The sequence below is a fragment of the Oncorhynchus mykiss genome, chromosome 1 (genome assembly GCF_013265735.2).
Source record: "Oncorhynchus mykiss isolate Arlee chromosome 1, USDA_OmykA_1.1, whole genome shotgun sequence".
In the NCBI taxonomy this organism is placed as follows: domain Eukaryota; kingdom Metazoa; phylum Chordata; class Actinopteri; order Salmoniformes; family Salmonidae; genus Oncorhynchus; species Oncorhynchus mykiss.
The window spans coordinates 31,120,883-31,409,240 of record NC_048565.1 but is presented as its reverse complement, the minus strand read 5'-3'; the positions used below and the strand labels follow the sequence as shown (position 1 = coordinate 31,409,240).

The 288,358-nt window shown below is 41.8% G+C and overlaps 4 protein-coding genes across 25 annotated transcripts in view; 1 reads left to right on the top strand and 3 right to left on the bottom strand.

Moving 5' to 3' along the window:
- The window catches only part of LOC110521024 (transmembrane protein 266), a 73,598-nt gene extending 17,225 nt beyond the window's left edge, over window positions 1–56,373 (bottom strand). Inside the window, exons 1-3 of one of the 2 annotated variants that reach the window (XM_021598466.2) lie at window positions 55,789–56,373; window positions 53,825–53,924; window positions 34,050–34,244 (exon numbers count right to left, since the gene is read on the bottom strand). In XM_021598466.2, the coding sequence (XP_021454141.1) occupies window positions 34,050–34,244; window positions 53,825–53,838 (209 nt within the window). In that variant the 5' untranslated portion in view covers window positions 53,839–53,924; window positions 55,789–56,373. The remainder of the gene's footprint in view (window positions 1–34,049; window positions 34,245–53,824; window positions 53,925–55,788) is intronic. The other variant, XM_036975547.1, reaches the window with a different exon arrangement.
- A 9,856-nt stretch (window positions 56,374–66,229) lies between these two features.
- Window positions 66,230–86,219, bottom strand: LOC110520934 (tropomyosin alpha-1 chain). Of its 17 annotated transcripts, none has more exons than XM_036975537.1 (10): window positions 85,989–86,219; window positions 85,350–85,475; window positions 85,073–85,198; window positions 81,043–81,176; window positions 80,342–80,459; window positions 79,994–80,064; window positions 79,118–79,193; window positions 78,651–78,713; window positions 78,416–78,485; window positions 66,230–67,905 (listed from the first exon to the last, which is right to left on the bottom strand). In XM_036975537.1, the coding sequence occupies exons 1-10, from the start codon at window positions 86,100–86,102 to the stop codon at window positions 67,823–67,825; spliced, it is 981 nt and encodes a 326-aa protein (XP_036831432.1). In that variant the 5' UTR covers window positions 86,103–86,219; the 3' UTR covers window positions 66,230–67,822. The 17 variants fall into 17 exon arrangements, with proteins under 17 accessions (XP_036831432.1, XP_036831402.1, XP_036831410.1 ...); XM_036975507.1 differs by lacking the exons at window positions 79,118–79,193; window positions 85,073–85,198 and adding exons at window positions 69,528–69,625; window positions 79,712–79,787; XM_036975515.1 differs by lacking the exon at window positions 85,350–85,475 and adding an exon at window positions 69,528–69,625 and having other exon boundaries at window positions 85,989–86,216.
- Window positions 86,220–116,762: 30,543 nt separating this feature from the next.
- LOC110520933 (talin-2) lies at window positions 116,763–271,670 on the bottom strand. Of its 5 annotated transcripts, XM_036975465.1 has the most exons (59): window positions 271,514–271,638; window positions 227,569–227,617; window positions 198,156–198,333; window positions 196,265–196,362; window positions 195,932–196,061; window positions 195,168–195,326; window positions 186,482–186,624; window positions 176,753–176,880; window positions 176,424–176,487; window positions 176,180–176,284; window positions 174,742–174,897; window positions 173,817–173,918; window positions 173,642–173,718; window positions 172,251–172,437; window positions 170,365–170,478; window positions 169,773–169,881; window positions 168,904–169,112; window positions 168,523–168,621; window positions 168,036–168,203; window positions 164,920–165,214; window positions 163,444–163,610; window positions 162,655–162,783; window positions 161,300–161,413; window positions 160,617–160,865; window positions 160,381–160,509; window positions 160,150–160,252; window positions 159,567–159,650; window positions 158,908–159,116; window positions 158,307–158,426; window positions 155,261–155,458; window positions 154,533–154,672; window positions 153,876–153,969; window positions 153,184–153,273; window positions 152,977–153,099; window positions 152,249–152,392; window positions 151,892–152,053; window positions 151,193–151,333; window positions 149,320–149,501; window positions 145,558–145,693; window positions 145,375–145,476; window positions 143,835–144,005; window positions 143,509–143,655; window positions 142,624–142,725; window positions 142,393–142,512; window positions 130,066–130,212; window positions 128,754–128,920; window positions 128,284–128,467; window positions 127,742–127,867; window positions 126,316–126,432; window positions 125,523–125,708; window positions 124,579–124,686; window positions 124,356–124,461; window positions 123,563–123,568; window positions 122,914–123,038; window positions 120,968–121,093; window positions 120,810–120,872; window positions 120,499–120,681; window positions 120,266–120,391; window positions 116,763–119,360 (listed from the first exon to the last, which is right to left on the bottom strand). In XM_036975465.1, the coding sequence occupies exons 3-59, from the start codon at window positions 198,289–198,291 to the stop codon at window positions 119,232–119,234; spliced, it is 7,734 nt and encodes a 2,577-aa protein (XP_036831360.1). In that variant the 5' UTR covers window positions 198,292–198,333; window positions 227,569–227,617; window positions 271,514–271,638; the 3' UTR covers window positions 116,763–119,231. The 5 variants fall into 5 exon arrangements, with proteins under 5 accessions (XP_036831360.1, XP_036831356.1, XP_036831367.1 ...); XM_036975461.1 differs by lacking the exon at window positions 227,569–227,617 and having other exon boundaries at window positions 271,514–271,670; XM_036975472.1 differs by lacking the exons at window positions 123,563–123,568; window positions 227,569–227,617 and having other exon boundaries at window positions 271,514–271,670.
- A 4,670-nt stretch (window positions 271,671–276,340) lies between these two features.
- On the top strand, window positions 276,341–278,090 carry LOC110520932 (C2 calcium-dependent domain-containing protein 4C-like). Its single transcript, XM_021598371.2, has 2 exons — window positions 276,341–276,496; window positions 276,662–278,090. Exon 2 carries the CDS (start codon window positions 276,686–276,688, stop codon window positions 278,006–278,008), a length of 1,323 nt encoding a protein of 440 aa, XP_021454046.2. The 5' UTR covers window positions 276,341–276,496; window positions 276,662–276,685; the 3' UTR covers window positions 278,009–278,090.
- The last annotated feature ends 10,268 nt before the right edge of the window (window positions 278,091–288,358 follow it).

Sequence of the window (288,358 nt, the reverse complement as noted above, 5' to 3'; positions counted from 1 at the left end):
CCGGCTTGCAAGTGATTTTCTTTGCTCCCTCAAAGTTTTTCGTAAAAAAAATGACTTATTAGGTTAAAAAAAAATGTTAAAATTGTCAGGAATTCAAGCAAAAAATGTGTTTAATTTAGGAAGTCTGTTCCCAAGTGTTCCCACTCATTAAAAAAAGACATCTGTGATCATGCCTCAATGTAATCAAGATATTAAATTATTGCTAGTTCCAAATGCAATCTCTTAATGGGCTTTGTTGTAGTCAATTTGCAGTGTTCAAATTATAATTATGTTCTGCCCTTCTGACCATCTGCTTCGACATGATTTAAATATTGAAAAATATCTGTCTACAGACAGAAACAACGTAACACAATATGAAGTCATATGGGGCAGAGACTTACAAGCATTACAAACAACACTGGGTGTGGATACGGTGGGAACATGTGGGTCTGAGCACCTGTGATTTCATTAATATACGTGGAAATGTATGTAAATGTTAAGTGGACTATTATTTTTGTCTATGTATGTTTTTTTTTTTAAACAAACATTAACAAAAAAAGAATCGGCCAGAGGCTGAATCTAGTTGCCTACCTCTGCTCTATGACAGACAGTACAGTACAGTGGAGTCGTTGAGAAGTGCTTTATACTTGGTGTTATACTCTGAGACACCATAGGACACAGTTCCAATCAGGCACAAATACCACAATATTACACATCCACACACACCTACTACTGATTTGTGACAATGTTTGCCTGAGCATTTGTTGAATTGACCAACTAAAGTTTAATCTAAACTCAAATAACAATGTGAAGAATTAGTGCTCTAGAATCACACAGCGCTTGTGTTTGCCTTTTGGCACCACTCACCACATGGCCATATTTACTCAGCTTCACAAACAAGATGTATTTGGCAGTTTAGAGAGCTGAGCAGTATGTTGAAGCCATAGAACTCAAACTTTTTATGATCTCTTTAATTAGAGATATAAGGATATTTCCAAACCAGATCTCTGTGCTCAGTGTGCCTCGTGTTGTGTTCCAGCCACCTTCATGCTGGCTGTGTGACCTCATCTTGTGGCTCTCAGAGGGCTTCAGTGGGGCTGTATCCACACCATCTGGAGGCCACAGACCTCCTCCTCATCTCTCCCCATTCACAGCCAAAAATATGATTGCCTCCAGGATGATGATGGCTTCATCTGATTTCAATGACAATATTCATACACTACTGGGTTTTTCTTTTTCCCTCTCTTCTGACAGGGATGCAGTAGGTGGTAACAGGGTGTGGGTCGGATCCGTAATATCACCTTTACATCTCATGACCCTTATGTCAGTGATTCATGCACACTGCCATCCATTCCCCAGTGATCTGACAGTAGGTTCCAGTGATCCCCCTCCCTCTAAAATCTAAACGGCCATGCATTTCCATCAGTGTGCAGATAAGAGTGGCATTTCCCTGGTGAGTTAGGCCTTTGTCTGGATACATTGTGTCTACCTTAAATCCATCCTCTCCTCTGGGTCCCTCCTACCAGACGCTAGGCCGGAGACAGGCTCCCAGAGATTTATGGTCAATAAATAATGGCAGATCTGTGCGAGGCAGACAGGGATTTCCCTCCCTGTCACTACTCTGTGTTTTACACATACAAAACTACTCTGATATTTCTAGTGAGAGAGCTTCTTAGGGGCAGACAGTGAAAGATGCATGTCCTCTGAAAAACAGCACTTTGTCATTGTCACCTGTCCCCGAGTGAAGAAATCCCATTGCCAATGTCCGTCTTTTAGCACAAGAGAAGAAGAAAGATTCTACTTCCAGGCTTCAGGACAGAACAGACAAACAGACAGAGAGGCAGTTATTTTTGAAGGCACTGGGGCTGTGCAGAGAGGGGTAGAGAGAGAAAAGAGAGAGGGGGGAAGGGGAGCCAGAGCAAGAGAGTGAGAGAGGCCCAGTGAGATGAGCCAGTTTGCGGCTACAGCTGGACCTCCGGTGGAGGACTGGATATCCTGTCCACCTGGTGCCAAGATCAGCAGAGGGGCTGGGGGCTGGAGCAGGGCCATGCTGTGTCAATGAGCACTCCCAGGGGCTAACTGGCACACGCTGCTACCCACTGCACCACTGCCTGTCACTCTGATCCAAGCCATGCCAACAGATTAGGAGCTCAACACTGGAGGTAACAGGGAATTAGAGGAGGCTTCTATGTGATAGCAGAAAATACATTCATTGGCCAGTAGGGACAGTATCCCACGTTACATGTGTGACTCAATGCTGCAAGACTGTTTTGAGAATACTGATTGAAATATGTTTCAATCAGGACCCATCCATCAAATATTGAGGAATATACATTGTCAGTCACAGGTATCAGTAGGAAATGTGTTGATGATGTTGTACCCACAATAACAATACGGACATTCTGTAACCCAACCAAAAACCCTAGATGAACGGAGAACACCTATGTGAGAATGTTGTTCATTGACTACAGTTCAGCATTTAACACTATTGTTCCCATCAAGCCTGACAACAAGCTCAGAGCCCTGGGTCTGGACACCAATTTCTGCAACTGGATTCTGGACTTCCTGATGGGCAGACCACAGGCTTTGAGGATTGGCAACAACAACTCCTCCACACTGACTCTTAACACAGGGGACCCTCAGGGGTGTATCCTCAGCCCTCTGCTGAACTCCCTGTTCACCTACGACTGTGTTCCTTTGCACGACCCTCCATCAACTCCATCATCAAGTTTGCTGACAACATAATGGTTGTAGGACTGATAACCAACAAGGACAAGTCAGCCTATAGGGAGGAGGTAAGTGAACTGGCAATGTAGTGCCAGGACAACAACCTCTTCCTCAACATCAGCAAAATAAAGGAGTTGATTGTTGACTTCTGGAAGTAGAGGAGGGAACACACCCCGATCCACATCAACTGGACTGCAGTAGAGAGAGTCACATCACCGAGGACTTCTCATGGACCAACAACACCACCACTCTCGTCAAGAGGGTGCAACATCGTCTCTACTTCCTAAGGCAGCTAAAGAAATTTGGCATGCTACCCCGGGTCCTCTCCAAATACTACCGCTGCACCATCGAAAGCGTCCTGACCGGGTTGCATCACGGTCTGGTATGGGAATTTCCTGGCCCAGGTGAAGATGGCCCAGTACATCACTGGGACTGTGCTCCCACTCATCCAGGACATCTATTCAAAACATTGCCTGAGGAAGGCCCGAAGCATCATCAAGGACCCCACCCATGAGCTGTTCATTCCCTTTACCGTCGAGCAGACGGTATCGCAGCATGAGGTCTGATACCAACAGGCTCAAAAACAGTTTTTATTTACCAGCCATCAGACTGCTGAACGCTTGAACTGGACTGACCACCTGCACTGCCTGTCCGCACCTTAACACACATGCACTCACTCAAGCGCACACACACACGGTAAACATGCTACACACACATTACAACTGCTGCAACCAGACTTGTATTATTATTGCTAAATACTGCACAATTTAAACACATGCCCCCAATCCGCCCTCCCCGAAAACATGTGTAACTATTGGACTATAAATTGTGCCTCCCTGTTTTATACTTATGCTATAAAACATATTATATTCTACTGAACCATTTACTTTATGTTCGTATTCGTATCTTGTATTATTTCTTATTGTGGTTGCATTGTAGAGAAGAAACCTGCAAGTAAGAATTTAGTTGGACGGGCTATACCATCCTGTACATACGACTAATAACATTTGAAACTTGTTCAGTGGTAAATAGCCAAACAAACAATATGTTTACATGTGTAACACATATCTACTCCATTTATCAACCTGGACTCAAGGGTAGACGTAACATAGTAAATGTATATCGGGGACATTCCAATTAGTATGAGATGTTACGTTTCGTATGGTATGTATTAATTTGTGGATGTCTATCATTCATTACGTATGATATATTATGAATTGAAATCCGTACAATATGTTACGTACACCAATTCATTGTGGCTAACGTTAGCTACATGGCTAGGTGGCTATTGCTAGGTGGCTAATATTAGCTACACTAGTGGTTAGGGGTTAGGGTTAAGGTTAGGGTTAGGAGTTAGGGTTAGGGGAAGGGTTAGCTAACATGTTAAGTAGCTAAAAAGTAGCAAGCAATTGCTAAAATACTAAAGTTGTCCGTGATGAGATTAGAGCACGCAGCCTTTGGGTTGCTAGATGTTCACGTTAATACATCCATCCATCCACCCCGACCAAACACCCAACTTTCGTTTTTGCCTTAAGTAACCTTCAGTCTTATATAACCATACCAAACGTAACATATCATACTAATTTGAGTGTCCCGGATTGATGTTGACTATGTTACGTCTACTGAGACCAGGCGTCATTTATTGTCTGCCACAGCTATTTGAAAGGGTAGCACACTAACACAGCACTTTTTTTCTAGGAAACACTGGTGTTAGGTTCTGGATTAAAAAGGCTAATTTAATGTGTATGGTTTCATAATTAATTTAAAGTGATCCTTCCAGCAAGGAGGAAAGGTATTAATGTAATAAAATGGTAAAGAGAAACCCTGTCTGGAAGCATTGCAATTGGCCATGATGGATTACTCGAAGCTCAGAAACTTAATTTTGGGGAAATCGTTTTAAACCTGGAGTACTGAAGACTTTTAAGTATTTATGAGCAAGTGAAGTAGTATCAGTGGTAAAACACTGTGAGTGAGAGAGGGAAATTCCCTCAGTCTTAGCCAGTCATAGCCCATACATAGAACAGGCAACACTTCAAGATCTACACGCACACACACACTAGCAACAGTCATTGAAATTGTTAAAAGGTTTTCCCAAAAATCAAATAAATGCAACGGACAATGGATAAAGATACTACAAACTTTTAGATTTGTTTTAATCCGTCTGATATTAATTCAGTAAATGCACTCATATATACATTTTATCATTGTAGCATGTATTTGTAAAGTATTTTGTGTTCAAATAAAGACAATTATATGTGCCTAATTTACATAACTACACCAGGGTGTATTTGCATATATGAATGAATTAACATAAAGGTGTGGAACAGGGATGCAACCACCAAACACTTGCTCTGTCTACCCTATCTGCACTCACCTGCACTGTCCAGACTGCCTCATAAATTACTGTTGTTGTCACGTTATCTTGCATAATTCAACAAGTGTGTAAATAGCATGATACCCTCGGATTAAAATTCAACGCGCTTGGCTCTAGATTACAACTAGCTAAACATACTTTAAATTGTTTGAAAATCAGACATAATATCACTAATCTGAGTGTTCATTTTAACTTTCATGTCAGCAGAGTTGGGTACAGGAGATTACTTTCTAAATGTAATCTGTTACAGTTACTAGTTATCTGTCCAAAATTGTAATCAGTAATGTAACTTTAGGATTACCCAAACTCAGTAACGTAATCTGATTACATTCAGTTACTTTTTAGATTACTTTTGCCTTAAGAGGCATTTGAAGAAGACAAACATGTATATTACCAATTGAATGACATCTATTGCAGGATAAATCAATGTTAAAGTTTACATAGCTGGCCATATATGGATGTAAAAAATATATTATTGGGTTGGTTATGTTGGCTTCTTCTAACCCATCGCTTTCTACTAAATATAATAATACGATTAAATTATATCTTTACGTTAAAAAACTAAAAAGTCTATCAGGATTCCAGTCATTCCAATAAATGTTATACCCCTTGATCTTCAAGAATAGAACTTGGAAATATGGAAGTATTGATTAGCCACATTGCTTTACCTGAGCATAACTCTGTGGTTTATGATGTTGTTGTCATGGAGGACTGATTAGGCTCATTGATTCGAGTTCAAAAATAAATGTTGCGCTCATGGAATGACATGCTTTGAGTACTACTGAAAAGTGCTATTTACATGTGAAAAATGAATGTCATATGCTGCACTTGCTATAGGCCAATTGTTTACCTCTTTGTTGGTGACACTTTGATATCTTGATAATATGCAGCTGTTTAAGGGGCAAATCCACAGATGAAAAAATAACAAAATGGGCGCTCCGCGTCTGTTTTGTTAAAAAGCTGAGTGATGGGCCTGGAAAAATGATTAATAGACAAAGCTATGGATGCAAGGACTGACCATCCATGATATCAAAAATATTGTTTTAACCATGTTATGAGGCTATACAGTGTTTGTTAAGATTTACAATGTTTACAAACTTTGTAGAAAAACAAGTTAATATTTTGGGTTCTCATGGAGTGTGACAGTTGAACTAAACTCATGAGGCATTTATAAGTTTTATTCTTCAAGAATCAATGGATATGAGAGCAGCAGTGTGATTCACATCAATGCGCAATGTAGATATCAATAATGAGTGATATCCGTATGGCCGTTGCCCAAACCCCTGCTGCCATCCTTATCTCCAAGCGTTTATTCAAATTGGATAATCTTTGATGCCGACAGCAGCCGCACCATTGGAAGACAGCTTGGACTGTAGCCTACAAAAGCCTATTCCTGCTCTTTTCCCGCAATATATCAAGCACATTTGGTGTGTCATCATAGTGGTCTCTGACTTGTGGTCAGACTCGCTCAGGTGGAACGTACATTTACGCCTTTTTTCAATGCTGATTTGAAAGTCATTGAGAAAACAGAGAAGTGGCAAAGATTTTTTTTCACAAACATCCTTTCTGAATTTAAAAGTAATCCTCGAAGTAATCATCTAGATTTTCAAAAGTATCTGTAATCTGATTTCAATATTTTAGCTGGTAACGTAATGGATAAACAGTTACAGTTTTTTTGTAATCCCTTACAAATCCTTTACTCCCCAACCCTGCATTTCAGCGCATCTAATTTGTAAACATTTTTTTATTAATGATTTACTATTCAGAAATCGCTAAGCCATTTCCTGGTTGCAAAAATTCTAACAGTTCTCATAATTTCAGTTAATGTGGCAAAACAAACAAGTATAGTGTAGTGAATCATTGCACCATCTAAACCGCTGTGAAATATATTTTCCATAAAATATAGTATTTTCAGTTGTTTGAAGCTGGTGTACATAACCCAAAGTAAAAGATGCAAAAACTAAACTTAAGAACGGGGAGCATAGAAATAGCAGCCATAGAACATATCTACTGCTTCTTAAATTTGCTTTCAATGAGAATGACAGATCTTTAAAATTTGGTCAGGTCTCCCAAAAAGTTACATATTGCAGCTTTAAATAACTTTTTGTTCAATTTCACAAAAAAATGAATACATCAAAATAAAGTTATATTTCTTCTCTTTCTTGTCTTTTAATAGTGCACAAAATCCCAGACGATGCTTTAGCGTTCTTATAGATTCAAATGATAGACTATGTAATCCATTGAGCCCATTTCAGCCATTACAGGGGAGTGTTTGACAGGTCATTAGAAACAACAAGGCACAACAAGGCACAAGCAAGACTATGAAAGAATCGCAGGAGTAAAATGAAAGCAATCAATCCAGCAAGATTTAAGTGACAAGTTTTTGCAAGTTTTTGCTAAATGGTTAAAAAATACATCCTTGGGTGGGCGGGGCATGCACATTGTCACACACACACACGCACAAACACACACTGTTCCGGACCACTGTGAGATCACGCTCTCCGTAGCCGTTGTGAGTAAAACCTTTAAATAGGTTAACATTCAAAAGGCTGCAGAGCCAGACGGATTACCAGGACGCATACTCAGAGAATGTGCTGACCAGCTGGCAAGTGTCTTCACTGACATTCTCAACCTCTCCCTGACCCAGTCAGTAATACCTACATGTTTCAAGCAGACCACCAGAGCACCCAAGAACGCCAGGTAACCTGTCTAAAGGACTATCGCCCCGTAGCCATGAAATGCTTTGAAAGGCTGGTCATGGCTCACATCAACACCATCATCCCAGACACCCTGGACCCACTCCAATTTGCATTCCGCTTCAACAGATGCACAGATGATGCAATCTCTACTGCACTCCACACTTCCTTTTCTCACCTGAACAAAAGGAACACCTATGTGAGAATGTTACAATGGACTAGAATAAGATGCAGATAGCCTTCACTTCACCAAAATTGAAGATGGGTCTGAGTAAATAACTGCTATAACCTACCGCCATCACCCGTTCTCTCTTCTTTCAAACTCCTATTGGCTGCTGTATTTAACATTCAGCAAACAAGAGCTTGCACCCCTCATTGCATAGTCTATTAGTATAAGAAATGGCCCAAAAAATCCATCAAGTTAGACTAGCTTTTCTTGGGACTCCAAGAGCTATGAAGTGTTTTTTAATGAGAGAGCGGAGTGCAGGTGTAACGTTCGTCATTGGGAGAAAGAGAGGAGGACCAATGCGTAGCGTGGTAAGTGTTCATAGCTTTTAATCACGTACTAGAACACTGAACAAAACAATAAATAACAAACGAACAATCCGGTAAGGTGAAAGACAAAAACACTAAACAGGAAATAAGCACCCACAACTCAAAAGTGAAACCAGGCTACCTAAGTATGGCTCTCAATCAGGGACAACGATTGACAGCTGCCTCTAATTGAGAACCATACCAGGCCAAACACAGAAATCCCAAATCATAGAAAAAAGAACATTGACAACCCACCCAACTCACGCCCTGACCATACTAAAACAAAGACATAACAAAAGAACTAAGGTCAGAACGTGATAGTACCCCCCCCCCCCCTCCCCCCAACGGTGCGGACTCCGGCCGCAAAACCTGAACCTATAGGGGAGGGTCTGGGTGGGTGTCTGTACGCGGTGGCGGCTCTGGCGCGGGACATGGACCCCACTCCACCATAGTCTTTCTCCGCCTCTTTAACCGCCACCATGGCCTCTTTAGAGCGGCGACCCTCGCCGCCGACCTCAGACTGGGGACCCTAGCCACGGGTCCCGAATAGACTAGGGAGATTCCGGCAGCACCGGACGGACGGGAGATTCCGTCAGCACTGGACAGGCGGGAGACTCTGGCAGCTCCGGAGTGAAGGGCGATTCCGGCAGTGCCGGAGTAACGGACTGACCGGCGGCTCTGTCAGCTCCTGGCTGACCGGCGGCTCTGGCAGCTCCTGACTGACCGGCGGCTCTGGCAGCTCAGGACAGACGGACGACTCTGGCAGCTCAGGACAGACGGACGACTCTGGCAGCTCAGGACAGACGGACGACTCTGGCAGCTCAGGACAGACAGGCGACTCTGGCAGCCCAGGACAGACGGGCGACTCTGGCAGCTCAGGACATACGGGCGACTCTGGCAGCTCAGGACAGACGGGCGACTCTGGCAGCTCAGGACAGACGGGCGACTCTGGCAGCTCAGGACAGACGGGCAACTCTGGCAGCTCAGGACAGACGGGCGACTCTGGCAGCTCAGGACAGACGGTCGACTCTGGCAGCTCAGGACAGTGCTGGCAAACTGGGGACACCATGCGTAGGGCTGGTGCCATGTACCCCGGCCCGAGGAGACGCACTGGAGACCAGATGCGCTGAGCCGGCACCTGGCTCGATGCCCACTCTAGCCTGGCCGATACGAGGCGCTGCTATGTACCGCACCGGGCTATGCCTGCGCACTGGGGACACCGTGCGCCTCACGGCATAACACGGTGCCTGCCCGGTCCGTCTCTCTCCACGGTAAGTACGGGGAGTTGGCTCAGGTCTCCTACCTGACTTATCCACACTCTCCGTGTGGCCCCCCCAAGAAATGTTTGGGGCTGCCTCTCGGGCTTCCAACCGTGCTGCCATGCTGCCTCCTCATACCACCGCCTCTCGGCTTTCGCTGCCTCCAGCTCAGCCTTGGGGCGGTGATACTCTCCAGCCTGTGCCCATGGTCCCTTGCCGTCCAGAATCTCCTCCCATGTCCAGGAGTCCTGAGATCGCTGCTGCTGCCCGTTACCACGCTGCTTGGTCCTTTGGTGGTGGGTGCTTCTGTAACGTTCGTCGTTGGGAGAAAGAGAGGAGGACCAATGCGCAGCGTGGTAAGTCCCGTAAGGTGAAAGACAAAAACACTAAACAGGAAATAAGCACCCACAACTCAAAAGTGAAACCAGGCTACCTAAGTATGGTTCTCAATCAGGGACAACGATTGACAGCTGCCTCTAATTGAGAACCATACCAGGCCAAACACAGAAAAGAACATAGACAACCCACCCAACTCATGCCCTGACCATACTAAAACAAAGACATAACAAAAGAACTAAGGTCAGAACGTGACAGCAGGTGCATATTTTATTTTATTTAACCTTTATTTAACTAGGCAAGTTAGTTACAATTCTTATTTACAATGATGGCCTACCAAAGGCAAAAGGCCTCCTGCGGGGATGGGGTCTAGGATGATTCCATGTGTTATTTCATAGTTTAGATGTCTTCACTATTATTCTACAATGTAGAAAATATTACATTTAAAGAAAAACCCTTCAATTAGTAGGTGTGTCTAAACTTTTGACTGATACTGTACGTTTTTTCAACAGCAGGTTATGGTCAATGATATCAAAGGCTCCACTGAAATCTAACAGAACAGCTCCCACAATCCTATTATTATTAGCCTTTCAACCAATCATCAGTCATTTCAATCTTCTTATTATTAGCATTTCAACCAATCATCAGTAATTTGTGTCAGTGCAGTATATGTTGAGTGCACTTCTCTATAAGCATGCTGAAAGTCTGTTGTTAATTTGTTTACAGAGAAATAGCACTGTATTTGGTCAAACACAATTTTTCCCAACAGTTTGCTAAGAGCTGGCAGCAAGCTGATAGGTATGCTGTTAGAACCAGTAAAGGCCACTTACCACTCTTGGATAACGGAATCACTATGGCTTCCCTCCAGGCCCGGAGACAAATACTTTCCTCTAGGCTCAGATTTAAGATATGACAGATAGGAGTGGCTATAGAGTCAGCTATCATCCTCAGTAGCTTTCCATCTAAGATGTCAATGCCAGGAGGTCTGTCATTATTGATCGATAACAATAATTTGTCCACCTCTCCCACACTAAATTTACAAAATTCCAACTTGCAATGCTTTTCTTTCATTATTAGTTTTTTTATGCATGAATATGATGGCTCACTGTTCGTTGTTGGCATTTCCTGCCTAAGTTTGTGCACTTTGCCAATGTAGTAATGACTAAAATAATTGGCAACATCAAATGGCTTTGTGATGAATAAGTCATCTGATTGGATGAAAGATGGAGTTGAATGAGTCATTCTGCACATCATTTCAGTTAAAGTACTCCACCGTTGATTTCCATCATTTTTTATATCGATGATCTTGGCTTCATAAAAAAGTTTATTTTACTTTTTGTTGAGTTTAGTCACATAATTTCTCTATGTGTAGTAAGTCAGCCAGTCTGATGTGCAGCCAGACTTATTAGCCACTCCTTTTGCCCCACCTCTTTCAACCACACAGTTTTTCAATTCCTCATCAATCCATGGAGCCTTAACAGTTCTAACAGTCAGTTTCCTAACAGGTGCATGTTTATCAGTAATTGGACGAATCAATTTCATCAAGTGCAGCGTCAGGATGCCCCTTATTAATCACATCAGAACAATACATATTTTTTAACAGCATCCACATAAGAGTCACAGCAAAATCTTTTGTATGATCTCTTATATACTATTTTAGGCCCAGCTTTCGGAACTTTGGCTTTCCTGGATATAGCCATACAGCTTTGGCTTAGGGGTAGAAGTTGTTCAGGGTCCTTTTGGTTCCCGACTTGATGCATCGGAACCTCTTGCCATACAGAGAACAGTCTATGACTTGGGTGGCTGGAGTCTATGACAATTTTTAGGGCCTTCCTCTGACACCGCCTGGTATAGAGATCCTGGATGGCAGGGAGCTCAACCCCAGTGATGTACTGGGTGGGCCGTATGCACTACCCTCTGTAGAGCCTTGTGGTCGAATTCCAAACAGTGGCCATACCAAGCGATGATACAGTCAAGATGTCAAGATGCTCTCAATGTTGCATCTGGATAACTTTTTTGAGGATCTGAGGGCCCATACCAAATCTTCGTTGGAATAGGCATTGTTGTGCCTTCTTCACGATAGTGTTGGTGTGTGTGGACCATGTTAATTCCATAGTGATGTGGACACCGAGGAACTTGAAGATCCCGACCCACTCCACTATAGCCCGTTGATGTGGATTGGGGGCGTGCTCGCATCTCCGTTTCCTGTAGTCCACAATCAGCTCTTTTGTCTTGCTAACGTTAAGGGAGAGGTTATTGTCCTGGCACCAGACTGCCAGGTCATTGACTTCCTCCCTATAGGCTGTCTCATCATCATCAGTGATCAGGCCGACCACTGTTGTGTCGTCAGCAAACTTTATAATGGTGTTGGAGTAGTGTGTGGCCAAGTAGTCGTTAGGGATAACGGAGTACAGGAGGGGAACACTAAGAACACACCCCTGATTGGCCCCTGTGTTGAGGGTCAACGTGGCGGATGTGGTGTTTCCTACCCTCACCACCTGTGGGTAGGGCTGGGCGGTATAACATATTTTACGATATAGCTGTATTGATGCACGACCGGTTTGTGTTTTTACTTTACCTTCTATAACAGTATTTGAATGTTTGGTTTGTTAAATGTGATACACCATGTGTAACGTCCATTTTTATAGTTTACTTCGCTTCCTGAACCATCTCTCTCCGATATCGCTCTCAATGCCGCTTTCTACACAGAACTAGCCCCGGTTCCTGTCACTCAAGGAGTGCATTTGTTGTTCCTCGAGCACGAGACACTTGCGTTCAGTCTCTGCATGGTCAATGCTGCACTTGCAATAATGTTGATGACAACCGATGCTGTTTTATCAAGATTATAGGAAACACTTGTCAACACTTCAGTTCCTACCCTGTAACAATAACTCCTCCCTGGCATTTTAAGTTGTTGTCATGTCAAACACTCTATTCAAAGTGCCCACTATTATATTCTAACTATAGAATTTGAATAATCATTATATTTCCATGATTCCAATATAAAGGATTCCAATATAAATATGAGGCCTAGATTGTTTGGCCCTATCATGCAGCCCTACGTGTGGAAATGATCTCAAATGAGTGCAGGAAATGCAGAGATGAATGTAAATGCTGAAAATAATTTTTTGTTGAAGTTGAACTGAACAGTATAAAACCATCAGAATGGAGAAAGACCCATTGAAATCACTTAGAATGTATGTGTTGCTACCCTTGGGTCACGCACTACTCATAAAGCATAATTTTAACTTTTATTATTAAAAAACACAAAATACTGTCAAACCGTAAAAAAAATGTAGAGACCGTGATATGATATTTTGGCCATATCGCCCAGCCCTACCTGGGGGCGGCCCGTCAGGAAGTCCTGGATACAGTTGCAGAGGGAGGTATTCAGTCCCAAGGTCTTGAGCTTAGTGATGACCTTGGAGGGCATTATGGTGTTAAATGCTGAGCTGTAGTTAACTATCAGCATTCTCACGTAAGTGCTCTTCTTGTACAGGTGCGAGAGGGCAGTGTGGAGTGCAATAGTGATTGCGTCATCTGTGGATCTGTTGGGGCAATATGCGAAATGGAGTGGATCCTTGGAGACGACACTGGCATGACCACCTGCAGGAAGTGATGCAGGAATACAACAACACGGTGCAGGATATGCACCTCACTACCTGCTGTTTGGAAGGCATGGTGCCAAAAGGAATTCAGGCGATTCTTTGGTGGAGAAATTGGCAAATGGAGATGGATCGGCCTACATCTGCAGAGCAGCAGACAAGCTGGTTCTGATAAATGGTTTTTCACCAATTCACTTGATCTCTCTCACTCTCAGCCCAAAAAGCAATCTCACACTTTGCATGTCTGTGAATATTAACAAACCGTCAAACCATGCCCACAAATTGTGCTACCCAGCTGTGCAGCATGTGGTACCTGCTGCACAGCCAATTTGATGGTGAGGACTGTTCCTCTGTGTGTTTGAAATAGTCCCCTCTACTCTTTTCAGAAATCCATCTACAGAGATGTCCAGATTCAGTTAAATTCATTCTCTACTGTATTCTTACATTCTGTGATGTTCATATAACTTCAATTTTAATTCTACTGACTGTTGAAATGTACAATTGAGTGTATAATTAATGGAATCATTCTTGTGCCAAGCAACAGTCATGTTTCAATGGTTGCAGGATAAGTAGCAGAAGGACTTGATCCCAGTAGGGAACTCAGCACTGTTGTAATCAATCTATAGATAACTGCCAAAGTAAATGAGGGACCAGTGTTGAGGAGTAGTGAACTGCATGTAGTTCAACTAATAATTCAACTACATTTTGCAGTAGCTTGGTGGTAGTTGAACTAAATTAAAATGTCGGTAGTGTTGTCAGTAATTTCTTTTTTTTTGCCATTTAATGGTATAGCTAACTACTGGACATACACACTATTGGCTGAAATAGGCAAAAATGTCCTTTATTTTTTGGCATCAGACTTGCCTAATTGTCACTTGAAACAGTTTTTGTGTTTAATGGGCTAAATGACTAATTCTACTAACATCTGACTCCATAGTGATCTGTTCTTGACATTTCAGATTTCGATATGATAATTGTTCATAAAGCAGTTTGAATGTAGTTACTTTTTCAAAGTAACATCAGTTAAGGAAACTATATTGTCACGGATCCCCCTGGTGCTGCTGCTCATTCTGTTCACCAGCTCCGGAGGTCGAGGCGTCACTGAACTGTTTCATTACCACCAACCTCGGACTGTCTTGTCTCATTACACATACCTGGTTCCCATTCCGTCTGATTAGTATGTGTATATATGTGCCCTCTTTTCTCCATTGTCCTTGTCGATCATTGTCCTAGGTCCATTGGTCTTGTGATTACCTATGCTCTGTTTTATTTCAGGTTTTTGGTGCTACATACAATGCATTACGCATTCCTTTGGTTCCCCTACAGTCACCCATTCCGGTTCGAGCTTTGGATAATTGTCCAATAGGGACAGGGCTCATACATCACATCACTTTTCCCGTTACTCTGCTGACCTATGACACTCATTCAGAACAGATCACCTTTTTGATCATAGACACCCCCACGCACCCCGTTGTTTTAAGTCTCCCCTGGTTGAGTTGGGGTAACCCTGTTATTTCCTGGTCCGAGAGGAGACTGCTGGGTTGGTCGCAGGAGTGTCAGAGGTCTATTGTGATGTCAGTCAACACTACTATGGTGGAAAGTCCAGACAACGCCATTTAAGTGGAATTACCGGAGAAATTCCAGGATCTGCACTGGGTTTTCTCTAAGACCCAGGCTACACACCTGCCTCCTCATCGCCCCTGGGACTGTGCCATTGACCTGCTGTCTGACACAGCCCTTCCGAGAGGACATGTCTATCTCCTATGCGGAGACCGAGGCCATGGAGATCTACGTACAGGAGAGCCTCCAGCAGGGTTTTATCCGCCCCTCTACGTCACCAGCCTCCTCAAGCGTATTCTTTTGTTAAGAAGAAAGATGGGGGACTGCTCCCCTGCATTGACTATCGAACACTAAATAAAGCCACTGTGAAGTTCAACTATTCTTTACCCCTCATCCCAACCATAATCGAACAAATGCATGGGACGCAGCACTTCACAAAACTGGACTTGAGGAGCACCTACAACCTGGTGCGCATTCGTGCAGGCGACGAATGGAAAACGGCCTTTTCCACGACCACGGGACATTACGAGTATTTGTTTAATGCTCCTTCAGTCTTCGAGACCTTTCTTAACGAAGTGTTTCGGGACATGCTGGTAAGGAGCGTAGTGGTTTATAAAATGAAGATGGTTGGAGCATAATCTATATGTTAACTTGTTCGGGCTAGGGGGCAGTATTCGGAAGTTTGGATGAATTAGGTGCCCAAAGTAAACTGCCTGAGTAAGAAGCTAGGATATGCATATACTTGGTAGTATTGGATAGAAAACATTCTAAAGTTTCTAAAACTGTTAAAATAATGTCTGTGAGTATAACAAAACTGATATGGCAGGCGAAAACCCGAGGACAATCCATCCAGAATTTTATTTTTCAGCTCACCTCTGATTACAATGTCTGGGATGGGAATATAAAAGTCCTCCCAGATTGCAGTTCCTAGGGCTTCCACTAGATGTCAACAGTCTTTAGAAAGAGTTTCAGGCTTGTTTTTTTGAAAAATGAGCTAGAATTTGTAGTTTTTCTAAGTGGCTCCCATTTTGTCTGTAGTGTTTGTAGCGCGTTCCGGTGAGTGCGCGTACTTCATTATTTATCTACGGTAATGATCTCCGGTATTCTACGTCTTAAATTGTATCATTTATTTACATAATAGGGTACCTGAGGATTGATTAGGAACGTTGTATGACTTGTTTAGAAGAAGTTTATTGGTAACTTACGGGATTCATTTTGTATGCATTTTGAACGAGGGACACCGGTGGATTACTGAGTCAAGCGCGCCATTGAAACGGACTTTTTTGGGATATAAAGAAGGACTTTATTGAACAAAATGACAATGTTTTATGTAGCTGGGACCCTTGTGATTGCAAACAGATGAAGATCTTCAAAGGTAAGTGATTTATTTTATTGCTATTTCTGACTTTCGTGACGCATCTGCTTGGTTGGAAAGTGTATGTAATGCTTTTGTGTGCGGGGCGCTGTCCTCAGATAATCGCATGGTGTACTTTCTGTAAAGCCTTTTTGAAATCTGACAACGCGGCTGAATTAACAAGAAGTTAAGCTTTTAAATGATGTATGACACTTCTATTTTCATGAATGTTTAATATTACGATTTCTGTCATTTGAATTTGGCACTCTGCAATTTCACCGGATGTTGGCCAGGTGGGACGGAAGCGTCCCAATGATCCGTAAGAAGTTAAACAAGACATTTTTTGTTTTTCCAGCAGTCTGTGTCCTTTTATGGCTACCTCATATCCACGAAGGGAGTGGAGATGGAGGAGCAACGTGTCAGCGCAGTCAGGTCATGGCCCATCCCCAACGCCATGAAAGCAGTCCCGCGATTCCTGGGTTTCGCCAACTATTTCCCGAGGTTCTTTCAGGGCTTCAGCACGGTGGTCGCACCTCTTACCTCCCTGCTGAGAGGTCTCCAGCAGCTTCATTGGATGGTGGAGGCGGAGATGGCGTACGGGACGCTGAAGGCACACTTCATCACTGCTCCCGTGCTGGCACATCCCGACCACTCACTCCCCTTCATTGTCGGTGTGGATGCCTCTGAAGTAGGAGTTGGGGCAGTGCTGTCCCATTGCACCGGAACCACTCCAAAGCTGCGGCACTGCGCCTTTTACTCCAAGCAGCTGAGCCCCACCCAGAGGAACTACGACGTACGGGTCTGGGAACTATTGACGGTCGATGAAGGCTCTGAAGGCACTGGCTGGAGGGGTTCAAACACCCTTTCCTGATGTGGACGCACCACCGCAACCTGGAGTACATTATTATTGTTTAAATGTAACCTTTATTTAACTAGGCAAGTCAGTTAAGGACAAATTCTTATTTTCTATGATGGCCTGGGAACAGTGGGTTAACTGCCTTGTTCAGGGGCAGAACGACAGATTTTTACCTTGTCAGCTCGGGGATTTGATCTTACACCCTTTCGGTTACTAGTCCAATGCTCTAACCACTAGGCTACCTGCAGCCCCACCAGGACAGCAAAGAGGCTAAACCCGAGACAGGCCAGATGGGCTGTATTCTTCGCCAGGTTCCAATTTATACTTTCTTATAGGCCAGGCTCGAAGAACGTGAAGGAAGACTCCCTGTCTCGCCTCTATGATGTAGGGAGAGGAGACCCACATCATCCCTCCGTTCCGTATGATCTTGCCAGTGGTGTGGGACGTGGCCGCCGACATATGGCAGGCCCTGCGTACGGAAACCACAACTCTACAGTGCCCGGAGAACCACGCCTACATGCACACGGGGGTGCGGGACCGCCTCCTTACCTGGGCGCACACGGCACCTGTGTCGGGCCATCCTGGGATAGGCCGTATCATTGCCTGCTTGACTGAAAACTACTGGTGGCCCACCTTGTCTAGGGACTTCCTGGTTGTGCCCAGTCTAAGACACCCAGACACCTCCCCTATGGAAAGCTTCTTCCCCTGCCGGTTCCACAACAACCCTGGTCTCACCTCTCGGTGGACTTTGTCACTGTCCTTCCACCCTCCCAGGGGAACACCACTGTTCTCGTCGTTGTGGATTGGTTTTCCAAAGCTTGTCGCCTCCTTCCTCTGCCTGGACTCCCGTCGGCCATGCAAACTGCCTAGGCTCTTTTTACACACGTCTTCTGGCACTACGGGATCCCGGAGGACATTGTGTCAGACCGTGGCATTTGAAGTAAGAATATACTCAAAAAGGGAGAACAATTATAAAAACCTAGAGACAGGGGCAATAACCAATAGACCGAGTACAATAATCAGAGAAAGAAAAATAATGTGGATATAAATAGGAGGGAATAGAGTGTGGTCAAGCCATCCAGGGCTTAAACAGACTGTTAGAAAGATTTAGCCCTGGAATAGTAGGGAGAAATCTAAGAACAAGAGAAAGAAAGTGGTTTTAATAAAGTGAATAGCATAATAAAACAAAACTAGGGAGAAAATAATAAATACAAATACCACAGGAAAATAAGGAGAGGCTTGGAAAATAGTTAATAGAAGGTGTGAAATATAGACGGGAGTGAAGAAAGCTATAACACCCTAGACACAGTAGGGAGAGGTTTGGGAATAATAACTATTCATATGTCGACAAACGGCCCCGTTTTTCTCTGTAATATGAAGCTAGAGGATTATTTTAAAACCATGGAGTCGCTGAAAGAAGCGCACGAGAATTTTACCAATTTGGCTTGAATATGGAAAGAATTGAGCAAAAAGGATCATATTAGGGAACATTTCCCTGCTAATGGAGAATTCAAATCAAAAAAATAATTCAGGGAGGAAATTATGACTCGGCACAATCACATAAAACCAGATATAATCAAAATATCAACGTATTGCAGTTAGCGTTCTATCAGTGTAATTGCACTAACCGCATTATTTGAGTATGGATATTGCAAAATGGGGTACTTGGTAAAGTTGCTCAGGCTATTTTGTTTGAATTTCAAAGCACTGGTTTGGATGTACCAGAGTGCAGAAAACTTACGAATTTACGAATGCTCAATGCCGGGTTGAATATGGCCGGTGTCAGTAAACGTCAGGGAAATAACGTAATTTGAATTATTGCCAGCAGCACATTTAGTCACCAACGTTTTTAACAAACATGTAAAGAGCCTAACCAGCCCTGCGAGTTGAGTAGAATGGAGAGTGAAGATGTATTCTCTTGGTTGTGTCTAGAAGTAGCGTTAGCTAAATTAGCTAGCCAACTTCAGCCAGTTAGCTTGAGTGCTTGACTGCCTTTTGGCAAGAAAATAATTATGCATTATGAATCAGAGAGTTTTGATCAACCCTGCTTCGTAGCAGAGCAGGGTTGAGTAATCCGTGTGAGAATCAAGGACAGTGGATATTAGGCAACATATTAGAATGGGCAGTATATATGGGCGAGAGCATGAATGATGTTTAAAAATAGTCAAACTTTGTATCACGCCACAATCAAACAATCACTAAAGGGTGTAGATTTTGGGGTTCTGTGTTGATACAATATGTAAGGTAGTGTATTTGTTGTTGGCGTAAAAAGATGAAGAAACTCATATGCCAAACCTCGCCACATTAGTAAACTATGTGGTAGAGCAGGGTCACAAGGAATTATAGCTATGGTAAAGTACAACTGGCGAAAACAAACAAGAGAACATATTTGGGAGCTTCGAGAACCATGCAACTCAAGAAGAAAACCCTAGTAGTTTAAACTTATGAGACTTAGTTTCATTTTATTCTAAAAATAGATTTATTGAATTGACGAAAGGGAGGAAGAGATACGAGTAATTAAAGTGGCCTCTGTGAAAAGTAGAAGTTATGCTTGTTTTGACTATAATTTAAATTAAAAAAATTCACCTGGTAACATAAACGTTAGCAGAAAGACAGAGGTAGAGCATGGTTGAGACTGTACAGAGCTTTCTGAGTTTAAGGGAAGAGATGTAGACTGGTGAAGGTAACAAATGAGAGTTAGTCAATTGGAAAGTAAGAATTTAGAATTTGAATTGTTTGGATTGATTAACAATTGGCTGATGTATTTTCTACATTTGGCGCAATACAGGTTAATCGTAAAAAAAATATATGTTTAATGAGTGTTGTGGTAGCAGAATCAGAATCCTTTAGGTAACATTGATAAATAAGATGTTTTATAAATTTTCACAAGCTGCTTATGTGGGAAAGATTACTTGGGCCCAGAGAGGGGAGAGGTCGGGTTAGTCTTATCTGTGAATGTGTCTGTAACTATTCCTAAACCATGTGAAGGGATGGTGTGATTAATGGTGAACCAGTTAGGTGGCTCCACAATGTCTGTGTGCCAGTCACTTCTCTCTGTAAGCTTGTCCAGGAGGGGTTGTATTTTTTATGGGAGTATCTAGAAATTGACAATTGATATATGCCATTGGATGAGGTAATGTTTTGGTCCTAAATGGTACCAAGAACGAGATAAAAACTTTGTCTAAGAGGGCAAACTGAAGAATAATTTATAGCTAATGCTGTCTGGCTATAGGATTTATTTTTCTGGTAAAAGGTTCTTTGTATAATGTTTCTAAGATCTGTTATTTGTCATGTGAGTTTAGATGGGTGTGTCTGCTATAAAGGATCTCAGTTGCCATTATGTTGACACTCTCAGAGAATTAATTTATGATACTGAATTGATCTGAGAGTCACAGGGCTATGGTGAAGCTCATATAATTAAAGATGGACTTTATGATAACTCTGACTTGTGTGTGGTTTGCTCTCTCATGATTTGGTAATACAGGAAATGTCCACGACAGTGTGAAGCAGTGGTTAGTGATACAAATATAGTCCTATTGATAAGGAGGCTTGATGTAAATGTAGAGTGTTGACAGTATGTGAATAGTAATATGTCATTAGTGTTTTTTTAGCACTTTAATGATGCAATATTTTAGTAATTTGAAAAGCTGAGGTTTCAATACAAGGTTAAATGATGAGTAGAGGGATTGAGCCTTGAGATTGTAAAAAAGAGTCGCTGCGGTTGAAAGGGAGCAGGCAGTGGGTAAGTTAGGTAACACCAGTGAATTTGAGCAGGAAGTTAATGTATTCTAAAATGATAATCTGTTTCCATTAAGTGGAACAGTGTCCAGTAATAAAAGTAGAATGAAATAAGTATTGACTGTTAATAAGCTGATGAGACAGCTCCAACTTTTTGAAGGTTCTACATGTGTTAGACAACAGTTTTGTATTTTACTAAATTAATGCAACAGGTTAAACTGATAGGATTACCAGAAAGGGGTTCTGGGATGTCTTATTTTAGATGGGGTCGAATCCACTTAATGGAACACTGTATTATCTGATGTGTCTTGAGTAGGATTCTTGCTTCCAGGAGTGATGGAAGTCCAATACAGTATGTATGCTAATTAAGGGAGACAACTTTTTATTAGATGCCTGGGATCAAATATCACTGATTCCTTAAGATGAGAAATTGACTACATTTGCGACAGGAAAAAGTATTACGTTTAGAAAGGTTAACAGGAACAATCTAAGGTGAAACAGCTATTACATATGGTGATTGGACATTGGTCTAGTAATGTTACCAGGATAATTGTACATGGTTAAGGATGATAGTGACCAATCATATAATACCATATGGGAGTGAATTGTGTCTAATGATAGTACATGCTAAATAAAGAATTGGGTGGATTAAAACAAACATTTAATGATTGGAGTAAGGAGTGTGGATTTACCATTATCATGTTTGGTTCATAAATAATACTTTGGGATGGCTGATTAAGATGTAGCACAGTGAATGCTAACTAAATGTACACTTTCTTTTCCAGAAGAGGAGGGGTTTTCATTATCTCTCTTTGAAATGTTTCTTGAGGCTATGGTCTTGGGAGAGTGGTTAGTGAAATATAGCAGTTTGATAGGTACAGTTGAAGTCAGAAGTTTACATACACCTTAGCCAAATACATTTAAACTCAGTGTTTCACAATTCCTGACATTTAATCAGAGTAAAAATTCCCTGTCTTAGGTCAGTTAGGATCACCACTTTGTCAGAATAATAGTAGAGAGAATGATTTATTTCCTTCCTGAGCGGTACGACGGCTGTGTTGTCCCATGGTGTTTATACTTGCAAACTATTGTTTGTACTGATGAACGTGGTACCATCAGGCGTTTGGAAATTGCTCCCAAGGACTAACCAGACTTGTGGCAGTCTAGAATTTATTTTCTGAGGTCTTGGCTGATTTCTTTTGATTTTCCCATGATGTCAAGCAAAGAGGCAATGAGTTTGAAGGTAGACCTTGAAATACATCCACAGGTACACCTCCAATTGACTCAAATGATGTCAATTAGCCAATCAGAAGCTTCTAAAGCCATGAATTATAAGTGAAATAATCTGTCTGTAAACAAATGTTCTGTCATGCACAAAGTAGTTGTCCTAACGGACTTGATAAAACTATAGTTTGTTAACAAGAAATTTGTGGAGTGGTTGAAAAATTAGTTTTAATGACTCCAACCGAAGTGTATGTAAACTTCCAACTTCAACTGTATATAGTTATCCGGATTCGGTGTTAAAGTGGGGTTACTAAATGAAATAAGGCCTGGCCATATATGTTTGTTTTTGTCATATGGTTTACCACACACACACACACACAATTTACCGGTTATGAATATGCGTTAGTGGTGTTGATACTGTGGGATCTATTTTGGATGTTTTTTTTTTCAATTCAGTTTTAAATTAGGTATGCAGAAGGATGAAAATGCTTTGAAAGCTGTTTAAATGGTTTCGGAAGATCAGGGAAAGAAAAGGGAGAGGAAATATTTTAATGGTGAGGCCTGATTCATCTCACTAGAAATGACAGGAACAGGTAGGATTTAATTATAAAATGAATGTGAAACACCAGTCTCTAATAAGAGTGGTACCATTACTGTTGTAGTTCTAAGTTGATTAGTTATTCAAATGGGTTAATATTGTATTCAACATGTTGTTTTGAATCATGTGTTCAAATGGGAAAATTACCAGTTTCCTTGGATCCTGTTCTTTGGGTAAATCTACAAATGTACTTTGTCCGTCTGCATATAGAAGGAAAGATATATGTTAAGAAGGGATGACAGTTACTCCAAATGGAGTGTGATATGTAAGTTGCTGATTTTATATATCGTTTTTTTGTTTCGATACAAATTTAACCAGATTGGGATTTATGGAATGTGGGATTTCGGTGAGGCGTTAGGGTGATAACTTTCTGATCTGGTAACTCTTCCGAGAGATTGCCAGTAAAATAAGATAGTATAAACTAATTTTGAAAATGGTTTTAGTAGTAACAGTATGCTGTTATGCTCTTCGACATTTGTCATAGAGATAACGTTATTAAGAAAAGGTTACTGAATAATTTGTAATATAGTCAATGCTTGTCTGGATTTCCTGAAACAGAAATGAATTGAACTAAACTGTTGTTCTGATCTATGTTTTTTTTAGGTTATCATGGAGGTGACGTCAGATCGTGTCTTAATGCATGGTAGGAATAATTTGACCACAAACAGTGTATGTGAACCTCAACACCCTCCCTAACCGGCTGAAGAAAGAGCGACAAAGGCATGCAATACGACAGTGACTTTTAACACTTCTACTTGAATCCGAGCTATAAACCGGGGCAGGAGTGTTGAGAGAGCGTGTTGAGTGAGCGTGAAGAGAGAATGGCTCAGGTGAGAGACTCATGTATGTGGGAGAAACGGATGTGTCTATTTTGAAATTTAAATTGGGACATTATCAAGGGCCATCAAATGGGACAGGCAAGAGTTACATGTGCCGTTGGGAAGATGAACTGTAAACGATATCTGAAAAAGACACGCTGGAATGCTAAGTGCCAGGAGAAAGACAGGGGGGGTCTACACACTGCGAACAATATAGACTACGGATGCATTGTGATACTGATCTTTCATTACCAGGCCACTTGCAACAGGAAAACAGGGCCAAAGGGGGGCTGTAATGAGAAGAGGTATTAACAGCAACAGAAAGGGGTGACGGCACTGCTCAAATTTATTAGGCCAAGGGAGGCTCCAGAAACCTTATTTCTAAGTGTCCTCCGACAGGGAAGTTGTTAGAGAACTCACTGAATGATAACTTGGGTTAACCATAAAGTTTTTTGTTCTCTTTTGTTTAACCATGTAATCAGAATTGTAGTTTAAGTCCCATCAATGAGTGATGTGAAGTTATTAAACATTAATTTTTTTTCTCTTTCCTTTCAAGTCAATATGTTTATTAGGTTTTGTGGAGCATCAGAGTGATCAATGTTCCAGAGGAGGGATTGATGTATATTGACTAATTGATTTGAGAATGTTGTAGTATGTTTATAATTAAAGAAGTGCATTAGGAAGAGTATTGACTAGTGTGTTATGGGTTAGATGGAATTATATATGTGCAAATGTATCTGTAGCAGGAGGAGGTGTTTGAGACAGAATGTTTACATAGGGCTGTTAAGTGGGATGGAACGTGACTGCAGTAAAGATCTGTGGGGGCTCATAAATTAAGGTCGTGCTGATAGAGGAGTATAAATGCCCAGAGACTGTATATTGTTACAGGCGATAGCTCATAGGAGAGGGAGGACAGCTAACTGTGCACAATATAGGGAGTTAATTAAGTTAAATTGAACATTACACATACCCAGATCATGGTGAGAGTAGAATAGATAGTGATGGCAATTCAGACACTATGGTAAACTTTCAAGAAACCTGTGATTCAGAGTTTTGTTAGGTTGGATATTCTTCCAACCCATTAATCTCTTTCCCAATTTCTAACAACCGGTGAACATTTGACAGATTACATGCAGGAGATATTCTCATTGCAGTCACTGTAGGGACCGTAATTGAAGGAGACTATAGGCATGGGCCATGTTAGTAGTAGCAGGGGTTATTTTAGTAGCATTGTTGGGACATCAGTTTATGAGGACTCCTGCCACATGGCTTGGTAGCTGGTAACTAGGAGACCAATTGGAGTAAGGGGGGTCTGTTATTCAAATGTAACATATTAGTGATCTTGCCATAAGAGGAGGGTCTATGTTGTGAGGAAATGACCCATGCGTTGCATTGTGTATCTCCTCATGTGAAAGCGGAGATAACCAAGGAAGCGGGCTGAATTCTGGAGATTGAGTGTACATCAAGATACACCAGGCAGTGGGTGTTGGGACAGAACATGTGTGACATCTTAGAGTAAAATAAGTGCACTCTATATATGTGTGTCTCGGTCATTAGACACCATTAGACATGCACCTGTCTGGGGAGTGGACATGTCTGTTTATTTTTGTACTATTGCTATGGCCTATTATTTACTGTTGCTATGGTTACGCCTATTGAGAATTTTCTAGTACATGTGTGCCCATTATACATTTTGAAGTAGTCAGCAGGATAAGTGCACTCTATATGTGTGTCTAGGTCATTAGACACCATTAGACATGTGTAACAGTATAACTTTAGACCGTCCCCTCCCCCATACCCGGGCGCGAACCAGGGACCCTCTGCACACATCAACAGTCACCCTCGAAGCATCGTTACCCATCGCTCCACAAAAGCCGCGGCCCTTGCAGAGCAATGGGAACTACTACTTCAAGGTCTCAGAGCAAGTGACGTCACCAATTTAAATGCTATTTAGCGCGAACCACCGCTAACTAAGCTAGTGTTTCACATCCATTACACTCACCCCCCTTTTGACCTCCTCCTTTTCCGCAGCAACCAGTGATCCGGGTCAACAGCATCAATGTAACAGTACAACTTTATAAACCGCCCCCTCGCCCATACCCGTGCTCGAACCAGGGACCCTCTGCACACATCAACAACAGTCACACACAAAGCATTGTTACCCATCGCTCCACAAAAGCCCTTGCTGAGCAAGGGGAACAACTACTTCTAAGGTCTCAGAGCAAGTGACGTCACCGATTGAAACGCTATTTAGCGCGAACCACCGCTAACTAAGCTAGCGTTTCACATCCGTTACACATGCACCTGTCTTGAGAGTGGGAATGTCTGTTTATTTTTGTGCCATTGCTATGGCCTAATGTTTCTATGCCCTAATGTGAAACCGAGCAAAAATTAGGCAAGGCAAAAAGGCAAAAAGATAATGATGGTAAAATGCCAGAGGGGATGAATCATTAACATAAAGAGGAGTTACTATGAGTGTGACGTAAGGATGAAACCTGTATGAAAAGTGTGCGCCAAGGCTGGAAAGGGAGTTACTTCATGAACCAGCTCGGCTCATATTACTTTGTAATAAAGTCTATTTGAACTCACAGGACCTGGTATTTGAGAAATATTATTGATCGAATATTTCCACGACATGGTATGTACGTACGGTCACTGTGGGGACAACGTCATCGATACGCTTATTGATGAAGCCAGTGACTGATGTGGTGTACTCCTCAATGCCATTGGAGGAATCCCAGAACATATTTCAGTCTGTGCTAGCAAAACAGTCCTGTAGCTTAGCATATGTTTCATGACCATGTTTTTATTGATCTAGTCAATGGTGCTTCCTGCTTTAATTTTTGCTTGTAAGCAGGAATCAGGAGGATGGAATTATGGCCAGATAGGCCAAATGGAAGGCGAGGGAGAGCTTTGCATGCGTCTCTGTGTGTGGAGTATAGGTAATCCAGAGTAAATTTCCCTCTGGAAATTTGTTAAAAATTATTTAAGTTTCCCTGCATTAAAGTCCACGGCTACTTGGAGCGCCTCCTCTGGGTGAGTGTTTTCTTGTTTGCTTATGGCGGAATACAGCTCATTCAATGCTATCTTAGTGCCAACCTCTGACTGAGGTGGTTTGTAAACAGCTACGAAGAATACAGATGAGAACTCTCAGTAGGTAGTGTGGTCTACAGCTTCTCATGATATACTCAACCTCAGGTAGCAATAGCTCGAGACTTCCTTAGATATAGTGCACCAGCTGTTATTTACAAAAATACATAGTCCACCGCCCCTTGTCTTACCAGCCGCTGTTCTATCCTTCCAGTACATCGTATAAGCAGCCAGATGTACGTTGATATTGTCGTCGTTCAGCCATGACTCCATGAAGCATAAGACGTTACAGTTTATAATGTCCTGTTGGTAGTTCAATCTTCCCAGTAACTCGTCAATGTTATTGTCCAAAGATTGCACGTTTTCTAGCAGAATTGAGGGAAGTGGGGGTTGATTCGATCGCCTTCAAATTCTCAGAAGGCAGCCCTCTGTCCGGCCTCTCTTTCAACGCCTCCTCTTCACGCAGATCACGGGGGTCGGGGCCTGTTCCAGAGGGAGCCGTATATACTCTGCCTCGGTGAGTGGTCAGTAATCGCAGTCCTGATGTCTAGAAGTTATTTCCGATCATAAAAGACGGTAGCGGCAACATTATGTACAAAATGAGTAAAAACAAAATTGTTACAAACAACGCAGATAAACAAACAAAAAAACACAATCGTTTGGGGGCATGTAAAATGTTTGCCTTCTGCTCCAGCGCCATCTTACAAGCGTTTGGGGTCACGTAGAAATGTCCTTGTTTTTGAAAGAAAAGCACATTTTTTGTCCATTAAAATAACATACAATTGATCAGAAATACAGTGTAGACATTGTTGTAAATGTTGTAAATTACTATTGTAGCTGGACACAGCTAATTTTTTAATGGAATATCTACATAGGTGTACAGAGGCCCATTATCAGCAACCATCACTCCTGTGTTCCAATGGCAAGTTTTGTTTGCTAATCCAAGTTCTGCATTTTAAAATGCTAATTGATCATTAGAAAACCCTTTTGCAATTATGTTAGCACAGCTGAAAACTGTTATAAATAAAACTGGCCTTCTTTAGACTAGTTGAGTATCTGGAACATCAGCAAAATGGCCAGAAATATATAACTTTTTAATTTTTTTTTGTTCTGAGAAATGTCTAGGCTATTCCATGCGAGAAATTGCCAAGAAACTGAAGATCTCGTACAATGCTGTGTACTACTCCCTTCACAGAACAGCGCAAACCGTCTCTAAACAGACAAGAAAGAGGAGTGGGAGGCCCCGGTGCACAACTGAGCAAGAGGACAAGTACATTAGATTGTTTAGTTTGAGAAACAGACGCCTCACAAGTACGCAACTGACAGCTTCAATAAATTGTACCCACAAAACACCAGTCTCAACATCAGTGATGAGGCAACTCCGGGATGCTGGCCTTCTTTTGAACGGCAGTGTATATTTTTTCTCTCGCCAATTTCATGGTATCCTCAGCCCAAATTATGGAAGTTCTTGTGGAAGAAGGGGTGTTGCATCACTCCAATAGAGTTTCAGAGGTGCACTGAAGCTGTTCTGGCGGCTCGTGGTGGCCCATCGCCCTATTAAGACACTTTATGTTGGTGTTTCCTTTATTTAGAAACTACCATGCAGTATTGAGAGAGTCTACCAAAACAAATAACTTATTTTCTTCAAAACTCCTAATCCCCAAAATGTGAGAACTAAACAATATTTATATTTTGGAGGATGTGGAAATGGTCCATGGACACTTAAGGGACAGTTATGACAAGTGTGTTCCATTTGGTGATCTCATGAAGGGCAGGAAACACACATAACTGTATCTCTTAAAGTGTACATTTCCCAGCTGTCAGGTTTACATCTAAGTATTGTGAAATGTATGTGATTAAACATGAAACTATTTGTGAAAAGATGTATTGTGATGCTAACCTTCTAAATGAGAGTACAGGTTTTCATATAAAGTTAACCAAATCAATGGCCACGCCCACGTGAGCATAGGCAGTACGTAGGCGTCATGGACCGCCCTTTTTTCTGAAGTGTATAAAACCCAAATTCACACCAGACTAGAAAACATGCAGCTGACACTTCATGTGAAATGGTTTAAACTACAACTCTGCCAAAGAGAACCACGGTAAGCCGGACGTCTCGAATGGTTAAGAAGTCAGAGAACGCCGGGACAGAGTCCCCACATTGGAATGGCTACAATTCTATAGGCCACGGAGACCTAACAGCTGTAGTTTGGCTACACAGCTGGAAATGGTTAAACTCTGAGACTATTGATCACTACAGAATAAGAGCAAATCTTAGACGCATAATTACTAGTCTGCAGCTAGAAATTACATAAGTCTATTACGAGAATACTGTCAACCGCCGAAGCAGCTATTACATAAGAACATTTCCGAATGGTACTCTGAAGTATCCATTCTTGCCACCTACAACCATGAAAGGCATTGTAACTTCTGGGAAAGTTAACCAGAGACTCTGATGAACTCTACAGGACGATCGAGGATTCCAACAGAGAAGACAACAAAGACATACGGGTGTAAATATATAAATTGCAATTATTCTCGAATGAGTGGCCGTTCACGTGCAAAGGATTAGCACTTCAATGACTATAATTATAGACTGTGTGTAGTGAATCCATGTTGTCTTTCCCGCTCTTTCTCAGTCCCCACCCCTTTCCTTTGTCTACCAAGCCGTCATATCGGCTTAGCCCACTAGGGACTTTTCTATCATTGTTAGTAACCAATATCTACTGTTTGTTTTGGCTTGGGTTCGTGCAGATATCCAAGGGTTTGCGACGTTCAGTAATGAGAATTGAGGTAATAATAATTCATCATTCATTGATCAGATATTAAAATATCTGAATAGTTATATTCTGAAAATTATAACTTTGTAATCTCTTAGCTTCATTGGGATAGGGAGCAGTATTTTCAAGTCTGGATGGAAAGCGTGCCCCAAGTAAACTGCCTGTTTCTCAGGCCCAGAAGCTGGGATATGCATGTAATTGGTAGATTTAGATAGAAAACACTATAACGTTTCTAAAACTGTTAAAATAATGTCTGTGAGTATAACAGAACTTATTTGGCAGGTGAAACCCCGAGGACAAACCATCCAGGTAAACAAAACATTGAGGTCACTTTGTTTTCAGTTGGTTTTCTATGGGAAACTATATTTATGAGGACCTGGTTGCAGTTCCTATGGCTTCCACTAGATGCCAACAGTCTTTAGAAATTAGTTGATGTTTTTCTTTTGAGAAATGAAGAAGTAGGGCTGTTCATTGTGAGTGTCAAGCCAAGTGGGCTCTTCTGTGTGGCGCGCGTGAACTGGAGCTCTCTCCACGTTATTTTTATCCGCTATCCGCTACTTTGTGGTCATGTTGGGCGAGTTGGAACCGCTGTATTTCTGAATCAAACGAGCCAAATAAATTGACATTTTGCCGATATAAAGAAGGAATTTATCGAACAAAAGGACCATTTGTGATGTTTCTGGGACATTTTGGAGTGCCAACAGAAGAAGATCTTCAAAGGTAAGGCATGAATTATATTGTTATTTCTGACTTTTGTGTCGCACCTGCCTGGTTGAAATATGTTTTCCATGTGTTGGTATGCGGGGCACTGTCCTCAGATAATCGCAGGGTTTGCTTTCGCCGTAAAGCCTTTTTGAAATCTGACAAGGCGGCTGAATTAACAACAAGTTAAGCTTTATTTTGATGTATTGCACTTGTGATTTTATGAAAGCTCTGCAATTTCACCGGATGTTGTCGAGGGACGCTAGCGTTCCACTGATCCGAAAGAAGTTAATTCACGTTTAAATAATTCGTTTTAAATCTAGAGAATTGATTTGCTAAAATAACAGTCTTCTCATTTAATGATAGTCACAGACAAGTCAGAGGCAAACCCACATTCAGCAAATGGAGCCATTTCCCACTAATCTTTGGCGGGCAGCTTTGTTAATTCATGGGAGTATGGGAGCAGGCAGGGTGAAGGTCCCTCCTCTCTCTCTCTCTCTCCTCCAGTCACAGCGACAAATTGACCCAGATTAACCATCTGTCACTGCTGCGACGCATCACACTTCACACATTGGCCCCGTTGAGATTAGTGGCATATGCTGCTGTTGCTGCTGTTGGTGGATTGGGGCTGGAGGTTGGTCTGACAGATGATATACCGAGTGAGGGCTGTGGGCCCCGGGTTGGCAGCTCAGAGAGGAGCCCTGGCCCCTGGCTCAGCTCTGGAGAGGCCTGGAGATTCTCTGGAGGGACCTGGACTCAACTAAGTCTGGATTTGAAGGGTCAACCCACAAGGAAGGTCGTCACTCTAATTCACCTTAATGCTGCAGCTTCACATCTTGACCAACAGATCACACTATACATAGTCCGGTTACACTCATAAACCGTTAAAGTGTGTAAGAATGTGTTTAAAACAACCCTTTTTACAATATGTCTAATAACCAATGAAAGGCTTGGATATGTCTTTCTATGCCACATCCCTGTGACGATGCTGGCGGATTTTCAGAAGCTGAACGTCATAACATGACAAAAGCATATGACAGGTTAATCAGAAGGGGTGAATAAGGTGATAAGAGTGGAAAGCAACACGCCACAACACCGTAGTCTCTAGCATGTTCTTGGCAAGAAGGTAGCTCCATGAAGAAGTCTATTAATAAATCCAGAACTCATCACTGCTCTGAATCTGCTAGTACTGCATGTGCCCCCTGTTGTCCGCAAGAACATCCACCTCCTACATAATCGCCCACGTCTGCTGATAGAGATCCATGTGCAGCAGCTCGCTACAATGCAAAACCCACCACATGCACTATAAGACTCTCTTCTGTTTCACAGCTATACAGAGCACAACAAAGGGAAGTCCTCTTTAAAGCCTTCTCACTGGGCAAAAACTAAATCAACATTGCTTCCATGTCATTTCAAACCCCCCAAAATGATGTGATGACGTTAAATCTACTTGGAAAATGGATGGTAAACCCAGGGCTGATGGTAAACCCATTCAGCTAAGCAACCAACGTTATAGTATGCTATTGATTACTTGATGAAAGACCCATATATGAAGACCCATATTTAGTCATGTGGACAAATTACAGTGTTTGTGTCAGCTTTAAAACAACGTTCATTTATTCTCTGGAATGTCTGTCAGGTCTGGTTTAGTAGAACTAAGTAGCTAATCTGATATGGACATCTAAGAACAAAAATGAGTCAGCATCAGGAAAACAATAATCCAATGTGATTTTGAACGTTACATAATCAGTTACGGTGTTCATGCCAAATATTGACCGTGACATAAGGGTCTACATTTAGAGAAAGCACTTCATTATGCATAGATTTTTCTTATAAATGTATTAAGACAAGGTTGAGAGGATGTTAAGGAACATAATGTGCATGAGGGTAGGGATAACAATGCTTTATAAATAATCAGAATGTACACTCAGTCATTAGGGCGTCTGACTATTTCAATGAGTCTGAATGACAATGTGCAATACCAACTTAGCTCTGTCATTCCTCTAATGCTACAGACATAACTCACAGAGTAAACAAGAAATTGTGACGTGGCTGCATGTTTCTCTGTTTTCACGAAGGCTTCCAACAGATGGAAACATGAGCCCACAGTGAAACTCTGATGACGCGTAGGCCTTGGAATGCCTGTGGTTTGGAAATCTGAAATTCCAATCTAAAAAGGTTGAACATGCCATATCTCCAGCTTCACTGGCACCACTGCCTATTCTGATTACTATGAAGGCACTACAGGGCTAAATAATATTTCCCAGGCTTGGAGGGAAATATCATTCCAATTAAGAAAATCATTCCAATCCCTTTCATCAAAACAAATAGCTATTTTAACCAGAGACTTTACCAGAAAAGTTAGACTTCTAAAATCCCTTAGAGATGCACCTTAGCATCCCATGACTTTTTCACATCGCTGTGTGCTTTCTCATGGTGTGACAGAGTTTCATATGGGCACGTTCTCCTGAGAGTGCCCAAAGTGATGCCAGCGCTGCCAGCTCCTGCACTCTGTGGACTGGGTGTGTGGCGTGGGACTGGGGTCATCTGTCCCCCCCTTGGTTCCCACAGAGCCCTGGGCCGGACCAGGTCCCTGCCGGGCGTGGTGATGTCAGCTGACAGAGCAGGCATTGAATGACGTGGCGGGCGGATGCTCTAATTAAGCTCATGGTGTTTGTCTACTTTCTCTGCACAGACGAGAATGCCCAACGAGCCTGCGAGTCACGCATCCTGAGAGTACTGGCAGAATAAGAGGGGGTGTGTCCTGTACACACTCAGCTTGCAGCGCAGTGATAGGGCCATGTGAGAAACACCCAACCAGGACGAGCAGGGCCTATGGGCAGAGAGAACACACCCAACAACACAGCCACCAGCGCCTGACATTTCAGGAACAATGTGACGCTAACAACACTGTTTGTTTTGAGCCTAAAGTGCACGTTGAAGGGAGGAATCTTTTTATAACAGAGAAATTATGTCACTGAATAGTGTAGGCTCACTGGCATGTCAGTTAATACCTTGACAATGCAAGGATGACACTACAGACACATACTGTATCCTCAAACTATCCTACACCACAATGAGAGGTGAATGTGAGTGATTCAATGGCATGTCAGGTATCATTATGATGAGCTGAACTAGCATGATAGAGAATGAAAGCAGACATTATCTCTGTCATATTGGTTATGGATTGTGCTTAGTTCTATGTCAGTTATTGTAATTGTACAATTATCAAAAACACAGGGGAAATGTTTTAGGTACAATCTCTGTAGTCGCATCCTTTTGGTTGAACATTTCATGGCACCAATTCAGATGACTGGAATGACACATTTTCAGTCAAGAAACATTGCTTGTTTTAGATGGTGACATTGTCTTTATTCTATTTTTGCTTCACCACTAGGCTACAGCAGCATGTATAACATATTCCTAGCATGCCTAAGCAAATGTTCTGCACCCTCTATCTCTGTACAATATCCTCACACTCAAGTCTCTCCTGTAATCTATCTAATGTATGCAATGCATCGTAGTGCATACTGTGGCTACAGAGTTTGACCACAGGGTAGTATAGCAGGAAATGAACAGCACATTTTTCTCTTTGACCCATGGCAAAATGTGAAGGTTAGCTGTCTTTCCAGTTACGTATCTATGGCTGTGTAAGAATGATCTCACCTGAGAAAGAAGGCATATAACAAAGATTAATATACAGTATGACTGCATTATACAAAAAAAATGGACTGAGCATAGCTTGGACTAATCCAGGTCCAGGCTGATGGTTAGGCCTACACAGATACACAGAGGGGACGGGTCTCTGTGTCCACCTACCCCTCTCTGTTGTCCTCTTCGTCCAGGTTGGAGATGAGCTGGGAACCGGCCAGGGAGATGTCCAGTGCGGCCAGAGGCAGGTCTCTGTAAGCAAAGCTGCCTAGCTGGACTGGATTTTGACACTGGTTGTCCTCCTCCACCTGCTGGGAGATCACCTCCAGCTCTGAGGCTCTGGCCTGGGCCTGGGGAGGGGCCCTGGAGGACACAACGTACGTAACACCATGGATACTCTGTTAGTAGTAGTGGAGGGCCCAGGACTCACACATTCAACTAAACAAATGAATCTTCTCTCACAATCTAATGGTAAAGTACTTCAGAGTTTGGTCTTTCACTGATCAACAAAATAGTTACAAAAGGCAAGGGACAATATCTATTAGAACCCATTTTTCAGAGATACTGACTGGTATGTAGGGACAATAATACATTACAGCCTACATAATGGAAACAGATGATGGGTTACACAAACTGTACTTCCTCAAATGGTGAATCAGATACAACATCCACAACAATGCTATTTTCTCTTATTAAGAAGAGCTTGACCTGAATAAGCAGCTGAGATAGTGAAACCTGATTATATAAATGTAAATGTCAGCATATTGCAATACACTACAGCAGTTTTTCCCAAACTTTTTATAGCCCCGTACCCCTTCAAACATTCAACCTCCAGCTGCGTAATCCCTCTTGCGCCAGGGTCATTGAACTCTCAATTGTTGTTTTTTGCCATCATTGTAAGCCTGCCACACTATTCAAAACATTTATTAAACATAAGAATGAGTCTGAGTTTTTGTCACAACCCGGCTCGTAGGAAGTGACAAAGAGCTCTTATAGGACCAGGGCAAAAATAATAATATAATAATCAATCATTTTGCTCTTTATTTATTTAGCCATCTTACATTTAAAACCTTATATGTTCATCAAAAAATGTGAATAACTCACCACAGGTTAATGAGAAGGGTGTGCTTGAAAGGATGCACATAACTCTGCAATGTTGGGTTGTATTGGAGAGAGTCTCAGTCTTAAATCATTTTCCGCACACAGTCTGTGGCTCTGTATTTAGTTTTCATGCTAGTGAGGGCTGAGAATCCACTCTCACATAGCAACGTGAATGCAGCCCTGTCCATAAATCAGGCAGTGGCATCTGATTAAATTCAATTTTCACAGAGCCGCTTGTTGCAATTTCACTCAGGCTCTCTTGTTCAGATATCAGTAAGTGGACTGAAGGCAGGGCGTGAAAGGGATAACAAATCCAGTTGTTTGTGTCGTCCGTTTCGGGAAAGTACATGTGCAATTGTGCACCCAGCTCACTCAGGTGCTTCGCTATATCACATTTGACATTGTCCGTAAGCTTGAGTTCATTATGGCTATGGCTTTTGTGCCATCAGTACAGATACCAACACATCTTGACCACCAAAGTCCATTTGATGTCACAAAGCTATCCAGTACCTTAAAAATATCCTCTCATGTTGTCCTGGTTTCCAGTAGTTTACAGAAGAGGATGTCTTCCTTAATTGACCCCCCATAAACGTAACGGATATATACCAGGAACTGTGCCAGGCCCGCCACGTCTGTTGACTCATCCAGCTGTAACGCATATAATTCACTGTCTTGAATGTTAAGCAGTAATTGTTTCAAAACATCTCCTGCCATGTCACTGATGGGTCGGGAAACAGTGTTGTTTGATGAAGCCATTGTCTGTATAGTTTTTTTTGGCCTATTGTCCCAGCCATATCAGTGGCAGCAGGAAGAATTAAGTCCTCCACAATAGTATGGGGACACTTGGTAGCTCACCATATAAGATGCTTCTAGCCCCTTCTTATTAATGGTATCTGTTGCTTTTACACGTCTTACTACTCGGAAGTCATCTTTATTCTCGCTCCAAAAACTCCTGTGGCTCATTTTTCAAATTGTCATGTTTCGTTTCTAAATGTCTGCGCAAGAGTGAAGGTTTCCCGCGAGAGAGTAACGGTTAATGTGATCTGATGTTAATTATTTGATTAGACTATCTGTATTTGACAATGTGTTGTTATTTTGCTGAACACTAGATGGTTTAATTTTATTTTTGGCAGTGAAACGAGGCTACTCAGGTGAGAAAAAAACATCACCCAAATGTAAAGCCCCATTGGAAAATATAAATGTACTGTTTGAAAATGTGAAGATATATAAAATATATAAAAAATGTTTTTTATTTTTTAATGTGAATCACATTTTTATTTGGCGTACCCCCCAGTTTGGGAATTCCTGCACTACAGTATAACAAAGTACCTATTCACATTGTATAACTTGTGTGATAGACTGACATAACCTGACCAGGTGAATCCAGGTGATGTCACCTGTTAAATCCACTTCAATCCGTGTAGATGAAGGTTAAAGAAAGATTGTTTAAGCCTTGAGACAATTGATACATGAATTGCGTATGTGTGTCATTCAGAGGGTGAAAGGGCAAGACAAAATATTTAAGTGCCATTGAATTGGGTATGGTAGTAGGTGCCAGGTGCACCGGTTTGAGTGTGTCAAGAACTGCAACGCTGCTTGGTTTTTCACGCTCAACAGTTTCCTGTGTGACTCAAGAATGGTCCACCACCCTCAGGACATCCAGCCAACTTGACACAACTGTGAGACGCATTGGAGTTAACATGTGCCAGCATCCCTGTGGAACGCTTTCAACACCTTGCAGTCCATGCCCCGACTAATTGAGGCTGTTCTGAGGGCAAAAGGGGGGGGCAAGTCAATATTAGGAAGGTGTTCCTAATGTTTTGTACACTCAGTGAATATGAAAAAGACAACAGAAAAATAACATTTATAACTGCCTTGGTTTGCCTTGATTAGTGAGATCTGAGAGATTTGAAGCACATTTACTTTCTGGAATCATAATATTACTTTTACAAACTAACTGGAATGGGTTTTGTGAAATGGCATGAAATAGCAGTACTTTTCTGTTTGACAGAAATATGCATTTGCTTGCAGGGACAGCAATCTAATTTCCCTTATTTCATTTTCCACACTAAAACCCGAGTGTGAGTAGGACCCTGATCCCCTCTCCAGCTCAGCCAGTAAAAGACGAGGAGAGGTCAAACCAAGAACAGAAGACTCTGCCCAGCGCAGCCCATTTGAAGACATCAATAACCCCAGAGCTTAACAAGGAAGGAGGGCATTGATTACAAGCCAGAGAGAACAAAACACATTGTGCCTGTAGATAGTTGGGGACTAACAGCCTGGTGATATGTGGAGGTTAAATTGTGGACCACACTTTGTCAGCATCAGATCAGTGTGTGCAGACAGACAAAGAGACAGACAGAAAAACAGACAGAGACACACCTCCCTGTGAAAGGTTAATGTAGTCAGCCCTGGAAAGGAAAACATCCACTGCTCTCCACTGACCTATGACTATCTCTACCTAACATACTGTACATGCTTACTTCAAAGGTTGCTTTCTTATCTGCATAGGTACCCACAAAAAGGTGGTATAATAGTACTGCTAGAAATACATTATTGTACATCTTTGTATTTCAGTGCAGTTCACTCTACAGAGCAGAACCCCCCCCCCCCCCCCCCCCCCCCCCCCCTCCCCCCGTCTGTGATATAATGCTGTAACTTACACGTGGCCACTGGATGTGGTTGGCTCAGGGAAAAATGCCCACACACGCCTCACATGCTCAACAATAGCCAGTGCATTCCGAAATTGTACACTTGGCACCTCTTCTTGCTAGCCGCAACAAGGATGCTAATCAGTCATGACAGACAAACTGTTCACTGAATCAAAATCACATTTCCAAACAATCATAGACGAGGCCAAGGTCCATTATGTGTAGAGACAGTGGCCGCTTCAGTGGCTTGTTGCCATCCTGGGGAGTGGGTGGCTGGCTGCACATTGGAATACTGCTCCATTCCATCAGGCAGGCAGGCAGGCAAAGCAAAGGAAGCCAGCGTGCCAAAGGCTGGAAATCTTTTCAAAGGCATGCAATATTAGCAAACGCCACAAGGAAGTTTAAAGGTTAACATAGGGCACTCAATGCTCAGGGAGATCTGCTGCTCACAGTCACACCATGTTAATAACACGGTACAAAGGGACCAGATAACCTTAGTTTAAAGAACAAAGTGCAATGCATATGCTCTAATGTAAGTATCCTGTGACAGATATAATGTAGGTAATACAGGAACAAATATTATACATGTACTTTTTTGCAACTTTTGTCAAATTGTACTTCCAATTAGAATGAAATTTGGACATTCTGTATTTTCTGTAATGGTATTAATAGTAGCTTTGTCTTTTTGAGTCGGACCCTCTCCTTCTGGAATTTAATCACTGCCAAGGATTGACTCCCCCAGAATAAAAGGCATCCATGGCTTTGCCCCGAGTATTTCTACACCGCTGGGCCATAAATCCCCACATGATGACCAATAGAAATATAAAAAATAAATACCCTGCTGAGACTTCAAGCTGCCAGGTTCAACTCATTCCCTCTGAAGGAGGACATTTTAATATAGCTTGTCAAGACAAAAAAAGTCAACAACAAAGATTTTGAAAATATGAAAGGTTCAGAGTATGGATTCAGAGTAGGGATGATAAATTGCACAAATGCATTGGCTAATTTAATGATTAATATAGTTGATTATAATTGCGTCTCATGTCAGAATCTGGAGCAATTACAACTATTTACTCTAGAAACAAAAGGACTTATACTATACTGACTTACAGTGTAGTATAACCATGAAGGGACTTGCCTTATAATGTTGATTAAATATGTAAAATTAGATTAAATTGAAACTTTTAGAACACCTACTCATTCAAGGGGCTTTTATTATTTTTTACTATTTTCTACATTGTAGAATAATAGTGAAGACATCAAAACTATGAAATAACACATATGGAATCATGTAGTAACCAAAAAAGGGTTAAACAAATCAAAATATATTATATAATTGAGATTTTTCAAATAGCCACCCTTTGGCTTGATGACAGCTTTGCACACTCTTTGGCATTCTCTCAACCAGCTTCACCTGGAATGCTTTTCCAACAGTCTTGAAGGAGTTCCCACATATGCTGAGCACTTGTTGGCTGCTTTTCCTTCACTCTGTGGTCCAACTCAACCCAAACCATCTCAATTGGGTTGAGGTTGGGGGACTGTGGAAGCCAGGTCATCTGATGCAGCACTACAGCACTCTCCTTCTAGGTAAAATAGCCATTACACAACCTAGTGTGGTTGGTCATTGTCCTGGTGAAAAACAAATTATAGTCCCACTAAATAGAAAACCAGATGGGATGGCGTATCGCTGCAGAATGCTGTGGTAGCCATGCTGGTTAAGTGTGCCTTGGATTCTAAATAAATCACAGACCGTGTCACCAGCACAGCACCCCCAGCACCCCCGCACCCCCCCTTTGCAGCAATTCGACCCTGAAGGCCTGATTCACACAGTCTCCTCTGAACAGTTGATGTTGAGATGTGTCTGTTACTTGAACACTGTGAAGCATTTATTTGGTAACTCTAATGAACTTGTCCTCTGCAGCAGAGGTAACTCTGGGTCTTCCATTCCTGTGGTGGTCCTCATGAGAGCCAGTTTCATCACAGCGCTTGATGGTTTTTGTGACTGCACTTGAAGAAACTTTCAAAGTTCTTGAAATGTTCCGTATTGACTGACTGGTTACTACATGATTAAATGTGTTTTTTAATAGTTTTGATGTCTTCACTATTATTCTACAATGTAGAAAATAGTTAAAAAAATTAAAAACATTGAATGAGTAGGTGTTCTAAAACTTTTGACTGGTAGTTTATATTACAAGAAAGCAAACCAAAGACAAGATTAAATAAACTACGAGGGGAATAAATAGGTACCCCCTACATAAAAAAAACATTCCTTGTCCTCTATATAGGACCTTCCTATTGGGAACAGATAGTCAGTTTAGTAGACTGCAGTCTGATGTAGGAGAGGTGCTCAACGTGCATCCATCCTCATGCTCTCAAATACTGAAACCTCAACAGAATATAAAACTTAATTAAATCTATCACTGAATACTGAATTACACTACCGTTCAAAAGTTTAGGGTCACTTAGAAATGTCCTTGTTTTTGAAAGAAAAGCATTTTTTTTTGTACATTACAATAACATCAAATTGATCAGAAATACAGTGTGGACATTGTTAATGTTGTAAATTACTATTGTGTGTACAAGGTGTACAGAGGCCCATTGTCAGCAACCATCACTCCTGTGCTCCAATGGCACGTTGTGTTAGCTAATCCAAGTCTATAATTTTAAAAGGCAAATTGATCATTAGAAAAGCCTTTTGCAATTGTGTTAGCACAGCTGAAAACTGTTGTGCTGATTAAAGAAGCAATAAAACTATCCTTTTTTAGACTAATTGAGTCTCTGAGCATCAGCATTTGTGGGTTCGATTACAGGCTCGTAATGGCCAAAAACAAAGCACTTTCTTCTGAAACTCGTTAGTCTATTCTTGTTCTGAGAAATGAAGGCAATTCCATCAGAAAAATTGTCAAGAAACTGAAGATCTGAAGTACAATGCTGTGTACCCCTCCCTTCACATAACAGCCCAAACTGGCTCTAACCAGAATAGAAAGAGGAGTGTGAGGCCCCGGTGCACAAGTATATTAGAGTGTCTAGTTTTAGAAACAGACACCTCACAAGTCCTCAACTGGCAGCTTCATTAAATAGTACCCGCAAAACACCAGTCTCAACGCCAACAGTGAAGAGGCGACTCCAGAATGCTGGCCTTTTAGGCAGAGTTCAATTTCATGTCGAAATACACCCTCTGCACACCAAAAAGATACAGCTATTCATTTGGAAGCACTATTGAAATGCAGACTAATGCAATCTTGTGTAAGAAAGAGGTGACTCAAAACTGCAATCCTAACTGAAAGTGTTTAAAAATAGGAATAGTGTAATTATACAGTGTTATTTTGTTCAGAATATTCACCAAAATCTAATTCTACCTATTGTCTGCACTCAATTTAACTGCCCAATGGCCTCCTCTGACATTCCTCTTCTGAATAAATACTTTCTCATGAACCACATTTTGTGAATAAACCAATAACTCCCATTTGCTCATACAGTATTATGATTATTTCTGTGCTCTCACTGTAAAATGAAGCCACCCATTTCAGTCACTTCACATGATTACAAAGTTCTGCTTCAGCATAGCGTCATGTTATGTAGAGGGCATCCGTATCATTGTCATTCTGATCACTCACCACCACACTGTTTCTGCTGTCTAAAACCCTGTCACACTCTCACCCAATAAGCATTTAAGCCTGGTTGCTTGTTCTTCAATGGAAAGCAATTCAGTGCTCTGATACCACCAGGAAAGCCGGACCAACGTGCCAAATCATTGACTTGAATACAAGCCAGACCAACGTGCCAAATCATTGACTTGAATACAAGCCAAAGTTTCAACCACCACCCCTGACATTGATGCGGCCCGTTGATATGCCAGCGTATTTGTCATATCTGACATTTTAGGTCATCACTAATGTATGTGTGTGTGTGTGTGTGGGGGGGGGGGGGGGGGGAGCATTTCCCCCATCTTCATCCTGAATATTATGAGCGTTAACAGACAGAGGACGTTTGTGACATTGAATGAGTATGCTTTCTCAAAGAGATTGATTCCATTATAGGGATAAATATGATACAGCTAATTCCTCCTGTACCATCCCATGGACAGCTCTGCCAGCAGATAGCTGTGTGTATAGAGAGATGAGAAGATGTGTGTGTGCAGGGATAGGGATATAATGTCGGGCTCAGCAAAAGCATCCGTCAGACCTCCACTGCCAGCTTCTTCACAGAGCAGTCAAGCAACAAGCTTTCACATTGACAGTATTCTACAGTACAGTCAATAGTGAGCAATTGTATTAATAATAATAATCATTATAGTCGTGCATTGGTTGAAACTCAAGGTTAAATTCAAATCTCCCTACCATCATATCTAAGTCAATATGACACCAATGTCGATGAAAATTGGCAACTCAACTTTATTGGAGGTACACAACACACTCCACGCCTCTCATCATTATCTGTCCGGCCTTTTACCACTGTAATGGATTTTTGACAGGGTTGTTAGCATTAGGGTCATCAGATAATTGTTTGATCAAACCTAGCTCAAATTCTAGATGTTGTATTAAGGGGATACCTAGTCAGTTGTACAACTAAATGCATTCCCCGAGCTGACATGGTACACATCTGTCGTTCTGCCCCTGAACAAGGCAATTAACCCACTGTTCCTAGGCCGTCATTGAAAATAAGAATTTGTTCTTAACTGACTTGCCTAGGTAAATAAAGGTAAAATAAAATAAAATAAAAATTAAACTGAAATGTGTCTTCCGCATTTAACCCTCTGAATCAGAGAGGTGTGGGGGGCTGACATAATTGACATCCACGGAACAATGGGTTAACTGCCTTGCTCAGGGGCAGAGCGACAGATTTTTACCTCGGGGATTCGATCCCAATGCTCTAACCACTAGGCTACCTGCCGTCCCAAAACGAGGCTACAACATCCATAAGGTGACCATTAGACTTAGATCCATTTTGACTGAACAAGTTTGTGGCTGCAATAGTTTTTATTAAATTCACAATTTATCACTTTCACATACACATTTCAATGATGTGCTACCTTTTTTGCAGCATTTCTGATCTTTTCAGATGAATCTCAGAGTTCTAAATCGGTCGAGCACCTCGGTTGCTGCGCAACAGTAGCAGCTAGCTAGTAGAACGCTAGTAGCTAGCTAGTTAAAACCAGTTGGATGAGAAGCAAAAGGAAAGTAGCTAGCTAGTTAGGTATATTTTGCTATGGAAGATTTTTCATATGGCTGAAGACAGTCATCTGTGTAAACTGCTGACCTGGACCCTTGCATGTAATCAGAGCATAAACAAATAAGCTAGCGAATGTTTTGGCTGCTATTATAGCCCGTTAGATACATCAAACTTTGAGAAAACTGCCACTGCTAATTTATAATACATGCACACACCAGACAGATGCATCGCTGTTAGAAGATGCAGAGCAAATTCTATCCCTCACCTTCTGCATTAATTCAGTGTGCTCACTCCTCTGTCAATGCAATGTTGTTGTCATTATAATAAACATTTGTGCTGACTGATCAACACAGTGTGAAGTTACTTTTCAATGTGTTCCCGAAAACCTGAAGTCGCCATCCATAAGTAAAAAGTAGCAGGGGTGTGGGTTGCACATGAAGCATCCAGGTAAAACATCAGAATGATAATTCCTTGCTTGTGTGACCTGTGTGCAGTCAAAAGAAAAAGCTATGCTTGCTAACTTGGTTATCTATGTGATAAAATGAAACTGTTTTCAACACATAAACTGTTTTATACAAAACATTTTTTTACCAAGCAAGAGAAATAAACGTTCAATCAGTACTGAGTGAATGAACAGCAACAACATTTTGGAATGAAAGCGAGCTGTCATCAAATGACTGTCAATTCAAATAGAGGGTCAAGTTGAAGCATCTATAACAGGGTTCGTAGCTTAACAGTTAGCGTCACCGACCTGGGATATGAAGTTCCTGAGTTTGCCTACCGGAGGGGATATTTTGACCATTCTCTTTCGTGTATAGTTTGACACCCCCCTCCCTTTTGCGACACACACACATGCACACACGGTGTGTGCTTCTTTTCATTTATTAGGTGTCTCTTAAAAGAGCCCTTTGAGTTTGTTCGGCAGGGAGTGGCAAGGGACAGGGAGTGGAAACACCAGTGATGAAACTTAGGCTTACAAGTGTTTTAAAGATGTATCTTTCTTACAACGGCTGAAAATGTAACATGCGTTTCCTAGAGAGAACGGTCGCTAAGTGTGTTGTTATAGCATGTGTTGATAATGATAGAATAGAAAGGAGTTGCTCTCGGATCAACTTTCTCCATTCAAATCAAATCTTTCCTTAACATTAGAATTATTTCACAATACTGATGACGGATCAGCTCCTAGAGTGATATTTCCACCCAAGGCTACAGATATTGAGGTGGTTATTCAAATTCGTACCCAACAAAAATGCACTAAATCCCTGATTTGGCACATCATTGTGCACATGTTAGGCTACACATCATGAGAGAAAAGAAGAAACCCGTACACTGCTCCTGATAGTATCACTGCTCTTTAATACGCTTATGTATCGGCCTCATGACCTTCAGAGCTTTGCGAATACCTAAGCTTATTAAAGATCAGTGATACTATCAAGAGCAGTGTGCAGGTTTCTTTTTATTCAACTGGTACCACACACCTGCAAAAAAAGATAGATCTGATTTGCGAGTGCATTTTGCATTTTGAGGCTACACATCATGAAATATGTTGAGACAAATTACAGACAGTGCTTACAAGTAGCAAAATATAACTCAATTGATTGACCATGAAAGGTATTTCAATATGATTGAAATCGGCGTATAGCATACTGTTTATATTTTTAATGCAATCATATTGGTTTTCATTTCAAGCATCTTTTTATACTGTCACGCCCTGATCTGTTTCACCTTTTCCTGTGATTGTCTCCACCCCCTCCAGGTGTCGCTTAATTTCCCCAGTGTATTTATCCCTGTTTCCTGTCTCTCTGTGCCAGTTCGTTCGTCTTGTATGTTTAGTCAAGTCAACCAGCGTGGTTTTTTCCCCAGACTCCTTTTTGCTATTCTCTTTTTCTAGTCCTCCCGGTTTTGACCCTTGCCTGTTTCCGGACTCTGTACCCGCCTGCCTGACCATTCTGCCTGCCTTGACCACGAGCCTGTCTGCCACTCTGTACCTCCTGGACTCCCATCTGGTTTTGACATTTTGCCTGTCCACGACCATTCTCTTGCCTACCCATTTGGATTATTAAACATTGTAAGACTCCAACCATCTGCCTCCCGTGTCTGCACCTGGGTCTTGCCTTGTGCCTTGATATATACGTTGCGTGTTTGTATCAATTGCAAAGGCAACTTTGTATTTGTAGCCAACTTTGTTCTGAAGTTATTGCAGTCACAGACGGATAAACCATGTGATTATATGTTTAGCGGAGATCTGTGTATAAAGTGACATGGGAGGGCAAAAAAGCATCTAACGACGCACTTATTTGTTTTACGAGTGATCTGAGGCGGCTGTTAGATTACGAGCGCTTTCAATTGCAATTTTAATAACAATGGTTTTGTGAAACAGCTCTGAGATTTAACGATGCTACTATGAAGGTTCTGAAGATGAAATTGGCCTTAAGATGTTCTTTGAAAATAGGGACCAGCTCTCAAACTCTGCTCCCATCTGTTTTCATATTTATACTGCCATTTATAAATGTGGGGAATGAATGTGTGCTCTTTTGCAGGAGTTGGACAGCTGTGTACAGCATTATTAAGAACATATGTAGCAAAAGGATTTACAGCACCTATCCAATGTCAAGTGTTTTGTGTCTAATGACTTTGAACTTTACAGCTGTTTCTCAGCAGTTTTTCATTTGTCACAGTGTTTGTTTAAGGAGTTCACAAAATGGCTATTTACGTGCCACAAAGTTATGCAGGCTTTAAAGTTCAAGCCCACTAATACCACACCTGCAATCTCTCGTGGACAGGAAATGACAAACTTATGCAAGAGAATTTTCCTTCGGGGAAACTAATAATTCTACTACTCGGCTGTTCATCAAGACCTTGAATAGTAGAATCAGCTGTGTCAGAACTCGGCTTGAACAAGAAAGCGTGCATAACCATGTAGCTCTCCAAGAGCAAATGTGACCATCCTTGAATGTATAAATGTTATATCTGATGAGGATAAATGTATTTGATCAATTTTAGAATAAGGCTGTAATGTAACAAAATGAGGAAAAAGTCAAGGCGTCTGAATATTTTTCAAATAAATGGTGTATATATATATATATATATATATATATAGAATCACCCAATCTTGATTCGTCCAAATAATCAATGACGAAAACCCCAAACCATGAACTACTGCTATATATGTTATTATATATATATATATATATATATAGACAGATCATTTTAATAGCAGGACAATGTAAAGTCCTTTATCCTTCTGAAGAGTATGACTTAGGCTGTTTGCGAAGATTTGAATCTTAAGCAACCTGATTACATATTGTTGGAAGTACAATAGACCAACATAGCTACTGTAGTTGGTCAAAGCTTTGTGCTGGAAATCATTGTTAGAGCATAGTTGAAGTACGTATTGTGGTGCTCATTTGAATTTCTTTTCTTTTTCGACTTCCAATGCCTACTTCTCAATTAAAACATTGATGAATGTACGTTTGATTGTATATTTTTATATTTTGTAATAACATATTTTTTTACAGTTAATGTATAACTAGGCCTTTCTTCAGTAAACTTTAAAGTACATTTTCAGGTAACTAGTTAATGGGTACATGTTGATTATTTGTGTACATTCCAGGGGCTTTCTTGATTGTCTTATTAAAAGAGATAAGAGGAAAACATGTCCAGTTTACTCAATATTTGTCATTACTGTGTACTTTAACTTTTTACTTTTATTGCTGTGTTTTGCCGTATTCTAAGACCTTCCGATGTAAAAACAATGGAAAATAAAAACAAAAACAATGTTTTATGTGAGAAGTAGGCATTGGTCTGCAAAGTATTCACACCCCTTGACATTCTTACTATTTTGTTGCATTACAACCTGTAATTGAAATTGATTTTTATAAAATGTAATGGACATACATGGACGTAAAAAAAGTCCAAATTGTTGAAGTGAAATGAAAAAAATAACTTGTTTCAAATCATTCTAAAAATATAAAAAACAGAAAAGTGGTGTATGCATATATTTTCACCCCTTTGCTATGGAACCCCTAAATAAAATCTGGTGCAACCAATTACCTCCAGAAGTCACATAATTAGTCAAATAAAGTCCACCTGTGTGAAATCTAAGTGTCACATGATCTGTCACATGATCTCAGTAGATATACACTTGTTCTGAAAGGCCACAGAGTCTGCAACACCACTAATGAAGGGGCACCACCAAGCAAGCGGCACCATGAAGACCAAGGAGCTCTCCAAACAGGCCAGGGACAAAGTTGTGGAGAAATACAGATCAGGGATGGGTTATAAAAAAATATCAAAAACTTTGAACATCCCACGGAACACCATTAAATCCATTATTAAAAAATGTAAAGATAATGGCACCACAGCAAACCTGCCAAGAGAGGGCCGCCCACCAAAACTCACGGACGAGGCAAGGAGGGCATTAATCAGAGAGGCAACAAAGAGACCAAAGATAACCCTGAAGGAGCTGCATAGATCTGCAGCGGAAATTGAAGTATCTGTCCATAGGACCACTTTAAGCTGTACACTCCACAGAGTTGGGCTTTACGGAAAAGCGGTCAGAAACAAGCCATTGCTTTAAAAAAAAAAAAGCAAACAGGTTTGGTGTTCGCCAAAAGGCATGTGGGAGACTCCCGAAACACATGGAAGATGGTACTCTGGTTAGATGAGACTAAAATGTAGCTTTTTGGCCATCAAGGAAAACGCTATGTCTGGCGCAAACCCAACACCTCTCATCACCCCGAGAACGCCATCTCCACAGTGTCTTATTTCCTGTTTGTGTCAACCCCCAAAACATTTTGCATCTTCAAAGTGGTAGACATGTTATGCAAATCAAATGATGCAAACCCCCAAGAAATCAATTTTAATTCCAGGTTGTAAGGCAACAAAATAGGAAAAGGATTGTGTCGAGGCACAGATCTGGGGAAGGGTACCAAAAAAATGTCTGCAGCATGGAAGGTCCCCAAGAACACAGTGGCCTCCATCATTCTTAAACGGAAGACATTTGGAATGACAAAGATTCTTCCTAGAGCCAAGATTGAAGACTTTGGCCTGCATGACAAGTGTCATGTCTGGAGGAAACCTGGCACAATCCCTATGGTGAAGCATGGTAGTGGCAGCATCATGCTGTGAGCATATTTTACAGGGGCAATGACTGGGAGACTAGTCAGGGACAATGGAAAGATGAACGAAGCAAAGTAAAGAGAGATCCTTGATGAAAACCTGCTCCAGAGCTCTCAGGACCTCAGACTGGGGCGAAGATTCACCTTCCAACAGGACAACGACCCTAAGCACACAGCCAAGACAACGCAGGAGTGGCTTTGGGCCAAGCTCCCCATCCAGCCTGACAAGAGCTTGAGAGGATCTGCAGAGAAGAATTGGAGAAACTCCCCAAATACAGGTGTGCCAAGCTGCATACCCAAGAAGACTCGAGGCTGTAATCGCTGCCAAAGGTGCTTCAACAAAGTACTGAGTAATTTGGGGTCTTGTGTGCAGATTGATGAGAAAAAAAATATATTGAATTAATTTTAGAATAAGGTTGTAACGTAACAAAATCAATGGATTCTGAATACTTTCTGAATATACTGTATGTGGTTTATGGGAAAGTATTTGTTCAGAAGAGGAATGTCAGAGGAGGTCATTGGGCAGTTAAGTTGAGTGCAGACAATAGGTATAATTGTATTTTGGTGCATTTTCTGAACAAAATAACATTGTATAATTACACTATTCCTATTTTAAAACACTTTCAAGTAGGATTGCAGTTTTGAGTCACCCATTTCTTACACAAGAATGCATTAGTCTGCATTTCATTAGTTCTTCCAAATGAACAGCTGTATCTTTTTGGCGTGCAGAGGGTGTATTTCTACATGAAATTGAACAACCTCTGTAAACACAATTTTACTGAATTACACTACCATTCAAACGTTTGGGGTCACTTAGAAATGTCCTTGTTTTCATTGAAAACATAGATGAAATGAGTTGCAAAATGAAAAATATAGTCAAGATGTTGACAAGGTTATAAATAATGATTTTTAATTGAAAAAATAATTGTGTCCTTCAAACTTTGCTTTCGTCAAAAATCCTCCATTTGCAGCAATTACAGCCTTGCAGACATTTGGCATTCTAGTTGTTAATTTGTTGAGGTAATCTGAAGAGATTTCCCCCCATGCTTCCTGAAGCACCTCCCACAAGTTGGATTGGTTTGATGGGCACTTCTTACGTACAATACGGTCAAGCTGCTCCCACAACAGCTCAATAGGGTTGAGATCCGGTGACTGTGCTGGCCACTCCATTATAGACAGAATACCAGCTGACTGCTTCTTCTCTAAATAGTTCTTGCATAATTTGAAGCTGTGCTTTGGGTCATTGTCCTGTTGTAGCAGGAAATTGGCTCCAATTAAGCGCTGTCCACAGGGCATGTTGTTGTAAAATGGAGTGATAGTCTTCCTTCTTCAAGATCCCTTTTACCCTGTACAAATCTCCCACTTTACACTTTACCACCACCAAAGCAACCCCAGACCATCACATTGGCTCCACCATGCTTGACAGATGGCGTCAACACTCCTCCAGCATATTTTCATTTTTTCTGCGCCTCACAAATGTTCTTCTTTGTGATCCGAACACCTCAAACTTAGATGCATCTGTCCATAACACTTTTTTCCAATCTTCCTCTGTCCAGTGTCTGTGTTCTTTTGCCCATTTTAATCTTTTCTTTTTATTTGCCAGTCTGAGATATGGCTTTTTCTTTGCAACTCTGACTAGAAGGCCAGTATTCCGGAGTCGCCTCTTCACTGTTGACGTTGAGACTGGTGTTTTGCTGGTACTATGTAATGTAGCTGCCAGTTGAGGACTTGTGAGGCATCTGTTTCTCAAACTAGACACTCTAATGTACTTGTCCTCTTGCTCAGTTGTGCACTGGGGCCTCCCACACCTCTTTCTATTCTGGTTAGGGCCAGTTTGCGCTGTATTGTGAAAGGAGTAGTACACATCGTTGAACGAGATCTTCAGTTTCTTGGCAATTTCTTACATGGAATAGCCTTCATTTCTCAGAACAAGAATAGACAGATGAGTTTCAAAAGAAAGTGCTTTTTTTCTGGCCTGTTTGAGCCTGTAATCGAACACACAAATGCTGATTCTCCAGATACTCAACTAGTCTAAAGAATGCCAGTTTTATTGCTTCTTTAATCAGAACAACAGTTTTCAGCTGTGCTAACATAATTGAAAAAAGGTTTTCTTATGATCAATTAGCCTTTTGAAAGTATAAACTTGGATTAGCTAACACAACGTGCCATTGGAACACAGCAGTCATGGTTACTGATAATGGGCCTCTGTACACCTACGTAGATATTCCATTAAAAATCTGCCGTTTCCAGCTACAATAGTCATTTACAACATTAACAATGTCTACACTGTATTTCTGATCAATTTGATGTTATTTTAATGGACAAAAATGTGCTTTTCTTTCAAAAACAAGGACATTTCTAAGTGACCCCAAACTTTTGAATGGTAGTGTATATACAGTACCAGTCAAAAGTTTGGACACACATACTCATTCCAGGGTTTTTCTTTATTTGCACTATTTTCTACATTGTAGAATAATAGTGAAAACATATAAACTATGAAATAACACACATGTAATAGTGTAGTAACCAAAACAAAAACCATCAAGCGCTATGATGAAACTGGCTTTCATAAGGACCGCCACAGGAATGGAAGACCCAGAATTTCCTCTGCTACAGAGGAAGTTCATTAGTTAACTGCACCTCAGATTTCAGCCCAAATAAATGCTTCGCTGAGTTTAAGTAACAGACACAGCTCAACATCAACTGTTTAGAGGAATCAGTGTTTAGAGGAATCAGGCTTTCATGGTCGAATTGCTGCAAAGAAACCATTACTAAAGGATACCAATAAGAAGAAGAGACTTGCTTGGGCCAAGAAACATGAGGAATGGACATTAGACCGGTGGAAATCTGTCCTTTGTCTTATGAGTCCAAATTTGAGAGTTTTGGTTCCAACCGCCGTGTCTTTGTGAGACGCACAGCATGTGAACAGATGATCTCTGCACGTGTCGTTCCCACTGTGAAGCATGGAGATGTGATGGTGTGGGGGTGCTTTGCTGGTGACACTGTCTGTGATTTATTTAGAATTCAAGGCACACTTAACAGGCAAGGCTACCACAGCATTCAGCAGCGATATGCCATCCCATCTGGTTGCTCTTAGTGGGACTATCATTTGTTTTTCCAACAGGACAATGATCCAAAACACACCTCCAGGCGGTGTAAGGGCAATTTGACCAAATAGGAGAGTGATGGAGTGCTGCATCAGATGACTTGGCCTTCACAATCACCTGACCTCAACCCAATTGAGATGGTTTGGGATGAGTTGGAATGCAGATTGAGGGAAAAGCAACCAACTAGTGCTCAGCATATGTGGGAACTCCTTCAAGACTGTTGAAAACTCATTCCTCATGAAGCTGGTTGAGAAAATACCACGAGTCTGCAAAGCTGTCATCAAGGCAAAGGGTGTTTACTTTGAAGAATATAAATATAACATTTGTTAAACACTTTTTTGGTTACTACATGATTCCATATGTGTTATTACATAGTTTTGATGTGTTCACTGTTATCTACAATGTAGAAAATAGTAAAAATAAAGAAAAATCCTTGAATGACTAGGTGTCCAAACTTTTGACTGGTACTGTACATACACTACTTATGCAAAAGTATTTGGACACCCCTTCAAATTAGTGGATTTGGCTAGTTCAGCCACACCTGTTGGTGACAAGTGTATACAATTGGGTCGCAGCCATGCAATCCTCATAGACAAACAATGGCAGTAGAATGGCCTTAATGAAGAGCTCAGAGACTTTCAACATGGCACCGTCATAGGATGCCATCTTTCCAACAAGTCAGTAAATGTTTCTAATTCATGGTTTTAACATGGCATTACATATGTAACATACTATTCAATGGACAATATGCAGTAACAAATACTATAATGTGAAGATAGACTGTTAGTTTAAAACTCAACCTTCTTGGGAACCTATGTTTTGAGAAGCTGTGTGGATTCTTAAGAAGATGAACTCACTAAGCTATTAAAACACAATTAAATGGCTTTAAATCATAGTATTAACACTGGTGCTGTATTTATGACTAATGTTTTTTGGTCGTAGTTGCCTTGTTACTTCAGTAAATGCCCCATGGAACTTATGGTTAGAATCCCTGGATACATCTGCCAGGAAAACATGCATACATTTTTGTACTTCAGCAGACGCTCTCATCCAGAGCAATTTACAGGAGGGAATAGGGTTAGGTGCCTTGCTCAAGGGCACATCTACAGACTTTTCACCTAGTCAGCTCAGGGATTCGAACCAGCGAACGTTACATTACTGGCCCAATGCTCTTAACTGCTAGGCTACCTGCCACCCATAATGTTATGTAATATCATGTAACATCATCTGTAGGAGATTTAAACTTCCCATTTGTGAGCTGACTGTATATATTGTGCTAAAACGGCAAACTGCTCATCAGCACATTTTCTTGTAATGAGACAGGATCGAGACATAGAATCGAAATAGAGTGATTAACTGCTCTGTGACAGAGACACACGTGACCACAGAAGTTAGTTAGGGTAAATGTTAGCTGACCTGTTAGCTGACTCGTCATGGTGTGTAGCATACTCTCTGAATGGTGATGATTAGTTGGTGATGATTATTTGAATCAGCTGTGTAGCGCTAGGGCAAAAACCAAAATGTGCTCCCCTTGGTGTTCCGAAGTCTTAGTTTGGGAAACCCTGCACCAACCACTATTGCTACAGTATACTTATCAGTATACTAGCATAGACCATCTGCAATGAGAAGAGCCTACAGCTAGTTTATTCAATGTGGAAAATTATGTTATTGAATGAAGCTCGAAAAGGCAATGCAGTTCTTTCTTCTTTTTGTCAGTACATTTTCTTCACTGCTTTGCATCAATCAATCAAAGCTTTTACAACTTTAACATGTTCAAATTTAAACTGAATGTTAAATATAATATAATAAATCTGTCCACTTACAGGGAGGTTAAATCTTGAGTAGCAACTATTCTTAGTGTGAGCAGAAATACACCACAGAGAGGGAGAGATTATTTAAAGTAGTGTAGAATGAAAAGAACAGTGGTGAAAACAGCTCCGCAGACGTGATCACACCACACAAGGATATCATATCTGTCATTTCACCAGGGTGTCGCTGAGGACCGACTGCATTAATTCACGCCTCAGTGTTAACCAGAAAACATATCACAATTCTGTTTGTCGCCCACTGGCCAGTATATTGTCCCACAGTGTTTTCATCTTCCCTTGCACTTCACCCCCCATCTCCCTCCCACTTCACCATCATTTCCCTCCACCTCACCCCCCATCTCCCTCCCACTTCACCATCATTTCCCTCCACCTCACCCACCATTTCCCTCCACCTCACCATCATTTCCCTCCACCTCACCCACCATTTCCCTCCACCTCACCCACCATTTCCCTCCACCTCACCCACCATCTCCCTCCCCTTCACCCACCATCTCCCTCCCACTTCACCATCATTTCCCTCCACCTCACCCACCATTTCCCTCCCCTTACTTGGCCATAACCAGGCCTGTCATCAGGATGCAGGGGCTATCTTGGGTACCACACAGAGAGGAATTATTATTAAGAGAAGATGAAAAGTGAACACCCCTCCTGCATGCTAAGAGATTGCAGCAGAGGCAGTCTGGCGACTGGTGGTCGTTCTCTTGGAGTGCCTAGCTAAGGCAAACTCAGCTCCCCTGCTGCTCAGGCTCAAAGTCCTTGACTGGAAGTGCATGAGGAAATACAAAGAGGCTGTTCTCATAATCAGCTGAGTCTTGCTGGGTGTTCCATCGCAAAATCTGTGTGTCTTCATAGCGGGCAGTCATGGTAAAATGCGCAAAACACATGACAATATAGTGAGAGGTTACGATGTGTTAAACAGATAGGGACATCAGAGTTAATTTGGTAAGTTGATGTTTTACTTACTGGGGCTTGCTCATGTTGCTGTATTGTTTCTGTGAATGGATGTCGACACGATTGTTACTCCTGATTTCAACAGAGATTAGAGACTTGGCTCATATCACACCTGTGGAGAAAGGTTAGAAAACAAGGAAGTTATTCATAGTCTCTCCATAACTATTCACATTCTGACAACAGCGCATCTCATATATGAAAACTTGTTCATTGTACTTTAAACCATTTAACATTTATTTTGAATGTCATGTTCATTAACTGTTTTATGAATTCACCTAAAACAACGAAGATTGTCCATATAAACTACAGATGAAAGACTCTATATTCATCTGAATAGCGTGAAAACAATAAATTAATCTGAACATAAACATTCTCCTACAGTATATACTCTGCTCTGTGAGTCCTCTGGTAGTGACAGATTTAACTCTGCACCAGGGGCTCAAAAACATCACATCACTTGAATAACAAGTAAGGCAGGATGAGAGCTTCTTTTTTGCCATAGGAAATAGAACCATTGAAAAGTTCATTTAAATTACAGTCCATTCCAGCAGCTTTCCACAGACTACACACAAGAGAAGAGCAACCAGGTACATAGGCTTCACTCACACATAATCACAATCCCCTAGTCTTTGAAAAGGGATATCACTGCACAGACAGCTGCATTCCCCACATTGCAGGTACAAACTGATGCTCAATGTGCTAGTGCGTCACTTTTAAAAAGTCTGATGAAGTTGTCAGCAGCAATATAAACACATATCAGTAAGCAGCATGCACTGTGGAGGTTGTTTATTCAAAGCATCAATCATTTAAATGCCGGGCGGTGAGGAGAGGTTCATTTGCAGAGTGTTGTACAAAGTCAGGGCAAAGGAAAAACCTTCAGACACATGAGCTGATGTGATGAGGAGTCAGTATTTGGAGCTATAGCAGAACAGAATGTAGTGCAGCACAGCAGAGAAGAGAATAATGTATTCAATATAAATAAATGCAGGTCAATCAAGGGCTAGAATGTAATATTGCATCAATGCTATACCCAAGACAAAATAATGCACACAACTGGCACCTATAGGAAATGTGGTCACAGCACAGGCAATAGCATAGGCTAAGCATTGGAGTTACTGTATGCAGGATTTCTTCTTTTTAAAGAAACCAGTCAATCCCAGCTCCTAATAATGGATGTGGTCATAGGTCAAGGACTTGACAACCCATCAGACAAGGTAGTTTTAAGGTAAGCTCCGTGAAACAGGTAGAATATGTATGGAATAAAACATCCATCAATTCCAGGACTTGAGTAAATACTTACACACCTCTATACTCATCATCAAAATAAAATATCTATCAGGCTGTAAATGAACTGTTGCCATATATCCATGTTGTTCTCCAACATACAGTAACTTGCATTCCCCCTTAAAGGCAATAATAACTTGATTTTTTTTAACGGTGCGCACAGGTTATGACATACATAAAGGCAACCATTTCATATCCAATCCCTTCACTTCCCAATATTCTCAGTTACAGCCTTCTGTCTACATTTCAGTATCCACCTCCTCAGTCAGAATCCAAGATGTATCCTACATTCGAAGTTCCCCCAATAAACACAGGGTTCTACCTCAAAGACTTGTCAACATTGATCCCTGCTAAACAGATAAAGGCTAGTATGTCTCCATTATTCTTCACACACAAGGCCTTGGATAGCTTTCTACAACGACTGTTTTCTGGTTCAAAGCACGTGGAACAAAAAGATATATAGGTTGGTACTACACGGTAGCTACTATAAGTAGTAGGCTATATTAGATGTTTTCCTGAAAATGTAGCAAAGCCATCAATAGTGCAATAAAAAAAACACAGCACGAATATGACATTGTGGTCATTAAGACGTCAATAAAAGAAAAGGTGAAGGAATAGATGAAACAGTGAAAGTCACAGGCAGGAAGTATCGAAATAATTAATAAATATGATATTCTGACAAATAAACATACCTTTAATGCTCTACATTGTTGAAAGTATGGTCGTGACTCCCATGCCCTCCTAATGATGATGGTAATGTCTCCCTTGTCGATGATCAGTGTGAGCGAGGCTCGGTTCTTGCTGGGAGTAGGCTGCTGCAATCCTCTCCAGATTTGCATTGGCGAAGTACCCGTGCTGCTGCTTAGAATACAGGGCACAACGAAAAAGCCCGATCCTTACTGCAAGCCTCATCCTTCACGAAGGTGCTATTAAATGTCCACCACGATCCACATATTCAGATAATGGCATCTTTGTAACGGAAGGAGGCCAATCGAGTGCACAAATCGCGCCTGCTCACAGGGTTTCCCCATAAACACGTTATGGACTCCATGTGTCCAGTATGGGTTAATGACCAGGAACTGTCCAGGTGCTGAAATTGTGATCCAGCGTCATCCACAGATGCGAAGCAACGAACTATATCTCACAATGAAATGTGAGATCAAAATCCGAAATATTTGACGTTTTTATGGCTTTCATAAAGAGCTTTTTCATGCCACCCACCCCCAAAAGCATCATCAGTGTTCCTCGCGATAACATCGCAGTGACAGCAGGACAGCATACGGTTCCAGTTCCTGGACGGTCAAAGGCTACTTTGACGCATGTCACTAGGTCTTTCCATGAAATTAGTGACTTTTGCGTCCCTTTGATATTTTAAGTGAAACTTGTGCACCAATATTGAATTGAAAAAAAGAGTTATATGAAATGTAGACCACATGGAGAATTCAATAAATCCGAGTTTCTATATAAATAAAGGCTTGCAAAAGTGCCAAAATTCAGCATTTTGGCATGCCCCTCCATCAACTCTGTGTCACTTCAAAAAAATATACCCAGCAAACCAAAATTGGTTCTGTGAAGTTTAACAGAACATTTGTTGGGTCGAGGCAACTGTTCTCATAACACAAAAAAACAGTTTAGTCGAGCTGATGATTATAGAATGTTTGTATAAACATTTGTCTGATTTTGCAAGAACATTCTTAGAACACAATTTCATCTATTCTTTAAAAGTTTCATCTATTCTTTAAAAGTTTCATCTATTCTTTAAAAGTTTCATCTATTCTTTAAGTTTAATCTATTCTTTAAAATAATGTTTCATTAGGTTGTGAGAGCAGTCTGGTGGGAACATTGTGAGGACATCACAAAAGATGTTCCCAAAATACAAAAACTGTCCACAATGTTTATTTCAGGATGCAAAATAACATTCACCTGGTAGTACAAGAAAATTCCCAGAACACATTTTGTCTGTTCTTTAAAGGTTCCCAGAATGTTTCATTAAGTTGTGGGCAGTGGTGGAAAAAGTACCCAATTGTCATAAAGTAAAGATACCTTAATAGAAAATGACTCAAGTAAAAGTAAAAGTCACCCAGTAAAATACTACTTGAGTAAAAGTCTAAAAGTATTTGGTTTTAATTATACTTAAGTATCAAAAGCAAATGTAATTGCTACAATATACTTAAATATCAAAAGTAAAAGTAAAAGTAGAAATCATTTCAAATTCCTTATATTAAGACAACTAGACGGCACCATTTTCTTGCCAGGGGCACACTCCAACCCTCGGAAATAATTTATAAACAAAGCATGTGTGTTTAGTGAGTCCGCCAGATCAGAGGAAGTAGGGACGACCAGGGATGTTCTCTTGATAAGAATTGGACCATTTTCCTGTCCTGATAAGCATTTAAAATGTAACGAGTACTTTTGGGTGTCAGGGAAAATGTATGGAGTAAAAAGTACATACTTTTTGGGGGGAATGTAGTGAGGTAAAAATAAAAGTTGTCAAAAATACAAATTGTAAAGATAAGTAGAGACACCACAAAAAACGACTTAAGTAGTACTTTAAAGTATTTTACACCACTGGTTGTGGGAACAGTCTGGTGGGAACATTGTGGGGACATCACAAAAGATATGTTCCCAAAACACAAATACTGTCCAGTTGTGTGGACGATTATACAATGTTTCTTTAAGGGTGCAAAAAACATTCACCTAGTATTACAGGAACGTTCTCAGAACACATTTCTTTTAGGTTTAACATAATACTCCATTGATGTTCACACAATATACACTTTGTCTTTGAGTTCTTCATAACATTTAGACAATGTTATATTGAAGTTTTAAATAATATTACCACAACATTCTCAGCATGCAAGTGTAGCTCCTTAAAGCAGCTTGGAATACAGTACATTCACATGATGTTTCTTTCCTGACGTGATGACGATTCACATTTGAGGATATAAGGGTATAAGGCGAGACCCAGATGCAGACACAGGAGGCAGATGGTTAGAGTCCAGATGTTTATTAACAATCCAAAATGGGTAGGCAAGAGAATGGTCGTGGACAGGCAAAAGGTCAAAACCAGTTCAGACTTCCAGAGGTACAGAATGGCAGGCAGGCTCGAGGTCAGGGCAGGCGGGAATGGAGTCCAGAAAAACAAGCATATTTTTGACACTTTATATGTTGATAATCTGCATCACCAGGGGATATATGTGGCCTTGTGTTTTTTTTTCAGTCAAATATGTCAACCAGGACACAGACGACAGAAAAGTTATACCTTGGTGGCTCAGAGTGCAAATTATGTGGCTGGTTCAACCCCACATATTCTGTAACCATGCTTCTTTAGAAAAAATGGGATATTGTGGTACAGCTATACTCTACTAAAAGAGAGGATGACTATTTAGGCAAACTGTAAATATTGTGTAAAAATGTACTGTTCAACTTCAAAAAACACACCCGATATAATTCCTACTTTGAGATGCTTTGATATGGTCCCCTCTGCCTTATTTTTCATGATCTGAAAAGCCAAAGTGATCATCGATCAGCACCAATGATTTACATATACACTGGACAACGGTAATGGCACAGTGTTGAAGCCACCGTGCATCCATCTTGGCACTCACGCACCATCGCAAAAATATTTTGTCAATTTTAGAAATTAATTTATTAATGAGATTACTAATGTCACTGTATCCAGTACAACAACAAAAAATACTTAAATACATGTAATTTTGTCCTTGAAACATTTAATTGAAATACTCTAGATGTCATGATTGTCATAAAGGACGGACCAAGACGCAGCGTGAGATGAGTTCCACATCTTTATTTAAAGTGCAACTTAAACAAAAAACAATAAACAACAAAACATGAACTACGTGGTGCTGAATGCACTCACACAAAACAATATCCGACAAACGCAGGTGGGAAAAAGGGCTACCTAACTATGAACCCCAATTAGAGGTAACGATTACCAGCTGCCTCTAATTGGGAACCATACAAACCACCAACATAGAAATACAAATGCTAGAAACCCCCTTAGTCACACTCTGACCTATACACCATAGAGAACCCAGAGGGCTCTCTATGGTTAGGGCGTGACACTAGAATTCCATTAATTCCTATGGAGAACTTATCCTACTGGGGAGAGGCAATATAGCCGACCAGGGGCTTCAAAGCCCCTCAATAGCCAATACAGTGCCTTTCAAAAGTATTCATCCCCCTTGGAGTTTTTCCCATTTTGTAGCATTACAGCCTGTAATTTAAATGTATTTTTATTTGGAGTTCATGTAATGGACATACACAAAATAGTCCAAATTGGTGAAGTGAAATGAAAAAAATAACTTTACGGAAAAGATTTTACGGAAAAGTGGTGCGTGCATATGTATTCACCCTCTTTGCTATGAAGCCCCTAAATAAGATCTGGTGCAACCAATTATTAGTTAAATAAAGTCCACCTGTGTGCAATCTAAATGTCACATGATCTCAGTATATTTACACCTGTTCTGAAAGGCCCCAGAGTCGGCAATACCACTAAGCAAGGGGCACCACCAAGCAAGTGGCACCATGAAGACCAAGGAGCTCTCCAAACAGGTCGGGACAAAGTTGTGGAGAAGTACAGATCAGGGTTGGGTTATAAAAAAAATCAGATACTTTGAACACCCCACGGAGCACCATTAAATCCATTAGTAATAATGGAAAGAATATAGCACCACAACAAACCTGCCAAGAGAGGGCCGCCCACCAAAACTCACGGACCAGGCAAGGAGGGCAGTAACCAGAGAGGCAACAAAAAGACCAAAGATAACCCTGAAGGAGCTGCAAAGCTCCGCAGCGGAGATTGGAGAATCTGTCCATAGGACCACTTTAAGCCGTACACTCCAAAGAGCTGGGCTTTACAGAAGAGTGACCAGAAAAAAGCCAATTTTGAAAGAAAAAAATAAGCAAAGACGTTTGGTGTTCGCCAAAAGGCATGTGGGAGACACCCCAAACATATGGAAGAATGTACTCTGATCGGATGAGACTAAATTGAGCTTTTTGGCCATCAAGGAAAACACTATGTCTGGCGCAAACCCAACTACTCTCATCACCCCGAGAATACCATCCCCACAGTGAAGCATGGTGATGGCAGCATCATGCTGTGGGAATGTTTTTAATCGGCAGGGACTGGGAAACTGGTCAGAATTTAAGGAATGATGGATTGCCTGTTTCAGTCTTCCAGAGATTTGAGACTGGGACAGAGGTTCACCTTCCAGCAGGACAATGACCCTAAGCATACTGCTAAAGCAACACTCGTGTGGTTTTAGGGGATACATTTATGGCCTAGTCAAAGCCCAGACCTCACTCCAATTGAGAATCTGTGGTATGACTTAAAGATTGCTGTACACCATCCAACTTAAAGGAGCTGGAGCAGTTTTGCCTTGAAGAATAGGTAAAAATTCCAGTGACTAGATGTACCAAGCTTGCAGAGACATACCTGAAGACACTTGCAGCTGTAATTGCTGCAAAAGGTGGCTCTACAAAGTGTTGACTTTGGGGGAGGTGAATAGTTACGCATGCTCAGGTTTTCTGTTTTTTTGTCTTATTTCTTGTTTGTTTCACAATAAAAAATATTTTTTGCATCTTCAAAGTGTTGTGTAAATCAAATGATACAAACCCCCCCAAAATCAATTTTAATTCCAGGTTGTAAGGCAACAAAGTAGGAAAAATGCCAAGGGGGTGAATAATTTCGCAAGCCACTGTACATGGTATCAGCAATCCAGGGTTTATCTACAGTGCATTCAGAATGTATTCAGACCCCATGACCTTTTCCACATTTTCTTCATTACAGCCTTATTCTAAAATGTATCAAATTGTTTTTTCCCTCATCAATCTACACACAACGCCCCATAATGACAAACCAAAAACAGGTTTTGAGACAATTCACATTTCACATTTAAAATATAAATGTATTAAAAAATGTTAACTAAAATATCACATTGACTCAGTACTTTATTGAAGCACCTTTGGCAGTGATTACAGCCTTGGCTCTTCTTGGGTATGATGCTACAAGCTTGGCACACCTGTATTTGGGGAGTTTCTCCCATTCTTTTATAAAGATCCTCTCAAGCTCTGTCAGGTTGGATGAGGAGCGTCACTGCACAGCAATTTTCAAGTCTCTCCAAAGATGTTCAATCTTGAATGGGCCATTCAAGTACATTCAGAGACTTGTCCCAAAGCCACTCCTGCGTTGTCTTGGCTGTGCGCTTAGGGTCGTTGTCCTGTTGGAAGGTGAACCTTCACCCCAGTCTGTGGTCCTAAGCACTTTGGAGCAGGTTTTCATAAAGGATCTCTCTGTACTTTGCTCTGTTCATCTTTCAGTCGATCCTGACTAGTCTCCCAGTCACTGCAGCTGAAAAACATCCCCACAGCATGATGCTGCCACCACCATGCTTCACCGTGGGAATGGTGCCTGGTTTCTTTCAGACGTGATGTATGGCTTTCAGGCCAAAGAGTTCAACCTTGGTTTTATCAGACCAGATAATCTTGTTTCTCATTGTCTGAGAGTCATTTAGGTTCCTTTTTGGAAACTCCAAGTGGGCTGTCATGTTTCTTTTACTGAGGAGTGTATTCCGTCTAGCAACTCTACCATAAATGCCTGATTGGTGGAGTGCTGCAGAGATGGTTGTCATTCTGGAAGGTTCTCCCATTTCATCAGAGGGACCATCCGGTTCTTGGTCACCTCCCTGACCAAGGCCCTCCTCCTCTGATTGCTCAGTTTGGCTGGGCGGCCAGCTCTAGGAAGGGTCTTGGTGGTTCCAAACCTCTTCCATTTAAGAATGATGGAGGCCACTGTGTTCTTGGGGACCTTCAATGCTGCAGACATTTTTTTGTTCCCTTCCCCAGATCTGTGCCTCAACACAATATTCTCTATGAGCTTTATGGACAATTCTTTCGACCTCATTGCTTGGTTTTTGCTCTAACATGCACTGTCAGCTATGGAACCTTATATAGACAGGTGTGTGTGTGCCTTTCCAAGTCATATCCAATCAATTGAATTTACCACAGATGGACTCCAATCAAGTTGTGGAAACATCTGAAGGATGATCAATGGAAACAGGATGCTCAATTTCGAGTTTCATAGCAGAGTCTGAATACATATGTAAATAAGGTATTTCTGTTTTATATTTGTAATAAATGTGCAAAAATGTCAAACATTTCTGAAGATAATAATATTTAATATCCATTTTAGAATAAGGCTGTAACGTAACAAAAAGTTGGAAATAGGTTAGGGGTCTGAACACTTTCCGAATGCCATGTAAATATTTATTGAAATGTTCTGAGCACTTCCAAGACAAGGTAAAATGTATATTGCGTGAACATCAATGGAATATTGTGTTAAACCTAAAACAAATATGCTATGAACGTCATAAAAACGGACTAAGTAGCATAATACAAAAATCCCCATCAACATCCGCCAATGACGGCATTACGCTTCTGCAAAAATGTCTATAAACCTGTTCTGCTTTGTCATAATGGGTATTGTGTGTAGATTGATGAGGAAAATAAGCAATTTAAAATTTTTTGAATAAGGCTGTAACGTAACAAATTATCAATGTCCAAATTCTTTCCAAATGCACTATATATTTACAACCCACCAAAACAAATTACATTGATAAAAGCCACAATCTATGGAATATGAAAGCTGATCTACCCCCTAAAAATAAAAAATAATAAAAAATAATTAGAGCACATGATCACCGCACAGCAATCTTTACACTCGGAACAAAATCGATTAAATGGCAAGTCGGCCTATGGTAACCGCGACATGGTAACAATGTAACACTTTTCTCTTGGCTATTAGCTGACTGAAGTTTGTTTCCTCGTAGAAAACCAATACAATCGAATTGAGTTTGCAACATTTCCTGAGACACCTGCTTTCATCAGACCACATTAATCAATCCCCGATTCAGACAGCACTAGCCAAAGGACGAATTGGGAGCAGAGATATACTATGCGGTTCTTCTTCTTCTTTGGGGTTTAATGGCGCTTGGCATCCAATATGTTGCATTACCTCCCCCTAACTGATCTATAATATCAATCCCTTACACTTTGTGATACAAAATTGGAAAAAGGGGGGAAAAAAAAAAAAGTTAAGGTACCCCATTCCACTACTTTGACCCTATCTGCTCCTGCACCTTGCCAATGGCCTGGGAGGACAGGACACCACCACTGAACACACACTGTAACTCTTCAGAAATCAAATCTCATATACCCAAATACTTCTCTGCAGCAGTCACCACAACATATATTTTCTTTGATGAAGTTTCTGCTGAACATTGATATGAACGCTAAGAAGCCAACCTTACTGAAGCATATTTTAGTTGTTGGCCTATCCCTCTGTGCTGGCACAGATCTACTACTCAAAGGGATCCTCTCAGGACCCCTCAACCTTGATCCTTCCTCTTCTTCTTTCTTCACTGCCTCAGATTACGAAACATTCTGCACAATTCTGTCTCTGGTCACCTCAATCTGCCTCTCTCGCACCGGACACTTCCGATCCCCAGCAACATAGGCACCCCTACAGTTGACACACACTACTTTATCCACCAAAACCACACAATCCTCTTTTTTTATATATATTTTTTAAACCTTTATTTAACTATGCAATTCAGTTAAGAACAAATTCTTATTTACAATGACGGCCTATCAAAAGGCCTCCTGTGGGGATAGGGGATTAAACATAAACTAAAAACATAGGACAAAACACACATCATGGCAAGAGAGACCACAACAATACATGCCCTTCTGCAGACTTACCACATCTAAGATTCTCCGCCCTATACACACTGCTGCAACATGACCGTAAACGTTGCACCTGAAACACCGGAGTGGATTCGGCACCCAAGCTCTAACAGGATAATTTATATATCCTAACATGACTTTGTGAGGTAAATACAGACTCAAAACTCAAAAGGACTGACAGTGACTCCTCTGTTTCACCAAGCTCACCACCGGGTATGCGTCGCACCAAATGACAGGCTTCACAAACACCAGGAATCTTCATCTTCAATTACTCCACCTCTACACTTAACGCTACCCCAGAAATCACTCCTTTCAATGGTGCCCTATTCCTAAACACAAAGCAAGAAACAGATCTTGACCCAGATTAAATGAGACAGAGCACCCGCTTCCTCTGGGCAGAAGAAACACAAACAAATATAAGTCCAGTACAGGTTACCTTCATTCATCCTTTCCCACCCACCCTAAAACCACAAATGTATCTGCCAAAAGGCAGGGATCCACTTTCTCCAAAAATGTCACTCCTACTGGACCAGATTCTTCTTTATCATCGATTCCAAGCTCGGGCTCTGAGCTCTTTACCACAAATTCCACCTCACTTAACTCCCTCATTCACTTCCTTTTCACCTCCAGAACTCGGTATGGCTTACGTCTCACATCAATCTTCACTCCTTGTGAAAATCTCCCAATTTTCCACATAAAAATGACTTTCTTCCCTTGAGGGATGCCATCTCTTCAGTTTCTTCCTTCGTCTGTTGCATGCCCCCCAGACTTTAATGCAATCCTGTGGCTAACCACACATTTGCAATGGATAAACCACTTTATAAAGGCACATGAAATATTGCTGTATAATTATACAGTTTTTACCCGTTTTATACTGATTGTCTGTATACATGGCCTATAAGAATATTTGTAAACAAACCATTAATGTCTATTTTTATTTATTGGAAAGCTGTGAGTGCTGTTGTATGATACAATATCAGTACTTGTTGCATTTTTTACTTGTCTAAGTCCTATCATCAACTGATTTCAGCCAGTGTATGGCTGTAGATTGACTGCAATGTTTGAATGGAATGTTGGCATATTGGCAGTTCATTTGAAAACTTTCTTGCTGGCTAACATACAGTGCAGATACATTTGAAAAATGTATTACTTTATACAATATCTTATCACAGCACTGGCAAACAACGGTTGACCAACTTCCTGACCAAAATGACTGATCTTTATCCCATCACAAGAAGGTTCAGGTCTAATTGGAATATTTTAATGACTAATTCTGACAAAAACATGACAGCCTGCCACAACCATACTGCAATGGCACACCTCACAACTGTTCACATCGAATTACCATAAACTACAAGAAATTTCCAGCATGACAACTACTGTTAGTCCTATCTGAAAAGGAATGCAAAATGTAGTGTCCATAAAAAAGGGACTAGAACGACTGATGACCCACTAATCTCAGTCGGAGCTTGTTTTTATCCCCGAGTTCCCAGTTGTCTTGAGCGCACTGAAGTCGGATGTCGGAGATTCCGAGTTCCCAGTCTTGAACTCCGCATTACAACACCTGGATAGGTATTTTACATATCAGCTAACTACCACATTTGCAATCTGTCAGTCGCTGACACAGTTGACGAGGTACGCAACCATTGGTTGATGCATGCTACGTCTGAGCAGGGGAATACGACCCTTACATTTAGTTGATTACCCAGTCCCCTAGGGTGACAAAGTACTTTCTCAGAGGTCAAAAGCCAGCACATGGCTCCTGTCAGCACCTAGAGAACATTAGCATTCTGTTCTGAATTAGCTTGTTTACACTTTCAGTCCATGGCGTCAGGACTGTAGTCAAAACACAGATAAGCTTTTAAATTTGACTTCCAAATTAATCTTCACCTTGCAGTCTCACCTGGGATACAACTAGTTCAGTTATAATCCACTGACCAGTGCCACACATGTTAACACATTATAAATGCATGACATTTCAATTAAAATGAGCTATAAAAACACCAAGCTTTATTACCACAAATATGATCAATTACATGTGTAAATAGACTATTATTGTATGACTAACATTACTATTTTTGCTGCATTGCCCCACAGTCCAATGTTCAGAGCTACAGTGATCCATAAGCATGCACTCGTGACAAGTTATTTCTCTCTTAGTTTGACTTCCTAAGGCCTAGACCAGAATGAGCACAGAGTAAATGTAATAAGGCCGGCAGATGAACAGATTACCATTTGTTCTGGAAACACTCATTGAGCTGAGGGTTAAACCAGGTTGATAATGCAGCAGTGTTTAAGGGGACCACTTTATTCCCCTCATCTTCTCAATTCAACATGAAAGCTGAAAATATTAACTTCTGGAATTAGTTAAAAACCCATATTTCTTTTTAATACATTCTACAATATGATCAATGGAAACTTACTAGAATGTTAAGATATTGTACAATACAGTATATAATAAAATACACAAATCTTAAACTGTGGTTTTATTTATATTCATTTCAGATATGATATACATTTAAAACATCTACATTTAATGAAACAATAGTTTTATGCGAGGCACAATCACATATGGAGTCATATTTCTAGACAAAAAAAAAACTACAAAAAAACAAGAACAGGGAACAGGAATGCATTTTGCAAGGTAATGTTGCCATGCATTTTGTGATGAGTTTCAGGCTCAAAAGAAAAATAAATATACTTTGGGAGTGTAAGTAGATCCCTTTCTAGCCAGGGCTTAATATTGGCACCAAACAATCAAAATAATGTTAGTATATAAACTCAATTTATCAAATGCCGATAAAAAGGGTTGTTCCACGAAATGAGTGCCTTTTGCGTACCTTCAATATCTGAAGTAGAAATAGTGCACCAATATTGCGTTTTAAAAGCCTGTTGTATTCAATAATGTCCCCTACAATATAGACTACATGGAGAATTCAGATGAACACAAAAAGACTTGCCCTAAGTGCCAAAATCCAGCATTTTGACAAGTCCCACTGTGAACCCTCTGACTGAGGAAGATTTTAAACCACCTAACCCCAAAATGTCAAGTTTTCACCATCATTAGTTTTAAAGGAAAAATAAAAAATAAAACTGTCCCTCATTTTAAGATCAACCCCCGTTACCTGAACTGAACTCTTTAATATGGTGAAACTAGTCCTTAAAAAAATATATTTAAAAAATCCAAAGAAACATTGGAAAATTAATAGTCAAATCAGTGTATAAGCATGTGAGCTGGTTCTACTCTTTTGGCCATTTCCTGGTGTTTTGTTGTGGAAAACAGAGTGGGTTAAGCAGAACACATCAACCCTGTTAACTATACAGGCTACAAATGTTAACTAATTTGTGAAGTTTGCATTCAATTGTCGCTCCCTGTTGCACACAACCTTCCATTCCCTGACACATGGGAATTTATGGAATATTTATGATGAAAATTGTCAACCCTGTTACGGTCAACCTTGTTACTTTATATGGCACTTAGTCATTTAAAATGTTTGTTTTTTTATACCTTAAGATAACTTGTTTTTCATTAAGTTGAACATATGTTCTTTATGACAAAATGTAAAAATTGGGTGAAACTAAGTTTTTGTCCCAACAAGTTACACATCTCAAAAGGCACCGAATTAGTGGAATGACCCAAAAACAACCTTTGTAGCAAATGATGCGTCATGTCACCTGATAACTCGTCAAAAGCGAACTAACGTCAACGATTAAAATGCTGACATTATAAATCAGCTGGCAAAAACAAAAAAAGTGTTTCTCATTTTAGGCTTCATTAAGGAAATGTTGTACCTTTCCCTTAGTTCTGCTCCCTCGTTGAGCTCCACTGAAAGCAGGACGGTGCAAAAGGAAAAGCATCTGGTTATGTGTTCCTCACCATGGGCATGGAATGGAATGAGGGCTCATGGCAAGCAAGGTGCAAATACAAGAAGCCCAAACCATAGTGGGTAAACCAGGCTTTCACATGTTATTTAGTTCCATTAGAGTCTGGTCCAGCATCTGGTGCATATCAAGGTTTTCCTCTTTAGCATGTGCCAGTTTCTCTGTTAGACACCAAATAAAACAAAATATTAAAATCCAAGCTACCATCACACAACATGCAAAATAAGTATATTGTACGGTTAGGTCTACATAATTAGCTAACAAAAGCAACACACCTTCAGTTTTAGAGAAAAACTAAAATGATGTGACTGTGCTGTGGCAGTAAACATGCAGGATTTTTGTAAAAAAAAAAAATTTTAATAGCATAGCCTTCCCCATGCTCTAAACATGGACAATTAACAATACTGTATATGTTGGTTGTATGTCAGAGTATACAGTAAATATACAGATTAGAGATAATCCCAGATTTATACATTTATACAGTACCAGTCAAAAGTTAACACCTACTCAATGGAGGGTTTTTCTTTTTACCATTTTCTACATTGTAGAATAATGAAGACATTAAAACTATTAAATAACACATGGAATCATGTAGTAACCAAAAAAAAAAGTAAAAAAATATCTAAATATATGTTATATTTGAGATTCTTCAAAGTAGCCATCCTTTGCCTTGACAGCTTTGCACACTCGGCATTCTGTCAACCAGTTTCATGAGATTGTCACGTGGAATCCATTTCAATTATCATGCGTGCCTTGTTAAAAAGTTCATTTGTGGAACTTCTTTCCTTAATGCATTTGAGCCAATCAGTTGTGTTGTGACAAGGTAGGGGTGGTATACAGAAGATGGTCTTAACAAATAGGGCTAAATCCATATTATGGCAAGAACCGCTCAAATAATCAAAAATAAACAGTCCATCATTACTTTAAGACCTGAAGGTCAGTCAATTGTGAAAATTAAGAACTTTTAAAAGTTATTGGACAGACTGGTGGAAATCGGTCCTCCAAATTGGAGATTTTTGGTTCCAACCACCGTGTCTTTGTAAGACGCAGAGTAGGTGAACGTAGGATCTCCGCATCTGTGGTTCCCACCGTGAAGCATGGAGGAGGAAGTGTTATGGTGTGGGGGTGCTTTGCTGGTGACACTGATTTATTTAGAATTCAATGCACACAACCATCATGGCTACCACAGCATTCTGCAGCGATATGCCATCCCATCTGGTTTGCACTTAGTGGAACTATGATTTGATTTTCAACAGGACAATTACCCAACAGAACTCCAGGCTGTGTAAGTGCTATTAGACCAAGAAGGAGATTGATGGAGTGCTGCATCAGATGACCTGGCGTCCACAGTCCCCCGACCTCAACCTAATTGAGATGGTTTGGGATGAGTTGGACCGCAGAGTGAAGGAAACGCAGCCAACAAGTGCTCAGCATATGTGGGAACTCCTTCAAGACTGTTGGAAAAGCATTCCTCATGAAGCTGGTTTAGAGAATGCAAAGAGTGTGCAAAGCTGTCAAGGTAAAGGGTGGCTACTTTGAAGAAAATAAAATATATTTTTGGTTACTACATGATTACATACATGTTATTTCATAGTTGAGTCTTCACTATTATTCTACAATGTAGAAAATACAAAAAATTAAAAACCCTTGAATGAGTAGGTGTCCAAACTTTTGACTGGTACTGTATGCTGCTAGCTTGTTACTCCAGCAGTAACACTTAACTCCAGAATTATTAGCATCACACACACACACTTGCAATACTGTACATAAATAAGCTCATTACTTAGATGAAACATTCACACTGTGTTTAGTCCTCATTCAAGGCCACTCTTAGTTCGTTAGAGAGAAGGCGGTTTTTCTCAAGTTGCTGGTAGAGGTGATCTTGGCAGTCGGAAAGCAGGTAGGAAAGAGAAAGAAGAGAGGAAATCAGTGCAGTACCAGACTAAGCTCAAGAGAAAGCTTCATGTGGGATCACGTCGCACCTGATTATACATTACCTCGGTTGAAAATTCTATAGTATAGAAGGTCTACTCTCCACAGAACAGTGGAGCAGTAACAGCAGAAGTGATGGGTAGAATGCCTCTGAACTTTGTGAATGGAAATTTGAACATTTATCTGGGGTGGATAATTGAGCAAACAAGTAATAAATTGCCAGACACTGTTTAGTGGGCTCTACGCACTGCCTAAATATACCTTCCAGAACCAGAAGGCATGTACGGATCCTGCTTAAAGTCTTACATGTGCATCTAAGGCAGTATAAAAGTTTAAATTCCAGCCTTGTATGGAGGACCACTACCTGGTGTCAGATTCAACTATAAAAGGATATTGCAAATTACAGACGTCATGTCATCAACATTGCCAATTCGAGCTTCTACTTTTAAAAATCTACCTTTCCAGAAACAAGTCTCATCGTTGCCGCTTGTTATAGATCCCCCTCAGCCCCCAACAGTGCACTGGACAAGATATATGAATTGATCGCCCCCCATCCATCTTCAGAGTTTGTACTGTTAGGTGACCTAAACCGGAATATGCTTAACACCGCGGCCATCCTACAATCTAAGCTAGATGCCCTCAATCTCACACGAATTATCAAGGAACCTACCAGGTACAACCCTAAATCCATAACCATGGGCACCCTCTTAGATATCATCCTGACCAACTTGTCCCCCCACCCCTGCTTCACCCAAATCCAGACAGCTGATGTTATGAAAGAACTGCAAAATCTGGATCCCTACAAATCAGCTGGGCTAGACAATCTGGACCCTCTCTAAAATTAAACTCCGAAATTGTTGCAACCCTATTACTAGCCTGTTCAACCTCTCGTATCGTCTGAAATCCCCAAAGATTGGAAAACTGCCACGGTCATCCCCCTTTTCAAAGGGGGTGACACTAGACCCAAACTGTTATAGACCTATAATCCATCCTGCCCTGCCTTTCTAAAGTCTTCAAAAACCAAGTTATCATTGGGTATTATTATTATTATTATTATCATTGGGTTTACTTGATAGCTACCTACACAAATAGCTAGCTAGAACAAAGTGTTAATAAGATATTCATTTAAAAAGGATTAAAAGCAATACAAATAAGTTATCCAGTTGTTGTTGACCAGACTTGTTTATACTGTATTATTGACTGTATGTTTGTTTTACTCCATGTGTAACTCTGTGTCGTTGTGTGTCGAACTGCTTTGCTTCATCTTGGCCAGGTCGCAGTTGTAAATGAGAACTTGTTCTCAACTTGCCTACCTGGTTAAGGTGAAATAAAATAAATAAATAAAAAGTTAAACAGATCACCGATATCCCACCATACCTTCTCCACTATGCAATCTGGTTTCCGAGCTGGTCATGGGTACACCTCAGCCACGCTCAAGGTCCTAAGCGATATCATAACCACCATTGATAAAAGACAATACTATGCAGCGGTCTTCATCGACCTGGCTTTCGACTGTCAATCACCGCATTCTTATCGGCAGACTCAATAGCCTTGGCTTCTCAAATGACTGCCTCGCCTGGTTCACCAACTACTTCTCAGATAAGAGCTCAATGTGTCAAATCGGAGGGCCTGTTGTCCGGACTTATGGCAGTCTATGGGGGTGCCACAGGGTGCAATTCTCGGGCTGAGTCTTTTCTCTGTGTGTATGTATGTATGTATGTATGTATGTATGTATGTATGTATGTATGTACAGTAGGGAGAACAAGTATTTGATAACCTGCAAAATCGGTAGTGTTTCCTACTTACAAAGCATGTAGAGGTCTGTAATTTTTATCATAGGTACACTTCAACTGTGAGAGACGGAATCTAAAACAAAAATCCAGAAAATTACATTGTATGCTTTTTAAGTAATTAATTAGCATTTTATTGCATGACATAAGTATTTGATGACCTACCAACCAGTAAGAATTGCAGCTCTCACAGACCTGTTAGTTTTTCTTTAAGAAGCCCTCCTGTTCTCCACTCATTACCTGTATTAACTGCACCTGTTTGAACTCGTTACCTGTATAAAAGACACCTGTCAACACACTCAAACCTTTCCACAATGGCCAAGACCAGAGAGCTGTGTAAGGACATCAGGGATAAAATTGTAAACCTGCACAAGGCTGGGATGGGCTACAGGACAATAGGCAAACAGCTTGGTGAGAAGGCAACAACTGTTGCGGTTTGTATTGAAACAAACCGTCAGGGGTTGCAAAGGCTGTCTTTTCTTTGGCCCTGGGGGTCAGAGGAATTTGCCAGTACCCTTTTGTCAGATCAAGGGTCGTAATGTACCGAGCATTACCAATTTTCTCCAGTAGTTCATCTACTCGGGGCATGGGGTAGGCATCAAACTTGGAGATTTCATTTACCTTCCGAAAGTCGTTACAGAACCGCAAAGACCCATCGGGCTTGGAGATCATCACAATTGGGCTAGACCACTCACTATGTGACTCTTCGATCAGTCCAGCTGTCAACATTTTCTCCGTCTCGGCTCTAATCGCGGCCTGTCGAGCCTCGGGTACCCGATATGGCCTCATACTCACTTTTCTCCCTGGTAGGGAAACGATATCATGAGCCATAACCTCAGTTCGGCCAGGTACCTCTGAAAACACATCTGTTTTTCTGGATCAGGGTCTTTACTTCCTGTACTTGTGCTGGGGACAGAGTGGGTGAAATATTTACTTCGGCTGTCTCCTGAGTGTGTGTGGGGTATGTGACCATTAGTGTTTCTCTCTCTCTCCATGCTTTTAACAGGTTTATGTGATAAATCTGTTCCTGGGGCCGTCGACCTGGCTGTCGGATCCGATAATTGACTTCTCCGATTCTCTCCAGTACTTCATATGGTCCTTTCCATGTGGCTAGTAGTTTACACTCTACCGTGGGGATCAGCACTAACACCTTATCTCCCGGTTGAAATTCCCTCAGGGTAGCCTGTCGGTTATAAGTGTGCCGCTGGTGCTCCTGTGCTTGTCTCATGTGCTCTCTGACGATGGGCATGACTGTGGCTATCCTGTCTTGCATTGCCGTGACGTGCTCTATGACACTAGTATACGGGGTGGATTGGTGCTCCCAGGTTTTCCGGGCGATGTCTAAGATTCCCCGGGGATGCCTCCCATATACCAGCTCAAAGGGAGAAAACCCCAGCGAGGCTTGAGGAACCTCTAATGGCAAACAGATACGGCAACATGCAATCCCAGTTTTTCCCATCCTTATCGATTACCTTCCTGAGCATTGACTTCAGGGTTCGGTTGAATCTCTCAACCCATCCGTCTGAGGATGGTAAACCGATGTCCTCAACTGTTTCACCTGCCACAGTTTACAAAGGTCCGCCATAAGGCGGGACATAAAGGGGGTCCCCTGGTCGGTAAGGATCTCCTTTGGAACCCCTACCCTGGTGAACAAGAGCACTAATTCCTTTGCAATATTTTTGGAAGCCATCGTCCGAAGGGGAATGGCTTCTGGGTAGCGAGTGGCATAATCTAGAATGACCAGAATGTATTGGTGCCCTCTGGCGGATTTGGGTAGTGGGCCCACTAAATCCATCGCTATCCTCTCAAATGGCGTTTCGATTATGGGGAGTGGCACTAACGGGCTTCTAACAGCTGGTCGGGGAGCTGTTAACTGGCACTCCGGGCACTCTCCACAATGCCGAGCCACTTCAGCTTGAATTCCTGGCCAGTAAAACCTCCTTACAATCCGGTCTCGGGTTTTATCGATACCAAGGTGTCCACCCAGAATGTGCCCATGAGCTAGATCCAGTACTGTTCTCCGGTACCGAGTGGGAACCAACAACTGTTCCACCACATCAACCCCTATTTTCGAGACTCTGTACACCAAACCCTTTTTCATGATGAAGTGGGGAAAACTATTAGGCATCATCCCAACATTTATGGGAGTACCATCTACGACCTGCACATCTGCTCTGGCTTGCTGCATCTTGCTTGATCTTTCAAGTACAGTGGTTACAACAGGACATGCATACCGTATATCATCTTCATTTTCACCGAGGTTACATTGCATTGGCTCTTCTTTAATAGGGCAGTAGGCTGCAATATGTCCCGGTTGATTACAATTGTAACAGATAATAGGGGTTCGGGGGGGAGACCCCCTCGACACCCAGTCCCGGTTTCCGTTTTTTTCCTTAGTGTCTCGGCCTGATTCTGATTCTTTCCTCATGGCCCCACGCTGCTCTCTTCCCCCTCTATATGTTGGGACAGCCTTACCCTTTCCGCTGGTTCGCCCAGGCCTGGGGAACAGGAATCTTTCCTCCTGTGCCTGCTCAGCTGCTCCTGCCGTACAATACCGTTCAACCAGGCCCACGAGATGGTCGGCGGAAAGTACCTCGTTCTGGCCAACCCATCGTCTCACTTCTTGGGGTAGACCTCGCTGAAACTGGTTGAGTACGATGTTCTCGACGATCTCGGCGGATGACTGGGTCTCTGGTCGCAACCATTTCCGTGCCAGGTGAATCAAGTCGAACATCTGTTCGTGGGGGTTGTCCCGGTCGGTAGGACCACTGGTGGAAGCGGTGTGCCCTCACGGTATCGGTCACTCCCAGTCTAGTCAAGATCTCTCCCTTTAGTTTATCGTAATCCTGTGCATCTTTCAACTCCAGGTCGAAATATGCTTTTTGAGCATCCCCTGCCAGGTATGGTGCCAGAAGCCCTGCCCATTCTTCTTTCGGCCACTTCTCCTTCTCTGCCGTCCTTTCGAAGGTGGTAAGATATGCTTCCACATCATCCTGTGCTGTCATTTTTTGAAGAAAATGATTGGCCCGCCTCTGGGTATTTGCAGCTGGTAATTGAGCCCCAATTTGGTCCGCTAGCCCCTTTAGGCCTTCTCTTAACTCCCGGGTGTTTCTCTCTTGCTCTTCTCTGAGCAGCTGGTTGGTGCAGTGCTGGACCTGTAACGTGTCCTGATACATTCGCATTGCATCCTGATGAGCTATTTGTTGAGCTCTAGTTGCCTCTTGTTGGGCGGCCACCGCTTGTAACAGGGCCTGTATGGCTCACTCCATACTAATTTTCCTGAGAAACTGTCCTAACCAAACAAAGCCACAAAAAAAACCTGACTCCCCTTTGGAGTGCTAACTGAACACTTTTTAAAATTTCTCTTCTACCTAACCAATGGTATGGTTAGTCCATGTCCGCATCCTCCACCACGTGTGGCAAACCTCTTCAAGGTTAGGAGCGTTTGTCACAAATTAAGTGGTAAACTGTCACCAAATCACCCAAGAATGAGAGTTCTTTCGAACAGGACAGTTTCAGAACACCTGTGTGTTTGTTTCTCCGTCCTGGTCCACCCAGGCCGTAGGCGAGGTCAAGGATAGCAGGGTTCGGTACACGAATCGGGTTCTCGGTAGGTCCAGGTCCAAACGCCAACAGGTAAGTCCAAAACAATCCAGCTCATACACGGTAAATCCAGCCAATCTCTATTGTCTCTTTCTCTATTGTTCATAGATCCTTCCAGCACTCTCTCTCTCTCTCTCTTCCTGGTTTTTATTGACCCTTTATCTGTGTGTCGGCTCCACCTTCTGAGGGTTCCCCTTGCTTCTGGGACTTGTAGTTTTGGGGGTCGGCCATTTTGTGATCTGTAGTTCTCACAGGGGTGGCCATTTTAGTGATCGGGCAGAGCCCGTTTATTAGTTCTGCTCTCACATATCTGCCATTTATCACTCGACCCCCTTCTTTGCCACAATACCTAGGTGTCTGGTTAGACTGTAAACTCTCCTTAAGCATCTCCAATCCAAAATTAAAATCTGCTTCCTATTTTGCAACAATGCATCCTTCACTCATGCCGCCAAACATACCCTCGCTAAACTGACTATCCTACCGATACTTGACTATGGTGATCTCATTTACAAAATAGCCCCCCAACACTCTACTCAGCAAACTAGATGTAGTCTATCACAGTGCCATCCGTTTTAGCACCAAAGCCCCATATACTACCCACCACTGCGACCTGTATGCTCTCGGTGGCTGGCACTCACTACATATCCGTTGCCAAACCCACTGGCTCCAGGTCATCTATAAGTCGTTGATAGGTAAAGCCCCGCCATCTCAGCTCACTGGTCACCATAGCAACACCCACCCGTAGCACACGGTCCAGCAGGTATATTGCACTGGTCATCCCCAAAGGCAACACTTCCTTTAGTCACCTTTCCTTCCAGTTCTCTGCTGCAAATGAATGGAATAAATTGCAAAAATCTCTGAAGCTGGAGTCTTATATCTCCTTCTCTAACTTTAAGCATCAGCTGTCAGAGCAGCTTACCAATCACTGTACACAGCCAATCTCTAAATAGCACACCTCAGCCCCATATTATTACTTACCCTCTTGCACCCCAGTATCTCTACTTGAATATCATCATCTGCACAATCATCACTCCAGTATTAATGCTAAATTGTAATGATTTTTCCTCTATGGCCTATTTATTGCCTACCTCCTTACATTTGCACACACTGTACATAGATTTTTCTATTGTGTTGACTTTAACGTTTGTTTATGTGCAACTCTGTTTGTCACACTGCTTTGCTTTATCTTGCCCAGGTCACAGTTGTAAATGAGAACTTGTTCTCAACTGGCCTACCTGGTTAAATAAAATAAATTATGATTTTCTGAGATATAAAAACAAGGAAAACTTGACTAACATCAAGGCATCCTAGTTTTATTAGAGAGCTTGAGATAGGAAGTTTCTATGTAAGCTGTTTTTATTTTACCACAACGATTGTTGGAAGAGTGACACGTTTAGCAACACACCAGCGCTCCTGGAGCCACAGCAGTCTAGAGCCACAATGCCCCACTGAGGAATATAGAAAACGTATAGCAACTACTCAACCACCTCAAAACACAAAAGGTTGGACCAAACTTCTCTGATCACATGAAGACCTTTCCGTAGAGTCATGAGAAGAGTCACTTGAATAAACCACTCAGTCATACAGATTTGGATTGACAAAGTCTGCATTTGCTCAGATGCCAAAGGGACACCGGACAAAAACCCACCTTCCAAAAGCAACCAGATGGTGCAGTTCACCCTCAACTGTGGTTATCACAGAACAAAAAGGAACTTCAAGGGGGCCTTTCTTCCATACAGAAGTAGACCTTGTTAGTAGTAGATGCAAGTGAGCTACACTTGAAAAGGTGCAGAAAAGAAACAAAGCACATTGACTGCATTGACAAACACAATGTAAGACCCAGTAGAAGGCTCACATTGAAATACAAAGAATTGTATTGCATTTCAATAGACACCTCGCATGCATTAAGGGTTGACAAAATATACTGAATATTTTGAAATTAAGACTTTAATTTTGTTGGTTGAACAATGTACATTTCAAATACTCACAAAAAAAATTAAGAGGATGTAAAAAGTAATACAATATGGTCAAAATGAAAGTCCAAATCAGTAAACAAAGAACCTCCATGCTGTATTCTGTTCATACAAAACAAGTCTCTAGGCTCATGCACTGTACGGCTAAAATGGTTACTGACTATCATGGCGAGAATGTCCTCACAACCACACGCAAGTTAGTGTGAGAGGAAACCACTGACTGAGCTTAAACACTTACCACATAATTGGCCCGTACTTACAGACAATATACAACCACCCTTAAGCCCATCCCTTGACTAATGACCTTAAGACTACCTTGTGTATAAAAAGGAAATAGCTGCTTTCTAACAGTAACCACTTTATTTTGTATGAACACAAAACAGCAGACAGATGGAGAACATCAGAGACAGAACAGAAGGGTGTGATGGCTGGACAATGGGTAGGTGAGGTGCAAGGAGGCGACAGAGGCACAAGCAGGCAGCACAGTTGAAGAATTACATGGAAGTCATGTCATTGAGGGCGTGGTCCAGCTCCTCGCTGATGGCCTTGTGCTTCAGTTTCTGGGCATACAACTCATCTATTGGGACGTGGACCAAGTGCACCAAAAAGGGAGGAGGAGGGGGCAGAAATGGAGGGGTGCGTGGGAAGGGGGGGGTGAAGGGTGTCCAAGTCATCAGCAAGACCCCAGAGGGAGGGGGAGAGAGATGGACAGAGTGGAAAAGGAAAACATGTTATACCAGAAGAGGATAGAACAGAAATCTGAATGAGGCCATGACAAATTCTTCAGCATCATCAAGAAATAGTGAATATATTACTGGAGCTGGCCCTTGAACATCTCATGTCAGAGATTCCATTACCATATGGCTGCTTCCTCAGCCCTACTAATTACTATTACAGCCTCATGAGACATTCTTTAATCAACAGATGGATGATTAACAGGAATCAGCAGCAGTAGGGCAGCATTTCCCTTACTGTGACTAATAGCCCGTTCTCATTGAGCAGATGCAATGCAACTTCATTGTTGCAGATACAGGCAAAAGCAACCCAATCTATGAACAATCTTAAATATAGAGTGACAAGGAAGACCTGTCAAATGTCCAACTACCAATGTAATTGCCACTCAGCTGTAACCCAAAAGTAGATGGACTCAATAAGGGGTACGTGATGCTCAAAAGACACAGATAATAACAGAAATGAGAGGTAGCAAAGATTAGATTGCAAAAAAAGGGAAGAGGATTTCCTCCTCTAGAAGAGATTTGAAAAGTAGACACTCACCGAATGGCCATGAATGAGACCAACTGACACTATATAATGTAGACCTACTCCAAACAGATCAAAGTACAGTTTTGAAATTAACTGCAAAAACGTAATACCTTCCAAGTCGTCAATGGTCTTCTCAAGCTTGGTTACTGATCTCTCAGCGAACTCAGCACGTGTCTCAGCCTGTGGTAGACAGACAGGTTCTTAAGAATCAGAATCTTTAAAGTTCACACGGTGAGTGATACCTTGATAGTTTAGGCCTACAGCACCTACAGCACTGAAATAGCCTGGCCTCTGGCCAAAGTCTGTAGATAAGGGGGGGGGGGGGGGGGGGGTTGTGAAACTTGCCTCCTTCAGCTTGTCGGTGAGGACCTTCATCTCCTCCTCATACTTGTCCTCCTTATGTGAGTACTGTGGACCAAAAGAGTCATGCATTTACCCACAGATAACTGCTACGCCCCCACCAGTCTACAGAGACAGATACAAAGTCTAAAAACACTCACTTTACATGTTAAATAAAACAAAGACTTTACATCTAATGACAATTTATCATAATACAGTTCTACCATGATACAATAGGTTTATATTCAAATGACAGAAAGAAATACTGGAAGGTCCATTTGCCTTACATCTGCAGAAAGTATAAAGTTCGACTAATCTTAGACCAAGGCAATTTGTATGCCAGATACTGTATCCATTGAACAAAGTGTTGCTGTAAATGGTTCTTTAGGTTCCTTCCATCCATTAATTCTCCAGCATGGCTCTGGAGAAGCTGGTATGGACAGCATGCCTGAACACAGCAGCAGACTACCTACCTTCTCAGACTGGGCCTCCAGTGACTTCAGGTTGTTGGTCACAGTTTTCAACTCTTCTTCAAGCTCAGAGCATTTGCTGGTGTTAGAAGGGAGAAGGTGCAGGGGGTCCAGAGAAAAGTGTGCCGAAATGTAGGGGGATATTGAGACACCAATGAGAAATGGAAGCAGGAAGGAAAGAGGGAGAGCAGGAAAGAGGAGACAAAACAAAATGAATACGAACTAGCGGAACTACAGGAAGGAGACCAAAGTACCTCAACACAGCAGGAACGTGACAATATTAACAGAGGTGGAGAGTAGACTACAAAGAAACTTTCAGAAATGCCTTTTAGCATGCAGATTTGGTCAGATTAAGACTACTGGCTAGTACTGCATGTGAAAGGTGTTATTCTTGCACAATCCCTGCCAGGTTAGAGGTGTAAAAGGTTCTAGTTTTAGGATATCCCGAGCGTAAGCCCAAACAAAGGAAAATAAAGCAGAGCCAGGTGCAAAGAGGAAAGAGGCGTCATTCAGCAGAGTGAATGAACGTGACAAGAGGAAGTAGTACAAAAGTCTATAAAGATAGGTCTAACAGAATACATTGTTAGTCTGCAGTACCTTTGCTTCGGAAGCTGTAAGTGATTTTAAGCTTTGTTCCAAAACTCTTAGCTCGTCCTCCGATCTTCGAATCCGTCTGTTAGTGGATGTGGCGAACGAAACGGCCATTCAAAACATGGAACACATGCAAATGAATAGTACATGCAACAACGAGCGTGAGCAACATGTTGAAAATAAACACTACATTTTGAGCCAGGCGTGGTGTTAAAGTAGAATGTTAAATAACTCCAGCCATGCATGTTAATTAAGTGCAGCGTTACTGTTAGGGGCATTAGATCTTACCCTTCTGAAAGTTCAGCGCGCTCCTCTGTACGCTCCAGATCACTCTCAATGATGACCAGCTTACGGGCAACCTTTAGGCACAGAACACCAAGGAGTTACACTCTATACACAAAAAGTCTGTGTATATACACACACACACACAATACATGTGTACTGTACATATACCCTATATGAATTGAAGTATGTCAGGGTAGAGATGACTAAATCACCATGTTTGCTTTACAAAGTGGACTCAATCATACGTGTGTGTGCCATTATGTTATTGTAGGTTAAAGGAAGGGTGTGGGGAGGCTGGGCTGCAGAGACAGCTGGACAGCAGCCAACAACTGCAGCAGCTGAGAGACTCGCCTCCTCGTATTTGCGGTCAGCCTCCTCGGCGATGTGCTTGGCCTCCTTCAGCTGGATCTCCTGCAGCTCCATCTTCTCCTCATCCTTGGAGGCTCTGTTCTCAATGACCTTCATGCCTCTGAGCAGGGAAGGGAGAGACAGGCAGTAGACATTAGAAAGAGTCCCATCCCTAGGCTCATAGCAGCACTGCGCAGTAACTCAATGACTCAGATCAATAGTTTGAGTCCAAGACTAAACTTGGGTGGGCAGTGTACGCCCAGTGCACATCCAGACTGGCTGGCTGCTTGTGAATCTTTAATATGCCCTTTCAATGTCAAGGCCTGGCCTGACAGCTTTCTTATGGGACTGATGGGGAAAATACTGCACTGCTGTAGCACTGGGGATGACAGGGCAGGCCTAGCCCACACAGGGTCTGACCTACAGTCTCAATAGAGTTCAGGCACTGGGCTGTGCAGCACAGAGGGGCTGTTTATACACCAAACAAAGGAATGGAAACAGAGCCTCGCGTCACGGCCCATTTATTCAGGACCTCAGTCTCGACAAACAGCATGTGTTTGTTGAAATTGGTCAGTGGCACCGCCAGTCATGACTTAGGCTAAAGCTGCCCTTAGTCTAAAGGCCCTAACAACTCCAAATACAGTAAGGAGCAAGGGAAACAGTCTACTCTACAGTCTAACTCCCTGCCCTCAATAAGTGCACACCTCTCAGACTCATCAGCCGCCTTCTCAGCCTCCTCCAGCTTGGTCAGGGCAGTTGTCAGACGCTCCTGAGCACGATCCAACTCCTCCTCAACCAGCTGGATACGTCTGTTAAGGGAAGCGACATCAGCCTCAGCCTAGGAGAGAAGAACTTGTCAAAACCTGCATCTTGGGGCAAAATGTATTAAGACACAAACATACATACACAGTACTCTCAAGGACACACAAACAAATATCAACATCAATAACACTGGTGACTTTTCCACTAGTGTCTTGTGCGTTTTATAAGTGAGAGGTCTGGGTAATTACTATTTAAGTGGTGCTTTCTGCATCCGTCAACCTAACGGCAGTGGCATCTGTTGGGGAGAGAAGAGGGCCTTCCCAGGAGGATTCCCCAGTGCTGTGCTACACTTCATACACTGTTTGTAATGAGAACAATGCTCCTGGCTGGCACAGGCTGAATACCTAGCCTCATTATGAGACCCCAGAGGGGACATTAACAAGGAGCCTGCTGCAGTCATTGTGTGCCACAGAGGTTTACACTGCCAAAGGCCACACACACACCACTGAAGGAGTCCCCAGTGGACCAAAATTGAAGATTCGATTAAGTTCAGCTTTCATGTCACAAAATGGCTACTCTATCTTTGTTATTTGACTGGTGACCTGTTGTGGTGTGACTTACTACCAAGTTTTCCCCCTTAATGTTCTAATTATCTTACCTTCAGTACTATTAAGTTATGTAACCATCACACTATTTTATTTTTTTTACAAGACATTTGATACAGAGGAAGTGAAATTCAGCTACAATGCTACAGGTATGCTTTTATATGTGGTAATAAAACGGAACATTTGATAGCAGAAACAATGGCTAGGGACAGCCGCTCCTCTATTCTTTTTTTGTTTCTATACGCACTAAAAAGGCTACTTATTTTAAATCTTAAAAACACTTTTTGTATGGAAACCAAAAGACAACTATATCTGACCTTGGTTTATGAGTATGTGCAGTGGCATTACCCAGTCTTTACACCTGATTAACCACTCAGAGGCCTGATCACATACCAAGACTTGTAAGAGTGGTGTGCAGGATCAAAGTCCATTTCATGTTGCAAATGGAGATGTAGAAACTAGCCAGTGAAATTAAGATAAATATCAGTTCATCTAGTGGCTTTTCAAACCCCACCCCAAAGCCACAAGTGTTTCCTTTAAATAAACTACCAATAACCTAGTCATATAAGTGACCATGTTGATGCGGGCAATTAACCTTCCAAATGACAAATGCATTATAGGCTGCATTTCCTGTTTCTATAGGCCAGAGTCTGGCCCCCTGTTCTTTAGAACATGTCACAACTCTTTGTCCTTATAACAGAAACCTTGTTTCAAACATAACTGACAGTATTAACAACAGTCTGTTATTGGTGTTCCTCAGCTCTGTTGCAGCATTTATTTTGAAGTTCCTTCCTGCTTAATTAAGTGAAAGAGTTTCAAAAAGAGTTGAGTAAACTTTGTGCTGCAATTGTGTCAAAGAGAATAATTTACTAAAATGTAATCTTTAGGTAACAATATATACTAAAGTGTGTGCAATAAGTAGCCTAGCATAGGAAATGAAAATATTGGGGGTGATGCAGTGCCATGAAACAATGTAGGCCTAACAATGCTGCAAGAACTGCTTGTGGCAACAGTTACATCCTGTCCATCAATTAAGATACAAATATTCACGGGGTACAAAATAAGCATGATTACAAAGTATAATTTAAATCCATCAAAAGGTATGAAGTCCTCTACCGCCACAGTTGAACACTATTTATACTTGAGGAAATCATCCAATTGGTCTCAAACGCGTAATCTGTCAAGAGTTGGCATATTGCCAGCAATGAGCATGACACATTTAGTTTGTTAGCTACCAAACACCACAACGGGATGTCGGAGAAATTCCGCTATGTCAGTGTGCTGCGTGCATCACCATGCATTTGTACAGCCTGTGCAACTCCATCGGACATTAAACATTGCAAAATTTATATATCATTGTTGCACTTGATACATATTTTGAAGCAATTTTACAGCTTTGCAGTTATTTTATGACATGCTTACTGATTCTCTGGCTTTCCTCTCCAAACCCAATTCTCTCTGTAGTCTTTCAGTTCTTTCTTCGGCACCGTCAGCCTGCTGTTGCAAGGTTTTTATTTTCCGTTTAACCGCTTCCAATGATGTTATACCTGCCATTATGTCAACTTGCTAAGAAAACTACGTTTTTAAGACTTTCCTCGGAATGGACATTGAGCACAACGACGCCCTGAAATGTACGAGGATGGCTGCCCGCGATACTCGAATCGTCTGTGAGGACGCACACAGCAATAACTGAACATTACACCGGAAGTAACCATATTTTCATAGCCAAGTCCAAGGCTACAACAAACGAAAATATATTGACACGTATACAAACAAATATTGATGTCGTTGTTTTCGTAATATAATATTGGTTAAACAACATTTGGTCACAATAAAAAGTGTATATGTGGTAGACATACAGTAATGATAAGGGCACGCCTTATTATTATAAGCGTTCCTCAGGTAGGCTACCGTGCACTGGCATATAGCACCATCTGCTGCTATTATCTACAAAGTACACATGGGACTGAAAAGATTTTCAGACTGTAGTTCCTAAATAGCCCCAAGAGGAGGCCCTCTATATGCATTTGTAGAATCTTACTCAAGGAGTTCAACAAGTGGTTTCTTTCCTGATCTATTTTCCTTAATTTGCAGTGATATGAAAACATAAGAAAGATGAAGCACAATGGCGAATGTCTTCCATTAATTGGCTTTCACCAATTTTTCAACTATATTATATTGGGGCGAAAGGTAGCCTAGTGGTCAGAGCGTTGGACTAGATCGACATCTGTCGTTCTGCCCCTGAACAAGGCAGTTCCTAGGGCGTAATTGAAAATAAGATTTCCATCAACGTAGATAATGGAAAGGAGATGCGCATAGGAAGTTCCTTCAGTCGACTGAGATGTAGGCTACCCTATGGACACTTTCAATAAATGAAAATCAGTTGTCAACGTTTCATTTGATAACCTCTTCATTTGTTGATTATTGCTGTTTTTTGTTGTTGTTAATCTTTACTTATGATTATCATGCCATACAACTCCAGCCTATGCATTTTATCATTTTCTTCTGCTCCTGGATGCAGCTCCTTGTGTCACGCATGAATCTACATGCACACATATTCGGCATAGTTTCCCATTTTATGTAGTATTTACCTAATTAAAAATGTCGATGCATGAAGCCAAATTACACTCTCGGTAGCCTATGGGTTTAACTAAACTGACCTGAAAACATTAATTATAGGAACAAAAAATGACATGTTCAGAGGAAAATCGAATTTACTGTAGTCTGTTGCAAGAACAGCCCAAAGAAGTCATTTCAGTCTAACTTGACCATTGACCATATAAAGCAGTGAGCTATATTTATCCCTGCGCTGCTCTGTGTTCGCTCTCTGCTTGGAAACGGCACATTTAACTAATTCAGTTTCCACTCATAAATGTCCCCTCTTAAGGAGCTGTAGAGGAGAACTTGATTTACTGTCTTACATTGATGTAGCATATAGCATGGGGGTATCATATGTAGGCCATCTCAAATGTGGAGACATTCAAACACAAGAAAACTGAAACACTTTTGTTTTTAAAGTTGATATGACTTAGGTGACTTGTGATCGTTGACAGACAAACAAACAGACATCAACAAAATATATAAAATGACAGTTCAACAATATCTGGCACTATATCATGATCGTTTATGTGATTAAAATATTATGCATATAGCATAATAGGTTACTTTCCAGTTGGCCCATAGACATATAGGGCTGGACATTACCTACATTTGGTAATCTAAGAATGGACTTTAAACAAAATAATGAGACAGAATAAAGGCCTCTCACGTTACACTGTCATTTTACAAGTTTTACAATTTGATCTGTGAGACAGAAAAGACGTGGGAAGCAGTGTGCAGGAATTGTGATTTTGTGCCCTTTACTTACATCAGTGGCTTTCTTCTCAGCCAGCTCAAGTTTCTCCTGTGCATCCTTAAGGGACTCAGAGTACTTGTCCAACTCATCCTCTGTTCCCTTCAGCTTCTTCTGCAGAGCTACCACGTCATCCTCGAGCTGAGGTGTGTTTTAGTGCGGATAGTTTCACAGGGGTAATCAGCGTGAAACAGAGGGCGTGAGCGCACACAAGGCACAAGAGCGCAGACGGACAGCGAAAGGGAGAGAGAATAGAGAAGTTAGGGAAAATCATGCGAGCCACACAAAATACCTTGGTGGCCACCTCCTCGGCGCTCAGCAATTTTTCCTCGGCGGCTTGGAATTCATCAAGCACTTTATCTCTCTCATCTTCGGTGATCCGCAATTTCTTTTCCAACTCACTTATTTCATCCTCTAACTACACATGTACAAAGGACAACATTTTATTTAGTTGAATAGAGCATCTGAAACAAGTAATAATCATATTGCAATTATTCTGAATGTATAGGCTACATGTTTCTCAATAGCCTATCCATATTCCCCACAACAACAATATTCACCATTACAGTAATGTTTCTATTATTCCCATTTATAATTTCCCTACAGTTATTTTTTTATTCACGATTTTGTTGTAGAATGTATAAGGCTACAGTAATACAACTCCATCCACCCATCAATAAGTGAAATAGACAATTGATTCCAATAATTCATACCCACGTCACGAATTAGCCTACCAGTTGTGAAAAATTATTGGTATATATACTCCTCAGATCTTCGGATCATTCAAAATACTCCTTATTTTGAATGATCCGTAAAAGTGATACATCCACATTGTAGAGGTGGTCCATAATAAGAGACAGCGGCGCACAGAGCCACCGGTATTCGGGTGCTTTTTCTAGGATCATTTCGATTTTCTAAATAAAATGCCGACCTGTTTGCTCTTGTCCTCTGCTGCCTTCTTGTCTCCCTCGGCTCCCTCAGCTCTGTCCAAAGCATTCTCCTTGTCGAGTTTAAGCATCTGCATCTTCTTCTTGATGGCATCCATGGCTGCTTATTTTGTTGCTTGGCTCCACCAAATGTTCCAAAAGAGAGCCGAGGAAGGAGACTGAGCGTCTGTGCCTTACTGAACCTTGGTGGGAGTGCAAGCTCTTTCGGACTGTGCCCTGTCAAATAAGTACTTTCAAGGGGGGTGGGGGTGGGGGTGGGGGGTGGGGGGGGGGACTGAATTCCTTTGGACATCCAATACTTTTTTGGAGACGGCATCTCGGGGGTGCCTTCCCCTTGCCGTATCTTTTTTTTATGGATCTGCTCCGGTGATTCGCTGCTCTCAGACATTTGACCATTGATATGACTATATAAGGATTTGATGGGGAGGAAAGCACAGCCCCCTCAAAACGTAGGTTCAGTTTTCTAAAGTGCTGCTGTTTGGGCAGGACACAATCCCGAGAAGATGGAGAGAAACTGTGAGAAAAATGTGCATTTACCCTTATGGAGTTGACACATTATTATACAGTTGCATCAGTGTCTTTTAGAAACTGCTTAGAAACAGCATGTTAGCTGTGGACCATACAGTACAGTATGTAAAATGTATTGAGATTTGTCCATTCTGAGCTGATTTCAAATCTTGTTTAATGTTTGTTTTTTTGTCCTTTTGTCCCAGGATACTGGACCATATACAACCGTGGCAGTGCCCAGTGCTACTCATGGAGCTGTCTGCAGGGCTTACATCAGCTTCTTTCCATCAGCATTTGTGTTGATATTGTCCTACTGTGAGGTGTTGTATTAGCTCAGGTCAAGTGTACAGTCAGTGAAGAGGTACTGCTGGTGAAAAACTCAGGTCAACCAGCCCCTCGAGGCATTGTTCACAATCTGAGAAGAGCCAGATAATATTTCAAGTAGCCTCCCTGCTAACTCTTTAAGCCAGACAGACTCCATGGGATACCCAAGTGAGATGGTATTTCAACAGCCCACCTGCTCCCTTTGACAGTCTACAGTAGCTGTGTAGTTCTCATGTTAGAGAACTGTCACTGCTGTTTAGACTGTTCAAGATGGACATATGAATAGTAATCATAAAAAACTATCTACAGGGAAAGGCTTACTGTGGGCTCCCGAGTAGCACGGGAGTCTAATGCACTGCATCTCAGTGCTAGTGGTGTTATTACAGACCCTGGTTTGATTCCAGGTTGTATCACAGCCGGCTGTGATTGGGAGTCCCATAGAGCGGCACATAATCACCCCAGCGTCGTTAGGGTTTGGCTGGGGTAGGCCGTCATTGTAAATAAGAGTTTGTTCTTAACTGACTTGCCTAGTTAAATTAAAACTTTAAATGCCCCTATAGTACATGACAGGTTTCTTTTAGCAAATGTTTAAGTTGGGAAATTAGAAAAATATGAATAATTAAATTAATTGATCTGTTTGACAATCCCTCATATTATCCACAGCATTGAAGGCTAACCATAACTGAACAGATACAAATTTGCCATAGCCCAGTGGCTACTTTTGATCAAAAGTAGAGCCATTTGTGAAGCACCCGAACAGTCAAAGTTGATATTGGGAAAACAAAATCGAAGTCCATTAAGTAGGTCTAATCACTAATTGTGATTAGTGTGCAAATGTACTGTATTTCTTATCATAATGTACAAAGCCAGACAGAAAGCTTAAAGAAGCATAGGCCTTTCTTGAGTCTCTCTTTTTCCTCACCAATATTCTTCTGAGGATATATTTAAGATTGTCTTCTCCTTCCATCACCTGCCTAGGTTTGTAAAGTTCAACTACGTCACTACGCCAATTGTTCAGGCCAAACCCTATGAGATAAACCTCTAGATTAATCCAAGCTTTTTATCGTATTCTGTTCACTTTGGATTTTGGCTGGAAATTGTTATCACAGCAAATGAAATAGGTTGATTGCCATTCATATATGGTTTTATTGGAGAAGTTAGAGATAGTAATACTGGGCTTAAGTCCCACAATAACAGAGTGTAGTATAGTGGATGGTGCCTACCATTTGTGGAGCAAATCTTGACAATCTTGTATTTCCAGACTCATTGTTCTAAGAGTAATCATGAGTAAGCACAGTCTCCAGACAGACTGACAGTGTAGTTAGTCAGTGTGGTCAATGTGCCATGGACTTTGAGTGACAGGTAGTATTAAGATGTTCTGATGATCCTGCAGGGCTAAGTCAGACCATGCTGTACCAGAGAGCTCCTTGTATAATAATAATTGGCAGAGAACATAATAGCTCCACATTTGTCTCTAACTGCTTTTTTTTCACACTGACTCAGAATAGTGATCTTTAAGACATATGGTTCAGAGGTCACGGTTCAGTTGAACGTTCGTCCTTTAAACTTTTCATCACGCTGTGAATATGCCATGAAGGTTTGTTTTCATTAATATAACTCCCGCTCAGAGATACAGTATACACTACAGCTGCAATATATGCAACATTGATCTCAATTCTTACCCGACGTTGCAAGACTGTCAGAACAAAGTTATGTCTACTTGTACTGTGCACATTTATTTTAATATTGCATTCCAAATAGTGACAGACTGCAGATCTTATCATCACAGCAGGACTATGAGATAATAGCAACACAATTATTGACAGTCAAGTTGTATTGTGTCTGCACGGCCTCCATGTCCTTTAGTAATGTATTCTGAGCTCGATCTTCGGTGCCCATTATTGTCCTTATAGTATGAAGGAGTGTTTGTGGTGGCATGCTAGATTTGCAATGGCATTGCTTTGATGAAAATCGTCACAAACTATTTTTTTTGAGTTTAGACACTATTGTTTTTAGAGGTAATCCTTCTTTGATTAAAGGTGAGAAGTATATCACTCCTAGAATGACCAGTGTATGAAAATGTTACGTTGTAAATTCAGAAAACAACAAATGTTTCCCCTATTATCAAATCCACACGTGAATATGATTTAAAGTGCGAGTTGCAGAACATAGAGAGTAGTCAGATTTTAGTTGGACTTAGTGTATCAACTATGTCTCAGTCCTGGTAGCTTTTTACAGCTGCAGAACCCTACTTTTCTGTTTCCCTACCATTGAAGTCAAGCTAAAAAAAATCTAAAGTGGTATAATTATGCGTTTGCTTGGAATCCAAGAATTAAAATAACTCTTGATAATTACATACCTCTGTAACTCAAAGCTTTTGCTAACTTTTTTAGAGGGATCTGAACATCTTTAGAAGATTAAGGTGTTTATGTAGGCTAAATGCAAGGTGTCTTGAATCCTTACTGCATGGGCAGCAGGTAGCCTGGCAGGTGGGAGCGTTGGGCCAGTAACCAAAAGGTTGTTGGATCAAATCCCTGAGCTGATAAGGTACAAATCTGCCATTCTGCCCCTGAGCAAGGCAATTAACCAACTGTTCCCTGGGTGCTGATGTTGATTAAGGCTGCTCCTGGCACCTCTCTGATTCAGAGGGGTTGGGTTAAATGCAGAAGATGCATTCAGTTGTACATCTGACTAGGTTTCTCCCTTTCACTATAAATAATGAACATTCTTAGAGTGCATCGGGTTAACTAACTGTTTCATGGTCATTTACCACCACTGGCTCCCATCATTTCATCCTCTGGCAAACTAAGGTTGTGTTACTTCTATTATGTGAGAGAGTTGACTCTTGGCTTTTTCTGAGCCCAAAACAACAGCGTGCCTGGAATACATGGAGATCAGCTGGGGATCCTCACGCTTTACCAGTGCTTTAGGGTGTCCGACAGCTGCAATACTCCAGCCAAGTTATACCTGATGAAGAACTAATTTCTTTTGGCTTACAGTATGTTGTGTATGGCAACAGCTAAGAGAAATCAGACAAGACATGAGTAGCCTATGACTGACAGGTTGAATTATGAGAATAACATTGTTTGACTTGTACCACAGCCAAGCCGGTTCAAGCTTTGCTAATGAAGATGATAGCGAGGGTCTATCAGGTCTGCTGATCTCGTACAGTAACGGCCCCCTGTGTGTATGGAATGTCCGGTTACCCTCCTTGGCTGCATAGGGAGGAGCTGACCTGCACTGGACTGTTGTGTATGATTGTTTATTTAAGTCAGAGATCCCATGGGAGAGAATGGGAATGAAAATGCTCTTGAGTTGCACGTGCCATTCACTCAGCCTCAGAGCCTCACACTAAATGGACTCGAAACTTCTCAGTGTGTTGGATTGACACCTCTGCTTGGAAAGTAAATAATATACTGTAGATACAGTACATTAAGTAACATATCTCACCAAACTTTATACAGCATAGGAACACATTTGAATGAAATCATGAGCCTGCCAAATTCCTGTCAAACCTGCAAACATTTTCTCTTGTCGTGTTTCCGGCAGTCTACATCTGGGGAGAAGTCCTCTGAGCCAGGTTTGAAAATACTGTACCAGTCAGAGCCAGTAGCTGAAAAGGCCTTAGGCAAGACTTCATAAGTACAGCGCTACCTAGGAATCTTACATATGCTATCAGTGGTAGTGTGCTCTCTCTTGTCTGGACAAAATCACATCTACCATTTAACGCACAAAACAGCGGTGCGAACCCAAGCCATGTTGACTTCAGTCAGTCAGTCAATAGGGTTAATGAGAGTATACTGCATTTGGTTTAGAACCTAATACTCAGACAGTCTCTCTGAGGAGTGCAGTGTTGGAAGGCTCTTTGTAAAATAGTATGTGAGGATTCTGCAGACATGGGTCAGACATATATTGAGCCCCTTGGATCCCTCTCAGAGAGTGCCATGCACAGGCATATTCATTTAGCACAGCAAATAGGGAGAGAGTATGTTGGGGGGCTGTAAACCTAGCCTCCTTTAACCTGAGTGCCACGGCCCATTCATTTCCATTTGTCAAAAGTCCCGGGTTTCTCTGCAGATATGTTCCACTGAGTTACAGTTTTCACACATTACATTAGCATAGAGAGACTGACATCTAGCCACAGCCAATGCCTTCACAACTAGGTACGTTTTCACATTTAATTAATGACTTATAAGTTAGAGACACAGACAGGGGTGGGGAGGTTATATGTTTCAGCTAGAGGTGACTCATTAAAGCTGCATAGAATTCCACCTGTGCCAGGTATTTCCCTGTACGAGATTTCAGTTTTACCACTTAAACTGAGTGTCTTACCTAGGTGAGTCTTGTATGGGCCAGGAATGGGGCCCTAACTTTGTCCTCACAAACCATTATGAAAATCTTCAAGGCTAACCTCAAAGTCAACAGCATTATTCTTGTGTTAGGTGGATCTGTGTACCCTCAGTTGACATATTTCAACTTGCAAGGTTGAAGTTCATATCCTGTTTCAGGGATGACTCTGTCCTGAGGTACAAAGCAATCTGTCACAGTTGAATAGCTTTTTATTTCCCGTTTTAATTAAAAGTCATATGTTGTCTGAAGTAGTAGGCCTACATCTAGCCTCCAGTACATTGCAAACAGACAACAACAGTCTACTAAAAGAAAACAAGCAGAACTTTGGAGGCAAGGAAACCCGTGTGAAGAACGTTCTTTATTCCTGCTCCAAAAATACCACTGGTAACGTGGTAGCCATAATGCTGGAATATTTGTGGGCTAGTGAGGACTCCTCCCAAAGCGTTTGTTTGTGTTCCCCTTCCACAGCTGGGGAAACACAGAGTGAAGAATGTCAGGCATATCTGATGCAGCTCTGTCATAAAGAGGGGGAGATGCAATAGGGGGGAACCACCATGATTCATTTCTAAGTCATGGCGGGTGCCAGTACCACAATTTAAATACAAAATCAAATGTATATGAGCCTGAAAGCTTAATACCATTATCAGCCCTATCATTCACTTTTAAAACACTTACGTTGGACTTGCTTATGCCAGATTCTCATGTAGCCCCGTTCAAATGAGAAAAAATGGTTTGTACTTGGGGTCATTGTATTCTGCACTTTGACTGTGCTTGTTTGCACATACCAAAGGGAACGCCAACAAGGGGGAGGAGAGTAAATGACTGTTTACTGGCAGCTTGAATTTCTCCAAGTTTCAGATGAGAGATTTCTTACCAGCATCACCAGGGCCATGTCCTGGCCAGGAATTATCCCTCCATGGATCAGAGGATGTTAAAAGATACTGATCTGGAGGAGATCTTTACAAGTGGTTGAACTGAAAACCCACTGTTCTTTGTGTTGTGTTGACAACTTCCCGTTCTGAATGGGTTGACCCTCCCAAATAACAACAAATGTTCCCACAACTTTAGAGAAGGATCCCTTAAGAGTTTGATTAGGTTATTAACTAACAATTTCATAGGAATGTTCCTGTGATGTGCAAGGAACATTTCCAAGAGACTGTTCCCTTAATATCAAATACAACTTACCCAGAATGTGATTACGATGTCCTCAAAACTTAAGATATGAATGTTCTAGACATGTTAAGTTAGAATGTTGTAAGAACACTCATGTGTACAGTTTTCTGTGGGTTAGGATAATATTTCATTAATGTCCCAGCAAACATACACAGAACATGGTTGCCATGTTCTCAGAACATAATATATTAATGTTCTACACACGTTTCATGGGAACATGGCAAAACATTTTTGTGTCCAGTTTTCTGTGGGTTAGGAGAATATTCCATCAACATCCCACCAAACATACGCAGAACATTATTGGCATGTTCTCGGAACACAAGATATTAATGTTGTAGACATTTCATGGGAATGTTGTAAGAACATTTGTGTCCATATAAAAATGTAATATACATCATTGCCAAGCAAGGCCCTGATTGGTGAACAACTGATGGCAAGGTTAGGGATACTCACACACAATGCTTTCAGTATAGAGTTTTCAACTTGCATATTGGAATGTTCATTTAAACAGTAATTATATTCAACATGTACTCACCTGGGATTTGAACTCTCAACCTCTTGGTTCACGATATGTCGATCTTCCTGCTATGCCACCATGTCTGTGTCAGGTATCAGTTAATCTGACTATTCTCATCATTGATTTGATTTACTTATTTCAGCGATTGAAGGGCTTTCTTTATAGTTGTCTAATGTTGGTGAGGCATAATAATCTGTTTTAATGATACTCCTGAATCACTATGATCGATACATGTTTTTCTTGAGTGTACTTTCAACAGAGCTGAGATTTACGTCAAAGTGCATTCACCCTGTTGCTTACACCTATCAAGTTCTTTCAGGTCTACACTAGTGCCTTGGGAGGAGGGTGTGGAATTGTGCAGCCAGCCCAAAAAATTAAGGTATTTTCTTATTCGAAAAATAATAACGCCAACATTTGTTTTTACAAGAAACTCACCTATCAGCAATAGAAAGTGAAAGGTTTGGGCTAGCTTGGGATAGGTTGGCATTCTGCTCCACCTACTCCTCAAGATCCAGAGGAGTATCAATTCTTATTGATTAAAAAAAGTCTAATTTAAAGCTGCAATATGTAACTCTTTGGGTGACCTGACAAAATTCACATAGAAATGTGCGTTACAGATCTGTCATTCTCATTGAAACCGAGTCTAATAAGCGGTAGATCTTTTCTATGTGCGTTATTTCTATGCTTCCCATTCTTAAGTTTATTTGCGTCTTTTACTTTCTAGGGTACTGACATGCTACTGTTTACAAGTTACATATTGCAGCTTTAAATGTGACTTTTTTAATCAATGAGAATTGATACTCCTCTGGATCTTGAGGAGAATGCCAACCTATCCCAAGCTAGCCCAAACCTTTCCCTTTCCAATGCTGATAGGTGAGTTTCTTGTAAAAACAGATGTTGGCGTTATTATTTTTCGAAATAAGAAAATACCTTAATTTTTTGTTCCTTTTTTTAACCTGTGAAACCAGTAATTCTTTACATTTAGCTCATTAAATTACCAATCCGTGTGGAGCAGGAAAGCTAGTTGTTGACATGCGTGATGGAAAGACAAGTCGAGCATATGGCACAATATGCAACTGACATTTTGCAGGCACGGAAAGAAGGCTGAGGAAGAGGCTTGAAGCGCTGGGCATCTTATTATGACATGCATTATATGAATTAGGTCCACAGAATTATACCTAGGAGGAGCGGCTTCTATGGAGGAACTTTGAATGTCCTTTGAGCTAGCTAGCTAACAAGTTTGCGTGTGCGGCGCGGCACCAGAATTAAAAACAGGTCTTACCTTTTTGTGTTATTAAATCCAAGGTGAAACGTGATAACTAGGCCTACAGTATCCTTAACTAGCATTCAAAAAGTTAATCGATTCTTCTTTAGCTAATAAGAAACCTCTGCCACTATTGCCTGAATCACACTTGTGACGTCAGTATAGTAGCCTATGCTACTAGGGGGAAGGGGCAGGTAGCCTAAACCCGCACACAGACTGGAATACGTTTCTGAGTGACAGAGGGCGGCTTTGTGTTCTTTTTGTGGGACTCGAAAAAATGCCTGGAACGTAAAAGAACAGGGATTTTAATTGTGTTTGGGATGCAACTCTAGAGAACTGAGCTATATCTTCTCCCTAAAATGTCTAAGGTGTTAAACCACAACATAACAAAAGATGGGTCTATGTGAACTGTGGAGATATAAACATCCAACTGAAAGAGAATACTCTTATTAGTCAAACATCCACACCTCAAATTCAAGATTATTGTAAACTTTTCTTTAATTGACTGTGTTTCTTAATGCATATACTGTACCTTCTTAGAATAATTACGGACAATTGCCCACTATTAAGCTCAAACCTACTATGCCTGTAGCAAAGACATGGCAATTCAACACAATGATACTTTTACCTTTTATCTCAACACAAAGATAGACAGGTTTTTGGAAATAAATGTAGATAATGAAGCATGCCCAACTGTTGTTAGGGAAGCTCTTAAAGCATATACAGTACTTTTTCCACATTTTGTTGTGTTACTGCCTACATTTAAGATGGATTAAATTGCAATTTGTCATCACTGGCCCAGACACAATACCCATAAAGTCAAAATGAATTACAAATAATAAGCTGAAAAGTCCTGAGTCAATAAGTACTCAATCCCTTTGTTATGGCAAGCCTAAATACGTTCAGGAGTAATTGGATGGACTTTGTGTGCAATAATAGTGTTTAACATGATTTTTGAATGACTACTTCATCTCCATACCCCAGACATACAATTATCTGTAAGATCCCTCAGTCGAGCAGTGAATTTCAAAAACAAATTCAATCACAAAGACCAGGAAGGTTTTCCAATGCCTTGCCAAGAAGGGCACCTGTCGGTTGAAATAAAAAGCAGACATTGAATGTCCCTTTAAGCATGGTTAAGTTATTAATTAAACTTTGGATGGTGTATCAGTACACCCAGTCATTACAAAGATACAGGCGTCCTTCCTAACTCAGTTGCCGGAGAGGAAGGATTTCACCAAGAGGCCAATGGTGACTATAAAACAGTTACAGAGTTTAATGGCTGTGATAGGAGAAAACTGAGGATCGGTCAACAACATAGTAGTTACTCCACAATACTAACCTAAATGACAGAGTGAAAAGAAGGACGCCTGTACAGAATACAAATATTCCAAAACATGCATCCTGTTTGCAACAAGACACTAAAGTAATCCTGCAAAAATATGTAGCAAAGCAATACACTTTTTGTTCAATACAAAACATTACTAAGTACCACTCTCCATATTTTCAAGGATAGTGGTGGCTGCATCATGTTATGGTTATGCTTGTAATAATTAAGGACTGGGGAGTATTTCAGGATAGAAACAGATTGGAGCAAAGCACAGGCAAAATCCTAGAGGGAAATGTGGTTCAGTCAGCTTTCTACCAGACACTGGGAAATAAATTCACCTTTCAGCATGACAATAACCTAAAACATAAAGCCAAATCTACACTAGAGTTGCTTACCAAGAAGACAGTGAATGTTCATGAGTGGCCAAATTACAGTTTTGACTTACATCTGCTTGAAAATCTACGGCAAGACCTGAAAATGGTTGTCCAGCAATGTTCAACAACCAATGTGACAGAGCTTGAATAATTTTGAAAAGAATAATGGGCAAATGTTTCACAATCCAGATATGGAAAGATCTTAGAGAATTACCCAGAAAGATTCACAGTTGTAATTGCTGCCAAAGGTAATTCTAATTCAGGAGGTTGAACTTTGACATAAGAGTATTTTTTTGTGTAGAAAAAAAAATACAATTAAATCCATTTTAATCCCACTTTGTGAGACAACGAAATGTGGAAAAGGGGTGTGAATACTTTCTAAAGGCACTGAATTGAGAGGCTTTAGGCTGGGTTTCTGTGTAAGCACTGTGTCCTGACTCTAAAGTGTCATCGTGAATTTTGAACATGTGTACTATGATGGATCTCTACTATCAAATCAAATCAAACTTTATTGGTCACATACACATGGGTAGCAGAAGTTAATGCGAGTGTTGTGAAATGCTTGTGCTTCTAGTTCCGACTGTGCAGTAATATCTAACAAGTAATCTAACAATTTCACAACAACAAAGGAATGAATAAGAATATGTACATATAAATATATGGATGAGCGATGGCCAAAAGGCATAGGCAAGATGCAGTAGATGGTATAGAGTACAGTATATACATATGAGATGAGTAATGTAGGGTATGTAAACATTATATGAAGTGGCATTTTTTAAAGTGACTAGTGATACATTTATTACATCCGGTTTTTAATTATTAGTATTAGTATGTTGGCAGCAGCCACTCAATGTTAGTGTTGGCTGTTTAACAGTCTGATGGCCTTGAGATAGAAGCTGTTTTTCAGTCTCTTGGTCCCAGCTTTGATGCACCTGTACTGATCTCAACTTCTGGATGATAGCGGGGTGAACAGGCAGTGGCTCGGGTGGTTGTCCTTGATGATCTTTATGGCCTTCCTGTGACATCGGGTAGTGTAGGTGTCCTGGAGGGCAGGTAGTTTGCCCCCGGTGATGCGTTGTGCAGACCTCACTACCCTCTGGAGAGCCTTACGGTTGTGGGCGGAGCAGTTGCCATACCAGGCGGTGATACAGCTCGACAGGATGCTCTCGATTGTGCGTCTGTAAAAGTTTGAGTGTTTTTGGTGACAAGCCAAATTTCTTCAGCCTCCTGAAGTTGAAGAGGCGCTTTTGCGCCTTCTTCACCACACTGTCTGTGTGGGTGGACCAATTCAGTGTGTCCGTGATGTGTACGCCGAGGAACTTAAAACGTTCCACCTTCTCTCCACTGTCCCGTCGATGTGGATAGGGGGGTGCTCCCTATCCACAAAACATGAGAAACAGATCTAAAGGAAGAAATTGAGGAAAACCATTGGTCACAGATATGTGAAAATGCTCATACCATAACTACTGCAATTTAAAATAATTCATAGAACTCACTCCAGTCCTGCCAGAACGCATGTAATGTACCCAGAAATGTCTCATCTCTGTTGGAGATGCAAAAAGCACAAAGGGACCCTATTACATAAGCTGTGGTCCTGTGATAAACTGACACCATTTTGGGATAATGTACGTGCTATTATTTCGTTTTGAGTAGAAATGTATATCCATCTCCACGATTATGTCTATTGGGAAATGTAAATATTGGTGATCAATATCAGAGAAAGTTTTGTAATCTAGGTCTAATTGCTGCAAAAAAAATGTATAGCCACCAATTAGAAAGTCTCATATTCACCCTCAATAACAAAATGGAGGACTGAACTACTGTATATAGTTACATCCCTTCAGATTTGGTATATCATATAGTTAAACAAAAAACTGAAATATTTGACAGAATTTGGAAAACATAAGTTGATCACGTTAAATAAGTTTTGTATGTGTTTTTGTGTTGTGTTGTTTGTAAAGTCCTGAAGAAAAACAGTGTATGTTAAAAGCACTCCATGTGTGTGAGTATACCTAACCCTACCAACAGACAAAAAGAGCTATGAATGGATCAGTGGTTCACCAATCAGGGACTTGATGGGTTTGGCAACATTAACAAAGTGTGATGTGTAATACTTTTATGAACCAAATTTGTTTGGGGAAAACTGATACATATAAATGTTCTTGCAATTTGCCCATGGAACATGTCTACAACATTAATATTGTATATTCTGAGAACATGGCAACCATGTTCTGTGTATGTTTGATGTGGGGTCGATGGAATATTCTCCTAGCCTTCAAAAAACTGGACTTGAATGTTCTTGCAACGTCCCATAAAACACGTCTAGAATATTAATGTTGTACATTCTGAGAACATTGTAACCACATTCTAGATAAGTTGTGCTTAACATTAAGGGAATGTTTCCTAACTTTAACACCAAAACATGCTAAAAATGTTCTTCCGAAGGTATTTGCTAACATAGATAGAATGTACCCCTAATAAACGGAAAACTGGACACTCAAACATATGGGGAACATTGTGGGTAAAAGTGTTAGCTGGGGCTCTGATGAATATTGTCAAACTACAAGTTTTGCATTAACGCAGTTTGTTACCTAGCATCTTGTTGTTTAAATATTTGCCTCAATTATTTTGCCCCTAAAGTCACAGGATCAGAACTTTCTGTGTCTACACACACAGAGACACGCTTCCATACATGTGTCCATATACGGAGTCTCTTGTGTAGTAGGTTCTGCGTGTGTGAGGTCTAAGTCCTACTTTACTTTTTTATTTTTTATTTTACAGTGCTATAAAACTCTTTGGTATGCACTTACAACTGGGCCACTGCTCTTCTCCTGCTTATGTCAGAACCTACTGGCACAGAGAGAGAGAGAGACGAAACAGCAAAATCCCTTTACATTTCCATTCAGTCATTTAGCAGACACTCTTATCCAGAGGAGGGCGTGCAAGGGGGGTGCTGTGGGATTATTTAAGATATTCTTTGAAGAGGTAGGGTTTCAGATGTTTTCGGAAGATGGGCAGGCTCTGCTGTTTTAGCGTCAGCGGGAAGCTGGTTCCACCATTGGGGTGCCAGGACAGAGAAGCACATGGACTGAGCTGAATGGGAGCTGCCCTCCTGTAGGTGTTGGAGAGCCAAGAGACCAGAGGTGGCAGAATGGAGTGCTCAGGTTGGGGTGTAAGGTTTGAGCATAGCCTGGAGTTAGGGAGGAGCATTTCCTCTTGCACAGTAGGCAAGTACCATGGTCTTGTAGTGGATGCGAGCTTCGGCTGGAAGCAAGTGGAGTGTGCGGAGGAGCGGGGTGACAGGAGAATTTGGGAAGGTTGAACCCCAGGTGGGCTGCAGCTTTCTGGATAAGATACAGGGGTTTGATGCACAAGCGGGGAGCCCAGCCAACAGTGAGTTGCAGTAGTCCATAGAGGATAAGTGTCTGGATTTGGACCTGCACCACTTCCTGTGTGAGGTATTGTATGGTTGTAGAGCATGAACCTGCGGGAGTGAGCCACTCTTTTGATGTTTACAGAGAACGACTGGGTGCTGTCCAGGGTCACAGCAAGGTTCTTTGCACTCTGGGAGGAGAACATTGTGGAGTTGTCAACTGTGATGTAGAGGTTTTGGAGTGGGCAGGCCTTCCGGGAGGAAGAGCAGCTCTGTCTTGTTGAGGTTGAGCTTAAGGTGGTGGGCCGACATCCAAACTGAGATATCTGCCAGGAACGCAAGAAATGTCAGAAGGGGGGAAGGAGAAAAGTAGTTAAGTGTCATCGACATAGCAATGATAAGAGAGACAATGTGAGAATATGGCGAGTGACTGTGTCTATAGACAAAGTCTATAGCAAAGAGGAGATGGCCTAGAACCGAGCCCTGGGGGACAGATCCTCTCCACGTCACCTGGTGGGAGAGGCCTGCCAGGTAGAGTCCAACAGTTTGCAAAGCCTGAGATGCCCAGCCCTGAGAGTGAAGGGTTAAGGGTTAAAGGGTTAAAGGGTTAAAATGGGAATGCAGGTTTGTTGTAGAATACTTACTTATGGAATGCTGTACTTTGTCACTGAAATTACATACATATGTGGGACAAATGTGTTATTGCATAGTTAACTTGGTGCACAGATCCATTTAGCGGGATCATTTGCGTCAACATCCGGTGAATTGCAGAGCGCCAAATTCAAATTAAATTACTAAAAAGTGCAATATATCAACACACAGCTTAACTTGTTGTTAATCCACCTGGTGTGTCAGATTTCAAAAAGGCTTTACGGTGAAAGCAAATCATGCGATTATGTGAGGACAGCTCTCAGCAGACAAAACATTACAAACAGCTAGCAGCAAAGTAGATTGGTCACGAAAGTCAGAAAAGCAATAAAATGTATCGCTTACCTTTGATGATCTTCCTATGTTTGCACTCACGAGACTCCCAGTTACACAATAAATGTTTGTTTTGTTGGATAAAGATTCTCGTTATATCCAAAAACCTCTATTTGGTTGGCGCGTTTTGTTCAGAAATCCACAGGCTTGTGCAGTCACGACGGGCAGACGAAAATTCCAAATAGTATCCATAAAGTTTGTAGAAACATGTCAAACATTTTTTATAATCAATCCTCAGGTTTTTTTTACAATAAATAATAGATAATATTTCAACCGGACGGTAGCCTTTTCAATAGAAGAGAGAAAGAAAAGGTCTCACTCCAGGCACGCGAGCATGCACAAACCTGAGGACATCTGGCTATCCACTGACGCGATGTGATCTTTCTCGCTAATTTTTCAGAATAAAAGCCTGAAACTATGTCTAAAGACTGTTCACACATTTTGGAAGCCATAGGGAAAGGAATCTGGTTGATATCCCTTTAAATGAAGGATAGGATTGCAATGGAAAAGAGTAGTTTCAGAAAAACAGCACTTCCTGGACGGATTTTCCTCAGGTTTTCGCCTGCAATATCAGTTCTGTTATACTCACAGACAATGTTTTCTATCCTAATCTGGCAATTATATGCTTAGTCTAGCTTCTGGATTACAGGCAACATTTGCACTGAGCTAAAAGGTAGAGCTGCCACGTTTAAGGTGCGGGACACTAACCTGGAAGCTTACAAGAAATCCTGCTATGCCCTGCCACGAACCATCAAACAGGCAAAGCATCAATACAGGGCTAAGCGTGAATCATACTACACCGGTTCCGACGCTCGTCTTCTGTGACAGGGCTTGCAAACTATTACAGACTACAAAGGGAAGCACAGCCGAGAGCTGCCTAGTGACATGAGCTTACCAGACGAGCCAAATCACTTCTATGCTCGCTTCGAGGCAAGCAACACTGAGGCATGCATGAGAGCATCAGCTGTCCAGACGACTATGTGATCACACTTTCCGTAGCCGACATGAGTAAGACCTTTAAACAGGTCAACATACACAAGACGGGGCCAGACGGATTACTAGGACGTGTGCTCTGGGCATGTGCTGACCAACTGGCAGGTGTCTTCACTGACATTTTCAACATGTCCCTGATTGAGTTTGTAATACCAACATGTTTCAAGCAGACCACCATAGTCCCTGTGTCCAAGAACACAAAGGCAACCTGCCTAAACGACTACAGACCCGTAGCACTCACGTCCGTAGCCATGAAATGCTTTGAAAGGTTGGTAATGGCTCACATCAACACCATTATCCCAGAAACCTTAGACCCACTCCAATTTCCATACCACCCAAACAGATCCACAGATGATGCAATCTCTATTGCACTCCTCACTGCCCTTTCCCACCTGGACAAAAGGAACACTTATGTGAGAATGCTATTCATTGACTACAGCTCAGGGTTCAACACCATAGTACCCTCAAAGCTCATCACTAAGCTAAGGATCCTGGGACTGAACACCTCCCTCTGCAACTGGATCCTGGACTTCCTGACGGGCCGCCCCCAGGTGGTGAGGATAGGTAGCAATACATCTGCCACGCTGATCCTCAACACTATGCGTGCTCAGTCCCCTCCTGTACTCCCTGTTCACCCACGACTGCATGACCAGGTACGACTCCAACACCATCATTAAGTTTGCAGACAACACAGCAGTGGTAGGCCTGATCACCGACAATGACGAGACAGCCTATAGGGAGGAGGTCAGAGACCAGAGGCCAGGTGGTGCCAAAATAACAACCTATCCCTCAACTTAACCAAGACTAAGGAGATGATTGTGGACAACAGGAAAAGGAGGACTGAGCATGCCCCCATTCTCATCATTGGAACTTTTTTGAAGCTATATGTTAAAAACATCCTAATGATTGATTCTGTATTTAGTTTGAAATGTTTCTTCGACCGGTAATATCACTTTTTGAAGTTTTTGTCCGATATAACGCTGACCAGAATTAGCATTTGGATATGTATACCAAACGCTCTAACAAAAGAAGGTATTTGGACATAAATAACGGACATTTTCGAACAAAACAAACATTTATTGTGGACCTGGGATTCCTGGAGTGCTTTCTGATTGTAGATCATCAAAGCTAAGGGAATATTTATCATGTAATTTCTTGTTTATGTTGACGCCATCTTTGCGGCTGTGGTGTTTTTAAATTGAGCGCCGTCTCAGATTATTGCATGTATTTCTTTTTCCGTAAAGTTTTTTTGAAATCTGACACAGCGGTTGCATTAAGGAGAGGTATATCTATAATTCCATGTGTGATAATGATAATGATAATTATGTATATATTATCATCTACATTTATGATGAGTATTTCTGTTGAATGATGTGGCTATGCAAAATCACTTGATGTTTTTGGAACTAGTGAATCTAACGCGCCATATTTTTTAAAATATAAATATGAACTTTATCAAACAAAACATGCATGTATTGTGTAACATGAAGTCCTATGAGTGTCATCTGATGAAGATAATTCAAGGTTGGTGATTCATTTTAGCTTTATTTCTGGTTTTTGTGAAGGCTATATTTTGCTGGAAAATGGCTGTGCTTATTGTGGTTTGGTGGAGATCTAACATAATCCTTTGTACTTTGTAGTGCTTTCGCTGAAAAGCCTATTTGAAATCGGACACTTTGGTGGGATTAACAACGAAAATAGATTTAAAATGATATAAGACACATACATGTATGTTATAGGAATTGTAATTATGAGATTTCTGTGGTTTGAATTTTGGTGCCCTCTATTTTCACTGGTAGTTGTCATATCGATCCCGGTATCGGGATTGCAGCCATAACATGTTAACTTTTCATTCATGTACATACTACCTCAATTGAGCCGACCAACCAGTGCTCCTGCACATTGGCTAACCGGGCTATTTGCATTGTGTCCCACCACCCACCAACCCCTCTTTACACTACTGCTACTCTCTGTTCATCATATATGTCACTTTAACCATATCTACATGTACATAGTACCTCAATCAGTCTGACTAACCGATGTCTGTATGTAGCTTCGCTACTGTATATAGCCTGTCTTTTTTACTGTTTTTTTTATTTCTTTACTTACCTATTGTTCACTTAATACCTTTTTTGCACTATTGGTTAGAGCCTGTAAGTAAGCATTTCACTGTCTACACCGGTTGTATTCGGCGCACGTGACAAATGAAATTTGATTTAAGGTTACAGTTAGGTTTAGAATAAAGGTTAAGGTAAGGGTTAAGGTTAGGGTTGAGGGTTAGGGTAAGGGTTAAGTTTAGGGGTAAGACAAGATTTAAGGTTTGGGTTAGAGCTACAGTAGGGTTAGTAGATAGTTAGTTAAAATGTTACTGAATGTCTAGATAGTCTATAGAACAGGGCTCTCCAACCAAGTTCCTGGAGAGCTACCCTCCTGTAGGTTTTTGCTCCAACCTGATTCAGCTTATCAATCAGCTAATTATTAGAATCAAGTGTGCTAGGTAGGGTTGGAGTGAAAACCTACAGGACGGTAGCTCTACAGGAACAGGGATGGAGAGTCCTGTTGTAGAGCATCTACAGATGGACAATTCAAATAAAGTGCTACCTAATGCCAATATATTGTCACACTGAGCAGTATGGCCAGCACATACTGTACATAGATTGCCAATGGCATGGACAATCTGATTAGCTCTTTAAACTAAAATCCATGCCAGTTTGTACTTCTGTGTGCATCATCCCAAAGTGGGAAATGTCCTGTTCCCTTAGTAAAAAAAAAACATTTAAAAATTGTATTTCCAAAATGCTACATCCACATTTGTGTTTTTACATCAGCAATGTTAACTTATGGGTACTTTCATGTGTGTGTGAAACATTTTTGTTCACAGATTTTTTTGTCATAGATTTTACAAAACGCTATATCCTTTAAACTGGAATAAAATGTTCCTATACTGTACATTTTGACTGTGATATGTGGTTGTCTCACCTAGCTATCTTAATAAGATCAATGCACTAACTGTAAGACACCCTGGATAAGAACATCTGCTAAATTACAAAAATGTCAAATGTAAATGTGTTACGTACGGATCTCATATTACTGTGTTGATATATATTTTTATATTTACGTCACAAATGTATCATTTGTACAGTTATTTATAAAAAATGTAGTTAGTTACATTTGACTGTGTAAAACCTAGCAGTACTACTTATTTCTCTGAGAGTGAGGCAGATATATAGCATTTAGCAAATATACAGTGCCTTGCGAAAGTATTCGGCCCCCTTGAACTTTGCAATTTTTTGCCACATTTCAGGCTTCAAACATAAAGATATAAAACGGTATTATTTTGTGAAGAATCAACAACAAGTGGGACACAATCATGAAGTGGAACGACATTTATTGGATATTTCAAACTTTTTTAACAAATTCAAAAACTGAAAAATTGGGCGTGCAAAATTATTCAGCCCCCTTAAGTTAATACTTTGTAGCGCCACCTTTTGCTGCGATTACAGCTGTAAGTCGCTTGGGGTATGTCTCTATCAGTTTTGCACATCGAGAGACTGACGTTTTTTCCCATTCCTCCTTGCAAAACAGCTCGAGCTCAGTGAGGTTGGATGGAGAGCATTTGTGAACAGCAGTTTTCAGTTCTTTCCACAGATTCTCGATTGGATTCAGGTCTGGACTTTGACTTGGCCATTCTAACACCTGGATATGTTTATTTTTGAACCATTCCATTGTAGATTTTGCTTTATGTTTTGGATCATTGTCTTGTTGGAAGACAAATCTCCGTCCCAGTCTCAGGTCTTTTGCAGACTCCATCATTCTTCCAGAATGGTCCTGTATTTGGCTCCATCCATCTTCCCATCAATTTTAACCATCTTCCCTGTCCCTGCTGAAGAAAAGCAGGCCCAAACCATGATGCTGCCACCACCATGTTTGACAGTGGGGATGGTGTGTTCAGCTGTGTTGCTTTTACGCCAAACATAACGTTTTGCATTGTTGCCAAAAAGTTCAATTTTGGTTTCATCTGACCAGAGCACCTTCTTCCACATGTTTGGTGTGTCTCCCAGGTGGCTTGTGGCAAACTTTAAACAACACTTTTTATGGATATCTTTAAGAAATGGCTTTCTTCTTGCCACTCTTCCATAAAGGCCAGATTTGTGCAATATACGACTGATTGTTGTCCTATGGACAGAGTCTCCCACTTCAGCTGTAGATCTCTGCAGTTCATCCAGAGTGATCATGGGCCTCTTGGCTGCATCTCTGATCAGTCTTCTCCTTGTATGAGCTGAAAGTTTAGAGGGACGGCCAGGTCTTGGTAGATTTGCAGTGGTCTGATACTCCTTCCATTTCAATATTATCGCTTGCACAGTGCTCCTTGGGATGTTTAAAGCTTGGGAAATATTTTTGTATCCAAATCCGGCTTTAAACTTCTTCACAACAGTATCTCGGACCTGCCTGGTGTGTTCCTTGTTCTTCATGATGCTCTCTGCGCTTTTGACGGACCTCTGAGACTATCACAGTGCAGGTGCATTTATACGGAGACTTGATTACACACAGTTGGATTGTATTTATCATCATTAGTCATTTAGGTCAACATTGGATAATTCAGAGATCCTCACTGAACTTCTGGAGAGTTTGCTGCACTGAAAGTAGAGGGGCTGAATAATTTTGCACGCCCAATTATTCTGTTTTTGATTTGTTAAAAAAGTTTGAAATATCCAATAAATGTCGTTCCACTTCATGATTGTGTCCCACTTGTTGTTGATTCTTCACAAAAAAATACAGTTTTATATCTTTATGTTTGAAGCCTGAAATGTGGCAAAAGGTCGCAAAGTTCAAGGGGGCCGAATATTTTCGCAAGGCACTGTATGTAAGTCATTGAACAAACCCATGCCATGATTAGATTGTGAAAAAACACAATCTCTTTTATAAGTTCTTTAAACGATAAAAGATAATTTACCAACATTTCTGAAAATGGATATATAGCGTTTTGAAAAGAAACTCTTACTTTCCAAAATTACATCAGAAAGATGGCGTTTTAAACTAAGTTTAAACTCCAAACCCTCAAATGACTTTAGCTTGGTTAAAGTAAAGCAGTAATTTGGAAATGTCTGGCAATGATACATTCCAGTGTGGTTTTGAGTGACTGGTGAAAAGCTGACAAACTGTGCATACTTTGACTGGGCCCTGCGGTCTCCCTACAGTGAGGAATGCTGCAGGAACCCACAACTCTATAGTTCCTGTCTGCTGCTCATTCCAAAGCCTGGCTGTGACCCTGTCTGTATTTGTTCAGATGCTGTGACTGTTTCCCCGTCACAATCTACCTCAGACTTCCCCGTCCGCTATAGCAGCCTGCCCTGAGGCCACACTGCCAGAGATAACAGCATATGATCAGTGTCATTATCTCCTGAGGCTGCTGAGGGGAACACTCTTATATCATGAGTCACATCTAAAGCAACTGGGAAAGGGCTTGATGAAAGATGAAGTCTGATAGAACTCTTGGCTCTAGCTATCCCAGGATCACACTTCCTCAACCAGCCCAGTCTCTGGGTCAGTCTCTGCAGTCAGAGCTACTGCGTAAACAGTACACTGGAATTGTGGACAGACAATTTCAAGTAATATAGAATGTAGAGTTTAGTCACATCAATGAATTACTCTCGTTCAACATAGTCTAAATCCTCTCAGGAAAAATGGAATCAGTCTAGAGAGAAAAATCCGCTATCCAGAGTAACTGTTTATTCAGCTTTTATACAGGGAGGAGAAGCCACGTAATTGGGAGAAAAAAGTAGCCAGGCCAGGACGTTTGTGTACAGAAATGTGGGCTATCATCGACAGATGTAGGATCTTGATTTGATCCCCTTGTTGCAGGAGAACTTTGTAGTGTATTTGAGGGTTAAAAAGGCTTCTGCAGTTTGTAATTAATCTTCCCTTACAAAAAATGTAGCAGCCCCTACAAAAATGTCCCATCAATTATAATCCACATAATAATTCACATTTCCTGTTGCTGCCGGATTATTTTCCTGCTGTAGCAAACTAGCAGAAATTAAGATCCTACATCTGTAGTGTTCACTGCAAAGTTTCCTTATTAAGACAGGGGGAGATAGGACAGAGGGAGGAGTGTTACATTTCACTCGAGACAGCTTAAATCCCAGGAGACACTTCAGCTCGGTTCCAGTCTGCAGCAGCACAGTTTGAGACAGAGCTCTCCCACTGCTCCCCATCATGAATCTGTCTCAGATGTGAGTTGAACTATCCCATCTCCAAAACTCATAGCAAATCCATTACTGGTTGGGTTGGCTTTGGTATGAGTTGGCAGTTGTAGGTACACATTTTTAAAATGTGTCCAAAATTAGTCCCTGTAGGTTTGAGCCTTATAGCTCTAGGCCAATATAGCACAGCTCTCACTGCTGACTCAGAAATGTTCTCTCTTTCTTACACCCCTCCTGTAAAGGTGCCATGCCTGAGACCGAGAGAGGCATGCATTACCATCACAGAGCAGGGACACGGTGCTCCTAAGGTGATGGGGTGTTCCTATAGGGACCCGGTCAGTAACCCAGAAACATTACATCAGGGACCTCAGCCAATGTCAAATAATAACAGGACTATAGGTGTAATAGATGCTATCTAATAGAAAAGGGTGAAATCTGACTTAACTTTTTAGGGATAGGGGGCAGTATTCGGAAGTTTGGATGACTGAGGTGCCCAAAGGTTACTGAGGCCCAGAAGCTAGGATATGTATATGCATGGTAGTATTGGATAGAAAACACTCTAAAGTTTCTAAAACTATTACAATAATGTCTGTGAGCATAACAGAACTGATTTGGCAGGTGAAACCCTGAGGTCAATCCATCCAGGAATTTTTGTTTTGAAGTCATTCGACTTTCCAATGCTTTTCTATGGGAAGCCAAATTATTAGGACCCAGATTGCAGTTCCTATGGCTTCCACTAGATGTCAACAGTCTTTAGAAATTGTTCTATGTTTTTTCTTTGAAAAATTAAGAAGTATTCATATTCTTGATAAGTGAATGACTGCGCGCTCCTCGTTGTTTTTCTCCGGTATTGGAAACAGCTTATTCCGTCTTAAATTTGATTGATTATTTACATATTAGGGTACCTGAGGTTGGATTACAAAGTTGTTTGAAATGTTTGGACCAAGTTTACGGGTTACTTTTTACATGTTAGGCGAGTTGGAACAGGTGTATTTCTGAATCAAACACGACATAAAGAAGGACTTTATCGAAAACGACCATTCTTTGCGTAACTGGGACATTTGGGATTGCAAAAAGATGAAGGTCTTCAAAGGTAAGCAATTTATTTGATCACTATTTCTGACTTTCGCGATGCATCTGCTTGGTTGGAAAATGATTGTGACGCGCTCCGGTGAGGGCGCGCACTTGGTTATTTATCTCCGGTAATGAATATACTATTCTCTGCCTTAAATTTTATAGTTTATTTACATATTAGGGTACCTGAGGATTGATTAGGAATGTTGTTTGACATGTTTGGACCAAGTTTATTGGTAACATTTGGGATTCATTTTGTATGCATTTTGAACGAGGGGAAACCGGTTAATTATTTAATGGGATATAAAGAAGGGATATAAAGAAATACTTTATTAAACAAAAGCACCATTTGTTATGTAACAGGGACCCCTGTGATTGCAACCAGATGAAGATCTTCAAAAGGTAAGGGATTTATTTTATCGCTATTTCTGACTTTCGCGATGCATCTGCTTGGTTGGAAAATGTTTAATGCTTTTGTATGCAGGGCGCTGTCCTCAGATTATCGCATGGTGTTCTTTCGCCGTAAAGCCTTTTTGAAATCTGACAACGCGTCTGGATTAACAAGAAGTTATTCTTTTAAATGATGTATGACACTTGTATTTTCATGAAAGTTTAATATTACGATTTCTGTCATTTGAATTTGCCGCTCTGCAATTACAACGGATATTGTCGAGGTGGGTCGCTTGAGGCACGCCTTGCCCAAAGAGTAAACATTACATAAGAAGTAGGATGTAACGCAACACTTCCTGCAACCCAACGATTAAAATATCTCATAATGATAATAATACAGACAATGTGATTTGTCATTAAATAAACAATAACGTGTCAGTCATGAACAGACTTTTTAAAATTTTAAATAGCCATTGTCTTTCCAATATGTCTGAGGTCACATCTGAAAAATAACAATGTATTATGTTATTTTCTTTCCCAGTCCAGTGTCTGCTGCTCAAAGGGAGATTCCCTTCTTGGAGGACATGACTCTCTTCATCCAGCCATTACAGAACTTTCTACATTATGTGCTCTGTGGAGTGGTATTCAGCCAGACATACAGTTCACTGCAGGTCTCTCAATCTAAGGTAGGGATCGATTTTGTTAGTCACTCTCACAAAGCTATCATATTAACATGGCATCGGTCAGGGTAAAATGTGTAGAATTGCAGGAAATTTGCTTAAAAACGGCAAACATTTCTCTCCATCCTATGCTAAATGTGTAGAATTGCAGTTAAACTGCCACTCTACGATTAAGGCCTGATTGGTGGAGTGCTGCTGAGATGGTTGTCCTACTGGAAGGTTCTCCCATCTCCACAGAGGAACTCTGGAGCTCTGTCAGAGTAACCATTGGGTTCTTGGTCACCTCCCTGGCCAAGGCCCTTCTCCCCGATTGCTCAGTTTGGCCAGGCGGCCATCTCTAGGAAGAGTCTTGGTGGTTCCATACTTCTTCCATTTAAGAAGGATCAGAGACCACTGTGTTCTTGGGGGACCTTCAATGCTGCAGACATTTTTTGGTACCCTTCCACAGGTCTGTTCCTCGTCACAATCCTGTCTCTGAGCTCTATGGACAATTCCTTTGACCTCATGGCTTGGTTTTTACCCTGACAAGCACTGTCAACTGTGGGACCTTACATAGACCGGTGTGCACCTTTCCAAATCATGTCCAATCAATTGAATTTACCACAGGTGGACTCCAACCAAGTTGTAGAAACATTTCAGTGATGATCAATGGAAACAGAATGTACCCGAGCTTAATTCCAAGTCTCATAGCAAAGGGTCTGAATACTGAAATATGTTATTTCTAGTATTTTATTTGTGATAACTGTTCAAAAATTTCAAAAAAATCTGTTTTCACTTTGTAAATTTAGGGTATTGTGTGTAGATTGATGAGGGAAAACATGTATTTAATAATTTTTAGAATAATGCTGTAACGTAACAAAATGTGGAAAAAGTCAAGGGCTCTGAATACTTTCCGAATGCATTGTACATCATATACCATTATTACACCACTACATATCTAGAATACAAAATGATTCTACCGTTTGCATGAATTACCTGATGTGGAATAGAGTTCCATGTAGTGATGGCTCTATGTCGTACTGTGCTCCTTCCATAGTCTGTTCTGTACTTGGGGATTTTAAAGAGACCTCTGGTGTCATGTCTTGTGGGGCATGCATGGGTGTCCGAGCTGTGTGCCAGTAGTTTAAACAGACAGCTCGGTGCATTCAGCATGTCAACACAAGTAGTGAAGTCAATCTCTCCTCCCCTTGGAGTCATGAGAGATTGTCATGCATTTTATTAATGTTAGCGGTCTGTATACATTTAAGGGCCAACCGTGCTGCCCTGTTCTGAGGCAATTGTAAAGTCCTTCTTTGTGGCATTTGACCACACGACTGAACAGTAGTCCAGGTGCGACAAAACTAGGGCCTGTAGGACCTGCCTTGTTGATAGTGTTGTTAAGAATGCAGAACAGCGCTTTATTATGGACAGACTTCTACCCATCTTAGCTAATGTTGTATCAACATGTTTTTACCATGACAGTTTTACAATCCAGGGTTACTCCAAGCAGTTTGGTCACCTCCATTTCCACATTATTCATTACAATATGTAGTTGAAGTTTAAGGTTCAGTGAATAATTTGTCCCAAATACAATGCTTTTAGTTTTTGAAATATTTTGGACTAACTTATTCCTTGCCACCAATTCTGAAACTAACTGTAGATCTTTGTTAAGTGTTGCAGTGATTTCACTCGCTGTAGTTGTTGAATCGTATAGTGTTGAGTCATCTACATACATAGACACACTGGCTTTACTCAAAGATTGTGGGAGTAAAGATTGAAAAAAGGAAGGGGCCTAGACAGCTGCCATGGGGAATTTGTGATTCTACCCGGATTACAGTATGTTGGAGAAGCTTCCATTACAGAGCACCCTCTATGGTCTTTTAGACAGGTAAGTCTTTATCCACAATATAGCAGTGGGTGTAAAGACATAAATGTAATTTGTTTATTGTAAATAGTAGTGGCAATATCGTCCTCTATCCTCAGCATTTCTCCATCCAAGTTGTCGATAGACAACAATAAGTATTTCACCTCTTCCACACTCACTTTACGGAAATCAAAATGACAACACGTCTTTCATAACTTGGTGAGTTATACTTGGATGTGTAGTGTCGACGTTTGTTGCTGGCATATCATGCCTACGTGTGCTAATCTTGTCAATTAAAAAAGCATTTAAGTAGTTGGCAATATCAGTGGGTTTTGTGATGAATGAGTCATCTGATTCAATGAATTATGGAGTTTGCCTTTTTGCCCAAAATCTAATTTAAGGTGCTCCAAAGATTTGTACTATTATTCTTTATATAACTTCTCTGTTTCATAGGTTAGGACCCCCAAAAGGCTAGGACCGGCTTTCACTGCATGTGTGGGCATTGATATGGGTACGCAGACCCACTAGCCACTGGGACCCCTTGTGAATTCAGATTTTTTGTGGCCCCCATCCCCATCAAAGTTGCTCATACCTGGTCTAAGGTCAAATAAATTGTACAAATAGTGCTGTATAACAGACAGATGTAATGGCTTGTCAATTCAACCACACACATTTGTAATTTTACCATTTTGGAGAAGAGTGAGAGAGAGTGTGAGAGCTGGTCAAAATGTAGAAGAGAATAGACTGTTGCCCATGTTATAAAATCATTGGAACTATGTCCTGTACTCTTGAGAAGACTCTCGTATTCTGGCTGAGTGAAAGCCAGTGCCGTTATGCGAGCCCCCATTGATGGCCTAACATAGTCATGTGTAGTGCAGCAGGAGAATCCTCTCAGTCATCCATAAGCTGCTGTCATCTGGGTTTATGTTGAAGAGCAATACCTTTCCAAGCAGATTCCATTTAGTCCACACAAGAAGACGGAACGTGTTTAAAAGTCATCCATTCACTGCAGGCTCACTTTAACACAATGATCTCACTCAAGGACTTCGTCAAGACATCACTTCGCTATTTCAGAGTTATAGGTAGAGAAGACCAAATTGTAAATGCTTAATGGTACAGTATATAAGAGCATTGTCAAAGATAAGAGTATTGTGACATTAAAAAGAGGTAGACAATTTACAGTGAGAAAGAAGAAATACAAAACAAACCAGCTGTAAAAATATAATTAAAACAGACAAGGACCAAAGAGAAAAAACTTCAGGAAGTTTGGAGAATTTTTTTCAGCACTTGTCAGGGTTTTCATCATAACAAATCGCCCTGAAATTTGGCTTTGAGGAGCCAATTCAAATAAAACCACACCACCACCATTCGTGTGCTTCAGGCTCTGGGCTGCGGTTAATGGAACATCCTGACGAAAAGGACCAAAATGTGCTACATAGCATTTTACCCAATACTGATTTCTGCTCTTTTGCCTGTTTCATAAGCTTTGATTTTCTCTTTAGTTTCACATTTAACATTTTACTTCAATCCACATACTCAGAGCTTACACTTGAACAGTCTAAATAACATCACGTCTGAAGGGCCCCAAGATGTTGAAAAAGGCCCAGCCCAAACTTAAAAAGATTCCTTTCCTGACATGGTATTTTTTACAAACTCTCTCTGCTTCCTCTCTCTCCAATTTATGAAGCAGCAGTAGAACCAGATACATTTGTCTCTGAGCAGTTACTGCTTCAGTATGGATATACTGTAAATGAGAAGTATGCCATCTGAACTCAGTCCAACTTCAGCCTTACTTATCTTGGACTGGTTTCCATGAGAATAAGTCTCTGCAAACCAGACAGAGTCCATTCACAGACAATGGGTTTCTTCTATCCCAAGAATTTTGTGTGTTTGTGCTGTCTCATTGTATAGATCTCTTAATGATGTTCAGTCTTCCAATAGAACTGAACAAGCAATACCACCAATAGACTAATAGACCAATATACAGTAAATGTTTAATATAAAGCTATTTCAAATTACATAATTAATTAATAGATGGATCTAAATCAAAAATGTTATGGGATCGCACTGCTCAACACTTGGTACCATCTCCAGTCAATCATCAGGAATGACAGTAAGACATGTTACCAAGACCTTCCTTAGCACGTTAATTTAGATCCATCTACTCCCAGATATTTACACTGTCAGACATTTCTGAGTCAGTTCAGTTTAATTTACATAATACAACATGGCTGAACTACCCTTTTTAAACATAGTCAGCAACACAATTCTGATATTTGCTTTTACAAGGTGTTTGAAGTGCTACATACTTTAAATCGGTTAAGTGCGTATGAACCCCTCTCTAGTTACTTGCACATTGATAAATATCACCTTTCTGCAAAAAATGAAATCCAAACATTGACCGATTGTCATCCAGTTTAGCCATGGCTTGACATGGCCTCTTCTCTGTGAACTTGAGCATGGAACGAAGCAGGGAGTAAATGGCTACCATGTTGTGGGGATTAGGCACGGCACAAGCCATAGTCCCTCTAATAAAAACACCCCGCACTGTTAATGTAACACATTTGGAAGGTCACAGTTCCCTGGTGTGGGTGCCTGGGATTACTGGATGTCCCGTGAGCCTCTAGGAGCCCAAAGAGGGCCTTCGGAGGTCCTCTGGTTATTAATGACATACTCCCTCATGTAACCGATCTGACATCATAACCACTGCCAGGAACAGCTGGCCTTCATACGAGTGAGCAGGACTGACAGGGGTCAGTGGACAAGAACTCCACATCTACATTATAACAGCAACAGATGTCTTTCTCTCTAGGCTTCCACTCTTACTTTTGAAATCGACCTGATCAAGTCTCAAGAAGAGTAAGAGAGTATGAAAGAGTGAAGATTGACATGCGTGTGTGTGCCTGAGGGAAAGGGGTTCAAAAATATAGAAACAAACAGTCACTATCAGTGCAATCCAGTAGCGGCACGTGTGTAAAATCACTGGGGATGCCAAGCCCCCCCCCCCCCCCAAGCCATATTACAACCTATGTGTTGTGATAATTGTGTTGTTTGTTCCATAACCTGTTTATTCATATGCCTTGTGACCATGATATACAGTGTATAGGCCTAAAAGGGAGAGACAATGAGAAGACACAGTGGCAGAATAAATTCAAGAACACCTTTGTTCTATCACAAAACTGGATAGCAACCTCTGCCCAGTGAAGTCCACAAAGCATATTGCATGTACAGTAACAGTCAGTTACATGGCCTACAGCATGGCAAGAAAGGTAATGTTTCTGACCACTAAACAGCTATTGATTTAGAACCACAGAGATTTAGTGCAAGTCGCAAAGAAAACAGGAGCTTTCTCCACTATTCCAGCACCATTTCAACTTACCACTGCTTACTCTAATACAGTAGCAACTAAAAGATACCAAAAACAAGTCCAATCAACGTAAGCTAAATATGATTTGCCTGTCCATGGTTCTGATTTCGGTGCGTGTTTGCGTTCGTGCAAGTATAAAAACATGTAGAGAAACGCCAATGCCATCCTCTTTTCTTTTATGTTGATGAAGCGGTCTATCACTCTGTCATACAGTACACACTTATTTGTTGTCCTAGGCTACCTGGCTAAAATGCCTTCTAGCTAGCCTAACTTCCATTAGTGGGCAACGTTAGCCAGTTAACATTAGACTAGCAAAATATTGAACTTTCATCCTCTCAGGCCAGGGGCACAACAATGTATGAATTAATGGTTGAATTGCCGTTATAATTATTGACCAGTATGGGGAGAGAAATCCAAATCCCTGTCTCCATCCATGGCTAATTTAGGAAAGGGACAATTTGTTAACTAGTGGCTACTGGAGGACAAAAAACAACACAACGAGATGCAACAATTCAAGTTTTTCTGTCAATGATGTGTGCTCTCAATGGGATTTGATAGGAGTGACGTCACAATCCAAACTGGCTTCCCAAGACACAATTTTTTGGTTCGCCAGTACCATTCACAGTTGAGCTCACTCAATATAGCTCAACTCTGATTGGCTATTTTTTTAAAGATTTTTTTATCATGGGAGGACAAATGCTTGCTGGCTTCCCTTGCCTTCAATGCTATGGGCGGCAACAATGTCACACTCATTTGGACATCATCAGATAGATGGTCTACACGTAGAGTGACAGCGGGGCGCTGTTCTGCTCGCTCGGATGCTTTCTCCTGTGAAATACATTCAATCTCGTATGAATTGAAGGAAAATCATGAAACACAGACGAAAGATACATTATTTTATGTTTTTTTTGTAAACTTTTTTGGAAAGCCCGGCTTCCCTTGGCATCCATGAATACACACCACCGGTGCAATCATGTTGGAGCCATGATGATATTCATGCTGGTGGCAGAAAACGTTTCCATAATAATAGCCAGTAACTTGATTTCAGTTCTAATACAGCGGTTTCCTAATCAGCCTGCAATCATGAAGTTCATGACAATAAGAGGACATACACACTGAAGATTGTGGGTTCTACACAGCATTAGTCATATCCCATTGAAGGTTTTGATAGCCCAATTCCAGAGCCAAAGCTCCCCAAACAAACATCCTCCTCTTCCTCTGGTCTGTGTTGTGGTAGAATGGCACTCCCTTCCCTGCTGAACACATGGCTTGAGTTTTCCCTCTCCACTGTGTGGTCAGGCCTCACATGAGACCCAAACATTCAAACAGCCAAATATGGCGTTCATTAGGTTGGCTCTGTGTATTGTACTGCTGGGCAACACGGCTCTGACCATATTTCATACAGCCTGTCCTGTGAAGAATCAGGGCTGTGCACTGTGAGGACTGGCACGTGAGCTCCAGACTGACTTGAAGAATGGCCACCTGAAGAGAACGTGCCCACTGCCATTGTCAGGTCTACTAGAAACAGAATCAGTCAGTACATGGCATCACTTAAACATCAGAGGACTTTTTAATATCAGCAATAATATAGAAATGGGCAATTCCTTTCCATATACTTGCATTCTATTAAAGTGAATTGAAATACCAACTATCATCACCAGCACATCCAAACATCTAAAATAGCAGCCAGTCCCTGCATGGTATCCACAACAGTCTGTTCAGTGAACCAGGGGGAATAAAGCATATACTGTATGACCATATTTGGTCTGGCTGACTGCATTTGCAATGTAATGGCCATCCAGTACTACATCATAGTTCTCAGAACAACCAGTGACCCCAACCGCAGCATTGAAAAGACTAACAGGGACCTCTACTGGAAAGAATGTTGGTGAGCTGATAAAGTCTTTGCTTTGCTATTCAATTCGACTTCCCTTTCAGGCAATTCAGGATTCCTGTTCAAGAATGAATGATACATACAGTACATTAATCAGAATGACCAGCAACAAACTGGGCCATGCTTGTTTCAAACTCTTTATTTTCAGTGAATATAAAAAATACATTTGTGACCAGATAAATATTATACATAGAGTATCAGTTCATTTGAACTTTTCAAACAAATTCAGTTAAAGAAAGCACAACACCTACATTTGAATAACAGCTAGTCTTTTTTCCTATTTCAATTAATGCTTATAGACAAATTGCTTAGACAATATACATTATCTCAGGATAGTCATTACATTTATCAATAAAAACTAATTTATAGTGGTTTAACAATTAAACAAGGAAGTTCATTAGTCCTATTTATAAGGATTACTTGTATGTTGAATGAATATCAAGGCAGAGCAAATTCCCATCTTTAAGAGTTCAATAACTTGCCACATGCTCATGGAATGCAGTGGTGTGTTAATTTTCGTATATAGTCTAAAACCTAAACGACCCATGGATGCACTTTATATACCAGCAGGGTTTACGGCAGGCAGATGGGCTACCAGCCAAGGCAATACATTGTGTTATGGCATAGGACTAAGTGGTAGTTGAAGACCTAGAGAGTTATGGTTAGACTAGACTAGCAGGGTTTCCCAAACACGGTCCTCAGGACCTCAAGGGGTGTACATTTGGGTTTTTACCCTAGGATTACACAGCTGATTCAAAAAAAATCTACTAATCATCAAGCTTTGAATCAGCTGTGTAGCAGCACCACTTGGGGTCCGAGGACCGAGTTTGCGAAAGGCTGGTAGAGACATGTTCTCATCCAGAAGGATGAGGCTTAGATACAGCCTTGAGCTGTTGGTACAGCAGAATCAATTAAGGCACTAGTACACAATGCAGACCAGAGACTGACAACAAGGGGTTGAGGTGGTGGAGTGGAAGCAATACTAATGACCTTATACTACACCAATACTGTAATAACATAAATTAACTAGTTTCCTAGTCAGGACTGGACTGTATATAGTTTCATCACGTGTTACATTTGACAAGAGCATTAGTAGTAATCCTGAAGGGTTGAACATGGAAGGCATTGCTTGCGCTGCTCAGTGCATAAGGTTATACCAGCCATCTCAGTGCTGTTTAAGAGTAAAAACACCATACACAGCTGCATAAACAATTCCAATCAGTGCTGCACTCTCATCAATCTGATATAGTATATTGAGTGTTAATGTATTGCTATGATCATAGCCGAGAGTAACAATAAGAACATGAACACAAGAAGAAGCTCATCTTCCAAATTCAATGGAATCTGTAATAAGTATAAACACCATCAGCTGGAAAGGGCATGGCCAAACGGAGCATAGCTTTGCTGTTGCGTGTGTATGGTGGAACTACCAACTCTGGCTACTGTCAATTAGACTGGAATTAAAACAGAGACAAGAGAGAACAAACATGACAAAGAATGTAAACTGAGCCTCCTCGTGCCTGCAGCAGGCAGCCCAGAAAAAGTGTGAGGGGTGGGGGGAGAGAATACTAGTCTGACAAGCATTACAGATAGGATCGCACATAGACCCCAAGATTTAGCCCCTTAATGACCCTCTGCACGTGACTGCATTATGCTCCTTAAATATGAGTGACAGCTGAATGTCCAAAGGAAGGAGGCAGTGATCACCTTACTCACACACCATTGATAATTATTACTTGGAGAATTATTACTGTAAAAGGTATTATGATGCTGTAAGATGTACTAGCGTCTGCTGTTGGCTTTACTATCCACTCAGACCAGACCCACTGACACTATGATTTTAGTGTGAAGATGAAGTTCTATCACATTAAATACAGTATATAAAATTCAAACATTTACCTATTCAACAGCAAATCCAAAGCTCACATTCATATACTAACATATTACAAATGCCCAATTATAAGCTACACTATTGGTTAGTAGCTTTATTGATGTGTTTTAGTTATAATGGTGCATGCAGGCCAATGATGAAATGAAGCATTGGAGTACAGCAATACTTCGACCAACACTTAGAATGCTGTCTGAGGAACTTAAGCTATAGATCCCTATGTCAGCTGTGCCAGTTGGAGTGAGCTACCCATTTTTATTTTACATGTTTTAAACTACCTTCAACAGATTTAGAGATGTATCCATGAAAGCTGAAAGTATTAATATTATTTGCCATTATTGGGTCCAATAATGTTCATTTAACTTTGATGTCCTTATTCATGTATCCTACCATAAAATCAGTAAGATAATCCATCTCAATCTTCAGATTGCAGGTCCTAACCCCGCTAATACAGTACAGCTGTATCCAGCTGGTCCTTATATGTCATACTGTGAATATCATCCTCTGTGAAACACACACATCCACACACACACGCACGCATCTGAACACAGGCACTAGTTCCTCTCATAAAACAGGCCTGGCCCAAGTACGTTATACACTCCACCCGTAAGTGAGAGAGAAACAGCCAATCACAGGTGTCAGCTACATCTCTGTGTAACAATAGGTTACAATCTGATGTCCATCAACTTTCCTCTGGACCAATCATCTCTCATCCTCCCTCAGTTCAGAGGGCAGGAACTTGTACTGCTGCTGTCTGATCTGAGCCAGCTTCTTCCTGGCCTCCTCCAGCTCTCTCTCCTTCCTCAGCATCTCCTCCTGAGCTGCAATGATCTGAGGAGAGGAGGAAAGGGTTAAATATTAAATACACGCTTTAGTCTGCTCATCTTCAATGTGTCCTGTAACACTCAAGCCCAACAGGTAATAAAATTGTCAAACCATTTCCTTGAGTCCCTTTAGTGTACATATGGACTTGATTGAGTTCTACAAAGAAAATATTTTCTTCAGAACATTTGGAATACTGCTCATACTCCATTTCACAGTAGGTTTCTTCAAAGCGGGTTATAGAAAACCTAGAATTAACATAACTGTTCTGTGGTAACTGGTGGAATGTCTTAAATTTAAGTATGCAGTAAGTATCTATTTATTTTCTTAAGCAAGGAGCTCTTGTGGATTTGGGAGATGGCAGCGGGTGGGTTATGACTAGCCCACTTGAGAGAGACCCGCTTTGGGAAAGTGTCTCTGGAGGGGTGCTGGCTAGAAGCCCTTCAGTGTTATACACACCCATGTACGCACGGACACTCAGGCGCACAAATGCACGCACAACATGATTTCTGGAAGACACTCAATCACCTTCCTCAGTTGAAAACAAAGCTTCCTAGGTAGAAGGGAGCCCTAGGCTAAGAAGTAGACATCCACTCTTCAATTACATATGGCCATGGATGAAAAGTGAGTGGATAACCACAAGAATGTGAAAACTTTTCAAGGGACTTGATGTTCAGGCAGCTGTGGATGCATGCGAAACCACAGATTTGAATCGCAGCTGTTGTTCTATTCAGTCATACTGTAGTGGCCTACCTCAATTTCAAAACCATTTAGTTAGAGGAAACATTTGCATGTGAAGGCAGCAAAGCTGGGAACAGTTGAAAAGGTAGAGGTGGAAAATCCAAAGTAAAATTGAAGTGACACTTCAATGTGTCACTTACAGGGTATTCAGAATATAAACTCTAAAATCTCACCTGAGCAATGCCACCCACGAACCTGGTCTTGACCACCACACTGTGGTCATCAGCTTTGTCAAAGGCTGCTTTCTGAGCCGCCTTCACCAGGTTGTCTGATGCCCGCTTGACCGCATTCCCAGCAGCCTTAGGGATACAGAACCCATGGTTAATGCCATCATATTGTGTAGAGGCGAAGTCAGGGAAATAGCAGTGGAACCCAGTGGGTTGTGTTGTGTTTAGTAGGGTTATACCTGTAGTCTCCTCATGGCCTCGGAGTCCGGTTGAGCTTTGACCTTGCAGGCCACTAGGAGCTGGGCTGTGGAGGCTGCCACTTGCTTGGCTGAGGAGATGAGCTTCTCCTCACTGGCGTGGCCCTGGACTGAGGCATTGGCTGCCTCACACAGGTTACTGGTCGCTGCCGCCACCATCCTCGCCTACAGGGAATAGCAACCACACATCAGGGTACAGCCTCAGACAGAAACATTGATTCACCATGCACAGTTTCACAATCAAGTTCGGTTTTAATAGTACATGTAAAAAATAAACAATGATGGAAACTCACAGCAGATATGAGACCATGTGACCACTGGCCATCATCCACAGCATTGGCAAGAATGGATCCCACCTGGAGGGCAGAGAGAGAGACATTTCACAGACTTGTGTTTTTTGTTGCTGAGGTGACATTCAGACATTTATGATTCTGAAACAGTTGTAACTGACCTTGCCCTGCGCCACCAGCTCTCTCTGAGCTGCAGAAGCAGACTTCACCAGAGCACTAGTGGCTGCAGCTATGGACTTCGCTGCCTCCAGGATCTGCTCCTCAAAGTCCAGCGTCTCATCAGCTTGCTAAAAGCAAAAGCACACATTTAACCATGGAAATTTACTTAGGGCCATATCTTGTGGAAATAAGAAAAAACAAACTCAATTGGTTGTTTTATGGTGGCATGTTGAGTTACTGGCCAATCACATCCACCAACACATTTCATAATGGGGAATGCTTCCACGGATCTTCAAATACTGTTTGCGGTTGGAAAATCCAAACAAAACACTTTGCAAGATACAGAAGCACCTCTAAAAAGGGAAATAAATAATGTAGTCTACTGAGACAGGAGTGACATCAGTCAGTGACCACAGATCATGCCAGCAGCACCAACACACAAGGCACACGTGGCTGGAGACAGGGCGGGACACTGTAGGAATATGTTTGATATATAGTTGGACTTAATAACAACCTAATATATCAAACATATCAGACAGAGGCCTGCAGAGAAGGCTTCCAGGTCTACAAAATCTCAAGAGAATGGAGGAAGAGTGAAGCATGCTGGGGCGGGAGAGGTCCTTCTACAGGGTGGGAAGGAGGGGAGAAGGGGCACAGAGAGGAAAGTATGGAAGGAGGGAGTAGAAGGTGAATAGGAGGGGTTGTAAATAGTCACAGACCCTACCTCGTCATTAGAGGAAACATGGTTCACTCTGATTTAGATGTTTTATTCAATGTTCCTTTCTGAAGTTGTACTATGGGCTTGATATTTTGAGGTCTACGATATTCTGCAGTAAACCTCGTAAACCGTAGCTGGTAAGAATGATTGTTTCATGATAGAAACAAAGACCTCAAAACCTCTGCCCTGCCTCTCTGCCTTGTGGAAGAAGATGGCATGCACCATTGTTAACAGCTCACTAGAGGGCAGACAGATACTGACATTCAAAAGAAGCAAACCTCCCTACACCCCCCTCTCATAAACAATGTGCCCTGCTGAAGTCTGGACCTGAGACTGCAGGGCTATCAGAAAGTCCCTTATGAAAACAGGAGATTCTCCAGCCATGTTTATTACTGCACCAGAGAGCTGGAGAGAGGGACCAGATCTGATCAACCAATGACACAAAACAAGAACACCACAGAGCACTACAGGAGAAGGAGGAAGAGTATTGGGAGGTTCAATGTACACACCATCACACACAAACAAACACACAAATGTATACAGCTCACACCTTACATACTTACTGTTCAACTTTTGTAATCAAATTTCAGACAATGCAAGTACTCACAGAGATAGTTTTGTTACAGTTTAAGATCAGTAAAGTTGGGTTGTGCAAAATCACTCCATGAAAGTGGGTGAACACCTTGGGCTGAGAAAGGCCCTTCTTATTTTACTCAAAAAAAAAAACGAATGCTGTAATTAAACAAAGGAAATGGGTTCAACAAGGAGGATGATGACCTTTCCTTCAATAGGTTTCAGACAGACGATCACAAATGTGTACTCATTCCAACATAAGCTTCAGGTCCCAGTAATGTAATTGTCTCCTGGCAACACGGCTCTACAGAATCTCTAGAAAAACACCAGATTGCTCCCCAGACAACACCTTCTAACGGCCATAAATACATCGACATTCTGCAAGCTCACAGAACACACAAGTAGGCTGTCTTGAGTCAGCATCGTTTTACAGGTGGGTTACAGTTCACATAATACTCCCATTTCACCCCCAACAAATCACAATCTCAGCTCTGAGATTGTAACAAATTACTGTACTTTAAAGTCAATGTGAACCTTTGTTATCTTTGGCAAAGGTAGCCTTCCTGAGTAGATAGGTGTGTTCTGTGTTGGAGGTCTGGTCTGAGAGGTGTGGAGAGAGGTGTTGGAGGTGGTTGAGAAGGGGACTGGTAGGCCTACCTTGGGCTTGGCTCTGGGTTTCAGCTGCTCCAGTTTCTTGGCTGCGGCTTCGATGGAGGCTGCCGCACCCAGCAGCTCAGTCTCTGCGATGACAGTGGGGTCCTCGGGGTCCACCCATTCTGACCCTAAACCACACCACCGAGAGGTCATAACCACATTATACAAATCCTACAACACAGAAATACATTCCCAGTTCAGACAGAGCCAGTTCACTTATGCCCTGTCTATACAAATGCCACCGCACATAACAAAATCCACATCACACCAGTCAATTTACAACACACAAACAACTCCACACATGCAATGATAACGAGCATTACACCTCTGAACATACAAAGCCAACCAGATCAGATTTCCACTCCATGTTCTATCTATAGCGATTCTAATGCCTCAAAGTTAAATACGGTTAAATAAGAGTTTAAAGAAATAGACTTTCAATGGATTATTGACACTCTTTATAGGTTTTAAAGTGGCCATAAAACGGGACTATTTGGGAACAGCTTGGAAAAGCAGATGGAATGATGTTGTTGCAGATTATGTTGAACCCTGGGGAAATCTGTTCAGTCACCCTTCCCCCCTTCTCTACCTCCCCTCTGTGCCTGTGTGAAAAGTGATCTGCAGGAACCAAACAGCCCCATCTCTCACTTACCCCCATCTGAGGCAGGATAGAGAGAGGGAAAGAAGAGGCATTAGAGGTGAAATGGATAACCCCAGTGGGTCTTTGGCTGTACACTGGGATCCAATTCTCACCCAAACAAAATATTCTTATTTTTTTATTGAACCTTTATTTTAACAGGGAAGATATATTGAAACCTAGATCTATTTTACAAACGTGCCCTGTATATAAAACCTAAATATACACATTATACCCGAACTACACTACCGTTCTAAAGTTTGGGGTCACTTAGAAATGTCCTTGTTCTTGAAAGAAAAGCACATTTCTTGTCCATCAAAATAAAATCAAAATGATCAGAAATACAGTGTAGACATTGTTATTGTTGTAAATGACTATTACAGCTGGAAACTGCTGATTTTTTAAATGGAATATCTACATAGGTGTACAGAGGCCCATTATCAGCAACAATCACTCCTGTGTCCAATGACATGTTGTGCTAGCTAATACAGGTTTATCATTATAAAAGGCTAATTGATCATTAGAAAACCCAGGAGAGATGGTTGCTGATAATGGGCCTCTGTACTGGGCCTCTATGTAGATGTTCCATAAAATAAATCTGTAATTTCCAGCTACAATAAGTTTCCAGCCCACGCGCACACGCACGCACACAAATGTACATTGCTTGAATAAATAGCCAGAATGGTATATCGTGTTTCTGCAGAATGCAGTAGTCTGGTCGAACTATGCTCCTCTAGGTGAATGTGTGTGTGTGTGTGTGTGTGTGCATGTATGCAATTGTGTGTGGCAGCGCTGTGTACGGTCTCACCCTTCATGGCCTCAGCTGTCTGAATTAGCTCTGTCACACATCCCGCAACACACTTGGAGTGAACCGCCAGCTGCTGCCTCTGGTCAGCCGTGGGCTTCTGAATCACCTGGACACAAACAGAGACACAATCTTCCTCATGGCAACTTATGCCATCAGGCCAAGCTAAGAGAGGTTATGAGTCATAAGGTGTTGTCCGTGTGATGCATTGTATTCTCCATCTCACCAGCAGTACTTGCTCCAGCAGGTCGATGTATCCAGTGGTGCACTCTGACCCGTAGTGCAGGGCCTTGCTCCTTACCTCCTCACTCACCTCTGGATGACAGGCCGCTTGCTGGAAGAAGAAACAACAACTTAGAAAAGGTGACATTTTCTATGCCAAGTGATATTTTCAGCCTGGTAATATGCTCTGCTTAGTGATATGCTTTGCCTAGATGATATGCTCTGCCTAGTCAGTGAGTCAATGTCTAAAATATAGTGTGACCACTAGTCCAGTGATGCCCAACTCCAGTTCTCCAGTACCCCCCAACAGTAAAATGTTTTGTTGTAGCTCCGGACAAGCACACCTGATTCAACATTTCAACTAATCATTCAAGCCCTCAATGAGTTGAATCATGTGTGGTTGTCCGTTGCTGCCACAGAGGGTACTGGAGTTGGGAAACACTACATTAGGATATACTATCCAGACCACAGAAGGCTGCTGAAGGCAGGACGGCTCATAATAATGGTCGGAACGGAGCAAATGGAATGGCATCAAACAACTGGAAACCATGTGTTTGATGTATTAAATACCATTCCACTGATTCCGCTCCAGTCATTACTACAAGCCCGTTCTCCCCAATTAAGGTGCCACCAACCTCCTGTGATCCAGACTGTATGTTATTTAGAGCAGTATGAGCCAGTTTGTTAAGGTCTCCAAATACTTTTTGATCCTTCTTTCCTGGTCTTTTCACTGATAGAAGTAAAGTAAGGTGATGTGCCTGAAGGACATCATGCTTAATGTTCAAGGCTTAGTGACATCGAACCATGAGTGAGTCACACCAGCCATCTGAACTAGCCCCTGCTGTCCTGCTCTCACATTTTCCCTGGCAGAGCAGCATTATGGGACTGAATGTTGTGCTGTAGTGTCAGTGTGAAGCCTGATTTGACAGGGTTGGGGTGGATTATCACCTTGCAGGTGGTCAGCATATCAGAGATGGCTTTGCGGCTCAGGTTGGCTGTGGCGATGACGTGCTCCTGCTGGGCAGAGTTGCCCGCTGCCACAGCCTTGGCTGTTGCTGTGGTGATGCCCTTTGTCATGCGGATAAACTCTTCCGGCGTGGTCGACTTCTCGGGGACGTCCTTGGACTGGAACACCTTCGCACACACACAGCATGACTAACTGTGACTGCATTGACAGCCACTGAGGATGATCTACTTTGATGCACATGTTTGTGCATTATTACTAAGGGACAGGAGTTTTTCCTGACATTATGACCTGACTAGAAAATACTCCTGGCGCTTATTGTTAGTCTTAAACAGTCAACAGTCAGCCCGAGGTGTAAACGACCACTGTCAGAGTAAATACGTAGGGTGGACAAATGTCCTAGTGTTATTGATGCTACTATAATTGTGAGCTAAGTGGGCTGTGTTTGAATTGGATTTGCAACCTAGGTAAAGCTTGTTGTGGTCCTGAGGGTACACTGATAAGGATTAGCAGTAAATCACAAGAAAAACAAGGGGACAAAAATTACAGGGTCTCTTTCCCCCTGTGTCTGCTACAAAATCCCTGATAAGACCAATGAGAATCCTGCAGGGCTTTGGGGAGGATAGGAGAAGAGGAGCAGCAAAGGTTGAAAAGATATCAGAGTTTAAGTCGAGTAAAAAATGGTTGTTTTTAACAGTTAGGTACGGCATTCAATATAGAGGCACACCTCCCTGGTTTTAACCAGCCTGGCAAGGGGAGCCTGTCAAGGAGTCTTACTGTCAACTCCTGTTTGATGCACTCAATGGTTGCCTCCAGTGCCCTTGTCCCGCGAGTAGCCTCATCCTCCACAGCCTTGACCGTCTTCAGCAGTGACGTCACATTGGTCACCATCACCTTTCAGGGAGAGAGAGGGACTGTAGAAGTGGGGATGACACTCACAAAACACAGAGCCAGGCCAGCAGGTGGCGCTGTCTCCACCTAGTACCAGAGACCAGACTGGGGTCTCGCAGTAGATAGAACACCAACAGTATGGAAGGACAATACTATATATACTATACAAAAACCTTGAAGCAGAAACACAGACAAACTTGTTTTATAAGCAAGAACCCTACAACAAAACCTCAAACAGCCTGTTTGTGAGGAGCAGATTTTGCCATGGAACGCTGAACATATTTCAACAAACCTAACAGAGCACTGAGGGGTCTGAGAGAGGGTCCCATTCGGAGGTCACCATATGTTGGAGGAATGAAAACAAGCTGTGAGCTTGAGCAGGTTACATGGGTGGCCCTAATTAGATTAAAACTAAAGAGGAAAATAAGCCTAATGTAACAGTTAGAGTTGCATATGTATGGCTGAATTGTTGGAGGATAAGAGTGATTGAAGGGTGAGAGGATTAGGGGCGTGTCTTAGAGAGGTAATGCTTTGGTTATGGTTATATGATGCTGGCTATACAGTCAACCTATAAATCCTTTGATCTGGTCCAAGTTATAACCAAGGACAGATATACTTAAAGCCCATACCTGGACTCGGGCTGTAAGGCCTGCGAACTATGAGGTCTCTGCACACTGCGAAATATGCTCCCAAGTCTGTTTAGTGTAATGTTTCCTTGGATATCCTCTATTAAAATTGAGAAAGATTACTGTGGAGTTTATTTTGTGTCTCTGAACTGCTGGCCTATGTGTTGGTGGGTATGGGGGGAGAGTGTGAATAGAAAGGACAGGGCAGGTAGGTTTGGCTAGGCTTCAGTAAAGCCCCAGTCAGTGGCCGTCTCTCCATAGTGTTGGAGATAAGGAGCCTCTACAGTCCTACAGTCACAGTGGTGTGATCACAGATGGCTCAGATCTCACACCCACTGTGACAAGCATGAGTCACACACACCTGATACCCATCTCAGTGACAGTGGCAAACACACACGCATCTCACACACACATCACACACACACGCATCACACACACACGCATCACACACACACGGTCAAACACGAACAGCGATAAGAAAGTGTCATATCCTGCTGGAAACCGGATCCTACATAATGATTTGAGAACCTGCTGCTGTGACACACACAAGACATCATATTGTATTAGATAATGTATCTATAGATAAGCATATCCCTGTACAGGAGCTACATTTGTGCAAAACAAGGGCGGCTGAACACACAAATTCAGTGGGATATATTGTTAAAGATGTGTGTGTCTTACAGTACCTTGGCAGCACTCTTCAGCTGATACATGGATGGGTCATCTGCTGGCTTGCCTGCAGCACACTTGGTGGCACCGATGAGCTCAGCTAGAGCCTTGGCCACATCTCTCACCGCATTTATGAGGACCACCTGACAAGAGGGGGCAGGAGAGAGAGAGAGACATTAATACAGCACAAGTACAGGTTTATCAGGCCTACCTCAGGGCAGGATTTAACAAAGCCTGGCCTTATCACTTCTTCTTGGAACTATGATACTTTTAACAAAGTGAAGGGGAGAGATACAGCAGGAGGAAATGTATGTAAGAGGGCTCGGTTACAGAATGGCTAGACAGAATGACAAAAGAATATCAGAACAGTGCGGGTCTGTCAGGATTACCTTTATATAATACATGGGCATACAGGTTAAATTATGATTGGACTATTTGGTATGTGATATAAATATGTGTAAATATTTATTCAAAAAAATAGTTTAGTGTCTGAAGATTGTTGTAGTGTTACATTTATGTGTTGTCCTTTCAATCCAACAGGGTGTGGTCAGAGTATTACCTGAGTCTCTGGGTCGTCAGAGCCCATGCTGGTGGCCCCCAGTTTGACCACATCAGTGAGCATGGTGATGGTGTTGGCTGAGGACTGGGCGGCCTGGGCCAATCTGTCCTGACTGGATGCTGCCCCAGACACCAGCCGCTTAGTGTCCTCCACCAGAGCCTTGGCTGTCTTCAGGATGCTCTCCCTGAAGAACACCACACAAAACCTTGTCAAATACCCATTGGGAACAATACAGATTTATTGAAATGAATACTCTATAGTCATACAGAAGCTGCAATTTATGGGAAGAAATATTCCTTTTTCTCAAAAGAAAGCCATCTTGTATGAGGTCAAAGTCCATGCATTCTATTATATTCCTTCACTGACCCATATTTGACCTGTGGTTTCTGTGGACTTAATATGTTTGTCCCAAGGTCATCTCCTCAACAGAACAGTGTTCACCTCACTACTCTGTCCTGGTCTGGTCTCACCTGTGGTCTGCGAAGGACTCTTCGTTCTCAGGGTTGAGTGTTCCGGCCGAGGCGAACATGATGGTGGTGTCCAGGTCAGCGATGATGCCAGAGACAGTGCTGGCTGCTGTGATGCAGGCCTGAGTGCCTTTGTTACCTGCCTGCAGTGCAGACAGCACCATGGAAACCTACACAGAGACAGAGAGACAGACAGACAGACAGACAGAGCAACACACAACACAGGATTAATAACAGCTCCTCCAGGTCGGTCTCAAAAACATTCAAACACACAGCATAATCATAAACTAATCATACTCTCTGACCTTATTATGTTAAGAGAAAACGAAGGAGCTTAGGCATAATATCTGCTATTATCTGTGAATGACAACCACCACTCAGGATCCATGGCTTACGATCCACCATCACCAATTAACATGTTGGTAGAATCCTCATTTGATTAAAGCTTCCCATTTGCATTCAATTCAAGATGTGAATCAAGGTAATGGGAGGACCGACTGTGAGGCAATCTGAGAGAGCTGGACTGAGCAGGGAGCTGTTAGGGAGCTAGCAGAAGGAGAGAGAGGGGGAACCGTGCATTAGCCTTGAGCCTGCTGCTGCACAAACACGTTAAAACAATGAACCCGACGCTGCATCACACACACTCTCCCTCCCGGTCCAGACAGACAGACGTCTGCGGTCCCTCACAAACAAACGAAAAGCCATGGGAGACGCATTCAAATGAGGCATAGCAAGGTTCAGCTCCCCAGTCCTCAAAAGCATTAGGCCACAAATTATTCAAGTCTGATATGAGCCTTGAATCAAATCATGCAGTGGGCAAGGACAAGAAATTCTAATGCCGACTCATTGAGAACCAGTGACATCTTCTGCTAGTTCTAGGGTCACAGAAGGGACAAATTGGTCTAATTTCACTATATAAGTAGAATCAAGAGAACATAAACTAAAACACTGAACTGATATTAATCTTCACGGCTACTGTAGAGCACAAGTTGTTATCTTAACACAACACATAGAAAACATAACTCCAGTTTCATGACACCTACTGTAGGTCTGCTTGATTTACTCCCCCAGTTCTTCCCCCAGGGGAATAAGGGCTTTCAGGCACAGTGGAGAATGCTCCATTATAACAAACCATAATTCTGAGAGCCTATTCTCAGCTATTTCCCTGACACCAGAACGACATTCATACCTTGACTCTTTCTTCAACTGATATATATTTCTTTGCATTCAGATAATAACATTGCAGACTTTAAAGTTATCATAATTTATCTCAAGGTTTAAGAATTACACTATAACAGCCTTCTTTCCAGCCTACCTTCTCAGTGACGCCACGGGCACACTCGATGAGCTCCCTCTTGGAGAAGCTGTCAGTGGGGCTCATCTGCAGGGCCCCAGCCTTCTGAACCAGGTAGATACATCCATGGCCCAACTCCTGGACCCGCGTCTTAATCTGGAAGCCCACCTGCAAGCACAGCCATCCAGTCCATCAGTACCACAGAGTCATCTCTGAGAGAGCTGCCACCCACCCACTCACTCACTCCCTCCCGCCAGCCCTCCCTCCTTCCCTCCACAGAGCAGACAATGCCTCTTATCAGGCTGCTGGGTAAACCTGATTCATGGGTGGGTGGTACTTCATTACTAGCATCACTATAGGCCTTTAGGCTTGGAGGGGTACAATGTCACTATGGTAACAAGGATTTCCAGCAGGCAGTTATGTAAAGGGTATTGATAAGTGTGTGTTGTTATTAGGCTACGTTTTCACACCTACTGTCGTTAGCGGCCCCCATCTCATAGCAGAGATGATCTTTAAACACAGACTATGTGGGTGCAGCTGAGACAGGGAGCCAGAGGTTTGAGATGTGAAAATATATTCCAGTTTGATTTCACATTATGGAGTACAGCCTCAAGGAAGATGCATCATATCAAAGAATGCCATCCACCCTGTGACATACAGTGCATTTAGAAAGTATTCAGACCTCTTGACTTTTTCCACATTTTGTTACGTTACAGCCTTATTCTAAAATGTACTCAATTGTTTTTATTCCCTCAATCTACACACAATACTCCATAATAAAGAAGCGAAAATTTGTTTTTTTGCTAATTTATAAAAAATGATAAAACAAAAATATCACATTTACGTAAGTATTCAGACCCTTTACTCAGTACTTTCTTGAAGCAATGATTACAGCCTTGAGTCTTCTTAGGTATGACGCTACAAGCTTGGCACACCTGTGTTTAGGGAGTATCTCCCATTCTTTTCTCCAGAGCCGCGCAAGCTCTGTCAGGTTGGATGGGGAGCGTCGCTGCACAGCTCTTTTCAGGTCTGTCCAGAGATGTTCGATCGGGTTTAAGTCCGGGCTCTGGCTGGACCACAGAATTCAGAGACCTGTCCCGAAGCCACTCCTGTGTTGTCTTGGCTGTGTGCTTAGGATTGTAATCCTGTTGGAAGGTGAACCTTCGCCCCCAGTCTGAGGTCTTGAGCAGGTTTTCATCAAGGAACTCTTTGTACTTTTCTCCATTCATCTTTCCCTCGATCCCGACTAGTCTCCCAGTCCGTGCTGCTGAAAAACATCCCCACAGTATGATGCTGCCACCACCTCCAGATGGCCTCCTGAGTGGCGCAGCAGTCTAAGGCACTGCATCACAGTGCTAGAGGCGTCACTACAGATCAGGGATCGACCCCGGGCTGTATTGCAGCCGGATGTGACCGGGAGACCCACGAGGCTGCGCACAATTGGCCCAGCGTTGTCCGGGTTAGGGGAGGGCTAGGCCGGCTGGGATGTCTGTTTCATCGTCCTCTAGCAACTCCTTGTGGCGGCCAGGCACTTGCACGCTGACTTTGGTCGCCAGCTGTACGCCGTTTCCTCTGTCACATTGGTGCGACTGGCTTCCGGGTTAAGCGAGCAGTGTGTCAAGAAGCAGTGCGGCTTGGCCGGATCGTGTTTCAGAGGACGCATGGCTCTCGACCTTCACCTCTCCCAAGGCCGTACAGGAGTTGCAGCGGTGGGACAAGACTAACTACCAATTGGATATCACAAAATTGTGACGAATTGTGGCGAAAAGTGCATTGAGGCCAAAGGGTTCAATCGTGGTTTCATCAAAGGTGGCTTTTGGAAAACTTCAAGCGGGTTGTCATGTGCCTTTTACTGAGAAGTGGCTTCTGTCTGCCACTCTACCATAAAAGGCCTGATTGGTGGAGTGCTGCAGAGATGGTTGTCCTTCTGGAAGGTTCTGTCAGAGTGGCCATCGGGTTCTTGGTCACCTCCCTGACCAAGGACCTTCTCCCCTGATTGCTCAGTTTGGCTGGGCGGCCAGCTCTAGGAAGTCTTGGTGGTTCCAAACTTCTTCCCTTTAAGAATGATGGAGGCCACTGTGTTCTTGGGGACCTTCAATGCTGCAGAAATTTTTTGTAACCCTTCCCCAGACCTATGCCTTGACACAATCCTGTTTCGGAGCTCTACGGACAATTCCTTCAACCTCAAGGCTTGGTCTTTTCTCTGACATGCACTATCAACTGTGGGACCTTATATAAACAGGTGTGTGTCTTCCCAAATCATGTCCAATCAATTGAATTTACCACAGGTGGACTCCAATCAAGATGTAGAATCATCTCAAGGATGAAGAATGGAAACAGGATGCACATGAGCGCAATTTCAAGTCGCATAGCAAAGGGTCTGAATACTTATGTAAACAAGGCATTTCTGTTTTAAATTTTAATAGATTTGCATACATTTCAAAAAACCCGTTTTCACTTCGTCATTATGGGGTATTGTGTGCAGATTGATGAGGAAAACAATTGATTTAATCAATTTTAGAATAAGGCTGTATCTGTAGTATATCTGTACATACAGTGCCTTCAGAAAGTATTCACACCCCTCAACGTTTTCCACACTAAATATCAATTTTGTGTCACTGGTCTACACACAATACACCATAATGTCAAAGTGGAATTGTGTTTTTAGACATTTTTAAAAATGTATAAAAAATGAAAAGCTGAAATATTTTGAGTCAGTAAGTATTCAACCTCTTTGTTATGGCAAGCCTACATTTCAGGAGTAAAGTCACATAAGTTCCATGGACTCTGTGTGCAATAATACGGTTTAACATGATTTTTGAATAACTACTTCATCTCCGTACCCCACACATACAATTATCTGTAAGGTCCTTCAGTCGAGCAGATAATTTCAAACACAGATTCAACCACAAAGACCAGGGAGGTTTTCCAATGCATCGCAAAGAAGGGCACCTATTGGTACATGGATAAAAAAAAGCAGACATTGAATATCCCTTTGAACATGGTGAAGTTATTAATCACACTTTGGATGGTGTATCAATAGACTCAATCACTACAAAGATGTAGCTGTCCTTCCTAACCCTGTTGACAAGGCACTAAAGTAAAACTGCAAAAAAATGTGGCAAAGAAATGTACTTTATCTCCTGAATACAAAGCAATATGTTTGGGGTATATCCAACAGAACACATCACTGAGTACCACTCTTCATATTACTTTCTAGCATGGTGGTGGCTGCATTATGATATGGGTATGCTTGTAATTGGCAAGGCCTCAGGAGTTTTCTAGTATAAAAATAAACAGAAAAGAGCTAAGCACAGGTAAATTCCTAGAGGAAAACCTGGTTCAGTCTGCTTTCCAACAGACACTGGTAGACAAATTTACCTTTCAGCAAAACAATGACCTAAAACACAGAGCAAATATACACTGGAGATGATTACCAAAACGACATTGAATGGCTTAGTTACAGTTTTGACTTACATCAGGTTGAAAATCTGTGGCAAGACTTCAAAATGGCTGTCTAGCAAAGTTCAACAACCAACTTGACAGCTCTCTGCAGGTCATTCACTAGGTCCCCCCGTGTGGTTCTGGGATTTTTGCTCACCGTTCTTGTGATCATTTTGACCCCACGGGGTGAGATCTTGCGTGGAGCCCCAGATCGAGGGAGATTATCAGTGGTCTTGTATGTCTTCCATTTCCTAATAATCATTTATTTAAACCAAGCTGCTTACCTATTGCAGATTCAGTCTTCCCAGCCTGGTGCAGGCCTACAGTTTTGTTTCTGGTGTCCTTTAACAGCTCTTTGGTCTTGGCCATAGTGGAGTTTGGAGTGTGAGTGTTAGAGGTTGTGGACAGGTGTCTTTTATACTGATAACAAGTTCAAACAGGTGCCATTAATACAGGTAACGAGTGGAGGACAGAGGAGCCTCTTAAAGAAGAAGTTACAGGTCTGTGAGAGCCAGAAATCTTGCTTGTTTGTAGGTGACCAAATACTTATTTTCCACCACAATTTGCAAATAAATTCATTAAAAATCCTACAATGTGACTTTCTGGATTTTTTTTTCTCATTTTGTCTGTCATAGTTGAAGTGTACCTATGATGACAATTACAGGCCTCTCTCATCTTTTTAAATGGGAACTTGCACAATTGGTGGTTGACTAAATACTTTTTTGCCCCACTGTATAGCGAAATTAGGTGCTGCTGAAAAGCAAACTCCACGGACAGCGCAGGGATGCTGATCCACACCACAGAGCTGCCTAAAACATAAACACTAGACTTACTTAAAGGATTTAGAGAGTCAAAATAGAAAGGGAGTGGAGGATCTCACAGAAAGGGAAAAAATACAGGAGCCAAGAAAATGGCGGGTCAGACAGGCAAAACACAGAGAGACTGAGAGCAGGAACGACTTGGGTCAAACGTTTAAGGTAGCCTTCTACAAACTTCCCACACTAAGTTGGGTAAATTTTGGCCCATTCCTCCTGACAGACCAAGTGTAACTGAGTCAGGTTTGTTGGACTTCTTGCTCGCACACGCTTTTTCAGTTTTGTCCACACATTTTCTATAGGATTGAGGTCAGGGCTTTGTGATGGCCACTCCAATACCATGACATTGTTGCCCTTAAGCCATTTTGTCACAACTTTAGAAGTATACTTGGAGTCATTGTCCATTTGGAAGACCCATTTGCGACCAAGCAGATGTCTCGAGATGTTGCTTCAATATATCCACATAATTTTCCTGCCTCATGATGCCATCTATTTTGTGAAGTGCACCAGTCCCTCCTGCAGCAAAGCACCCCCACAACAGGATGCTGCTACCCCCGTGCTTCACGGTTGGGAGGGTGTTCTTCAGCTTGCAAGCCCCCCCCCCCCCCCCCCCCCCCCTTTCCTCCAAACACAACGGTGGTCATTCTGGCCAAACAACGATATTTTTGTTTCATCAGACCAGAGGGCATTTCTCCAAAAGTACGATCTTTGTCCCCATGTGCAGTTGCAAACCGTAGTCTGGCTTTTCTATGGCGGTTTTGGAGTACTGGCTTCTTCCTTGCTGAGTGGCCTTTCAGGTTATGTTGATATAGGACTCGTTTGACTGTGAATATAGATACATTTGTACCTGTTTCCTCCATCATCTTCACAAGGTCCTTTGCTGTTGTTCTGGGATTGATTTGCACTTTTCGCACCAAAGTATGTTCATCTCTAGGAGACAGAACGCATCTCCTTCCAGAGCAGTATGATGGCTGCGTGGTCCCATGGTGTTTATACCTGAGTACTATTGTTTGTACAGTTGAACGTGGTACCTTCAGGCATTTGGAAATTGCTCCCAGGGATGAATCAGACTTGTGGAGGTCTACAAGGTCTTGGCTAATTTCTTTTGATTTTCCAATGATGTCAAGCAAAGAGGCACTGAGTTTGAAGGTAGGCCTCCACAGGTACACCTCCAATTTACTCAAATTATGTCAATTAGCCTATCAGAAGCTTCTAAAGCCATGCCATTATTTTCTGGAATATTCCAAGCCGTTTAAAGGCACAGTCAACTTAGTGTATGTAAACTTCTGACCCATTGGAATTGTGATACAGTGAAATAATCTGTCTGTAAACAATTGTTGGAAAAATTACTTGTGTCATGCACAAAGGAGATGTCCTAACCGACTTGCCAAAACTATAGTGTGTTAACAAGAGTGGTAGAAAAATGTGTTTTAATGACTCCAACACAAGTGTATGTAAACTTCCGACATCAACTGTATATACTGGAGGCACCAAAACCGAGTCAGTGTGCAGGGGTACAGGCTAGTTGAGGTAATCTGTACATGTAGGTGGGGGCGAAGTGACTATGGGTGGGTTACAAACAAACAGCGAGTAGCAGCAGTATACAAGAAGGTGGTGGGGGGGGGGGGGGGGGGGGGGGGAGGGGGGTCAATGTAAATTGTCCAGTGGTGAGTTTTATGAATTGTTCAGCAGTCTAATGGAATGGGGGTAGAAGCTGTTGAGGAGCCTCCTGGTCCTAGACTGCTGTGCGGTAGCAGAGACAACAGTCTACAACTTGGGTGGTTGGAGTCTCTGACAATTGTATGGGCTTTCCTCAGACACTGCCTATTATATAGGTCCTGGTTGGCAGGAAGCTTGGCCCCAGTAATGTACTGGGCCATTCGCACTACCCTCTGTAGTGCCTTACAGTCAGATGCCGAGCAGTTGCCATACCAGGCGGTGATGCAACCGGTCAGAATGCTCACGATGGTGCAGCTGTAGAACATTTTGAGGATCTGGGGGCCCATGCCAAATATTTTCAGTCTCCTGAGGGGGAAAAGCTTTTGTTGTTTCCAATTCACGACTATCTTGGTATGTTTGGACCATGATAGTTAGTTGGTGATGTGGACACCAAGGAACTTGAAACTCTTGACCCACTCCACTACAGCCTCGTTGATGTTATTGTGGGCCTGTAAGGCCCGCCTTTTCCTGTAGTCCACGATCAGCTCCTTTGTCTTGCTCACATTGAGGGAGAGGTTGTTGTCCTGGCACCACACTGCCAGTTCTCTGACCTCCTCCCTATAGGCAGTCTCATCGTTGTTGGTATCAGGCCTAACACTGTTGTGTCGTCAGCAAACTTAATGATTGTGTTGGAGTTGTGTTTGGCCACACAGTCGTGGGTGAACAGGGAATACAGGAGGGGACTAAGTACACACCCGAGGGGCCCCAGTGTTGCGTGGGGGACGTGTTGTTGCCTACTTTTACCACCTGGGGTAGGCCCGTCAGGAAGTCCAGGATCCAGTTGCAGGGGGATGTGTTTAGTCCCAGAGTCCTTAGCATAGTGATGAGCTTTGTGGGCACTAGGGTGTTGAACGCTGAGCTGTTGCCGATGAACAACATTCTCACATAGGTGATAAAGGGCACGGTGGAGGGGGATTGAGGTATGCGAATTGGAGTGGGTCTAGGGTGTCTGGGAGGATGCTGTTGATGTGAGCTATGACCAGCCTTTCAAAGCATTCCATGGCTACCGACGTGAGTGCCACGGGGAGCTAATCATTTAGGCAGGTTACCGTCGCTTCCTTGGGCACAGGGACTATGGTGGTCTGCTTGAAACATGGAGGTATTACAGACTCGGTCAGGGAGAGGTTGAAAATGTCAGTGAAGACAGTTGGTCCGTGCATGCTTCGAGTACACATCCTGGTAATCCATCTGGCCTAGCAGCTTTGTGAATGTTGACCTGTTTAAAGGTTTCGTTCACATCGGCTACCGACAGCGTTATCACACAGTCATCCAGAGCAGCTGGTGCTCTCGTGCATGCTTCAGTGTTGCTTGCCTCGAAGCAAGCATAAAAAGCATTGTAGCTCACCCGGTAGGCTTGCGTCACTGGGCAGCTCGCGTCTGGGTTTCCCTTCGTAGTCCGTAATAGTTTTTAAGCCCTGCCACATCCGACGAGCATCAGAGTCGATGTATTAGGATTCAATCTTAATCCTGTATTGACACTTTGCTTGTTCGATGGTTCGTCTCAGGGCATAGCGGGATTTCTTATAAGTGTCCGGATTAGTTTCCCTCTCCTTGAAAGTGGCAGCTCTAGCCTTTAGCTCGATGTGGATGTTGCCTGTAATCCATGGCTTCTGGTTGGGATATGTACATACAGTCACTGTGGGGACGACGTCATTAATGCACTTATTAATGAATCCGATGACTGAGGTGGTGTATTCCTCAATGCCATTGGATGAATCCCGGAACATATTCCAGTCTGTGCTAGCAAAACAGTCCTGTAGAGTAGCAGCTGCATCATCTGACCACTTCCGTATTGAGCGAGTCACTGGTACATTCTGCTTTAGTTTTTGCTTGTAAGCAGGAATCAGGACGATTTAATTGTGGTCAGATTTGTCAAATGTAGGGCGGGGGAGAGCTTTGTATGCATCTCTGTTTGTGGAGAAAAGGTGGTCTAGGATTTTTTACCCCTTGTTGCACTTGTGACATGCTGGTAAAAATTAGGTAAAACTGATTTACCTTCTTGAGTGTAGGGGGCAGTATTTTCGTTTTTGGCTAAAAAACGTACCCATTTGAAGCTACCTATTTCTCAGGCCCAGAAACTAGAATATGCATATAATTGTCAGATTAGGATACAAAAAACACTCTAAAGTTTCCAAAACTGTCAAAATATTGTCTGTGAGTATAACAAAACTGATATTGCAGGCGAAAACCTGAGGAAAATCCAACAAGGAAGTGCTGTTTTTCAGTGCTGTTTTTCAGTCCCAGATGCTAAAATATGCATATTATTATTAGTATTGGATAGAAAACACTCTGAAGTTTCTAAAACTGTTTGAATGATTTGTGAGATTAACAGAACTCATGTGGCAGGCAAAAACCTGAGAAAAAAATCAAACAGGAAGTGGGAAATCTGAGGTTTGTAGTTTTTAAACTCAGCCCCTATTGAAGATACAGTGGGATATTGGTCATCTTGCACTTCCTATGGCTTCCACTATATGTCAAACGTCTTTAGAACATTGTTTCAGGCTTCTACTATGAAGGGGGGCTGAATGAGAGGGGAATGAGTCAGAAGTCTGACAGCAGCCACAAGCTCAGTCACGCGCATTCACATGAGAGGTAGCTTTCGTTCCATTGCTTTTCTACAGACAATGGAATTCTCTGGTTGGAACATTATTGAACATTTATGATAAAAACATCCTAAAGATTGATTCTATACATAGTTTGATATGGTTCTAAGACAAGTTATATAACCCTTTGGAATTTTCGTCCAACTTTTCCGCTGGAAGTTTCACGCGCTCTTCGATTTGTTTACCAAACGCCCTAACAAAAGGAGATATATGGACATAAATGATGAACTTTATCGGACAAATCAAACATTTATTGTGGAACTGGGATTCCTGGGAGTGCATTCTGATGAAGATCATCAAAGGTAAGTGAATATTTATAATGCTATTTCTGACTAATGTTGACTGCGCAACATGGCAGATATTTATTTTGGCTGGTTTGGGCTCTGTGAATTGATGTTGCTCTCTGCAAAATCACTACATGTTTTGGAACTACTGAACATAACATGCCAATGTAAAATGAGATTTTTGGATATAAATATGCACTTTATCGAACAAAACATACATGTATTGTGTAACATGAAGTCCTATGAGTGTCATCGGATGAAGATCATCAAAGGTTAGTGATTAATTTGATCTCTATTTGTGCTTTTTGTGACTCCTCTCTTTTGCTGGAAAAATGGCTGGGTTTTTCTGTGACCTAACAATCGTTTGTGGAGCTTTTGCTCTAAAGCATTTTTTAAATCAGACACTGTGGCTGGATTAACCTTGTGACTAGGGGGCAGTATTTTCATTTTTGGATAAAAAACGTTCCCGTTTTAAACGGGATATTTTGTCACGACAAGATGCTCGACTATGCATATAATTGACAGCTTTGGATAGAAAACACTGACGTTTCCAAAACTGCAAAGATATTGTCTGTGAGTGCAACAGAACTGATGTTACAGGCGAAACCCAGATAAAAATCCAATCAGGAAGTGCCGCATTTTTTGAAAGCGCTTAATGGCAATGACTCCTTATATGGCTGTGAATGGGCTACGAATGAGCTTACGCTTTCCCCAAGGTGTCTACAGCATTGTGACGTCTTTTTACGCATTTCTGTTGAAGAATAGCCGTAAGGGACCACATTGAGCAAGTGGTCACATGATGGCTCCAGCAGAAAATCTTGAGTAAAGTACTGAGGTAGCCATTATTCCAATCGCTTCTAATGAGAAACCAATTGTCCCGACGGATATATTATCGAATAGATATGTGAAAAACCTTGAGGATGGATTCTAAACAACGTTTGCCATGTTTCTGTCGATATTATGGAGCTAATTTGGAAAAAAGTTTGGAGTTGTAGTGACCGCATTTTCCGGTCGATTTCTCAGCCAAACGTGAAGAACAAACGGGAGCTATTTTGCCTACAAAAATAATATTTTTGGAAAAAAGGAACATTTGCTATCTAACTGGGAGTCTCCTGAGTGAAAACATCTGAAGTTCTTCAAAGGTAAATTATTTAAATTGATTGCTTTTCTTATTTTCGTGAAAATGTTTTCTGCTGCTAGCAGAGCCTAGCATAGCATTATGCCATGATAAACTTACACAAATGCTTGTCTAGCGTTGGCTGTAAAGCATATTTTGAAAATCTGAGATGACAGTGTGATTAACAAAAGGCTAAGCTGTGTCTCAATATATTTCATTTGTGATTTTCATGAATAGGAAGATTTTCTAGGAACATTTATGTCCGCTGCGTTATGCTAATTAGTTTGAGGCGATGATCCGGGTTTGAGGCAAGAAGTTAACGAGACTTTTATCTTTAAAAAGGTGCCTAATACTCGTATGTTTGAGAAATTTGATTTATGAGATTTCTGTTGATTTGTATTTGGCGCCCTGCAATTTCATTGGCTGTTGGCGAGGGGTTCCGCTAGCGGAACGGGGTTAGTCCAGTCCTAGACAGGTTAATGTCCCGTTGGTAGGATAATGCTAATAGTAGGTCATCAATTTTATTTTCTGACGGTTGCACGTTAGCAAGGAGAATGGAAGGCAATGGGAGGGCGCCCAATCTGCGGCCTCTTTTCCGGTGTCTTTTCTTCATGCAAAAGGCATGGGTATGGGCATGTTCCAATGAAAGCAGTATATCCTTCTCGTCGGACTCGTTAAAGGAAAAAGTTTCTTCCAGTCCACGGTGAGTAATCGCTTTTCTGATGTCCAGAAGTTATTTTCAGTCTTAAGAGACGGTAGCAGCAACAATATGTACACAATAAGTAAAAAAATAAGTTACACAAAACGCAAACAAAAATTTTAATTGCGCAATTGGTAGGGAGAAAGTAAAACGTCAGCCATGTTCTTCGGCGCCATCTTCAGTGTACCATGTATGCAGTCTTTGTTCAAGGTATGACAAGCCATGTTTTTGTTTCCCTGGACACGGTTTCAAATGCTAATTATTTTGGATTTGTGGCACAAAACCAAAGCATTGATTGCTGTCAAACCTGGTCCATAGACTGCTTATATGGTAAGGAAACCAATATGTCATTTTGTAATTCAGATGAACTATCCCTTTAAGTAGGCATACACAATATTTTTCATGGCACGAGAATTGATATATACTGTTTTAACAACCGATGTAGTTTTGTGGATAGGTATGACAGTAGGATTTCATGTTTGTATAATGTTGCATGCATATTAAACTGGAAATCGAATACAATTATATATATATATATATATAAAAAACATATTTACAGACAACAAATCTATTGTGTTATGAAAGACACATTTTAGTCAATAGGCTTCATATTTTGGTCTTAATCTTATAATCTTAACCAATAACCTTCATTTTATTGTTCATATTAAATCAACCCATTTTATGGAATCTGAAATTATTTGTCACTAAAAATATTACTAATAAATTGATAACATTTGTTTGAAATAATCCCATGTTTGTCATTGGTTTCAGTACATTCTAGAAAGCCTGAACTGTCATCTAAAATATAGGTAACACCAGTGACAAAAAGGCAGCACAAGCTTTTTTTAATGTAATGTAGTGAAAATATACAATTATGTTAAGCTGTCATTTATGTTGATTTATAATGTTAAGATGTTAACTAATATCTGACTATACATTTACATTTAAAAAAATAATTACAATTTGTAAAAGTTGGCTGTTCAGAAAGCCACTATTTTCATAGAATGACCCAGTTACCAAGCAACAAGATATGCCAAATAAACATCTAAAAACCACGTGAGGGCAAATAAATCAGATTTGTCCATTCAGACAGAAATCGCATGGCCAGGAATCAGATTTGTATCTGGCTTCAAACCACCCAATTCCATTTGAGAACATATTACAATCAGATATGCAAAAAAAATGATTTGAGTCACTTCAAACTGCCAATGTAAACAAGGCTTTATATACTTACGCAGAAAGACTCAGATGTAATCGCTGCCAAATGGGCTTAGACTAAGTATTGACTCAGGGGTGTGAATACTTATGTAAATTAGATACGTCTATTTTATTTTCAATACATTTGCAAAAATGTATAAAAACATGTTTTTGCTTTGTCATTACGGGGTATCATGTGTAGATGGGTGAGAAATCAATTTTATAAATGTGAATTGAGGCTGAAACAACAAAATGTGGAATACTTTGTGTGATATTTCTGCATATTTATTTCCTAGCATATGCAAATCTCTTGCATCTCAAATCTCTTTTGATATGTTGCCTTATAAAGACATAGGGCTTGCCTATAGGTGCACCACAGAGAAATCACATTCCATATGCCTTCTTAGAGCTCATAATGCAATATTTGAACAATGTTTCCTGCTTTGACAGGCACTGTTTGACCTCTCACCTCTTCTGGGTCTGCGGTGGCGGCTGCCAGGCGACCTTGGTGGGCTAACTGGCTGTAGTCTACAGTCACCTGAGAGGCCAGGCCACCCAGCTCCTCTGGACATGTCACTGACTTAGTCATCTGTAGACAGTCAGAACAAGGCCATAACATGACATGTTAGAGTTTTGATAATAAGGATAATATAAAAATAAGGACACATTACATATTCAGGGAGTAGTTGTTTGTGCTCACCATCTCCTGAGTTGTGATGGCGATGGCCTTGGAGTATTTCACCATGGTGGTCTGGTAATCCACAAAGGATCCTTCTGGTTCAGGGGGAGTGCCCTCATTCAACTGCAGAGGGAAAACCATGAGTCATTTAATATATTAACTTTAGCTACCTATTATTGTACATAATCTACACATATGAATACCAACCATGCATGTACCACGCATTTGAATAAATATTTTATTTATTCAATGAACTCTATGCATAAATAAGTTGCAGAATGCAGATATCCACAAAAGGCCGGATGATGTGTTAGTTTCAATGCAGAAGTAGAAACGGAATTCACTGGGGTGGAAACATGTAGAGACCAACATCTGATAGAAGCAATCAGGCAATCAAATATAATTCATTATTAGGAGCGCCATCATCAAGACTGACAGATCACAGTGGATGGAGGGTGACAGCCAGTGGATTAGTGACAGTTGTCAGCTCTGAGGTCTGGAGCTGACACTTCCCATCCCTCTCACTAATGAATGTCAGTTAGAGGGGCATGTTGTTCTGCCTGCCCACCGTGGAGGAAACATCTTAAAGCAGTAGGAGGAAAGGTGTTAACAGCAGAGTTCTACTCCTGAGCTGTCTGGGGCCACAGTACACATGTGTACACGCATGCATGCACATATACAGTGGTTCTTCCTTTAAAAGTGTTGTGCTTATGCTGCGACAGTTTGTGGCAGATTGTGGTAAATAGCGCCATTCTGGCAACAATGCCTGACACTTAAAATTCTGTGGCACCCCGCAAGTTGTGCTGCAGTACGCCACGACTTTTAAAGGAAGAACCACTGTACACACACACTACACAACTACACAGTACGACACCCCAGCTGTATAGTGTACCAGCCCCCACTCACCCTGCCCATGGCCTCAGCAATAGCCTCCACCATGCCTCCCACCATGCCGCCTTCGCTGGCCGCCTCATTCAGTGTCACCATGATGTCGTCCACAGCCTCCTTCATCAGCTGGACAGCCTCTGCTATGGCGTCGTGGGTGTGGGCTGCCTGGACACGCAGTAAACACACCAGACCATCGTGAAACTCAAAGATCTTCATCATATCAATATACATGGCGATGCACACGACAATAAACTAGATATATTGTAGAATAAGGTGCACAGAAATCCATACTAATTTAGTACTGCTCCATTGCTCCAACATGGCTTTGTGCCCAGTAACATTACCTTAGGATTTCCACCTCCCTCCTTGGCTGCGTAGAGCATCTGCAGGGCAGACTCTGACAGGGTCTTAGTCTGGTCCAAGATGTTCATCTGCTGCTGTTGGTCCATGATCTTAGAAGCCAGGCCAACAGACGCCACAATCAGTGGCTCAAAGTAGCTGGCCAGCTGGGTCACCTGGGAGAGGCAGTATCATGTAACAGTATAAGATACAGATTGGATAATTGGAGTGGATCTAGGAAACAGGAATTTCTCCCTATAGGGCAGTGGTCACCAACCGGTCGATCGCGATCTTCAAGGAATTCCTAGTCGATCACCAAACATTTCTGTAGAAATGCCAACGATAAAGGCTGTAATAAAGGCTTGTGTATTTTATTTGTGTTGTGCTGTTGTCGGTAGGTGCACTTGATTCAGAAGCCCTGCCAACCGGGTAAGCAAAATGTTCCCATTTTTAACCATTTCATTTGTCTGAAAAGTCAAACTCCGCCTGTGGAAAAATCGAGTGTCCCTACTGCGCTGGCCAATCAGATCTCAAATCAAATCACTGTGCCTACAGAGCTTCCATGACCCCGGCCACAGTAAAGTTTGATACTAGCCTACATAAGATTGAATAACTTTTAAAACCATGACTGCATAGAGACTGTCAAAGAATACAGCAAAGAGCTGTTGTTTTTATAAGTGAGTTCATGTCGAAGTTTTTATTCAACACTATTACAAAATATAAAACGTGCTTCTACCTACTTCCACGCGCTGCAATGAATGAGTAGCCAAGTGTATCGATAGCCCTGCCCTTTTATTATTAGCAGCTTGTCGTGTCTATTTTAATTTTGAGGAATATTTCACTTTCTCTAGCCACAGGAACAACATAAATGTGTGCATGAAGCAGATGCGGTGCTACTCGAGTTTCACCATCAGGTGGGAGATGGTATTTCCTCTCTCTGGTCAGTCTCACCAGGGGAAAGGAAGTAGAGACTCTGCTGCGCTCTCCCTCCTTCTGCTGAGACTAACAACTGGGAACTTGTAAATCTCCAACTTCTGACTACAGTGTGTTCAAGACAACTGGGAACTCAGGAAAAAACTAGATCTGCCAGGATTTTGGGGGGCATTGGCATCCATCTCAGAATTCCAAGTCAGAAACTCTGGCATCTTTCCAGACCTCCAGCTTTCAGACCTGCAGATCACCGACATCATGATTTGACTTAGTTCCCCCCAGAGTTCCCAGTTGTCTTGAAAGCACCATGACCATCAGATGCTGGTACCATCAGTCCAGTAAAATAAGAAAGCAAATTATTTGCTAATTATTTAAATGTATGCTTGCAAGTGCTATACCGACTGATCTATTTTGTAATCAAAGCTTGAGTTTTGAAATAGAATATGGTCTGAGAGGAACAATATTGGCAGGCAAGGCATATAGCCAACATGCTGTGATAATATATTAGGCATACTGCACAAACCTCATTCCTACAGAACTATTTTTATTAGGTTCATGTGAAAGTGATCTTAACTTAGAAAAGGTTGCTATAGGGGAATTGTCGTAGCTGAGTACCTTGTGTCCCAGCTGGGCAGCTTCACCCCTGGCTGCAGTATTGATGGGATCGATGAGATGTCCAATCTCCTGCACCGACGATGTCAACTGTTCTTGCAAGGCCTAGGGGAGTGGCAAATAATTATGTGTGGAAACTGAAAATGAAAGCTCAAGAAACCAATTATATTGACCATTTGAACTTACTTCTAAAGAGATGTCATCCCTGCATCCCTGTAGGCTCTGTCCGACAGCAGCTAGAGAAGCCTGCTCGATGTCCCGGATACACTTGTTGATGTTATCAATGGAGTAGTCACACTCCCTCTGCCCTGGTGCCTTGTCCCTAACAGTATCATGATACATAGGAACAAGGCAGTACTTTTACAAGCAGGTTATGAATGCAGCATCACAGTTAGGGTTGCAAAGTGAGGGTATATTACTGGAAACCAGTAAAGTACCAGAATATTGGAACAGTATCTTTCAAGGATTTTATGTAAGTTATCACAAGACATCTAGTGGCCCTTTTGGGAACTTCAGATTATCACAGGTGTCTGTAATTATCTCTGGCCCCCTGTGTGGCGTTATCACATGTAAAATATATGAAACAATTAAATAAGATATCAAAATAAATAAAAATATGACAACGGTGTAAAACATTATCCTAAATATAAACCAACTTAGTGAATACCATTGGTGTTAAATAGGAGGATTTCAGCATGAAATAACCTTTATTTTTTTAAAACATTTTTTAAATTTAATTTATTTGTTTTACTATGTCAATATGTATTTGTTGTCAATGTTTCTGCGTCAAACTGGTGGCAGTAGTTGGAAGAGTTGCAGAATTAATTGCAATAAATACCAATGTTGATTAGATGCCTTTTCATTAATTAGGCTATTTTCTCTTGAACCATATGGTCTATCTACTAGAAACTCATTGACAATTTGGACACAGATATAAAAAAAAAATGTAAACTATATATGAATAAATTTTTAAAAAAGTTATTCAAGTATAAATGACCAAAGTTACCATAGATGTTCAGTTACTTATCAAAATAACCAAAGATATATTAAATTAACGATAGCTTTGCAACCCTAATCATGATACATATGTGACCCGTTTCAGGAAACTAGGCGTATGTCATGGGTCAACACTTCACACGAGAGCCATTTGAACGTAATCCAAATGCGCTTTTTGGTCAGAAATGCCTTCTGGAACATGTGAACTTCCATGTGCCTTAATAACAAACTTGTTAAATTACGAGCCTTGTTGGTTTAGCAACAGAAAAAACAGCAACCATCCCGCTAGCCATGATTGACTAATGAGTGGGCTGGACATACCGAGAGATGAGTTTGGATTGGTCTCTCATATAGCATGCTTCTATTTGAGCAAGTTAGTATTTGTAGGTAATCCTGTCTAACGCCGCTTAAAAAATATATATTGCCCATAGAACTGCATTAGTGTTGCTCTCCACTTTCTGGAGGACCTAGTTTTGAAATCAGTGGAATTAGAGTATGATATCTTAGGAGATGGAGAAAACACCTGAAAACACATTACATCTTCAAACTAGCTAGCTAGCTAACGTTGAACCTGGATGGTTAGCTACCTGCAGATTCATGCAAGGTAGTAGCATCACAAGTTGTGATTATGGCTACATGTCTTAACAAAAGACTCCGCTATGCAAGTGTCCATTTTAATAGAATTTCACTGTGACAACTGTTAGCCAGTTAGCTTGGGTGCTTGACTGCTGTTATTAAGACAGAACGCTTGGATCAACCCTTAAAGAGATTGGTGGAGCTAAAGCTGAAGAGGGTGTGAACGATGCTGAATGGGTGTAGACAAAGAAGAGCTCTCCAGTAGGTACCAAAACATTCAAAGGCCATTTTCTCAAAAGTGAGGTTTACAAGTTAACTTCTTCGATATAGGGGGCGCTCTTTTAATTTTTGGATGAAAAACGTTCCCGTTTTAAACAAGATATTTTGTCACGAAAAGATGCTCGACTATGCATATAATTGACAGCTTTGGAAAGAAAACACTGACGTTTCCAAAACTGCAAAGATATTGTCTGTGAGTGCCACAGAACTGATGTTACAGAAAAAACCCAGATAAAAATACAATCAGGAAGTGCTGCATTTTTTGAAACCGCCTCATGGCAATGACTCCTTATATGGCTGTGGAGGAGCTAGGAGTCAGCTTACCTTTTCCACGTTTTCCCCAAGGTGTCTGCAGCATTGTGACGTATTTGTAGGCATATCATTGGAAGATTGACCATAAGAGGCTACATTTACCAGGTGGTCGCTTGGTGTCCTCCGTCGCAATTATTGCGTAATCTCCAGCTGCAGTATTTTTCCGTTTGCCTCTGATGAGAAATCGACTGCCAGGAATTATTTTTCATCGAATAGAATTGTGAAAAACACCTTGAGGATTGATTCTAAACAACGTTTGCCACGTTTCTGTCGATATTATGGAGCTAATTTTGAAAAAAGTTTGGCGTTGTAAGTGACTGCATTTTCATTTTTTTTTCTTAGCCAAACGTGATGAACAAAACGGAGCTATTTCTCTTACACAAATAATATTTTGGGAAAAAATGAACATTTGCTATCTAACTGAGAGTCTCGTCATTGAAAACATCCAAAGTTCTTCAAAGGTAAATTATTTTATTTGAATGCTTTTCTTCTTTTGGGAAAATGTTGCCTGCTGAATGCTAGGCTTAATGCTAGGCTATCAATACTCTTACACAAATGCTTGTGTAGCTTTGGTTAAAGCATATTTTGAAAATCTGAGATGACATTGTTGTTAACAAAAGGCTAAGCTTGTGTTTCAATATATTTATTTCATTTAATTTGCGATTTTCATGAATAGGAAACGTTGCGTTATGGTAATGAGCTTGAGGCTATGATTATGCTCCCGGATACGGGATTGCTCGACGCTAGAGGTTAATCAACTTTCAAAGCAGAATTACTTTCTCATTGTTCCTCAAATGCAGTGTTTGATATACCATTTTTTAGCTCTGTGTCTCTGTTTTTATCCAATGTAAAAAACACAATTTCAAATGTTGCTACATAAGACCGAATCAAGGCATATGAACAAGGCAGTACTTCTACAAGCAGGTTATCAATGCAGTTTTACAGGACCTCAAAGAAGGGAAATCATGTAGCGCATTCAAGAGCTCCTGGACTTTCTCCACATTTTGCTACATGAAAGCCTTATTCTAAAATGGATTAGATCTGTGCCTTGACACAATCATGTCTCGGAGCTCTACGGACAATTCCTTTGACCTCATGGCATGGTTTTTGATCTAACATGCATTCAACTGTGGGACCTTATATAGACGGGTGTGTGCCTTTCCAAATCATGTACAATCAATTGAATTGACTGCAGGTGGACTCCAACCAAGTTGTAGAAACATTTCTGGGATGATCAATGGAAACAGGATGCACCTGAGCTCAAATTTGAGTCTCATAGCAAAGGGTCTGAATAATGAAATATGTTATGTTTTTTTATTTTTAATACATTTACAAAACGTAACAATGTGGAAAAAGTCAAGGGGTCTGAATACTTTACGAATGCACTGTATACTACAGTAGGTGCATGGTCTCTAGAGGTTGACCAGATGCAAAATGTGCTGGAGCTGAGGGGCAATTTACTGTCTGTGTGTGTGTGAGATAATGAGGAAAGAATCCTCAATTCATAACAGCAGGAGGGACTTTCTCAGTATAAGAAAGCCTTGTAAGCAGCACCAGCAGCACAGCAGATCCTCCACGGAACTCTGCCTATTCATCTTTATAATGCCCTAGAGCGTTCCTCTTCATAATACATGGGAGGTGGAAACCCAGCCACCATAAATGACCATGACAACGCACTGCTCAGTCGAACCGACACTTACCCAGAGTTAGCTGAACTCCCCCCTTGGCCTCAACATAATAATATCCAGAGCACCATAGTTTATTACCAGAGGGGTCAGTGCTGACCTGATGGAGGTGATGAGGCTCTTGATGGAGTCGGAGACAGTGCGGGAGTGCCCAGCCAGGATGGACCAGGTGGGCGGGTCTTTGGGGTTGATGATGAGTGAGCGGGCAGTCTCCAGGAGCAGGGTGGAGCTGTCCAGCATGGAGCGGGCTGAACGCACGATGGGCTCCTGGGCTGCCGAGCCCTGGACATGGAAGAGAGGGTGGGAGGGGAGGACAGTTGAGTTGATAGAAGATCTTTAACCTGTGGTGTTCTAACTAACAGAACAGCTCAATAGCAACACACTACACAGCTGTCCCTGATCTCTTATTATTCAGCCCAACTTCTGATGGATCAAAGGTGTAATCAGAGCCGCGTATCACAGGGGGGATGAGATTAGAGATCCAGCTTTACACGGAGACGCAGAGGCACACCTTCAGTCTTTAAGATGCCAGCCAAAGCCTCCCTCGACAATTAGATTAACAAGCTGAAGATTAGAGCAGCTGTGCTGCGAGAGAGCGGTTAAACACTGCCCTCCAACATATTAAAGTCATAAAGCTTTCAGGGCTGTGTGAGGACTCTTTCTGCTAGACTAACATAAAATACACAACATTTCTCCTTGAGCCACATCAAATAAACTAGAGAGAAATGGTATATCAAACCAATTCCCCAAGCTTTCCTGGAGAAAAAACTCTGTGCTGGCTCTATATTTGAGGTTCTATTTCAAGAGGCTTGAATGCCGTAGTTACCAATGTATTCATGGATACTGTAGGGGTAGCTTTGCCGTTTCATATATGAGAAATCAGACAAATAAAACAAATGTGACAATATATGCTAAAGAAACCTCGTAGGAGATCAAAAAAATGTCCTCTGAGCAAGAACTGCATTTTCATTTACATTGAAGAGCTTACATACAGATCCCTTGACTTTTTACACATTTTGTTAAGTTACAGCCTTATTCTAAAAATAATTGTTTTTTCCCCTCATCAAAATACACACAATACCCCATAACGACAAAGCAAAAACACATTTTTAGAAATGTTTGCAAATTGATTTAAAAAAATAACAAAAATATCACATTTACGTAAGTATTCAGACCCTTTACTCAGTGCTTTGTTGAAGCACCTTTGGTAGCGATTACAGCCTCAAGTCTTCTTGGGTATGACGCTGCAAGCTTGGCACACCTGTATTTGGGGAGTTTCTCCCATTCTTCTCGGTAGATCCTCTCAAGCTCTGCACAGCTATTTTCAGGTCTCTCCAGAGCTCTACACCTTCCTGACTATTGCTCCTCCCCCAATTGCTCCCTTTGGCCAGGCAGCCAGCTCTACGAACTTCCATTTATGAATGGAGCCCACTGTGTTCTTGGGGACCTTCAATGCTGCAGAAATGTTTTGGTACCCTTCCCCAGATCTGTGCCTCGACACAATCCTGTCATGAAGCTCTACAGACAATTCCTTCGACCTCATGGCTTGGTTTTTTATTTAGAGGTATGTGCCTTTCCAAATCATGTCACCACAGGTGGACTCCAATCAAGTTGTAGAAACATCTCAAGGATGATCAATGGAAACAGGATGCACCTGAGCTCAATTTCGAGTCGCACAGCAAAGGGTCTGAATACTTATGTATTTGTATTTATTATGGATCCCCCAATGTAAATAAGGTATTTCTGTTTTTTATTTTTAATACATTTGCAAAAATGTCTAAATACCTATTTTTGCTTTGTCATTATGGGGCATTGTGTGTAGATTAATGAGGAAAATGTTTATTTAATCCATTTTAGAATAAGGCTGTAACGCAACACAATGTGGAAAAAGTAAAGGGGTCTGAATACTTTCCGAATGCACTGCTGTATCGTACAATACAAAAGTCACCCCCTGAACAAGCAGCTATACGAACCTCATTGCTGATCTGTGCAGGGATACTAGCAAACTCTGGGTTGGAGGCAAACGTGGATAGATTCTCTACAGCCTCGATGAGTGGAGTTGTAGCAACACGGCACCTGTCTCTGTTCTCCTCTGAGAAGTTACCATCCAAGGCCTGGAAGAAAATAACAGGACATGCCCTAAGTCCCCCATACTCAACTGGTGGACCGGATCCGGACTCAGAAAGGGGTCAATACGGGACGCAGGTCCGGAAACAAATAAAAATAATTGAAAAATAATAATTATGTACTAGGTCAGGCTTTGACCCCGGTATCATATAAACACACATAAGTCATGGAAGAAAGGGTAGAATTGCAGGAAATTAGCTTTAAATGAGCAAAATGTTCACACCCCTCTTGTTGGCAGAGAGAACAGTTTGGGGTCACATGGGTTACGAGGTGGTGGTTTGTTACTATGCCGACAAATGTAATTACCCATCTGGACCTTTGCCACCTAGGACATTTGTGTCACCGGACATTCTCAAATAGTACTTGAGTACCCCTGCCCTAAGCCAACACCCCAATGCAGATACATCATTAGTAATGAAGAAATATGTCTGTATTGTGTAACTTTTTTAATTAGAAACAGAGAACATGAATTAATCTAGTGTTGCTGAAGGTACAAAGGACAATAATCCCATTTATGAGTGGACCATGGCAGAGAGCACACATACCTTTATAGTTTTGACAAGGTTGGCTGTGGTGTTTGCAACTTCTTTGGCAGACTGAACAAAGTGTCTCCTGGCCACAGGGTTGGATGTCTTGGACGAGGCCAGGCGGCAGGCATTGCAAAGAGCTGAGGTATGCTTGGCTACAATTGTTGCTGCGGACAGAACCTAACAAACAGCCAAACACACAAACAAATGACAAACAAAGCAGTAGAAACATGGGACATTTCTCTAAAGAGGCATATGTTGAGAAGACGTTTGATGTTACGTTGATGTTCAAATTTACCAAGTAACATTTCGTATAATAGACTAAATACGTCAACAAATGTCCCTGTATGTGTCCCACTACATCGGTCTTCTCACCTGAGAAGGGCTGCTGGCAGGGTCCACCAGGTTTTGACAGGCCATCTGAATAGCTTGGTTGGCCCGGGCAAACTGGATGGGATCCACCAGCCCCTCATGACCCGATTGGCTGTTTGGATCAGACACACCCACCAGGTAGGATGCCTGCAGTGTGGAGAGAAGGAGAAAGCGAAAAGAGGAATGCCACATAGCTTTAGTTTCTGTTAAGGATAAATATTCTGTTATTAAACATGAACAGAGGGTGAGAGGAATGCTCATGGCTTAGTTTCTGCTTTAGAGAGACAGCTAGCTGCTGTTATTAAACATGAACAGCGGGTGAGAGGAATGCTCATGGCTTAGTTTCTGCTTTAGAGAGACAGCTAGCTGCTGTTATTAAACATGAACAGCGGGTGAGAGGAATGCTCATGGCTTAGTTTCTGCTTTAGAGAGACAGCTAGCTGCTGTTATTAAACATGAACAGCGGGTGAGAGGAATGCTCATGGCTTAGTTTCTGCTTTAGAAACAGCTAGCTGCTGTTATTAAACATGAACAGCGGGTGAGAGGAATGCTCATGGCTTAGTTTCTGCTTTAGAAACAGCTAGCTGCTGTTATTAAACATGAACGGAGGTTTAGAGCTGATAGAGACTGTTGGTTGTGTGCCAGACCCAGTTCCAGGACTGATAGCAGGAAGGAGTGGGAGGGAGGCTGGAAGTTCCAGGCAGTATGTCAGTGCTAGGTTGGGATCTCACCTGTCCAGCCGCCTCCGTCAACCCACACAGGGCCTTGGACGCTACTCCCACGCAATGCCCAAAAGCTGGCACATCACCCGTCTTACAGTGCTGGGAAATCCCCGCCATAGACTCTCCAAGAACCTGTACATGGAGAAATGGAAATAAACTGTAAGATTACTGCAATTTAAAGTCTATGGTGCATGTGATTGTTTTGTAAGGCTTTACCTTTGAGTTCTCCATGACACTCTCGATGCAGTCAAAGTAGGAGAGCTCACTGACAGGCTCACTGGGGTTGTCCAGCAATCCTCTCACAGCCTGTACACAGAGGGAGAGGGGCTCAACAATAAGGACAGCACAGACTACTTTACCAATCTGATACCCACAGTGATGGGGCAGTAAAATGTGTGCTATATGAAAAACAAGCCCAACTGTTTTTAATCTGACTGTTTTGAAGCCATGTTAATCTTTAACTTATAGTCATTACTTGGAAAAGAAACCACAGATCTGTTAGTTACATAACAGTATCATTAGTGTTACTCAAGGGGTAGAAATTAATGGGGACTGTCATTAAATGTTGAGCAGGCTCTGTTGATGGATGGATAAAGACAGAGACAGGTAACAATTTTCAGAGCGGGTGAAGAGGAGGGGACGTGGGCTGAAGGCACAGAGGAAGTAAATGACTTGGTCATTATTTCCCATAGAGACAGAGCACTGCTGTGCATACAATAATGTCCACACAGAAACCCACAGCAACATGCATCTCATTCAGACATTAAATATCATCCCATTTCATCCATTCTGAATGATATGTACTGGTAAAACATTTACATCAAAACCCTTTAATATGTCGAGACTGAAATAAACATTATCTAGCCTGAACATAAAAAGGTCTGTGTAGTGTTTGGTAAAAAGGCTACCTCCAGTTCTCTTAGAGCGTTGTCACACTCCTTCTGGCCCGGTGCCTGCTGGGTACACAGTGTGATGAGCTGGTTAATACTCTCTGTCACCGTTCTGAAACACAAGGGCAGCAGCATAGGGCTTTTTAGCTCTCACATCTCTTTCCACATGTACACACAGCACACACTCTCAGCCCTTTACTTTACACAAGCATTGGCAGAGCCCATTGCCCCGATCTCCCTGTGACAATCTAACACTGCACAGGAGTGTCGAGGCCACGCTCAGCCTCAGTGATCACAGACAAGCTCCAGCCATGGCTTCCATCCATCTGTCTAATTAAAGAGAGGGAATTCAGTCAGGCTAAAATCCCAGTGCGGCCAGCTGCCTGCCATGTCTCCAGCAGGAGGGATTCTACCATACTATCTCTGTCTATCTCTCAGCCTAGCAGCATGCTGTGAGGGGGGCCATACAACCACAGTCACAGCAGAGATGTTGTAGTACTTTGATTGGAAACTGGATCAGAATGGCTCTGAATATTGAGTATGTTTTTTGTTCTAACTAGCTAACTATAGCCACTCCTTACACTCTTATTTTGTGCAAACGTAGACCGTCCTTATACTCACGAGCTTGTGACATCCTTACACAATGCCATTCAACTCCATATTGAGTGGCCTCACCTTGCAGCAGCAGCTAACAGGTTCTTGGCGTTAGCTGCTCCAGGATCCACTGACAGGGACTTGGCTGCCAGAAGGAGCTTGCTGGATGCCATGGAGATGTTCTTCAGGTTGCCAATCACTTCGATTTGGTCCTCTTGGCACTACAAAGACAACATCACAATACAACTCAGCTGTTCCTTCAAGAAAAATGTTAACATTTTTTTCGAGACACCTCTTTCCAGGAAAATGAAACTGTACTTATTGCCACACAGTCACACTGTCTATGCTCTCGAATGGCCTATGAAATTGACATCAAGTGAACCGTTTTCCCCACCTCTGACAGCCAATTCCCTTTCAACCGGATTAAGGCCTGTGTGTCATGCTACATCAACTGCACTCTCACACGATCTATCCAAATGAATTAGCAAAATAACTAGACCAAGATCATCAAAGATCTCCTTACGTCTGACCGTGTTAGTGCTCTCGGGGATAATCATGTACCTAAGTGAATTAGATGAAAAGGTCTAATTAACAAATATATCTAAATAGCTTAAGTGCTCAAGTGACAGAAAAAAATGAAATCACTCAACATTTGACTACCTCAGAGGCATTTTCATTTTATCCTATTTAACCTAAACTGTCTACCAACCGTATAATCAGGCATCGTAACATTTATCCACATTCATTTCACAGGGAGACGAATCAGATATATGGGGCTGTTGGGATCTTCTACAGTTAATGATACCTACTTGAGTGTGTCCGGCCATCTCAATGCCAGTGTCCAAGAACTCGTCAAAGTCCTCGCTAAATTTCCCAGAAGCCATGGCCAGCTGGCTGCTGGTACCCCGGGAGGAGTGGACCACGTCCCCTGCGGAGTGGTTGAGCTCAGCTGCAGTATGGTTTAGCTCACTCTGAGCCTCCTGGAAGGACTTACTGCATGTAGGGAGCTGGAGACACAGAAGAGAAACACAACTGTAGGGGAGTTGCAGCGATGTGACAAGACTGTCACTACCAATTGGATATCACAAAATATTTGTTTACGTTTTAAAAATAAATAAACGTGATTGTGTTTGAGGGGTTGGGTTAAATGCGGAACACACATTTTGGTTGAATGCATTCAGTTGTGAATATATATTTCCACAATATGAGGTTGGAAGGAAAGAGGAAAGCCCATAAAATTGTTAGAGACTCCAGTCGCCCAAGTCATAGACTGTTTTCTCTGCTACCGCATGACAAGCGGCTCCGGAGCGCCAAGTCTAGGACCAAAAGGCTCCTTAACAGCTTCTACCCCCAAGCCATAAGACTGCTGAACAATTAATCAAATGGCCACCGGACTATTACATTGACCCCTACACTCCATTTGTTTTGTACACTGCTGCTTCTTGCTGTTTATTATCTATGCATAGTCACTTCACCCCTACCTACATCTACAAGTGACCTCAACTAACCTGTACCCCCGCACACTGACTCAGTACCCATACCCTCTGTATATAGTCTCGTTATGTTATTGTGTTACTTTTTTATCATCATTTACTTTAGTTTATTTGGTAAATAGTTTCTTAACTCTTTCTTGAACTGCACTGTTGGTTAAGGGCTTGTAAGTAAGCATTTCACGGTAAGGTCTACACTTGTTGTATTCGGCGCATGTGACAAATAAAGTTTGATTTGAATAACACTGTGAAATTGTGAAAAATATGATAATGCCCTTTTAGTTTAAGAGCATTTGAAAAGACCGCTTGACATTTAAGTTTGTTTTGCTGGGATGGTGTTTTGGCCTGCCTGATTAGTTAAAAGACCAATAAGAAAGACCGTTCCAAACCTCACTGCCAATAACAGCTAGTTTTCAGTTCCCCCCTTCCCACTAGGACCACTCCCAGACAGTCCGAGCAACATTTTTGCTTGAGAAATTTATCTTCGCCAAGAAGCTATTATTGTTTTTTCTTTTTGACCATTTTAATTAAAAACAATACTTGAAAACAGACACTTACAGTGCCTTGCGAAAGTATTCGGCCCCCTTGAACTTTTGCCACATTTCAGGCTTCAAACATAAAGATATAAAACTGTATTTTTTTGTGAAGAATCAACAACAAGTGGGACACAATGATGAAGTGGAACGACATTTATTGGATATTTCAAACTTTTTTTAACAAATCAAAAACTGAAAAATTGGGCGTGCAAAATTATTCAGCCCCTTTACTTTCAGTGCAGCAAACTCTCTCCAGAAGTTCAGTGAGGCTCTCTGAATGATCCAATGTTGACCTAAATGACTAATGATGATAAATACAATCCACCTGTGTGTAATCAAGTCTCCGTATAAATGCACCTGCACTGTGATAGTCTCAGAGGTCCGTTAAAAGCGCAGAGAGCATCATGAAGAACAAGGAACACACCAGGCAGGTCCGAGATACTGTTGTGAAGAAGTTTAAAGCCGGATTTGGATACGAAAAGATTTCCCAAGCTTTAAACATCCCAAGGAGCACTGTGCAAGCGATAATATTGAAATGGAAGGAGTATCAGACCACTGCAAATCTACCAAGACCTGGCCGTCCCTCTAAACATTCAGCTCATACAAGGAGAAGACTGATCAGAGATGCAGCCAAGAGGCCCATGATCATTCTGGATGAACTGCAGAGATCTACAGCTGAGGTGGGAGACTCTGTCCATAGGACAACAATCAGTCGTATATTGCACAAATCTGGCCTTTATGGAAGAGTGGCAAGAAGAAAGCCATTTCTTAAAGATATCCATAAAAAGTGTCGTTTAAAGTTTGCCACAAGCCACCTGGGAGACACACCAAATGTGGAAGAAGGTGCTCTGGTCAGATGAAACCAAAATTGAACTTTTTGGCAACAATGCAAAACGTTATGTTTGGCGTAAAAGCAACACAGCTGAACACACCATCCCCACTGTCAAACATAGTGGTGGCAGCATCATGGTTTGGGCCTGCTTTTCTTCAGCAGGGACAGGGAAGATGGTTAAAATTGATAGGAAGATGGATGGAGCCAAATACAGGACCATTCTGGAAGAAAACCTGATGGAGTCTGCAAAAGACCTGAGACTGGGACGGAGATTTGTCTTCCAACAAGACAATGATCCAAAACATAAAGCAAAATCTACAATGGAATGGTTCAAAAATAAACATATCCAGGTGTTAGAATGGCCAAGTCAAAGTCCAGACCTGAATCCAATCGAGAATCTGTGGAAAGAACTGAAAACTGCTGTTCACAAATGCTCTCCATCCAACCTCACTGAGCTCGAGCTGTTTTGCAAGGAGGAATGGGAAAAAATGTCAGTCTCTCGATGTGCAAAACTGATAGACATACCCCAAGCGACTTACAGCTGTAATCGCAGCAAAAGGTGGCGCTACAAAGTATTAACTTAAGGGGGCTGAATAATTTTGCACGCCCAATTTTTCAGTTTTTGATTGTGTCCCACTTGTTGTTGATTCTTCACAAAAAAATACAGTTTTATATCTTTATGCTTTGAAGCCTGAAATGTGGCAAAAGGTCGCAAAGTTCAAGGGGCCGAATACTTTCGCAAGGCACTGTAATTGTTACCCGAGAAATAAATAAAAATGGCTGCAGATCATAATCCATCTGGTATTTGGTCTTATGTTTGTTAGAATTTGCCGTGAATAGACATCTCTACAGATGATTAATGACTCCAGTAATGAATGGAAAATGTGTGTTAAAAGGATAGCATTGCCATGCTCTTCTATAACCCCTTATATTTAGGTTGTGTATAAGACATCAACACTCCAAACTGCAGCCTCGCGCATCTGGCAGCAGGACTCACAGTGTCCACCAGCAGTTTCTTGCTGGCCTCTCCGATGCTCCTCAGGGCCATGTCCACATCCTTCTGGCCAGGCAGGCAGTTGACACAGTTATTCAGAGAGTGGGACACTGCCCTGGCCACCTGAAACACAGCACAGATAAGCCTGTCAGTGTGCTGATATTACAGATTCTAACAATTTCCCACAGTACTTTGGGCTATGAAAGGAAAAACAACAGCTATGAAAAGGAAAAACATCTCAAATGCAAATCAGTCTGCAAGCGGAGAACGACAATCCATGTCACTAATTTATGCTACTGTCACAGACATATGCCAACCAATATGTTGGTTGGCATATTATTATCTCCCAAAGGGCCCTGCTGCAAATAAGCAGTTTTCCGGCAGCTAGCATTCCTGTGAGAGGATCGCTAAGCAGGAGACAGAGGAAAGAAAATGGCAACACTTAAAGCAGATAATTGTTATGGAGAGTAGCAGTGTTTACAAATCGGTTATCAGCCAGACAGCAGAGGAGAGGAAAGAGCCTGACAGAAAACACTGTGCTTGGAACACGAACCCAGTTGTCTAGCAGTAAGATGTCAATACAGTCAGTCAGCAAGTTCCTCACCTGTGCTAGCCTTTGCTGACTCTCTGCGTCGCCTGGGGAGACCAGGGCCTGGTGGGCCTCATGGATGAGCATGGCAGATCCCTCCATGACGTACTGGGCAGAATCCAACATGGCCGCCGCAGATTGGGGTTCCTTGGTGCTGGCCGCCACACCTCTGGCTGCCTGGGCCAATGTCCTCAAGGCCTGGGCCGTCTCCCTGGCAGCTACGCCTGCACACAACAGACAGACAGATAAGGAAGGAAGTGGAAGTGTTGGAGTTGGAATAACAAAGCTAGTCCAGGAAATAATGATGGAAAACCTGGTGTCAACGTCCCACTGTGTCTCATTAGTGTTCTTTAAGATGGAGCTAAACAACCTACTCTGCCTCTGGCTAGCTACATCATGATTTATTCACTAGCCAAACTCCAAGCTGAATCCTACCTCATTTCAATCTCATTATCACTTCACTAAATATGTCCTTACACAAAAATATGTACATACACACATTCAGGGGTGCAGCTTTAGTGCTCAGAATGAATAGAAAGAGTTGTTGGTAATGTGTAACTGAACAGTAGGAACAGCACGGTGAGCCCAACCTAAAGCGCCCCTGTTGTTAAAACAAATGAGTTAGATAGGAGAACGAGGCACCATGTGGGATTGAGGCTTTACTTATTACACACAAAGCAGAGATGCGGGAATGCAGCAAATCGCATCAAATTGCATTATCCAGCCGACTGGAGCCCATTGCTGATGGAATGTTAAATCTAGTGAAAATAAGATGAATGAGAGAGAGAGAGAGAGAGAGGGAGAGAGTAGGAGGGCAGGAGAAGCCATTGTTAGAACACACTATTCAAAAATGTGTCTTTATCAATTCTCCTGAGAGACTAAATGGAGCTAGAATGGAGGCTAAAGAAAATGCCCGGCTTTGCAGCAGAACCCAATCAGGTTTATTCCTCCCTCATAGGCAATAGTGATAACATCAAGAAATCAAGAAATTAATTAGACTTGTACATCTATTGGTGGAGGGAAAGTGAATGCCTGTCAGGGTTTCTGCTGTCTACTTTATTCTCTTTCACCCCACTTGGTAGAGCTTTACTGGGACCCTTGAGCTAATCGTCACATAGTATTAGATGATATTAGGAACAGTTAGCACTGTCTAACCAAAATCCCAGAAACGAATGAGTCTACCTTGAGTTTAGGTAAACATTGCTCTTGTACTGCTCAATCATTTGCAGTGCACTTTCTCTCTGTTTGAACTCCTACCTGTGTAGTGCTCATTGCCCTGGGCAGCACAGGTCAGCAGCTGAGCCATGGAGGAGCCAACAGCCTTGGAGGTACTACCCAGGTCCTGGGCACACTTCTCTAGCTGTAGGGACGACACATGAGCACAATGTCACGCCTTCTCACACATCTGCAGATTTGCTTTGCATGATTGGCGCAAATCACTGTATTCCAAATGCTCTAATATGGATTTAGTTATGCTAATGTACTGACCGATTCCCCAGGAAGTGGTTTGAGCTGCCCATCGTGTGCAGCCATCCTGGCATCTTGAAGCTCACTCCTCAGAGTTTGGACAGCATTGAGGGCATAGTCTATCTCCAGTGGGCCACAGGCTTCATGGGCCTGCAGAAGCACACAGACATAAACCTTTCTCACACAGTCCAGAGGATGTCTGAGCTGTATGAAAACATGACCTTCAGTAGCTGTGGATAGGGGGTTAAAGGACTTACCTTTTGGGTGGCTGTCCGCAACTCAGCTAGGCAGGTGGCCAGGTTCTTGGCACATTGGCCAAGTTGCATCGCTGCAGCCTGGTCTGTCACTGTGGGGACGGTTGACTTTGCAGACGTCACCATCTTACTGCCAGGCTGTAGGAAGCTCTGGCTGGCCATGATGAGCGCTAGCTGGGAACTGAGCTCCTCTGGTTGGGCCTGGTTACTCCTCATCCCCTGGATCAGCTGAGGGATGTGGTCTGCCACTGCCTACAAGTACACATTACATTTGCTTAAACCAATGTAATGAAATCGTCAATATAAATGCTGCCAATATAGCAACCGGCTAGTGATAGTATTGGTTCAATACTGTACAAATGTAGGATCTTAATTTGATCATTCTTTAGTTGCTGAGAATTTTTCTGCAACGCATGAAATGCAGAAGAGCTTCGAGATTTACATACATTAATTGAAAACCCATACTAACACACAATTATATTAACAGTATTGCAATTTTCATGTAGCCTAATAGCTAATAGCCTAACCACCGATCAAGCCACATTATGGACTAAAGGTTCAAATTCTGTTGCTTCAGGATTATTTTGCTATGACAATATAAGTAAAATTAAGATCCTACATCTGTAGGCATTTCATCATAGTGATCCAAGAGTGATCTTGTTTGCTGTGGGTCAATATTACTGTACCTTGCAGCTGTGTACTAGTTGTTGATGAGAGGCAGTGTTCTTATTGGACGCAGCAGCGTTCTGGGCAGCTGCGATGGTCTGAGTAGCAGCAGCCGCAGCCTGCTTAGCAGCAATCTGTTCCAGAAACAGAGAGATATATTGACAGAGGTTTATTGTGGGTAAATGTCTTACATCAGATAAATAGATGAGGATAGTGTACTACTTGTATACAGTATCAGATTGAGCTCCTCAGAAAGATCAAACTAAATAGGGGCGGTCACAAACTAAGCTAAAGAGTTATTTCAGAATTTCCCAGTGGACATTGCCACCTGACAAAAGAATCCAAGTCATTGAACCTTTCATACTACTGTATTTTTGGTCAAGTACCACATTGTCTCAAGATGCAATGTTGACAATTCATAAAATACATAAGCACTGTACAATACATGTTTTCTACTTCCATTAATCCACACAGAGGTGACTTCCTTTGAAGTGTAAACAAAATGGAAAGTGGCAAGAGGAAAGACATTCCAAGTTTTGTGGGCGGAAGGATGGAGGATGAAACAAGAACCTGAACAACAATGCTATCTTTGTCCTGGGGAAAACAAACAGACAGCACAACGTAAAACGCAAGAGGAGAGGATGGAGATGAGTGGTGGAGACAGAGAGAGAGAGAGCGAGAAAGAGAGAGAGAGCATTCCTTTCTTGCTGGTGAAACATACACACTACATTTATTATGCTCCCAAGAGCATCAGTAGGAGAGATGTCAGCCATATGAATGGGCAGGTGGAGGTGTACTCTCAGTTAATCTAAACTCATTACATTCTAAATAGTTTTTATTATCTCTGTATCCTGTTTGGGGTGTAACTCATAACTATTACAGGCTACAGAGACAGAGAGAGATGTGCATCTATGATAACAAACTGATTACAGCCTTGGGTTAGTGAGCAGTGGAAGCTCCAAATGACTGAAGTGAGGGTCTTGTCATTAGGGACTGAAATACTAATGGCTAAACCCAAATCTTTACACTACGATTAACTCATTCACACAACTAATGGACTTCACATCTTCTGTTGCAGGATAATAAATAATGTAGAGAATATGCTAAATATGCCTCATTTGTGAAAATTAATTCAAAATTATCTGAGCCTTTTGCTATGCACTTCCCAAGGCTTGGGGGGAGATCCATCCATCTTCACATAGATCTAGGTAGTTCTATCTGACACGGTCTCCTCTTTAATGGTGTGTCATGGTATTGGATGGACTTCTGTGGTTTGTGAGGAAGGACAAATGCTGATTGCTACGAAACTACAGCAGGAGAGGGTCTCAATGGTAGCACAACGGTTACAATGTGCTGTCATTGTCCCTCCACCCACCTCCAGCCTGTTGACCAGCTTCTTTTTGATGGCGTTTTGAGCTGCAGCGTTCGTGGCAACGCGTAACCCCTCTGCAGCCTCTCTCAGCCTCTGCTGCTGGTCCTCATTTTCTGGGTACGCTGCAGCCCCCTGTTCACAGACATGCACACACAGACATACACACAAGCACGCAGGCAGACATGAGAGAGGGTTTGATATTCCCATTGCCACTGCAGAACTACGATTGTATTTAGTGGTGTTTAGTTGCTTGCATGCAAAAACACCACTAAATACAATCGTAGTTCTGCAGTGGCAAAGGGAATGTAAAAACCTCTCTCATAGTCTCAGTGGCACTCTACACATTTCCCCAACACTGTGACTGTATATTAAATGCAGAGGCATTAGGCTCTGTCTGTTTTCTGACAGTTTCCAAGGAAACCGTCAGAGCAAGATTCCCATTTCTTCTTTGTAACGGCAGTGGATTCGTGATGAATGTGTCACACGTTTCACTTGCCTGGCGTTTTCACATTGATAATATCCTGCTCATTTATACTTGTCTACAGCGCCATGGGCTTATTAAGAACCATTGGTGCTGCCCTTTCATTATTTCAGCTCTAAAGAGACGCAACGGCTCAGACTACAGCAGGAACATCTAATTTCCAACAAATGATATCAGTAGAGTTCCAGTTTTAGTTGCAGACATGACACTAATGATAATACACTAATATGACATATCATAAACTAAATGGCATACACTAATCCTTCCTAGGATTATAATAAGTACAGTGTAGTGGTCGTCCGTCTTAGTACCTTAGCAGCTTCTACCATCCTGGCCGTGGCATCAGCCAGGAGTTTAGCTGCTGCTAGCAGCTTCTTAGAGTTGTCCACGTCAACCTCAGCCTCAGCGTCTGACCTCATGGCATTGACAAGGTCCGACGTGGCCTGAGCCAGCACCCTGGCCTGACGCACCATCTCCCCTACACACGGTCACAGAGAAAGAGAGCGATCAGAGAGAAAAGAGAGAGACATCAATACCTCCCCACTGTGCTATCACCACAGAAACATGGCCTAGATTATTCTCTGAATGCTGATCCCTCATTGGGCCTCACACAATACACTACACGGCTTCCTTTTCACTTTCTGGTATCGTACTCACAGTAGTTTCCCTTTGGCATTCTCCACTCTGGTTATAAAAATATATATTTCTTTATTCCTTCACAAAAATGCACAGAAAAGAACTAGAAAGCTGCTATAGTGCTGTTTAGAAGCTACCATATTTCCCCAGTCAGCCTATAAAACCCTTGCCTACAGCTAGAAATAACTAGAGAGAAGACTATAAAACACATGACATCTAGGCTACGTTACATCCCGCAGTATTTACAGACAAAATGGTCAGTGAAATGGGACTTTTTAGAATACTTGGCTGAATTACTGCAGTTTCTTTTTACAATCATTTCTGAAAGTTAGCATGTTAAAGGGATACTTCGGGACTTTGGCAATGATGCCCTTTATCTACTTCCCCAGCAGATACCCATAGACTTCCAGTCATTGCGCTAACGCTAGGTAGCACTGGCTTACGAAACGACCTCTAACTTCCATCATAATGGACACAGAAACATACAAATGATATGCACAAGTTCATCTGACTGGTGAAGTAGATAAAGGGCCTCATTGCTAAAATCTCAAAGTATCCCTTTAGCCCTCCAAAAATGTTCAGGTCATATGTTTTCTTTTAAGTTTCAAAGCCCCATTGAACAGTGATTGAGACCAGATTTGAAGCTCTGTAGTGGTTTTCAATGACATGTTTTCTACAACCCCTTGAGGATTGGCTGGGGTTAGGAATTCTTTAGACTCATCGGCGAACCATAACAAATACTTCAGGCTTTGAAAATATTTCAACAGCAGAGTTTTGAAGGTCAGTTAATATAAACCATAACCTGACAACATCTTTGGTCCCACTCAGTCAAAATACAGGGGAACAACCTCAGTGAGTGTCTTGAGAAAAAAAGACAAGAAACACAGGCTAGATACTGGTACCTACTTCAGTGATAATTCTTACTTACTAAGTCCTTGGATAATAGCTAGCTAAAGTTTTTAAACTCAAACTGCTTGAAGCCAGAACTGACCAGGAATGTGAAAATACTTGCAAGATTAATCAAAAGAGTGAAAAGTTCTCTCACCATAACCACCAAAATTGTTATCAACCACTTCCCTTCCCTCCGCACTACACCAGTCTCTCCACCTTATCAACCCTACCCGCCCCTCCCCTCCTCTCCCAGAGCTCACCTGCGTCACCCATGGAGGTGAAGATGCTCTCAGTGACGGTCATGATGGTGTCTGTGGCCTGGTCGTAACGTCCGATGGGCTCACCACAGCTGGCATAGTGGCGTACGTGCTGCAGCAGGTCACTGAGTGCCTGGCTCACTGTGTTGGCCGCGGCACCCACCTGCTTCAGCAGCTCACCTTCGTCTGTGGCCGCCAGACAGGCCTCGACACAGTTCTCCACCGAGCGATCCACCAGCTTCCCTGCCTCAACCAGCTGCTCCTGGCACACCGGGGAACTGATGGTGGGGCTCACCACCTGGACAAACAAAGTCCACAGTCAATCTCTAGTGGCCACTCTCAAAACACAACAAATTTAAAGATGCTAGGCCTAGGGCTGTGGTCAACAACCTTTTTTGAGTCAAGATCCATTTCTGAGACAAAATGCAAACCAAGATACAGTAGGGCAAAAAAGTATTTAGTCAGCCACCAATTGTGCAAGTTCTCCTACTTAAAAAGTTGAGAGAGGCCTACACTTCAACTATGACAGACAAAATGAGAAAAAAAATCCAGAAAATCACATTGTAGGATTTTAAAATAATTAATTTGATGGTGGAAAATAAGTATTTGGTCAATAACAAAAGTTTCTCAATACTTTGTTATATACCCTTTGTTGGCAATGACAGAGGTCAAACGTTTTCTGTAAGTCTTCACAAGGTTTTCACACACTGTTGCTGGTATTTTGGCCCATTCCTCTATGCAGATCTCCTCTAGAGCAGTGATGTTTTGGGGCTGTTGCTGGGCAACACGGACTTTCAAATCCCTCCAAAGATTTTCTATGGGGTTGAGATCTGGAGACTGGCTAGGCCACTCCAGGACCTTGAAATGCTTCTTATGAAGCCACTCCTTCATTGCCCGGGCGGTGTGTTTGGGATCATTGTCATGCTGAAAGACCCAGCCTCGTTTCATCTTCAATGCCCTTGCTGATGGAAGGAGGTTTTCACTCAAAATCTCACGATACATGGCCCCATTCATTCTTTCCTTTACACGGATCAGTCGTCCTGGTTCCTTTGTAGAAAAACAGCCCCAAAGCATGATGTTTCCACCCCCATGCTTCACAGTAGGCATGGTGTTCTTTGGATGCAACTCAGCATTCTTTGTCCTCCAAACACGACGAGTTGAGTTTTTACCAAAAAGTTATATTTTGGTTTCATCTGACCATATGACATTCTCCCAATCTTCTTCTAGATCATCCAAATCCTCTCTAGCAAACTTCAGACGGGCCTGGACATGTACTGGCTTAAGCAGGGGGACACGTCTGCCACTGCAGGATTTGAGTCCCTGGCGGCGTAGTGTGTTACTGATGGTAGGCTTCGTTACTTTGGTCCCAGCTCTCTGCAGGTCATTCACTAGGTCCCCCCGTGTGGTTCCGGGATTTTTGCTCACCGTTCTTGTGATCATTTTGACCCCACGGGGTGAGATCTTGCGTGGAGCCCCAGATCGAGGGAGATTATCAGTAGTCTTGTATGTCTTCCATTTCCTAATAATTGCTCCCACAGTTGATTTCTTCAAACCAAGCTGCTTACCTATTGCAGAGTCAGTCTTCCCAGCCTGGTGCAAGTCTACAATTTTGTTTCTGGTGTCTTTTGACAGGTCTTTGGTCTTGGCCATAGTGGAGTTTGGAGTGTGACTGTTTGAGGTTGTGGACAGGTCTTTTATACTGATAACAAGTTCAAAAAGGTGCCATTAATACAGGTAACGAGTGGAGGTCAGAGGAGCCTCTTAAAGACGAAGTTACAGGTCTGTGAGAGCCAGAAATCTTGCTTGTTTGTAGGTGACTAAATACTTATTTTCCACCATAATTTGCAAATAAATTCATAAAAAATCCTACAATGTGATTTTCTGGATTTTCTTTCCTCATTTTGTCTGTCATAGTTGAAGTGTACCTATGATGAAAATTACAGGCCTCATCTTTTTAAGTGGGAGAACTTGCACAATTGGTGGCTGACTAAATACTTTTTTGCCCCACTGTATATCACTCAGATAATAAAATCAAATAAAAAGCCTATGCAACATTAACCTATTAAAAACAGTTCTTTAGCAATGAGGTTTGTGCAGTATGCTATACACTCAATACATTATCATTATTACATATTGGCTATGGTTGAATTGCCCTGCCATTGCATTGCTGTTCTTCATAGACCATTTAAAAATGATATTTCAAAACGTATTTGATCACACCAATAATAGATCAGTTGTTGTATTAATTGTGAGGCACAGCTGAGTGAGCATACATTTAAATGAGTTGCTTTTTTATTTTTACTTAACTGGGCTTGTTCCTGCAATGCATCTGATGGTGACTCTCAGCAGAGGGAGAGAGTAGCAGAGGGTCCGCCTCTCAACATCACTCTGCTCTCCCTCCCTCAGCTGAAACTGATATTACTCAATTTAAAAAAAGAAAGACCCAAGCTGCTAATAAAGCTGCTAATAAAAACGTAAGCCTATCGATACACGATGCACAACTTAAACATTAACTAATTGAAACAGCAGCGTTTCTCTCTAGCCATGGTTGAAAAAGTTTAGAAATGTCGCTGTCAACTTTTCTGTGAGCTTGAGGAAGCTTGGCCAGTGGTAGACATATAGATGCACTTGATATGCTCTCAGGGCCCACGAGGAAGGCAGAATTCATTAACTTCAGACACATGAAATGGTTCAAAACACTTCGCCTACCCGGTAGCTGAATTTGGTGCACCTACCACCAACAGCGCGAGACGAAATAGGAATGCAAGGCTTTATCGTGGGTTTCTTAAAGAAATGTTTGGTGTTTGGCGAGCAATTAGGAATGCTTTGACCACTGGCCTCGGGACACATCAAATGAAATGTATTTGTCATATACACATGGTTAGCAGATGTTAATGCGAGTGTAGCGAAATGCTTGTGTGTACAAGACTGATAATCCTATTCTTGACATAACTAATTTAGAAAAGGGTATAGTCTGTGCCGGAAATCAAGAAATAGAACAAACAGCCATTTCAGTTCAGTAAGCCAGCTCTTTTCCTATCACCATTCCTTGTCCTGAGCTGTCCTCCATGGCTACAGGAGACAGGGAACAGGGGTGTGGGCGTCAGTTGGAGCAGTACCTTGGTGCAGGCCACCAACTGTGAAGTGGACAGGGCACACCGAGTAGCAGCTGCAATCACTCGGTTCTGTAGCACCGTGTCCTCTGCCACCTGGGCCACGTTCTTGGCCTTGAGAACCATCATGGCAGCTGCGTTGGCCACTGCTTTGGCCAGGCTCATCAGAATGTCCTGAAAGACATTCATCACCGTCACTCACTGAGCCACAGCAGAGCTAAGAAAACGTGACTGGACGGACTGAATAAGGACATTTCCATTATGTGGTCTCAACTCTGGTAGCTATATAGCTGCATAGTCAGTGTGCAGAAACAGTAGAAATACAGACATTCTCTAGTGAGGGATTTGCTGTCCACTCAATTACAATAGCTAAAGAAAACAAAGCCTGATACCGTTACATAAGTGTGTGTGCAGCTTTAAACAGGAACTGGGAACATGCGTGTTTTCCTGTTTGGCAGCGGAGCTATAGAAACAGAGTAAAGTGCAGTCCAACCTGAAACCTCTCGTCAGTCTCGCCCTCCCCCATGTGACGCAGCAGGTCCCCGCTGGCCTGGCCTATACTTCCTGCTGCAGTCAGCACCGTCTGTCTGGGCTGAATGGGAGAGGATGACATCACCACGTTCACAACACTGACCCCACCGCGGCACCACAGACCAATCACAGCACTTGGCTGCTCTCAGACACAGTTCACATCACAAATCAAAACAGCTCCCAGTGATAATATCTACAGGACACATAATTATTGTGTCCTTCAACTGTTTTAGAAAACATACTATAGAAACAGACTAGTGGATTTGTTAAAAAGGCAGTACACATCAATATATGAGAATAGAACAGATGTGATGGGTTGAACAGTGCTGCGTTGTGTCTGTACCTCTCCAGCCGCTGGCTCCACAGACCTGAGCAGGTCAGAGACGGCCCCTGTCAGGGTCCTGGCAGCTCCCATCAGGTTCTGCCCGCTGCCCACCTGGTCCTCCACCAGCGCTGCCAGCAGCTTCACCCCCCTAGACATCTCTGTCAGGTTGGAGGAGATGGTGGTGATAGCACAACCCACCGCTGTGTAGTCTGTGTCTGTGGGGTCACCTAGGGAAGAGAGAAAGTCCTTGTTAACCCTTTCCAGTGCCTTCTGCTCTACCTCTGACACAGTCTCTTCTCTCTCAGCCCAAACCACAATCAGCAACCTGGGTGGTGTTATAATACACACATCCGTGTCACTATCATAATGAAAACACATTGGCTATGGTACAGCGGAGATAAGTACAGAGAAAGAGAGAAGTGATAGTTATTTGTGGAGAGGTAAAAGGTTCTACTGGATGATAACAGGGAGCCTCAGTGCCATCCAACAGATGGCTGGGAAAGATGAAAACTTATCGAACGGCTGGCAGGGAGCAGTGTGGAGCAGCATGGCACAGCTCCAGCCAGGAGGCAGGGAGAGGCTGCCAGCCAGTTCAGATTCAAGACAACACGCTAACTATTTATTCCATCAATGGAAAAATGTATTATGGCAAATGGTAAATGCTCCATTATGTAAAGGGAACTCAGAGCCCCTCCTCTCTGGGCGTTCCACATTGGCTAGGAAAATGTGTGTATTGATTCTATCCCTATGGGTTTTGCCCTTGAAGATGAGCGCCTATTCTTTTTTCACTCTCAAGCTAGAGGACTAGAGGCCTTTTGTCAGAAAAGGATTCCAGTGCAAAAATAACAGACAACTCAAAATGTCACTAGGTAACCTCTTGCACTCACCTGCTGTAAGATTGACCACAGACGCCGTTCCGGCGGTTATGGCATCTACTTGAGAGTGGATTTCATGTTTGGACTCATCCACTTTGTTCTGAACCCAAACTCTGGATGCCTTTCAGGAGAGGGAGAAAGATGGGTATTGGCTTTCATCACAGTAGGAGATTTTCAATCAAGATAAACTTTACTATCAGTGATTAAAGGACCAGGGCTTCTTCACAACTCTTACAGCTTTTGAAGCACCAGTCTCGAGCTTTAAAGTACATCTTCCATATTTACAGTCAATTTCCACCACCTAATTACACGTGGAACATGGGAGTTCAAATGGACTTTAAAAAAAAACTGAGTATCTCTACACTTAACAAATCAATACAGAGGGAAAACGCCAAAATTGCATCTTTTAAAAAATAAATACATTCAATGGGATTAATAATTTAATATATTTTCCAAAAACACACTAAAATAACAAATTAATCTTCACTGACCAGAATGCATGGACCAAAAGATTCTGAGTATTGGAAAAGTTTTGAATGGTAAGATTTAGTGTCTGTTCTGTATAAAGGGGGATTAGTCTAGTAAATGGGAGGTGGGAACTCACCATGTCCTGGCCCAGTGGTGGCAGGTTATCTACCTCCCCCAGATCAGCCTGGGCCTGCTGCACCGCCTGCATACTGGTGTTAATGGTCCCCATCAGGGCCTGCTGGGCCAAGTTCTGACAATACATACAGTTGAAGTCTGAAATGTACATACACCTTAACCAAATACATTTAAACTCCGTTTTTCACAATTCCTGACATTTAATCCTAGTAAATATTCCCTGTTTTAGGTCAGTTAGGGTCACCACTATTTTAAGAATGTGAAATGTCAGAATAATAGTGGAGAGAAAGATTTATTTAAGCTTTAATTTATTTCATCACATTCCCAGCGGGTCAGAAGTTTACATACACTCAATTAGTATTTGGTAGTATTCACTTTAAATTGTTTAACTTGGGTCAAACGTTTTGGGTAGCCTTCCACAAGCTTCCTACAATAAGTTGGGTGAAATTTGGCCCCTTCCTCCTGACAGAGCTGATGTAACTGAGTCAGGTTTGTAGGCCTCCTTACACGCACACACTTTTTCAGTTCTGCCCACAAATGTTCTATAGGATTGAGGTCAGGGCTTTGTGATGGCCACTCCAATACCTTGACTTTGTTGTCCTTAAGCCATTTTTCCACAACTTTGGAAGTATGCTTGGTGTCATTGTCCATTTGGAAGACTCATTTGTGACCAAGCTTTAACTTCCTGACTGATGTCTTGATGTTGCTTCAATATATCCACATAATTTTCCTTCCTCATGATACCATCTATTTTGTGAAGTGCACCAGTACCTCCTGCAGCAAAGCACCCCCACAACATGATGCTGCCACCCCCGTGCTTCATGGTTGGGATGGTGTTCTTCGGCTTGCAAGTCTCCCCCTTTTTCCTCTAAATATAATAATGGTCATTTTGGCCAAACAGTTATATTTTTGTTTCATCGGACCAGAGGACATTTCTCCAAAAAGTATGATCTTTGTCCCCATGTGCAGTTGCAAACCGTAGTCTGGCTTTTCTATGGCGGTTTTGGAGCAGAGGCTTCTTCCTTGCTGAGCGGCCTTTCAGATTATGTCGATATAGGACTCGTTTTATTGTGGATATAGATACTTTTGTACCCGTTTCCTCCAGCATCTTCACAAGGTCCTTTGCTGTTGTTCTGGGATTCATTTGCACTTTTCGCACCAAAGTATGTTAATCTCTAGGAGACAGAACGCGTCTCCTTCCTGTGTGGTATGATGGCTGCGTGGTCCCATGGTGTTTATACTTTTGTACTAATGTTTGTACAGATGAATGTGGTACCTTCAGGCATTTGGAAATTGCTCCCAAGGATGAACCAGACTTGTGGAGGTCTACACATTTTTTTCTGAGGTCTTGGCTGATTTCTTTTGATTTTCCCATGATGTCAAGCAAAGAGGCAGTGAGTTTGAAGGTAGGCCTTGAAATACATCCACAGGTACACCTCCAATTGACTCAAATGATGTCAATTAGCCTATCAGAAGCTTCTAAAACCATGACATCATTTTCTGGAATTTTCCAAGCTGTTTAAAGGCACAGTCAACTTAGTGTATGTACACTTCTGACCCTCTGGAATTGTGATACAGGGAATTATAAGTGAAATAATCTGTCTGTAAACAATTGTCGAAAAAACTACTTGTGTCATACACAAAGTAAAAGTCCTAATCTACTTGCCAAAACTATAGTTTTTAACAAGAAATGTGTGGAGTGGTTGAAAAACAAGTTAATGACTTCAATCTAAGCGCATGTAAACTTCCGACTTCAACTGTACACACAGAAAGTACAGATTTTTATACACAAACAAAGATCATAGTTAGTGATGGTGTAAGCAAGGTTCTCTGCACATCACTGCTCCTACTGTGTGTCATTGGCATGGGTGCCAGGGGCATGCTCACCAGTGGGGGCATGTGTCCTCTGTGCATCTGCCCTGTGGTGATCTGCTGCTGGGCAGAGGGCATGGTGCCCATGTTGAAGGTGTTGTCAGGGCAGCCGATGGACCCAGAGCGGATGATACCTGGCAGTGCTACCGAACCATGCTCCACACGACCCACCCTGTTGAACTGCTGCTGTAGGATGGTGGACCTGGATGAGGGAAGGAGGGATAGAGAGAGAAAGAGAAAAACAGAGAGAGAGAGAGAGAGAGATATGGAAAGAGCGATGGAAAGAGAGAGAGAGAGATTCAGACCTTTACAGGACAACCTCTGACAAGGTTGAAGTCGATGCTCAGTATTTTCTCCCTAACAATGGGACAGTAGTACCAAAACCTTTATAGTGAGTTAGCGACGATAGGCACTGAAAGACATGAAAAGCGCTGTTTTCCTGCCCTTGTAAACAGATGCCACACTCACTATTGGTTAATTACTGCTTATTTTGAGAGGCAGCGATTATGTTCTGTGCTGAGAACAAAAACATGAGTCCATTCGCACCTAAACAGCAGGGAGTGATATGATGCCCAGTGTCTATCACAGCAGGATCCGCTATGAGACAAACAGGTTTCCAATAACAACCGGTGTCTGGATTCGGCGTAACAGGACAAGAGTCCATCTGTATTATGGAGTCTTTAGGAGTCTGGCTGCAGGCCAGGAGGAAAACTAGGCAACCGGGATCAAAAAATATAAAATACAAATGCTTCCAAGAACACGATATCTTCCTGATTATTATTTTTTTTTTTTTTGCAGAATAATATAACCGTCTTGCTCTGGGGTCTTTTTCTTATGGAGGTTAGGAATAATGAAAAGCTAATATTTCTTATTTAACTAGGCAAGTCAGTTAAGAACAAATTCATATTTTACAATGACGGCCTACCCTGGCCAAACCCTAACCCGGATGACACTGGGCCAATTGTGCGCCGCCCTAAGGGACTCCCAATCACGGCTGGTTGTGATACAGCCCGGGATCGAACCAGGGTCTGTAGTGACACCTCTAGCACTGAGATGCAGTGCCTTAGACCGTTGTGCCACTCGTGAGTACCAGGAGAGTTACTACATTCCTGAAGGAGGGGGACAGAGGGAATTCTAGGATAGTGTTTCAGAGAACACGTTAATCTCACATATACTATACAGTATGTTATAGGTAAATTCAGTTTAACTCCTTTTGTGTTTCTTTTTCTCAGGGGTGTAATGCATGGCAGGCAGAAATGTGATTATATGCCACAATTAAACTAAGGTTTACATTCACATGAGGAATGAGGAACTAGCCTGTAGTCTCTGAATATGGCTGGTCAGCATTCACAACGTGAATAGGACTGCACCTTATTAAGACCATGTGCATTATGAACCTTTCTTACTTCTTTGGAGAGACTGACTCCTCCAGCATGGTGGACTCCTCATCTCCCTCCAAGCCAAAACGATCCTTACTCTGCTTCTGTGGAAGGGAATATCAAAAGGTGTCATATTAAAGAAAATAAAGTACTTGGGAAGTGTCATTTCTGGTTTGGTCATCTCTGGTTTGTCTTGACTTACCTTTTTGAGGATGATGTCGATGTATCCTGCAATTAGCTGAGAGATCTGTTCCCCCTCTGTGGTCTGAACAGAGTAGTAACTCTCCTGGTACTCCCCAAAGTCCTGCAGCATACAAGCAGTTAGTCAGGAGAGATACTGAAGTTATAGCACAGGTCCACCTGGTGATACCTCTAGGAAATGGAGAAGTGTGTGTATGTCGTATGGAGAGTACAGCAGCTTTCTCAGAGGTCAAGGTTGAACCAGGGCCTTCTACTTTCACATGCCACAGCTCTTTGCCATGCTGTGCTCTAAGTTCAAAGTTTATTTCCATCCACACAAGCACAGAAAGATGTGGGAGTAGTGAGAAAGAAGCTTAGAATGGATTAAAGGTATGTTGGCAACACAGACAAACTTTGACTCCCTTCCACTACGAATTGCAGTCCTCAAAGAGCCGATTAAATATGAGAAATACACATTTTCAATATCACACACTTCAAAGGCTGCCTATGTGAGACAGAAAAGTAATATATCATTCAAATCAATGTTGGCAAAAGCACCTTTGAGTATGTTGCACTTCTTATTAATCTTTAAATGGGTTATTCAGTTGAGTGAGGTCTGGCTTAATAAAGCGAGACGAAACAAAAAACAGCAATGTTGACAACAAACAAAATACTAAATTGAAAAAGCACTCAAATGAATAAAACATCCAAGTGCTTCACATTCTTCCAGTAAAATCACTTGTATATATACAGTCTAATATATACAAGAACTGCTTATTAACAAGAAAGCACAATAACACTGTGGATTAGAGGTAGTAACAACAACACATACTATTTAGCAGTTATTTCTGTTGCTATATGGAGATGGGAGGGACAGAAGAGAGGTCAAGAAAGTGGAATGTGTTCCTGTGAATGTGGGATTGGAGTAGACGGAGGGCAGTTCATACCAGGGTGAAGCTCTTGGGAGAAGCAGCCCATCTCTTCACCGTGGTTAGGGGCCACTCCTGAACCACGTCTTTAGTCTTCTCTTCTACCCGCATCACCGACTCCTTGGTTATCCCCAGTAACCGAGGGACCAGCTTATTCTTGCTTTTCATCTTTTCCTAACAGACAAGACATAAGACAATATTTCCATAGGTGTTAAACACCTACACAGATGACTCACTGGGGGCATCTCTTTATTCAGAGAAATTAAAACCGCAGCAGAGCAGCACTGCGTGCCATAGATAGCACACATGCTCTGTTCTGTTTGTCTGTCCTGAGTCAGGAGCCCTAGTGGAGGAGGAGGGTTGATGGGGAGTGACCTTGCAGAGTTCAGGCTTGTTTAACCGGGGCTCCCTGCTGTTTTGCTGAACAGGCCATCCCCAGTCCCTCCTTCCCCAGGCCTTTGTTGCTAGGGGAGCCTCAGCCTGGCTGTCAGTTCGTCAGGATGGCGCTTCCACCAGCAGCAGCACTCTGCCTGGCTCTAGTGCCCTCCTCCTCTCTACCCACACACCATCCATTATGCCTCACTTCAGAGCATAAGCCGACTGTTGGCTCCACTCCAGCAATGCTGAACACTACGCACAATTAACGGTTAGGGAGACGGGGGAGTTGAAAAATACCTTTTCACGTCTCCAGGCAAATACTTTTATTGTCAGGTTCTAAAAGCATAGCTCCTTGACAGGAACAAGGGAACCGCTTTAGAGCAACTTGTACAGACTCATTGTTATTCATCCAAGGTCAGATAACATTATGTTGATTATCATGGTAGCTATGTTTAGAGAACTATTCCAATTGTTCGTCTTTGCTTTCTCAAGAAGTTGTTCACAGTGTATACAACTCAGGAAGTCAGATTTTGAACTCTTAATTGGTTTGACATTTTAGAGAAATTATCTTAAATCTGTAACCTTTTATTTCAGACATAGCAGGTGGGTGAGGTTTTGAAACATCTTCTGGTCTGGGACTGGTCAGCACAGGTGAACTGTCAGAGAGGTTTTATTGGCTGTAGTCCCACCATCACAGACAGGCTGAATTGCTTCAATATCATATTTAGGTGCCTTACAGTTATGAAAAGCTTGTTCTGGAAGCACTGAGCTCGTTTAAGAGTGACACATAACAAATAAAAGGTTGCAATAAACTTCCAAATTGTGCATTACCTACAGTATATCTATGTTTTTGGCTGTGGTTGCTGTGTGAGAGAGTGCTGCTAAAATGAATTATTTATCATGCTCTTAAAACTCCCAACTCCCTCTCCACATCTCTCTCTCTCTCACCCACTCTCTTTCACTCACATACACACAGCTCTCAAGACTAATCTTTACCTTGCAGTCAGCTGTATTTACATTGTAAATCCTTCAGTTGACTTCCTGTTGGAGAACACAATCCTCTCTTCTTATGTCTTACCTTCACCAGGAAGAAGGAGACCCCATATGTCGGAAGGGACCTTGCTAGTTTCGCATACTTCACTTTAGACTCAATCTCCGTCATTTCTCCGCAGGTTTTGTGATCCTGCGGGTCAGAGGGAAATAGGTGCAGCAATATGAACTTTTCAGAGACTTAAAATGTTCAAATGATTTTAATTCACAGCTCTTTTTATTTCCCTTTGATAACATATAAATCCATACGCTTTACAACATACTGAACATACCACAAATATTTTCTTCTCCGACCCTCTCTGCTTGATGTACTCTTTGGGTAGAAACTCCTTCAGGCTATGAGATAAATCACATTTTACAAATGTACACTCATGAGGCATTTCCCTTTCCAAAACATGCTTTCACACTTCAGGTCATTCTTACCTCAGCACCTACATTTTTCAAGTGTTAACATTATTGCATGCACTCAAATGGGTTTCCCAAAGAGAAGGATTGCATCTAAACAGGATGGGAGGATTGAGACAGAGTGTCTAAAAGAATAGTAGTGTTGGAAAGTACAGTAGTAGTAGTGTTGTTAATGATATCTGATAAGAGGACTTACTCTAGGAATCCAGGCTTGTGTTTGTGTTCGACATGGGGTCCAAACTGGATCTGAGCCTGAATTCCAGCAAACTCACAGGCTTTATCAAACGAAACAGGATGGGAGCCGTTCAGTATGTCATCTCTGGCCTAGAGGAGAGAAGGAGACAGAAGAGAGAAAAGAAAGTGTGTACTTTACACTGAGTTCAAGCTCGAGAGTAATGCAGCTTTTTCTGTCTTGAAAGTTGCTTCAGAGAAGAGTGCCTGCTAGGTGAAAAAAATGTAAACCATCAGCAGGGATACAACATAAACACTTTACTTAGATGAATGGACTCAGAGGAGCCAAACAAGATTAGTTTGTAGCAATCCAAGGCATTTGCTAACATATGAAATGGAACAGCCTCAACCATTGATCATTATAGTCAGTGGTGACATTAACAGAAACAAAGACGTCAATAAACATGCACATTTCTCAGAATATTGCATCAACATTGCAGAGGGATCTACAATGTGTCATTAATAAACTGCTTTGAAAATGAAAGAGCAACTTTCACTGAGTGGTTTTTAATTATTACAATATGAACAAATGATATACAAAACAATAAATAGGACATCATTTGGACTTTATTTAGGCCTGCACTAATACTTATTGCCAGGCCTCACTAATGCTTGATAGCAACCATGTAGCAACCTGTCCCCTGTCTGGCCACAACAGGAATGACTATTTCGATACACTTCCATCAAGGCTTCAGTTGGAATATACAGTTCCATTTTGCACCAATAATCTAAGGTATCTGTTATATTTAAATGTCTTGTCCATCAAAGCATTAGCATGTGGCCTGTGTTCCCTCATGGGGCCTGTCAGTTATGTCTTTCTGTGTGTGTGTGTGTGTGGGGGGGGGGGGGGGGCGCTCTCACTCACTCGCTCTCAATTCAATTTAAGGGCTTTATTGGCATGGGAAACATATGTTAACATTTCCAAAGCAAGTGACGTAGATCATAAACAAAAGTGAAATAAACAATAAAAATGAACAGTAAACATTACAATCACAAAGGTTCCAAAATAATAAAGACATCTCAAATGTCATATTATGTCTATATACAGTGTTGTAACGATATGCAAATAGTTAAACAGGTTTGGGTTGTATTTACAATGGTGTTTGTTCTTCACTGGTTGACCTGTTCTCGTGCCAACAGGTCACAAATCTTTCTGCTGTGATGGAACGTAGATATGGGAGTTTATCAAAATTGGGTTTGTTTTCTAATTCTTTCTGGATCTGTGTAATCTGTGGGAAATATGTCTCTCTAAAATGGTCATACATTTGGCAGGAGGTTAGGAAGTGCAGATCAGTTTCCACCTCATTTTTCTCAATAGCAAGGCTCTGCTCACAGTATGTACATAGTCAAAGCTTTCCTTACGTTTGGGTCACTCACAGTGGTCAGGTATTCTGCCACTGTGTACTAGAGCCAAATAGCATTCCAGTTCTTAGTTTTTTTGTTAATCCTTTCCAATGTGTCAAGTAGCATTCTAGAAGCATCTTTTTGTTTTCTTATGTTTTGGTTGAGTCCAATTATGTTGCTGTCCTGGGGCTCTGTTGGGTCTGTTTGTGTTTGTGAACAGAGCCTCAGGACCATCTTGCGTAGGGTACTCTTCTCTGTAGGTGATGGCTTTGTTATGGAAGGTTTGGGAATCCTTTTAGGTGGTGTAGAATTTAACGTCTCTTTTCTGGATTTTGATCATTAGCGTGTATCGGCCTAATTCTGCTCTCTCTCTCCCTGGCTCTTGCTCTCTCTCTCTCTCTCTCTCTCTCACTGGCTCCCTCTCCCTCACTGGCTCCCTCTCCCTCACTGGCTCCCTCTCCCTCACTGGCTCCCTCTCCCTCACTGGCTCCCTCTCCCTCGGTGACTCCCTCTCCCTCGGTGGCGCTCGCTGGCTCTCTCTCTTGCTGGCTCTCCGTGGCTCGCTCTCTCTCCGTGGCTCGCTCTCTCTCCGTGGCTCGCTCTCTCTCCGTGGCTCGCTCTCTCTCCGTGGCTCGCTCTCTCTCCGTGGCTCGCTCTCTCTCCGTGGCTCGCTCTCTCGTGATCCATATGGGTGGAGCCATCTGTCCTCTAGCATTGAGCCAATGGCCACCATACCCCATACAAATGATGATTACATTTTGTTGCATAATAGTATTTTTTGGCAATGTGTCATACATTTTTATTGACAGAGCATACATCATCATGCGCTGTGAATACAAACGTGAAACAAGCTGGGGTTTAGCTCCCCTTGAAATTCTTGAGAGAGCAGCCAAGGAAGTGAGAGAAGGGAAGAAGCCCATTTGAGCAGCAGCAAGGGATGCATTATTGTTTTACTGAATGACACTGACAAAAAAGAAAACGAACATGTACCTGTGTGAAAGAGAGGCTATGATAGAACATCAGAGGTACACAAGGTCTTATCTGATGACATGGAATTTGCTTAGCATAATATTAACAATCTTGCGGACCAGTTTCATGGGCTTAGTGGCCTCAAAGAGCGTGGACTCTACAGTTCTTGACACAAACCGTGCGCCTGGCATCTACTACCATACCCCGTTCAAAGTCACTTAAATATTTTGTCTTGCCCATTCACCCTCTGAAGGGCACACTTATACAATCCATGTCTTAATTGTCTCAAGGCTTATAAATCCTTCTTTAACCTGTCTCCTGAATGTTTTACATCCTCCTAACCAACTATGCAATTTTGTTAGGTTTTTTGCATTGTTAGTAACTTATTTTGTACATAATGTTGCTGCTACCGTCTCTTATGACCCAAAAATAACTTCTGGCAATCAGAACAGCGATTACTCACCACGAACTGCAAGATGCTTTTTCCTTTAACGCGTCCGACGAGAAGGATATACTGCTTTCCCGGGAACAGGTCCAAATCCCCGTAATTTGCGTGAAGAAAAGACGAAGGAAAAGGGGGCGCAGGTTTGGCTGCCTTCTAAGAATGCGTAGGCGAGAGAGTAAACTCCCACTGCCATCTGTTCTAATGGCTAACATGCAATCATTGGAAGATAAAATTGATGACCTACAATTATCCAAACAATGGGACATTAAAACGACAACATGTTGTGGCTGAACATGGCAACATGGATAACAGAGAAGAAGCTATGTCTGGTAAGACGAGGGGCGGGGGGGTGTCTATTTGTCAATAACAGCTGTTGCACGATGTCTAATATTAAGGAAGTCTCGAGGTATTGCTCACCTGAGGTAGAGAACCTTATGATAAGCTGTAGACCACACTATCTACAAAGAGAGTTCTCATCTACATTATTCGTAGCAGTATATTTACCACCAAAGACCGATGCTGGCACTAAGACCGCACTCAACCAACTCTATAAGGCCATAAGAAAACAACAAAGTGCTCATCCAGAAGTGGAGCTCCTAGTGGCCAGGGACTTTATTGCAGGCAAACTTAAAAATAGTTTAACCAAATTTTTACCAGCATGTCACATATGCAACCAGAAGAAACAAAGCTCTAGACCACCTTTACTCCACACCCAGAGATGCATACAAAGCTCCCCCCCCCCGCCCTCCATTTGGCAAATCTGACCATAATTATATCCTCCTGATTCCTGTTTACAAGCAAAAACTAAAGCAGGAAGTACCAGTGACTCTCTCAATACGGAATTGGTCAGATGACCTGGATGCTACTGCAGGACTGTTTTGCTAGCACAGACTGGAATATGTTCCGGGACCACCTCAGTCATCGGCTTCATCAATAAGTGCATGGGCGACATTGTCCCCACAGTGACTGTACGTACACATCCCAAACAGAAGCCATGGAATACAGGCAACATCCGCATCGAGCTAAAGGCTAGAGCTGAAGCTTTCAAGGAGAGGGACACTAATCCGGACACTTGTAAGAAATCCCGCTATGCCCTCAGACAATCCATCAAACAAGCAAAGTGTCATTACAGGATTAAGATTGAAACCTACTACACCGGCTCTGATGCTCGTCGGATGTGGCAGGGCTTTTACGGACTGCAAAACTATTACGGACTACAAAGGGAAACCCAGACGCGAGCTGCCCAGTGACGCGAGCCTACCAGATGAGCTAAATGCCTTTTATGCTCGCTTTGAGGCAAGCAACACTGAGCACCAGCTGTTCTGGATGACTGTGTGATAACGCTCTCGGTAGCCGATGTGAGCAAGACCTTAACAGGTCAACATTCACAAAGCAGCGGGGCCAGACGGATTACCAGGACGTGTACTCAAAGCATGCACGGACCAACTGGTAAGTGTCTTCACTGACATTTTCAACCTCTCCCTGGCCGAGTCTGTAATACCAACATGTTTCAAGCAGACCACCATAGTGTTCTTTGGCATAGGAACTAAAGGTAACCTGCCTAAATGACTACCGACCCGTAACACTCACGTCTGTAGCCATGAAGTGCTTTGAAAGGCTGGTCATGGCTCACATCAACAGCATCCTCACGGACACCCTGGACCCACTCCAATTTGCATACCACCACAACAGATCCACAGATGATGCAATCTCAATTGCACTCCACACTGCCCTTTCCCACCTGGACAAAAGGAATACCTACTGTATGTGAGAATGCTGTTCATTGACTACAGATCAGCGTTCAACATCATAGTGCCCACAAAACTCATCACTAAGCTAAGGACCCTGGGACTAAACACCTCCCTCTGCAACTGGATCCTGGACTTTGATGGCCCACCCCCAGTTGCTAAAGGCTGGCAACAACACATCTACCACGCTGATCCTTAACACTGGGGCCCCTCAGGGGTGTGTACTTAGTCCCTTCCTGTACTCCCTGTTCACCCATGACTGCGTGGCCAACACACAACTCCAACACCATCATTTAGCTTGCTGACGACACAACAGCGTTAGGCCTGATCACCGACAACGATGAGACTGCCTATAGGGAGGAGGTCAGAGAACTGGCAGTGTGGTGTCAGGACAACAACCTCTCCCTCAATGTGAGCAAGACAAAGGAGCTGGACTACAGGAAAAGGTGTGCCGAACAGGCCCCCATTAATATCGACAGGGCTGTAGCAGAGCGGGTCGAGAGTTTCAAGTTCCTTTGTATCCACATCACCAATGAACTATCATGGCCCAAACACACCAAGACAGTTGTGAAGAGGGCACAACAAAACCACCAGACTTTACAATGACACCCCACTTCCCCATTTGTTTTGTACACTGCTGCTACTCGCTGTTTATTAGTCACTTCACCCCTACCTACATACACAAATGACCTCAACTAAGCTGTACACCCGCACACTAACTCGGTACCGGTACACCCTGTATATAGCCTCATTATTGTTATGTTATTCTGTTACTTTTTATTATTTTTCACTTTAGTTTATTTGGTAAATATTTTCTTAACTCTTTCTTGAACTGCACTGTTGGGTAAGGACTTGTCTAGACTTGTTGTACTCGGTGCATGTGACAAATAAAGTTGAATGTGATTTGATTTAAATATCAATAAGGGATCATAGTTTTCAGCTGAATTCATCTGGTCAGGCTATGTCATGGAAGGAGCTGGTGTCTTTAATGTTTCATACAATCAGTGTGTATCTGAATGTAGGCATGCATTTGAGATATACAATATACCACACCCCCATTTCATTAACTAAACTTTGACCCACCAGCACCATCATCCACTGTCAAAGGACACCATCACCCACTTACCCTGTGTCTATGCTCAACTTACCCCATAACCGGTGTAAGTTGTGCCAAGACACCACTTTGCTTGGACCAGCTATGTTTCCGAAACTATTATGTTTATATAAATTCAGATTTTATTTCCAGGGATACACAACATTCTGAAATATATGTAGATATCTTTGTTTGATAGAATACTATATTTCCCTTGAAGTAGTAATGCTGAATGCAAAACATAGCTCAACATACCTCACTCTCTGTTAGCACTAATGTCAATCAGTCTACTACTGTACCCTAAAGAGTTCCACCATTAACCTGGGGGCAATATTACAGCAATGAACAAACGCTGACAATGAGATAATTGCCTAATTCATACCACCGTAAATTGCCTGACTAACCAGATAATAACTCAATAGGAAAATCAATAACAAGGACCACCATGCCACAGCAAAACACATGAATATTCTGTTTAGAACGTGTGTAGACTGGATTGGTTACACATATACTGCATTTAGATGAGACTCTACATACAATAACAATCAAGAAACTGAAGCTCTGATGAAAAGGGGGACAAAACTAGGCTTGGATGGTATAACGTACTTACCATATACCTCGTACTTTGAAGTACCGATGGTAGGATTTTCATTATGTCATCTCACAAAAAATGGAATGTTTGTTTACAAAAAGTACATGGAGCAAAAGTGACGTGCCGATCCACTGTTGATCAGCACAAGAGGTGATCAAGATACACTTGAAAGTTACTACTAATGTCTGCCAGCTAAATATCTTATAACTATAAAGTTATCCATCTTAGATGTGCTAAATACATTTTCTCGAGCTCAGGGCTCTAGGCATTTGGTTTGTTAACCTGCAAGCTATAATGTTCGGTGGCTAGCTTAGAATATTTAAGCTTATTGGTTACAGCAGAGACACTCAATCCACCTCTGGATTGAATGTGAGTATTGCCAAGTGCTGAAATCCATACATTTGAATAAAAAGTTAATCAAATAGAACCACCGACTGTTTTCTCATTGCTGTGGCTCTAAGTTGTGCCAATTGAATCTCAAGGAAACAGTCAGTGGTTGAATTTGATTAGCATTTTATTAAAAAGTATGGATTTGAGCAAAGAAAGGCACGCAACAACAGATGACAAATATAGGTACATGGTAAGGATTTAGGAATTTACTTTATTTTATTATCACCGCATAGCGACTCGAAGGAGTCAGAGGTTAATTAAAAAAACTATAATCTATGTTCAACAAGGAGTTGAGGTACTTGGCAAGTGTTAGTAAAGCCTTTTGAGATAGTTATTTGTTGGCATTCATTAGCATTTAGCTAGTGTCCACAATGGGAATTCATTAGTACTTTGCTAGCTTTTTTTAGCATAACAAACATTTCAATAATACATTGGAAAGAAATGGTGCCACTCGTGTGCAGGAACTGTATGAAGATGTGGAAATGTGGATACCGCCCAACTCAACACAAAGGTTGTTGCTATGGCGCTGTATTTCCTGTAGTAGTGGAGTAGATGTGTGAAAGGAGTGGATTGTCTGGTGTCTGGTTATGAATGCTGGGGATGTAACTGCTGGAGAACCCCGCTGGGTGGAGGGGAGCGGATGAGATCATGGAAGCTGCACATCATTAATAAACATTGGGGCTCATCACTAAGAGGCTCTCCCTAAAGAATGCCAGGGATGATACTATAATCTACACTCACTAAATGAACCTACTAAGTCAGTCTCCTATGGTAATGGTTGCATGGTGAATGAGGACTATTCCATCATAGCAGAATAGAGACATTGACAAGAAGCATGTGTAGTACGGTTATGTTCCTTAGACGCATCTGAGAGCACTGCAGAGGGAGAAGTCTTGGAAGGAAGGAGTGAGAGAGTGGATGTGGGGCCTGGGGTGTGTTCCAGCCAGAGAATGCTCCCTCTCTTCTTGCTCTGTCAGGCCTTTTTAATATTGTGACAAATTAGAGTCACTGGAGTCTGAGGCAACGCCATGTGTGTGGGGGGGGGGGGGGGGGGGGACTCTGATCAGCATGTGTGAGTGTGTGTGTATGTATGTGTGTGACTGAGTGAAAACAAGAAAGGGAGGGGGAAGGCAGCAAGAGGAGCAAAAGGACGAATAGCTAGAGGAAGGAAATGTGTTTTTGTGAGAAAGAATACAGGCTTGTGTTTGTGAGAGAAGGGAATGCATGATGGAACACTGCAATGTATGCCAGAGTAAGCGGGTGTGGATGTGTCATAATTTTTATGGGATTGAGAGGGCGTGAGGAAAAAAAACAGAGAGAGGGAAGGAGTCAGGGCAAGAGAGAGAGAGAGATAAAAGAGTAAAGGGGAGGATAGGGAGAATGGATAGTGTTAACTATAGATGTATTTATGGACTGTAGCTCAGATGCAGCATGTAAGACAAGGAGGGAGTTCACAATGGATGTACAGTACAGTATTTATGTAGGTGTCCGAGTGAATGTGTGTGTGTGTGTGCACGCGTGCATGTGTATTTATGATGGTAGATATGTGTATACCGTATATATACACTCCGCCATAAAAAATACAGACTACGGTTTGCAACTGCACATGGGGACAAAGATCATACTTTTTGGAGAAATGTCCTCTGGTCTGATGATACAAAAATAGAACTGTTTGGCCATAATGACCATCGTTATGTTTGGAGGAAAAAGGGGGAGGCTTGCAAGCCGAAGAATACCATCCTAACCGTGAAGCACGGGGGTGCCAGCATCACGTTGTGGGGTGCTTTGCTGCAGGAGGGACTGGTGCACTTCACAAAATAGATGGCATTATGAGGGGGGAAAGATGATGTGAATGGAAAATGATGTGGATATATTGAAGCAACATCTCAAGACATCAGTCAGGAAGTTAAAGCTTGGTCGCAAATGGGTCTTCCAAATGGACAATGACCCCAAGCATACTTCCAAAGTTGTGGCAAAATGGCTTAAGGACAACAAAGTCAAGGTATTGGAGTGGCCATCACAAAGCCCTGACCTCAATCATATAGAACATTTGTGGGCAGAACTGAAGAAGTCTGTGCCAGCGAGGAAGCCTACAAACCTGACTCAGTTACACCAGCTCTGTCAGGAGGAATGGGCCAAAATGCACCCAACTTATTGTGGGAAGCTTGTGGAAGGCTACCCGAAACGTTTGACCCAAATGTTACAACATTTCAAGGCAATGCTACCAAATACTAAGTGAGTGTGTGTAAACTTCTGACCCACTGGGAATGTGATGAAATAAATAAAAGCTGAAATAAATAATTCTCTCTACTATCATTCTGGCATTTCATATTCTTAAAATAAAAGGGGTGATCCTAACTGTCTTAACACAGGGCATTTTCACTAGGATTAAATGTCAGGAATGGTGAAAAACTGAGTTTAAATGTACTTGGCCAAGGTGTATGTAAACTTCTGACTTCAACTGTACATGTGTACAGTACTGTGCATAGAATGCTCCTCTGTGAGTCCAGGTGCCAGCGGGGAGCCCTCCTCTCAACCTCAAGGCAGGGGAAGCTAATGTGGATGCAGTGAGGTGTGCAGTGAGCAAAGCATGCCTGGTGTAGTGCAGGCTCAGCTGGCTGACCCCCCACCCCCCAGGGTACTCCCTGTGTCAGCAGTCCTCTCTCTTACTCCAACTCCATCCACACTATAGTGTAGAACAACCCTGTAGTGTACAACCAGCCTTGCAAGGTTGACCCAATCCCCACAGCACAGCAACATAAGATAGCCTGTCTGTGATCCACATACACATACCCCTGTAAGCCAGGCCCAGCTCATCCTCTGAGAACTGCAGTACCATCAAAGCTGCATAAGCCAGCGAGCTTGTGATGCAACAGTTCCAGCAAGGATGTAGGACAGAACGCTGCATAGGAGCTACAGCCCCATAGCCTTGGGCAGCAGATTCAGCTTTGTTTGTGCTGATGTCTGTTTTATTGACCGTAGGGCTACAGGAAGAGTCAGGGGAGGGAAGAGTAGAGCGGAATTGAGGAGGCTAGTTTATTACAGATGTATTACTGTATGCCGGGCAGCAATGAGCATAGAGAGAGAGAACGAGAGAGAGGGGGGGGTCTGACCTGTACATAGAGAAGGTTGAGCTGGACAGGGTCTCTTGAGTCCACATTCTGGTCGGAGTAGAAGAACTTGCGTCTGAGCAGCAGCATCTCACTCTCCTCCACCCCCTGCTCTCTGAACGTCCGGCTGTGGTCCAGCCAGTTCACTGACAACAGAAAAAAACACACTCACGTACAGTACCAGTGAAATGTTTGGACACACCTACTCATTCAAGGGTTTTTCGTTATTGCTACTATTTTCTACATTGTAGAATAATGGTGAAGACGTCAAAACTGTTAAATTACACATATGGAATCATGTAGTAACCACAGAAGTGTTAAACAAATCAAAATATATTTGAGATTCTTCAAAGTAGCCACCCTTTGACTTGATGACAGCTTAGCACACTCTGGCATTCTCTCAACCAGCTTCACCTGGAATGCTTTTCCAACAGTCTAAGGAGTTCCCACATATGCCGAGTACTTATTGTCTGCTTTTCCTTCACCCTGTGGTCCAACTCATCCCAAACCATCTCAATTGGGTTGAGGTCAGGTGATTGTGGAGGCCAAGTCATCTGATGCAGCACTCCACTCTCCTTCTTGGTCAAATAGCCCTTACACAGCCTAGAGGTGTGTTGGGTCATTGTCCTGTTGAAAAACAAATGATAGTCCCACTAAGCGCAAACCAGATGGGATGGCATATTGCTGCAGAATGCTGTGGTAGCCATGCTGGTTAAGTGTGGCTTGAATTCTAAATAAATCACAGACAGTGTCACCAGCAAAGCACCCCGACGCCATCACTCCTCCTCCATGGTTCACGGTGGGAACCACACATGCAGAGATCATCCGTTCACCTACTCTGCTTCTCATAAAGACACGGTGGTTGGAACCAAAAATCTCAAATTTGGACTCATCAGACCAAAGTACCGATGTCCACCGGTCTAATGTCCATTACTCGTGTTTCTTGGCCCAAACAAGTCTCTTCTTCTTATTGGCGTCTTTCAGTAGTAGTTTCTTCGCAGCTATTCGACCATGAAGGCCTGATTCACAGTCTCCTCTGAACAGTTGATGGTGAGATGTGTCTGTTACTTGAACACTGAAGCATTTACTTGGGCTGCAATTTCTGAGGCTGGTAACTAATGACCTTATCCTCTGCAGCAGAGGTAAAGCTGGGTCTTCCTTTCCTGTGGTGGTCCTCATGAGAGTCAGCTTCATCATAGCGCCTGATGGTTTTTTCGACTGCACTTGAAGAAATGTTAGTTCTTGAAATGTGATGTATTGACTGACCTTCATGTCTTAAAGTAATGATGGACTGTCATTTCTCTTCGCTTATTTAAGCTGTTCTTGCCATAATATGAACTTGATCTTTTACCAAATAGGCCTATCTTCTGTATACCACCCCTACCTTGTCACAACACAACTGATTGGCTCAAACGCATTAAGAAGGAAATAAATTCCACAAATAAACTTTTAACAAGGCACTCCTGTTAATTGAAATACATTCCAGGTGACTACCTCATGAAGCTGGTTGAGAGAATGCCAAGAGTGTGCAAAGCTGTCATCAAGACAAAGGGTGGCTACTTTGAAAAATCTCAAATATAAAACATATTTAGATTTGTTTAAAAAATGTTTGGTTACTACATGATTCCAAGTGTTATTTCATCGTTTTGATGTCTTCACTATTATTCTACAATGTAGTAAATAATAGCAATAAAGAAAAGCCCTTGAATGAGTAGGTGTGTCCAAACTTTTGACTGATATTATACAGTATGTATACAGAGAAACATACACTTCTGCTACTGGGATTAGGCATGCTGACAGTCAAATAAAGCAGATGGGTCTAGACAAGCAGATTTAAATTACAGGGCAAAAATTAACTTTATATGTCTCAAAAACTAATCACCAAGTGAAGTTCGACTAAACACGAGGGCAGTAATTTGCATACTGTTCTGCTGAGAATAAGGAGACATTTTGAAGATGATTTATGAATTCAAACTTTTCAAAATACAATCTCTGTCCAGGGCCGTCAGAGTTTCGTAACATTCAGGGTTCAGTCCTGAAGACCAGGGGCTGAGGGGTTTAATGGTCCGAGAAAAAAGTTGTATTTTCTCAAATAATTTCCTGCAATCCAACGTTAATTTTACATGACTGACAAAAAAATATATATATACCACATAACATGACAAGCTACTCTGATATTGACATACTGAGATCAATACAATTAACGACCAATGTCTTAAATGTAACCAACAGCCAATGAAAAGAGTGGATTCATTGATCTTAAACCTACAATATGAGGAGGAAATTATAGTCCAGCAACTTTCCAGCGGCACTCACTTATATGTCTTCTGCAATTGCATTTGGAAATATTGCAAAATACCTATTAGCCGCTGCCTGCTGTTCATTGACATCCACATTGACAGCCATAACTTGACATTGCTGGCAACAGCTGTTTAATATATTTGCGGCGCGGGCTGCCCAATGGCAGGATTCCCTACTGTAGGCATACCGTATGCGCTTAAGTGACAAAACACAATATACATGATTTTTTTTTTTAAAGCTATTGATCCTCTCTGGCTAAATGATGCTCTCTGGTGTAGTATTTTCAATGATTTCATTTATTTCTGTAGAGATAGGAGTAATTATATAATTTGGTAAATTTATTTACATTTATCTGCAACAATTCCGGCACCCTTTCCTGTGGTGCTAGGTTTTCTTCCATGCGCTGTGCTCTCCCCAAGGCCAAATAATCAACACTTCTTATTAATAATTCAATGGATTGTGGTCAGCAACCCCATATGAGGTTATTGTGTAGGTAGCCCTACTGTTACAATAATATTTAAAGTAATGTATCAGCAAGTAGCCTAGCCTGCAATTACAAAATAATAAATACAGTAAGTCAAAGAATCCAACAGTGGTTACAGCTACAGTGCATTCGGAAAGTATTCAGACCCCTTCCCAATTCAAACATTCTGTTACGTTACAGCCTTATTCTAAAATTGATTACATTTACTTTTCTCATCAATCTACACATAATACCCCATGATGACAAAGTGAAAACCGGTTTGCAAAAATACCTTACTGACATAAATAATCAGACCCTTTGCTATGAGACTGGTTTCTCAAATGATTGCCTCGCCTGGTTCACCAACTACTTCTCTGATAGAGTTCAGTGTGTCAAATCTGAGGGTCTGTTGTCCGGACCTCTGGCAGTCTCTATGGGGGTGCCACAGGGTTCAATTCTTGGACCGACTCTCTTCTCTGTATACATCAATGAGGTCGCTCTTGCTGCTGGTGAGTCTCTGATCCACCTCTACGCAGACGACACCATTCTGTATACTTCCGGCCCTTCTTTGGACACTGTGTTAACAACCCTCCAGGCAAGCTTCAATGCCATACAACTCTCCTTCCGTGGCCTCCAACTGCTCTTAAATACAAGTAAAACTAAATGCATGCTCTTCAACCGATCACTACCTGCACCTACCCGCCTGTCCAACATCACTACTCTGGACGGCTCTGACTTAGAATACGTGGACAACTACAAATACTTAGGTGTCTGGTTAGACTGTAAACTCTCCTTCCAGACCCATATCAAACATCTCCAATCCAAAGTTAAATCTAGAATTGGCTTCCTATTTCGCAACAAAGCATCCTTCACTCATGCTGCCAAACATACCCTTGTAAAACTGACCATCCTACCAATCCTCGACTTTGGCGATGTAATTTACAAAATAGCCTCCAATACCCTACTCAACAAACTGGATGCAGTCTATCACAGTGCAATCCGTTTTGTCACCAAAGCCCCATACACTACCCACCATTGCGACCTGTACGCTCTCGTTGGCTGGCCCTCGCTTCATACTCGTCGCCAAACCCACTGGCTCCATGTCATCTACAAGACCCTGCTAGGTAAAGTCCCCCCTTATCTCAGCTCGCTGGTCACCATAGCATCTCCCACCTGTAGCACACGCTCCAGCAGGTATATCTCTCTAGTCACCTCCAAAACCAATTCTTTCTTTGGCCGCCTCTCTTTCCAGTTCTCTGCTGCCAATGACTGGAACGAACTACAAAAATCTCTGAAACTGGAAACACTTATCTCCCTCACTAGCTTTAAGCACCAACTGTCAGAGCAGCTCACAGATTACTGCACCTGTACATAGCCCACATATAATTTAGCCCTATCAACTACCTCTTTCCCAACTGTATTTAATTTATTTATTTATTTTGCTCCTTTGCACCCCATTATTTTTATTTCTACTTTGCACATTCTTCCATTGCAAAACTACCATCCCAGTGTTTTACTTGCTATATTGTATTTACCTTGCCACCAAGGCCTTTTTTTGCCTTTACCTCCCTTCTCACCTCATTTGCTCACATTGTATATAGACTTGTTTATACTTTATTATTGACTGTATGTTTGTTTTACTCCATGTGTAACTCTGTGTTGTTGTATCTGTCGAACTGCTTTGCTTTATCTTGGCCAGGTCGCAATTGTAAATGAGAACTTGTTCTCAACTTGCCTACCTGGTTAAATAAAGGTAAAATTAAAAAAATACTCAAAATTGAGCTCAGGTGCATCCTGTTTCAATTGATCATCCTTGAGATGTTTCTTCAATTTGATTGGAGCCACCAGTGGTAAATTCAATTGATTGGACATGATTTGGAAACCATATCTGCAGCACTCCACCAACCAGGCATTTATGGTAGAGTGGCCCGACGGAAGCCACTCCTCAGTAAAAGTCACCTGACAGCCCACTTGGAGTTTGCCAAAATACACCTAAAGGACTCTCAGACCATGAGAAAAAAGATTCTCTGGTCTGATGAAATCAAGATTGAACTCTTTGGCCCGAATACCAAGTCCGGAGAAAACCAGGCACCATTCCTATGGTGAAGCGTGATGCTGGCAGCATCATGCTGTGGGCATATTTTTCAGCTGCAGGGACTGGGAGACTAGTCAGGAATGAGGGAAAGATGAACGGAGCAAAGTACAGAGAGATCCTTAATGCAAACCTGCTCCAGAGCACGCAGGACCTCAGACTGGAGCGAAGGATCACCTTCCAACAGGATAATGACCCTAGGCACACAGCTAAGAAGTGCCTACACAGAAGTGGCTCAATAAAAAAAGCAATATTTAAAAAAAAATCTTAAAACATAAAATTAGGCCTTCCTAATTATACATTAGGCAATCATCACTGACAATTTGTTTGTCTAACTAATGTTTTATTTCATTTTAGAGCAGATGGCGTTAAACACAGCCACCTGTATTTTGTTTCAATCAAAGCATATGATGTGTGCTGTTGAGTTCTGTCCTCATGAGATAAAAAAAAAAAATCTAAATCAAGCACAATCATCCTACTCTCATAAGAAATGATGTGGTGTTTTTGGTCTAACAGTATCTTAACTATCTACAGTGGGGCAAAAAAGTATTTAGTCAGCCACCAATTGTGCAAGTTCTCCCACTTAAAATTTTCATCATAGGTACACTTCAACTATGACAGACAAAATGAGAAAAAAAATCCAGAAAATCACATTGTAAGATTTTGAATTAATTTATTTGCAAATTATGGTGGAAAATAAGTATTTGGTCACCTACAAACAAGCAAGATTTCTGTCTCTCACAGACCTGTAACTTCGTCTTTAAGAGGCTCCCCTGTCCTGCACTCGTTACCTGTATTAATGGCACCTTTTTGAACTTGTTATCAGTATAAAAGACACCTGTCCACAACCTCTAACACTCACACTCCAAACTCCACTATGGCCAAGACCAAAGAGCTGTTAAAGGACACCAGAAACAAAACTGTAGGCCTGCACCAGGCTGGGAAGACTGAATCTGCAATAGGTAAGCAGCTTGGTTTGAAGAAATCAACTGTGGGAGCAATTATTAGGAAATGGAAGACATACAAGACCACTGATAATCAAAATATAACTTTTTGGTAAAAACTCAACTCGTCGTGTTTGGAGGACAAAGAATGCTGAGTTGCATCCAAAGAACACCATGCCTACTGTGAAGCAGGGGGTGGAAATATCATGCTTTGGGGCTGTTTTTCTGCAAAGGGACCAGGACGACTGATCCGTGTAAAGGAAAGAATGAATGGGGCCATGTATCGTGAGATTTTGATTGAAAACCTCCTTGCTGATGGACAGCAAGGGCATTGAAGATGAAACGTGGCTGGGTCTTTCAGCATGACAACGATCCCAAACACACCGCCCGGGCAACGAAGGAGTGGCTTCGTAAGAAGCATTTCAAGGTCCTGGAGTGGCCTAGCCAGTCTCCAGATCTCAACCCCATAGAAAATCTTTGGAGGGAGTTGAAAGTCCGTGTTGCCCAGCAACAGCCCCAAAACATCACTGCTCTAGAGGAGATCTGCATGGAGGAATGGGCCAAAATACCAGCAACAGTGTGTGAAAACCTTGTGAAGACTTACAGAAAACGTTTGACCTCTGTCATTGCCAACAAAGGGTATATAACAAAGTATTGAGATAAACTTTTGTTATTGACCAAATACTTATTTTCCACATTTTACAATAAATTCATAAAAAATCCTACAATGTGCCTCTCTCATCTTTTTAAGTGGGATAACTTGCACAATTGGTGGCTGACTAAATACTTTTTTGCCCCACTGTATGCTATTATAATTGGTTTGTTATGTAGAATACTAATTCATCATTAAGTGATCTTGCGAGACATTGCACCATTCTGAGAAGTGGCGGCGTGTCACTCCGCTGAGGACACTATACACCCCAGATTACAGTGCCTTGCAAAACTATTCATCCTCCTTGGCATTTTTCCTATTGTCTTGCATTACAATCTGTAATTTAAATGGATTTTATTTGGATTTCATGTAATGGATATACACAAAATAGTCCAAATTGGTGAAGTGAAATAAAAAACAACAACACTTGTTTCAAATAATTCTAAAAAATAAAAAATGGAAAAGTGGTGTGTACATATGTATTCACCCCCTTTGCTAGGAAGCCCCTAAATAAGATCTGGTGCAACCAGATGTCACATAATTAGTTTAATAAAGTCCACCTGTGTGCAATCTAAGTGTCACATGATCTGTCACATGATCTCAGTATATACCTGTTCTGAAAGGCCCCAAGAGTGTGCAACCCCACTAAGGGGCACCACCAAGCAAGCGGCACAATGAAGACCAAGGAGCTTCTCCAAACAGGCCAAGGACAAAGTTATGGAAAAATATAGATCAGAGTTGGGTTATAAAAAAATATCTGAAACTTTGAACATCCCACGGAGCACCATTAAATCCATTATAAAACAAATGTAAAGAATATGGCACCACAACACACCTGCCAAGAGAGGGCCGCCCACCAAAAAAACTCACAGACCAGGTAAGGAGGGCATTAATCAGAGAGGAAACAAAGAGACCAAAGATAACCCTGAAGGAGCTGCAAAGCTCCACAGTGGACATTGGAGTATAGGACCAATTTAAGCCGTACACTCCACAGAGCTGAGCAGAGCTGGGCTTTACAGAAGAGTGGACTGAAAAAAAGCCATTGCTTAAAGAAGAAAATAAGAAAACAAGTTTGGTGTTCGCCAAAAGGCATGTGGGAGACTCCCCAAACATTTGGAAGAACGTACTCTGGTCAGATGAGACTAAAATTGAGCTTTTTGGCCATCAAGGTAAACTCTGTCTGGCGCAAACCTCTCATCACCACGAGAACACCATCCCCTGTGGGGATGTTTTACATCGGCAGGGACTGGGAAACTGGTCAGAATTTAAGGAATGATGGATGGCGCTAAATACAGGGAAATTCATGTGGGAAACCGGTTTCAATCTTCCAGAGATTTGAGACTGGGACAGAGGTTCACCTTCCAGCAGGACAATGACCCTAAGCATACTGTTAAAGCAACACTTGAATGGTTTAAGGGGAAACATTTAAATGTCTTGGAATGGCCTAGTCAAAGCCCAGAATTCAATCCAATTGAGAATCTGTGGTATGACTTAAAGATTGCTGTACACCAGCAGAACCCATCCAACTTGAAGGAGCTGGAGAAGTTTTGCCTTAAAGAATGGGCAAAATGCCCAGTGGATAGATGTGCCAAGCTTATAGAGACATACCCCAAGAGACTTGCAGCTGTAATTGCTGCAAAAGGTGGCTCTACAAAGTATTGACTTTGTGGAGGTGACTAGTTACGCATTCTCAAGTTCTCCGTTTTTTGTTCTTATTTCTTGTTTGTTTTGCATCTTCAAAGTGGTAGGCATGTTGTGTAAATCCAATGATACAAACCCCCCAAAAATGTATTTTAATTCCAGGTTGTAAGGCAATAAAATAGGAAAAATGCCAAGGAGGGTGAATACTTTCACAAGTCACTGTATTACAGTTAGATGACTTCAGAAGTTTCATGTAATCACAGCTAAGCGGCTCATTCAGTTGACCATACAACATTTTTTACACACTCACAGCAGTAAAAAAGATTCGGGGCTGACCCAAAATCAGTCGGGGCTAAAGCCCTGAAAGCCGGGTCCTGGTGACGTTCCTGTTTCTGTCACATTGTGGTAGAATAATGAAACATTGATACAGTACTATGACTTTGAATTTAGAGATAAAGCACATGTTAAAATGAGATGATACTGGACTTACATGTACTTATTAATGAGACATTGGTAGCGGCTTTGACAGGGAGCATGTAATATTGGACAATTAACAACACATTTTGTGCACTTATGGAAGTGCTCTTCAAACTCACAGTCATCGTCTGTGTGGAGTTTGGCTTTGAGCTTTTCCATCTTCCTCTCGTCTCGGAGCAGAGTCCTGTCCTTCTTCAGGGTGCCTGTCCCATGACCGTCCTCCTTCTTCTCCTCCAACCCCTCCTGGAGCAGGGAGTACTCCTCGTAGTTGGTGATTCCTGAAGAAGAGACACAGCCAAGAAACTCAGAGAGGGATCAATTTAGAACACAGAGCCAGCACGTTGAGCTGTGCCATATTAGAGAAACCATCCCCTGCCTCCTACGTCCTCCCTCTCTTCCTCCCTCTGCCCAGAAAAAAACAGTGGGGGAAACTGGAGAGCAGCCAGAACACTAAAGTGGGAAGTCAGAAGAGGAGAAGCCAAGCAGAAAGCCATCTCTAAACAAACACCAGCCAATAAAGAGATCTACCAGACATCTCTCTTCTCCTCACCCAATTGAGTTTGGGCACAGGCAGCCCAGCATAACTGAAATATATGGCTTTGGAAAGAAACACCTCCATGAGAGGAGAGGACAGCACAGTCTATGGCTACACAATTACCACCCATAATTTTAACAGAGGAGGAAAATATGTTTTACACCATCAGACATATCTATATAAAACCTGGACTATGCCAGTACCATAGCTAATTCTTATGTTCTGAAAGCTAGGGGGCGTGCATCCATACTGTAAGGTAGTGAGCTAAAAATAGGACCAGGTTTAATAATTTAAGGCTAGTGGATTGGTTGACTGGGTTTAGATTGCAGTTGGAGAGAGTTTACCCACCTATTCTACTGCATATGGTAACAAGTAACTCTCCCACAGTTTTAGAGTCATCCACCATGATAGTTTTAACTGCCCCGTCCAGCATCTTGATCTTCTGGGGCCTCTGTTTCTTCTTGTACTCCAAGACATCCTGGGAAACAAGGGGAGAGGTGAATCAGACGCAGTACCTTTGATGGAATGTGACATAAACCAAGAAGAGAACACCTAAACATCTGTATGTAAGTAGAACATCTAAGTCAGATCTACCACAGACCTCAACACCTCTTCAGATTTAAATAGAACTGAATGAGGTGTGATCCAGGGGTCTGATTGGGCTCTATGATTGAGCTTTACCCCGTTCCGGAGCATGTAGTAATCCAGAGTTCTACCAGACTCCAACCAGATTCCTTTTCTGGGATCATCATCAGAGAGAAACAGGCCGTAATCAGAGGCTGAAACAGAGACACAGAGAACTTACGTATATTAGAGTAGTAATGGGAACAGTTGCTTGATTGACTGTTTAAATAGTATGAGTCAACTAAGAGTACACACATACAGCTGGCTGTCCAAATGAAAGATACTGTCTATTTTGACAAAACAATGTTTTGACTGCATCTCGTGTAGTTACTGTTTTATGATGTAGAGGATGTCTCTTCTTCTGATCTCATTGACATTCATATGAATTATCCATATAATGACATTCAGTTGGGAAAGAAGGGTAATCATGCTGCCCATCAGACTCTCTAGCTGATATAAATCTGTTCTAAAGCCTAATGAGAGCTCACAGCTTAAAGAGCGTCTCCAACCTGCCTAACTAACACCACAGAGAGCTTATCCAGCCTGCTTAGCTAACACCACAGAGAGCTTATCCAGCCTGCCTAGCTAACACCACAGAGAGCTTATCCAGTCTGTCTAACACACACCACAGAGAGCTTATCCAGTCTGCCTAACACACACCACAGAGAGCTTATCCAGCCTGCTTAGCTAACACCACAGAGAGCTTATCCAGCCTGCCTAGCTAACACCACAGAGAGCTTATCCAGCCTGCCTAACTAACACCACAGAGAGCTTATCCAGCCTGCCTAGCTAACACCACAGAGAGCTTATCCAGCCTGCCTAACTAACACCACAGAGAGCTTTTCCAGCCTGCCTAGCTAACACCACAGAGAGCTTATCCAGCCTGCCTAACTAACACCACAGATAGTTAGGCAGGCTGGATAAGCTAACACCATAGAGAGCTTATCCAGCCTGCCTAACACACACCACAGATAGCTTATCCAGCCTGCCTAACACACACCACAGAGAGCTTATCCAGTCTGCCTAACACACACCACAGAGAGCTTATCCAGCCTGCTTAGCTAACACCACAGAGAGCTTATCCAGCCTGCCTAGCTAACACCACAGAGAGCTTATCCAGCCTGCCTAACTAACACCACAGAGAGCTTATCCAGCCTGCCTAGCTAACACCACAGAGAGCTTATCCAGCCTGCCTAACTAACACCACAGAGAGCTTTTCCAGCCTGCCTAGCTAACACCACAGAGAGCTTATCCAGCCTGCCTAACTAACACCACAGATAGTTAGGCAGGCTGGATAAGCTAACACCATAGAGAGCTTATCCAGCCTGCCTAACACACACCACAGATAGCTTATCCAGCCTGCCTAACACACACCACAGAGAGCTTATCCAGCCTGCCTAACACACACCACAGAGAGCTTATCCAGTCTGTCTAACACACACCACAGAGAGCTTATCCAGCCTGGCTAACACACACCACAGAGAGCTTATCCAGCCTGCCTAACACACCACAGAGAGCTTATCCAGGCAGCCTAACTAACACCTCCGCAAGCGAGGAACACCACCCACAGACCCCAATTGAACCAGTCTTCTCAGAGAGAGCATAGACTAAGGCTTTGAAACAGTTTCCTGTCTTTCTGTAGTCAGAAAGCCATGCTGTGGGTGACATGGGTTTTTATCTCCTGTTTAAACAGTTTTGAACCGTTTGTATCCTTTTCATGCACTCTGAAACAGAATTGGAGATCAGAAACTTATGCCTTTTTTTTACATTCATATTTTTTAGCAGACATGACTACAGTATTCAGTACAGAGTGACTTACACAAGTAATTATATAGTTTTTGCATTTATATTTTCTCTTAGTGCAACTGAGCCTTATGCAAGTGAAGATTTCTGACATTCAAAGAGGCCCCATTACCAGTAGTTCGCCCCATTTTGAGGTACCTCTCACCTTGGCCAGTCTGGGCTTCCGGAACCCTCTCCCTGATGATCCTGCAGGCGTCATACACAGGAGTGGAGGGCTCAAACTGCATGGTCTTCACCACATTGCACTGACGGACACATATCTTGAGTGACAGGGCCACCATTTTCACTGGTGATGTATTTATTGGTGTCACCAACCTACACACCTGAAAAACACAAACATATGTGTTTAGATATCTGTGGCTCAGGGAAATGTGAATAACATGACACTGGATATGTACACCAGAACAGCATATACAGGATATGGTCATAATTGTCCTCAGGTATATTGTAGAAGCGCTGCTTTGAATGAGTCTAATGCATCAGCTACTTTCCATCTCTCCTGATTTCTTACAAGGTTAAGAAGTAAGTAGAATTGTTTACTGGCAGTGTTTAGCATATGCTGAGCCGAGCCAAGGTGAGCAGGTTAACCTTTCAGCAGAAAGCAAATGTCTCTGTAGTCACCTACAATAATAGGACAGAAGATGCTACCGAGGAAATTACATTCAGGAGCAGCATCATTATCTGTGTTTACAAGTACAACCCCTTACAAGTAGACACCAGAGTCAAACCAGTGGGTGTTATGTCATCTGTTAAAAGGCAAACCAATTCCAGTACACTGCAGTTCCTATTCCTACTAAAGAGAAAACACACAGACAAAAGTTAACTAATGATACCATTTTATGTTTTTCTTTCTCTTGGCCAGGAGGGAAAACCATTCACAATGGATCTACCCAACAGTTAAGCCTCTTTTTTTTCAGAATTTAGTTCAGCAATTCTTTCCTCTACTCGGTGCACTGTCAAATCTGGATGACAAGACCATTTTCAGACAACCTTCAATTTTCCCCTTTATGGTAGAGGGAGTGCATATATGTTAGATATACTGTACAGGGGAATACTGTATTATGGATAATATGAGTTGACATTCACTATGTCCTTCTTGGGGACAAAGGTCATATTTAAGCTGTTCTTGTGAAATCATCAAATTGACTCCATTTAGAGAAATATAGCCATGACAAAATGTTTTCCCATACAATCATTCTGTGAGCAATTTCAGAGAAAACGTTTCTAATGATGTGGTTATGAATGAGGTCCCCTCTGACTAGCAGTGTTTCATAGTAGTGACTCTACCCTTCTCCTGCAGCCCACACAGAGCCTCTTCTCTCCAGATAGTCCCTTAGCACAAAGAGCCAGAGGTAATGGCTCTGCATGGGGCCTGCTCCATACAACCTGCCACAGGAGTCCTGCTGCGCCTTTGTGGCTCAGATATGTGGTTAGTCTCTGTTAGAAAGGCCACATGAGGACCAGCTAGCTCAGGCAACACATACACAGGCATGTGCACACACATAGAGGATGGGTTATGCTACACACAGCCCTGATTCAGGGAACATTATAAGGGCAGTAGGGTGTGACATGGCCTTTACTGTGTGGTGATAATCAAAGTGTAAATATGTATTTTGAAAGCAGGAACTGCACAGTATATTCCGTTGCAACCTTGGAATAGAAACAATGTAGGAGGAGGAGCTGAAGACAAGCAGAATCATTCAATGGAACTCAGCCGTTGCGTAAAGGATAGAACACCCGCTCCTTTCCATCAGGGTTTCGCTTTATATCCATCAATAATAGCTCAAAGCTCCGCCATGTCGGCTTCAAATGCGATGAATGAAAAATTAGAACATTCCTGTTCTAGGCAGTGAGGATATATTTTATTCCAAATCAATGAAATTCTCAAGTGAAGGCCAGCAGTCACTCCAGAGAGAGAGCGCAAGACAGAGGGAGCATCCACATTATGAAACCCAAGGGGATAATCACTACTCTGGAGCGGAGCTAACAGTAGCGGTAGCAGCGTGAGAACCCATTTCTCACCGAGTTCCTCTCCTCTCTCTCTTCTGGCAAACACTCAACAGCAGCAGCAGGCTTCTCATTAGCTCAGCTTTCAGGCCGACACAGACCCATCACAGAGCAGAGACGACACAACATGGAGCAAGCAGATCGCAACCACAGATATATCAACACACAGAACGAATTGGTTTCTACTGTGTCCACCGAAACATTATGCTTCAAAGTAGACTTAAAATAGTATTTATTTCCAGACCCCTGTCCTCTCATATACCATTACCAGGGCTTTCTCTCATCTATCCAGAGGGCTTCCAGTATTAAGTTACTGGTAGGTTTGTTTACTACTCAAAACATTAGAGAAGAGCAGCTTGGAGGGCAGTGTAAACATGGACAATTAAATAAGAGCTGAAGTCAGAAGCCATCTGGAGGGGATTCATGTCTAATGATTTGTTGTAATAATAATAGCAGAGAGCAGAGCCCCCGACGACAGCCAGCCACGGTCTCCTACTCAGCCTGGATTAGTACAGCACCAGTCACAGAATCAGACAGTCAACAGTGAGCTGGATGGACATGTTGGACATGATCACGTCATTGGAGACAATGTGATCGCTGATCACTACGTTTTGTGGAATTGGGTCATCACCAACAAACCTCCATTGCCACAATGGAGTTTTTTTTGTTGGGGGGTGGGGTGGGGTTAAACAGAATAGGCCCAAGTAAACCATTTCAAATATTTTCTCATGCCCCATCAAAATGAAAGTCAGACAGTGTAGGCTACAACACAATCTGGAATTAGTTCTCCAGAATTCCAGAGGTACATGGGAAGCTAGCTGTGGCTATGACTTCCAGCTGTGTTTGGTAAAATCTTACAGCTGCTTGATGGCCTAATATAGCATCTTTAAAGTCAAAAGACAAGTCAACAGTAAAACATATAGTAGTGATGAACCCTCTCAATGTGTTCAAACCAAAATAGACTGGGTGCATAATGCGGACAACACAATGTGCAGTGATTATAAACACACTAATAAAAAGAAGCTGGTGAACATTCAAATACTAAGTAACAATGTATCTACATACAGTTGAAGTTCGAAGTTAACATACACTTAGGTTGGCGTCATTAAAAACAGTCCAACCATTTCTTGTTAACAAACTATAGTTTTGGCAAGTCGGTTAGGACATCTACTTTGTGCATGACAAGTAATTTTTCCAACAATTGTTTACAGACAGATTATTTCACTTATAATTCATTGTATCACAATTCCAGTGGGTCAGAAGTTTACATACACTAAATTGACTGTGCCTTTTAAACAGCTTGGAAAATTCCAGAAAATGTCATGGCTTTAAAAGCTTCTGATAGGCTAATTAACATAATTTGAGACAATTGGAGGTGTACCTGTGGATGAATTTCAAGGCCTAACTTCAAACTAAGTGCCTCTTTGCTTGACATCATGGGAAAATCAAAAGAAATCAGCCCAAAAATTGTAGACCTCCAAGTCTGGTTCATCCTTGGGAGCAATTTCCAAACTCCTGAAGGTACCACGTTCATCTGTACAAACAATAGTAAGCAAGTATAAACACCATGGGACCACGCAGCCGTCATACCGCTTAGCAAGGAGTTGCATTCAGTCTCCTAGAGATGAACGTACTTTGGTGCAAAAAGTGCAAATCAATCCCAGAACAACAGCAAAGGACCTTGTGAAGATGCTGGAGGAAACAGGTACAAAAGTATCAGTAAAATGAGTCCTATATCAACATAACCTGAAAGGCCGCTCAGCAAAGAAGCCACAGCTCCAAAACCGCCATGAAAAAGACTAAGGTTTGCAACTGCACATGGGGACAAAGATCGTACTTTTTGGAGAAATGTCCTCCGGTCTGATGAAACAAAAATATACAGTGCCTTGCGAAAGTATTCGGCCCTCTTGAACTTTGCGACCTTTTGCCACATTTCAGGCTTCAAACATAAAGATATAAAACTGTATTTTTTTGTGAAGAATCAACAACAAGTGGGACACAATCATGAAGTGGAACGACATTTATTGGATATTTCAAACTTTTTTAACAAATCAAAAACTGAAAAATTGGGCGTGCAAAATTATTCAGCCCCCTTAAGTTAATACTTTGTAGCGCCACCTTTTGCTGCGATTACAGCTGTAAGTCGCTTGGGGTAATGTCTATCAGTTTTGCACATCGAGAGACTGACATTTTTTCCCATTCCTCCTTGCAAAACAGCTCGAGCTCAGTGAGGTTGGATGGAGAGCATTTGTGAACAGCAGTTTTCAGTTCTTTCCACAGATTCTCGATTGGATTCAGGTCTGGACTTTGACTTGGCCATTCTAACACCTGGATATGTTTATTTTTGAACCATTCCATTGTAGATTTTGCTTTATGTTTTGGATCATTGTCTTGTTGGAAGACAAATCTCCATCCCAGTCTCAGGTCTTTTGCAGACTCCATCAGGTTTTCTTCCAGAATGGTCCTGTATTTGGCTCCATCCATCTTCCCATCAATTTTAACCATCTTCCCTGTCCCTGCTGAAGAAAAGCAGGCCCAAACCATGATGCTGCCACCACCATGTTTGACAGTGGGGATGGTGTGTTCAGCTGTGTTGCTTTTACGCCAAACATAACGTTTTGCATTGTTGCCAAAAAGTTCAATTTTGGTTTCATCTGACCAGAGCACCTTCTTCCACATGTTTGGTGTGTCTCCCAGGTGGCTTGTGGCAAACTTTAAACAACACTTTTTATGGATATCTTTAAGAAATGGCTTTCTTCTTGCCACTCTTCCATAAAGGCCAGATTTGTGCAATATACGACTGATTGTTGTCCTATGTACAGAGTCTCCCACCTCAGCTGTAGATCTCTGCAGTTCATCCAGAGTGATCATGGGCCTCTTGGCTGCATCTCTGATCAGTCTTCTCCTTGAAGGAGCTGAAAGTTTAGAGGGACGGCCAGGTCTTGGTAGATTTGCAGTGGTCTGATACTCCTTCCATTTCAATATTATCGCTTGCACAGTGCTCCTTGGGATGTTTAAAGCTTGGGAAATCTTTTTGTATCCAAATCCGGCTTTAAACTTCTTCACAACAGTATCTCGGACCTGCCTGGTGTGTTCCTTGTTCTTCATGATGCTCTCTGCGCTTTTAACGGACCTCTGAGACTATCACAGTGCAGGTGCATTTATACGGAGACTTGATTACACACAGGTGGATTGTATTTATCATCATTAGTCATTTAGGTCAACATTGGATCATTCAGAGATCCTCACTGAACTTCTGGAGAGAGTTTGCTGCACTGAAAGTAAAGGGGCTGAATAATTGTGCACGCCCAATTGTTCAGTTTTTGATTTGTTAAAAAAGTTTGAAATATCCAATAAATGTCGTTCCACTTCATGATTGTGTCCCACTTGTTGTTGATTCTTCACAAAAAAATACAGTTTTATATCTTTATGTTTGAAGCCTGAAATGTGGCAAAAGGTCGCAAAGTTCAAGGGGGCCGAATACTTTCGCAAGGCACTGTAACTGTTTGGCCATAATGACCATTGTTATGTTTGGAGGAAAAAGGGGGAGGCTTGCAAGCCAAAAAACACCATCCCAACTGTGAAGCACGGGGGTGCCAGCATCATGTTGTTGGGGTTCTTTGCTGCAGGAGGGACTGGTGCACTACACAAAATAGATGGCATCATGAGGGGGGAAGATGATGTGGATGGAAAATGATGTGGATATATTAAAGCAACATCTCAAGACATCAGTCAGGAAGTTAAAGCTTGGTCGCAAACGGGTCTTCCAAAATGGACAATGACCCCATGCATACTTCCAAAGTTGTGGAAAAATGGCTTAAGGACAACAAAGTCAAGGTATTGGAGTGGCCATCACAAAGCCCTGACCTCAATCCCATAGAAAATTAGTGGGAAGAACTGAAAAAGCTTGTGCGAGCAAGAAGTCCTACAAACTTGACTCAGTTACACCAGATCTGTCAGGAGGAATGGGCCATTTCACATTCTTAAAATAAAGTGGTGATCCTAACTGACCTAAAACAGGGAATTTTCACTAGGATTAAATGTCAGGAATTGTGAAAAACTGAATTTAAATGTATTTGGCTAAAGTGTATGTAAACTTCCGACTTCAACTGTACACATTCATTAATCCCACAAGCATATGAAACCTAAATAACCTCCTGACCTATTTTATTGCAAGTGCCTTAATAAAAGATGAAGGTTTACAAACAAATAAGGTCAGGCAGTAATAGAAAACAAAAATGATACCACACCTATACTCTTGCAACACCAGAATCAAAATGATGTATTCTTGCAACACCCTTGTTAGGCTACATAGATAAAAAAAATAAAAAAACACCCACCCCCATCAGCTTATCTACTAAGTGAATTTCAAGGTCATGGCAAAGAAAGGACTAACATAAATCTTAATGGGCTACCAAAACATAACATAGATAATGATCATGCCATTTCTCAAAAATGCTAGTCCTCTATTAGCAAATAAGAGGAAAACATGCGGGTTGAAGCTAAAAATGCATTAGTCTGGCTTTACTAATAGAATCAACCCTCTCATGCAGCAGCACTAGCTGTAAATAGTAGAAGCAAAGCCCTATAAGGATCAAAGGTGGATTAGCATACCAGCTCCCTATCCCAGCCTAGTCAGGGTGAGGAGATTTTAACAAGCTCTAATAAGATTTAAAACAACCTCAGACCTATAACTGATTCCCTTGTCTAAGAGCATGCAAAAACCTAAGCTGTACATGAATTCATTGGATAGTCTTGCTGAAAGCAAAGCACAGCTCTTGACTTCTTACATACTCTTATTATTATTATTATTATATAATTTATACTTTTGTACTAAAACAATATTTAAATGAGCTCCCAATGCATTACAATGGCAATAAAAGGCCCATAGAATTATGTACATTGGGACATTTAAAAAAAAAAAAAGATAAATTCTTCCATGCATCTCCTCCTACACCATTTAAGCTATCAACACCAAAACAACATTGAGGTGTTCAGTCTGACCCTACTTAGACTGCTTGCCAAAGGCTTTTTGATACCATTTATACTTTTGTAACTACAGTATAACCCTTTTCAATGTGCATAAATGAACTTGGTTTGAATGAGAATCATAGACATTCAGTGGTAGCTATTCAACATGCTCCTGCTCCTTGGCAAATTAAGCAAGAATATCAACTTTTAAAAAATTCAGGCTAACCTAACTTCAAGTTCTTAAAAACTTGTATCAACTATATACATTTGCATAAATTCCAATAAAATAACTCTAACAGTAACTCTTGAACCATTCAAACTAGAGACACCAAACCAACTTTCTCATGCTCAGGCTATCCTAAACTTCAAATGATGTACAGTGCCTTGCGAAAGTATTCGGCCCCCTTGAACTTTGCGACCTTTTGCCACATTTCAGGCTTCAAACATAAAGATATAAAACTGTATTTTTTGTGAAGAATCAACAACAAGTGGGACACAATCATGAAGTGGAACGACATTTATTGGATATTTCTAACTTTTTTAACAAATCAAAAACTGAAAAATTGGGCGTGCAAAATTATTCAGCCCCCTTAAGTTAATACTTTGTAGCGCCACCTTTTGCTGCGATTACAGCTGTAAGTCGCTTGGGGTATGTCTCTATCAGTTTTGCACATCGAGAGACTGACATTTTTTCCCATTCCTCCTTGCAAAACAGCTCGAGCTCAGTGAGGTTGGATGGAGAGCATTTGTGAACAGCAGTTTTCAGTTCTTTCCACAGATTCTCGATTGGATTCAGGTCTGGACTTTGACTTGGCCATTCTAACACCTGGATATGTTTATTTTTGAACCATTCCATTGTAGATTTTGCTTTATGTTTTGGATCATTGTCTTGTTGGAAGACAAATCTCCTTCCCAGTCTCAGGTCTTTTGCAGACTCCATCAGGTTTTCTTCCAGAATGGTCCTGTATTTGGCTCCATCCATCTTCCCATCAATTTTAACCATCTTCCCTGTCCCTGCTGAAGAAAAGCAGGCCCAAACCATGATGCTGCCACCACCATGTTTGACAGTGGGGATGGTGTGTTCAGATGTGTTGCTTTTACGCCAAACATAACGTTTTGCATTGTTGCCAAAAAGTTCAATTTTGGTTTCATCTGACCAGAGCACCTTCTTCCACATGTTTGGTGTGTCTCCCAGGTGGCTTGTGGCAAACTTTAAACGACACTTTTTATGGATATCTTTAAGAAATGGCTTTCTTCTTGCCACTCTTCCATAAAGGCCAGATTTGTGCAATATACGACTGATTGTTGTCCTATGGACAGAGTCTCCCACCTCAGCTGTAGATCTCTGCAGTTCATCCAGAGTGATCATGGGCCTCTTGGCTGCATCTCTGATCAGTCTTCTCCTTGTATGAGCTGAAAGTTTAGAGGGACGGCCAGGTCTTGGTAGATTTGCAGTGGTCTGATACTCCTTCCATTTCAATATTATCGCTTGCACAGTGCTCCTTGGGATGTTTAAAGCTTGGGAAATATTTTTGTATCCAAATCCGGCTTTAAACTTCTTCACAACAGTATCTCGGACCTGCCTGGTGTGTTCCTTGTTCTTCATGATGCTCTCTGCGCTTTTAACGGACCTCTGAGACTATCACAGTGCAGGTGCATTTATACGGAGACTTGATTACACACAGGTGGATTGTATTTATCATCATTAGTCATTTAGGTCAACATTGGATCATTCAGATATCCTCACTGAACTTCTGGAGAGAGTTTGCTGCACTGAAAGTAAAGGGGCTGAATAATTTTGCACGCTCAATTTTTCAGTTTTTGATTTGTTAAAAAAAGTTTGAAATATCCAATAAATGTCGTTCCACTTCATGATTGTGTCCCACTTGTTGATTCTTCACAAAAAAAATACAGTTTTATATCTTTATGTTTGAAGCCTGAAATGTGGCAAAAGGTCGCAAAGTTCAAGGGGGCCGAATACTTTCGCAAGGCACTGTAGAAGGTTGATGAACTATAACTATATAAATATGCATACAATAGAATAACATAACTCACCAACAGTAACTCTTTAAACCAACTTCACATGTTCAAGCTATCCTATCCAATCAATCAATCAGTCCATTTAGCTATTTTTTTCTACTATAACCAGTCACTACCATTACTACTGCAGTCACTTCCACTACTGTAACTTATTTCAAAACCATACATGCTTTTAAAAAGTTAGCAAGCAGACACATTTTCTTCAGTAAATGTACTTCTTTAGTTATGATTGTTAATTAAACAAAACATATGTAGGGTCTTAATTTGAACTATATTGTCACAGCAAAATAATCCTGCAGCAACGGGATTTGAACGTTTAGTCCATAATGTTGCTTGATCGGTGGTTGGGCTACTAGCTGGCCAAACGTAGGCTACATGAAAAGTGCAAAATTACCACATGTTAGTGTGGGTTTTCAGTGAATATATGTAAATCACAAAGCTCATCTGCAAATTCTTAGCAACAAAAGACTGATCAAATTAAGATCCTACATCTGTAAGTGACTGGCATGAGGAAGTAGGGCGAGAATAAATCCATCATCAGCATTTTTCTGAGAAGGTGGGAGAGAGAAGGATGAAAGGTGTCATATGCTGATGAGTGCAATCTTTCCTTGGGTTCCTTTCTCTCATCTTTATACCCTCCACTTGTGCTCCACATTCATCCCCCCTTTCAATCCCTGTCTGATTAAAAGACAGGTCAATCTGCTGCAGGCCTGGGGCATGTCTCCTGGGGTCACCTCTAGTGTGTGCGTTCCAGGCCTCCCCCACCCCTACTGTGTGCCTAGAGGTGACCCCAGGCAACATGCCCCGGGCCTGCCTGCCTGCCTGCCACACACACACACTCTGTCGTATGTGAAGTGATGCTTAGGGGCACTATAAAAGGGATTGTGTATACATCAACAGAATATATATTGTTGGCCAACTGGTAAAAACATGACAAGGATAGGGAGGATATCCCACTTTACAATATCCTTCATGTTCTGGTCTATACCATTACACTTATGAGGTCTGAACAACATGGGGCTAATAACCCTCTGGGAGTTGCAGTCACATCCACTAAAGATGACCTGATATATTCCATCCAGATATCATTCATTCCAAATCATATAAACACCAGCTCTCAATAGCAAATAACATTCAAGCCCCATGACTACAATACAACCTACCACAAACATTAGCACTTTACTAAGGCAGAAAGTCAAGGTCAGGACTGTTAATTCAATCTGATTTCAAGGCCGCTAAGCCGCATGTGCTATTTCTGAATTTAATGACATTCGAGTGTAACGTGTCTTAATTGGAAAAGAGTAAATCAGAGGTTTGAAGAACAGCTTGCTAGCAGAGAGGCATTAATCAGCCATCATAAATACATCCTCAGTTAAGAGCCAGGCGTGATTTATCCACAGAACATGCAGCAGCAAATGATGACCCATCTCTTTAACTACCCAGGGTTGTGAATACCAAACGAGACAGGAGATACATCACTCTGTCAGATGCATCGTCACACTTATCATACATCTACAGTACATGTTTCACATAAATATCACATCTATAGCACAGCCAGTGAGATGGTTAACTAACCTTAATCATAAAAAACTGCACTTTTTGTATGAGTAGGATTTCCAGGCTCCTGTGAGCAGATGTAAAGTAGAGTAAACATCCTGTAATTACACAACGTAATTATTTGTGCATTAAATACAAACCTGCTGTACATACAACTAAAAAAGGAACCTGCAAGTATGAATTTCGTTGGACGGTGTATACCATGTAGCCTGTACATACGACTAATAAAACTTTAAACTTGGCTCACACACAAGCAATGACAATCTACACATCACCTTCCTATTCTTTACATATCAAGATGTCCTTGTTACACCCACTTCTGTTCTCGGAAAACAGCCATAGTTTGGCCTATTTATGGGCTGAACTAAATACAACCACCATGATAAATCATCAATCTGAGGCCTTCACTCTAACTTTCCGCTCTTCTAATACAAAGGCATCTTCAGACTGGCCTTGTGCCCATGAACAATGAACAGTGCAATAACAATAATAATAATAATTTTGGGAGTGCTTATATTTGTCCTGTTTAACTCTTGTACAAGTGTTCATTGTTCCAAGTGTGTAATGGAAATGTGTTTCTTGCATATCCCAACTCCCGAGACGCCCGCAGGGAGTGGGGTTACAGCCAGGGTCACCATTGTCCAGTGCCCCAGGGCAATTGGGGTTAAGTACCTTGCTCAAGGGCAGTGACATGTTTCACCTTGTCTGCTCTGGGATTCGAACCAGCGACCTTTCGATTACTGGCCCAACCGACTAACCTCGCGGCTAACTACTGCCTCCATGTTTGGCCTTCTCTACAGACAATGCATTGAACATATTTTTTACTCAGTACTGGGATATTTTAAGGTTATCAGGAGAGGCTTTGAAAGAACTGTCATACTTCGTGTTACAGTATGGAATAAAAGTCCCTAAGTAGGAGTGTTCTTGGTTGTGAATGTCGATTGTACTATAAACGAAGGCAAACGGTTCAGCACTTGCGACGTTAAGCCACCAGCAAATTCACTATTTGACCCCTACATATAAGTAGTATGTCTCAAACAGTAACGAGGAGCAGGCTGTTGTGTCTTCACTGATGCTGGCTCAGAGAGGATATAGGCTTTCCTCTAATGTAATTTGAAGATACAGATGCTGACAGAAATTGTAAATCTTACCCTTGTCGCAGGGGCAGGGAGAAAACAGCTCCTTTTACTCTAGCTAAAAATACCCAGAAAAGTAGAACGTCCTCCAGCACTGCTTCACAGGGATCCAAATAGACTCCCGTCTCCCTAAGCATTTAAGAGGAAACCACTCTGCCATTTAGTAGAGCTAATATGATGGTTTCCCTCTACAAGAACCTCCACTTATACTTAAATTGAGCCAAAAAATCTTTATTCCTAAGTCATGAGGATAAATACTTTAAATTAAGCTAATATAAAAACACAAGAGGGTTTTGTAAGTATTGAGTAAAACAAAGTGTAAATCCTCTACAATCATTATGTAAGTGGTTCTAAAATGATACTTGCTCCACTTAAGACTACTTTCAAAAAAGGAGCACAGCTTATTCTTTTACATTTCTGTAGTGGAGCAGGTGGAGAGCTTCAAGTTCCTTGGTGTCCACATCACCAACAAACTAACATGGTCCAAGCACACCAAGACAGTCGTGAAGAGGGCACGACAAAACCTATTCCCCCTCAGGAGACTGAAAATATTCAGAAGGTAGACAGAATGTGCTCTTTGGTAAAAGGGAGTCCCTGGCGAAGGCCATGCAGCCGTAACGCGTCGGATTTTAAAAACCTTTTTCCCCATTGAACATGCCATACAAATAAAGGCATTTGAATTAATTATATGAAGAGTGCCTTGGTCCTCCTTTCTTTTTGAGCATTCTAAACAGCTTTTACCTCCAAGCCATGAGACTCCTGAACAGCTAATCAAATGGCTACCCAGACTATTTGCATTGCCCCCCCTTCTACGCTGCTGCTACTCTCTGTTATTATCTATGCATAGTCACTTAAATAACTCTACCTACATGTACATATTATCTCGACACCGCTGCCCCCACACATTGACTCTGTACCAGTACCCCCTGTATATAGCCCATCTATTGTTATTTACTGCTGCTCTTTAATTATTTGTTATTCTTATCTCTTACTTTTCTTTTGTATTTTCTTAAAACTGCATTGATGGTTAAGGGCTTGTACGTAAGCATTTCACTGTATTTGGCTCATGTGACAAATACAATTTGATTTGATTTAATTTAATGTACGGCCCCATGTCGCAAGGATCTGTACACAATTTTTGGAAGCTGAAAAAGTCCCAGTCCTTCAAAGGCCTGCATACTCACCAGACATGTCACCCAATGAGCAGGTTTGGGATGCTCTGGATCAACCTGTACAGCAGCATGTTCCAGTTCCCGTCAATATCCAGCAACTTCGCACAGCCATTGAAAGAGTGGGACAACTTTCCACAGGCCACAATCAACAGCCTGATCAACACAAGGAGATGTGTTTTGCTGCATGGTCACACCATATACTGACTGGTTTTCGGATCCAGAACCCCATCTTTAAAAAATATATATATTTATGTGACCAACACATGTATATCTGTATTCCCAGTCATGTGAAATCCATAGATTGGGGCCTAACCACCCTGCATACCACTGCTGGCTTGCTTCTGAAGCTAAGCAGGGTTGGTCCTGGTCAGTCCCTGGATGGGAAACCAGATGCTGCTGGAAGTGGTGTTGGAGGGTCAGTAGGAGGCACTCTTTCCACTGGTCTAAAAAAATAATAATATCCCAATGCCCCAGGGCAATGATTGGGGACAAGTAGGGTGCTGTCTTTCGGTTGGGACGTTAAACGGGTGTCCTGACTCTCTGAGGTCATTATGATCCCATGGCACCTATCGTAAGAGTAGGGGTGTTAACCCCGGTGTCCTGGCTAAAAATTCCTAATCTGGCCCTCAAACCATCATGGCCACCTAATAATCCCCAGTTTACAATTGGCTGATTCATCCCCCTCCACTCCCCTGTAACTATGCCCCAGGTCGTTGCTGCAAATGAGAACGTGTTCTCAGTCAACTTACCTGGTAAAATAACAGATAAATAAAACAATAAAAATGTAATTCAACTGACTAAATGTCCTTATATGAACTGAAACTTAGTAACATCTTTGAAATGGTTGCATGTTGGTTTATATTTTTATTCAGTATAGAAATCTCATTTATTCGCACCTCTGAGTCAATACATGTTATTTTATTGAAAATATGAAGAGTGGTACTCAGTGATGAGTTATGTTGGATTTTCCTCAAACATAATGCTTTGTATTCAGGACATATTTACATGTTTAATTTCTTTGCCACATTCTTTGCAGTTTTACTTTAGTGCCTTATTGCAAACAGGATGCATGTTTTGGAATATGTTTTATTCTGTACAGGCTTTCTTCTTTTCACTGTCATTTAGATTAGTATTGTGGAGTAACCACAATGTTGTTGATCTATCCTCAATGTTCTCCTATCACACCCATTAAACTCTAACCATTTTAAAGGCACCATTGGCTTCATGGTGAAAACCCTGAGCAGTGTCCTTCCTCTCTGGCAACTGAGTTAGGAAAGACACCCGTTTCTCTGTATTGACCATCCAAAGTGTAATTAATAACTTCACCATGCTCAAAGGGATACTCAACGTCTACCAATAGGTGCCCTTCTTTGCGAGGCATTGGAAAACCTCCCGGGTCAACATACAATCATTGGATAACAATATCCAACCAACAGGACATTAAAAACTGTAATATCTTATGTTTCACCGAGTCGTGGCTGAACAATGACATGGATAAAATACAGCTGGTGGGTTTTAAGCTGCATCGGCAAGATAGAGCAGCTGCCTCCGGAAAGACAAGGGGTGGCGGTCTGTGTTTATTTGTAAACAACAGCTGGTGCACGAAATCTAATATTAAGTCTCGAGGTTTTGATTGCCTGAGATAGAGTATCTCATGAAGCTGAAGACCACACTATTTACCAAGAGAGTTTTCATCAATATTGTTCATAGCTGTCTATTTACCACCACAAACCGATGCTGGCACTAAGACCGCACTCAATGAGCTGTGGAAGGCCATAAGCAAACAGGAAAATGCTCATCCAGAGGCGGCGCTCCTAGTTGCCGGGGACTTTAATGCAGGGGAACTTAAATCCATTTTATCTCATTTCTACCAGCATGTTAGATGTGCAACCAGAGAAAAAATAAAAAAGACGATCTAGACCAACTTTACTCCACACACAGAGACGCGTATAAAGCTCTCCCTCACCCTCCATTTGGCAAATCTGACCATAATTCTATCCTCCTGATTCCTGCTTACAAACAAAAACTAAAGCAGGAAGCACCAGTAACTCGGTCAATAAAGAAGTGGTCAGATGACACAGATGGTAAGCTACAGGACTGTTTTGCTAGCACAGACTGGAATATGTTACAGGATTCTTCCAATGGCATTGAGGGGTACACCACATCTTTCACTGTCTTCATCAATAAGTGCGTTGATGACGCCGTCCCCACAGTGACTATACATACATACCCCATCCAGAAGCTATGGCTTACAGGCAACATCCGCACTGAGCGATTATGTGACTTGTTAAGCACATTTTCACTCCTGAACTTATTTAGGCTTGCCAAAACAAAGGGGTTGAATAGTTATTGACTCAAGACATTTCAGCTTTTCATTTTTTATTAATTTGTTAACATTTAAATTAAACAATTTCAATTCAATATTATAGGTCATTGACTATAGGCCAGTGACACAAAATCTAAATGAAATACATTTTAAATTCAGGCTGTAACAACAACATTTGGAAAAAGTCAAGGGGTGTGAATCCTGTCTGGAGGCATTGTAATTGCAGAACATTCAAAGAAAGTATAATATACTATGTACTGTTAAAATAATTCTAGAGGGAATAGATCAGGCACTTACAGGATACAGTATACTATAATAAAGCCTTGCTGGGCTCACTGTTAGACATGAAGAACCAGCATGTGACTTGGCCAAGGTAGGAGGAGCTACTAGAGGAGAAGAGACTAGAGCAGAGCACCCAACAGCTGCAGTCAGTCAGTCACTGGACTGTACACCAAGGATGGTGGATAATTTAAGATGTGCCACTCAAGTCATCCAAAAAAAAATGCTCAGTTCTGGTCTTCTTAATGAGTTTGCTCTCCGAAAGGCACCAATGCATTAGCAGCTGGGTCTGGTCTGCTTACTTCATTGACTGTATATGACCCAGAGAAAATTAGGGTGACGCTTCTTCAGTCTCTGTGTCCAGCCACACATTGTTGCCATGGCCTCCAAAACTGACTGGATTCCCTGGCTCCACCCAACAAGACTGTGGGAGGGTACGTTTGGACTCTCTTCAAGCCTGAGTGGTCCCTCTGGTCATAAGAGGGTATAAGAGGGTAGAGAAAGAGATGTTTTCAGAGCCCCTTAACTGGCTGATCCCTAAGGAGCATTAAAGTACGAAATCGATTTTTCTTGATATAACATCTGGGATCTTGGATCCTCCTGAAGTTGGTTTTATGTGTAAATTCTGATATAGTGAGTATGAGTGAGAGTCAGGAGTTCAGCTTGTATCTGCCACGCTATCTCGCCTTGCAACTCAGCCCACTCAGCGTAGCATGGGGTCATAGTTTGTGTGTGACTGAGAGACTAACACATTTCACAGATTACAACTCATTCAAAAGCTGACAACACCGTTATACCGTACATATGTAGCAAGTGAATAATCCCATTTGTGAGTGGGATGATAAAGGATGTGTATGGATAGGTGTCTGACAGCTGACAGTATTAGTCAGAGGTACAGTAGGACTGACACAGATCATCCCCCCTCAATAAAATATGGATATATACCACCCAGCCCTAGCTATCTACCAGTATTGTTGCATGGACCAGTTTGATTTTTACCTTACATAACAGTATTTCAATGTTTGGTTTGTTAAATATAATACACATCAAATAACAGTGATGAAACTTGATTATGGCAATCATCTGTTCTTACCGGCAGTAAGATAGTGCTTATTTGCGCACATGTAGTTTTTTTAAATGAATAGTGCCTATGATGCAGCGCTGGTGCTGAAGGTGCGCACATGAAAGTAAGCATGCATGGGGCAGATACAGTGCTGTACAGTATCTGCCCACTGTTGGCTAGAGCGCACGTATAGCCTACACAATGAGACAATTATGGACAAAAGAGAAAAAGTATTTGTTAAAACGGCAAACAAGTATCGATTCCCTTCAAACATTTAGAAATGATATACTCTTTCACCTAGCAAGTTATGCATTTACAATATCCATTTTTTGCTTTCCTATTGTACTAGCTTTTGCTGGTTTGACTCAGAAAATGTATTAAACTCTTTTGTATTATTTTTTAATTTTTTAGAAAGGTAAGTATTGATGATCATGTCACCAGAATAAGATCCATTGATATTTGTTGGAAAGGAGCATCAGGCTCATCACCTTGCACTTTCACCACCCTGAAGTTGGTCATCATTTATTTAATCTGTAGTCTAATAACCTGCACGATTTCCAGACAAGTCGTAGTGGGAGGACCACACAACATTTCATCACGTGACCCCAAGTTTATTTCGATATGATGGTTATTATATCAATATTTGCGCATAAAAGCTTTCCATCACGATATGATATTTTGTCCATATCACCCAGCTCTGCCCTCATCCCCAGGCCCTTGTCAGGACGATGTCAGCCAGTCAGGGAAAGTGCTGCTGTCTGCGAACACCACTGGGTTGGAGCAGCCCAGATATACAGTATTTGTAGGGCTTTATTTACCACCGTAACAAAAAGCTTAGAGAAAATGTGAGTATTTTGAGAAATTCAAGATCAAAACAGCCATTTTATGTTCCAGGCTATTTCCGTCATTGTTTCCATCTTCTCGGAAAAAAAGAAGACTCAAGTAACAAAATTATGTTGCTCTTTTCTCTGCTCCTGCAGTGAATCTGACTGGTGCGTGCTACAATAACTATAGTATGACACAGGTTGCAATTGGAGTAATATGCGCTATTATTACCAGAGGAAGAGGATAGCCGGAGAGAGGAGCATCATGAAATGTGATTGTAATTAAGGAGGGATCATTGCTATGGCAAGCTTACAGAAACAAAACATCAGTCTAAGATTTCTCTTTCTGAAAAGAAAGCAGTTCTAGAGCAAACATGCTTTTCCTCTGGGCTGATTCAAGTGGGCGTATGAAATCATTGCGCTGCTGCTTCCAAAGGCTAACAGACCATTGGGATACTCCCTCTTCCAGTCTCTCACACACAGTAAAACCAGTACAGACGCCATACAAACTCAATGTGCATACAGAGCTTTCCCCTGCCCTCAGGGCACATCTACCTAACAAAAACACATACTGTACAGTACAGGATATTAGTGATTTACAAACAAAGCTTAGAGAAATTATTCAGGGAATCGTATACCAACTACTACAGTATGAATTGATAGTTTGATTGACTTACTAGTTGTTCACTGTTAAACATATGGGGATAATCATTAATACGGCATTAAATGTATTAGATTAATCTGTGGGAGAGATGAACTTCCTCCTGCCTTTGGATCAGGAGACTGGGAGCATCAGAGCATTAGTATTTAGCAACATGCTCAGAGCATTGCCTCCCAGTCATATAAATCCTGGCCAATGTGTAATGTCCTGCAAATCAAGTAAAAGCAATCTCAGGTCCAGCCTCTCCTCTCCTCAGCTCACAGCCATCCTTTCTCTCTCGGTCTCATCCGTCAGAAGGCCAGAGGAGGCAGGTCCCGGACTACCTGCTGTCTGCTACCAGCAGCATACTAATTGTATTATCAAGAGCACTGGAACGGAACTTATAAACAGTGGCTGCGCCCCAATGTGTGATGGACTAGGATATTTTCTAAGAATGTTAGCTAGATATGCTTACACGAGGAAAAATAAATATCTACATCACAATCACACTACTTGCGAGATATCAGCCCTGAGCATATTGCACTGCTTCGTTTCTCCACTACATCACCACATTCCTGCTGCAAGCTCTGGACCATTACACCGGATCTTCGCAGCTAGCTAGCTTCTACCGAATGGCTATTGAGGCTAACGCCCTTGTCCAGAAGCATGCACCAGTTAGTCTCGAGTTAGCCTCGAAACTAGGCCCATCTCCCGGCTAGCAAACGAATTACACCAACTACAATACCCCTCTTGTCAATTTGGCCAGGACCCTTTGTCGACATGGAGCCCCGCCGATCCATCACGACTGGTCTGCTGATCTGCTTACTCACCCGGCCTCTGCGTTGCGGATGTGGTGAAGATCCATCTGCTATCCCCGGTCCGCTAGCTTCCTGAACACTGTATCCCGCTCGCCTAGCGTAGTAATCGTCTACCGAACGGCTCCCTGTTCCATCTATTGCTGCTCATTGGACCCTATGATCACTCGGCTACACAACTGATGCCGGCTGGACCATTCATTAACACGGACCTTCATTTTGTTTATCTGTCGACCCCAGCCTCGACCCCAGCCTCGAACTGACCCTCTCTGCCCATTTATCACCATTTACCCGTTATTGTTGTTGTCTTAGCTGTTTATCCATTGTTGTCTCACCCGTTTTTGTCTTAGCTATCCCAAACAACACCTGTGATTGCTTTATGCCACTCTCTAATGTCTATATGCCTTGTATACTGTAGTTAAGGGCAGCTCTCATTGTTTCATTTTACTGCTGAGCCCCTAGTCCTGCTCAACATGTTTCAGATAGCCCCCTTGTCCCACCTCCCACACATGCGGAGACCGCACCAAGCTAAACTAGCGCCTCCAGAGATGCAACAACTCTCATTGTCACTCAATGCATAGGTTTACCCCCACTGTACTCGCACCCTACCATACCCTTGTACACTGTACACTATGCCCTGAATCTATTCTACCACGGCCAGAAATCTGCTCCTTTTATTCTCTGTTCCCAAAGCACTAGCCGACCAGCTCTTATAGCCTTTAGCCATACCCTCATCCTACTCCTCCTCTGGTAATATAGAGGTTAACCCAGGCCCAGTGTGTCCCCAGGCGCTCTTATTTGCTGACTTCTGTAACCGTAAAAGCCTTGGGTTCATGAATGTTAACATCAGAAGCCTCCTCCCTAAGATTGCTTTATTCACTGCTTTAGCACACTCCGCCAACCCGGATGCCCTAGCCGTGTCTGAATCCTGGCTTAGGAAGGCCACCAAGAATTCTGATATTTTATATCCCCAATTACTACATTTTCCGTCAAGACAGAACTGCTAAAGGGGGTGGAATTGCAATCTACTGTAGAGATAGCCTGCAGAGTTCTGTCATACTATCCAGATCTATGCCCAAACAGTTTGAGCTACTTTTAAAGATCCATCTCTCCAGAAATAAGTCCCTCACTGTTTCCGCTTTTTATAGACCCCCCCTCTGCTCCCAGCTGTGCCCTGGACACCATATGTGAATTGATTGCCCCCCATCTATCGTCAGAGTTCGTACTGCTAGGTGACCTAAATTGGGATATGCTTAACACCCGGCAGACCTACAAACTAAGCTAGCGGTCCTCAATCTCACAAAAATGATCAAATAACCTACCAGGTACAATCCTGACCAGCTTGCCCTCTAAATACACCTCTGCTGTTTTCAACCAGGATCTCAGCGATCATTGCCTGCATCCGTTATGGGTCAGCGGTCAAACGACCACCCCGCATCACTGTCAAACGCTCCAAAAAACACTTCCACGAGCAGGCCTTTCGAATTGACCTGTCCCAGGTATCCTGAAAGGATATTGACCTCATACTGTCAGTAGATGAGGCCTGGTTATTCTTTAAAAGTGCTTTCCTCACCATCTTAAATAAGCATGCCCCTTTCAAAAAATGTAGAACTAAGAAAAGATATAGCCCTTGGTTCACTCCAGACTTGACTGCCCTTGACCAGCACAAAAACACCCTGTGGCGTACTGCACTAGCATCGAATATTCCCTGCGATATGCAACTTTTCAGGGAAGTCAGGAACCAATACACAGTCAGTTTGAAAAAACTAGCCTTTGCTTTCCTAACAGAAATTTGCATCCTGCAGCACTTTTTCAAAATTCTTCGGGGGCACTAAGTCCATGGAGAATAAGAGCACCTCCTCCCAGCTGCCCACTGCACTGAGACTAGGAAACAGTGTCACCACTGATAAATCCACGATAATTGAGAATTTCAATAAGCATTTATCTACGGCTGGCCATATTTTCCTACCCCAACCCCGGCCTACAGCTCTGCACCCTCCACAGCAACTAAATGGTGCCTTGGTTTCTCTAATGACTTGCCTGGTTCACTAAATACTTCTGAGAGTTCAGTGTGTCAAATCGGAGGGCCTGTTGTCCGGACCTTTGGCAGTCTCTATGGGGGTGCCACAGGGTTCAATTCTCAGGCAGACTATTTTCTCTGTATATATCAATGATGTCGCTCTTGCTGTGGGTGATTCCTTGATCCACCTCTACATAGACGACACCATTCTGTTTACATCTGGCCCTTCTTTGGACACTGTGCTAACAAACCTACAAATGAGCTTCAACGCCATACAACTTCCTATTTTGCAACAAAGCCTCCTTCACTCATGCTGCCAAACTTACCCTCATAAAACTGACTATCCTACCAATCCTTGACATCCTCGGCAATGTTATTTATGCTGCAGTAGTTTGTGTGTCGGGGGGCTAGGATCAGTCTGTTATACCTGGAGTATTTCTCCTGTCTTATCCTTTGTGAATTTAGGTATGCTCTCTCTAATTCTTTCTTTCTTTCTCTCTCTCTCGGATGACCTGAGCCCTAGGACCATGCCTCAGGTCTACCTGGCCTGATGACTCCTTGCTGTTCCCAGTCCACCTGGCCGTGCTTCTGCTCCAGTTTCAACTGTTCTGCCTGCAGTTATGGAAACCTGACCTGTTCACCGGACCTGCTACCTTGTCCCAGACCTGCTGTTTTCAACTCTCTAGAGACAGCAGGAGCGGTAGAGATACTCTGAATGATCAGCTATAAAAAGCCAACTGACATTTACTCCTGAGGTGCTGACCTGTTGCACCCTCAACATCCACTGTGATTATTATTATTATTATTTGACCCTGCTGGTCATCTATGAACATTTGATCTTGGCCATGTTCTGTTATTATCTCCACCCAGCACAGCCAGAAGAGGACTGGCCACCCCTCATAGCCTGGTTCCTCTCTAGGTTTCTTCCTAGGTTCTGGCCTTTCTAGGGAGATTTTCCTAGCCACTGTGCCACACCTGTATTGCTTGCTGTTTGGGGTTTTAGTCTGGGTTTCTGTACAGCTTATGTAAGAAGGGCTTTATAAATACATTTGATTTACAAATTAGCCTCCAACACCCTACCTGGCTCCAGGTCATCTACAAGTCTTTGCTAGGTATAGCTCTGCCTTATCTCAGCTCACTGGTCACCAATACACACCCGTAGCACGCGCTCCAGCAGGTATATTTCACTGGTCATCCCCAAAGCCAACAACTCATTTGGCTGCCTTTCTTTCCAGTTCTCTGCTGCCAATGACTGGAACGATTTGCCAAATAAATAAATCACTGAAGTTGGATACTTATCTCCCTTACTAACTTTAAGCGTTAGCTGTCAGAGCAGCTTACCGATCGCTGCAGCTGTATACAGCCCATCCAATCAACTACCTACCTCATCCCCATATGTTTTTGTTTTTCTGCACACCAGTATTTGTACTTGCACATCCTCATCTGCACATATATCACTCCAGTGTAAATTGCTAAATTGTAATTACTTCGCCACTATTGGCCTATTTGTTGCCTTACCTCCTTACTTCATTTGCACACACTGTATACAGATTTTTTCTATTGTGTTATTGACTGTACGTTTGTTTATCCCATGTGTAACTCTGTCATTGTTTTTGGCCCACTGCTTTGCTTTATCTTGGCCAGGCCGCAGTTGTAAATGAGAAATTGTTCTCAACTGGCCTACCTGGTTAAATAAAGGTGAAAAAATGTAATATTTAAATACTGTTGTGGATCCCTTTCTTATCTACATGTCTGTTTTTGACTAATTGTATTTGGATATAGTTAACATATTGTATTTGGAACACTCAAAGACAATGTCCTTGTGAATGTTTTATTAATCATAAAAACCATCATAACTGAGTCAAACCTTCTCTGTCTCTGAAGGCAGAAGTTCAGTGGGAGGGCATGTTGTTGGCCCATTGTTTCCACATCACTGACTTTGCATTGCCCACCGTTTCCTGGACTTATAAGGATGGACAGCAGGAGCAGGCTGGGCCACTTCTGTTACCACAGGTTCAGAGCTGCCACTGCCTGCAAGGTCATCCTTATAAAAATATTCACTGCTGTGCTTTTAACATTTGAACCAAAGTCTGCTTTCAAATGTCAGATAAACAATGTCACTATAAAGAGCTATATTCACTGTAAAAGCACTAAAATGGGCACTTAACTGTGTACGTTCAGTATGAGACAACTTGCTATAAAACAATAGAGGAAAGCAGAGGCAGGAAAATAGATTGAGAAGGATGACGGATCCAGTTTCACAAAGTGTGCCTGAAAAATTTAAAAAACACCCATCAGTAAAACTACCATATTGGTTTTACTGCTTCAGTGAGGGTGCTTGGTGTAGGAGTGCATTATAAAACTGTAAAGGTTATACATTGTATTAATAACCTGAGACCTTCTGCTATTTCTGTACTTTGAACAAACTGAAGAAGTGAAAAGGTAACAGTAACAACCACTGCTTTGAGAGGATCCCTGTTAATTTGGTGTTCAGCTGGTATGACCTGTCCTTTTATCTAGACACTACTACTGCTTGTACAGCCATTCCAGCCTTGCTACAGACGATTACTGCTGTGGAGTAATTATCTTCTCACAGGACTCACTTGGTCTGAAAACAAAGTAAAACTTTCTTACACATAGTTGGAGGCTAAGTAACCAAACAAAACTTCACAAGACAGCCAGCCAGCCGGCCAGCAGATTAAGTACTCAGGCAAGACTCCTTTCCACACACGCAATTAGGAAGACAGCTATTTACTGTGTTCAGCTATGTTCCCTCTCCAAATGATTCATGATTGGTCAACAAACACACAGTATCTCTATGCCACTTCTAGCAGCTTTGTTTTCCTCTCAGCAGCACGGTTTGAGAGCAAAGGAGAATCAAATGTTTAAATTGTCTGGGAAAGGCGTAAACAAACAGCTTCTCCTACTACAAAATATTATCCACTTCAGAAAGTTCTCCTAAAGGGTACCGTGTGCTGGAGGCCTGCTGACAAACTGGAAGCCGTTTCTGAAGATAGCTACGCAAAGACACACTTGGCTGATTTATTTTTCTCCAATATTCCATATACAATCTCTTTAGAGGACACACAAAATATCAAAAGGCATGTATCCCATTCCTACCATGACAGCTCGGTATTGCCAATACTCTCATTTGAAATAAGGACTTGTTTTATGTAACATGAATATTTCGTATTCAGTGAAAATTAGCACCAACCATGTTCATTAACATCTGACAACACACGTTTTAGCAAAACATCAAGAACACAATATGGCAGAAACTGAGTGAATGAGGAAGAACATAGCCTTCTCCCAATTACTGAGCATTTCACCCATATGATTTCACCTCTTTTTCTTATCATTAGTCTCAGATGGGGTCTGGGTGTGTCACAGGCGGACATCTGAGAACCATTAACTCCACTGCCAGCATCCACGCTTTCCCTCTGATTCAAGCCCACCAACCAGAGCACCAATGACCTGTGCTGGCCACATTTCCAAACATACTTTATGAAAAGAACAGAGAAACTCCCTAAAAATATCAGCTTCCACAATGTAGCAGAGAGGAAAGGTAATCTACTTGATTGTGTTAACTCCTTGGCATACAGCTCCATCACAGAATTGGATACTGTTGTGAACTGCAATTCACACATTTTGAGAGTCATCTAGGTCACCAGAACTACCTTTTAAGCACTTTTCCCCTCAACTGCATTTATGCCCTGCGACCAGACCCTAGGCCTAGCCCTGTTTCTGATTAAGAAAAACAAACATCCAGCAGAAATCCACCGAAACATCTGATCACCATGATTAGACTCCCACAGTCATTGTGCAACACCTGCTTTAGATCTGAAGAGTCATCTGAGGAGAGCTAACGTGTGGTGATTATGTGGATGTGCTATAGGGGAGAGTACAAATGAGCCACTCCAGGACAGGGCTGGTGACTGGACTGATGGACCCACTAAGGCGGTACGAGAGGATTGAGAGGATTGAGCTACAGGATTAGTTTCAAGTTTTATTAGTCGTATGTAGAGGATACACATGGTATTTACCATCCAAATAAATGCTTACGAGGCTCCTTCTCGACAACGCAACAAAAAATTCAAGATAAGAAAATGAAAATAAAGTTAAAAAATGGCTCAGTAGAATATACAGTACCAGTCAAAAGTTTGGACACTGACTCATTCAAGGGTTTTTATTTTTACAATTTTCTACATTGTAGAATAATAGTGAAGACATCAAAACTATGAAATAACACATATGGAATCATGTGCTAACCAAAAACAAATCAAAATATATTTTATATTTGAGATTTTTCAAAAGGAGCCACCCTTTGCCTTGATGACAGCTTTGCACACTCTTTGCATTCTCTCAACCAGCTTCACCTGGAATGCTTTTCCAACAGTCTTGAACGAGTTATGTTGAGCACTTGTTGGCTGCTTGGCATCTTCAGTGGATCTGTTGGAGTGGTAGGGAAATTCCGGTGGGTCCAGGCATAGATATGGGCCATGACCAGCCTCTCAAAGCACTTAATGATGACAGGGGTGAGTGCAATGGGGAGATAATAATTTGGGCATTTCACATTGGTTTTCTTGGGGACTGGGAGGATGAAGAAAGTGGGGACTACAGCTTGGGACAGGGACAGGTTGAAGATGTCTGAGAAGACGCCCGCCAGCTGGTCAGCGCACACTCTGAAGACGTGGCCAGGGATGCCATCTGGGCCTGGGCTTAGTGAGTATTCACGCAAGGGTTTTCCTCATGTTAGCCTCGGAGAGAGAAAGCACCTGGTCATCCGGAACGGTGAGAGCCTTCCTGAATGGCTCTATTTTCTGCCTTAAAGCGAGCATAAAATGTGTTAAGTTCCTTGGAGGGAGGCTACGGTGGGAACCACACAGCTGGATTTGCCTTTGTAGTCAGTGATAGCCTGTAGTCCTTACCACGTGTCGAGAGTCTGAGTTATCACATATTGATTAAAGTTTGAGTTTGCATGGTCTTTTTGCACCCCTAATGGATTTGCGCCGCTCGTACCTGCTTGCCCTGAGCCACCGAGTTGTCAGGGTTCATTCTGCTGACACTGAATGCTGCAGTATGGGCTCTCATCATGGTACGAATTTCATTCAGGGTTTTTGGTTGGGGTATGTCCGGATTGTTATTGTGGGTATACCATCAACACAATTCGTAACGAAGCCTGTGAGATTCCTGTGATATTCCTCAATGTTTGATGGATGAGTCTTGGTGGGATGAATCTTTGAACATTTACCAATCAATATTCTCAAAACAGTCCTGCAACATTGAGTCTGCCTCCTCTGTCCAGCGATTAGGGATTTGAGCACATGAAGGATGCTGCCACACTTAGTTAAGGACTCGCAGGCACACTATTTCATGCTTCACATCTGAAGGTTACCATAGCAACAACATTTTGGGGCAATTCCCAGGTCAGGTGGCTTCTGTCAGCGCCGTGCAGTGAGAAAACCCTTAAAGGCCTTCGCTGTGCAGTCAGACATTCACAGCACAGGCCCAAGCAAAGACTAACAAAAGCCACTTAATATAATTCTTGACATGAGTCAACTGTCAGTGTTTCCCCTGTATGCAAATCACTGCCATTTAAAAAAAATATATATAGAGCGTGTACAAAACATTAAGAACACGTTCTCGTTCCATGACAAAGACTGACCAGATGAATCCAGGTGAAAGCTATGATCCCTTATTGATGTCCCTTGTTAAATGCACTTGAATCAGTGTAGATGAAGGGGAGGACACAGGTTAAAGAATAATTTGTAAGGCTTGAGACAATTGAGACATGGGTTATGTACAGTATATTATGTGTGCTATTCAGAAGGTGAATGGGTAAGATAAAATATTTACGTGCCTTTGAACCTTTACACAAACCGGTTTGTGTAAAGAACCTCAACATTGCTGGGTTTTTCACGCTCAACTAGGGCTGGGTGGTATACTGTATTTTTTTACGATATACCGGTATTGATGCACGGACTGGTTTGTTTTTTTAACTTTACCTTCTATAACCATATTTGAATGTTTGGTTTGTGAAATGTGATACGCCGTGTGTAACGTCCATTTTTATAGTTTACTTCGCCCCCTATCATTCAAGGAGCGCATTTGTTGTTCCTTGACCACGAGACACTTGCGTTTGGTCTTCATGGTCAATGCACCACAGGCAACAATGTCGATGACAACAATGCTGTTTCCACTTTACTTCTTAATATAAATCCACTAGCATTCTATAATTACACTATTAGTTTGTGTTTCTTAATTCTGCAAACATCTAGTTTGTCTTTTCTTAGCAAGTTTGGCCTAAGTCGTGTAAGCCGCTAATGCTGATTGCTAGTGAGCTGGCTAGTCAGAACAAACATAATTATCAATGCAGCCTGATAACACCAGTGACAGTGTAGACCTAAAATCAGCATGTTTGTGCAACTGTATCTTCTAAATCAAAGAGGAATATGCAAAGCATGAGTATGTTAGCATGAACTAGGTAAGATGAAAACATTAAAATGTAGCCAAAGATTATAGTATCCCCTAGAAAACACTTAACACTTCGGTTTCTACCCTAACTCGTCTCTGGCATTTTCCTTGGTTGTCATGTCAAACACCGTATTCAATGTGCCCAATATTATATTTTAACTATAGAATTAGTATAATCATTCTATTTCCATGATTCCAACAGTTCACCCAAATCGCAATTGCAACTTTGTGAAAAAAAACTATGTAGTACTAAAAACAACATAAGATAGAAAACACACTGAAAAAATATGTATAAATAAGAAGAACACGAGAAATAAGCAAGCTATATACAGGGTCAGTTCCAATACCATATTTGCAATGTGAAGGGATACTGGAGTGATATAGGTAAGGTATAGACGTATAGGGGTAAGGTGACTAGGCATCAACATATGATAAACAGAGTAGCAGCAACGTACTGTATATGCTGACTGTATGTGAGTGTGTATGCGTGTGTGGAGTCAGTATAAATATGTGCATGTTATGTGTGAGTAAATTAAGCGAGTGTGAGTGTGTGTGTGAGTGTGTAGAGTCCTGTGAGTGTGCATAGAGACAGTGTATCCATTTTGTTAGCTATTTAGCAGTCTTATGGCTTGGGGACAGAAGCTGTTGAGGAGCCTGTTGGTGTCAGACTTGATGCACCGGTATCGCTTGCCATGCAGAAGCAGAGAGAACAGTCTATGGCCTGGGTGGCTGGAGTCTAACAATTTCCGGGCCTTTCTTTTACACTGCCTGATAAATAAGTCCTGGATGGCAGGGAGCTAGGCCACAGTGATGTACTGGGCTGTCCGCAACACCCTCTGTAGGGCCAAGTGATCGAGGGCGGTGCTGTTGCCATACCAAGCCGTGATGCAGCCAGTCAAGATGCGGTCAATGGTGAAGCTGTCGAAGGTTTTGAGGATTTGAGGACCCATGCCAAACCTTCAACCGCCTGAGAGAGAATAGGCGCTGTCGCTCCTTCTTTACGACTGTGCGTGGAACATTTTAAGTCCATAGTGATTTGGACACAGAGGAACTTGAAGCTGCCCCCTCTCCCCCTTTCCTGTAGTCCACGATCAGCCCCTTGGTATTTCTGACGTTGAGGGAGAGGTTGTTGTCCCAGCACCACACTGCCAGGTCATTGACCTCCTCCCTGTAGGCTGTCAAATTGTCACCGACCACTGTCATGTCATCAGCAAACTTGATGATCGTGTAGGAGTCATGCGTGACCACGCAGTTGTGGGTGAACAGGGAGTACAGGAGGGGACTAAGCACACACCCCTGTGGGACCCCCGTGTTGAGGATCAGCATGGTGGAGGCGATGTTGCCTACCCTCATCACCTAGGGTCGGCCCGTCAGGAAGTCCAGGATCCAGTTGCAGAGGGAATTGTTCAGTTCCAGGGTCCTAAGTTTGGTTACAAGCTTGGGAAGGGACAATGGTGTTCAATACTGAGCTGTAAATGAACAGCAACTAAGGTATTCATCTTATCTAGGTGGGTGAGGGCAATTGAGTGCAACTGAGGTTGCATTGTCTATAGATCTGTTGGGGCGGTATGCAAATTGGAGTGGGTCTCGGGTATTTAGGATGGAGTTGATGTGTGCCATAACCATCCTTTTGAAGCGCTTCATGATTACAGATGTGAGTGCAAGAGGGCTGTAGTCTTTTTGGCATGAGGCCTCAGTTCTTGGGAACAGAAATGATGGTGGTCAGCTTTAGGGATGTGGGGAATACAGACTAGAACAAGGAGAGATCGAAAATGACCGTGAGTATGCCTGCCAGCTGTTCTGCGCATGCTCCGAGAACACACCCTGGAATACTGTGCCAGTGTTGACCTGATTAAAGACAAGATCACCCAGTCCTCTGGGTCACTGAGGGCCCTCATGCACAGCACAGTGTTGTTAAAGCGTGCATAAAATGCATTGAGTTCGTCTGGTAGAGAGGCATCGTTGGGCAGATCATGGCTGTGTCTTCCTTTGTAATCCGTATTGGACTGTAGCCCGTCACATGCGACAGGTGTCAGAGCCTTTGTAATATCATTTCACCTTATTCCTATATTGTCCTTTCGCCCGTTTGATGACTCTGCAGGGGTCGAAGCAGGAGTTCTTGTACTTGTTCCTGTCTTCAGCCTCAGGGTTGTCTGTATATGTGTAGATGTATGCCCCAGGAAGACCCCAACTGCTGAATTCCCTTGATGAGAGAGAAAATACCAAAGCCTTACCTTATTGCTGAATCATAAAATGGCCAAGGATTTAAGCAGGTTTTTACAGCTGGAAAGAAACAAAGACCCAGTAAGCTACAGGAAGGAAATATGCACGGCTGACAATGTTGCTGAATCACCACTTCTCAGAAGAGCAAATTCTCCTACTAAAAGACAACCCATAACCATTCCATAAGAGCCATAATTGTCTCAAAACATACACTTAATGATCAAGCAAAGCAGTGTGTGGTTTATCTTCAGTGCATTCTTAGATGACACAGTAACATAAAATGGAAAAGTAATTGCCATATACACTACCGGTCAAACGTTTTAGAACACCTACTCATTTCAAGGGTTTTTCTTTATTTTTACTATTTTCTACATTGTAGAATGATAGTGAAGACATCAAACCTACAAAATAACACATGGAATCATGTGGTAACCAAAACAATTGTTAACAAATGAAAATATATTTTATATTTGAGATTCTTCAAAAAGCCACCCTTTGCCTTGACAACAGCTTTGCACACTCTTGGGATTCTCTCAACCAACTTCACGAGGTTGTCACCTGGAATGCATTTCAATTAACAGGTGTGCCTTCTTGAAAGTTAGTTTGTGGAATTTATTTCCATCTTAATGCATTTGTGCCAATCAGTTGTGCATTGACAAGGTGTGTGTGTGTGTGTGGGGGGGGGGGGGGGGGGGCAAGTCCAAGAGGAATATTAAAAGACCAAGTCCATATTATGGCAAGAACAGCTCAAATTAGCAAAGGGAAACGACAGTCCGTTGTTACTTTAAGACATGAAGGTCAGTCAATACGGAACATTTCAAGAACTTTAACATCTCTTCCAGGGCTGTCGCAAAAACCATCAAGCCCTATGCAGCTCTCTGCTGCAGAGGATATGTTTGTTTAGTTGAGTTTACAGCCTCAGATATTTCAGCCCAAATAAATGCTTCACAGAGTTCAAGTAACAGACATCTCAACATCAACTGTTCATAGAACACTGTGCAAAGAAACCACTACTAAAGGACACCAATATAAAGAAGAGACTGCTGGGCCAGGAAACACAAGCAATAGACTGGTGGAAATTTGACCTTTGGTCTAATGAGTTCAAATTTGAGATTTTTGGTTCCAACCACCGTGTCTTTGTGAGAAGTAGAGTAGGTGAACGGAGGATCTCCGCATCTGTGGTTCCCACCATGAAGCATGGAGGTGGTGGTGTTATGGTGTGGGGGTGCTTTGCTGGTGACACTGTCTGTGATTTATTTAGGATTAAGGGCACACTTAACCAGCATGGCTACCACAGCATTCTGCAGCGATACGCCATCCCATCTGGTTTGGCCTTAGTGGGATTATCATTTATTTTTCAACAGGACAATGACCCAACACACCTCCAGGCTGTGTAAGGGCTATTTGACAAAGAAGAAGAGTGATGGAGTGCTGCATCAGATGACCTGGCCTCCACAATTCCAGACCCCAACCAAATTGAGATGGTTTGGGATGAGTCGGACCACAGAGTGAAGGAAAAGCAGCCAACAAGTGCACAGCATGTGGGAACTCCTTCAAGACTGTTGGAAAAACATTCCAGGTGAAGCTGGTTAAGAGAATGCCAAGAGTGTGCAAAGCTGTCATCAAGGCAAAGGGTGGCTATTTGAAGAATTTGTTTAACACTTTTTTGGTTACTACACATTTCTATACGTGTTATTTTATAGTTTTCATGTCTTCACTATTATTCTACAATGTAGAAAATTGTACAAATAAAGAAAAACCCTTGAATGAATAGGTGTTCTAAATCTTTTGACCGGTAATGCATACTGAGACAAAAACAAAATAAACAACATAAATAGACATATTACATTAAGATTTCCCAACAGCTCAAAAGGTAACATCACTAGGTAAGCTAAAAGCTTAGCTGTGAAATGATCAACGGTTTATCAATGATTTAATCTGTGCAAGACAAACATTTTCACTAAACGCTGAGTTGTTGCCATGTGTTTCTGTCCTGCTGTGATAGCTGTTCTCCTTGTGCTGTAACTGTTCTCTATTAACTTTAGTGTTTGTCATATTTACCCATCCTTCTGTGTTGTGATGTCTGTCTTATCCTGTTATTTCAAATATTTTTTTGTTATATTATTTTTAATGCACCGTACATCCCAGTTTTCATAGGCCATGTGGTAATTGTTAATAAGAATTTGTTCATAATTGATCCCCCCCCCCCCCAAAAAAAAGGATGTAATTACAGAGGATAATATTGCATATTTACTAAATGTGTCACTGTGAGTGGGTAGTGTTAGAAAACAATCACACACTTGCGGAGGAATGTCTGATTCCGAGGGGCCTTACAATTACAAGGCAATCATTATGACAGCGTGGGTGCAGTTGAATGTCACAGTGTGCATGCTTCACACACAAAGGCTGTTTGAGGTGATCATTAGAAGTTGGACAGGGCCAAAGCAGGACAGGGTTCTCCACTGGGTCAGAGATAGGAACTCCCCTCATCACAGGTTCAGGCACACAGGCTGCAGGAAGAATGCCTGAGGCCAAGTGCTCCCCTGAACCCCTCTATTTAACCTGATTACTGTAATGAGCTTAGAGACTGCTGAATGCACAGCAGCAAACACACATGCAGACAATCAGGCTGCCTGCCTGCCTTCCTCTCTCCATTACTCCCTCAGAGGCAGATGAAAAGGCCTCATCAGAGCTGGGGGAATTCTATGCCTCAATGGTGAGAATGCACTGGCAATGGATGCTAAACTCCATGTATGAGATATAAAGCACAGTTTACATGCACAATTCAGTATGCAAGACAACACTTCATAAACTGGCAAAATGACATATAAAATTAGGTAGAGAGATAACAGTAATGGACTAAATGTGCTTGGTTAGAGAGAAATGCAACAGTCTCCAGGATTAGTGTGTCACATGCTATAAGAGGCAGAAGTGGCAGGAAAATGCAATACAGTATGTTTATGTTAAAACAATATAACAAAACTGGGGACACACATTTTGCTCATATTCTGTATTGTCCAAATATGAAAAATAGCAAAGAGGTGCTTCTCTCCCAAGTTGTTTTGTATAGGCTATAATTAAGCAATACGGCCCGAGGTGGTGTGCCTGGTCCCTTAGCCGTAGTATATTGGCCATTTATCACAAAACCCCAAAGTGCCTTATTGCTATTATAAACTAGGTACCAACGTAATTAGAGCAGTAAAAATAAATGTTTTGTCATACCAGTGGTATATGGTCTGATATACCACAGCTGTCAGCCATTCAGCATTCAGGTCTCAAACCACCCAGTTTATAAAGTCCTATATACATTCTAAACAGTATTCTTAGAGGAGGGCTCTCAATAGTACTACTGACAATTCCTGATGGTCGACAGAACAAACATTTTACTTGGGCATAGGGGATTTTTTACCCAAAGATCTATCCAAAGATCTATGTTGGCTAATAAGTACACATAGTGGACCCATTAGGTAAAAAATGTAATAAAAACACACTAAAATACTATGTCAACAACCCTCAAAGAAAACGAAAGAGGTAGAGACGATTATATTATGGCGATTATTTTGTTCTCCAGAAGAAACAGTGCAGTGTCAATAAGTGTCAATAAATTCTGCACACTGCCTCCTCTGGACAGTGAAGCACCCATTGAAGTGGGGAACAAGTTTCAAACAGTCCACTCCTCACATCTGCAGAATACCGGAGGCTTGCCTGCCCATGGTGCACATTCTGGAAGCCAACCTCTCATCATCTCTAAGATAAATCCATAAAATTGTTAGGATTTCTAATTCCTTTAACGTCCCTGGGAGGGATAAAGAGCCATCATGGAAAAAGACATGTTCGTTAAGCACTAAAAGTAATGGAGAAAAATGGGAGAAGAGCCCAGTCTTGACATGGGCTGAATGGAGCTAACCCAGGAGAGAACAGGAGTAGTACATCTCTGATGGAATTATCCCCCATTAGAAACACTGATCAATGTTTTATTATATTGCCTCAATGTATTTTTCAGAAGTCAATCCACAACCCTTAAATGCACAAACTGGTCATTAGAATGGTTCCCAAACTACACCACAATGTCTTTTCTATGCATTTCTCTTAAAACAAAAACAGCTGCCTGATGACGGGACGGCTGGGCATTCGTGCGGTTGAGTCAGTTTCTGCAATAACATGGACTCTTAACGTGATTAAACTTTGTTGCCCCTTGCTAAAACAAGCAAGGTGTTGCAGCACACGATTGATATAATGGGCTTGGAACCTCTAACACTGGCAATTTGACTGGTAAACTCATTAGGTACACTTGCAATAGACGTGGTAAAGAAGTCAATGGAACACATACATTCCATTGGCCAGATTGGACAATATTCAACAAATCTAATCTAACAAAGTGGATATTCGTCAAATTTGTCATGATTTATGTATTGTAAAAGGCCCACAATTTGGTCGCTTAGGACCGATTTGGATATATTTATCTGTTTTCGCTGCATAACCTGTAGAAGTTGTCCCTTCTCAGGTTCAGAAGAAATGACTGCTAAATGCTAACTCTCGTTCGTATAAGCTGGTTAGCTTTTATTTATTTTTATATTTCACCTTTATTTAACCAAGTAGGCAAGTTGAGAACAAGTTCTCATTTACAATTGCGACCTGGTCAAGATAAAGAAAAGCAGTTCGACACATACAACAACAGAGTTACACATGGAGTAAAACAAATATACAGTCGATAATACAGTAGAAAAATAAGTCTATATACAAATGTGAGCAAATGAGGTGAGAAGGGAGGTAAAGACAAAAAAACTTTAAAAAACGATGTTGGCGAAGTAAATACAATATAGCAAGAAAAACACTGGAATGGTAGATTTGCAGTGGAGAATGCGCAAAGTAGAGAGAGAAATAAAGGGGTGCAAAGGAGCAAAATAAATACAGTAGGGGGAGAGGTAGTTGTTTGGGCTAAATTATAGATGGGCTATGTACCGGTGCAGTAATCTGTGAGCTGCTCTGACAGCTGGTGCTTAAAGCTAGTGAGGGAGATAAGTGTTTCCAGTTTCAGAGATTTTTGTTGTTTGTTCCAGTCATTGGCAGCAGAGAACTGGAAGGAGAGGCGGCCAAAGGAATAATTGGTTTTGGGGTGACAAGAGAGATTTACCTGTAGCGCGTGCTACAGGTGGGTGCTGCTATGGTGACCAACGAGCTGAGATAAGGGGGGACTTTACCTAGCAGGGTCTTGTAGATGACCTGGAGCCAGTGGGTTTGGCGACGAGTATGAAGCGAGGGCCAGCCAACGAGAGCGCACAGGTCGCAGTGGTGGGTAGTATATGGGGCTTTGGTGACAGAACGGATGGCACTGTGATAGCAAACTGGATGTAGTCTGAGTAGGGTATTGGAGTCTATTTTGTAAATGACATCGCCGAAGTCGAGGATCGGTAGGATAGTCAGTTTTACAAGGGTATGTTTGGCAGCATGAGTGAAGGATGCTTTGTTGCAAAATAGGAAGCCAATTCTAGATGTAACTTTGGATTGGAGATGTTTGATGTGAGTCTGGAAGGAGAGTTTACAGTCTAACCAGACACCTAGGTATTTGTAGTTGTCCACATATTCTAAGTCAGAACCGTCCACAGTAGTGATGTTGGACAGGCGGGCAGGTGCAGGCAGCGATCTGTTGAAGAGCATGCATTTAGTTTTACTTATATTTAAGAGCAATTGGAGGCCACGGAAGGAGAGTTGTATGGCATTGAAGCTCGTCTGGGGGGTTGTTAACACTGTCCAAAGAAGGGCCAGAAGTATACAGAATGGTGTCGTCTGCGTAGAGGTGGCTCAGAGACTCACCAGCAGCAAGAGCAACATCATTGATTTATACAGAGAAGAGAGTCGGTCCAAGTATTGAACCCTGTGGCACCCCCATAGAGACTGCCAGAGGCCCGGACAACAGACCGTCCGATTTGACACACTGAACTCTATCAGAGAAATAGTTGGTGAACCAGGCGAGGCAATCATTTGAGAAACCAAGGCTATCGAGTCTGCCGATGAGGATGTGGTGATTGACAGGGTCGAAAGCCTTGGCCAGGTCAATGAATACGGCTGCACAGTGTTGTTTCTTATCGATGGCGGTTAAGATATTGCTTAGGACCTTGAGCGTGGCTGAGGTGCACCCATGGCCAGCTCTGAAACCTAATTGCATAGCGGAGAAGGTATGGTCGGATTCAAAATGGTCGGTAATCTGTTTGTTGATTTGGCTTTCGAAGAAAGGTTCCAGATTGTCTAGCCTAACTGATTTGTAGAGGTCCAGATTTGGCAGCCCTTTCAGAACATCAGCTGACTGGATTTGGGAGATGGAGAAATGGGGAAGGCTTGGGCGAGTTGCTGTGGGGGGTGCAGTGCTGTTGACCGGGGTAGGGGTAGCCAGGTGGAAAAATGCTTATTGAAATTCTCAATTATAGTGGATTTATCAGTGGTGACAGTGTTTCCTATCCTCAGTGCAGTGGGCAGCTGGGAAGAGGTGTTCTTATTCTCCATGGACTTTACAGTGTCCCAGAACTTTTTTGAGTTTGTGTTGCAGGAAGCAAATTTCTGCTTGAGAAAGCTAGCCTTGGCTTTTCTAACTGCCTGTGTATATTGGTTTCTAGCTTCCATGAAAAGTTGCATATCACGGGGGCCGTTCGATGCTAATGCAGAACGCCATAGGATGTTTTTGTGTTGGTTAAGGGCATTCAGGTCTGGAGAGAACCAAGGGCTAGATCTGTTCCTGGTTCTAAATTTCTTGAATGGGGCATGCTTGTTTAAGATGGTGAGGAAGGCATTTAAAAAAAAACCCAGGCATCCTCTACTGACGGGATGAGATCAACATCCTTCCAGGATACCCCGGCCAGGTCGATTAGCTTACCTAGCATACAAAAATAGTTAGTTGTTTTTAACGGTAAAGCAGTTGATTGGTAACAATGACATGAGCATGTGTTGGGGTTCACCTCCATACATGCATCATACTCCAATTTTTACCTCAACATAGTCTTAAATACACATACATTATAAACAATAGCGTAAATGTAGGCACATTTTGCTGGGGGGCAATGAGGAGACTCAGGATCTTTCCCCCACGGCCCTTTCCTCCACGTATTTCTATGGCAATTCCATTGTTTTGGTCGAGTTCGATTGACCTTTACCGCATCTATGGCTGCCTGCTTGTACAATAATTTGATGTAGAATGTTCATTCAAATTTTGTTAAGTGATGGGGCTCATTCAATGGAATGTATTTTTTGTAACGTCAGTTGAGTTGTATCAACTAACCAAAGCACATATTGATTGGTTCACTTCCTGGACCTCCACATCTGTCTTCTTCCCCTCACCACAGGGGCATGCAAAATGTGTAGAACTGAAGAAAACTTCCTTTAAAAGTGCATTTTCTTTACGCCCCATGGCGAAATGCAGAGGTGGGACCAAGTCACTATTATTCTAGTCACAAGCAGGCGTAGGAACTGGTTCAGGGAACAGAACTGAAAACCGTAAAATAACAAACATTTTAGAGGAACAGAATGAGAACCTGAAACAAAGGTGATCTATACTGTTCCGGAACATAAGTTATTTTAAAAGCATGGGAACCAGTTAATAACGTTCTTTACATTCCGGGATATTTTTACCAGTCTGACAAAAAACAACAAAGCACCTATGCAAAGCCTCTCACTCTGTCACTCAGAAACGTATTGACCAGCGACCCCCAAAAAGGAGTGATTTAAAGCTTGCGACCCCCCCACACACACACGCGCACATGCAATGACTTGTTCAACTACACTCTTAGAAAAAAGGGTTCCAAACGGGAAACCCTCGTGGGTTCCAGGTAAAACCCTTTATGGAAAGGGTTCTACCTTTGCACAAATGCAAGCTTCATATGTAAAGTATCAAGTTCAAGCAATTTTGACATAACAAAATACCAGCATGTCTATGCTAGTAATTGTAGCTTGATGCCCCATTGCTGGTGAGCTTGCAAAGTAAACAGGTAATATTCTTAAATCACCAACATGTTTTGGAGCTATTTATTTATTCATGGCAATCCACTCTCCCTACATTTTTACATTTGCATATTGCACCCGATCCTATAGCTGTACAGCAAATCACCAATCTGTTTGCTAACTCAGTGGTTCTAAAACCTTTTGACCGACGACCCCGAAAAAATAAGTGGTTCAAAGCTTGTGACCCCCAACGCACATGCATGCGTGCACCTGCGCTGAGAAAATGTAGCCTGTCATTACAGCCATAAACAGTGATGCATTAATGTAGGCCTAACAACAAAACCAATGGAGCAAATCCCATTACATTGGAAAAAGATTTGGATTTCTATGATATAGCCTACAGTAGCCTATATGCAGTGTTCAATGAAGGACTATATTTTACATTATGCATTAATGTAATGATTTTTTACTTTGTCTATAACACCATGGGTAAAATAGGTGACTGTAAATTGCATTGTATTGTGTTGTATGACACAAGAAGCCACTTTTCAAAATAATAATAATAATAATAATCATTATTACCATATAGAGAATTAGACAATGTAGGCAACCCCTCGGCCTATTGCCTTATTTGCATATTCAAGCCATCTCAAAATAAAACACTGTGCCTTTAATTAAGACATGAGCTTTTTACCTGACTTGCTTTACAAAGACAGCTTGAAATTTAGCCTATGCCTTTTTCTGCTCTTGTAGGAAGCAGTAACTACACATTGCTGACCTATACTTAACTGGGCTAAGAACTCGCTAACTAGCAAAGAATATCAACAAAATGTGCACATGTGTGGTCTGATCAGAACTGAAGAGCATATTCACTGGCGAGTTACTGAAAGACCTTATGGGCTACCACCGCCAATAGAATTCTACTCTGTTGCGCTCTGCCTACAACAAAATCACAGACTCAATTTTGCAAAGTTAGATTTGTTTTGGTTTGTTGCATTGAAAAGGGGCTGATTTAACGTTGATTCGATCACAGGAAAAACATTAATCTACATAGCGCAAACTAATGGAGAAAACTCAGTGAAGTTCAATATCTTGCATCTTTGCGCGGCCTGCGTGGCAGTCCTAGAGGAGGTGCAAGGCCCCGTATGCAGTTTAGAGGGAACATTGCCGGGTGTGCGTTTCAATAACTAATCTGTTTTTTTTTTGCAAGTGTGATACGGTCTCTGTCTTCGTGGAGTCATCCACAGAGACACTGAGCCACAAAATGAGAGACAAAATGTTACAAAACCTGGCCAGATCATTTGAAGTCAGTCTCAAGTCGAAGTCAAGTTCCAAGTTGAGGCTCCAAGTCAAGTCTCAAGTTATTTTCTTTTCTATCAAGTTGTCAAATTTGTGACTGAGTCAGACTTGATTCTAAGTCATGTGACTCGAGTCCACACCTCTGGCAAAATGTGTAGAATTGCAGGAAATTAACTTTAAAATGTACATTTTTCTCTCCAAGTTCAAGAGCAGGGGGACACTTATTTTGCACACTTGTTGGGGGGCCCAACCAACCAAATTTCGCTAAGGGCCCCCAAAAGGCTAGAGCTGGCCCTGACTGTATTGTAGTAAAGATCTTATCACTTCTTCCAAATGATAAAACTGCCTTTGAACTGATTTAGATTAAAGAAACATTCTTATTTGTCTGGGGTTCAGAATTCCTCTGTGTATGCTCTGTCCGGACACAGACAGAGCATACATTGTCCGTGTCCAAATACCCATACTAGAGTCCTAAATAGTAGGCCGTTTGAGTATGCAAAAAAAATAGGTTTAATAGTATGGGACATTTTGAAAAACGAATATACATTAACATCATACTCATGTCGGCTTTGACAACAGCTGATCAGTTAGATATGAGCTACTGAAATCAATAGCGGGAAACAACACAATCACGCATAACGCATTCTCAGTTTGTGAAAATAGAATGTTTAATAATATGCAACATTTAAAAAAAAATTGAGAATGGTTGAAATGCCAGAATGTAATACTAATTTTGCCTCTTCGTCTAGTAGAATTCGATGCAAACTTTTCCACAATGCATTTGGAGAGGTGGGCTGCGAGTGATAGGCCCTAGTTTTCTCCAAGTAGCCATCAACAAAACTATGTTACTTAATTGGAAAAATGGCAGAAGCTTTTGCGTTGGTGATCAAATAGAGTTTTTGTTCTCCTTAAAATGATCATGAGTATTGCGTCATAGGGAAAATCTTTGAAAACAAGTCATTTTTATTTTTACCCAAAATCGATTTTTGTTTTCTCACTGAAAAGTTTATTTGTTCTCTGGCCTTCGTCAGAGCTTTTAAACTAAATACTATAACATCTTGATTTCTGAATGTCTCGGCACCAGGGACTTGGCATCGTTATTGATATTAAATCCGGCCTATTGATTTCAGATTGTTATAGTTTCGTAGGCTAGGCGACCTATTTAATTATTTAACTTGTGGATCAAGCCTTAGCAGTCATTCTGATCACATTACCAATGATCAGTGCTTTAGTTTTTAGGTAGCTGTTCAGCGGTTCGGCATTTGCAATCCACCAGATTGTCCAAGTTTCTCTGTGCAATAGCCTTCTGATTGGAACATTTGAAAAGTTTATGTGTACTAGGTTATTTGCTTTAATTTATATACTGTATTTTACAGCACTTTGGTTTCACTAATGAATATGCTGAAATGTAACCAAATGATCTGTTTCTGTCTTCAGTCCTTTCTTAATAAGATAGATGGGCTATATGGTCTACTACGGTAGAAATGTGTGGATAAGTACGGTACACTGCGTCACTAATTCATTGCTCCAGACCAGCGCAAGGGGGAGTTAGAGTACTGATTATGCTTTGGGTCCTACTGTGTCTCTGGGTGACATAAATGGGCAACATAATTTTTTTACATTTGATTTATTTTACCTTTATTTAACTAGGCAAGTCAGTTAAGAACAAATTCTTATTTTCAATGACGGCCTATGAACAGTGGGTTAACTGCCTTGTTCAGGGGCAGAACGACAGATTTGTACCTTGTCAGCTCGGGGATTTTAACTTGAAACCTTTGGTTACTAGTCCAACACTCTAACCACTAGGCTACGCTGCCACCCCAAATAAACCAAAATAGAAACTGATAATTGTGCATGACTTCAGTATTACTTACTAAAACTGTTGTTACATTAAGGTTATCATTTTATTCTGTTAGGACTATTTTGGACTTACTGTAGTATAGTAGGACACTCCCGACCGGTCACATTGTACAGCACCTGAGTGGCTCAACGGTCTAAAACACTGCATAGCAGTGCAAGCTGTGTTACTACAGATTATGGTTCAATACCCATGCAGACCTCAACTGGGAGACCCAGGAGATGACTGTGGGTTTTAGTTTTTTCTCCCTCTAAAAACAGAAATAAATCATTCTAAATAACAAACTGGCTTTATTTACAAATTAGTATTGAACATTGTCTCACCCATGTTCAAGAATGGCCTTTTTCTCACTCATTTGAATACAAAATCATCTCCAAAATATATATTTTTTTAACAAAGCGATTATTATTATTATTTTAGAATTATATAAAAGCCTGTTGGATATTCTCCTAGATATAGTATTAACCCTGTTATTAGCAGGACAATATACACTGCTCAAAAAAATAAAGGGAACACTTAAACAACACAATGTAACTCCAAGTCAATCACACTTCTGTGAATTCAAACTGTCCACTTAGGAAGCAACACTAATTGACAATAAATTGCAATGGAATAGACAACAGGTGGAAATTATAGGCAATTAGCAAGACACCCCCAATAAAGGAGTGGTTCTGCAGGTGATAACCACAGACCACTTCTCAGTTCCTATGCTTCCTGGCTGATGTTTTGTTCACTTTTGAATGCTGGCGGTGCTTTCACTCTAGTGGTAGCATGAGACGGAGTCTACAACCCACACAAGTGGCTCAGGTAGTGCAGCTCATCCAGGATGGCACATTAATGCGAGCTGTGGCAAGAAGGTTTGCTGTGTCTGTCAGCGTAGTGTCCAGAGCATGGAGGCACTACCAGGAGACAGGCCAGTACATCAGGAGACGTGGAGGCCGCCGTAGGAGGGCAACAAACCAGCAGCAGGACCGCTACCTCCGCCTTGTGCAAGGAGGAGCAGGAGGAGCACTGCCAGAACCCTGCAAAATGACCTCTAGCAGGCCACAAATGTGCATGTGTCTCCTCAAACGGTCAGAAACAGACTCCATGAGGTTGGTATGAGGGCCCGTCGTCCACAGGTGGGGGTTGTGCTTTACAGCCCAACACCGTGCAGGATGTTTGGCATTTGCCAGAGAACACCAAGATTGGCAAATTCGCCACTGGCGCCCTGTGCTCTTCACAGATGAAAGCAGGTTCACACTGAGCACGTGACAGACGTGACAGTCTGGAGACGCTGTGCAGAGCGTTCTGCTGCCTGCAACATCCTCCAGCATGATCGGTTTGGCGGTGGGTCAGTCATGAGGTGGCATTTCTTTGGAGGGCCGCACAGCCCTCCATGTGCTCGCCAGAGGTAGCCTGACTGCCATTAGGTACCGAGATGAGATCCCCAGACCTCTTGTGAGACCATGCTATGCTGGTGCGGTTGGCCCTGGGTTCCTCCTAATGCAAGACAATAATAGACCTCATGTGGCTGGAGTGTGTCAGCAGTTCCTGCAAGAGGAAGGCATTGATGCTATGGACTGGCCCGCCCGCTCCCCAGACCTGAATCCAATTGAGCCCATCTGGGACATCATGTCTCGATCCATCCACCAACGCCACGTTGCACCACAGACTGTCCAGGAGTTGGCGGATGCTTTAGTGCAGGTCTGGGAGGAGATCCCTCAGGAGACCATCCGCCACCTCATCAGGAGCATGCCCAGGCGTTGTAGGGATGTCATACAGGCACATGGAGGCCACACACACTACTGAGCCTTATTTTGACTTGTTTTAAGGACATTACATCACAGTTGGATCAGCCTGTAGTGTGGTTTTCCACTTTAATTTTGAGTGTGACTCCAAATCCAGACCTCCATGGGTTGTTAAATTTGATTTCCATTGATCAATTTTGTGTGATTTTGTTGTCATCACATTCAACTATGTAAAGAAATAAGTATTTAATTTCATTCATTCAGATCTAGGATGTGTTATTTTAGTGTTCCTTTTATTTTTTTGAGCAGTGTATATTGGTCATGGCTCCCGAGTTGCGCACAATGGGACCTTGCAGTTCTCCAGCCGCATAGCCGCGCACAGATGACCGACCTAGCCGATGGGGAAGGGAGGAGGAGGAAGGGGGAGGGGGTGGACCCCCACCCCGCCACACTGGCAAAACTTTAAAAGGGGCATTGCACTAGTAATGGCACTGACTAGGGAAATGTTCCCGATGTTCTGTTCTTAGTGCCAGTCTGCACATTCAAACTAAAACAATGTAACTAATAATGGCATCTTTATGCTTCCATTAATAAAATAATGGTAAAAATACTCTTCAAAATGCTGATGCTCTTAGTGTAACCTTTATTTAACTACGCAAGTTAGTTAAGAACAAATTCTTATTTACAAGGACAGCCTACAACTTCCTCCCCATCTGGGAATTGAACCCCGGTCTCCCGCAGGACACTGGATTCTTTAGCTAAATAGCCCAGTACTGTACTCCCGACCGTCACTTTGTACAGCGCCACATTATACTTTCCATCCTAACAAAAATCCAGAGGGTCACGTCATGTTTTTTGGCATACTGTAGGCCTACCATAGGCGAGATGAGTCTCACTAGTATTTATTTAAAGAGCATAGGATTTGACACAAAAGCCTACAACTTTTATTAGCACAGTTTCGCGCTGCTATGAGACAAGCATGAGGACTGGTCTTGATAAATGAATGAGTTTTATTTTCACTGAATCTCCATTTGGGTATTGGTTAGACTAGAATTTGAGAATTATGATGCAGAAATGTTATGCTCTTAGTGTAACCTTTATTTAACTAGGCAAGTCAGTTAAGAACACATTCTTATTTACAAGGACAGCCTACTCCTTCCTCCCCGTCGGGGAATTGAACCCCGGTCTCGTGTGTGCTTTGCCCAAACGACACAGAGATTCTTTAGTTAAAAAGCCTAGTACTATACTACCAACCATCATGTTGTACAGTTCCATATTTTAAGCAAAAAAACAACAGTCATTGCCAAATCATTACTTAACTTTTTATGGCTGCAGGGGCAGTATTGAGTAGCTTGGATGAAAAGGTGCCCATTGTAAACGGCCAGCTCCTCAGTCTCAGTTGCTAATATATGCATATTATTATTAGTATTGGATAAAAAACACTAAAGTTTCCAAAACTGTCAAAATATTGTCTGTGAGTATAACAGAACTGATATTGCAGGCGAAACCCTGAGGAAAATCAAAACAGGAAGTGGCTTGTATTTTGAAAACTCCATGTTCCATAGCCTCCCTTTGCTGGATTTAAAGGGATATGAACCAGATTCCTTTTCCTATCGCTTCCTCAAGGTGTCATTCTTCAGACATAGTTTCAGGATTTTATTTTGAACGATTACATCGCGTCAAGTGGTCACGAGTTTTGCTCGCGCAACAGAATTTGGACAGCCATTGTTTTCCCCTCTCCTACTGTGAAAGACATTTGCTGTTGATATATTATCGATTATATATTTTTAAAACAACCTGAGGATTGATTATAAAAAACGTTTTGACATGTTTCTGTGGACATTATGGAAACTATTTGGAATTTTCGTCCGCATTGTCGTGACCGCTCTTTCCTGTGGATTTCTGAACATAACGCGACAAACAAACAGAGGTATTTTGGATTTAAAAATCATCTTTATGGAACAAACGGAACATTTGTTATGTAACTGGGAGTCTCGTGAGTGAAAACATTCGAAGGTCAAAGGTAAACGATTAATTTGATTGCTTTTCTGATTTTCGTGACCAAGCTTCGTGATGCTAAGCGTACTTAATATTTTATCGTGCGATCGATAAACTTACACAAGCGCTTGGATTGCTTTCGCTGTAAAGCATAATTTCAAAATCTTACATATATTGCACTTGTGATTTCATGAATATAAATATTTATAGTAATATTTATTGTATGTAGCGCTATGCTATTCAGCGGTTGTTGATGACACTTATCCCGATATCGGGATATCAGCCATAACAAGTTAAGCAAGTACCAGTCAAAAGTTTGGGAAACACGTACTCATTCCAGAGTTTTTATTTATTCTCTATGACAGCCATTATTGAAGGCTATCAAATGCTTCTCAAAGATGCCCCTGGTGGTCAAACTAGCATTAAAATGGTAGCAGTAGTTCAAACTTAAATAACGTGCCATAGAATTCTGCGGCACCATGCAAGCTGCGCCTCAGTACGCTGCAACTTTTAAAGGAGGAACCACTGTAGGCCTATACCTCCATCCCAATTCTATGCAGAATTTTGAGAAATTAATCAAAATTGGAAATCAACTATTATCAGGCTGGTTAATGCGATGCATGAATGTTGAATTTAGAAAAATCCACCTGCACTCGGCCCAGTCCCACCTACTCAGCCAATCAGGAGCCGCTACTGCGTTGACACCATGGCATACTGCATACTTTTAACAAAACAGTATGTGCTAAATAGTATGCGAGTATGAGTAAACAGTATGCAGTTGAAGTATGTAGTATGGGTATTCTGACTCGACCAGTGACTCTGGAATATGAGTTGCAGCTTGATCAGCAGGATGGTCAGCATTCTATTATCTCCCTGTAAACATAGCACACATTCATTCCAAATCATTACTGTGTTGAATGATATCTAATGATACTTTTCCGTCTTGACCTTGTGATTGTCTAGAAAGCATTTTTTGACCTGTGTGAGATATCATCTTTGTCATTACTAGTATACATCTATTCTAATTCACCCAGTTCAGTGAGTAGTGCCTGTGAGACCTGGTGCCAAGAGAATAAACAGCTGCCAACTCTGGGGGTGTAACAGTGAACCACTCTGAACAGAGTCTTCACAGCTCTATCCAAAAACAATACACTGGGGTGAAAACAAAGAATATATAGACACCACTCGCATTCCTTTAGCAGTGTAGACAAATTATCTGCCCCTGATTCTTTGCTAAAAGGTAACCCAATTCACCAGTCAACTGAGCTAATCCCTCTCTTTCACAACAAGCCCACACTTAAATGCCACACACACTTCAGGCTCAAGCACTTGAAATCAACATTTCCCACCATAATCCATGTAGTAAACATGCACCTAGTGCTGTTATGTGTTGTCAAAGTTTATATAACACTGGCAGCGGTCATGATCGGGCTTAGCGCATAGCATTAACCTCACACCTCTTTCAATCACAGGTCTCAATATTTAGAGCTCAGCATTTTTCTGTAGCTGCTTACTGAGGCTACTAATTGCCTTAATGAGTTTTCCCACAGTTTCACAATTCATTAACGCCGACACAGACTTCTAATTAGTTAAGTGGGGGGCATCGAATGCAATACATTTTAGCATAGCATAGTGACATTTAATTCTCTCGACCACACACAACCATCTACTGTTAAATCAATACATTCATTCTAGGGCATGGAAAATATTGAGAGTGCATAACACACACAGATCTATTAGTGTGAGACAAATTGACAACACCTCCGCATTTCATTCTGTTACATAACTGGAATTATGTTACATAAGATTTCATTTCAGATGAAAATTGGACAGAACTGAAAATGGTCAAGTTGAACTAGTCAACAGAATAAATTGGTTCAAATGGTAGAAGTTGGCAATTTGTACTTATTCTGTTGAACTAGTCAACAGAATAAATTGGTTCAAATGTTCAAATGGTAGAAGTTGGCAATAACAGCATTCTTCCCTTGAGATGCAATGAAAATGGCGCCGGAGGAGATGGCCGCCGTTTTTCTCCTAACCAATGTGTTTTTTTTCCGCAATATTTAGAAATTATTTTGTACATAATGTTTCTGCAACCCTATCTTAAGGAAGAAAATAGCTTCTGGATATCAGGACAGCGATCACTCACCTCGGATTAGACAAAGATTTCAACAACAACAGCAGCAGCAAGCAGGACTCACACGATATTCTCCAAACACCCCACAGGGCAGACATCCCAATTATTCACAAAAGCAAGCGACGCAGAGGATGAAGAGCCGGATGCCTCGTCCGGATCCGCAGAAGACAACTAGGAAAGCTGCCGTTAACTTCAATATTACTCGCCAACGTGCAATCATTGGACAATAAACTAGACGAGGTAAGATCACGAATATCCTACCAACGGGACATCAAAAACTGTAATATCCTATGCTTCACGGAATCGTGGCTGAATGACGACATGGATATTCAGCTAGCGGGATACACACTGCACCGGCAGGATAGAACAGCACACGAGCACACAGTAAGACGAGGGGGGGGGGGGGGGGGGGGGGGTCTGTGCAGCAGGCCACACTACTTGCCTAGAGAGTTCTCAGCTATACTTTTCGTGGCTGTTTATTTACCACCACAGGCAGATGCTGGCACTAAGACCGCACTCAATCAGCTGCATAAGGAAATAAGCAAACAGGAAACTACTCACTCAGAGGCGGCGCTCCTAGTGGCCAGAGACTTTAATGCATGTAAACTTAAATCAGTTCCACCAAATCTCTAACAACATATTTAATGTGCAAACAGAGGGAAAAAAATTATAGATCACCTGTACTCCAAACAGAGACGCGTACAAAGCTCTCCCTTGCCCTCCATTTGGTAAATCCGACCACAACTCTATCCTCCTGATTGTTGCATACAAGCAAAAATTAAAGCAGGAAGCACCAGTGACTCGGTCTATAAAAAAATGGTCAGATGAAGCAGATGCTAAACTACAGGACTGCTTTGCTATCACAGACTGGAACATGTTCCGGGATTCTTCCGATGACATTGAGGAATACACCAGTCACTGGCTTTATCAATAAGTGCATTGAGGACGTCGTCCCCACAGTGACTGTACGTACATACCCCAACCAGAAGCCAGAAGGACTCTAACCCGGAAGCTTACCAGAAATACTGCTATGCCCTGCAATGAACCATCAAACAAGCAAAGCGTCGATAAGGGGCTAAGATTAAATCAAACTACACCGGCTACGATGCTCGTCGCATGTGGCAGAGCTTGCAAACTATTACAGACTACAAAGAGAAGCACAGCCGCGAGCTGCCCAGTGACACGAGCCTACCAGACGAGCTAAATCACTACTATGCTCGCTTCGAGGCAAGCAACACTGAGGCATGCGTGAGAGCATCAGCTGTTCCGGACGACTGTGTGATCACGCTCTCTGTAGCCGACGTGAGTAAGACCTTTAAACAGGTCAACATACACAAGGCTGAGGGGCCAGACGGATTACCAGAACGTGTGCTGCGGGCATGTACTGACCAACTGGCAGGTGTCTTCACTGACATTCTCAACATGTCCCTGATTGAGTCTAATAACAACATGCTTCAAGCAGACCACCATAGTCCCTGTGCCCAAGAACACAAAGGCAGCCTACCTAAATGACGACAAACCCGTAACACTCACGTCCGTAGCCATGAAGTGCTTTGAAAGGCTGGTAATGGCTCACATCAACAACATTATCCCAGAAACCCTAGACCCACTCCAATTTGCATACCGCTCAAACAGATACACAGATGATGCAATCTCTAGTGCACTCCACACTGCCCTTTCCCGCCTGGACAAAAGGAACACCTATGTGAGAATGCTGTTCATTGACTACAGCTCTGCGTTCAACACCATAGTACCCTCAAAGCTCATGACCAAGCTAAGGATCCTGGGACTAAACACCTCCCTCTTCAACTGGATCCTGGACTTCCTGACAGGCCGCCCCCAGGTGGTGAGGGTAGGTAGAAACACATCTGCCACGCTGATCCTCAAAACTGGAGCTCCACAGGGGTGAGTGCTCAGTCCCCTCCTGTACTCACTGTTCACCCACGACTGCACGGCCAGGCACAACTCCAACACCATCATTAAGTTTGCTGACGACACAACAGTGATAGGCCTGATCACCGACAACGACGAGACAGCCAGGTGGTCAGAGACCTGGCCGGGTGGTGCCAGATTAACAACCTATCCCTCAACGTAACCAAGACTAAGGAGATGATTGTGGACTACAGGAAAAGGAGCACCGAGCACGTCCCCATTCTCAGGGGCTGTAGTGGAGCAGGTTGAGAGCTTCAAATTCCTTGGTGTCCACATCAACAACAAACTAGAATGGTCCAAACACACCAAGACAGTCTTGAAGAGGGCATGACAAAGCCTATTCCCCCAACGGAAACTAAAAAGATTTGACATGGGTCCTGAGATCCTCAAAAGGTTCTACAGCTGCAATATCGAGAGCATGGTTGCATCACTGCCTGGTACGGCAATTGCTCTTATCCTCTGACCGCAAGGCACTTCAGAGGGTAGTGCATACGGCCTAGTACATCACTGGGCAAAGCTGTCTGCCATCCAGGACCTCGACACCAGGCTGTGTCAGAGGAAGGCCCTAAAAACTATCAAAGACCCCAGCCACCCCAGTCATAGACTGTTCTCTCTACTACCGCATGGCAAGGGGTACCAGAGTGCCAAGTCTAGGACAAAAAGGCTTCTCAACCGTTTTTACCCCCAAACCATAAGACTCCTGAACAGGTAACCAAATGGTTACCCGGACTATTTGCATTGTGTGCCCCCCCCCCCCCAAACCCTCTTTTACACTGCTGTTACTCTCTGTTTATCTTATATGCATAGTCACTTTAACTATACACTCATGTACATACTACCTAAATTGGCCCGACCAACCAGTACTCCCGCACATTGGCTAAACGGGCTATCTGCATTGTGTCCCACCACCCGCCAACCCCTCTTTTTACGCTTCTGCTACTCTCTGTTCATCATATATGCATAGTCACTTTAACGATACCTACATGTACAGACTACCTCAATAAGCCTGACTAACAGGTGTCTGTATATAGCCTTGCTACTCTTTTTTCAAATGTCTGTTTAATGTTGTTTTCTTTCTTTACACACACACACACACACACACACACACCTTTTTCTTCGCACCATTGGTTAGAGCCTGTAAGTAAGCATTTCACTAAGGTTTACACCTGTTGTATTTGGCACACGTGACAAATAAACTTTGATTTGATTTTTATGCATGTTTTATGCAGAGAAATTCAATGGAATATAATGTACATAAAGGTAACTGCCAAAATAAAGGAAACCCTTGAGTAAATGCGGGATACAGAGTATATTAAAAGCAGGTGCTTCCAAACAGGTGTGGTTTAGGCTTGGACAGTATATTGTATATACCGTATACCGGGGTATTTGGAAATAGCCATGGGAGGGTATTAAAATACCGTCAATACTGTTGAAACTATTTATTTGTAGTTTTTTAAATACATTTGAATATTTGTAGCTACTTTTCTAGTAAATACATGCAGTCAACTTGTGCAATACATTAGGAGATAAAGAACATTGCATTGTTCATTTCACCTGTAACATTATTATAAGCGTATGGTAGTCTCCAGTCATGTGTCATGTTGTGTTTGTTTACAAGCACACAAAGACGAGAGACCAGCACATATAGTATCACAAGTCAGGAATGTATGGCATTTCTCAACAGGGTTATTCATATAGATGTCAAATCTCAAAAAGAGCAGTTGATACCATTTATAGTATGGGGATTAAGATTTGAACAGTACCTTGAGGGGGAACCCAATGTGAAGATGTCCTTAGAACTGAGGAACCCAGAGAGAAGGAATGACGATATAATAGAGAACGGTGTGTTAGCAAAGGCATACAGTATCAAGTCTCTTTTCATGAAAAATACATTGGTTCTTGGATACGGAGAGGGGATAGGTAAACCATAGGGCTTTTGATACGTACTGTCAGAGTATATAGTATTCTACTTAGTAATCTGTCGCTCTCCATATGAGTTGTTGAAATGTTATTATAGAATGAGATCTAACAATATCAGAGCAGGCAAGATAGTAAGAGGAGCTGCTAAGTTGTATCTATATAACTTTTAAGTATAACATTTACATATACAGTATGTACACCATCCATTCTGTAGATATACTGATTTATCAAAAGTACAAAGTTACCCAATGATGTGCTTATGAACAGTAACACACAGAATGTGATAACGTGCAAACATGTAAAGCAACATATGAAAACATGAAACTACACGTGAAAACATGTGAAGTGTTGCAAAAACACATTTTCACATGAATTCATCTGACATTTCATGTGAAATCATGTGGTTGTATGTAAGGGACACCAGTGCCAGTACAGAGGCCACTGGTGCAGTGGAGGAGTGTTCTGCCAAGCCTGCCCTTCTCCCCTAGCTACATCAGAGAGACTAGGCAGGCAGAAAAAAAGAGGCAGTGAATTGTTTTAGCGTTGGCCTATGATAACTGGCCCGGCTTCAGTGAGGTCCAGCTCAAAGCTGTGAGGGGAAAGATCCCTGACAGGGATTAGCCTAGACTGTCAGATGGCCTCCATTGTCCAAACGAGCAGAGCCTGCCACACTATACTTCAAACTGTATCTGAGGATAGGTTACGCTCCAGAGGTCTGGACAAGCCAGAGGAAGAGTAGCTAATATCTCTTAAACTTCCACATCTACTTGTGAGGCAGAGAACAGAGACCCATCTCCTCCATACATGCAGTTGATTATTGAATCTCTCCATTTAGATATGACATTCCCATGTAATCTTCTACCTGGTACCCTGAGAATAACACAGACGGGCAGAAAATTAAATCAATTTATCTGGGCCGGTGGTACTTTATTTGCTACAGATGTAGTAACAAGTTAATGTGATTTATGACAGACATACGGCCCTATAAAATCTGTTATATTGTTTGCCTTATTCCGTTTTGTTTTTTTCCCCAAATTCCATTTAGTTTTTCCAGGTTTCAGTTTTTACTCTCAAAATCACACTTTTAGAAAAATAACGCAATTGGATATTCAAAGTCCACAACAATGCTTCAACCACATCAGGAGACCACTTTTGAGGTTTAGGAAAAATAGAAGAAATTCGATTTTTGGGTGTAGTTGCCCTAGTTGCAGGTGTGCACCAGCAAGATAGCAATGTTTCTGTAGTGCTCATATGATTTCAGAGTTTGCAAAATTAATGGCCACTAGATTGATGCAAATCATCATATTCTGCCAGGTACTGTAGGCATAGGCTACTGTGTAGTTAACACTTAATTGAGAAGGATTGTGGGAAAGCCTTTCCATTGGTACCAGAAGAAGGCTATCATTAGCATCATTACTAACTGCTACATGAAGTGTAGACGCACACACACGTGCCATTTCAGAAAGATGAAGGAAAATACAAATCACTGAAGCATTTAGTTCATGCATTTTGATTAATCTCTGTAAATTAATTAAGTTCAATACATTTTTCTGGGGAAATATTGATTAATTTAATTTTAATTTCTGGATTCCATCCGCATTCTCCCCCACGTGGATTTAATAGGGTCATATAAACATCTCCCAAAACAAACCACAGCAGACAGACAGGGTGAATGCTGCCTAATGTTAGGATGTTAGCAATAATAACATCAGATCCATGCGTAACCACAACTTTACCAGAGTCAGTCAAAGGTCAAGGAGAAAGAAGCCCACTCCCGCCTGGCAGGTTGTTGTTCCCATTATAGCAATTACAATACATCAGGAGAACTCAAAATTGTTTTATATGTGTCCCTTTACAAGTGAGTACAGACTAGAGGTCGACCGATTATGATTTTTCAACGCCGATACCGATTATTGGAGGACCAAAAAAGCCGATACCGATTATTGGAGGACCAAAAAAAGCCGATACCGATTATTGGCGGACCAAAAAAGCCGATACCGGTTATTGGCGGACCAAAAAAGCCGATACCGATTATTGGCGGACCAAAAAAGCCGATACCGATTATTGGAGGACCAAAAAAAGCCGATACCGATTATTGGAGGACCAAAAAAGCCGATACCGATTATTGGAGGACCAAAAAAGCCGATACCGATTAAATCGGCCAATTTTTATTTATTTATTCGTAATAATGACAATTATAACAATACTGAATGAACACTTATTTTAACTTTATATAATACATCAATAAAAATCAAGTTAGCCTCAAATAAATAATGAAACATGTTCAATTTGGTTTAAATAATGCAAAAACAAAGTGTTGGAGAAGAAAGTAAAAGTGCAATATGTGCCATGTAAAAAAAGCTAACGTTTGAGTTCCTTGCTCCGAACATGAGAACATATGAAAGCTGGTGGTTCCTTTTAACATGAGATTTCAATATTCCAAGTAAAGAGGTTTTAGGTTGGATTTAATATAGTATTTATAGGACTATTTCTCTCTGTACCATTTATATTTAATATACCTTTGACTATTAGATGTTCTTATAGGCACTTTAGTATTGCCAGTGTAACAGTATAGCTCCCGTCCCTCTCCTCGACCCTACCTGGGCTCGAACCAGGAACACATCGACAACAGCCACACTCGAAGCAGCGTTACCCATGCAGAGCAAGGGGAACAACTACTCCAAGTCTCAGAGCGAGTGACGTTTGAAACGCTATTAGCGCTCACCCCACTAACTAGCTAGCCATTTCACATTGGTTACACCAGCCATTAGGCTGATAGGCTTGAAGTCATAAACAGTACTGTGCTTGCGAAGAGCTGCTGGCAAAATGCACGAAAGTGCTGTTTGAATGAATGCTTACGAGCCTGCTGCTGCCTACCATCGCTCAGTCAGACTGCTCTATCAAATATGAAATCATAGACTTAATGATAACATAATAACACACAGAAATACGAGCCTCTGGTCATTAATATGGTCAAATCCGGAAACTATAATTTCGAAAACAAAACATTTATTATTTCAGTGAAATACGGAACCGTTCGGTATTTTATCTAACGGGTGTCATTCATAAGTCTAAATATTCTTGTTACTTTGTACAACCTTCAATGTTATGTCATAATTAGGTAAAATTCTGGCAAATTAGTTCGCAATGAGCCAGGCTGCCCAAACTGTTGCATATACCCTGACTCTGCGTGCAATGAACACAAGAGAAGTGACACAATTTCACCTGGTTAATATTGCCTGCTAACCTGGATTTATTTTAGCTAAATATGCAGGTTTAAAAATATATACTTCTATGTATTGATTTTAAGAAAGGCATTGGTGTTTATGGTTTGGTACAGTCGTGCAACGATTGTGCTTTTTTCGCAAATGCGCTTTTGTTAAATCATCCCCCAGCATGGCATCGATTATATGCAACGCAGGACATGCTAGATAAACTAGTAATATCATCAACCATGTGTAGTTAACTAGTGATTATGATTGATTGTTTGATTGTTTTTTATAAGATAAGTTTAATGCTAGCTAGCAACTTACCTTGGCTTCTACTGCATTCGCGTAACAGGCAGGATCCTCGTGGAGTGCAATGAGAGGCAGGTGGTTAGGGCGTTGGACTAGTTAACCGTAAGGTTGCAAGATTGAATCCCAAAGCTGACAAGGTGAAAATCTGTCGTTCTGCCCCTGAACAAGGCAGTTAACCCACCGTTCCTAGGCCGTCATTGAAAATAAGAATGTGTTCTTAACTGACCTGCCTAGTTAAATAAATATGTAAAAAAATATATATATATATATATATATATATATATATATATATATATATATATATATATATATATACAGTGCCTTGCGAAAGTATTCGGCCCCCTTGAACTTTGCGACCTTTTGCCACATTTCAGGCTTCAAACATAAAGATATAAAACTGTATTTTTTTGTGAAGAATCAACAACAAGTGGGACACAATCATGAAGTGGAACGACATTTATTGGATATTTCAAACTTTTTAAACAAATCAAAAACTGAAAAATTGGGCGTGCAAAATTATTCAGCCCCCTTAAGTTAATACTTTGTAGCGCCACCTTTTGCTGCGATTACAGCTGTAAGTCGCTTGGGGTATGTCTCTATCAGTTTTGCACATCGAGAGACTGACATTTTTTCCCATTCCTCCTTGCAAAACAGCTCGAGCTCAGTGAGGTTGGATGGAGAGCATTTGTGAACAGCAGTTTTCAGTTCTTTCCACAGATTCTCGATTGGATTCAGGTCTGGACTTTGACTTGGCCATTCTAACACCTGGATATGTTTATTTTTGAACCATTCCATTGTAGATTTTGCTTTATGTTTTGGATCATTGTCTTGTTGGAAGACAAATCTCCGTCCCAGTCTCAGGTCTTTTGCAGACTCCATCAGGTTTTCTTCCAGAATGGTCCCGTATTTGGCTCCATCCATCTTCCCATCAATTTTAACCATCTTCCCTGTCCCTGCTGAAGAAAAGCAGGCCCAAACCATGATGCTGCCACCACCATGTTTGACAGTGGGGATGGTGTGTTCAGCTGTGTTGCTTTTATGCCAAACATAACGTTTTGCATTGTTGCCAAAAAGTTCAATTTTGGTTTCATCTGACCAGAGCACCTTCTTCCACATGTTTGGTGTGTCTCCCAGGTGGCTTGTGGCAAACTTTAAACAACACTTTTTATGGATATCTTTAAGAAATGGCTTTCTTCTTGCCACTCTTCCATAAAGGCCAGATTTGTGCAATATACGACTGATTGTTGCCCTATGGACAGTCTCCCACCTCAGCTGTAGATCTCTGCAGTTCATCCAGAGTGATCATGGGCCTCTTGGCTGCATCTCTGATCAGTCTTCTCCTTGTATGAGCTGAAAGTTTAGAGGGACGGCCAGGTCTTGGTAGATTTGCAGTGGTCTGATACTCCTTCCATTTCAATATTATCGCTTGCACAGTGCTCCTTGGGATGTTTAAAGCTTGGGAAATCTTTTTGTATCCAAATCCGGCTTTAAACTTCTTCACAACAGTATCTCGACCCTGCCTGGTGTGTTCCTTGTTCTTCATGATGCTCTCTGCACTTTTAACGGACCTCTGAGACTATCACAGTGCAGGTGCATTTATACGGAGACTTGATTACACACAGGTGGATTTTATTTATCATCATTAGTCATTTAGGTCAACATTGGATCATTCAGAGATCCTCACTGAACTTCTGGAGAGAGTTTGCTGCACTGAAAGTAAAGGGGCTGAATAATTTTGGCGTCCCAATTTTTCAGTATTTGATTTGTTAAAAAAAGTTAATATTCAATTAATGTTGTTCCACTTCATGATTGTGTCCCACTTGTTGTTGATTCTTCACAACAGTATCTCGGACCTGCCTGGTGTGTTCCTTGTTCTTCATGATGCTCTCTGCGCTTTTAACGGACCTCTGAGACTATCACAGTGCAGGTGCATTCATACGGAGACTTGATTACACACAGGTGGATTGTATTTATCATCATTAGTCATTTAGGTCAACATTGGATCATTCAGAGATCCTCACTGAACTTCTGGAGAGAGTTTTCTGCACTGAAAGTAAAGGGGCTGAATAATTTTGCACGCCCAATTTTTCAGTTTTTGATTTGTTAAAAAAGTTTGAAATATCCAATAAATGTCGTTCCACTTCATGATTGTGTCCCACTTGTTGTTGATTCTTCACAAAAAAATACAGTTTTATATCTTTATGTTTGAAGCCTGAAATGTGGCAAAAGGTCGCAAAGTTCAAGGGGGCCGAATACTTTCGCAAGGCACTGTATATATATAATTAATTTTAGTAATAAAAAAAAATGGCGTCCAAAAATACACATTTCCGATTGTTATAAAAGTTTGAAATCGGCCCTAATTAATCGGCCATTACGATTAATCGGTCGACCTCTAGTACAGACTGTAGAGTTCTCGTAACAGCTCTCTAAGCCACGTAGCGTACAGGGCACATTATATAAATGTCTCAAACAAATACAAATTCAACATGGTCAAATATTCAAACTGAGCAGTGCACTCAATTAATACTTCTGAACAAAACACACCAAACCCACCACTCAAATGCTCAGACAGACATATGAAACTTGCCATTAAGAATTGTATCATAAGAGGCATCACGGGGCTCTTTCTATCATGTTCTGAATGTCAAATAATCTTTCATTAGCGAACTAGAAGTTGGGCACATCTGTGGAGCATCTGTTGCCAGCCCGGCCCAGACGTCCTTAGAGGTCAGTAGGTTAGTGTCCTTCTGGAGAGACGCCATCTAATCCCAACATCAGCTTGCCCTTCTGCTCACACACTGGATAACCACGCCCCTACTCCCACCTCCCCTTTCCTGAAAAGAAGAGATTCCAAATGATTAGTTGTGCCTCCCCATGGGGCAGAGAGGAATAGAGAAGGAATATGGAGAGGGTGTAATTCAATTAGCCCCTTAGCTCCAGTGCTGAGCTGTGAATGGGGTGTAGTGGACGTGTGGATCTAGTGTACACAGAGGACAACTGGCACCAATGTTGCAGGGGATAGTGCTGAGCATTAAAGCCACTCTGACATACTATAGATCCCCTGGTCACTAAACACAAGCTCTGAAAAACTGTTCTGCCACCCGGGCAACCTAAACCTGAACCTGATACACTGACAATGTGCAGAGATTGCATGCTATGGCCATCAAAGCACAGAGAAAACTGCCATGGTCCTTTTGTTGTCACATGAAAAGAAGAGGCAGCCACCTTATCCAGTAAGCCTACAGCACAGCAGCAAGCTTCCTCCATGTGTCAGTAGTAGAGAGTGAGAGTTCGCTCTCTCTCTCTCTCTCTCGCTCTCTCTTTCTCTCTCACAGCACAGCGGTCCCTTTCAAAACCCTCTCTGCACTGCTCCCTCTTTGTCCCTCATCCCTACAGGGAATTCATATAGCTCTGCAGTGCCTCTCTGCATGACACTCCTATAATTTATTACAGTCTTTTCCCAGGCCCAGAGAAATCAAATCAAACTGTAAATATAGTGCATGTTTCCCCAGTATGAGCTACTCACATAGGCCAGTAGATCACTAATAAATGCCAGAGATCCTGGCAGTCATTAAATAACCGCATCAATAATTACATTCTTATGGATTATGAAAAAGAAAGAAACGTGAGCATAGATAATGAATGAGAAAGCTGCTTTACATGAGTAACTATAAGTGGAATAAAGCCTTCCATCAGCCAGTCTTGTACAGTATATCAAAAGGAGAGCCCTACCAGCCGTGTTCATAGTGATGCTGTGACCTATGACCCTAGACTGGCACACACACCTGGTGGTGTTACATGACACCCTCTGGCCCTGACCGATCCAGGCTGGATAGGAGCCATCTCCTGGGGATGGCAGAGGATAGCCTGTCTACCCCGGGTGGCCTGTGGAAACTGAAGACCTGCATGGAACAGACTGCAGCTGCCATGCACTATACACAGAGCAGATGGTAAAGGTGGCAAAAAGTTCACACAGTATAATTTGAAACCTATACACAGCATTTCCATTTCGGTACTAGACAAAAACTGCTTCTGCATATACTTTTTAATATTAATAGATCTAAAAAAAAAATTCTGACTATGCCTTGCACTGTTAGTCGGCTACTGTACATTAGACCTCCTCTGGAGAAAACCCTACAGGCAGTCTCAGTAGTTTGTGCATTGCAGGTGGTGCATGAGTAGGCAGTGGTAAGGTTTCTTGGTATAGTAACAGAATGAACTGCTGTGTGAAGAGGCCCTCCAAAGTGACAGCTACTGTAGACACCATGCCATTGTCACTGTGTGTCCACTGATGCTGTTTTTAGCACACTGCTCTGCACACAAGCATTTACTCTGACACGGTAGATATCTACAGTAAGGCCATTATTGGTTGCTGAATGGACCTTTTTATGCCCTTCAATCTTAAATCACCTTTCCTCCTTATTAGATAGTCTTTAAATATCACATTTCAGTTTGTGTATATTATAAAGATTATGAGAGCACGAGCGAGAGGTAACAAAGACAAGAGAACGAAAGAGGGGGGCGGGGCGGGGGTCAGATTTAAGTAACTAATGATAAATTCACAGCCATGATTGAATGCAAGCAGAGATTTAAAAAACATTTTGGTCTTCCACCAAAATCCATACAAGATGAAATAGCATGATCCATCCTTGTACATTACATATCCCTGTACCCAAGTCTGAACCAAAAACCCTACAATCTGTATTGTATGACTGCACAGTGGGTCAGTATCTTTGGTTTTCAAATTGTACCTTTCACACCCATTACAGAACTAAATGAATGGTTAGAACTAAAACAAACGGGACATTTTTTTTTATCCTCTCTCGTTATTTAATACATCTTGCACAAATGTGGATAGATCCTGACATTCTAAACACGCTACTTCTAACAGACAGACAACAGAGCTGTAGTGTCTCTGGTGAATGTTCTGTTCATATAGGATATGTGGAGAGAGCTGAAAGTGATACTGCGGCTGCTTCGTTGCATAAATATTGCACAGTGAAAGAGCAGACCATCCCACACAGAGGATGAACAGGAGACAGAGTGTAAGCATGGACATGATTGCAGTGGAAATGGAGGATGAAGCTATTTAATTGGGGCATGTTCATATGGCTGTGAGGAGAGGTTAGATACATTAGAGAGGTCATTTCCCAGAAACAGGTCTGCTTTTACACAGAGGAAAAGCACATCTCACAGAGATTGTTACATTGTGCTGAACAGTGCATGAATGCACCAACTGTCTGGTGTATGATGAAAATGTTCCATATGAAAATGTTTTGTTGATGACCAAATTAATAATAATAATCAATGCTGGTATTTATGGCTTAAAATGCAATAAATCTATAAATAACTAGCATAATTAAACAATAAGGCCTGTGGAGGTGTGCTATATGGCCAATTTTCCTTAGCTAAGGGCTGTTCTTAGATAGAGCCCTTAGCCGTGGTTTATTGGCCATATATCACGTGATATTATGGCCAATATGCCACAAACCCCCAAGAAGCCTTATTGTTATTATAAACTAGCTACCAGCGTAATTAGAACAGTAAAAATACATGGTTTTGTCATACCCGTGGTATACCACGGCTTTCAGCCAATCAGCATTTAGGACTCAAACCACCTGGTTTGTAATCTACCATAGAAGAAAATAACCTCATATATAATTTAGAGAAATATGATAGGCGACCATTGTTGAACAGTAGCTCTAAAAATTGTATCTTTCTCCTAGAGGTCAAAAGACTAAAAGAGTCCCATGGATATAGGCCTATACTGGCAGTACAGTACTGTTCTTAACCTCTTTACAGCTGCTGGGATTGCACCAGCCAGGTTCCTAGAGATTAACACTCAGTCCAGTTTCTCAGTTACACAAACTATGAGAGTACTGTGATGTTGCTTAGAACTCTGTTGAGACAAGAGTCAGAACAGCACAGAGCACATTGTACACAATACAAACAAACTGCCAATCAGCTCCTCAGTGTACTGTGACTGTCAGACCAAAGCTGTAGACAACGAGGCGATGCATGCTCCTTTGTAAGAGAGGGAAGACCACACAGTGAGTCCAGTTATGATGATCACCAGAGCTGCCGTGATAGAAACAAACACGTTGAACACACCCATGTCAGAAGAAATAAACTATGGCTTAATTAAACACTGTTAACAGGAAATGTTTCAAATTGATGGTACATGATAATATTTTTCATTGTTGAAATGCATTGCTTATCAATCATTAGAAGGCCTTGTCAGTCTCTTGAATTAATCACTGTTATAGATCAAAACTACTGATGCGACTCATCTTCCCCATCGGGTACACTGAGAATCCCTATGACATTACTGCTGGTTATGCTGATGAGCTGAACGCACAGGACTAAAACAAGGCACTCACTCAACACAGCTTCTAGCAGCCAAATGCATTTCCGTTCCAAATGTGAAATAATTTGCTGTCTGCCAAAATGGCCAACTCTCTCCCTGTGAGTCAAGGTGCTGACGCCATAGCTGTGAGACAGAAGTGGCTGACTAGCTGGGCTGGCCTGAAAGGGCGCTGGGCTCTGGAGAGGAGAGAGTGAGGGGAGAGAGAGAGAGGGCTGGAGCCTGGTATCGCTGGGTCAGCAGCAAGCTGCAAAGGATCTCACTAGAGGACAGCACTATTTCAGAGGTGATCTTTAGACAGGATGGTCGTCTCCAGCAGACAGACAGCCATGTAAACATCCTGACAGCTGCCCTGCACCAGGAGCCTGACGAGGAGGAACCTATTGACCTTGATCTGATCGGGAAGCATTGGCTTGTCCTTAGCTAAATAAGATCAATTGTGTAGTTCAACAACAATATCATTGTTTTGGTTAATTTGTTGTTGTATTTACATCCAAGCTCCCTGCTCCCCCAGCCCTTGGCGTCATCTGTTGTCCAGGGAGTCTGGCTTTAAAGCCACTGGCCCACTGCCATCATGGCGTAGGCTACTTACAATGGGATGATTTTCAAACTATACAGTACCATCACCTCTACCAGTCTGATAAACAATGTAATCTTGAATATAGAGAGAACAACATTCATAAAAATGAATCAAATCCAAATGTCCTCTATGTCCAACAGCTCTCCTGCTCTGCCATATTTAGCAGTGATGTTTCATTAATGCGGATCGATGAGCAGCTTGATCAGCAGTTCTCAGCGTTCCACTGTCATTGACCTTTGGCTCCTATGGGCTGCTGTGGTAGACCCTGCCAACACAGAGATGGGGGGGGGGGGGGGAATACCCTCAGGAACCCACAGAGACAGCTCCTAATTCTCCTAATGTACAATCAGTAGGCAGGTTTCCATTGACCCAGGTTTATTCGCCAAAAGCAATGTTGTAATGGAAACGGCAGATATAGGACACAAATATTGTTTATCTTTAGAAAATGTATCTGTTCGAATGTGTGTTGTCTAACTTTCTTTGCGACAAATAATGATTGAAACAGTGTTTTTCAAATAAATGATGAATTGTCTAATTTAATTATTACCTACTGTTTGCTAAATCTTGCATTTTACCAGAGAGAAGTAGGCTGGCTATACCGAGAAAAGTACCGGAGAAAAGAATAACTGAATTGCTTCAACTTGCTTTTCTAGTTGGCTGGATGCAAGTTTCACCATCCAATTATTTCAGATCTACAGGAGTGCAAGATTCACCATGGCACGGACAGTGGCGATACATTGGCACATGACAATAATTAGAATATGGCAAATTCTTGCATTCTATCCATGTAGAATTTTGCAGGCTACCTGAAACATGAAAGAGATAGGTGGGAGTGCATGCAGGCTGTCTGCAATTTATTAACGCAAAATGTTCCTAAATGGGTAATGGAAACACTTCAACTACTTCATTTGTATTCGACATTCTAGGTTTTTGCTGAAAAGTTAAAACAATGTAGGTGTGACGTCACTACGTCCAGCTGTTTGTATCGACACATAACAGTTAAATGGAAATGCACCATAGCAGGCAATTGTCACATTTATTTTCTATGCAAATGTTCTAAATGTCAACAACAACAACAACAACAACAAAATCACTGGACATGATGGAAATAAAGCTATGGTCACGTTGGCCCGGTCTCTCTCGCTCACACACACACACGCTGCTTCAACAGCACATATGGGCCCCATGTGTAACAGACTACCGTGGCATTTGTTCACCAACAGTAAAAATGATGGAAGTGTAAACATGAGTGAAATATAATCCTACGTTTTAGAGGGGTTAACAGAGTGACAGTAGACCATGAGTCTGGTCCACTATACTTGAACAAAAAACACAGGCATGTCACAACAGGATAACCATTATTCACTGGGAACAAACAGTCATTATGGGGTAATGACAGCCAGGTGTTTTTCTATGGGCGTCAGGTAGCCTAGCGGTTACAGCATTGGGCCAGTAACCGAAATGTCGCGGGTTCGAAAACCCCAGCCGGTGAGAAAAAAAAAAAAATCTGTCGATGTGCCTTTGAGCGAGGCACTTAATCTTAATTTGCTGCAGGGGCATCGTATAACACATTTCACTGCACCCATCCTGTGTATGTGACAGCACAACATGTGTTGTTCTTTTTGTTTTTTAATTCTCATTAAGACTGTCAATTTGAGTCCTCCGGACTTGCGATAAACATCTTTAAAAGAACTGCAGTAGGATGATAATCAGAGTGCAAACTACAATCCTACTGTACACTTTGTAATGCTCAGCCACCTCAGGTCAAATAACAAATACACAGTAGAGTAGTGGTACATGGAGAAGTGGGTACATTCACATTATTTCTTTATTTTATTTGTTTTTAACCGCACAATCGGCGAAGTAAAATTCTCTGAGAAATGGTGACATTTAGAATAACCTAAAATAATGGCAATGTGAAATATATTCACCATGATATCCAGCATGTAATAGACCTAGCACTTATGGCTGGTATGTTAGGTAAGGGATCAGATTAGCACAGGGGTAAGAAAAGGAACAGATTTCTGTGGTAGTGCGTTGCATGAGAACGTATACCTTCCGCTGTTTCCCAACCCTGGTCCTCGAGTACCACCAACAGTACACATTTTTATTGTAACCCTGGACAATGGTTGGGAAACACTGCACTACACCACTGTGCATGTGTGGTCAAATCAGATGATTATAAAAATGCATATGAAACTAGGTAGTATACCGTAAATACCATATACTGGGGAATTTGGAAATAGCCACGGGATGGTTTGTCAACATTTTGCTACTTTTTAAGTAGATACTTGCAGTCAACTTGTGCAATATGTTCGGAGATAAAGCAGACCACATTATTCATTTCACCTGACACATTATTTTACATTATGAATCTTACCGTAGCTCCCCAGAACAGTTGAGCCAGTCACGTTTGTGTTTGTAAATGGCACAATGGGAGAAAGCAGGAGCAGGTGAGTCCAGCTATGTATTGACAGAGGTCTTGTTTTATATTGAAAGTAAACAGTGTTTTTTTGTTTCAATAGAGTGATCAGGGACGTGCAACTATAGTTTTCCATCACAGAAAATATATGAGTGCAACACATTCAGCAGAAAATAGCTTCATTGTCATCAGGCGACAACAGAAGTGCAACATTATTTGGCTAGCAGCTAAATGAGCTTACAATTAAAAATCAAGGTATTTTTTGCTAAAAAGTATGCATGGCCATCATATTTCTAATGTTCATTATAGAAAGAATGTAATCAGCTACATTTACTAATGTTTTGCCCAAAGTTAATCTGGCATTTTACCAGAGAGAAGTAGGCTGGCTACACCGAGAACAGTACCAGAGAAAAGAAGCTACACATCAGTCAGAGCGCGGTCTTTTGATAGAAGGCTCGTTCCTGAATTCTAATCCAAGTGCAACTGAAGCACAAAATGTGTTTGATGCTGAGCAGAAATTACAATATGAAGCATTTTAGATTTGCGTTAACAAAATGCAGCAAGATATTTCCTAAGCATTTAATATTTTTTCCTGCGTGAAAACAAAGAATTCTGCGTTAGGGCGACCCCTAAGTTTAACATGCTAGTTATCTAAGTAAGTGGCTGAATTAATAAGGTCACAGGGCATTATATTATGTTAGTTTTCTGCCATGGTTGAGAAGTCAAAGCCCTTTGGATGAGTTATATGTACAGCTGCCACTGCAGCTTGATTTCCTTGCATTTTTTAATCCTCTCAGTTCTGGGCCCGTCTGCTCCTCCCCTATCTTCTCTGAGCAGAGCAGGCATGCCTGTTGCCCTAGCAACTCCCAGACTCCACATAAACACAGTGTTTACACAGTACTGTCCTTTCTTCAAACAAGCGTGCCTCAAAAATGTATTCATTAGGCACAATGTCTCCCGATCACATTTGCTTGTAAATGTCCCAATTAACAAAACATGACATTCGGTAGCTCCTACCTATATATGTATAACTTTATATGCTGGACTGCCGGTCTTTGCAATTTGTTTATTTTCATTTGCGCTTATTTAGTTAGCAGCCTCTATCGAAATTTGCTATTACTTGTGCTAATTTTGTTAGCATTCTGGTAATAGACACCAAATGGTCTTTAAAAAAAATAATTGTGCCCCCTTGTGTACTAAACCGGTAATACTGTAAATCCAAGTGTGAGAGAAGGAAGGTATGCGGATATGAAAATCTGGATACCGCCCAACTCTACTACACCAAACAAACCTAAATGACAGAGTGAAAAGAAGGAAGCCTGTATAGAATAAAAACATATTCCAAAACAAGCATCCTATTTGCAATAAGGCATTAAAGTAAAACTGAAAAAAATGTGGAAAAGAAATGAACTTTATGTCCTTACCACAAAGCAATATGTTTGGGGTAAATCCAACAACAAATCATTGAGTAACACCACTATTCATATTTTCAAGCACAGTGGTGGCTGCATTGTTATGGGTATGCTTGTCATCGGCAAAAACTAGGGAGTTTAATTAAGATAAAACATTTATGGAATAGAGCTAAGCAGATGCAAAATCCTAGAAGAAAACCTGGTTCAGTCTGCTTTCCAACAGACGCTGGGAGACAAATTCACTGTAGGCTATTTGGCATCACATGCACTTACAGTACCAATACCAGACCAAGACCATATTATGGCAAGAACAGCTCAAATAAGCAAAGAGAAACAACAGTCCATTACTTTAAGAAATGGAGGTCAGTCAATGCAGAACATTTGAAGACATTTTAAAAGTTATTGAAGTGCAGTCGCAAAAACCATCAAGCACTATGATGAAACTGACTCATGAGGACCGCCACAGGAAAGGAAGACCCAGAGTTACATCAGCTGCAGCCTCAACATCAACTGTTCAGAGGAGACTGCGTGAATTAGGCCTTTGTGGTCAAATTGCTGCAAAGAAACCACTACAAAAGGACACCAATAATAAGAAGAGACTTGCTTGGGCCAAGAAACACGAGAAATGGACATTAAACCAGTGGAAATCTGTCCTTTGATGAGGCCAAATTTTAGATTTTTGGTTCCAATCGCGGTGTCTTTGTGAGAAGCAGAGTAGGTGACCGGACAATCTCTGCATGTGTGGTTCCCACCGTGAAGAATGGAGGAGGAGGTGTGATGGTGTGGGGGTGCTTTGCTGGTGACACTCAGTGATTTATTTAGATTTCAAGGCACACTTAACCAGCATGGCTACCACAGCATTCTGCAAAGATACACCATCCCATCTGGTTTGCGCTTAGTGTGACTATCATTTGTTTTTCAACAGGACAACAACCCAAAACAAACCTCCAGGCTGTGTAAGTGCTATTGGATCACAAAGAAGAGTGCTGCTCCAGTGAAAAGCTATGATGCAGGTGTTCCATCATGCGCCATACTCAAACTAGTGGCATGTGGACAGAACATATTAAACAAAAAAAAAAAAAGTTTCTCACTGTCTAAGTCTAATAATGTCTTGCTCCTTTAACCTGAACACACACCCAACAACCAACCAACCACACAGACAATCTTAACTTAATAAATAAGATAAACCACCAATTCTCCACACCCAAGCCTTTCATTGCCACGGAATCAAAGGGATAGTTCGTAGTACCCATGGTTAGTCATTGTAAAACCCATCCACCATGCTAGAAATACTTATGGTTGGCCCAAAGCATAGGATGAAGAAAGAATAACATACTTGAGTTCCTTGAAACGCTGCTGTGTCACGCTGCTGTGCGTGACCATATAGACATCAGTGAAAAGGAGAGATCTATTTCAGTTGTAAACAGAGAACACAAATACAGGGTCAAGAGCCACAGCAGTACAGTATAGCACAGGGTGTGCTTTAGTTTCCAGCACACAATCATCATCATGCATTATTATGGTTCAACAATCACACTCTCTGATGACTCCAAAACCCTCACTTCCCCAACAGTCCCAACCCCTTACTTCCCAACCCTCCGACTAAACATTTCCTGGGGAATTCAGTCCAGGAATGTTATGTTGGTGAAGGAGCAACTGCAACAGCTGGGAGGAAAACCACTTTCTAGTGGATGGCAGAAACGCATAGGTCAAATCTCACACACAGTAAATAGCAGCTTGTCCTCTTCACTGGCACTAGATCAAGAACAACTCCCTGTTTTTAATTAACCATTGTCATTGACGTTGGAGACTTTTATCTCCCTCACCAACTTCAAACATCTGATATCTGAGCAGCTAACCGATCGCTGCAGCTGTACATAGTCTATCGGTAAATAGCCCACCCAATTTTACCTACCTCATCCCCATACTGTTTTTATTGATTTACTTTTCTGCTCTTTTGCACACCAATATCTCTACCTTTACATGACCATCTGATAATTTATCACTCCAGTGTTAATCTGTAAAATTGTAATTATTCGCCTACCTCCTCATGCCTTTTGCACACAATGTATATAGATTCTCTTTTTTTTCTACTGTGTTATTGACTTGTTAATTGTTTACTCCATGTGTAACTCTGTGTTGTCTGTTCACACTGCTATGCTTTATCTTGGCCAGGTCGCAGTTGCAAATGAGAACTTGTTCTCAACTAGCCTACCTGGTTAAATAAAGGTGAAATTAAAAATTAAAAAATGATGACCTGTGTTGCATTATTGGACTGCTTTTTTGCCGATCAACAGATTGTATAGTCTCTCATCGACGTCTTAGCACAGTCTTATCCCACATATTTCACCTCAAAATAACATTTGTTAAGTGTTGGTCCCATGTTTCATGAGTGGAAATAAAAGATCACAGAAATGTTCCATACCTACAAAAAGCTTATTTATCTCAAATGTTGTATACAAATGTGTATACATCCCTGTTAGTGAGCAGTTCTCCTTTGCCAAGATAATCCATCCACCTGACAGGTGTCATATCAAGAAGTGTATTAAACAGCATGATCATTACACACTTGCACCTTGTGCTGGGCCAATAAAATGGTACTCTAATATGTGCAGTTTTGTCACACAACACAATGCCACAGATGTCTCAAGTTGAGGAAACGTACAATTGTCATGCTAACTGCAGGAATGTCCACCAGAGCTGTTGCCAGAGAATATAATGTTCATTTATTTACCCTAAGCTGCCTCCAGCATCATTTTAGGGAATTTGTCAGTACGTCCAACTGGCCTCACAACCACAGACCATATGTAACCACGCCAGCCCAGCACCTCCACATCCGGCTCCTTTACCTGCGGGATCGTCTGAGACCAGACATCCGGACAGCTGATGAAACTGTGGGTTTGCACAAGCACAGAATATCTGTACAAAATTTCTGAAACTGTCTCGGGGAAGCTCCTCACCAGGGTCTTGACCTGACGGCAGTTTGGCATCGTAACCGACTACAGTGGGCAAATGCTAAACTTCGATGGCAACTGGCACGCTGGAGAAGTGTACTCTTCACGGATGAATCCTGGTTTCAACTGTACTGGGCAGATGGTAGACAGCATATATGGTGTCGTGTGGGCAAGCGAAGTGCCCCATGGTAGCGGTAGGGTTATGGTATGGGCAGGCATTAGCTACGGACAACCAACACAATTGCATTTTATCCATGACAATTTGAAGGCACAGAGATACCGTGACGGGATCCTGAGGCCCATTTCCGTGCCATTTGTCCGGCACCATCACCTCATGTTTCAGAATGATAATGCACAGCCCCATGTCGCAAGGAGCTGTACACAATTCCTGAAATCTGAAAATGTCCCAGTTCTTTCATGGACTGCATACTCACCAGACATGTCACACATTGACCATGTTTGCGATGCTCGTATAAGGCAGTGTGTTCCAGTTCCCACCAATATCCAGCAATTTCACACAACCATTGAAGAGGAGTGGGACCACATTCAGCCTGATCAGCTCTACATGAAGGAGATGTGTCGCGCTGCATGAGGCAAATGGTGGTCACACCAGATACTGACTGGTTTTCTGATCCACGCCCTTACCTTTTTATTTTAAGGTATAAGTGACCAACACATGCATATCTGCATTCCCAGTCATGTGAAATCCATAGAATAGGGCCTAATTTATTTATTTCAATATGTGAACTGTAACTCAATAAAACCTTTGAAATTGTTGCATGTTGCGTTTAGATTTTTGTTCAGTGTAATTGGACTTATTCAAGCCTTTGATCATGAGTGATGAAGAGAGTAGCACAGTTCATTAGACTGTCAGTAGCACCTGTTTATCTAAAACACATGCCACAAAATGCCTTAATTTGCCAAAAATGAAAACATATATTTATCTAGCATGGGCCACTGGTAATTGGAGTGTGCCGTCTCCCAGTCCCATATGGGATCTCAAATACTAGTAATTCCCCAGAACACAATAAAATTGAATAATTTACGCAAGGAGGGCACTTTTGAATGAATTAGAGTGTGTTATAACAGAGACCTTAACAGCTTCCCATAATCCAGAGTCATTTTCATAATGGCCTCTTAAATGGATGGCTTGTGATTAGGCAAAGGCAATGTCCAAATGATTAAAAAGATAGCTGAAGTTTATTTACTCCAGCTAGATGAGGATAAGTCAATAAGAGGTAAACTGATAGTAATTACTGTATGACCTGATACCAGGTTTCAGTGCGTATTGACAGCACTGAATGCATGTTGAATATAATCTGGTGTGCACACATGACATAGACAGGATTACTTCACTTGTCTATTGTCTACAACAGGTAGGTAGGTTGTCTACTACTGTAGGTAGGCCTATATATTGTTTTGTGATGTCTATTGGCTAGATCAACAACTGATAGAATATAGGGTAGAATGAGACCCATGGACATGACTACTCTGTTGGGATCTAGAAATGTGCTGTGTGCCTCAGACAGTTTTAAGAGTGGTACAGTGCTGCTGATATTGTAACCTCTGGATCAATAGCTGCACAATTCCCCTTTGTGTTTCCATGAGGTGATGTTTGATTAATTGAATAGGATTTTATCAGTCGTCATTGGCAAGTGCGTGCTCCATCTGATCTTGTGACACTTGTGGTAATGTTAGCTAAATATAACTGTGTACAAGACAGACTGACGGAGCACAGATTCTCTGTACAGTAGAATCATTGGGAGGTCCCACTATCTCAGTTTGCGCTGGAATGGTTCAGTGTGGATGCATAACTAGGAATGGGCATGAGAAATCGAGTATTAGAATGGATGTCAAAGCTCAATCTTTAACTAGCGATCAAATAATTTTCAAATACTGTATAACTATTTAGTGGAATGTGCTTTGTGGCTGCCCGAACAGGCAAGTGAAATGTTGTTTTGAAGACAATGTTAATTTGCTTTTGACTCTAGTGTTCCATTTGTACATGTGCATTTGCGGGGAACAAAAAAAAACAAAAAAAAAACAAGCCAAGCATCACATGTTCTTCTCCCTAATTTCCTTTACCCTCCGTGTCTCTCTCTCTACACGCGTGCTGAGTGCACACACAAGCTCCCGCTAGGCCTACAGTAATAAATCCCTATAAAAACGTATCCAACTGATGGGATACACAAGCAACATTCCTTGACAATTGACGACAGTTTTATCACAAATTCAACATGGACTGGTTGATTGAAGTAGGAAAATATGTGTTCCAACAATGAGCTGTAGTTTTGGAATAATTGTGTCCCTTCTATTTTCCGCTTAAGCTACTTTGCTAACTGTTACTGTCATTTAGAATTGGTTAGCATAGGCTATAACCCACTAGACATAGACAGCTTCCACACTGAAAAGAAATACGCTCTGTGTCTTCATCAGAATCATTAAGCATATGCCTACTCACCACAATTAATTACCATGCAGTGTTCAATGTGGAATTGTTCATCCATTTAGAAAATTCCAAACAGGAAAAATAAACTAAATAAAACCTCTGTATGTTGAAAAGAAGACAGATTTAGGTTTGAACCCTGAAAAAAGTTGTCTTTCAACTCGCCAAATTGAGCCCAGTTTCAAATGATCACTCTGAGAATAACTGTTCCAGGCATGAGATGCGCATGAATTTGTACTGGCAACTCTTTTACAATTACTATAAAATAGGCATCTTCACTGTGATAAGGGCTCAGGAAATAAGAGTGTCGGTCTTGTCTGCTAAATTAACAAAACAAGGCAATGCCATTCATTGCACAGCCATAGGCTTCTACAAGCAAGCGTCACTGCTGAGGTTACTGCCTTATTGAAGATTGTGTTCTACGATATAATATAAGCAGTTGATGTTAATGTTTCAATAAATTAATCTTACATGGCACTTGCTTTTATTTTTATTGGGTACACAACAATGGTTTGCTCCTACAGACAGTGAGTAATGTGGACGTGGCTTGCCTTGTAAATCAGGCAGATAGGCATTGAGGCATTCAGTTAATGTCCGATTGAACAAAACAAGTGACCTTAGCAACTTTGAGCATGATATGATCCATCTCAGAAACGGCCGGCCCAGTAGGCTTTTCATGCACGACAGTGTCTAGGGTTTACCAAGAATGGTGTGGCAAACAAAAAACAGTCAGCCAGTGGCAGTCCTGTGGGCGAAAACAGCTCGTTTAATGAGAGGTCAAATGAGAATGGCAAGAATTGTGCAAACTAACAGGCGGCCAAGAACAGGCAAATAACGGCGCAGTACAACAGCAGTGTGCAGAGCGGCTTCTCGGAAATCACAACTTGTCTGTCCTTGTCACGGATGGGCTATAGCAGCAGACAACCACACTAGGCTCCAGTCCTATCAGCTATAAACAAGAAGAAGCGGCTCCAGTCGGCACGTGATAACCAACACTGGACAACTGAGGAGTGGAAAAAACTATTGCCTGGTCCGTTTAATCCCGGTTCGTGTTGAGTTATGCCGATGGCAGAGTCAGGATTTGGTGTACGCAGCATGAGTCCATGACCCCATTCTGCCTGGTGTCAACGGTACAGGCTGTTGCCGGTGGTGTAATGGTGTGGGGAATGTTTTCCTGGCACAGTTTAGGTCCCTTGAAATCAATTGATGTTTCCATGCCCCGAAGAATTCAGGCTGTTCGTGAGGCAAAGGGGAATCCGACCCGGTACTAGATGGGTGTACCTAATAAACTGTCCGCTGAGTGTAGACAAATGCATACAGATTTTTTCCCAGTGCGGGCCTTCGAAAAAAAAATATTATTTGTTTTATTCAAGTACTCAAACAGTCAAAAGACATCAAATGCCCATCCCTATGAATAACACCTGAACACTCTAGACATACCCTTATCCTTCAATATCATATTCTTCAAAGAGTATATGACATTCAGATATCATTGCTCTATGCAAAGTCCTGGAGTGTATTTTAAGTCTGATTATGGCACACATCAGTTTAGTGGCTAGGGTGAAATTAAAACACACTCATCAATTGACCCATCCAGCACAATCCCTTTGCAAAATGATGTTTAGAATTCTTCAATCCTTTCCAGCAGCCTACAGTCTCAAGCGCATCTTTCTTGGCACATCATGTCAACGTGATCTTCAGAGAGCCCTTCCTCTAGCCACCAATAGTGACTGACATACATTATAGAGGACTTGTGTTCCAGCTCCTCCAGTGGCAATGCAGAGATAGACAGCTGACTCATGGGAGTAGGAAGGCACACTGCCAACTGACATGGGGAGTGGGCAGGCAAAGAATCTGCATGGAATGTCTATGTGATTGATAAGGCCAAAGATGTACTTTAGACATTTTAGTCTCGGCCTAATGAAACCCCCAGCCCCTAAGGCACTTACGTAGCTCTGAAAGGGCTGGATAGCTTTAAGCAATATGTTAAAAACTTGACATTACACATAAGCATTCCTTTCAGATCTACAGGAGTGCCTAGGGGGTAAGGGTTAAGGGTCAATTTGGAATTCAGCATGTCAGACTGGTGGGAAACCTGTCACATGAATGGTCCACATATAGCGAACAAGGAAGCTTACTGTGGAGCAGAATGCCCTTAGGCATATCAACTATGTAGCAGTTTGACAAAAGCTGAGCACAAGATATCACACTTTAGGCTACCAAGATATTTCCTTTATTTTGTGTCTATGTTGTGCCTCTATTATCAATTTCACATCTTGATATATGGAGCATGCTAATATGGGCATTCATACTAGTCCAAATGGTTCGATCGACAGAAATGTAAACAGGATCCCTGATTGGTAAATGTGGACCTATTATTTATGACTGTCCTGGAATGCACCTTTGGACACTATGGTTTAAAATCTCTTAATCTGTAGCCTTCCGATACCAAATATGGGCGCAACTCGGGTCTGGAAATGCATGAACAAGAAGGCAGGAGTAGCAGTAATCGCAACCTGTCTTCTGCTTCTGACATGGACTCAGCATCATAGGCTATTGATGTAAACTGCTAAACTTATGCTATGAGTGGGAGGCTCGTTCTTTAAAGTCATCCTGCAATCAAACTACATGTAGGCTACAGGAAAACAATCAACCTTGATAAAACATTTAAATCAGGTTCTTATTTTAACCACTGATGCGCCTATGGACACGATTTATTGGGTTACAGCCTAATATCATAATCTGATTCTGTTTTGTCTTGTCTTGATGTAAACTAGCAGTAGAGCAGCTCAGTGGTGTATTGGGTTACATTAATTATATTACTGGTTAATTTTGATAACATGGCATTGATAGGTTTCAGACATCGGCTACCATTATGATATGGCGGCAAATTCACACTAGCGATGACAGTACTGACTATGGAACCTTCAAAGTAGCCTACAGAAAATCAAACGTTAGCAACACCAATATGGGAATGCCTCTTAAATTCGCATATCCTTCCGATAACAGCACTGGAGACTGGACTGAATGTTTTTCCATTAGCACGAGGTTCGGGAAACCAGTCCAAATTTACTTAAGTTTGCCACTTATGTTTAATGAAGTTGTATGATTGTCACATATTAAATAACGTACATGTTTGCAGTGTCAGGTGCAATTATAACAACAATCATCAATGATGCAATTATGGACAAACGACACATGAAATTGCAACGTACCCTAGTCAAAAATAAAACTGGTTAAATATTGAATTTATGCGACACCCATAGACAAGATAAATTAAAAGTCAGTTCTGAGTTTGAATCAGAACGACTGAACATAGGTTTTCATTATGTGTAATGCATTAGAGCGCTCGAATCAAATACCGTAATGACATACAGCCCAGTTGGCCAGTACACATACCAACCTAAAACGTCAGTGTTAAAACACGTTAGAACGATAAAAGAACGTTAAATCCTACCTGAAATCTGTCACTCGTTAGTGCGTTCGAGCTGAATTGGATGTACACACACACACACTGTGCAGCAGCAGTCCTGCCTCCACCGTATCAAGCCCCTCCTACTTCTGTGCGCAGAAAAGAGGAAGCGCGTCACACACTCGCACTCCATACGTTTGGATCCAGCCTCTCTTTACCATAAAGTAGGTTGACAATTGTAGCAGTATGTATGTATACCAAAGCACTTGGCGCATCTTCATTTTATACAGTAATGCAATGCGTGTGTGTGTGCGTTTGAGGGATGGAGGGAGGGAGAATGAGCAGGTGAGAAAGAGAGGGGGGGATTATGTGCACGTATGATGCATGTATTTCCCCTCAAATGGATGGAATTTGAAACATAATGAAAACACACTCCCTGGTAATGGGCTAGAAAATGTAGCGTTGGTTGGAGTCATTTAGCATTCTATCAGTAATGTGTGTCTTCATTAGTTTAGGCATACATGAAGCACAAAACGTAATTTGATTTATTTAGAGAAACCATTGCTCATATCATATTATTTAAATGTCTGCTGTAATGAATCTGGCATGGAAATGGTAAAGCAACTTATGATTGCACTCCATTTTGTAAACTTAGGCCCACTCCACAATAGACCTACAATATGTTTAGACAGTTGCCCAAAACTCCAGCAGGTAACTATAATAAACACTTTGCAGTATGTTGTGCTATAACTTACCTGTATAGTAATGTTGTAACAGGAATGGCATTGTATTGTATGAGTCTTGTTATTATGTAAAACAATAGGGGGCCCAGGGTAGCCAAGGGAGATGTAGGAAGGCAGGCTTACAACGTCTTCAATTGCATAGGGGCCTAATGGTTTATTTATGGTGACAGGGTGCAGAGGGGTAAACTACAAAGCAGGATCAAGGAGTTAGCCAGCTACCTTGGAAAAATATTCTGAAATAACATGATAAGCTTGAAATAAGATAAGCTTCAAATTGGCATGGTCAAATTGACTCAACAACCATCCAAATTTGGCTTGGCCCCCTTTGCCTGTTCACCGCTGTACCATCTATAAGGCAGAGACCGTACAGGTGTATCAAAGCTGGGACAGAGACTGTTAAACAGTCATCACTAGCAGGCCTCTGCCCAGTGCCCTGCCCTGAACTGTATTCACAGTTACTAGCTGGCTACCACCTGGTACTCAACCCTACACCTTAGCGACTGTGCCCTATGTACATCATCATTGAAACCTGGTCATTTTAATAATATTTATCTACTGTTTTATCCCTTCACATGTACTGTATGTACTGTATTCTAGTCAAGGCTTATCATATATAACTACTGCTGTACACACCTTTTCTATTCATATACTGCCCATAATGTCTATACACAATCATCATATACACTGAGTGTACAAAACATTATCAACATTAGTTGTATAAACATTTTAAGATACTTATACAGCGCAATACAAACGCCTATGCTTCATGGCACAGCTCACAGCAACTATGTACATTAGGCCTATAGCCCCTCTCTGTTACAGAAACTATAGCAGACTGCCACACAAAAGGGAAACTGCCTATCCCTTCCTTGGGCAATGCCGTCCGATCCAAATAACATGGGTACATTTTCTTCAACCTCACAATAGGTAAGTAGGCTAGCCTATAATGATAAAACCTTTATAATAAATATGAATCATCTCAAAATATTTCCAGTAATTATTTAGGCCTTATTATTTAGGCCTTAGTATTCATATTTATTAACGCACACCCAATAATAAACATCATTGAATATTAGGCAAAGTGACGTTCTCCAATGACGTCACACCAATCAATAACAGTGAGCACCTGTGGTTAGGACGCCCTTTGGCAGTGCGCGTTGGGATGATAAGCTGTTCTGTTCCAAAAGTAACCAGGAGTTTGAAATGTTCTTCAGACAGAGTTAAAGGGAAAATCCACTCAAAAAACTATCTTTTGGTATTTTATTTATTAGTCCACTGTTGATACAGTCCCAAAACGTTTTGCATGTCAGACGTCAAGTTTTCAAGATATTGGACTTTCAAGAAGCAAAGTGTCACCGGCCGCCTCTCCATATCATGATGATGTGGCCGGTGACAGGATGATGTAGCTGGTGGCCTCATATACTTGTTTGTAAGCCCATTTCTGTTTTGTGCAAGGGCTTTTGCCCGCTGTACTCAGTTTTTGTAGAGTGGAGTGTCTCCAGTTGGTTTTTAGCCTTCCCTGCTTTCTCTTTCCTTGTGGGTTGTAGTAGTCCAGTTAATGTATGTCCATTGTGTTTTTCATGAGTACGTATCTATTTTAAATGGCCATTATATCCTCCGTACATAACGTAGGCAGTTGTCGATGAAGACTTGTAGTTTATTGATTAGGGGTTGTGTGGTTTTTCAGGGTTTGCATCACATTTGTGCTGAAGATGTGGATCTTCGTGTTAGTGGAGAGCTGTGACGAGGCCTGGTTACAGAACACCCCCATATTGGCCCCTTCTATGTGAACCATTGCGGCGTCCCTTCAGGATATGAAAGAACAGTATCCCTGATATAGTAGTACTTCCTCAGGTAGGCCAGATAGAATTTCCATCATTCTACATAGATCTGTGTGAGACAAATTTAAGACAAATGTATGTTTTCTACCTAGCTAGATGTTGCCCTCTGTTGGCTGCAGTGAATGAACACACAGACAGCCTGGTGACTGAAAGCCTGTTACATACTCTGAAGGGGGAATACATTATCCTACAGAATGTAACCCCCTGTTTGGAATGAAAGGGCATAGTATTACTTTTAGATGGAAAACAGGTTATGTTTTGAGGTGACCCTCAAACACATGTACATTATTACCTGGCAGCACTGGATGATTATTGCTGCCAGATCCAGCTCACTGGGGCAAGGGTCACATACATTTGGTTAAGCTAATGAGACAACTGGTATCACACTTCAGTTTCTGAGGCAAAAAACCCTTATTATCCTTAGTTCAGCTAAAAATATAACATTTAAGTGAACTATGAATCGGATTAGTTAAAAAAAAAAAGAAAGGTGATCGAATAGGATGAGACGATGAAAAGTATAGGCTTTGAAACCCAAAAGCAAATCTGAATAGATCATAAGGGATGTTGACTTGATTTGATGATGAAACACTCTCCCCTTTTTCTCCGCTGTCTGAAATCCGTGTAAAAGGTGCAGCTGACGAAACACCAATAAGTTTGGACCTTTAAAAACAACATTTCTAAGAACTTCCCACTCTTTACATTTTATCTCTTGAGATGGCATTAGGTATGATCCCACCATCTGTCTAATGGTGTGGTTGCACATAGTTACTAAGCTACTCCACTTGAACTTTGGCCATTAGAGAACTGAGCTTTTCTAAGAAACCCAGAGAGGAAAGTCAAAGGGAATATTGAAGGTGTACTGCAGCTTTATACTGTATACTAATCAACCTACACAATGTCAATTACCATTTAACACCATGCCTTTTGAGGTGTGACATGGTTTTAATAAGAATTGAATGATCCGTGTTCTCTATGGGTAAAGTATTGGAGGTGTCCATGCTGCTCCACTGGCTCTCATCTTCTTTTACTGTCCAAAATAGAATAGTTTTTATGGCAGAAAAGCTGATCCTTCTCCCACCACAAGAGGGTACCCCTGGCATGAATTAAGACAATTTGCATTGTGTAGACCTGTTAGACTTGTGTTTTAATTTCAAAGTGTCTAAAATAATATGAGAGCGTGATCTGTTTTGTCTTCAAAGTAGCGTTGTGTTGTAGAGTTGCTCAACAAGTCCAGTTATAACTGTTGTAATCTTCATATCAATATCACAGTCATTATACTGGGCTCCTGAGTGGCGCCCCCGTGGCACCCACCCCCGTCTAAGGCACTGCATCTCAGTGCAATATAACAGTTCCTGGTTCAAATCCAGGCTGTATCACATCTGGCTGTGATTGGGAGTCCCATAGGGCGGTGCACAATTTGTCCAGGTTTGGCTGTTATTGTAAATAAGCATTTGTACTTAATTAACTGAATTGCCTAGTTAAATAAATACAATAATACAAATGCATGTGCTACAGTAAGGTGGTGACCTGTATAGAAAATACTTATAGCAGGCCATTGAGTGTTCATGTGATTTGAAATGATAGTGTGATGATAGTGTGTTGCATTCAAAATCGATAAAAGAGGATGACAAACAAACCTGTCGGATATTGTGATTTCAGTGTGTGGCTTTGCAACATCTATACACTTAGGCTATTTTTACAGTGACTCAGTTCTTTCATAGCAAAACTGTAAGTAGTATTGATATGAAAGGGACACCTGTATGTGGATTTAACCAATATTCTCAGCAACATAAATGGACAAAGATTCACTTGACTCAAAGACTACGTATTGACGTCAATAATAAATCAAGCACATATTAAAGTGTCTTAAGCAAGCAATAGTTTCTTCCTGTAATTCATTGATGTGGAGAGGTTTGACTCCTATTCTATTCAATAAAATTCACCAATAGGCTTCAGCCATAATCTTACCATTTCACTTTATTTGTGTGAACAACCCAAAGTTACATTTCCTTGCTCATCTGCATAAATGGATATCAAACAAACAATTAACATGTATTCCTTTGGTCAAATACATGTGTTCAATTTGAAAGTAGTTCAGTTGTCTTATCATGCTGGCCTTTCCCCCTGCTGTTGTGGCTTGGGTGTCTCCATGGGAACAGGTGAGCAAAGAGAGAGGGAGGTTCTTGTCCGAGCACTGAAGGGTGTATGGAAGTCATCCTGGTCTCCTCCCCATCACCCGGCCATATTTAAACAGCCTGCAGCTCTCTGTCAGTCGCTTACAGAGGAGCTGGTCTTAACAAGAGAGAGCCTTAGCCTGCTACTTATAGAGAGCCTCAGATATTGCTTATAAAAACTTTACTATTACAATAATTATCTATTATCTATCTCACAAGCCTGTCTGTACGGACACAGTGTTGGATTTGCTCACATCTCATTCACAAAAGGTAAGCTTAACTTCAATATTTACCTTTTCTCAATGCTTTCAATATAAAGTTGAATTTGTGTTTATAAAAAGTATTTAACTTGTGTTTTTTTAAATCACATTTTTGATTGCCTGTGATTTGGGTCCATTTCTGTTATCTAATGAGGATTTCCTTTTCCTTTTGCAGTTTCCAAGCCCTGTCAGAGAACTAATGTGGGTGGTGGAGAAGATCCGTGTGTCCACGGAGAGACCCAACCTGCCTCTCCCCTCAACAGAATACAGCTTCAGGATCGGAGACATGTTTGGAGAGAAAGTTAACAAACACAAGAGACTTTCCCTGTGTCCTAACGTCATCACCCCAGACACTATACCAAAGTTCTGCATCCCTCCTAAGATCCCTCCCTTACAGGAGGCGAAAGGTAAAGAGCAGAGCCACCAGGCCCCCACCATCAGAGTGTCACTGTTTGAGCGGGAGAGGGGGATCCCTAAGAGGGAGGCCCCAGCACGAGAGCTCATCAACCCACACATCATCCAGGTGGAGAGTGTGGACGAGAGCCCCTATGACTGTAATGATGAGGAGACCACCAACGCAGACCCTCAGAGCCAGGCAGCCCTCTCCCTGCCCCACATGGCCAAAGCCCAGACCTGCTACGGCTTCTGTACCCTGCTGGAGAGCCCCCACACCAGGAGGAAGGAGTCCCTGTTCCACAATGACCCTGGGTCCTGTGGCACACCGCTGCTGCTCCCTAGGAGCAGGTCCAACACCGTCCTGTCATCCTCCCCTTCCTCCTTCAGTCTCCACACCCTGACCTCCAGACTGTCCCCCAGAGGTTATACCCTCAACAGACAGGGCACAGTGGACAGCGACACCACCTCGTCAGCTGAGTCATCACCTTTCAGCTCCCCAATGCTGAGCAGGTCCCCACCCAAGTCTTCCCTCTTCAAAACACTGAGTCATGAAAGGCTTCTCTCCAGAAACATCAGAAAGACTGTGGTGTCCAGAAACAACTCCCTGTCGACAGACGAGGGCAGCTCCACGGACAATAGCCCCAACGTCATAAGGAGGGCGTCAGAGGGGCTGGTAGAGGGCCTTCCACCAAGCTTCGGTCTGGCTCCTCCTACCATCTTCCCCACAGACTTGGTTCTGCACAAGGAAAGGGTGATGAGGGAGAGCTTGATCCCAATAGGGAAGGATGGCCTCCTGCGTCTCTCTGCAGAATACTGTCCTGATAACCAGAGGCTGCGGGTGCGGCTCATCAGTGCTGAGGGGCTGTATACTCGTTCGGTGGACCCCAAGAGTATAAACTGCAGTTTCAGCCTCTCCCTGGTGCCTGGAAAGGTCCAAAAGCAGCGTAGCACAGTCATCAGGAAGTGTCATAACCCCATATTCAATGAGGACTTTTTCTTTGATGCCATCTCAGATCTCGGCCAACGCTCCCTGAGATTTAAAGTTGTCAATAAAATGTCCACTATGAAAAGAGACTATATTCTGGGGGATGTTGAACTTCCACTAACAAGCATTATCACTTTATAAGTTAAATTATTTGTATTCATTATTGACTTGAAATGTATTTATTTATATTTTATTTAGTGAGTAGAGATTTTATTAAACCATTTAAAAATATCTGTTTCCTTATTATTATTTTTTATATAAAAGGACAGTCTTGGAGTACATCTGTGGCAAGCAATAATGCATTTCATATGGCAACTGAATATTGAAAGGCCCATGTCATCCTTTTACCAGAGTTCATAGCACATCGTACACAATGTAGACCTATATATTTTATATAGGTCTTGTAGACCTATATATTTTTTTGCGTACTGGCAATAATCACTCTAGGTTCCTCTTACTATCCATCCTCATTCAGAAACATGGTTGACAATCTATTTTTAGTGAACCTCTTTGTCAGCAGGGGAAGGTGTAAACATGACCATCATGTGCTAATGTGAGAGACTCAGTTTCTATTTTTTTCCCCTAAGCCTGTAGTTTCTTACTGACCTTTGCATGGATTAGAATATCAGTGGTAACTAGGAACCTTGCTGGGCAGTGCTAATGACCAATTCTGAAAACGCATATCCACTTACCTTGTACAAACCCTATTTATTGGAAATCTATGAGTTAATCAGAAAATGAAAACCAGAAAATACCACCCATCTTTTAATTGAGATGCTGCCCCCTTTTTATTATTAATGTATTCTGGGATAACACGACTCTGTGAACGCTGTAATTTTCCAGGGTACAAGCACTTTGATCTTAAGTTACACTGGTCTGGAGCACATGCCATTACGATGTGCACCACCACAGCCCTCTGCCGTCTAGGTATTCAAGCAGTAGGAAAACCTGGAATGATGTTGAGTGTTTAGCAACCCCATACGCTTTTTCTGCTTCCCATGCTAATTTCTCTCATGATCGTGGGTGATCGTGGGTTCGATTCCCGCTGGGTCCATCCATACGGAGATTGTATACTCATAGGAGTACATTTCTTTGGATGACGAAACGCTAGCTGACATTGGCGAGTTGATCCGGACATTTCTGCCAAGTTAAAAATAACGCTCTAAGGTCTGCAGTGACTGACATGACAAGAAGGAAACTGTTGATGCACTACCCAATTTCAAAACTGCACCCTGTAAATAAGGTATTTCTGTTTTTTATTTGTAATACATTTGCAAAAATGTCTAAAGGTGAGGATTCAGTCCGGCGTTCAACATACTCCTGAAAGTTCAACTATTGAATCCCCACCCTTAGAATTTTTTTGCAAATGTATTACAAATAAAAAACAGAAATACCTTATTTATATAAGAATTCAGATCCTATGCTATGAGAATAGAAATTGAGCTCAGGTGCATCCTGTTTCCATTGATCATCCTTGAGATGTTTCTACAACTTGATTGGAGTCCACCTGTAGTAAATTAAATTGATTGGACATGATTTGGAAAGGCACACACCTGTCTATATAAGGTCCCACAGTTTACAGTTCATATCAGAGCAAAAACCAAGCCATGCCGTCGAAGGAATTGTCCAAAGAGCGCCGAGACAGGATTGTGCCGAGGCACAGTTCTGGGGAAGGGTACCAAAAAATGTCTGCAGCAATATCCTAACTCGGCGCAAGAACACAGTAGTCTCCATCATTCTTAAATGAAAGAAGTTTGGAACCAACAAGACTCTTCATAGAGCTAGCTGCCAAACTGAGCAATCGGGGGAGAAGGGCCTTGGTCAGGGAGGTGACCAAGTTCCCAATGGGTACTCATCAGTAAAAGGCACAAGACAGCCCGCTTGGAGTTTGCCAAAAGGCACCTAAACGACTCTCAGACCATGAGAAACAAGATTCTCTGGTCTGATGAAACCTAGATTGAACTCTGGCCTGAATGCCAAGCGTCTGGAGGAAACCTGGCATCATCCCAACGGTGAAGCAAGGTGGTGGCAGCATCATGCTGTGGGGATGTTTTTCAGTGGCAGGGACTGGGAGACTAGTCAGGATCAAGGAAAAGATGAGAAATCCTTGATGAAAACCTGCTCCAGAGCGCTCAGGACCTCAGACTAGGCCGATGGTTCACCTTCCAACAGGACAACACAAGAGTGGCTTCGGGACAATGTCCTGAATGTCCTTGAGTGGCCTAAACAGAGCCCAGACTTGAACCCGATCTCTGGAGAGTCCTGAAAATAGCTGTGTAGCGACGTTCCCGCAAAATTGTCTAAACCTGTTTTTGCTTTGTCATTACCGGGTATTGTGTGTAGATTGCTGGGGGGAAAAAAAACATTTGATCCATTTTAGAATATGGCTGTAACGTCACAAAATGTGGAAGAAGTCAAGGGGTTTGAATACTTTCCGAATGCACTGCATACTCCGAGTCAATATTCAAGTAATAATACGGAATTCCACGCAACCACATCCAAAAACATTCTTTCCCATTGACCCCCAGTGTAAAACTTCATCATAGATAATTTTTTTATACAGAAATAGAAAAACATTCCCGCAGCATTTTTTTCCTCTCTCGACAAGCTGACCAGGCGGTTTATCTGGCACGGCAAAACCCCTAGGGTTGGCCTGGATAAACTGACCCTTGATTACAGTCAAGGGGGCTTTAACCTCCCCAATTTTAGAATGTACTACTGGGCTGCACAGTCTAGGTTTCTGGCTCAGAGGTTTGACAATGGTCCCTCTCCCTCATGGTTGAACATTGAAAAGCTTGAGGTAAATGATGACACTGGGGCAGATTTGTTTTACAAATGGGACAGAAAATCTATAAAAACCATCACAGACAACCCTTTAATCATACATTCTGTCCTGGCATGGTGCAAACTGCATGAGCAACTACAAAACTTTATTAGGGTGACTCTCAAGGGACAATGGAACCTACCTAAGATGTCACCTATTGAACAACTCTGCCACGCAGACAAACCACTGTTCAAGACCATTTCCCATGTATACGATGCTCTTATGTCAGGACTAACACTGCCTGGGCTAGATAAACCCCGACTTAGATGGGAAAAAGATCTGGGTATTGATCTTGATGAGGGTCTATGGAGTGACCTATGCAGGTATGGTGTTACATCCACATTGAACTCCAGATACAGACTGATCCAGTTTAATTTCCTCCATCAGCTCTATATCACCCCATCTAGACTGCACAAGTTCAACCCAGATATCTCCTCCCTATGTTTTAGATGTGGCTCAGATGAAGGAACATTCCTCCATTCCACTTGGCAGTGTTCAAAACTACACGGTTTCTGGCAGGGGGTATGCGATACCATATCCTCAATTCACGGCGTTGCATTCCCTTTAGACCCGGAGGTCTGTCTACTGGGTAACTTTACTAACAACAATCTTAGGCAAAGCCATACTATAAAGCTAACATAAATATTGCTAGGGATTGCCAAGAAATGTATTGCCTTGAAATGGAAATTGGATTCCTCCCTGCCAGTTGCAATATGGCTATCGGAAGTTAATAGTTGTATTCCTTTGGAGAAAATCACTTACTGCTTGAGGAATAAGTTAAAGACATTTTACAGAATTTGGCAACCTTTTATTGACTATATGGAGAATCTCCCCCCACATCTCATTGATTGAATCTATATATAATCCTCACATAATGTTTCACACGTAATGTATAATATGTAGCCCACGGCAGGTGATCCAATGTCTCGTTATAATTTTTTTCTTATTGTATGTTTGTTTATATAATTATTATTATTATTTATTTTTGTTACGCTCGTCTGTTACTGTCACTTTGTCCTATCGTTGTCTAATATCTTTTCACTTTTGTTTCGAATGTTCTTAATTGGAAAATGCAAAAATAAAAAATATATTTTTTTTTTTAAAGAAATAGAGAAACATGTTATTCAGCTGCAACATCGAGAAAATCCTGACTGGTTGCATCACTGCCTAGTACAACAAATGCTAGGCCCCCGACCGCAAGGCACTACAGAGGGTAGTGCATACGGCCCAGTACATCACTGGGGCAAAGCTGCCTGCCATCCAGGACCTCTACACCAGGCGGTGTCAGAGGAAGGCCCTAAAAAGTGTCAAAGACCCCAGCCACCCCAGTCATAGACTGTTCCCTCTACTACCGCATGGCAAGCGGTACCGGAGTGCCAAGTTTAGGACAAAAAGGCTTCTCAACAGTTTTTACCCCCATGCCATAAGACTCCTGAACAGGTAATCAAATGGCTACCCGGACTATTTGCATTGTGTGCCTCCCCAACCCCTCTTTTACGCTGCTGCTGCTCTCTGTTTATCATATATGCACAGTCACTTTAACTATACATTCATGTACATACTACCTCAATTGGCCCGACCAACCATGGCTCCCGCACATTGGCTAACCGGGCGATCTGCATTGTGTCCCACCGCCCACCGCCCACCACCCGCCAACCCCTCTTTATGCTACTGCTACTCTCTGTTCACCATATATGCATAGTCACTTTAACCATATCCACATGTACATTCTACCTCAATCAGCCTGACTAACCAGTGTCTGTATGTAGCCTTGCTACTTTTATAGCCTCGCTACTGTATATAGCCTGTCTTTTTACTGTTTTTTTTATTTCTTTACCTACCTATTGTTCACCTAATACATTTTTTGCACTATTGGTTAGAGTCTGTAAGTAAGCATTTCACTCAAGGTCTACACCTGTTGTATTCAGCGCACGTGACAAATAAACTTTGATTTGATTTGATTCATATAACTAGGTCAAAAATCCCGACCTACGGTTCATGCTCCCACATAGGGAAATGGAACCTGCGAGAAAAGCCCTGTGGCTTCAGGCTATTCAGCGTGGAAGAGTGGGAAATTGTGGGGACCCGGTGTCTAAGTAGGCTACACGTAGCTATGTGTATGGAAAACATTTCATCACAAGACATTTAACTCGTTTAGTATAGTCCGTTTGTAACTCTCACTACTTGTATCTGTATAGTCTGTTTGTGTTGTTGGTCTTGTGTTCCAGTCAGTAGCTAGCTAGCACTCACTCATTCACATGGCTGCTATCACTGTCATGAAAAGGGGCATGAGGGAAGCCCTACAATATTATGTTTAGTGAGAACGCTCTGGAGCAGGCAATGTTGAAAAGTAATCTTTATACATGTACTTTGCTTAAATGCAGTTTTGTAATTGATTAAAACAAGTAGACAAGAAAATTGCTTTTGAAAAAGGTACATTTTTTGTTGTGAGCCAATTGGGTAACCATGGGTTGTTTTCCCACAGGCGGGCGGGGCCGTGATGTTCAATCTAAAACCGACTGGGACTATGCTCTTACGGAAAATGTTTGAGTGGTTAATATGCAAAACCCTTAAATAATTCCCTTATGCAATGGATCTAATGGAGGTTCCTTTGCGTAGTAGCTCGCCAAGTAGTTCAGAGAGCCAGGTCCTGGTCATGCGCATTTCACATGATAGCGACGTGCGTTCCACGGATTTTCAACAGACTTTGGAATTCTCTGGTTGGAACATTATTGAAGATTTATGATAACAACATCCTAAAGATAGATTCTATACTTAGTTTGACAAGTTTCTTCGACCTGTAATATAACTTTTTGAAGTTTTCGTCCGACGTTCGGCTGCACCTGCACGAGCGTTTGGATTTGTGTACTAAACGTACTAACAAAAGTAGCTACTTGGACATAAATAATGGACATTATCGAACAAAACAAAAAAGTTATTGTGGAACTGGGATTACTGGGAGTGCATTTAAAGGTAAGGGAATATTCATAATCTTATTTCTGATTTCTGTTGACTCCAACGTGGATAATTTAAAAAAATTCTCAGCGCCGTCTCAGATTATTGCATGGTTTGCTTTTTCCGTAAAACTTTTGAAATCTGACACAGCGGTTGCATTAAGGAGAGGTATATCTACAGTGCCTTGCGAAAGTATTCGGCCCCCTTGAACTTTGCGACCTTTTGCCACATTTCAGGCTTCAAACATAAAGATATAAAACTGCATTTTTTTGTGAAGAATCAACAACAAGTGGGACACAATCATGAAGTGGAACGACATTTATTGGATATTTCAAACTTTTTTAACAAATTCAAAAACTGAAAAATTGGCCGTGAAAAATTATTCAGCCCCCTTAAGTTAATACTTTGTAGCGCCACCTTTTGCTGCGATTACAGCTGTAAGTCGCTTGGGGTATGTCTCTATCAGTTTTGCACATCGAGAGACTGAAATGTTTTCCCATTCCTCCTTGCAAAACAGCTCGAGCTCAGTGAGGTTGGATGGAGAGCATTTGTGAACAGCAGTTTTCAGTTCTTTCCACAGATTCTCGATTGGATTCAGGTCTGGACTTTGACTTGGCCATTCTAACACCTGGATATGTTTATTTTTGAACCATTCCATTGTAGATTTTGCTTTATGTTTTGGATCATTGTCTTGTTGGAAGACAAATCTCCGTCCCAGTCTCAGGTCTTTTGCAGACTCCATCAGGTTTTCTTCCAGAATGGTCCTGTATTTGGCTCCATCCATCTTCCCATCAATTTTAACCATCTTCCCTGTCCCTGCTGAAGAAAAGCAGGCCCAAACCATGATGCTGCCACCACCATGTTTGACAGTGGGGATGGTGTGTTCAGCTGTGTTGCTTTTACACCAAACATAACGTTTTGCATTGTTGCCAAAAAAGTTCAATTTTGGTTTCATCTGACCAGAGCACCTTCTTCCACATGTTTGGTGTGTCTCCCAGGTGGCTTGTGGCAAACTTTAAACAACACTTTTTATGGATATCTTTAAGAAATGGCTTTCTTCTTGCCACTCTTCCATAAAGGCCAGATTTGTGCAATATATGACTGATTGTTGTCCTATGGACAGAGTCTCCCACCTCAGCTGTAGATCTCTGCAGTTCATCCAGAGTGATCATGGGCCTGTTGGCTGCATCTCTGATCAGTCTTCTCCTTGTATGAGCTGAAAGTTTAGAGGGACGGCCAGGTCTTGGTAGATTTGCAGTGGTCTGATACTTCTTCCATTTCAATATTATCGCTTGCACAGTGCTCCTTGTGATGTTTAAAGCTTGGGAAATCTTTTTGTATCCAAATCCGGCTTTAAACTTCTTCACAACAGTATCTCGGACCTGCCTGGTGTGTTCCTTGTTCTTCATGATGCTCTCTGCGCTTTTAACGGACCTCTGAGACTATCACAGTGCAGGTGCATTTATACGGAGACTTGATTACACACAGGTGGATTGTATTTATCATCATTAGTCATTTAGGTCAACATTGGATCATTCAGAGATCCTCACTGAACTTCTGGAGAGAGTTTGCTGCACTGAAAGTAAAGGGGCTGAATAATTTTGCACGCCCAATTTTTCAGTTTTTGATTTTTTAAAACAGTTTGAAATATCCAATAAATGTCGTTCCACTTCATGATTGTGTCCCACTTGTTGTTGATTCTTCACAAAAAAATACAGTTTTATATCTTTATGTTTGAAGCCTGAAATGTGGCAAAAGGTCGCAAAGTTCAAGGGGGCTGAATACTTTCGCAAGGCACTGTATATTTCCATGTCTAACAATTGTATTTATCAACATTTATAATGAGTATTTCTGTCAAATGATGTGGCTCTCTGCAATATCACCGGATGTCTTTGGAACTAGTGAACGTAACGCGCCAATGTATACGGAGATTTTTGAAATATAAATATGAACTTTATGAAACAAAACATACATGTATTGTGTAACATGAAGTCCTATGAGTCCTTTTTGTGACTCCTCTCTTTGGCTGGAAAAATGGCTGAATTTTTCTGTGAGTTGGTGGTGACCTAACAATCGTTTGTGGTGCTTTCGCAGTAAAGTCTATTTGAAATCAGACACTGTTGTGGGATAAACATCAAGATTACCTTTAAAACGGTATCAGATACATGTATGTTTGAGGAATTTTAATTATGAGATTTCTGTTGTTTTGTATTTGGCGCCCTGCACTTTCACTGGCTGTTGTCATATCGATCCCGTTAACGGGATTGCAGCCCTAAGAAGTTTTAAGGGAAACACTTAAAGATGTTCTATGCAGAAATCGCAGAAATTAGAAAAGGTCGCCAAATTTCAGTTTGTGACAAAAGAAACTAGTACTGTATAGTGCAGAGAATGATTGTACCATCTAAACCACTGTGAAATATATTTTTCATGAGCAAAAATATTGTATTTTCTGCTGTTTTAAAGCTGATGTGTACAAAAACGAAACTAAGAACGTGAAGCATAGAACTAGTGCACACAGAACATATCTACTTCTTCTTAGACTTGCTTTCAATGAGAATGACACAAAATGTGAATTTGGTCGGGTCTCCCAAAAAGTAACATAATGCAGCTTTAAAGAGCGACTGCCTTTAAAAAGCAAACAATCTCGTTGAAAACGGACCATATGGCATTAATATGAGTCAGAAATATTTATTCTAGTGTCAAAATTAACTACAATGTGGAAATAGGATCATTTTGGTCATAAAGTGAGTCTCATCCAAAACTGAGTTTGGAACATCCATGCATCACTAAGGTAAACTAATTTTGAGTTAGTCCTCTTCCGCCAGCTGCAGTGATTGCAGTCTATTTTACTTTGTGGCTGTGGTAACCACTGAAAACTGTGATACAGACCTGCCCTTTGACTTTGTGGGCGTCTTACATAGTGAGAACTCTCGTTCAGCTCCATGCATGGCTGAGAGCATTTTTTCACAAGCGAGCTAAAAAACAAGGCCAAATCAGGAAGTGTAGTCGCTTTCTGGACACAGGCCTTAAAAGCATCAACTGTCACCTTAGATATACAGTGCCTTCAGAAAGTATTCATACCCCTTGACTTATTCCACATTTTGTTGTGTTACAGGCTGAATTCCAAATTGATTTTTTTTAATAATTCTCACCTCACAAAATACCCCATAATGACAAAGTGAAAACGTGTTTTTAGAATTTGTTTCACATTTATTGAAAGTTAAATACAGAAATATTAAATTTGGATAAGTATTCACACCCTGAGTAAATACTTTGCAGAAACACCTTTGGCAGCTGGATTGTGCAACATTTGCCCGTTATTCTTTTCAAAATTATTCAAGCTCTGTCAAATTGGTTGTTGATCATTGCTAAACATCCATTTTCAGGTCTTGCCAAAGATTTTCAAGGAGATTTGAATCAAAACTGTAACTCTGCCACTCAGGAACATTCACTGTCTTCTTGGTGAGCAACTCCAGTATAGATTTGTCCTTGTGTTTTCTGTTATTTTCCTACTGAAAGGTGAATTAATCTCCCAGTGTCTGGTGGAAAGCAGACCGAACCAGGTTTTCTTGTAGTATTTTGCCTGCGCTTAGCTCCATTCCAGTTCATTTTTATCCAGAAAAGCTCCACAGTCCTTGACAATTACAAGCATACTCATAACATGATGCAGCCAACATTATGCTTGAAAATATGGAGGGTGGTACTCAGTAATGTGTTGTATTGGATTTGCCCCAAACATAACACTTTGTATTCAGGACAAAAAGTTATTTTGCTTTGCCACATTTTTGCAGTATTACTTTAGTACCTTGTTGCAAACAGGATGCATTTTTTTAATATTTGTATTCTGTACAGGCTTCCTTCTTTTCACTGTGTCAATTAGGTTAGTATTGTGGAGTAACTACAATGTTGTTGATGCATCCTCCGTTTTCTATCACAGCCATTAAACTCTGTAACTGTTTTAAAGTCACCATTGGCCTCATGGTGAAATCCTGAGCAGTTTCCTTCCTCTCTGTCAACAGAGTTAGGAAGGAAGCCATTATCTTTGTATTGACTGGGTGTACTGATACACCATCAAAAGTGTAATTAATAACTTCACCTCGCTCAAAGGGATATTCATTGTCCACTTAATTTTTAAAAATCCCATCTACCAATAAATAGGTGCCTTTCTTTGAGAGGCATTGGAAAACCTCCCTGGTCTTTGTGGTTGAATCTGTGTTTGAAATTCATTGCACAACTCAGAGAGAGACCTGACAGTTAATTGTATGTATGGGGTAAAGAGATGAGGAAGTAATTCAAAAATCATGTTAAGCACTATTACTGCAAATTGAGTGAGTCCATGCAACTTGTTATGTGACTTGCTAAGTTTTACGCCTGAATTTATTTAAGCTTGTCAAAACAAAGGGGTTGAATCAGCTTTACATTTTTTATTAATTTGTACAAATTTAGAAAATAATTATCCCACTTTGACATTATGGGGTATTGTGTGTGTAGGCCAGTAACAAAAAAAAATCTAAATTTAATCAATTTTAAATTCAGGCTGTAAAACAACAAAATGTGGAAAACGTTGAGGGTTTTAAATACTTTCGGAAGACACTGTAGCTGCTACAATAGGTAAGTATTAAGCATTAAGCTTGGTATTTTCAGAGCCTGGGAAATAGGTGACAAAAGAATTTTAGGAAAATTAAGTAACAGATCTGTCTAAAATGTATATT

What these genes read in the sequence shown, in the direction of transcription:
- LOC110520934 (XM_036975537.1), bottom strand. Translation starts at nt 86,102, where the DNA reads ATGGATGCCATCAAGAAGAAGATGCAGATGCTTAAACTCGACAAGGAG. An exon ending in CCGAGGAGGTGGCCACCAAG is followed by an intron (nt 85,199 to 85,349) that starts GTATTTTGTGTG and finishes AACACACCTCAG; the next exon opens with CTCGAGGATGACGTGGTAGC. An exon ending in CGCGCTGAACTTTCAGAAGG is followed by an intron (nt 79,194 to 79,993) that starts GTAAGATCTAAT and finishes TTCTAACACCAG; the next exon opens with CAAATGCTCTGAGCTTGAAG.
- LOC110520933 (XM_036975461.1), bottom strand. Translation starts at nt 198,291, where the DNA reads ATGGTGGCCCTGTCACTCAAGATATGTGTCCGTCAGTGCAATGTGGTG. An exon ending in TCTCCTTCTTCCTGGTGAAG is followed by an intron (nt 174,898 to 176,179) that starts GTAAGACATAAG and finishes CTTGTCTGTTAG; the next exon opens with GAAAAGATGAAAAGCAAGAA. An exon ending in TGACGGAGGCGGCTGGACAG is followed by an intron (nt 152,393 to 152,976) that starts GTGAGATCCCAA and finishes TCCACACTGCAG; the next exon opens with GCATCCTACCTGGTGGGTGT.
- LOC110520932 (XM_021598371.2), top strand. Translation starts at nt 276,686, where the DNA reads ATGTGGGTGGTGGAGAAGATCCGTGTGTCCACGGAGAGACCCAACCTG.